General features: G+C 40.8%; 10 protein-coding genes across 19 annotated transcripts; 4 read left to right on the top strand and 6 right to left on the bottom strand.

Moving 5' to 3' along the window:
• Nucleotides 1–259: 259 nt before the first annotated feature.
• On the bottom strand, nucleotides 260–30,352 carry ccdc142 (coiled-coil domain containing 142). Of its 2 annotated transcripts, none has more exons than XM_042493228.2 (18): nucleotides 30,183–30,352; nucleotides 27,651–27,733; nucleotides 27,228–27,268; nucleotides 26,306–26,351; nucleotides 24,883–25,136; nucleotides 23,280–23,504; nucleotides 19,961–21,222; nucleotides 19,569–19,870; nucleotides 18,504–18,590; nucleotides 17,265–17,459; nucleotides 14,911–15,077; nucleotides 13,619–13,771; nucleotides 11,840–11,954; nucleotides 8,172–8,349; nucleotides 6,998–7,108; nucleotides 5,973–6,073; nucleotides 1,402–1,573; nucleotides 260–441 (listed from the first exon to the last, which is right to left on the bottom strand). In XM_042493228.2, the coding sequence occupies exons 2-18, from the start codon at nucleotides 27,712–27,714 to the stop codon at nucleotides 333–335; spliced, it is 3,582 nt and encodes a 1,193-aa protein (XP_042349162.2). In that variant the 5' UTR covers nucleotides 27,715–27,733; nucleotides 30,183–30,352; the 3' UTR covers nucleotides 260–332. The 2 variants fall into 2 exon arrangements, with proteins under 2 accessions (XP_042349162.2, XP_087937528.1); XM_088081402.1 differs by having other exon boundaries at nucleotides 27,654–27,733.
• Nucleotides 30,353–33,880: 3,528 nt separating this feature from the next.
• On the bottom strand, nucleotides 33,881–50,635 carry immt (inner membrane protein, mitochondrial (mitofilin)). 2 transcript variants are annotated; one of them, XM_042493515.2, is made up of 14 exons: nucleotides 50,468–50,635; nucleotides 47,378–47,445; nucleotides 46,962–47,148; nucleotides 46,142–46,286; nucleotides 42,890–42,979; nucleotides 41,812–41,973; nucleotides 41,381–41,514; nucleotides 39,798–39,901; nucleotides 39,562–39,697; nucleotides 38,711–38,840; nucleotides 37,695–37,918; nucleotides 36,347–36,478; nucleotides 36,105–36,234; nucleotides 33,881–34,950 (listed from the first exon to the last, which is right to left on the bottom strand). In XM_042493515.2, the coding sequence occupies exons 1-14, from the start codon at nucleotides 50,507–50,509 to the stop codon at nucleotides 34,343–34,345; spliced, it is 2,292 nt and encodes a 763-aa protein (XP_042349449.2). In that variant the 5' UTR covers nucleotides 50,510–50,635; the 3' UTR covers nucleotides 33,881–34,342. The 2 variants fall into 2 exon arrangements, with proteins under 2 accessions (XP_042349449.2, XP_042349448.2); XM_042493514.2 differs by having other exon boundaries at nucleotides 41,812–41,976; nucleotides 50,468–50,634.
• Nucleotides 50,636–51,991: 1,356 nt separating this feature from the next.
• Nucleotides 51,992–57,602, bottom strand: slbp (stem-loop histone mRNA binding protein). Of its 2 annotated transcripts, none has more exons than XM_042493389.2 (8): nucleotides 57,403–57,602; nucleotides 56,057–56,206; nucleotides 55,464–55,577; nucleotides 55,288–55,353; nucleotides 55,045–55,167; nucleotides 54,155–54,310; nucleotides 53,936–54,041; nucleotides 51,992–52,779 (listed from the first exon to the last, which is right to left on the bottom strand). In XM_042493389.2, the coding sequence occupies exons 1-8, from the start codon at nucleotides 57,459–57,461 to the stop codon at nucleotides 52,708–52,710; spliced, it is 846 nt and encodes a 281-aa protein (XP_042349323.1). In that variant the 5' UTR covers nucleotides 57,462–57,602; the 3' UTR covers nucleotides 51,992–52,707. The 2 variants fall into 2 exon arrangements, with proteins under 2 accessions (XP_042349323.1, XP_042349322.1); XM_042493388.2 differs by having other exon boundaries at nucleotides 55,288–55,359; nucleotides 57,403–57,600.
• Nucleotides 57,603–58,794: 1,192 nt separating this feature from the next.
• Nucleotides 58,795–85,124, bottom strand: naa15a (N-alpha-acetyltransferase 15, NatA auxiliary subunit a). The gene is made up of 20 exons (XM_042493242.2): nucleotides 84,853–85,124; nucleotides 82,429–82,513; nucleotides 76,287–76,391; nucleotides 75,824–75,981; nucleotides 73,602–73,736; nucleotides 71,699–71,852; nucleotides 71,219–71,338; nucleotides 70,873–70,968; nucleotides 69,517–69,623; nucleotides 69,342–69,414; nucleotides 69,055–69,224; nucleotides 68,782–68,934; nucleotides 66,005–66,133; nucleotides 64,202–64,415; nucleotides 63,039–63,232; nucleotides 62,764–62,872; nucleotides 62,250–62,348; nucleotides 61,838–61,981; nucleotides 60,697–60,794; nucleotides 58,795–59,511 (listed from the first exon to the last, which is right to left on the bottom strand). Exons 1-20 carry the CDS (start codon nucleotides 84,904–84,906, stop codon nucleotides 59,299–59,301), a joined length of 2,610 nt encoding a protein of 869 aa, XP_042349176.1. The 5' UTR covers nucleotides 84,907–85,124; the 3' UTR covers nucleotides 58,795–59,298.
• A 1,158-nt stretch (nucleotides 85,125–86,282) lies between these two features.
• On the top strand, nucleotides 86,283–88,960 carry ndufc1 (NADH:ubiquinone oxidoreductase subunit C1). 2 transcript variants are annotated; one of them, XM_088081401.1, is made up of 4 exons: nucleotides 86,283–86,440; nucleotides 87,181–87,284; nucleotides 88,573–88,648; nucleotides 88,845–88,960. In XM_088081401.1, exons 1-3 carry the CDS (start codon nucleotides 86,395–86,397, stop codon nucleotides 88,630–88,632), a joined length of 210 nt encoding a protein of 69 aa, XP_087937527.1. In that variant the 5' UTR covers nucleotides 86,283–86,394; the 3' UTR covers nucleotides 88,633–88,648; nucleotides 88,845–88,960. The 2 variants fall into 2 exon arrangements, with proteins under 2 accessions (XP_087937527.1, XP_087937526.1); XM_088081400.1 differs by having other exon boundaries at nucleotides 88,573–88,649; nucleotides 88,856–88,960.
• A 2,554-nt stretch (nucleotides 88,961–91,514) lies between these two features.
• Nucleotides 91,515–118,009, top strand: mgarpa (mitochondria localized glutamic acid rich protein a). Of its 2 annotated transcripts, XM_042492712.2 has the most exons (8): nucleotides 91,515–91,729; nucleotides 95,937–96,037; nucleotides 97,399–97,504; nucleotides 102,772–102,792; nucleotides 109,238–109,522; nucleotides 113,255–114,345; nucleotides 114,930–114,976; nucleotides 115,162–118,009. In XM_042492712.2, the coding sequence occupies exons 1-7, from the start codon at nucleotides 91,654–91,656 to the stop codon at nucleotides 114,963–114,965; spliced, it is 1,716 nt and encodes a 571-aa protein (XP_042348646.2). In that variant the 5' UTR covers nucleotides 91,515–91,653; the 3' UTR covers nucleotides 114,966–114,976; nucleotides 115,162–118,009. The 2 variants fall into 2 exon arrangements, with proteins under 2 accessions (XP_042348646.2, XP_042348648.2); XM_042492714.2 differs by lacking the exon at nucleotides 114,930–114,976.
• A 2,293-nt stretch (nucleotides 118,010–120,302) lies between these two features.
• On the top strand, nucleotides 120,303–133,494 carry elf2a (E74-like factor 2a (ets domain transcription factor)). 3 transcript variants are annotated; one of them, XM_088081397.1, is made up of 9 exons: nucleotides 120,303–120,534; nucleotides 122,184–122,267; nucleotides 124,536–124,827; nucleotides 126,747–126,854; nucleotides 127,929–128,045; nucleotides 129,717–129,800; nucleotides 130,359–130,551; nucleotides 130,646–130,900; nucleotides 132,284–133,494. In XM_088081397.1, exons 2-9 carry the CDS (start codon nucleotides 122,193–122,195, stop codon nucleotides 132,855–132,857), a joined length of 1,698 nt encoding a protein of 565 aa, XP_087937523.1. In that variant the 5' UTR covers nucleotides 120,303–120,534; nucleotides 122,184–122,192; the 3' UTR covers nucleotides 132,858–133,494. The 3 variants fall into 3 exon arrangements, with proteins under 3 accessions (XP_087937523.1, XP_042349461.2, XP_042349460.2); XM_042493527.2 differs by having other exon boundaries at nucleotides 120,303–120,631; nucleotides 127,932–128,045; XM_042493526.2 differs by having other exon boundaries at nucleotides 120,304–120,631.
• A 662-nt stretch (nucleotides 133,495–134,156) lies between these two features.
• On the bottom strand, nucleotides 134,157–149,431 carry nocta (nocturnin a). 3 transcript variants are annotated; one of them, XM_042492816.2, is made up of 3 exons: nucleotides 148,761–149,431; nucleotides 137,406–137,699; nucleotides 134,157–136,620 (listed from the first exon to the last, which is right to left on the bottom strand). In XM_042492816.2, exons 1-3 carry the CDS (start codon nucleotides 148,969–148,971, stop codon nucleotides 135,752–135,754), a joined length of 1,374 nt encoding a protein of 457 aa, XP_042348750.2. In that variant the 5' UTR covers nucleotides 148,972–149,431; the 3' UTR covers nucleotides 134,157–135,751. The 3 variants fall into 3 exon arrangements, with proteins under 3 accessions (XP_042348750.2, XP_087937524.1, XP_087937525.1); XM_088081398.1 differs by lacking the exon at nucleotides 148,761–149,431 and adding an exon at nucleotides 140,111–140,536; XM_088081399.1 differs by lacking the exon at nucleotides 148,761–149,431 and adding an exon at nucleotides 139,963–140,083.
• An 8,829-nt stretch (nucleotides 149,432–158,260) lies between these two features.
• Nucleotides 158,261–161,993, top strand: LOC121948235 (tubulin alpha-1B chain-like). Its single transcript, XM_042493576.2, has 4 exons — nucleotides 158,261–158,475; nucleotides 159,255–159,477; nucleotides 159,563–159,711; nucleotides 160,895–161,993. Exons 1-4 carry the CDS (start codon nucleotides 158,473–158,475, stop codon nucleotides 161,873–161,875), a joined length of 1,356 nt encoding a protein of 451 aa, XP_042349510.1. The 5' UTR covers nucleotides 158,261–158,472; the 3' UTR covers nucleotides 161,876–161,993.
• Nucleotides 161,994–237,729: 75,736 nt separating this feature from the next.
• Nucleotides 237,730–238,242, bottom strand: LOC148188989 (paraneoplastic antigen Ma1-like). Its single transcript, XM_088080663.1, has one exon. It carries the CDS (start codon nucleotides 238,240–238,242, stop codon nucleotides 237,730–237,732), a length of 513 nt encoding a protein of 170 aa, XP_087936789.1.
• Between the last annotated feature and the right edge of the window lie 5,551 nt (nucleotides 238,243–243,793).

The raw sequence follows: 243,793 nt of genomic DNA, 5'->3' as shown, positions 1-243,793 counted from the left end.
AATCTGGTATTTTAATCAGGATTATATAAAAATATGTGCTTCAATAAATATTTGTCTTAAATAATAGAAATAGTTTTGAGATCATTAAATCAGTTTTACATCATTCAAAAGTAACCTCCAGAGGTATCACATTCTTATTTGCAAAAATAAACAATGTCTAAACAACAGCAATAAAATGTTTGTGTTTTGACTGGTTGTTTCATTTCAACTATGTTTGCTGACACAAAAGCAAAGAGCCACAGGAGTCCTGTGACATGAGTGTGTGTGTGTGTGTGTGTGTGTGTGTGTGTGTGTGTGTGTGTGTGTCAGATCTCTGCAGGATGTGTGTGTGTTCAAGGTTCAGACTTGGAGAGACAGTGCAGTCCCGGCAGCCTCCAGCGTCGAGCGCTGCTGTGGATCCTCAGGTCCAACCATTCCCGCTGAGTGACACCCAGAGCCACACTGGAGCACAAAATGAAGACAGTACAACTCTGACTATGGAATCCCATCACATAAGCACTAATGGGGTTTAGTTTTTGGGCCACAAAACACAGATCCCCCTCTTTTCCCCTCTCTTCCCCTCCCTTTGCCCCTCTCTTCCCCTCCCTTTGCCCCTCTCTCTTTCTCGAGATGATGTGAGGGATGTCGTATGCTGTAAAGCCCTCTGAGGCAAATGGGCTTTATCAATAAAACTGAATTGAATTGAATAGATAACACAAAACCTTCTGAGGTACTTTGACCCTTTGAAACCAGAGGAAAATTGAAAACACTTTTAAAAAACACGGGAAGAAAGACATAAGCAACGAAAGACGAAATGACCCAAAAATTACCAAGAAATTAGTAAAAAGTATAAGAAATTTTCCTGAAAATTATTAATAAAAAACAAAAAAACTAAACAAAACAACAGAAAATAATGAAAAAGAAATTTAATAAGAAAATGAAAAAAAGTGCTTAGTTTTATAGATTGACCCTTTAAAACCTGAGCAAATTGGCTTGATTTCTTTCAAAAACCAGGTAAGAAGGTGATGATGATTATAAAAAATTATAATAATTCTGTAACATTTCAAATATGTAATTATGATTATTGTAAATACAGCTTTACTCTAGCTTTTTTCTTTTTTCTTCTACATATTTTTCTCTAGCATTTCTAAAAATCATTTTCTTAATCTACTCCTTTCTTGCAATTCGTGGAACATTTCTTGCCAAGTTGCTCATTGCCTTTTTCCCCATGTTTTTTTTAAGAAATCCCACCAATTTGCACAGAGATGAAAGGTTTTAATACTTATAAAAGGGATCTCAAAGGAGCATAAGAAAATTGATGTCGCTCCAGGTGTCAAAAGGTTAAGCAGGACAGGTAGTTGGGGCACTACCAATTTTAAACCATATCTCTGAGTAATCACTGAATCAGTTATACAAATGTACCTTGGAGCGAGGTAGGGCTCTCCGGGGGTGGATGGGTCCACTGGGGGGAGGTCAGAGGTCACCACTGTGGGGTCAGTGTGGGTCAGGTCCTCACCCTCCAGCCTCAGGTTGGTGATGCTGCTCGCCACCACGTCGATGCTGTCTCTGCTGTCTCTGCTGCTGTTGGTCGGACCTGAGGAGATCCACACAGAGGTTACTGCTGCTGGCCTCAATGTTCTCTTTATCACACCAAAGCATCACTGCCTGCATCACAGCTGCCTGTGACTTTCTGCTAAAATCACTTCATTCCTGCAGATCAGAGATACTCAACCTGCTTCATTTAAAGGCCACTTCTGTAAAATGACAGGAGGCCAGGAGCCCGTCGCAGCAGCCTCATACATGTTTCTAGGACATTAGGACGTTTCTAAAATTTTAGGACATTTCTAGAGTTTTAGCACACTTCTAGAAGTTTAGCACATCTATAGGATTTTAGCATGTTTCTCAGTTTCTAAGATGTTTCCAGGACTTTAGGACGAATCTAGGATGTTAGGACATGTCTAGGATTTTAGGATGTTTCCCGAATTTTTGAAAATTTTTAGGATTTTAGCACATTTGTAGAATTTTAGCATGTCTCTTAGATTTTAGGACATGTCTAGGATTTTGGTATATTTTTCAAATTTTACAATGTCTCTTAGATTTTAGGACATTTCTAGAATTTTAGGTCATGCCTTGGATTTTAGGATGTTTCTAGGATATAAGGACATTTCTAGGATTTCAGGTTGTGTCTAGGATGTTAGGAGGTGTCGAGAATTCTAGTACATTTCCCACATTTTAGGACATTTCTTTGATCTGAGTACTTTTTTGATACAGGAGTATCAGATCTAGGACTAATCAGCTGTTACAGTTTCTTTCCCACATCAAACTACAGGGAACCACACATAAGAGACTGTTCTTTTAGATTATTATTGATTTTTAAATCTTTGAATTAAAGCTATTTATTTTATTCTATTGTGGCATAATTTTAGCTTATTCATTAGTGCTCCTATACATCAGCTTATTATTTTACAGTTTTTACGGTCTTGCACTGAATTACGGGGTAGTGGATGTGTGAAACACCATCCATCCATCCATTTTCTTCCACTTATCCGGGGTCGGGTCGCGGGGGCAGCAGCCTAAGCAGGGAAGCCCAGACTTCCCTCTCCCCGGCCACTTCGTCCAGCTCTTCCCAGGGGATCCCGAGGCGTTCCCAGGCTAGCTGTGAGACGTAGTCTCTCCAGCATGTCCTGGGTCTTCCCCGGGGTCTCCTACCAGTGGGACGTGTCCTGAACACCTCACCAGGGAGGCGTCCTGGAGGCATCCTAATTAGATGCCCGAGCCACCTCATCTGGTTCTTCTCAACGCGGAGGAGCAGCGGCTCTACTCCGAGCTCCTCCCGGATGACCGAGCTTCTCACGCTATCTCTAAGGGAGAGCCCAGCCACCCTACGGAGGAAACTCATTTCGGCCGCTTGTACCCGCAATCTTGTTCTTTCAGTCACTACCCAAAGCTCATGATCATAGGTGAGGGTAGGAACGAAGATCGGCTGGTAAATCGAGAGCTTTGCCTTTCGGCTCAGCTCCCTCTTCACCAAGACAGATCGGTGCATTACTGCAGACGCTGCACCGATCCGCCTGTCGATCTCCCGCTCCATCCTTCCCTCACTCGTGAACAAGACCCCGAGGTGCTTAAACTCCTCCACTTGGGGCAGGATCTCGTCCCCAATCCGGAGGGGGCACTTCACCCTTTTCTGGTTGAGAACCATGGCCTTGGATTTGGAGGTGCTGATTCTCATCCCGGCCGCTTCACACTCGGCTGCGAACCGATCCAGTGAGAGCTGAAGGTCAAGGCCTGATGAAGCCAACAGGACCACATCATCTGCAAAGAGCAGAGACCCAATCCTGAGGTCACCAAACCAGACCCCCTCAACACCCTGGCTGCGCCTAGAAATTCTGTCCATAAAAGTTATGAACAGAATCGGTGACAAAGGGCAGCCCTGGCGGAGTCCAACCCTCACCGGAAACGAGTTCGACTTACTGCCGGCAATGAGGACCAAGGTCTGGCCCGTATCAGGGGGTCCGAAACCCCATATTCCCGGAGAACCCCCCACAGGACTCCCAGAGGGACACGGTCGAATGCCTTCTCCAAGTCCACAAAGCACATGTGGACTGGTTGGGCAAACTCCCATGCACCCTCAAGGACCGAGCTACACTTTTTCTGGTCCCTCCCCTAGGACCTGTTTGCCGTGGGTGACCCTGCCAGGGGCATAAAGCCCCCGAAAACTGAGCTCCTAGGATCACTGGGACACGCAAACCCCTCCACCACGATAAGGTGGTAGCTCAGGGAGGGGGTGTGAAACACAATTTTGTTTTTATGTAAAGCATAAAAATGACAAATACAGGAATCTTGAATCTTGTGAATTGGAAAATGTTTTGGGGGGCTACCAGACATCATGTCAGGGGCCAGATTTGGCCTGTGGGATGTAAGTTTAGTATCACAGCTGTAGATTCATGGGTGAGGTTGTCACAAGTTTTTGCCTGAGAAGAATAATGTTATGATTCATCTTGAAATGTACCACTCACACTGCAGGAACTGTCGGTTAGAGTTGTTTACAGTCAGCCCCAGATTCACTCTGCCTGGCATATGGCCTTGCTAAAATTTGCTTTTATTTATTTATTTATTTATTTATTTATTTATTTACGAAAAAGGTATCAGAACTTCTCCCAGCATTGAAGTTTGTCATTTGATGTGAGCGGGGTTGGAAAACATACAGATACTTGGGGCTTTACTTTACTGACCACTAAATATTGGCAGAGGGAAAACCTCTGTATTGCCTATCCTGTTTCACACACTAACCAAGAAAAAATGCAGATCTAACAAGAAAAACTATTTTGCTTAAGTCATAAAAACTCAATGAACATAATAAAAACCAATGAACTGTATAAAAGGTATTGCCATTCACAAGGGAATTCCAAGCTGCTATGGCAAACACATGGAGCCAGAAGAGGATGCAGCCACATGTGGTGGACAGCGCAGGCAGCTGGAAGTCTAATGAAGTATCACAGAGACGATGGACGGACAGCTGATCCAGTCTGACAGAGACCTCAGAGGAGACTCTTTCACAGCAAGACAACAAAGCAAAAATAAAAATACACTGGAATGGCTTCAAAACAAGCTGGAGGGGTAAAAAACAAAAAATCCAAACCTCTATTAACCCTCTGAAACCTGACGTGACATCACTTTTCATGTGCTGCTTTCAGCCTTTAAATACTTTTTAAAGTATTTAAACCTTTAAGGCAAATTGGTCCGATATCTTTCACCAAAAAAAGGCGAAAAATGCAATGAGAAAGTTGGTAAGAAATGTTTCACAAATTGAAAAGAAATAGTAGATTAAAACAATTATTTAAAAAAAATAGGGAAAAATGTCTAGGGAAAAAAGCTTGGGGCAAACTAGATTTATAAATACAATAATTACATATTTTAAATTATGTTATAAAATGATTATGATTTTGAAGCACTTTTAGCAGATTGTTCTTACTCATTTTTGGGTAATTTCTTGTTAAGTTGTTTAGTGTATTCTTTCCACGTTTTTGAAAGAAATCAGGTTTCAGCAGGTTAACAGAGTGGATAGTGTGGGAGAAGCTGGAAACTGCAGTTCATCCATTGATCTACCATAGCTTTAATAAATGGCATGTACAAGTCCTGGCCTGTGCAGCAGCTCTAAGAAATGACATTTGAAACGTTTGTAACAAAGTTTATGCTGCTCGCTCTTGAAAAAGAGATTTTAAATCTCAGTGAGTCTTTTACCTGGTTAGAGCCGGGAATTATTTATCCACTCTAATCAAAACCACCAGACTCCACTGAGAAAAACAGTCATTTTAGCTGGCTGAACACAGGAGCTGCTGCTCTCCTGCTGCCTCCATAAGTCAGCTTGTGTTGTTGGGTGACTTTAATGAATCTGAACTACCTCTTTTGAACACCAAAGTCACAAACTAATTTACTGAGTCAGCAGTAGACCAGCAGCTCCTGTGTTCAGAGAAGGTAAATCCCTGTTTTTCTCTATGGAGTCTGGCTTTGAACATGCTTCATTTTCTCGTTGGAAATTACAGTCTAAAGTTAAGGTAAAGCTGTGAAAATAATCTCCATATGGTGTATACTTCTACTGCTGCTGGGTTTTTTTTAGGTGGTTAAAATATGTTTTGTGGCTGACTCCTCCACAGCAGTACATTACTGAGCTTCTGTGTCAGCCCGCTTCTCCGAACTGGGAGTGTGCTGACTGACATCTCCTGTGTGTAATATACTGACTCTGGATGAGTATAACTCCACTTCAGAACGTCTTAACTATTCCTTTAAGAGCAACTGGCCTTTCCACAAGCCGTGTCATTATTATAAAGACAATCCACAGAACACACTGCCGGTGGTTTCACTGAACTTTGGTGCAAAATAAATAATAACCTCTCAAATGATCCTAATTCTTGGTTGTTGCTCTGTGCTGTAATCATGCTTTAATTGGCTGACTGTATGACAGACTGGTATTGTGATACTGTGATACTCACAGCAGCGAGTGAAAGGCTCCCAGGCTCTGGACTGCAGGTATGGTTTGGCCTGAGGCTGCTGGAGCAGACACACCACTGCTGAGTCCACCTGCTGAAACACCCTGCACACAGAGAGGAGGATTACACCACCTGCTTTTTTAACATGATCTGCCCAGGTGCTTCTCTTCAGCACAGTTACAGACTAGATTTACCAAAAATCTGGACTGAATAATGTGAGCATGTTTCAACTCATTCAACATTTCAGCAAATCACCAGTTCGATAAAACACATGTATGAACACCAAGTAGGCCAGCTTTACATTTTCCCATGCTGTCTTTAATATTCAGACCTGTGAAGTGACCTAAAAGAGCTACCGGTCAGGTGGAAATCAATGTATGCTTAAATATGAAGCCAATTACTAGAGAGGGTTATCTGCCAAACATTGGGCCTCATCCAAGAAACTATACACAACACTATACAACTATACAAAATGTTCTCTTATTTTTGCATGCTGAGTAGATTGAGTAGAAATAGCATGTATTTTCTCCTTATGCCAAATATGGTAAAAATGATGTCATCAGGTGGACAATAATTAAAATGTCAAATTTCAAGTCAAAAGCACAGAATGACACCCAGAAATAATACAATGCATGTTTTTATGCTTTGGTGGCTGTGGGATCAAAAAGACAGTTTGAATGGATTTCAATGGAGCATTTTTTACACGCAACAGTCTGAATGTAACAATTTAGTTTCCACAGTGTATTTTAGACTTATTGTAGGAGCTGAGCTGGAAATTCACTGATTAAACAAAAATACATTATCACACCAAATTTTATGCATGAACACAGCCAAAATGACCAAATATGAAGAATGAAAAGCATGCAAAATTCACCAAAGAGTCCCTAAGGGTTAAATATGGAGTCTTTGGACTGTATTCAGTTGAATTTAGGTAAAAACATATTTGCAAATGATTGCATAATGTTTTTTATTCACATAGTGTCATGAAGAGTAAGTTAAAGGCAGGATAGAAGGCAGGTTGTGATTACCGGAGGCTGAGCAGTCGTTGGTGGAGTTCAGCCGACAGACCGTATTTGTCTGACTGGATCATCTCTCTAATGGAGTCAAAGTCCTGCTTCAGCTGGAGAGCTCCCTGCACACTGAGGAGGAACAACACACAGGCAGCCTTTAATGCCGTCACACACTCCTGCTGATGGACACTGGTGACACCAGGAGAGGCGTGGCTTTAAAAAGCACTCTTTGAGTTCCAGCCACTGATTCTCAGAAAGGTTATACAGTTATATTGCATGCATGCACTTTGACAAGTAGTAAAGGTAGGGGGTTGGGGAATGGATAAAGCATAGTACCTCAGTATTTATGTAGCAATATTTTATTGATACACCAACTCCGCAAAACACGTTCTCATCCCAAGTCGAGACACTTTGTGTGTGGACTCTGGCGCCTACATATTATGCTTTTATATCCTCCTGCGTCTGTTTTTGATGGAGTGCCGCCACTAACATTGAGATGTTATCAAAAGTAAGAATATGTAAAAAAAAAAAAACATCGTTTGGCTCTACATTTGTATTGGAAAGACTGAGAGATTGTGAAAGATCGGAGTTTGCAGGACACATCCACCACCAGTCCAACAGCCTACAAGGACCTGCGTTCTACTTCTATTATGTCGTCACCAGCAGCGTTTCAACCCAATTCTGTCCAGCGGTGTATCATATCGCCCCAAATGGTGGCTTTTGGCATCAGTATCTTTTACCCTAAATTGCTGACTAAACAGCAGGATTTGACAACTTCTGAATTACAATCAGCAGGACTCCAAGGATAGATTTTATTTTATTATAAAACTAATTAATTTAGGATGTGCTGATTTTCAGGCTAAGCACCCTGATATATATAAATAAAACAAATATTAATACATTTTTGCTTTGGGAACATAAAAACGGGAATAAATTGCAATATACTGTAATACATATTATCACATAACTCAACATATCACAACATTTTTCAACAACATTGCAATAATATTGTTTGATGACTAAAGCATTGTGATAATATTGCATTGTGGGGCTTCTGGTGATGCCCCCTGCCTCGCCCCAGCGACTGGGCTGCAGTGTGACCCATGTCACTGTGTTCTTAATCTGGGATTGAAACAGTGCGACTGATTTGGTGGGAACACTGTGGCATCATATGTTAGCACCAAAAACATACCTGAATTTGATCTTCTGTTTCAGGATGTGTTCCATCCAGGCCTCCATGAAAGCCGTCATTGTTATACTCAGAGCCTGGACACGTGCATCATCAGACAGTGGGGCCACGCCCTCTAAAACCTGACCAATCACAGTCTGAGCTGCCAGGGACGCATACTCGCTGGGGCTGCTGGGAAAACCTGTAGACCAACAGCGACACAAACATTATTAACACAGTCAAATGGAGCAGAAGCTGGCTGAGCATTCCTTCATAAGGACAGTGTCTGTGTTTTCGAAAAGAACTGTTACTTTGTTTGCAAAAATGTGGCATACGTTAAGCTTATTATTATCATTATTATTATCATTATCATCATTCTCATCATCATTATCATTATTATTATCATTATTATTATTACTATTATTATCATTACCATTATTATTATTATCATCATTCTCATCATCGTCATTATTATTATTTTTATTATTTTTTTTATTATTAGGGCAAAATTTAAATTTCTAAAAGTAGTTTTAAAAAATGACAATCTATCTTGTGTTCTGTATTATTCTCACCCATTGTAACTATAGAGCAGGAATCTCTGTGTTTTCCTTTTTTATCTTTAAAACCTTTCATTCAATCAACTTCACATTTGGCAGGTGTACTTCTGGGAACCCTAGAATGTGCCTATTTTAATTTGGTGCAATTTAGACACACAACACGTTCAATATCATTAAACTTTGAAAAACAAGCGAACAGCCTCTGAGGCTCTGTGTGGCCGGGCTTCAGAAAAGTCGAAGTTTCCGAGTTGGGAAGTCGTTCTTCCGACTTGGTTGTGTTCATGAGCTTTGAGATTTCCAGTTTATTTACATTTGTATGTATTGTTTTATCTTATATTTAATTTAGGTCACTCTACATGGACAGCAGTTAATATAAATACCATTATTATTACACTTTACATGTGATCACAGATTTATATTAGTGTTAGTATACCAGCCTGTCATGCTTTAGAATTAAAAGTTTGTTTGCTTGCTACAGCTATTAGATGCAGATACTAACATGCAACTACTAAAAGTAAATGATAGCTACAGGAAAAAAATAACAAATGTGTAATTTGAATTTGAAGCTGGCAGCAACCACACACAGCTAGACAGAGACGGTGTAGCAGGTGAAAAAAAACACTGCACTCTGACTACTTGAAACGCTGCTCCATGTCTCATGTTTCTCTGCCGTAAGAGTGCAGGCAATTCTATAGTGTCATCAGCATGCTGCATTTGCCAAAAAAAACTAAACAAAAAACCCAGAAATACCGCCATGACGTTATATGCCTCTGTGCACAAGTCAAGTTGCAGTTTCCATCCATGTCAGTGAAAACATGGATGCTTTACACACAGAGGATCTCTACAACCAGCACAGTTTCACTCAGTTGACTTTTGAAAATGTCATCCTATTACAGACATTTGTGTCAAATTTGAAAAAAACTCTAAGGGCCATCTTTAGGTATTGCGTTCACGAAAATGAGACGAATGCAATGTCACAGTGACCTTTGACCATCAAATTCTAATCAACTTATCGTTAAGTCTACTTGAATGTTTGTGCTAAATTTGAAGAAATTCCCTCAAGATTTTCTTGAGATATCGCATTCACCAGCATGAGACAAATGCAAGGTCACCATGACCTTGACCTTTGACCTCACATAAAATCTAATCAGTTCATCCTTGAATCCACTCAAACATTTGTGCCAAATTTAAAGGAATTCACTCAATTTGTTCTTGAGATATCACATTCACAAGAATAAGACAGATGAGGTCAGAGTGACCTTGACCTTTGACCTATGACCACCAAAATATAACCGGGTCATTGATTCCAAGTAATGTGTCAACTTTAAAGAAAATTGCTTGAGGACTTTTTGAGATATCGCATTCACGAGAATGTGGCGGCATGCTGGACAGACAACCCTGAAATATTTTTTTGCTTCTGGCCTTGGCTATCCCCAGCGTGGAGCTGTAAGTTTTTTTTTGCCTTTAATGGACAGGACAGTTTAAGCTTGAAAGGGGGAAAGACAGAGGGGGCTACATGCAGCAAAGGCCGGAATCGAACCCACAGCCGCAAGGATACAATTTCTGTATATGGGGCACAGCTCTATCCACTCTCTCTCTCACCAGGTGCCCAGTGGAGGTGTAAATACACAACAAAAGCAACAACCACAAAAAAAACAACCCACACACACACACAAACACAAACACTAAGTCTTCTTAGCTGCCTCATGCCAGCCAGCAGCAACACACCACACACTCCTGTCTTCAGCATCAGCTGGTACCATCAGACGCTGAGTTCTGCGCTTCTCTTTTCTGCGGCCTCTCTGCTCTCCTCTGACCCACAGCTGCTGACTGGAGCTGGCTTCAGCGACTGCCATGTTTTCACTGCCTGCTTTAGGTCGCCCCCTCCTCTGCCCAGTTCAGTTAGCAGAGACAAAAGGGATCTGCGTACACACAAAACCTTCAGCCGATGTCCAGGGGAGGGACACTCCTGTGCCTCGGCTGCCAGCTCTGTATGTCTAAGCGGTTTCCTGTCAGAGGCTGTTTTTACTACATCCTCACACCAGCTCCACATGATACACAACATGCTGGCTTTCTGTCCACAACATCACACCGGAGGGGTATTCCATTAAGGTGGATAAAGGAAAAGCTTGCATTCAATTGATAAGTCTTGCTAGTTTAAGTAACCATGGTAACTTGTCCTGCTGAACTAGTCTGCTCCATGGCAGGATAACTGTGGGGCTTAGTTTAGCTGCATGTCAAATGATCCCGACCAAAGACTGTATATGAAGATTTATGATATGACAGCTACGATATTTGCATGTAACATCACCAACCATCCACATTTTGGGGAGTTTTTCCTTGGTCAATATGAGGGTCTAAGGACAGAAGGATGTCGTATGCTGTTCAGCCCTCTGAGGCAAATCCAATCTGGATCGCCCCCTGGTGTCTGACTGCAGTATAGGTAATAAAGCCTGCCCCTCCATATTAGTGAACAGACGTAGGTTAAACTAAAAACTCAAAGTACATGCCAAATAAAATTTCCCAAAGACGGTCTCTGTCATTGAAAGTAGTTCTCATCACCCTGATGTTTGTTCAAGTGTTTGTTTTTATGATCAGTTCAGTTTTAGTTGAATTCAATGGAGATGCTTGCGATTGGTCAGATGGGTGTTTTGGCAGGAACTCCCACACCACAGAAATCGCTACTGTGCAGATGTGGGCTCCCAATGACATCACCATCACAAGATGGCAACGCCCGTATCTCGGATATTTTAACCTCACTTCAGCATAGTGGAGGTAAGTGGGGGCGCGTCATCCATCTTTATATACAGTCTATGATCCCAACAGACGGCTCTGTACAGCAGCCTACCTTCAGTTTTGTCCCATGTTTCAGACATTTTTCTCACCATGTGACTGAGCATAAATGTACAAGTTTGATTTGGTTACAAAGAAGGTAATATTAATAAAGGTGGAAAAATGGTGCATCATTCCCGCCTTAACCAGGCAGAGTAAAGGGGTTAATGTGTGTCAAAGCACTGCAGAGAATGTCGCTGCATCTTTAGTTACAAGCCGAGCTGAGCTGACAGTTTCTCTGCAGGGGATCAGCTAATGTTTGCGCTATGACTTTCTTCACAGACTGAGCAACATTGTGAGTACCTGTCCTGAGGCTGGGTCTCCAGTGGACAGCAGAGGGCATGGTCTGTTCAAAGATCTCCCCTGACATCCTCTTGCAGTCACTGGAGAAGGTTCTTAGCACCATAGAGGAGAAGGTCTGATGGACAGAGACACAACAGTGGCATCACCATGACATGACATGCATATGCTTTGCTTTGCATCATGTCACATTCCTGCCGGCAGAATGGAAGAAAGGGAAAACATCTCATCTTGTTAGATACATTCACACATTACTCCACTACACACACAGAGAACGGGCCCTGTAGCTGTGAGGTGCAGTACATAGCCCAGATTAAAGGGTAACTAAGGTATTTTTCAACCTTAGACACTGTTTTCCCATGTTTTAGTGTCTCAGTGACTATGGAACAACAATTTTTGAAATTGGTCCAGTGATAACTGAGGGCCGCATTCACATGTGAGCGCTCGCAAAAGACCAACGAGAGCTTGCTGTATTTGCACGCCAGTGCTTACATGCTACCTGGAAGCTTACCCCCGACACATACACAACAGTATTAAATCCAACAAAGGGGCTTGTGTGTATGTATGTGTGTGTGTGTGTGTGTGTGTGTGTGTGTGTGTGTGTGTATGTGCGTGCGTGCGTGTGTGTGTGTGTGTGTGTGTGTGTGTGTGTGTGTGTGGGGAGGGGGCTTCTGGGCAGGTCTTGCACGAGTGTGCATCCATATACACGGTTACCACACTAGAAGCTACAGATGACAACAAGGCTAAAAACATGATGCCAGTGATGTTTTTCAAAACAACTTGGCACATCTGGGCTTCAGGATACTTGGATTACTTGGGACAAGCAGTATGAAGCCATTTTGTGGTTTAATTATGTTTTGGGGACGACCCCGGAGTCAGCTCCTGTGGGTGTAGGGTCGGCTCCTGTGGCTACTGTGTATGCTTTGTGTCTCCAGGTCCTGGGCTGCGTGGAGCCCACTGCATAGTAAGGAACACCTGGCCAGTGTCTCCTGATTATTTAAGCCGTGCTGCTGGGAGGCCCAGTGTTGCTTCTGCCTCACCAACATCCAGCCTCACCGCCCTGCACCATGTTTTCTTTTGCACCGACAACACGCACCACACATTATACCAGCATCCACTCACCTGCAGACACCACTGATTCACACCAGCACACCCCATTACCTTTTTCTTAATTGATATTAATAAACATTGCTTTGTATGCTTTACTTTTAAGTGCGTCTCCTTTATTTGTTGCCATCTGTGATCCGGCTATAACACATTTGCTTCAGTTTTTTGGGAGATGAGTGCCCCTGTGAACATCCAGCAGTGTTTTGTGGACTATATAACTTCACCTGACTTTCCATCAGTATGAGGGGGAGGAGATAATGACTGAATGTTCAGTACATTGGAGTGCCGTCAGTTAGGGTTGCAGAGGATATCTTGGTAACTATTTGACGACCGTTCAAAAAATCTTGTAGCTGGTGGAATAACACAGTTCTCCTCCTCAGTTACATTTATAAGAGGCTGACCTGAGCTGCTCCTCTCTCTCGCCTATTTTCAGTCTGTCAAATATACCGTGGATGCTGCCTAATATGCAAGTTTAGTCTTGACCTTGAGAACAGATTAAGATGTTTCTGTCAGTTGACTCTCAGCTGTGTGTCAACCATTAACCACAGCTGGTGTGCTGCTGTTCCGGTTGTCTAATCCTCACAGGCCAAAATTTTGGGATGCAATAAAATGTTACAGCATGTCAGGTTTCTAATGTGGCTGTGAGAGACTTGTAGAATGAAGCAGAGAGTTTACCTGCAGCTCGCATACAGCCCTATCCAGTGCTCTGAGCTGCTGCCTCAGCAGAAGCTGGTTATGGGTATGAAGAGTGGAATGCTGGGTACTGTCTGAGCTGACCATCAGGGTCTTCGTCTGAAGCAGCATTGTCTCTAATGACTGTCTCAGCACCTGCACACACACAAACAACATAGCACAAACACACACTATCACACTGATGCTGTACAATCCAGAGCTAAAAGGGCTGAAAACTTTTTCAACATTAAAAAATCAGCTTTTTCAGCTGTATTTTCGACATGTAATACTATGGCGTTTTTGTTTGTTTTGTCTATGAATGTTTTTGACATTCTAAAATATTGTCTAAATATCTATATATTTTTCTGACTTTAAAAACATAAACTTCTTCAGACTTTTTAGTGTGTGTGTTAAAATATGGCGTTATTCGGTATGCTTTACTACGACTATTTTCAATATTTTAATACATTTTTTCATCTTGCTATACATCACTTTTTTCAACTTTAAAAAAAACAACTTTTTTGACTGCTTTTCCGATGTGTACCATGTCATTTTTTGTCATGCTATGCTATTACTTTTCTCAACATTAAAAAACTTCGACGTTTTGGCCATTTTTTTGACATGCTATACTGTACCTTTTTTTGACATATAATGCAACTTTTTAGACCTTAAGACTTTTTTAACATGCTATACTATGACTTTTTTTGGACATATTTTAATGTGACATTTTTGGCAGTTTTTTCTACATGCTATGCTATGCCATTTTTCGTCATGCTATACTATGATGAAAAAATTTTTTTGACATGCTATAGTATTACTTTTTTCTACATTAAAAACATCCACTTTTTCTGACATTTTTTTGATCTGCTATACTATGCTGTTTTTTGTAATGCTATACTATGACTTAGTACGACTTTAAAAAACTCAACTTTTTCAGCCTTTTTTTTAATGTTATATTATGCCATTTTTTGTCGTGCTGACTTTTTCAGCTGTTTTTTTGATATACTATACTACTATATACTATAGGGTTTTTCAACATCAACTTCATTGGACTAGTGGCCATAAATACACTTCCAGTGATATAATCATTTTAATAAGTAGTGTATTGCCATACTCTGTTCTGGAGTCTGTTTGAATATCTTAAGTTGGTTTTTTTTAACGTTTGACAGGTTTTCTGACAACGGCCTCTTTGACACAGAGTAAGAAGATATATTTTGCTTTCAAAAACAAACAATACTTTGATCCCCCATCAATTAAAAAAAAAGTCTTGTGATTTATAAAAATGAGTCACCTACTTTGAGGTCTCCCTGTGTGATGAGCAGGAACTTGTTGAGGCTCCATGAGGAGAGAAACTGGTAAGCTTTTGATGTGACCCACACTGTAGACAGCTGCACTGTGGCTAATGCTAAGCTAACAGTGTGTCTCTGCAGACTGAGTCTGGATGGGAAGATGCTACAAGAACCTGGGTGGAAGAGAGAGACACAGAGAGAGACAGAGAGAGAGAGGCTGTTATCGGCACCCACAAACAGTGATATGCTGTACAATAAGTGGATCTGTTGACAGCAGTTCTGCCCTACACAGGCTGACCACAGTATCTACACTAATGCTGAAGCTGAGAAACATGGCTACACATTTTTTGACTTTCCAGCTAGGTAGAAAATTGGGAATACACTTATTAAACAAGTGATCCTAAAACATTTATCAGGCCATTAAATCAGGATGATGGATTGAACCGATGACCCCCCAGAATCCCTAACTTTAATAATAGTTGTATTTATATAGCATCTTTAAAAACTGAATTTACAAAATGCTTTGACAAACAAAGCAAAGCAGTAAAGGGATACAGCAACGAGAAACCAAACAGTCCTATTGAACACGAGCAAAGTAAAACTAGGGTAAAGTTAAGTTCAAATTAAAAGCAGAGGACAAATAATGCAAGATGCAGCACGCATAATGTCACTATAAAATAATATAAAGAAATAGACAAAAAACAGTAACAGAAGTAATAAAGGCAATGAAACCCCAAATAAAGGAAATTTTAAAAAAAAACATATATTAAAAAGGTAAAATAAATAAAAGGCATAAAAAACTGTTACTAGTGCACTCTGCCTCTGAATTATCTAACACAGATATAGAGGTAATGCAAAGCAGTGTGCAGTGACCACAATTTGAATATCACATCTTATTCAATGATGTATTATTCTGACGAAATATTCAGTTCATTTGGTTTGATCTAAATTAAAATTACTTGACATCATCATCACCATCTTCATCATTGATCTTGCCATGGTCAATGTCACATTATTAATTATTTTGTAGTTGAAATCGTCCTCAATCACACGCTCACCATTCGCTGTAACACACTTATTGCAGTTTTCCTCGGCCCAATAGCATTCCAAATCTCCAGGTAACCGAGGAAAAATAGAGTGACTATATTTACTGTGGTTTGCCTTTGATTATGGTTGGATTTTATTAACACATACTACCCAAACTGTTATGATGCAAAGTCGGTTGAAAATCAGCTTGCCTTCAAGCCCACGTTTGCCTTCAAGCCCACGTTGATGTTTGTGCCAAACATGAAGAAATTCCCTTCGGGTGTTCTTGAGATTTTGTGTTCACAAGACACACAAGGTCACATTGACCTTCACCCTTGATCACAAAAATCTAATCAGTCCATCCTTGAGACCAAATGGATGTTTGTGACAAATTTGAAGAAATTCCCTCAAAGAGTTCTTGAAAAATTGTGTTCACTGGAATTGGATGTTATGGACAGGTGAACATACAACCCACAATGATGCCGCTGGTCATAGCTGGCACTGAGGCATATAAACACATACGAAAAACACAGACTTGATGTGCAAAGGCCTGACGTGTCTGTAGGTGCTAAATATTTGTCACTAATGCAGTCACCAACAATCCTGTGTGCAGTGTAGAGCCTTGTTTTCAGCTACAGTGTGAACATGGCTGAAGTATCAACAGTAGCTTCATGCATCAATACTGGCTTATCACAGCAAATTAAGTGCTGTTTAAGTGACAGAGTGACTGCTGGTACACTCTGATAAAGCACATGACATTGTGCAAAGGTTTTTTGGTGGTGTGACTGATGGATGTATTATTGGAGTCTGGATACAGTCATGTCAGCAGGGCCTCGTTCATTCCTATGAGAGCTGCTCAATGGCCCACGAAGCAGAAAAAGCTCTTTTTCCACGTGTAGAATAATGTAAAATACCCCGATCTACTGGCCCATAGAGCGCGCGTAGTAGAGATTAACAGCAGCCCAGCTCAGCCAAATGTGCCCGAGCAGGTAACTTCCACCGGCGGAGCGACCAACTTCAGGATTATCACCTCACTAGCTTGAATGGCGGTCTAAAAAATGTAATCGTGCAGCTCTTTTAGACTTTACAAATGTTATCAAACCAGATGGTTCACATTTAGAAAGTCATAGAAGACGTTCCCGCTTGCAAAATGCTATTTACTGATTTACAGATGTCTCTTTCCCAATGTATGTCAGTGGGGAAAAGTCCTTCTGGGCCAGTGAGCCCATCACTTTGGCCACTATGTAGAATTTGCACCAATGCCAGGTGCTCTTCCCGGGGCCTTGTTGTGACTGTATCACTGTGTGGGGAACCTTGTGTGTGTGTCTTTGTACCTGCAGCCCTGCTGTTTGGCTGAGTGCAGCTCAGAGAGGACAGGAGAGGGGGGGGCAGCTGGAGAAGGTGCTCCATGGTCACTGACATCATCACACCTCCATCCTGCATAGATGACAGCTTCACAGAGTTGCTGGCCTGAGTCCCACCTGTGAGACACTTATCTCTCAGAGCTGAACCTAAACTTCTGCAAACCACTGAAGACAGACAGGATCAGAGACAGACAGACTGTGTGAGAGACAGCATGACACATTAATGCCACATTAAGATTCAGTTAATATAGTGCTTTAGTGAAATAGGCGTACGTTTATAGGGTTTACATGACACTTTAACGGAAAACCTGCAGTTCAACGTTCTGACGCCCATTTCAAGGTTTAATGTCTGTGATTTAAAGGGTAACTTTGCATTTTTCAACCTGGACCCCCATGTTTTTCTGTCTAACTGACTAATGGGAACAGCAATTTTCAGGATTGGTCAGTATTGAGTGACCTGCACCTACAAAACAGGCTGCAATGAAACCACCCAGGCATTTGGCACCAATGAACATCCCTAAAAGTGTTTGGTTTTGTCACTGACAGCATTTTTTTTAAAAAAGGTCTATCTTTCCATAACCAATCTGAGCCTGTCAGATCCAATTATACAAATAACACTTTTGATGACATTAAAAATAGCCTTATTCCTACATCACAAAAAACCCACTAAAACCTGTTAACTTCTGGCTTTTCAATGCAATGGGAATTGTACAATCGCTAATTACCCTCTGTCTCCTCCTCCTAAAACACTGATCCAAATACATCTGCACAGAGTTTGAAAGACAGACTCATTAAGTAAGAGACAAATAACGAGAAGAAACCACTGAAAAGTTTTCAAAGACCTCTGATCCTGTTGCTGTCTGTGACAATGCACGCACACACACACACACACACACACACACACACACACACACACACACACACACACACACACACACACACACACACACACGCCCGCTGACAGAAAGTCTGACTCGCCCTACAGTGGTAAATTCAGTGGCAGTGGGAATACAGATATTTAGCAGGTTTACTCGTGTTTAAAAAACCTGCGTGCAACCGCTTATTGCGGTGGGAATGAGCTATGTGTAATGCCTGTCCAAATGAGAGCTAGCTTATCTTGTTACTGTCAAACTCAGCCAATGAGATTATTTCTCTTTCTACAACAGCCCTGTCTCCAATAACGATTGGTCTCTGTGTGTGTGCACTAACCATAGTCCCACCGAGCATGTGCTGTAATGGCTGTCAGATACAGACTGAAGTCCTCCAGCGTGGCTCTGCACTCTTTGGGAACCAGATCTAAAACAACAACTCATTATGAGCCTGAAGATCTGATGCAATGCAGATACCACATGCAGTCCATAGAGATAGATAGATCCAGATAGAGCAGTAATACAAAAGCAAAATATCAGTACATAAGAAAAACAATATACAGTAAAAAGCTAAAAAATACGTAAAAGGTTAACAACAACGGTCACACAGCATAGGCAGGTCTGAAAAGGTGTGCGTTGAGGCAGGATTTGAAGATGGTGTCATGTGTCGATGGTTGTGGGAGAGAGTTCCAGAGAGAAGGGGCTGCGGGGCTAAAAGTTCTGGACCCCACAGTGGATAAACAGGCAGGAGGTGTGGTGAGGAGTGTGGAGGAGGAAGACCGAAGAGTATGGGAATGTGTAGGGATGAAGGAGGGATGAAGGAGGGCAGAGAGGTACAGAGGAGCGAGGTTATGGAGAGCCATGACAGTGAGGAGGAGAATCTTATCATCAATGCGGCGTTTGACAGGGAGCTAGTGAAGTGGTTGAAGGACGGGGGTGATGTGTTCGAGGTGAGGTGTTGGAGTTCTGGTGATGATGCGGGCAGCAGAGTTCTGAACAAACTCAAGTTCATGAAGGAGCTCGAGCAGAAGACAAGAGAGGAGAGAGTTATTACTGCAGGAGCTGACGAGAGCGTTGACGAGGATGGTGGTGCTGTAAGGTGAGAGACGGGCGGAGACGGTTGATATTGAGTAGGTGTAAATATGCCGAGTGACATTATTGATGTGTGCTTCGAATGATGATGTGCTGTCCAGGACAACACCCAGACTACAGTGTGTCCAATACTTTGACCAGCTTATAAAACCAACAATGTACATTATGTTAAGGAAGAAATTGAGCAAATGATTAATAAAAGACTGATGTATGAATAAATAATTAATAACTTGCATTGATACACAACTGTGTTGAAAGACGTGCTGTTCGTACACCCCCACACTGTTAATGTGAGCGGACATGATCTTCTTACCTGTCTTTGAGGCCTGGCTGATCCGGTGCAGGATTTGGAACCCCCTGTGTGTGTCCTGGAGGTTGATGCTTCCTGCACAGTTTCCTGTCTGCGGCACATGCAGCTGCAGCCACAGGGCTCTGCTGCACAGCGTCCACAGCAGGGTGCGGTACTGTCCCAACAGCTCAGCAAACACCAGCGACTGACCCAGGTCCAACCACTGCACCGAGTGAGGCCACCGAAGACAGTCTGGTTCCACCGCTGTCCCCTGGGCACCGCTGCTCACCCCTTCCTCTGGGTTTCCATCCCTTCCAAAACCTGAGCTGGAGACACACAAACACTTAGCAGTTATCACACACGGACTGAACAACAGTCAGCACAGTGTTCAGTGAGTGCTTGGTGTTGCCATTAACCTCATAGCAGCTTCCTCCCTGCTCGTTAACTCCAGTTCAGCCCAGTCCTGCTGAGCTCCGTCCACAGTCTGCTCCTTGTTCAGCTCTGCGCTCACACTGGTCCACTCCACTGAATCAGCTGCAGTCGTGACCGGAGCACCTAAAACCATCAGCTCTGTCTTCCCACTCAGTGACATCACATCTGTCCCTGTGCTGGGGAGCAGCTGGTCAGTCGCAGCCTCTGGTGTGGGTGTGTGTGAAACCAGTGGAGCCAGCAGGTCAGTGGAGGAAACCAGCACCTGGAACAGGGGCTCCACTGAGGACTGGTCCTGTTGGCAGAGCCCAGACAGGAGCTGGGCTGAGAGGTGCTGAGAGGAGGATGAAGGGGGTGAACTGATCTGCAGCACTTTCTCTAAACTGGTCTGTTGTTCCAGATTTGGTTGGACTGAGTCTAAAGCTCCCACACTGGTCTGGGCTAGACCAGAGTGGGATGTGTGTGTTTGGCACTGGCTGGTCTGGTCTCTGTCTGAGCCCCCTGGTCTGTGAAAGGTGAAGGTGGGCTTGGCTAATACAGAATGGTGGTTTTTAAAGATAGTACTGTCAAAAAGAAGGTCAGCGGCATCAGCAGGAGGAGTTTTATGGCAGATGTGATGAGATGATGACTGCAGGGAGGGCTGATGCTGCAGCTGCTCCCACGTCCACTCAGATCTGAGCCAGGCCTCCTGACTGACAGAGTCATCCGAACATGTGTGGTGACAGATGCACTCAGAGGCCCAGCAGTGCAGCTGATTGGCTGCCCTGTCTGCGTGATGAGCTGCTACAATCATCATCAGCTCTTTGACTGAGAGAGCAGCAGGGTGCTGGTCTTTGCCGTTTGGAAGAACAGAATCCTGAGTGGAGTAATGAGTCTGCTGTAACAGTACTGTCCTCAGCTGTGTGACGCTGTGCTGCGCTCTCTGCTCCCCCACCGCCTGGTTATACAGCTCCGTACCTGCTAAAATATCCTCCAGGACGTCTCTTGGTACAGAGTCTAACTCAGTGTGAGCTACAGCAGACAGGAGGACACACACGTAACGCTCCATCACTATCAGCGCCTGCAGACCCACAAGGTCCAGAGTCTGTTTGACTTCCAGCAGCAGCCTGGTGTGCCGAACCAGAGCAGGTCTCAGATAGGGATCAGACTGGACTTTGGAGAACAGACAGGACCAGTGGTTTAGATGGACCCGGAGCTCCTGACTCAGTGAGCTGAGACCAACAGAGACTGAGGAGCAGCTGGAGCGGGTCTGGAAAGGAGAGGAGAATGCATGTGTTTGTGAATGAGCACCAAATGTAACATCTGACATGTTTCTGAGTGCACTGTCAAAGCTGACAAGTTGGTCTTAAAATAATCTTGGAAACCGACTTAATAAGGGAAAGTTAATATAAGCTATAAATCTTAATTTATACTTACTTTATGTTAACGCTGTCAAAATAACGCATTCATTTCCATTAAATTAATCACAGAAAAAATAAAGCATTCAAAAATGAACGCTGCTTAATCGTGTTTCGTGGTGTCTTTAGACCCAGTGGGTCATTGAAGGCCACAGTGGCTTTCTAACATGAAATTTTGTACCATCGGAGTAATTTAAGCCTGAAATATCACCTCAACACAAAGTATTTAGCAGTGACCCCGGAGGTCTGAGCTAGCACAGCCTCTGATGACCAGGCGTTCAGACGCAAACTGAGAAACTCTACCTGTGACCGACTAACTAAAGGCTGGAAACGGACTTGAGGATTTTCAAATCTTAACCGACTGTTTCATTGTGGGAGACCACAGACATAATGACAGATTCAAACGATTTTAACGTTATGATCGTCAGAAGGCATACACTAGACAACTCAGCCAGATCGTGAGACCACACGTTTTCGGTTTATAGTAAAGATTTCACAGTGGCGATCCCACAGAATTGGTCTCACGGAATCTTGCGTGATCAAACGTGACTTCAGAGGAAAAACAAATACGGAGGAGGATCGCTGTCGTCAGCTGGCTGCACTTCCACACTTTTTGTTTTGCAGCAAAAAAACAAAACAGAAAAAAGTCATGGCTGAGAAGACGGAGTGAGCGTGGATTATACATTTTGCAGCGTGAGTTGGAGGTGAGGGGCTGACTCAGGAGACAGAAGTCCTGTTGTTGCCCGCCGTGTTTTTGAGCTGTAGATGTACGCAGAATCTGTTTGATGATGCTTCCCGGTCTCCTTGCTCTCATTGGCTATTGTGAGTTTCCGCTCAGTATTCCATCGAGTCAACATCAAGTTCGGAGAGGCTCCAACACAGCCGATAACATTAAGATTATTTAGATAATCCCTCACAATTAACAATTATTTGGGGAGATAAAGAAATTTTGTCCAGTTGTTTTTGAGATAAAGCACTTCCAAGAATGAGACAAACAAGGTCACATTGACCTTTGACCACAAATATCTCACCAGTTCCTTCTTCAGCTCAAGTGGACATTTGCTCAAAATTTAAAGAAATTATCCCAAAACACTCCTGATATGTCATGTTCACAAGAATGGGATGGATTCACTACCCAAAAATAAAATGCCTCTGGCCTCAGCTGTTGCTGGCAGAGGCATAAACATACCTTCTCCACTGAGGACAGGAGGCCAAAGTCTCAAATGTTATTTGCATGTAAACACAGAGAGCAAAACAAGAGTGCAGTCCAACATCAATCATATTCTAACAACCCCTTTACACATTACATTCAAATACTCCTCATAACCAGAACATATCTAGACATGATTTCACCTGATTCCATTACACCTGGTGTTAGCATGTCTCTCTATGTATCTCTCGTGTCCACACTGAGATCTGATGGCTCTTTCTGAGGGAGACTCCCCAGGAGTCTTAATCAAAAACGATCTGATCATAAAACATGTCCAAAGCTTCAGAGCTGTGTGTACAGCTGATGTCAGCTGGAGATGTTGACTTATCGTCTGTCTGTTGCTCCACCGCCACACTGAAATATCTCACCTACTGGACAGTTTGACATTTTGTACAGACATTCATGATGTGTATTCCAGAAAGAGTGTGACCTTTCCTCCAGGAGGTACTGGTTGTTTAAACACCACACAAGTAAGTTTCACCCGAAGAATTTGGTCTGACAGCACATTGAGGCCCATTTTGCAGCAAAACACCCAGCACTGAGTGAACCTCCCTCCTGTGCATGTGCTGAGCACCAAAACACCACAATGGAGCACAATAGAGTTACACAGAATAATCTGATCAATGTTCGACAAAAATTACAAAGCTTGCACACAAAAACGCTGTAAACAGTTTGAGAAATCATGCAGTTTCTCCCGACCTGGTGGAGCGTCAGCTGGGGTTTCTTGCGCTGCTCCTCCAGCAGGAGGCTCACTCTGGATATGAATGCTGCAGACAGGCGGGCCCTCCTGGTGTATTCATGTATGAAGAGCAGCAGGGAGCGCTGCTCCAGCAGCCTCCACAGAGCCGTGTAGTGGCCCTGCAGGAGGGAGGAGGAGGGCAGGAGGAGAACACCCCCCTCTGCAGGTAGGCCTTTCACACACACCTGATGGAGGGAGGAGGAGAGAGGAGGAGGATATGCAAATTATCAGTGGTGGATGAAGTACTCAAAATTCTAACTTGAGTAGAAGTACAGATTTCTTACCAGAAAAAGACTGTGACAGAAGTTAAAGTTGCCTATTAGAATATTACTGGAGTAAAAGTCTTAAATTATCAGATATTTATTGTACTAAAGTATGAAAAGTAATTCCATGGTATTATATGTAATTAGTAATGAAAATAAAAGTACAACTGAATGCTTGTAAAAGAAAAGCAACCCTCAGATTTCCTAGAGTTATGAAGTTTTTTATCTTCTTTACATGTAGAACACTTGATGGAGCAAAGTTGAAGAAAAAAGGTTTGTATCACAACTTAAAGGATTTAAAGAACAAAATCCAGTTTTTCCTTCAGTCACCTGTCACTTCTCACCTCCCTCCTTCTCTATTTTGTAGTGAGTAAAATGCTGAGGGGAAATATAGCAGAGTAAAAGTATATGCATAGTATTTAGGATATAATTTGGAGTAAAAGGGAAAGTTGAGAGAAATATAAAAACTCAAGTTAAGTACAGATGCTCCCAAAAAATAATAAAGTACTGTAACAAAGAATTATTAATTCACTACATAACACCACTGCATATATTATAGATAATTAGGTCTGATATCTGCAGAGCACTGTGTCAGTGCTGCAAGCATCATTTAGCTAAGGAGGACAAATTCTCTGAGTTGTTTGTACACTGAACAAAAATTTAAATGCCACACTTTTGTTTTTTTGCTCCAATTTAATAAGGAAAATAAATGTGAGAATATTACTTTGCTTAACATTCTGTGGGTTTCTATAGTGTATTCCTTAGTTTGAAATTTCAGGAAGGTATAAAATATTACATACCACCCAAGCAGTCCCACAGTGTTTATGTGGCATCTTTAAAGGCCTGTGTGCTCCTTTTTATCGTTCCAAGTCCTCTCTAAAGTGTTTGTCAGAGACCGCAGTGCAGGCGGAGCTCTCCATGAGTTCCTTCTGTTCCTCAGCAGCAGTTTGTCATTCGAGGGTATATAATTGATCTGTTAATCTGTTTTCAGCGGATCAGATCACATCGATGGATGAGAGGAGTAGCTGTTTGTAAGTGAATGAAAACTTTTCGGCCCAGCAGAATGAAAAAAAAATCTATTTTATGGCAGTAAATGTTTTGACTGTGGCAGGCCGCCATAAATAAATGTGCAGGAAAGTCTGCTAACTGTTTCTGATAGGTGCTCTACCACACCTTAAATATAATATAAGGCGTTTGTGCTACAATAATCACTATACAGTAAGTTCTTTAGGCTTATTCATGTATGTCATATATTTCTTGCACTGGTGTCATTTTTTTCCCTGTGATCCCTGCAGCTCACCTGAGGAGATCCCATCGGCGTCCTGCTGACTGGCTGCCACTGTGGAGCCACAGTCAGAAGAGCCTGCTGCAGACGCAGGAGACGTGCAGAGGAGCGGGACACCAAATTGTGAGCGACTACAAAATTTCCCTCCACCTCCTCCTCATCTTGACTGCGGCCCTGGAACAGCCACCTGAGACTGGGGTTAAAGGTGCTTCTGAGTAAAGTCTCAGCTCTCTGTAAGGAGCGGGAGATGGACCTCTGAGACCAGGAACCTGAAGAGGCAGAACAGGAGCAGAGATTTTTACAAACTCACAAACAAGGAATATTTACAAGTCAAAGGAAGACCGGCTCAGTTATTCGGTCCAGTTTTAAAATATGGCTCACAGGTTAAATGGATGGTTTTTATGGAAGCAAATAAGAGACATAAAAATTTAAACAGCCACAGAATACAGAATATCAAAATGTAAACACCACTAAATTCAAAGCATTAAAATACTTTACTTTGAAAACCATGTATCTGAATTTATCAGTTTTCACCACTTTGAAATTAAAACATTACATTTGATTTGCAATTTCAAAAGCTGAATTTGAATTTAAAAAACAAAAGAACAAAAACCAAGTAGTTCAATTTCGATTGGTCAAATTCAGATCCAAGTGTAGATTAAAAAATAAATAAATAAAAAACAAAATCAGTCAAGGCTTGATAGCCCGGATGTTGCTATTGAAAGTTTTTGACTTGAATTTTTGGATCTGAATTTGTGAACACTGAAAATAAAATATTTAATCTAGCCTTTGAAATTTCAAATCAAGAAATTTTGTATTTCAATTTCAAAGAGGTAGATGCAAAACAAATAAATTCACATACGGGGTTTTCAAAGTAAATTATTTCAATTCTATGAATTCAGTGGTTTTTGAATTTTTTAATAGCACTGACTGATGGCTGTTAAAATTCAGATACTTATGTCTCATAGTGAGGGGGCAGTCAGTGAGCGTTTTCAGCATTTTAAATGTGTGCGGCTATTAAACTGAATATTTTTGGTACCAAGTGAAATGCTGTTTCTCACAGGAGCAGGTTACAGAAGTGCATGTGTACACAGTGGGGGTGTCCGAACATAATGGAATGGTGGAAGAATTAGTTAATTTGAGAGACATCTGAGACATCTAATAGTGATGTTTAGTCTGCAGTGACATCCCAAAGTTACAGTATGCTGGATGACAGCATGTGCAGATTTTTTGGTAGTATAAAGGGTTAATATGTTGTGTTTTTGTGCACTAATTGCTGAAAGAGTATCCTATGACAACTGGCATGTGGTGCATCCTGCAGTCCATCCTGTGGTGTGTGGTGGATTTGGGGCAGAGCTTATGTGCTCAGTCCTGTTGGCTGTACAGAGTGTGTGTTTTTGGACGTGCTGCATGTTGGACAGGATGCTGCCACATTTACCGTTAGTGGTCTGCTCCTCCGTCAGCGTGCTGGAATTACATCTCCTCTGAAAGACACAAAGGGCACATTCCCCAAAATATTACTGAGCAATAGTTTATCTCATCAGATTAGATTGAAATGTTTTTGTCCCCGAGGGAGGATTGATCTCACAGCCAGGACAACACAGACATGTACAAACACACACAGTAACACACAGATACTGACAGAACATAAAGTTTTCATTCACTCCTCCTGTCAGCGCAGCAGGTGCTTCACAGCTGATGTGATTTAAGATTCTCAACTCCGGAAGTCTCTCTCTTTGGACTAAACCCTTTGAAACCATCAGCTTTCCTTTGCTGTGTTAAGAAACCTTCCACTATGCTTTCAAACCTTTGAAACCATCAGCAAATTGAGATGCCCCACAAATTGCAAGGAAGTGACGAGATAATGACCTGAAAATGAGTTTATATATGAGTATATATAATGATATATATAATGTATATATAATGAGTATATATATGTGTGCGTGTTTTTTGGTTTTTTTTGCTTCTTTACGCCTTTTTTACTTTTTTTGTGCTAAATTTCAGGTAATTTTCTGGTAACTCGTAACTTCTTCCTGTGTTTTTGACAGTTATTAAGCCTATTTGCTCAGGTGTCAGAGAGTTAATCTTGTCTTTGATGGCCTCCACTGGTTGACCTCGTCACCCTGCTGCAGCGATGTAGAAGTGTCCCCAAGGATTCTGAGACATCACAGTGCAAAAGAGCACTTCTGTCCACACCCACTGACGCACATCAGTGACTGCAGATGCTCCGCAGGACCACAGGGTTTTTACAATTCCTCTGTTTCTATAATCATCATTATCAGACAGACACGGCATCCAGCTGACAGGTGATGAAGATTAAATTAGAAATGTGTACTTTTTTTGGACAAAAAATTACTTACCTGCTCCTTTTCTGGACAGATCGACTCGGAATTCTCTCGGTCTGAAAGAGAGAGACAAAAAAAAAATCCAACAATCAACAGACAACATTTAGAGCTAAACAGAGCCTGCATCGTAGAGACAGCATCACCACTGCATGAACATGGGAAACGCAATATGTGGTCCTTTGTGCTGTTGCCTGTTGTTGCTGTAAATGACCATTTTCCACTGCACAGTGACAATGTGGGGATCAGGAACTTTCCAGAAGAAAGTGAGACTGGTTCTTGTGTTACTGTCAATGCTTCCTCGAGAGCCATGAGTGCAATGAAGTGCAATAAGTAAGAGTTTGTAGAAGTCAGAGTAACTGTTACAACCTTACACCCCCTGACCGAAATATACTGTATCTGTGTGTGTGTGTGTGTGTGTGTGTGTGTGTGTGTACATACCACCTGTTGTCAGAGCAGGCTGTCCACCAGGATCTCTCAGTATCTCTGGGTTGTTATGATCCATCCCAGGCAGCTCAGCTGATCTGTGAACAGACATTAGTAGTGTTCCACTGAGGTGTTGTCTGTGATATTAGAGGCTGTCTCAGGACAGCAGAGAGTCACACCTGGACATTCAGCAGCATGGCAACAACATACGCTGCCAACACACATACACTGCGTATGCACGCAGCGTGTCCTGTCCCGTGATGTGCACACAAAACACCCTCAATACAGCCTCACCAATATGAAGTCAACAGAAAGATTTGGGTTCGAATTTTTGACCGTTTCTAAGGTGACACCATCTGGATTTCTTAATACCTCAGAGTGCACTCTGCCACTGTGAGACTGCGGTGCTCTGGATAACAGAACAATACATTCCAGCAGCACTTTGAATTTACAAAAGTGCTCTCCAGTATTTCCAAACGCATCCATAGACTGTTTTAAGGTTGAACCACAGACACTCTAATGTATGTGTCTAAGCTGGTCCTTTCATAGTTCCTGTTGGAATGTTTAGTGTGTGTGAATGACATCGGGGGCAGAGCCTTATGTTCTGTCTCATACAGATTGGTGTGTGCCTGATGCACATTTTAATCAGCCTCTCTCACTTCAGCTTGCAAAGCCGTAATGTAAAAGTCTGTTTATTGACAAATGAATTTTTAAACTTAGAGGAGACCTCATGCCCAGCTGTAGTGCAGGAAGAGGTATAATATTTCCCTCTGAAATGTAATGGAGTAAAAGTATGAAGTCGGATGAAAAGAAAAGACTCAAGTAGAGAAAAACTGCCTGAATTTTGAAATGTCAGTACTTGAGTAAAGGTACTTAGTTACATTACAGCACTTGTAAATTCTGTGAACATTCCCCTAATTTCTAAAGCTGTCAGGAGTTTCCTTACACACTGATCTCATGTGTGACTGTCATGTGTCAAACAACAAACAACATGATTCAGGGATGTCACCCATGGCCCAACCTACCACTGAAGTATACAGCTGCCTTCTTAAAAGGGAGCTTTGGGGGGCTTTTGTAAGTTATTTGGGGGGACAATGAGTTAAACTAGTAAGAGTGTTCAGTATTTTTTATATCTAACCATCATGGTATATCAATAACTGTTTGGGCGCTTTAGCTGGGGGGCTGATGGGAAAGTTCACCCCTAATAATTATGATTATTCTTTAATTTTCTCATACAGGGTCAACCCAATTATTATGCTGTTCTCCACACCCTTAATCTAACTCATCTAGACCACTGCAGCTGGTGTAGAAATGTAGGAATTTTATTTTGAATACATCAGGATGATCGTTGACTTCAGCTCAGCCTTCAACACAATCTCTCCCATGAAGCTGTTTGGAAAACTTAACTCTGGGCTTCAGTACGTTCTGCAACTGGATACTGGACTTCCTTACATGCAGAGAGTTAGGATTGGCAGTCTAACCTCCTCTACATTAGTGCTCAGTAACGGAGCCCCCCAGGGCTGTGTGCTCAGCCCCCTTCTGTTCACACTTTACACCCAAATCAACAATCTTGCAGAGTGGTGCACAGAGAACAACCTACTGCTCAACGTCAGTAAAACCAAGGAGCTGATTGTTGATTTTAGAAAGAAGCAGGCAAAGACACACACCCCTGTCTACATCAGTGGAGCTGAGATGGAGCAGGTGAACAGCTATAGTCCTTTGAATTACTATAACTGAGAACCTATCTTAGACATCACACATCACCACCCAGATTAAAAAAGCACAGAAAAGGCTCTACTTCCTACGGAAACGTAGGAAGGCTAAATTCCAGAGTAAGATCTTGGTTCTACAGAGGAGCATTAGAAAGCATACTGACTGGAAACATCATGAGCTGGCATGGTTCATGCTCGGCCCAGGACAGGAAGGCTCTACAGCGGGTGATTAAAACTGCCCAGAACATCACTGGTTCCCATCTACAGAGCATCAGTGACCTCTGTGAAGTGAGGTGTCTGCACAGAGCCCAAAAGATACTGAAAGACAGCAGCCACCCCAGCCACAGTCTGTTCACCCTGCTGCTATCTGGAAAAAGATACAGAAGTATCTGCTGCAGAACCACCAGACTACAGAGCAGCTTCTTTCGCCAGACTATGAGACTCCTCAACTCCTCCTTCCACACCAAAACATGTAGCAGGATAAGGGATCATTTTTAATTTCATTTTTAACTAAAACTACATTTCACAAATAAATCTACCTTGTACCTTTCTGTGCTCCAAATGTCTCAAAATGTATATATTTAGATCAGGGAAATAAAAATTCAAGGGAACATGCCCCTGAACCCCCCTTAGCAAGCTTGGTTTTAAGAGCTCAGTGTTTCAAGCCTGCATACGGCCCTGACATCAGCAAACACTTCACTTCTCCTTTGCTTTCAGGGACGTTAGATGCTCCTCAAACGGACAGAATGGCTAGAATACAATAGGTGATATGAAGAGAGGGGGACTCTGCAGCTGATTTCTACAATCTCACAGCTCTATCAAGACTTTCACTTACTCAGAACAAGGAATGGCGTCCAGACGTCTGTCCCCGGTCCATCCTGACAGTCTGTCCACTGACTGAATGATCCGCTGGGAGCCTCACATGTAGTAAGCGGTCCTGTTCATGATGACAACATCAGAGCTGTCCTCAGCAGCAGCAGCAGTCTGAGCGCCTTTAGCATCAACCTGCTACCTGTCTCTCTTTGTATCGATCACATTCCGTCAGTGAATCAGCACAGGAAGACAGGTGTCTTCTTATTGACTTACTGCTGCTGTAAGATGTAGGTCTACCTGTTAATCCACCGCTCACGGAGGAGGGATGGTTTAAAATAGCAGCTGCTAGCGAGGCCTGAAAACACCGGATGTTCAGCAGCCAATCAGGACAGAGCGTCCAAAGCGTTGTTATGGAAAACAGAGGAAATGGCGCCACTGGCTTCTTCTTCTTCTTTTGATGGATTTCCTGCAGCTTCACAGTGCTGCCCCCTATATGACTGCCCTATAATACAGCCATGGCTGCCCCACACAGGCACATCCACATCCATGATCCACATCCCTTCCTTATAATACATCCATGGCACATCCGTGCTCACAGGCTGGCGTAACCCTTTTTTTTAAATTTCCTTAATTGAATACTACTACTAATACTACAAAAAATAATAATATTATTAATAATAATATTGTTCTTAATACTACTACTACTACTACTAATAATAATAATAATAATAATTATTATTATTATTATTATTATAAATTATAAATTGTATCTAACATCACAAGATTAAGGAAGTACAGAAAAAAGGAAAATGAAATCAAATTTCAATCAATCATTTACATCAAAATGAAGATTTCAAGGAATTGTAAATACCCTTTTTTAATTTCTTTTAATAATAATAATAATAATAATAATAATAATAATGAAAATAAGTATTATCTCACATCATGAGATAAAGGAAAAACAGAAAAAATGGGAAAATGAAAATATAGATATTTACATCAAAAAGAAGATGTCAAGGCATTTTTAATGCTTATTCGCCTTCCCAGATAGCAATTTTTGGTTCTAAAAACAAAATACAATGCATACAACATTTTCAGCGCCAAGTTTTATTTTATGTCCCAGAATGTTCTTCATAAAAACTGATTAAAAAAACTTCATAGTGCATTATGCAGGTCAAATAATCATAAAAGTGTCATAATATAGTCATTCTTTTTCTGTAATCGCTTGTCCTCGCAAGGGTCGCGGGGGGCTGGAGCCAATCCCAGCTGTTGTCATAATATAGTAAATTGTTTAAAAAAAAAAATAGTAGCCTATATTATTGAAAAACTCATCAGTGTCATAGTATAAATCTATAATTTTAAAAAATCATAAAATGTCATTGTATGTTTTGTCATTAATAAATTATAAAACATTATAGTATATCATGTTGTTCAAAAAATCACGAAAACACCAAAGTGTGGTATGTCTTTTGAAAAGATCATAAAAACATCATAGTATATTACAGGGAGTGCAGAATTATTAGGCAAGTTGTATTTTTGAGGATTAATTTTATTATTGAACAACAACCATGTTCTTAATGAACCCAAAAGACTCATTAATATCAAAGCTGAATATTTTTGGAAGTTGGAGTGGGGCTTTTTTAGTTTTAGCTATTTTAGGAGGATATCTGTGTGTGCAGGTGATTATTACTGTGCATAATTATTAGGCAACTTAACAAAAAACAAATATATACCCATTTCAATTATTTATTTTCACCAGGGAAACCAATATAACAGCTCAACATTCACAAATATACATTTCTGACATTCAAAAACAAATCAGTGACCAATATAGCCACCTTTCTTTGCAAGGACACTCAAAAGCCTGCCATCCATGGATTCTGTCAGTGTTTTGATCTGTTCACGATCAACATTGCGTGCAGCAGCAACCACAGCCTCCCAGACACTGTTCAGAGAGGTGTACTGTTTTCCCTCCTTGTAAATCTCACATTTGATGAGGGACCACAGGTTCTCTATGGGGTTCAGATCAGGTGAACAAGGAGGCCATGTCATTAGTTTTTCTTCTTTTAGACCCTTTCTTGCCAGCCACGCTGTGGAGTACTTGGATGTGTGTGATGGAGCATTGTCCTGCATGAAAATCATGGATGCGGACTTCTTCCTGTACCACTGCTTGAAGAAGGTGTCTTCCAGAAACTGGCAGTAGGACTGGGAGTTGAGCTTGACTCCATCCTCAACCCAAAAGGCCCCACAAGCTCATCTTTGATGATACCAGCCCATGCCAGTATCCCACCTCCACCTTGCTGGCGCCTGAGTCGGACTGGAGCTCTCTGCCCTTTACCGATCCAGCCACGGGCCCATCCATCTGGCCCATCAAGACTCACTCTCATTTCATCAGTCCATAAAACCTTAGAAAAATCAGTCTTGAGATATTTCTTGGCCCAGTCTTGACGTTTCAGCTTGTGTGTCTTGTTCAGTGGTGGTCATTTTTCAGCCTTTCTTACCTTGGCCATGTCTCTGAGTATTGCACACCTTGTGCTTTTGGGCACTCCAGTGATGTTGCAGCTCTGAAATATGGCAAAACTGGTGGCAAGTGGCATCTTGGCAGCTGCACGCTTGACTTTTCTCAGTTCATGGGCAGTTATTTTGCGCCTTGGTTTTTCCACACGCTACTTGCGATCCTGTTGACTATTTTGAATGAAACGCTTGATTGTTCGATGATCACGCTTCAGAAGCTTGGCAATTTTAAGAGTGCTGCATCCCTCTGCAAGATATCTCACTATTTTTGACTTTTCGGAGCCTGTCAAGTCCCTCTTCTGACCCATTTTGCCAAAGGAAAGGAAGTTGCCTAATAATTATGCACACCTGATATAGGGTGTTGATGTCATTAGACCACACCCCTTCTCATTACAGAGATGCACATCACCTGATATGCTTAATTGGTAGTGGGCTTTCCAGCCTATACAGCTTGGAGTAAGACAACATGCATAAAGAGGATGATGTGGTCAAAATACTCATTTGCCTAATAATTCTGCACTCACTGTATGTCGCTGAACAAATCATTAAAAAAATCATAGTATACTATGTCTTAACAAAAACTATAAAAATGTCATACTATAGTATGTCATTCAAAAAAATCATAAAAGGTCATAGTATAATGTAATTTAAAAGCTCATAAAAGTGTCATAGTATCATAGTATAGTATATAATTCAAAATATCATAAAAACGCTATAGTATAGTTTGTCAATAAAAAAACTCATAAAACTGTCATTGCATAATATGTTTGTTTTTTTAAAATCTTCAAAATATCATCGAATAGTATATGGTAAAAAAAAAACCATTAAAATTGTATAGTATATTATGTTCAAAAACTCACAAAACATTTTTATGATATTTTGGATGATACTGACATACTATACTATGATTTTTTTGTTGTTGATTTGAGAGGCACACAGTACTATGAAAGGGCAAGTGGTTACAAACAATGAATTAGTGAATATATGCCTGACATTTTTTTGAATGGCATACTATAATATGTGTCCAAATTTGGCTCGTAGGCTTAAAACTGAGTTTCACAAATCTAAGCTCTCATGTGATACTGTGGACGGAGTCAAAGTTTAAGCAAATATGACAAAAAGTTTTTTTATAGAGGTTACCAACTAACTGATGATGTCAGTCCTTAACAGCTGCGAGGGAGGAAATCAAACAGTTAACGGACAGCGTTGTTGTTTAGGATTTATTGGAACATGTGCAGTATTGACAAAAATAAAATGCAGCATGACACATTCTTTCCTCAGTGTTAGGATTCATGTTCCACGACACTTTGGGCAGGGGTGGGAGGGTTAGCCAGAAATAAATACCTGAACCAGACCTGTGGGCCTCAATTAACATGACTACATGAAGAGGGTGCATCATTATATTTTACAAATATTCCTCCATGGTGACTTAGTGCTTTAAAACAAATTAAATTCCGCTTTGTCTTAACATCAATCACTTGGATTACTTCAGTCAACTTAAAGGAACAGGCCACTGAAAATCTCCTCTGGCTGCTCTCCTCCACAGACATGCATCCATCACCTCCTCCACGCTCCCTGTCAGACCTTCAGTCCCCTGCGTGATGCTCAAAGAGAGATTTTCAGTGGACTGTTCCTTTAAGCGTTGCCGGGTTAAAGGGGAGTGTCAGTCTATGGCGCCTGGGTGGTTCCTAAGCCCACGGCGTTTGCGTAAGCCGCCAGCAGACTGACAACCTGCCTGGTCTCCAGAGTGAGTCTGGCCTCGGTGAGCCAGTCCTCCGCCACTCTCCTCGCCTCTCCTCTGAGCTGGTTCACCAGTTTCGCCGCTAACTCCAGGTCGCCGTGCTCTAAGCAGTAGCTGGCGTACGACAGGAGCTTGAATGCATCCAAATCCTCGCTGCTCAGCTGGGTGGGTGGGGCTTCCTGCTTGCTCTCAAACAGCAGCGCAGCCTGCAGGTAGGACAGGAAGTACTGGTATAGGGAGTTGTGGGTTTCGTCGATGAGGGCGACCCGGCGAGCCAGCGATCGCAGCGAGTTAAAGCGGGCGCGCAGAGAGGCCTCACTGTACACGCCACGCTGTAGGGATTCTTCCGGAAGAGCCGTCGCCAGAGCCAAGGCGAAGTCGTTGTCTTTGCAGCTGTCTCGCACGGCCTGAGCGGCGCCCTCCAGAGGCACGGTGGGGGAATCGGCGCCAGCCGTCTTTAAGGTGTAGTTGAGAGCCTCCACAGAGAGCCACAGCTGGTGAGCTTTACGAGCCTCCTCCTCTGCGATCACATGACCTGCGTTAGACAAACATGAAGAGGGTCACATGACGGGTTCAGCAGCATGAGATGACGCTTGTCAACAGGTGAAAAATTAACCCGTTGTTCTTTCCAACGACCCGTTCTTACACACTTCTAAGTATTTCACTGATATGAAGAGAGTCCTCATATAAAACCAGGCTGTCTCTGCAGTAAAAAGATGCAAATACTTTTGAAACTGGTGCTACATGAGCAGAGAAAATAGAGAAAAAGGGCCGTGCCATTCGCTTTTACTCAAGAGGTAGAAAACCTACAACTACCAGAATGCACTGCGCAGAAACTGACCAATAAACGCTCTTGCTGTTGGGTGCAGTAATACTATATTTGATCAGCACTGCTTAGCTTTACTGTTTGAAGTTTTTTTTGGGCCTCTGTTTTCACTGTGCAGGAAGCCGTATGATGCCCACTTCCTGTTCACAAACTCTCACTATAACAGCTAAAACATCATACATGTTTCCATATATATTTTAGGAGAGAAGTAGGCAGTGCAGGAACATCATCTTGATTTATATTCTATCAGCACTTCCTAGTTTTACGGATTTTGGTCAGATTTTGAGAGACAGAAATAGGGGCGATTAAGTCTCTTGGAAGTACAGCCTGTGGTTTAAGCAACAGCCGGAGAGCTGTGAAAGGAAGAGGGATATCTGGGCACAGGTTAAACTGGGGAGACACTACACGACTTTCACGACTCACATGTTTGCGTTCTGGTGTCGCTCACACCAATACAGAGACAACTCAACTCAGTCAATAAACCCGTTAGTAACTTTATTATTTAATTAATTAAGTTAATAATTATTTCATTATTTATTTATTTATCCCGTTAAATAATCATCCCTGACACTGTGTGTGACAAGCACAGCAGCAGGATCACAAACACTGAATCTGAGCATTCATCCTCTGCAAAACAAAGAATATCTGAATGCCTAAACTGAAAACCAAATACCTTCCCAATTAACAAATAGTCAAACAGCAGAATATTTGGGTTGAGCCCTATACCTAAATACATCTAAACTTCAGAAAATCCCAACAATCCTTCTACTACGCATGACTGATGACAGCTGTAGCACATTTTCACACAGTATGGGTGACAGTTCCTATGTCGTGGTTGCAGTGTGTGTGTGTGTGTATCTTACTGTCGATAGCCTCCTCCATGCCCTTCAGCCTCGCGTAAGCGCTGTTCATATCCAGAGTGAAGTTGTCCAGCTGCTCCTGGCTCAGCTGACGGTAGCGGGTCTCCTGCTCCAACATGGCACTGTTCAGGACCTGAACACACACCCACAGTGATGAATGAGTTAGCTGAATGTACTCTAATCTACTCTGTACTGTGTGTGCTGTGATATTTGAGTGTGATGTGTGTGTGAGTGAGTGTAGAGACCTGCTCAGATTCAGCTTTCAGCTCCTGTTCTTGGACTTTGAGGACATCTTGGACGTGGTCTGTGTGAGCAGCCGCCTGACGGCGCAGCTGAGTCCTCATCTCTGCTTCCATCACTTCCCTTAACTCAGACAGCTACACACACACACACACACACACACAGACACACACACAAAAATTACATTTACTAAATGTTAAGGGCCGTCCACACCAAGGATAACTATGATCATAAAAAGATAGTTTTAATAATCCTTTCAACTCAAGTGGATGGTGGAGTCCACACTACAAATATGACAACAAAAGTGGCGAACGATATGGATTGGATCACTGATAGAGCGACTTCATGAACGCTAGAAATACCAACAGCCAATCAGAATCTGTGTAATTTAACACCTAAATTACACATCTAATTTGGACCAAACTGTTTTTATGATGAAAAAGCTGAATGAAGCTTTGGACTATTATACTGTTTGATTTTTTTTTTTTATTCCAGTGAGTTTAGTCATCAAAAATTGATGAGTCTCTCTGACTGTAGCAGATTCTGACCAGTAGATGGTGCTGCTGACTGCTATCAGGAGAAGAAGATGAAAGAAAGTCCTGAGCGTTGATTAAAAAAACATCACCTTACTGTGATGATTTATAGGCCACATAACCAAGTTTGAATTTAGATCCAAATCCTCGAAATTTAAATTGTTCAAACAGGTTGTCGTCAGGTCATTTCAGGGACATTTTTCTATAAAATACGGTTTCAGGAGTGCTTACAATATCTGCTTCTTAACTCCATCATGGCTATTAACAGCTATATGACCTAATATCGGGCTGCAGATGACACAAAAAAGTCATTTTTCCTGAGACATGCAGCTAAATACTCTCTGGCATCGATGGGATCTCTGAAGTTGGTTTTGTCTTTACTGATGTCGTCATTTATCATCACCACAATGTCTGCAAACTGATGTTGACTCAAACAAATGGACGATTGAAAGTTGTCCTCAAAAGACGACAGCTCTCCTAACAGAGTGCTTGATACTTCCTGTTGTCTTTGAAGAATTTGGTGAAGCCATATCCTTCTAGTTTTCTGCTTGTTTCTCCTCAACCTCCTCACAGCGTACAGCAGAAGCTCATCAACATCCATTTTTGTGGAGTGTGTAGCGTATGCTTTGTGCTGCTGTTTACAGACTGTTATCCTTCATCAGTGTGGATGCTCACATCATTATGTTATAGTCATAGTGCTTGGTCTTGACTGTCTAGTTACATTGATAATAATACCAGCTGAGCAGCACTGTGACCTCTGGGTGTTCCTGGCTGAAGATGAAGGTCAGTAAACCTTGACCTCCATCTGTCCCCTGCATACCTTCCTCTCCTGCTCCAGCCGGGCCTCCTCCTTGATGTGCTGCACGGCCGTGCTGACAGCTTTCTCCTGGGCTTTCTGGTCCTCCAGCTTCTGCTGCTCCAGCGACGCGTCGATGTGGATCTGCTCTCTGACCCTCTGCTCAGCCAGCTCTCGGTTCAGCTGGTCGATGCGACGGTGTGCGTGAGCGATCAGGGCGTTGAGGTCATCCGGTGACAGTTTACCAGCTAACACACAAACATACACAGTTATTTTGCAAACCGGTTTTCGTTACATAAAGAGCTCTATTTCAGGTGTTTATTTTGATCGAGGTGAGTACAAGTGTGTCCCAATCCCAGGCCCTAAACTGACAGTACAGAGGACACACTCTGTGCTGATATTATGTTACACACTGACATTCTGGGTGGGAAGAAGGAATTTCGGAGTTGTACGAAATATTTAAAATGTGAAATGAGTGGAGAGAAATATGGACAATGATGCCATAGCACCCCAGCTGGATGTCCAGAGTCACGGCCTTCACCCAAGGCCACGTTTAGACAAGAACGGCCCTACTAAAAATAGAAAAGTCTTTTCTTTGCTTTAAAAAAATAAATACATCTGCATTCATATGATAACACTGTGAAAAAGATCCTTTTATTCAGTGATCTGCATGAACAACTGAAAACACTGTAGTTTGCATGCCAGGCCAGTAGTTTGTGATGTAACATTGTAATGACGCACCACAGAAGAAGTGACAGAGGGGCTGGTGTTTTCAGGCCCCCAAAACACTGTTGTCATGTGAACAAAAGGCCAAACTGCAACAAAAGTTTACAGTTTCATGCAAGAACCGTTGCCGTGTAAACGGCCCCTAAGTGTGCCATAGAACTGCAGCGTCCCAGTTCCATTTTGATCTGGAACATTTCCTCAATTACAGTGTCATCCCTGTCACTCTATTATCTTTTTAATAAAAGGTAAGACATGGTGTCATAATGAATCACTGTACTACCACTGCCAGAGTGTGTGTGCGTGTGTGGTCTTACTGAGTCCCTTCCAGTTGGCCTGGATCTCTGGAGTCAGGCTGCTTACTTCCCTCTGGAACTGTAGTTTGGCTTCATTAACCAGGTCACTGTACTGGGAGACAATCTTAGCTTCTGACTCTGCAGACTGCACCTACACACACACACACACACACACACACACACACACAGACACACAGAGACACAGACACAGACACAGACAGACAGACAATGTTTAACAGTATGTGCTGGCAGTAATATAACCAGTAGGTGTACAGTCTAACCCTTTGCTGTTAGCAATTTCTGAAATGAGTTTCCTTCATAGTGTGACTGGGTTCATCATGCAATCGAGAAGTCAAAAGAATCGCCTCACAGGGCTTTAGCAGGTGTGTACGTTGTGCATGCAAACATACCCACAAACTCAGTTCATTCTCATTAAACCAGTTCCAACATGGCATGGAAAGCAAACACAACAGATGTGTTTTTTTCGATCGTTTCCATGCGAGTGTAAAAAATGTTTTCCAAATTGAGGTGTTTCCATTCAGCGTGTTTCACATTCACAATTTCAATTTGAGAAGTTTAAGGGGTTAATGGAAACCTGCTTTTTGATGATGCCCTAACTTTTCCTTTAGTGATGTTGGACTGATGTGTTTATGTTTTTTTAGTGACATGTCAGTCATGACATTTGCTTCACACGCTGGTTTTACCCTTCAGGATGAATCTGTGGTTTTGGAAATCCTCTGACTTTGGATCATATTTATCATACAGATGTAAGAGTGGAGAAAGTCTGAACATCGACTTCTCAGTAAAATGCAGAATATCCCTTTAAAGCCTCTTCATTTGGTTGTACATAAAGCACAAATTAATGTCTTTACCTTTGTAACCACTTTGTCCAAGTCCACCACCATGTTATGGAGATTCTCCTCTGCTGCTAAAACCAGCGGGCGGACAGCAACGACCTTCAGCCCTTTAGACTTGTCAATCACTGACCTGAGACTGTCCAGCGCTTCACTACAGGAGAAACAGGTGGGAGAAGAGACCACTGTTAAGACCTGGAATCGTTTTACAACATGTGCACGTGTGTGTGTATGTGTTTGAATATGTGTCTCACTTAGCATTCAACAGAGCAGCTCCAGCATCATTCACAGCAGAGGTTCTATCCGCCAGAGTAGCTTCTAGATCCTTCCACTGGGCTGACTTCTCCTGAGGTGGGACCTGGAATAAATAACAACTGGAATCATTCTACTGCAAAACTATCGTGTTTCCCATTAAAAGTGTCACGGCACAGAAAAGTGCTGCCAACATGTTTTGTAGTTATGACACTAACTGCTGTGGCATAAAAATGAAGCATAAAAAAATCCACTCAATCTCATCATTCAAGCTAAAAGGTAGATTTATTAAATTAATTACATTTAAATTAGTCCTTTAATTCTGTTACATTTTTTGGCATCAGGAGGTGTTGAGGAGCCTCACAGCTTGGGGAGAGAAGTGGCTCTGTAGTTTAGTGGTCAGCAGCGACTACTTCTGTGAGTGCAGCAGGGTAATCCGATTATTCTTTTTTTATTCTTTTAAATATTATTATCCCATCTGTCCTTCCACTGCCAGTGTCCTCGTTTTGTGCCGCAACATAATCAATTTTGTACCAAGTTACATGCAGCGGTTTATGTAGAGCTGAGAATTCAGTGTGCAGCTCATATTTGACTATAAATTTGGCACGATAAGACATGCACACAGTATGTCCAGGTGCTATGCTGCGCTCTTGTGCTGCATTTACACTTTTTTTGTTTCATCGTTAACAGCATAAAAAATGTTTTTGGTCTATATGAATTGGTTTAGAGCAGCAGAAGACAAGAACCACACTTCGTTTTTGCAAAGGAAATACGGCATCCTATTAGATACCGAGAGCATTGTTCATCCTTGTGCTATTGGAGTTTAAAAAAACACAACAAACAGACTTATAAACTGTTTCTTTCTCTGGGTCATTAGAACTGTCAATGCAAATGCACGATGATTTAACCTCTCCCTTAACTTTCACTCTTACACACAGCATAATCTAATTCTCAGAAGCCACATTCAATATGTGCAAAAACTCAATTTTTATGTGTCTGTACTAACTGGTTTGATCATTTATTGGTTTTTATGTTGGGTGATTTGTCTGTTTTTAAAGATTTGCTGTCAGATGTAGCACTTTATTTTGTTGTATTTCTCGTGCAATGACAATAAAGGCATTCTATTGTATTCTGAAGGAAGCCATGACAATGGGAAAGGAGTGCATTTACCCCCACAAGGAGGATAAAATCACAAAAGGTATGCGCTGTAATGCTTTGACTTGACACTTGGTGACTGATAAGACCCTGTCATGAAGCCAACGTGAGCGTCCACAGTATTATTTTCAAAAGTTGGTGTTAACTCTGTCCAGATTAAAAAGGCAGCCTTGGAATTTTCAAACTAAAATGGGTCAGCAGTGTTTTTAAAGGCCTTTATTTTTGTGATTCCAAAACGGCAGGGGTAGTGTGGACACTAGACGTAAATACAGCAATAGTTGTAGAATTTTAAACCAAACACATTAGTGTGGATGTAGCCTGACACTAAAACACACCAATTCATAAAAATCGAATTCAGTTTTTCACACCTGTACCAGAACTTAATGTAAACACAGCACCTCCCTGTGGTCAGTGACACTGTGCTGCGTACCTCTGCCTCCATCGCCTCCTTAAGTTTGAGTGTGTGCCGTGTGATGGCCTGCAGGGCTGCCTCCTGAGCTCCAATGGCCTGCAGCGTAGCTTTAGCCGAACTGGCCAGTGAGTCCTCAAGACTTGCTGATACAGCTGCAAAATAATTGAGCACACAGACACAGACACACACACACACACACACACACACACACACACACACAGAGAGAGTCAGACAGGACACATGAGATGGAGATAAAAAAAAGATGAAGCATAGAGAAGCAGTTAAAGGTGAACAGAAGCTAATAGGGCTAGCTTGACTCTGTGTGTGTGTGTGTGTGTGTGTGTGTGTGTGTGTGTGTGTGTGTGTGTGTGTGTGTGTGTGTGTGTGTGTGTGTGTGTGTGTGTGTGTGTGTGTGTGTGTTTGTGTGTTTGTGTGTGTTGCCAGCCTACATGCTAAGGTGTCCAGCTCCTCCTGATCCTGTTGAGCCAGTCTAGCTGCCACTTCTTCTACTGGTCTCTCTTTCAGAGGTTCTGGTTCGGCGGATGACTCTGTGTCAGGGACGACTGCTGCTGTCACTGGGGTGTCCTCATGGGCATGACAGCCTTTGCACTCTTCTGGAGAAAATGCACACATGAACAAAATGAAAATTTAAATAGAAGACAAAATAGCAATGTGACAGAAGATGGGTTTCCAATTAACCCTCAAATAGTGCAAACTGAAACTGCGAATACTGAATAAGCCTAATGAAAATGTGCATTTTGAAAAAACGTTTTTACGCTTGCATGAGATTGTATTTCAGGCGATTCAAAGACAACTTTGCAAAACTGCAATGAAACACTTTTGTCTTTTCTAGGTCACATGAAGCTATGACTATGTGCTTGTCAGTAGGAACTGCTCCCTCATGATGCAGCAGGCTGTTATTGCATCCAGAAGTTTTGAATCCACAAATCCTCTGTGAAATCTTGGACGTATAAGGGGCTTGTCTTTTCATTGTCGCTCCATAACACGCCTATGTGGCCTTGGATTGGAAATGATGACAGCTAGTGTGGTGGCTGCAATAGAAATAAAGCTGCTAATGTTCTGAACATCTGTCACCATGGTTACTGGGATGTTATCACCAGAAAAGAAGTTGCAGAACATCACTCAGTGGAAACGCAGTCATCTCACAACTGTGTTTTATCGACATTTCAAAACTATTGCTTCAGTTTTGTGTAGATCTGTGATGGAAACCTGCCTAAGGACACACTACGTAACTGTTTCTATCACCACTGGTAATCTTTGCTCCGTTATTTATCCTTCCAGCAAAGTTACTTTCATCCTTTGAAATATCTGTGAATTTTCAATCTACTTATTGGTATTTTTGGATTTACAGCTACAAAGTCTACATTCACAGGTTAATCTGAAAGCCCACAGACTCTGAGCTCACAGAAACTGTCACTGAGTCAGTATCCAGCCATTCTAAATGTATCCATGTATACATTCATTGAAATGTCCCACAGTTGAATGTGTACAGGCTGGTGGTGTTACCTTTGACTGCTGCCTCTGTGTCACACGGAGCAGGGACTGTTGACACCTCACTCATAGCTGAGATGATGTGAGAAGCCTCTGCTGAAGCCTCTGGATGGGACACAAATACAGAAACACACATGACCCACATATGTGGACCCTAACTGGGCCCTGGAACAAATTCAAAGAAACAAACTGCTGGATGCACCAACTGTGCAAAGTGAATCACTTTAAACACTGGATGTCAAAAACTGCAGTAAAATTATTTGGCTTCTAAATTTTGATTTTGATGCACAAGCTCTTGAAAACATTTTCGTTATCTATTACACTTTTGGATTCCTGATTCCTGGCAAGGCAATCATAAAGCAAAACAGGCCGAATGAGTAATAGTACAAATGTTATAGCCACACATGATAGATTTATGTTAAAAAAAAAATCACTAAAGAAATACAAGACATTATTCAGCAACTGATATTTCAAGACCATCCATTAACTGGTTTTATCATGAAACTATAACAATAATCATATGAATAATTATATAAATAAAAAATCAAACTCGATACATTGTCTGCAGTAACAGTTCTTGTATTGGAGCATGAATCACATAAGAGCAGAAGTAGAAGTAGAAGTACTGGATCGCATTAAACAAGCAGTAAAGGACAAATTCTACCAACTACATTCTAACACGAGGGATGTCTAACAGAACTGCAACTAAAGAGGGTTTTGAGAAGCAAGCAATGTCAAGAAACTGTCAATTCTGGTGCTTTGCTTTAGAAATTAGTCAAAAATGTAAGCCAAAATCAAAACTGACTTATCAGTTAAAGGAATTATCAGTTAAAGGGCAACACACATCAGTAACCTGCAGCAGCCTGCTACCATGTCCTCACACAAAAATCAATGAAAACACAACGGGACACAAATGTGTGCTTAAACTGTGTGCAGTAGAATTTGGGGATTCATATTTCCTTACTTGAAATTTTTCGTACCCTGCAAACAAATTTAGGACTGCTTCAGACCATGCATATGCACAAATGATGAAGGCCTGGCTGTCACAGAAAATATAAAAACACACTTTTTAACTAAATTGGATTTATTTTAAAAAGGCTATAATAGATGAGATTTAAAACCGTTGATTTATTAATGCATTGGTCAAATGTAAATAGCTTTGAAATTGACACCCCTTCATCCTCATTAGTCATGTAAAAAAAATATTCAACTAGAAAAATTCAATATCCAGGGTTTTATTCTATAGAAAGTACACATACTGTATGCTAATTTTTCGGCCAACTGTTTAGTGAGTAGCCTATTAACAGACATGCAGGATAGAAGATTCTCGTTTAGGTCTAAGCAGCTGTTAAGATGTCATATTAAACCCTGCTAGAAGAGACTGCAGCCTGTGACTTCAGGAAAGAGCACAACAGAGCATTACATTTCGTAGCCTCCAGACGAGACACGTGTCACGTGAATCTAATAGTAGTTTTCAGTGGGAGCACTTATTTTATGAACAGAGTAAGAACGTTTCATGCACTTATTAGTAAATGAGGGCAAATGATTCCAAGTTTCAGAGGATTGTACATTAATCAGAATACCGTTTTGAATATTAGATTCTATTTCTGCCAATATATTCCCCTAAATCCTACATGCTGGACATTTAACTCTGGCTAAGTTTTGAAGATGACACACTGAAAGCCTGCAGTGTTTTAATGATATTTCTATAGTTAAATATGATAGGCCACAGTTTTTAACAGTCAATTATCATTATTGTTATAAGGGATTCATAGGAACAATATAAATGATCAATGAATACATAGTCTAAATACCGATTAAGTAACTGAATACATAAAGGAATTTCAATAAATCTATTTGAAGAAGCAGTCTCCACAGCACTGTTGTGGACACTGCCTGTGTGCTGCCCTTTATTTTTTGCACTCAACAGTCTATTGAAGGGTGGAGGAGTACAGGGTTCTACAGGAGAGCTACAGCACAACAGAAGACAGCTTACCCTCAGAGCTCTCTGTGAGCGCAGAACAACAACAGAGGGCACATCAAACACTCAGACTGGTCAAACTGTGCAAAGGGCTTTGAAATGTCACAACTGAAAGTGGTGACAATAAATGTGAAATGTGTAACTGTTTAACGGCATATCATGTTGTAAGTTGACAAAGGTGTGATCAACATCCATGAAAATGTTTGACTATATTTCATCAGATTTATTCCTGATGTCTCAGATATCCTTCACAGACATAATGACAGCACTCACAGCTGTTTGGGCAGTGTTTTTGTATGGGGATGTGTTTTTATAGATATTGTATAGCAGGTATAAGCTCTTTGTAAATTAGTAGATTTTGAATTTGTCTGTGAAGCTAGGGAAAATGTGAGAAAAAGAAAAAAAACTTTAAAAAAAAAATTCATAATAACATATTTGGAATTAGGTAGAGAGTTAATAATTCTTCTAAGAACATTTACCAAGTCATTTCATTTTTTTTAAAATGTTCTTTTTCTTTCTTTAAAAAAAAAAAACCCTATCTATGTATTATCCCAAGCAAATTGGCTTAATTTCTCTCAAAACTTGACCAGAAGGGAATGAGCAACTTAACAAACACTAACAAGGAATCAGTAAAACACTACAAGAAAATCATCTGAAAACAAGGAACAAAAAAAAGAACGAAGTTAAAAAATGGACAAACAAGGAAATTACCTTATAAAAATGCTTAAATAAATTTAAATAATTATGGCAATTGTAATTACAGCTACCTGAATTTATTTCCCTAGCTTTTTTTGTAAATTCTAAATCTGCTACTAATCTATTAATTTCTTGCAACTTGCAGATCATTTCTTGCTAAGTTGCTCATTGCCTTTTTTTCCAGTGTTTTTCAAAGAAATCAAACTGCTTTTCTCAGGTTTCAGAGGTTTAAATATTTCTAAAAGGCATTTGAAAGCAGCAAAAAAGTGATGTGTATTCAGGTTATTGCTGTCTGTGAATGTGTTTGGGTTTTATGTGTGACCGTGAGGCACAGTATTTCGCCTCCATGTGTGCTAGCTGTATATATGGAAGTGACAATAAACTGATTCTGAGGTTCCAAAGAGTTAAGTTAAGTTGCAAATGTAAGGTGATATCTGAGGCAATGTCACCACACTGGAAATCAAGCTGGTGGTACGATGCTTAAATACTGCTCTTCCCACACAAACGCATGACCACTGTAACAGCAGTTGCCAATCAGTCAAAAATGTCAGGTCTGTACTGTATGAGTCTGTTCCAAGTGAGAGACTCACCCTCTATGGTCTGTGCAGGCGGTGCTGGGACAGGACTCGTCTCTTTGGCTGGACTCTCTGCTGCCTCCGTCAGCTTTTTCTCAGACTTTGCTTTGGACGCCTTCAGAGGTTTCTCCATCATAGAGGGAGGCTGGGACATCTCCATCTAAGCAGCAGGAACAGCAGACGTTTTAAATGAGGCCTGATACTCTCTAAATGTTTTGGAATAGAGCGACATTTCACAACCTGTACAGTCATACTGATTAAATATGTATCAGATGTGTTGAAATAACAGCTGAAGCCCTCTAAATTAGGTTCACCATATTTCTGAAGAGCTTCAAAACGAGTTGAAAAACTGACATTTCTGATGTGATATTAAGATGTGTGAGGCTGTTAGGAGAACAGGTAAACAGCAGACAGCAGCAGGAACACTCTGAAAACGTTTCAGTGCTTTCTTCTCTCTCTTTCAAACTCAGTGCTGATGTATTTGGATCGGTGTTTTAGCGGAAAGTAATTAGCTCGTCATTGTATCTTGCCAGTTAAGGAGCTGAAATTGCCGTGTTTACCCCGGTGTTGTGTTTTCATCAATGCCAATCGGAGCTGGAGGTGATAAAAACCTGTGTCTACTGCAGAGTCATTTGACTCAAGCACGAATGCCGATCATATGCATTCCCATTGCATTGAAAAGCCAGATGTTAGCGAGTGTTAGCGTGTTTTTTTGTCAGAAATGTCAGAATCAGGCTTTCGTCATGTCAGTCTAGGGTTGTAACAACATCCTGTTGTATTCTCAAAGCAATCTGATCTAACAAACAAGAGACTCCAGCTGTGGATCCATCCTGACCTGTTTCCTGACGGGGATGACGTCTGGAGAAGCGGGTCCCAGAGCCAGACCCAGCAGCTTGTCTGAGTATGGAACATTTTTCTCCACAGCCGCTCTGAACTTGTGGTCCCATTTGGCGTAGAGTATCGTACCTCCAACGCCACCGCCTACTGTCAGTAAGCCAGCAGCAACCACTTTAGCAGCACCACTGTGATGGAGGAGGACAGCAGAGGACAGACATGAGGATGACGTCACTATGTGATGTCATAATGTTCCACTGTCGTCATTACATGCAATGTGCAAGCTCTCTAACTGCATCTCTGTACACTGTGTGTGTGTGTGTGTGTGTGTGTGTGTGTGTGTGTATGGGGTGTGTGTGTGTGTGTGTGTGTGTGTGTGTGTGTGTGTGTGTGTGTGTGTGTGTGTGGGTGCATTACCTGGGCTCTCCTGCTGTGTAGTGCCGGCAGTGTTGCAGATTGGGTAGAGGGGTTCTCCCGCAGTTCTTCTACAGAGAGGGTGACAGATCACTGAGTCACAGAGGGAAGAATGTATATCAGACTGACAGTTCATGCAGTCCTGTAGCTCGACCTTTTTTCAACTATAATTTCTTTTTTGAAGCCAATGGGCTACGAGGTATTTCTACTTTTCTTGAAAAATTCTGATAAAATCTGAACTATGAAAGAGAAGTTAATAAGAGGAGAGGCAAAGGCTGATACTTTCTCGGTTATAAAGTCCAGCACCAGCACTTTTCAATTATTTAGAGAACACATTGCATTTATGCAAAAACTACAAGATGACAACAGATGCTACGCAGCTGTTTAACCATTTGATACCTGAGCACATGGGCTTGATTTCTTTCAAAACATGGGAAGAGGGCGATGACCAACTTCCCAAAAAATGGCCCCCAAATTAGCAAAAAAAGTATAAAGTTACAAGAAACTTACCTGAAGCATCAGTGATTTTGATGAAATATGACTATTTTAGGCTAAGTTGTTTTTTTTCAGACAGAAGCATCAATTCCACGTGTTCAAGGAGGACCATCGGAAATTTGAATATCTGACAATAATTTCTGTTTTTACAGTTTCTTGCTATGATAAATGGAGTAATCTTGAGAAAATGTGCAAGGTTGCTTTGTGTTTTCTTTAAAAACCAGCAGTAAAATAAATAAAAAATACAGCCATTTTGACGCCAGCCAAAATGAATTCCCCTGTTAGGGATGCACGATATTGGATTTTTTGCCAATATATAACAACTTATTTGCCGATGGCTGATAATCGATACTGATATTAGTGATATATATTCACTATTTTTCCACCTGGTTTCAGTGAGCCTCTTCTAGTGGAATTAACATCATATTATGCATAATCTTATCTTGATGGCCCACCAGCAGATGGAGACATAAAATACAATGTTTTTTTTAGTGTTTGTAATATTCATTCATAGTGCAAAATAAGAAAAACACCTCAGCTTAGAGTTGATGTTTTTTACATGTTCACTCTGTCAATAATAATAATAATAATAATAATAATAATAATAATAATAATAATAATAACAAAATATTAGTTTGTGATATTTGCAGCAATCAGCATGTTGGATGATTCCCATATTTCATTTTAAAGTAATTTTCCACCAATACTGATGCATCCTTTCTAAAAATAGTAATTTTTGATATGTAATACTGTATACCATGACATCTTCTGAGATGATACCATTTCAATCTCATGCCATTGCAACCCTTTCTGTTACATGATCATGTGCTGTTTCTGTTTTTCTGTTTTTGTGGATAAAGGACAACCACACTTTGACATAAATTCCTATTTTGTCACTTTAACTAGATGTAGTTCAAGTTTTTGGCAAGGGCACACCCCCCACTCTCACAAATGTATCGATCAAACACTTGACATAATAAACATTTATTCATTTTATAATTCTTTAAAAATACATGTCAAGTTAGCATAAGTTTCACTGGAAACAAGAATCACAGTGTAATAACTTATTTACTAATTATGTTACAGGCAGGCTATGACACACATAGTGTTTCTTTACATATTACATAACTTTACAGATTACATATGATTATCAAACTATAGAGACTGCACGTAATGTGAAGCTACATTATCAGTTTTTACAAGGCAGAACAGACACCCGTATTTACTTCTATCCCTGCTGGAGCCAGCAGATATCAGCAGCTCCCTCCTGCCAAACTGCAGCAGTGACTTTTAAAAAATGTCACTCTGGATAGACGAAGCAGATATTTAAAAGCACATGTGTGCATGGGCTTTTTATCATGTAGGGGCTGTTTGGTGCATTTAACGTGCTTTTCATTCTTCATTTTTGTCATAATTTTGGCTGCGTTCATGCATATGGCATACATTTTGGCAAGATTGTGTATTTCTGTTTAATCTTTGAATTTCCAGCTCAGCTCCTACAATAAGTCTAAAATACACTGTGGAAACTAAATAGTTACATTCAGACTGTGAAGTGCAAAAAATGCTCCACTGAAACCCATTCAAACTGACATTTATGATCCCACAGCCACCAAAGCATAAAAACATGTATTGTATTATTTCTGGGTGTCATTCTGGGCTTTTGCCTTGGAATTTATCATTTTCCACTAGATGACGTCAATTTGGCCATATTTAACATATAATACATCCATGAAAACTACATGCTATTTCCACTAGGTGCACTGTCACAATCAATGTTGCTGCTAAGCATTGACATATCCCAGACTGTCATCATTAAAAAATAGTAATGGACTTTGCATGTCGTATATTGAAAATAATTATTTTTGTTTGTTTGTTTGTTTGAAACAACTTTAAAACCAATGTTGCTGCTAATCATTGACATATCCTAGACTGTGATAATCAAAATATAATAATAATCTATTTCGCATGTAGTGTATTGAAAATATCGTGTTCAGTTTTTTTTTATCTAAAACCAAATAAATGTGATTCTGTCACCTCTCCGGCTTTAACCCTCGTCTACATTGATCAGACAGTTTTTAAATAAATATTACAAGATTGCAGTGAGCAAAAGTGTTGCTAACGTTAGCATATTTAAATTGTTAGTTAGTTGTTTAAAAAACGAATACAAATCACGTTAGCCGTTTTCTTTTTGACTGAAACGAATTAATAATAATTTTTAAAAAGGACAGGTTTACAACAGCGTTTTCTCGCGAGTTCGTGGACGGCCTCTTCAGTCAAACTTAGCTAGCTCAGCCCGTTAGCTTCCAAATGGCTGAAATGCTATTAGCCATATGTCACTGGAAGCTAACCAGCTAGCACTGACATTACACAGTGTCCCACCGGCTCTTTCTGCTGTCAGCTTAAAGACAGCGCCGAGTTCATCCTAAACTCTATCGTTAAGAAGCAAGCTACTGCTCACAGTCTAAGTTGTTGACAGTAAAGCCGGTGTGGCACCTTGGGCCAGTGTGTGGGTCACTGAATGACAGCGGGCTAATGCCAACATGGGAACGTTAGCTCACGGAGCTACAGAGTGCTCCGATGTGCGTGCGCGAGTCTTACCCGGGCTGTGACATTAGCTCCTCTCAGACAGGCCCTCAGCATGGTCCACTATTGCTCCGAACCCAAATTCTTATCAGTTTAACCTGCACAGCGGCACTTTCTCCTGACGTCCTTCTTTTCGTTTTCTTCCCCCACGCCTTCTTCTTGATTTTTTCCGAGTAGTTTAAGCGCGCGTGTGCGCAATGCTGCCCCCTAGTCAAAAGTAGAAATAATGCAGGTTTTTTTCAAGCGCTGTGGAAGAGAGCAAGCAGGGCCAAAGAGTTCACAAGAAGGGGACCAGTAACTTTCCATGACTTTTCCACAACTTAGGGGCACATTTTCAAGACCGTATATTTTCTGAAACAACCATCAATACTCCTCATCGGTTATTTTTCATTACTATGTGATAGCATATTTTATATATATATATAATTATTTCATGACCGTATGAACCCTGTTGAAAGCAAATCCCCGAAGCATGGATCTGGTGACATAGTTTCAAATGAACAAAAAAAATGTCAAGAGAGACTTCCAATAACTTCCCCTCTGTCATCAAGACTTTTTTTGCTTCTGTGGCTTTAGTTAGAGTTGTTGTGTGCAGCATTTGTACATCTGTCAGTGACCACGGTGACACCTTCAGACACTTTTCACCAGTATTTAGGCCTTTGAACCTTGAGCAAATTGGTCCGGATTCTTCCAATAACAAAACAGAACAAACTAACAAACAAACAAACAAAAAGTCAATAAGCAATTTCCACAAATTTCCGGAAATTAGTATATTTTTTTCTTTTAATCTAGGGAAAAATGTCGAGGGAGAATGAAACAAGCTAAGTAAAGAAATGATGGTTATATTTTAAGAACATATCTAAAATTGTGTTACAGAATTGTTCTAATAAAAAAGGTCATTTTCTTTTTACTTATTTTCTGTTTTCCTTTTTTTCATCAATTTATAGGCAAATTTTTTAGTACTTTTTACTAATTTCTGTCTAATTTTGGAGTAATTTCCTCTTTATTGCTCATTGCCCTCTTCCCATGTTTTTGAAAACAAGGTCAATTATGCCCAGGTCTAAAAAGGTAAACACAACTGCTGTGGGTTTTGAGGCCATCTGATATTCAGGTTTATTTCCTTCTGTTACTGTTAATACTGACATCTTTTTGTGGATCAGACATAACCAAAAAGCTAATTGCTACGTGAATATTTATCGCATGGAAAACACAAGATTGCAGAGATTTGTTTGGTTAAAACAACATAGACATCAGAATCATGTATAAGGGAGCTCATATTGATCATGTTGAATAGTTTGCAGCCAGAGGCATACAAATCAGTGATAGTCACATAGAGCATCTCATTGTGACATTTTACATTTCCTCACTTCAAAAAGTTAATTTAACAGCAAATGAAGAATAATTGCAGCAAAGTTTGCAAGGCTAGGCCATTTTAAAGCCGTGGTTATTGACACCAAAACAAAGCTGACACACAGAATTTAAACTCATTGGTCACACCAGAACAACAGCATGAGGAACAAGTTCTGCTCACGTGAAACATTTGTTTTTGTTTTTTTTTATTTGAAAGTTGTCACCATGAAGGAAACAGCAATAAACACAGCAACATTTGCATTAATAAACAAACCAAATAAAAACACATCAGCCCCATATAAATGAAGAAATGCTCTGCAGTATTTAAAATGGTACATTCTTGGGAAAGAAGTCTTGTCAGTAAGAATCATTAAAAGGAAAATGCTTCACCTTTGGTTTGCTTATCGCCATTAAACTATTCAGAGTTCAGTGAGTTACTATGTAAGTTACTACTAACTGAACATGTTATTAAGCAGGATGTGATATGACACTGGGACATAATGGACATCAGCAAACCTGGATGTGAGCTCTATCCCACCTCAGATCAGTGCTACAAGTGTTTAGCAAACACCAATATTAAACAGTCAAATCTTGCCATAGAAGAAGATTCCCTGAGCAGACAGGATGTGTGTAAAAGGTCCTGCCCCATGGATTCAGAAGCACAAGTATGAATGGAAGGAGAATACAAAGAATGTTACAGTGCTGAACTAATAACACCCGGCTGGGACACCGACACAGCACCGAGAGGCCATGCGAGCGCAGCGCTGCTTTAACAGATCAAGTAGCTCGTACCAGGAACAGAGTCACTCTGGGTAACATGGCGGGCTGCCAGGAATCAAAGTGTCGGCGGGGAAACGGCTAAACTTTTTGAGAAGTGTATCGACGTGTTTTCTTTTCCATGAGAGCTATGCCATGTCAGGCTCCACTGTGGCTTCTGTCTTCTGTACTTTAACTGGAGTTCCCATACAGTCGTCATCCTGAACAAGAGAGAAAAAGCAAAAAAAAGTTCAGTTAAAAAGCTGCTTCGTGGGCTTTGTTTGTCCTCTGCTTTCGATGAGGATATTTATCTGAACTTCTGGAGTTATAACTGCATTTAATGTCCAGGTGGTGCCCAGTGAAGAGCAGCCAAGGTTAGCTCTCCAGTGCAGACCAGAGGGAGGGCAGCGGGGGCTACAGCCTCCTTCCCACCAAACAGTCCGCTCACTTCACTTCAACATGCATTTTGTATGTTTACATTGTGATAAAGTTGTGGATGGTATCTTTGGAACCGCCTCCATTTTTGGTCACCCCTCTGTTTGGGTACCTAGCACAGAGCTCTGACACTAAAAGGAGGAGCTAAAAACACTGCAGTCTGTTGATTGGTCAGTAGAGAATCAACTCTCTGTGTTCAGGGCTGAGCTGCGGCTGCTTTAACCACTGTTCATACAGTGACAGGTTTTTCAGACAAACTATAAAATGAAAGGATGTTTGCAGCCTCTGGCAGCTGCCAACTGAGAGAAAATTATTTTATTCAATGGGCTGACTGCCAGCAACTTTTAAGGTGGAGGGTTTACTTGTAAAATTGCTCAGTGCATAAGATAACGATATGAATCTTCAACACACCTTAAATGTCAACATCACTATATCTATATCTATATCTATATCTATATATCTATATATATATATATATATATATATATATATATATATATATAAAAATATATAAAGAAAGTGCATATATTCTACTCCTCACTTGTGGTGCTCAGCAGCACTAAACCCTGCTGTCGCCTGAGAAAGGGAGCACAAACCTGCTATTTAGAAATATCCCGTAGACAGAGACTCTCTCTGCAGCCTGCAGCCTCTTTCTGTGCACACTTCACTCTCTATCATCACTGAACAAGGAAATACAGCAAGTGCTGCTGGACGGAGCAGCTAGGGACACAGCCGCGTCCACATGTCAGAGTACTGTCTGCGCTAGAAATACTTCACTGATATAACAATAATAGGGTCAAGGTACACACTCGTAGGGGTTACTTTTGGTTCCAAAGGTATTAAACTTAAACGTCTTTGGTGGAAACGAGGCTAATGGTGATCTAATAGTGGATTCAGATTAGCTGGAATTCTTCTAAACAAAAGTGACTTTATCAAACTCACCTCCAGTGACAGGCTGTGTGTGTTGAGGGAGGCTGGGGGATTCTGGGAGTCTGGCAGGTTTGGGAAGTCCAGCTCAATGTCCATTACATTGAGACCCAGCTCGTCACTGGACAAATGGAGGACAAACAACATGTGAGCTGACTCAGACACTACAGACTGTGTGCAGGACGCATTCTGCTAGTAACTTGTACAAACTTTGAAGGCAAAATTTCTTCTCACATGTTATCATTGACTGCATCTTGGCCGTCCTCTGCTGGGGGGTCCCAGGCGTGCAATTTGACCTTCCACAGCTTGATCTGCTGGTCCCAAGAGCGACGACTGTACTTCCTGAACTTATTGGGAGTCTTTGGGTGGACACCCGGCTGACGCATGTGTCTGCAAACAAATAGGGAAAGAAAAAAAACAAGAGGAACGAAGAGGTTAAGGTGGGAAATCATCAGACAGAGAATCAGAAAGTGTTTTATTGCCAAGTGGGTTTGCACATACAAGGAAGCTGTCCTGTTGCTTTGGTGCATAACTACAAGTACAGTGTGAAACACAGCTGGAAGTGAGCAGAGTAGTTGCTTGTACTTTTAGTATTCATGAGGTGCCAGAGTACATCAAAACAGAGCTTATAGATCAGAAAGAGTCCCAGTGGAGGATCCCCCACACTCCCCAACAGAGGTCTCAGCTAATACCCTAATGTCCTAAAATCCCAGAGACGTCCCTTAATCCAGAAAATGTCCTAAAATCCTAGACAAGCCTAAAATCCAAGAAATGTCTCAAAATCATAGAAACATCCCAAAAACCTAGACACGCATAAAACCCGAGACACGTCTTCAATCTTGGGAACATACTAAACTCCTAGGAATGTCTACAAATATGAGAAAGATCCTAAAATCTAAGAAATGTCCTTAAAACCTAAAAATGTCCTTCCTAGAAACATGTATAGAGCCGCTGCAACTGGCCCCTGGCCTCTTGTCATTTTGCAAAAGTGGCTCCTAAACAAAGCCAGCTGGGTACCCTTGCTGCACTGGTTGATGGTTTGTTTGTATGTTTGTGCGTGCGTGTGTGTGCGTGCGTGTGTGTGTGTGCGCGTGTGTGTGTGTGTTATTTTTGCATAGACCTACTTTGGGACTTCTTTGATGTATCGGTCATAGGCCAGCGTGTTCTTGCCATAATTGATCTGTTTCTGTCGCCGTAGCAACACAGCCTCGTCAGTCTCCATGTTTTCTCCCTCTCTTGAGTCACAGCTGCAGACAGACAGACAGACAGACAGACAGACAGACAGACAGACAGACAGACAGGTATATTTAGACACGTGGACTCAAACAATAGGAGAATGGAGTCGATGTGAGAGAAGGTGACGGTACCTCCCAGAAGAGCCAGAGGAGGTCTTCCTCTCTCTCTGGGTGACCTCTGCAGCCAGTATCCTCCTCCTGTAACTGAACACAATGCGCACACACTCAGTTAAGACTGGCCCCCAATAGAGAGCGTGCTTTGAATAAATCACAGATAAAAACCATTTCAACAGAAGCCGTTTGGTTACCGCTGCATGTCTCTGTGTACGTCCCTCCTTATCTCATCGTCTTCCACCTGACTGCCCCAGTCGGCCCGTCTGCCACAACGAGATGTGGGGCCCGTGCTCTCTGGAGTGACGAAACTAGAAAGGAAGCACAAGAGGTCCATAACACACTGGACAGGAACATTTGTAAGTGACACCAAGTACAACCTGATCCCAAAAAAGATGCTGTTTTAAACATAGATAAAAACAAAACACAATGATCTGTGAATATTTTTTGGTCTATATTCAATTGAATACAGAAACCAGACATTTGATGTTAAAAACCGATACAGTTTGTTTTTTGTGAATGATCACTCATTCTTAAATTGATGTCTGCAACACGTTCCAAAAAAGTTGGGAAAGGAGCATGTTTCCTTCTGTGCGACCTCACTTTTCTTACCAACACTCCGTAAGTGTTTGGTAACTGACAGCACTAAGTTTTGAAAGTGAAATTATTTTCCATTCTTGCCTAATATATGACTTATATATGAGTTTACCTAATATATGAGTTTAACAATAAAATGAATATAATATATATTCAAACATACTTTACTAAAATTGTAGGTAGATATTCTTACTTAGCATGTCTGTTGTCAGAGGGTCTGTCATCGTCTCTGTCAGTGTGCCGACCCTTTTCCCTCCCATCATCCTCTGCCTCTCTGTTGGCCCGCAGGCTCCCATCCACCCCTCGTTTCCTGCAGCTGGACCACCGAGACGGCCCATAGCTCCTGCACAGGGAGGAAGAATTTGGTTTAAACATACAAGCACGCATTCAACTTCATTTTATTAACTCTTTATTACAAGCATGTCTCAGGTTAACATTTCTATCCTCGTAGAGCAGCACATAAGGCAGAAATGCACACTCAAAGCAGAACTAACTGGCAGACTGTATGCAGCAGTTTTTAAATGTGAAGATCAGAAGCTATAGCGACTAATGCTAATGTTAGCCAAATAACTGCTAATTCATCTTTTAGAGCACTCGATGGTTAATGCTGGCTTTATTATGCGCCAGAAGCACAAAGTCCCCCCCCCATAAATAATGAACAGTCCCCAACTCCAACCACCGCCAACATTCACAGGTGGAAAACACTTTTCAACACCGGCTGTCTCTCTTCTGAAGTTTCCCTCGCGACCTACTTCCGATTGTTAATACACCCGGTATCTTTGTCACCGTGTCTGGCGGGGGGGGTCTCTCGCGCGCTCTCTCTCTCTCTCTCTCTCTCTCTCACACACACACACACACACACACACACACACACACACACACACAGAGAGAGACACGCGCACAAAACTGATCATCACCACCATCAGGCACAGCATTTTAAGTGTGTATCATGAGCTACAGTCAGCACAATGCCCGATATTTCCCTATAACCGTACTCTTCGTGATACATATAGTCCTCACATTAACGTGGTGAAAACATCTTTCAGCTAATGTCAACTTATCTGCACAATAATGACAAACTAAAGTCCGACTGTGCAGCTCGTTTCCTCGAGGTTAGCTTTTACCGCCTCTTTCTCCTCCTCTCTTCTCAGTCCACTAACAACTCTACAGTCAACACCACAGTGTTAACGTCAGTTAAACGCTGCCAAAGTTACAAAAACAGTGCAAAAATGGAGAAACTTGCTACTTTAAGGCTACTGTACTTTTGGAGGTAAACCTAGTCACACAAGCTAGCACAGGAGGTTTAACGTTAAAGAGCAAATCTTTAGTGAAACATGAACAAATCCAGCGTTAAATAAAGTTATAGGAACAGTCAGTCAGACAGTTAAATTACGATCAAATACATCATTTATTTTGATAGCAACTTATCTACAAAAGCTCCAGCTAGCATAGCTTAGCGCCTTCCTCCCAATGCACAAAGACACAATGGAAGCTCCGGCTAACTGAGTTTAAAGGGGAAACCACCAAAACTAAACTCACCTGTTTTCATGTTCGCTGTCGTGAGCGTCACGTCGTCTGTTTCTGTAACACTCAGACATTTTCTTGATAATGTGAGTCTTTGTGGAGCGATGAAGTGTCTGTGTTGTCAGCCAGCAGACCCTACAGCAGACTGGCAATCCAGATACCCGCCAACACTGAAAGACGCGCGGCCCCAAACAATCCAACCAGTCACATGACCGGAAATGGCAGTTTAACCTGTACATTTTATGCAGATTTCATCGGAGTGTACTATGCTCGTTGTGAATAGCGCCGCCTGGTGGGCAGAGCAGGGATGAGTTAGATCATTAAAGGGATGAGAGCAGGCTGCAGGCAGCACGGCACAGCCGTTACTTTATAAGACCGGTGTTGCGTCGAAGACGGTTTCCCCGTCGATGTGTTCTTCCACCGAAACTCTACCCAAACCGATTTTTCCGTTCATTCAATTATTCAGTTCCATGTGGGAAACAAAAAAAAGTTTGAGTTTGTTTTCTCATGTTATGCTTAAAAGAAAAAAATCAAATAAACAAGGGAACAATAAAATAAGTTACATTTACGTTGTTCTTTATATTTATGTCTTTATTTTCTTATTTCTCATGGTTTCATTCTGCTGCGGCTCCACCAGAGAAAGTGACGCTCAGAGTTCAGGACATGACGGTGGAGAAAATTTCTAATAATTTCAGGTTGTATGGTCATCAGGGCTGAGGTCACCAACTGGACGTACATCTGACTGTAAAGTCTGACTCAGAGCTCAGACTCACGACTTAAAGTTATGACTGGTGCACCAGTTAGACTGAAGGCTTGTATGTGTGTGTCTGTGTGTAACTTTTACACACAGTATGGAGAGTGAAACAAGTATGGTAACAAAAGCAGCACACATCTAAAAAGTGAAAAGAGGATGGCAGCGTGTCTTACGTATTGCATTAAAGAAATAGATGTGGATTTTTCAAGTGGGGCTGTATGAGACACTTTTGTATAGTCAGAGTAATAAATACAATAGCTTGCAGTCAGCGCCAGGCTAAACAGGCTAAACAGACTGGTAACACCAGCATGTCGAACCATCAAAGACCAGCAAGAACTGGGCCAGACCATCTGGTTGAAGCTGGTCTCAGATGGTCCTGACCCAGTTCTTGCTGGTCTTTGATGGTTTGACATGCTGATGTAAGCAGCCTCTCAAACTGCACACATATACCTTCATGACTGTAGACTTACTGACTTATGTCCTTTCTTCCTCCTCCTCCTCCTCCCTCTCCTGTGAGGAGCAGGCAGCGCCCTCATGTGAGACAGCACAGAACTGTTACCTGTCTGGAACCTGAAGCCCATTTTTCTCTTATGTTTGTTTTAAGTCAAGCAGCAGCTCACATTCTGAACAACATCAGCATAACAGTGGGAGCGTTTGGTTTTGCAAATATTGTTTTATTAATCCTTTTGTCAGTTTGTAATATATAAATTACTTTTAAAAACGTGAGAAGCAGATGCACCTACAAGAAGGACATGGTGTGAAAACACAGGAGTTATAGAAAACCTAGACTGTGTTCACAGGAGCCGTCTCAGCCATCCAATGTCCACTTTCCCACAATCCTCTCCTGCCTCCCCATACCGGATGTATCTGGTTTTCCTCAGTGACAGAGCGACTGTGGACAGGGCCTTTTTTTACTGTTTCAAAAAGTTCTGTGGGCATCGCCTTCCTCCATGTGCCAGCTCCTTCCTGTCTCTCCTGTGGCGCTCAGTCCATCCAGATCAGTGCAATGTCGGGGCGTCTCACAGCAGCCATAGCCCGGGGACTGGAGGGGGCGGGGCTAGGGGAAATGGGTGTGTTGGTGGACTAAGGCGTCTGGCGGCGTGTTCGCACCTCCTCCTCTTCCTCCTCCTCGTCGTCTCCTCCTCCCTCGTCCAAGCTCACATTTCGTTTGCCATGTCATCGTGCTCTCCTGCCGACAGGTCGCCGTTGGCACTGATTGTGGTGGTGTTGTCGTCTTGGTAACCGGGAGGCATGAAGGCCAGACAGTAGGGGTAGATCTTATGGCATGCAGCTCGGTAAGCCTCAGCAGCCTTCTGCTGGCCCTCACCCAGCTGCCCATCACGCAGAGCCTCCAGCACCTCAGTGCAGATCTGCAGCGCGCACATACGCACACGCGCGCACACACACACACACACACACACACACACACACACACACACACAAACAAACAAAGTTAGAGAATCTGAGTGAGGGTGGACATGTTGTAAACCAGAGACAGCTGAGGGGTGGACCATGAAGCAAGCTGGACAGTCAGGCTTCCTTTGTCTTAGCTCACTGAACAAACCCCAAAACAATCCAAACAGACTTCATGAAGGTGATTATCAGCCTGCTGTTGACTCAGGCTTTCCTCTTTAACACTTTGAAACAAAGAGGGCAATGAGCAATGCAAGGAATTCTCCCAAAAATTAGCAAGAAAATAGTAAAAAGTACAAGAAAATTACCTTAAAGTGTGTTTAAAAAAAGAAAAAAAAAGTACAAGTAAAATACAAACAAGGCAAATAAAACTTGGAAAAGGGCCTACATTTTTGTCCAATTGCCCAATTTGCCTAATTTCTAGCAATTTCTGGAAAATTTCTCACAAAGTTGCTCACTGCCTTTATCCTCATGTTTTTTGAAAAAAAAAATATCACTCCAATTTGCTTCAGGCTCAAAGGATCAAGTACTTGTGAAAAGGGCCTGAAAGCAGTGCAAGAAAAGTAATGTCGCTACAGGTTTTAAAGGGTCAAAATTCTGAAAATTAATGAATATTTGATAATTATGATTAGGACTGATGTTGGTTAAAAGAAATAACTCAATGAACATAGAAAATCATCGTGACGTATAATATTTTTAAAGCGTGATTTTGAAAGACGCATGTTGTGCGCAGAGCGATAGTGAGTGTACTATTGAAGTGGGCCCTAAGGGTTAATAATATTGTGAGATTTTAATATACAGTGCTCATTGCGATTTTATAGACAGCTTCTTTTAGAGTCAGTGTGGACAAATGGACCAGAGAAAAAAGTATAATCATATATTAATAACTGAACAGTTTGATTGAGTAGCACTACCGGTGTAACATTACAGCTAATCACAGATGGATTATTGGTTTTTATCCAATTTCAGTGTGAAACTGGGAGCACAAAGCGGTCCAGAGCATGTTGGGTCAGCAGTATAAGTTACCACCTCTGACACTGAAAAATCTGTGGGTTCAACACACATCACTGAGCCAGTAACGCTGCTTCAAAGTTCACCCCTGTGATGTGTTATGTGTCATACTGTAGCTACTGATCACACACCTGAATGCTTCTCCCAGACAGAGACTCATCCAGGGCTGTCGCTATCTCACAGGCCATCTTATCAGAGGAGGGCTCCAGGTACACCATCATCTTAGCGGCTGGAACATTCAAACACAAACACACACTCATTACAGGATGACAATAAATCATAATTCCCTCTCTAATATCTATTTAATATTGCTGTGAAAATCTCAATCAAACAGCTGTATTTATTCAAGTATCTCACCAATAACTACTGTTTACACCATTATATTTAAAAAAATCATGATATTGCCATGTTTCCCACCCAATTAGAATCCATGTTTGGCAACAGCTGACAGAAAACTTGTGGTTTTGGTTTTGTTTTATTGTGTGTGTCCCTTTTTTTTCTGATTTTGTGGTCCCTGTCTGAATCTGGACATTTTTGTGGGTCCATGAACACAACATAGGTGGAACTCATCATGAGTCCTTTTTTTCACAGCAGCAGTTTGAGGAGTTTGAGTCGCGGGGTCAGTCGATCTGGTCAGAGATAATCAGATCAGATGGGTGGATGAGAGGAGCAGCTGCTACAAAGAGGCCAGTGAAAGAAAACTTTTAGAGCCAGCGCAGTGACAGGCTACTTTTACTTTCAGTGCGCCTGATGTTCTGCTGCTCCATCTGTGACAACAGTGCACTCTACACTCTGAGAGTGGGGTGCAACCAATATCTTAACAGAATCGATGTTCCAACAGCTCTCCTAATAACCAGTCCAGCTCCAAAAATTGAAAATCAAATCGTGGAATCAGATGCTTAGTGGCAGGCTGCCAAAAATAAACCAATGTGTGGGGAAATCCTGTATTGTTATTACCTATTTTCGCACAATCCTCATTTTCACTGAGCTCTTGAATGCATCATGATGTAACTCGATACACCAAATATGTTCAGTTGTACCTGGAATGACTTCATGTCATTAGTCTTGAGCTGTGATTTTTAGCCTGTGACATAACAGAAAAACATCAACTGCTGCCATCGGTGAATGTCATCTTCATTTGCTGATAGGCTGATGACAGTCAACAAGGCAAATAGTCACTGATGCTAATATGCAGCCGATGTATCGGTACACCCCCAGTCTGAATATTATGGACTTTATATTATGAGAGGAATGAGTGTGTGCGGTGCGTACCAGCCAGTCGGTGTGGGATGGAGTTTGAGTGTTGGCTCAGGTAGTTCTTGTTGAAACTCTGAGGGTTGCTCTCCCCGAACAGCCTAGAGATCTCCTGCTTCAGTACCGTCCTCACTGCCTCCGCCAAGTCTGCACTCTCACGCACTGCACGCACGCACACGCACACACACACACACACACACACACACACACACACACACACACACACACAATGAAAGACTTGTTAGATGGACAGTTTGTGTTTTGGTCTTGCTAACCTCTGCTGCCACCATCCTGACTCAAAGCAGGGTCACACTTCACACTGCAGGAGGTTTCTGATGTTTGTTCAAAGTAGCATGTACAGCTGCTGCCTTCCCCTGTACGATGCAGCAAACGTCACTCTTAACATGAGCACAGTGAGGGTTTTACTCACCTCCTCTGAAGAAGCGCACCAGACACTGGTGCAGCCAGGGGTTGGAAGGCTCTATGGTTACAGCCCTCTTTATCGACTGAAGCATCAAAAGGTACTTCTCTGGAGAAATCAAGAAAAACAGACACAATGTTACACTCCAGATAAAAAATGATCTCAAAATCAATCAGTAATGCTTTTTTTTATCTCTGTTTAACAGCCGCTCCACGATTTCGCTACTGGTATTGTGATTGTTGTGACCTTAAATGCCTGATTTCACGACTGCTTTACTCTGACATTGCTGAAGAGAACCTCTGCACACTTCTCTGTTTTATTCTGAACTAACCCAGTGTGATTTGGTGATGTAGTACTTATTGTATAGTGTATATCTGTTATTGGTTTGTGTGTGTATGATGCTGCTGAGCTCAGCATGTCCTGATCCTTGTGATCGCAGCATCCTGAGACTGGCTTACAGATGGAACTGTTGACCTGAGTGTGTGAAACGTGGTGAGCTGCAGGCTGGCTGTCTGACTCTGACCTTTCCTGAAATATATCTCAAAGGCCAGGAGGTGAGTCTCGATCTTGTTGCGCACCAGGTTCTTCAGAGGGATGAGGAACTTGACTGCTTCCTCCAGAGGATTCTCCACCTGTGCACATACAAGTCCAGATCAGGGAACACTGCCCAGCTTACACTCAGGACACACCTCCTGCTGGATTACACTGAACAGATTCTGACTTCACCCCAAACGACCACTGCACACACAATCACACCACCATGTCTCATACTGGTAGATGTGGGAAAAAAGAGCCCACCTTGGCCAGTTTGTCTGGTATTAGCTCCTCCTTCGGCCCTCCTATCTCCTCATCATCATCCTCCTTCTTCTTCTTCTGGTTCTTTAGCTGTTTCTCCTTCTCTGCATTCTTCTTCTCCTCCTCTAACTGCGCCTTCTTCTGGGCTCGTCGCTGTTTGTTGCGCAGTTTCTTCAGCTCCTTGTCTGTCAGATTTTCTACACACAGCAAAACAGGAAACGTTTTTGTAATAACAGTGACACAGTACTATCACCAGACTGGTATTGTTCCACAAACTACAGTTCATTTTTCAAGGGGCTGTTCACAGAGCTGTGGAACCACAGGGACTAAAGTGGAAACTAAAAACACTCTTGTGTGTTTTTCAGTTTGTGTTTCCACTGCATCTGAGGATTAGGTCCATTTGAAGCATCGAATAAAGGTTTCAATACTCTTATTTCGCTGTACGAATACACCAGTACCAGCTGCTTTTTCTCTCTCTCTTATTGTTATGTGTTTTCAGATTCATTCAGCTGTTCTCTGTCACTACCCAAGAAACAATAAATCAATGTCATATTATAGCCTGATATATTAATATGTCCATAAAAATATTAACTTGTACGCACTCAATGTCCATTTTCCCCATGCTATTTACAACAGTATTAAATATTGATCATTTTCAAGGTATTATATGGACGTTAGACATCCGGTATCTTGACAAAACTATTTTTAACCAGTAACCAGTAATAATAATAACAAGTTTGAACAAGAACAAGTGAAATAAAAGTGAAAATGATGACAATGAAACAACTACAGATATATTTGCACTTCCCAAACATTTGTCTTAAGTGTTACTCAGTCATTTTTCACAAATTCCGCACAAAAATGTAAACATGATTTTGACATTTCCCATTTGAGAGGTACTATTGGACAGACACACAGACAGAGACACAGACAGAGACACAGACAGAGACACAGACAGAGACACAGACAGAGACAAAGACAGAGACAGAGACAAAGACACACACAGACGAAGACACAGACAGAGAGAAAGACAGAGACAAAGACACAGACACACAGACACAGACACAGACACACAGACACAGACACAGACAAAGACAAAGACAAAGACAAAGACAAAGACACAGACACAGACAGAGACACAGACAGAGACACAGACAGAGTCTGACCGGTGTCTGCCTGGCTCTCCTTGCTGTCGTCGGTCAGAGGCTTGTCGTGCAGGATCAGGTAGATCTGGATGGCGGTTCGAGCAGCTTTGTAGTAGAAGGGATGCTGCCGCAGGACGTCCTCCAGCTTCAGCAGGTCCACGTAGGAGCGCAGCGTCATCTTCCTCATACAGTAGGTGTGGAAGTCAAACTGGTCATCTGTGATCTCCACAAAATGCTGACGGAGGAGAGGAGGGGAGAGAAGAGAGAGAGGAATGAGCCTGCTGGTGTTTGGAGAAACACAGAGACACATGCTGACTGATGACTGTCTGGATTCATTAAAGTGTGACCCTCTAAACATTGAGGTCAGGACTTCATGCAGACTGATTGGCTGAGGATTTGGTGAGCTGTTTGTGGTCATTGTGATTATTCTCAGTTTCTTTACATGCAGGGTTCAAACACATTTTTACCAATGAATTTACAGGACTTTCCCATGACTCCGAGGCAAATGTTAAAGACCATATACTAGCTTTAAAAAATTATTTAAGGATAAGAAATGAATATTTAAATGTAACTAAAGGGCTGTTCATTATTTATGAAGGGAGACAGGGTGGTGGGGGGCATGCAAAATAAGTCGTTCAACACTGGGGATGGACTTGTATATTAGACTTTGGCTCGGGGGCACAGTGGCGTTGTGGTTAGCACTGTTGCCTGGTTCGAAACCCGGTTGGACCGGGGTTCAGTCCGTGGGCGGGGGGTTGGTGAGGTGGTGGGGGGTTTGAAACCAGTAGACCGGGTTTCTGTCTGGAGTTTGTCCGTGTGAGACATGCAGGTCAGGTAGATTTGTGACTCTAAATGGTGTGACTGTGAGCATGTATGGTTGTCTGTGTATACGTGTTGGTTTGGCGACCTGTCCAGGGTGTACCCTGCCTTCGTCCGATGACAGCTGGGATTGGCTCCAGCCCCCCCCCAGCCCCTTACGAGGACAAGCGGTTGAAGAAAATGACTGACTGAGTGACTGACTTTGGCTCAGGGGAAGGCCCATACAACTTTAAATGGCTGTATTTCTAATGAATTTTATAGCATTTTTTAAAAGAGGACGTCTTCCAAACCCCTGGACTTTTTTGTAAACGAAATTCCTTTTTTAAAAAATGTTGGCAATTACTGAAGGAAAAAAAAATCCCATTTTTTTTATTTAAATGTTTTTGGCTATTTTTAAATAAACACTTTGGTATTTTTTTCCTTCAAAAAACTTTTGGGGATTTAAAAAAACATTTTGGATTTGGTGAAATAATTTCAACTTGTGGTGATTTTGTGGTGATTTTTAAGGAAAACCTTTGGGGCATTTTTATTGACATTTTTAAAAAAATATATTTTGGCCATTTCTTCATCATGTTATTATCCAGGTTTGTACAAAAAAGTTTATAAAAGCACGCACATCCAGACAACGGAAGGCTAGGTGACAAAAGATCATACAAGAGAAGAAAAAACTAAGTCCACAAAATAGATTAGGCTCCAATGAATACTTTTAAGTATTTCGACCGAGGTATGGTTTTGAGCCTAATGCTCTCAATCAGCTGTGGTTCAGGCGGTGGAGCGGCTGCCAGCTAACTGCAAGATCGGTCATTTAATTCCCAGCTTCTCCAGTCTGCATGTCAAAATGACCTTGGGCAAGATACTGAACCCCAAATTACTCCCGATCGCTGTTCCACTGGTGTGTGAGTACAGGATAGCAGGCGGCCCCCTGTACAGTAGCCCTGGCCACCAGTGTGTGAATGTGTGTGTGAATGTACATTTCCATAATTGTTGACAGTTGCAGAAACGTACCCTCTCGATCTCGTGGCACTTCTTCAGAGCCTCTCCAAACTTGTTCATGGCCTTGTAGGCCAAGGCACACTCTGTCTGGAACCACATGCACTGCATCTCGTTCAGGTTCTCTACCGCAGACGTCCCCTCCTGAAAAACACACACGCACATGCACATTGTTACACTGTAAGCCCTTTTCCACCAAATCAGCTCTGGCTCTTGAGCTGTTAGTTTCAGGATTCTTAGAACCTTGGTACCATTAAGCAAACCTGCCTGCTTTTGCACTTTTTAAAGATTTTTTTTTTTTTGGGCATCTTTGCCTTAATGAGAGAGAGAGAGAGAGAGAGAGAGACAGAGAGAGAGAGACAGAGAGAGAGAGAGAGAGAGAGAGAGAGAGAGCGAACGAGCGAGAGGTGATGACATGCAGCAAAAGGCTGCGTGCCAGAATCAAACCCGAGGCCGCTGTAGCAAGGACACTGCCTTCATTTATGGGGCGCCTGCTTTATCCACTTAGCCACCAGACGTCCCCCCTTTTGCACTTTTTAATGACTTTTTAAAATTTCTTGTTTGTTATTGTTTTTCACTTTGCTTTTTTAAAAAAAATTATTTACATGTAATTTACTTAACTTTTTTATTATTAATTTCTTGCAAATTTTGGGGGCATTTCCAGTTTAGTTGCTTGTATTCTTCTTTCTTCTTCTTAGGTTTCAGAAGGTATCTTTTGTAGCACTTTCTTGAGGTGATTTTTTTTCTTATGTTCTTTTTTACTTTTGGGGTTTTGTTTTGCTTATTTTCCATTACTTAATTATTTTTTTTCTTTTTTTGGGCCATTTCTTGTTAACTTACTGGCTGCCCTCCCATGTTTTTGATAGAAATCAAGCCAATTTGCTCAGGTTTCATAGGGTTAATATGTTGCACTGCATGTCTGAATGAGATGGATAATAATATGCATGTCTGATGTGATTTGTCGCATTAATTGTATACATTTTGGTTGGCTAAATGTTTTGTATTTTTGTATTTATGTGAAACTGTTGACACACTTAACCACGAGACAAATATCAGGAATTTTTCTGACAAATTATTTATGGAAATGATCTCTCTGGGTGTGTATTCATGCAATCAGACCCACTGGGCCTTATTCAGTTTAAACCTGTCTTTAGGAGCAAGCCTCTCACAGAAAGTAATGACGGTTAAAGTTGAATTCAGGAAACAATGTGAACTGAACAACACTTGCCCTGACTTGCTTGTTTTGTCCTGATGACACACACAGTGTCAGTCACAAGGTTACTCAACACCACCACAGTAAAACAGAACCAATGCAGCAGTGTCAGTGGTTGTATCGGGTACAGCCATTAGTGCTGTGTCATCACAGGGTCGTACTGTGAGAGAAATGAAGAGGGCGTGCTTTGATGTCCAGCTGATGTGACGGTCACAGAGATGGATGACATAACAGATTGTGGACAATGGACAGGTCAAAGAATTGTCTAAGGCTGGATTTACACTACAAGTCTTGATTCCCAATTTTGATTTGTTGCCTATATCCAATTTTTTCTTGACTGCCTGCCTCCATCTACTCTTAAAAGTGACTCAAATGAAACATCTGTATTTACACCTGTTTAAACTTTGCTTATGCTTGAATGTGCTTGAACTGAAATGTCCTCATAAATGTGTTTGTTTCAATATAAACTCTGTATTTTCGCATGTGTAGGCGCCAGACCAACGGCAGCTTGCAGTATCTGCATGCCAGTGTTTACATGCTACCTGGAAGCCTCCCCTACGCAGCAGTTTTAAATCCCACAAAGGCACTTGTTGCTTGCTTCTGACTCCACAAGTCTTTCTCTGTGTGTGTCGCGGAGGCTTCTGGGTAGTAGGTAAAAACTGGCGTGCAGATTCTGCCAGCTCTCGTCGGTCTTGCATAAAGGTGCACACGTCAACGTGGCTCCCACACTAGGAGCTACAAGCTACAACAAGGCTAAAAACATGACACCACTGTTTTTTTCAAAACAACTTGGCACGTTGTAGCTTCATTACACTTGGATGACTTGGGGCGAGCAGTATGGAGACATTTTGTGGTTTTATTATGTATTTTTTAAACGTTTGAATTCTGGTCATTGTTTGGTTCCATCGTTTGGGAGATGAGTGAAGCGTCTTTTCACTGTGGACGTCCGGCAGTGTTTCGAGGACTATAAAAATTCACCTGATTTTCCATCAGTATGAGGGTTAGTAGATAATGACTGAATTTTCATTTCTGGCTGACCATCGTCGCATTTTCAATTTTGAACGACTTGCAATGGCAGGAAGTATCAGACCTGTCGGCTTAGACTACAGACTCATTTGCAGATATCCGAATCATATCTGATTTATTTCGATAGATAAATTTGGCCTGAAACCAAACTGAGAATATCTGATTTCTTAAACGTATATGATTCCACGCACAAATGCCACATGAGAGGAAAACAACAGCACTGGTCACTTGAACCACATAGTGTAAATCCAGCCTAAGTTGTGCCAAAAAACTAAATACATCCAATTGCCAAAACTTTCGGTAAATTGGGCCATAATGTGACAGAGTGAAGTTTTATTTTATTTCACGTTTTCATAAATCATCATAATGTCTTCAGATTAAAGCATTCACTTTTAAAGAGGAGTTGTTCGGTTGTGTATGTGCTTCTTCAGAGAGACCTCCACACTCAGGTTGCGGAGACAAACTTTAGGAGTCAAATATAAATTCAGTTGTAAAGAAAATAACACTTATGGAATGCTGAAATGACTTCTCACTCTGACTCTATGTGTCTTACCCGTGTAAACTTGGAGCACATTTCCTCTGCCTCTTTGATGAGGCTGGCCTTCAGCATGTACTTGGCACACTTGGAGTTGATGAAGCGGTCAGCCGTGTCCAGAGCCTGAGCTTCGTCCATCCACCGAGCTGCTTCCTTTATGTTGCCTGCATGCTGCAGCAAGCAAGAAAAAGATGTGAAAGAGTGAAGAAATCTTCATGATACAAAACTTTAATCATCCAAATTCCATCAAAGCCTCTGACATGATGTAAATGTGTTCAGCGGATACTAAACCTTGTAGATCTTGGCCTTGATGAGGAAGAGCTCGATGAGCGTGGGCGTGCTGTCGATGGCGGTGTTGATGTACTCCAGAGCGAGGCTGGGCTGGTCAATGAAGTCAAAGTGCTGGGCCAGGAAGTACTGCACCCACAACAGGGTGGTGGGGGGCTCCTCCTTCCCATCATCTGCACACATTTTACACAGCTCACAACAGGCTTGTGCCTTCTTTATGTGATTGCAATGGGATGGAGTCACTGATAAATCTAAACACACTGAGGCCAATGACAAAAAGCAACACTCACCGTTTTCACTAAACATTCGACAGCTTTTTAAACAGGTTTCATAGCCAACTACTAATTCTTCAATGATTGTAACCTGCATGACGAGAAAAAAAAGGTCATTTGCTGGTTTATTTCACACAATGAACAACAAGATCTTTAACGTAGGAGCCCATGTTTTGAATGTCCCCATGCTCACCTTTTCTTTGTCACTGTAGAGCGATTTGAGGGTGGTGAAGACAGGTGGGCAGCCTTTGCTGAAGTTCATCCTCAGGTAGCTGTCCAGACATTCACGAAACTTCTCCCCTGGCCAGCACAACACACAGTAAAGGGACAGGAAAGTGAGATTTGAAGTGAGATGACAGTGATGTATCAGACTCAGTCCTACACACTGTAACCTACACAATAAAACAGAAATGGTCCCATCACTGCTCCAAGCGGTCCGTATCAAACCAAAGGCACAAACAGTGCCGTTAGTTTAGCTGTAGTCAATTTAATATGATTTTATGAGTTAGCCAAAAAACTAGACAGCAGAACAGAGGTCTCTGAAAACCTTTCAGTGGTCTCTTCTCTTTATATAACTCTGACTTATTCAGTGTCTCTTTCAAACTCAGTGCAGATGTATTTGGATCAGTGTTCCAATCAGAGCTGGAGGCAACAAACACCCGTGTCTACTGCAGAGTCATTTGACCCAGGGCCAAATGCTGATCGTAAACATTCCCATTGCATTATAAATCCAGATGTAACGGGTATTAGCATATTTTTTTGTGTAGTGGGAATGAAGATTTAGAGTCACTAATTAACCTGCAAATTTTTGTCCTGCATGAGAACCCGGAGAAAACCCACGCTGACACAAGGAGCACATGCAAACTCCACACAGATGCCTCCTAACTTTTTACAAAAAATAAAAATAAATAAATAAATTAAAAAAAAAAAATAAATAAATAAATATATATATATATATATATATATATAGTATATACTGTATATACCAATAATCACAGTGCTATAATTATCTGTCCTGCCAACCCAAATCATGTGTTTGACATAGACTGTCAAAACTGTTAAGCTCCCATTTGCTCTAGCAGTTAATTCTGGTCTCATGTGTGGTCTAATAAACACAACGATTGGGGCAAGGAGGGGGGGCTGAGTGAATGCACCCCAAGAAACTCTACAAAGAAATATGATTAAATAAATCAATCTATGGGAAACACTAGTGCTGTACACAGCTCGTGCATTTACCTGTGGCCATCTGATGGGAGGGGCTTAGGACAGAGAGGCAAGAGCTGCAGGTGGAGGGTGTATTTTCAAATTCTGCTGTTATTTGTTTTGCCTTTTCCTAATTTCTGCCTACCCAAGCTTTAAACAGTCACTGAGCTGAGTGCACATGTCTTTACCAGCCCTGTGCATTTTAGCTAGGTAGCACTCTACTTCATTTATTGTACATTTGGGGAGTAAATGGGGTAATGACATTTGCTCACTAAGCAAACCACATCTGCTAATAAACACCATACATACAGTATACTGGGGAAAAAGCTGGCTGCACTGTGTTTACCTGTGAGGAAGTTCAGAGGCAGTCTTCGGGGAACCAGGCCTTTAGGAAACTTCACCCACGAGTCCTCATAAATCTTCTGACGATCCTCTACACTCCCTGGACAAATACACACACATTGTAAAGGGCAAAAGTGATCAACAGTAAACTTAGCACCCCCCACTATTACTGCAGCAACAACAGACACCAAGTGACTGACATTTCCATTGGTTGCAAAAGAGTAGTTTACAGCTTTCCTTCAGTGATCAAAAGACAATTTGTAAACTATGACACTGATTCATCTCTGGCTGCATTCTTTCTGTGCAGGCTCCCTAGGACACACAGCTGTGGGCCTGAGGACAGTACTCACCTGGCTTTAAGGCGTTCTCCAGACCCTGGTAGTAGGCCCAGTTCTCAGGGTTCCTCTCCTGGAGTCTCCTGTAGACTTCAGAGGCCTCCTCAGGTCTCTCCAGCTTCAGCAGCAGCTCTCCTACTCACACAAACAAACAAACAAACAAACAAACAAACACACACACACACACACACACACACACACACACACACACACACACACACACACACACACACACACACACACACAAACACACACACACACACACACACAAAAGGCTTTTCTGTGGGTGAGGTACCTCAACAAAGCACATTTGTCAGTCTAAGTTATGAAGCGGCACAGAAACGTGAAGAGTGCACATCAGTCAGTTTAAACTCCGTCACGATTTCTGTCACACACTCTGTTCAGAGAAAGCTGCACAGCTGACTTCATCTCTTCAGGAGCTCTGATCACTAAGTGAGCAGTTTGGTTGGGTGTGTGATGACAGCATTAACACACCTCTTGTCTCCTCCACAGCCAGTTTGTCACAGATCTGTTTCTCATAGTTGTTGAGGTGATCCAGAGCCTCCTTGTGCAGGCCGGCCTCCCGCAGAACCTGGTTCTGATACAGCAGCAGCTCACTGTACTCGTAGTCCACCTTGTCTGGAGATGTCTGGACAAACATGCACGCACACAAGAATGAGAGAACAAATTAAAACACTGCACTGTACATTTAAAACCACTTTACAAATGAAAGAAGCATTTCACCGATATAAAGAGGGTCCTCACACAGAGGCCATCCCTGCAGCAGAATCACACTAATACTTTTGAAACTGGTGCTACAGAGAAAAAGGACTGTGGCAATCACTTTGGCTCAAAAGGTAGAAAACCTACAACTACCAGAATGCAACGCGCCTTATTAGACCAACAAACACTTCTGCTGGTGGGTGACATAATGTGGACTGGTCAGCTGTACCTGGGCAGGCAGTGAGCAGCACTCAATAACTGTGAGAAGATTTATACACACCACAATATCCTGGTTTCTTTGACAGTGCTACAGTTAGTATATTCCAGTTTCTAGTCAACAGGATAAGAGCTTCTCTGGGTTTCTGGAAATTGGATATGGTGTTTGCTTAAACGCTCTACTCCCAAAACCTGATCATAAACACTTTATTCACATCCATGTAAACACACTAATGGAGACTTTATGTGCCATTCTTGGAGTTTTTATGGACACTATACACATTCCATGCTCTTGGACAAGATGGCTCACGCTTTGTTTACACAAACGCAGATATTTAAAAAAAGGCATTCCCTCCTTCTTTAAAAAACAGTGCACTGAATCTTCATGTGCAGAGTGAGCTGATGAGGTCACCATGTAAGATGTCCACATGGTAAAACACACACTAGAGTACTGACAAATCTGAATCTTACATGGTTTTAGTCATCTAAAACTCTGTTTGCGAGCAGACAAGAGGCCAAAGTGTAGAGGAGAATGTTCTCTGTACAGCTTTGGACAGGACACCTCACCACAACTGGATTTATTTCTGAAAATGTTGATCAAAGGACATGGAAGATAAAGACCTCCTAAGAGAGTGTAAGTCACACTGAATGATGTCAATATGTGTGTGTGGTTAGATTTAACTGAAGGGGTTTGATTTCTGACACATTTATATCACACAGTATCTTTTCCTCACATCTCTCCCTCTCCACCTCCCGCTGTGGAGGCTTTTCTCTCTCTCTTTTGGAATTTGAGTTAAATTAGCAAGAAGCATGGTGAATACTGTATTCTCCACCTCCCCCTGTTAATCCAGTCTTTATGGCGCTTTAGTCTTTTTTATGTGGATCTCATGTTTGACTTTAGATATCTTTGATCTTTTAACACATGGATCAACATCAGTTTTCTTTAGAAATCACAAATAACACAAATAACCCATAAAATGAAAAAAACAAGTGAAAGGTGAAACGGAACTGACCAAACAATTAGGTGGAGGTAATAATTAGATATTATCAAAAACTAGGGAAAAATGTCTAGAAATACATATTTAAAATTCTTGTGCATATACTATATATATATATATATATATATATATATTTATTTATGTATGTATTTATTTATTTATTTTAATATAAAAAATATAAAAAACAAGAAATGTGCAAAAAGTACAAGAAAATTACCTGAAAATTAGTCATTAAAAACAATTCATTAATAAAATGAAAGCTATGAACAAACAAACAATCAAATGTGCTGGAAGAAGTGCTTTAAAATGTATAATAATTTTTTTATTTGCTAATTTACATGTAATTTCGTATGTCATTTTTGAGCCATTTCTTGTCAAGCTGTTAGAGTCCTTTCCATGTTTTTGATAGAAGTCAAGGCAATGTGTTCAAGTTTCAAAGGGTTAAAAAAGCTTCGGCCTACCTGTTGTGTTTTGCGGAACTCCTCGACAATCTTAGCAGCCATCTCAAAGTCCTCCAGCAGGTGATAGGCGACAGCGTACCCGATCCACGAGGCCCGCTGGGCCGGACGCAGCTGCAGCAGCTGGTACCGCGTCTCCTGCAGAGGGACAACACAAAATTGCCTGATTACCCTGTCCACCATTGATCTGTCCTGGGTGTATTCCAGAAAGCTGGTTTAGTGTAAACTCTGGGTAAATTAACCCTGCGATGACCCAAAGCTCTTGTTCAGTGTCTGTGTGAAGCTAAGCTGCTGGTTGGCAGGTTTTCTTCAACAAACCATGAGTTTGTCTCCGTCTCCTCCCTCTGACAGAGACACACATGCTGTTTCATTTCCTCATTCATTCAGTCTGGATCTGTCTTTTGTAAGACTTAAGACAGCTGTCAGTTTGTTGGAGCAATCCAACTAGAATGCACATAATGTGTCAGTTTAAATTTAAAAAATCAGTATGAAGCTTTAGATACGTAGGAAAAATAATACATTTCCCCCATAACTTGTGATATGATTGGTCGTACTAATTCCTAGAATATTTGAGATTATAGCCTACTCTGAGTGAGCAGGATGGTGGTACCGTTGAAAGATATGAACATGATCTTTTTAATATATAGCCTGCATACAGTCTGAACGTGTTTGACAGCATTTCAGTTTAAATTTACTACATTTGTTTAAGTAGCTGAAATAAAGCCACAGCATATAATATTGTACTCAGGTGCAAATCACCAACCACATTATTACTGCATCCGCTTACAATCATGTCTCTATGTACTTGATTCATGTTTTTTAAATCTTCACCTGTGTCATCTTCAGCTGATGGTCCTGTGTTTTCTTCCTGTCAGATTAAAACTGAACAAATACACCAATGAACCAAAACATTAAAACCACTGACAGGTGAAGTGAATAACATTGCTCATCTCTTGACAATGCAACCCTCTGCTGGGAGACCTTTGGTTGTAGTATTCATGTGGATGCCACCTGAAACGCTCCACTAACCCAAAAAAGGGGCAGAACAAGTGCCCTTTCTCACAGAAGCAGCCCTCCCCGACAGCAGTGACCACCTGGCAGGAGAACGCTCCACACACATATAAAAACTGCTCAGCAATGCCTCATGGAACGTGACAAAGAGCATAAGGTGTCGACCTCGCCTCTATATCACCCATTTTACACTCTGATGGCGCATATGTGGGACATGCTAGTGACCCACCTCGCAGCCCACAGGATCAAAAGGATCTGCCACCAACGCCCCGGTGCCAGACATCCCAGGACACACACCGTGGTCCTGTGCTCATGCTTTGACAGGAAAGCCAGTCCAGGGAGCCCCAACTGTGGATCAGGGGCACCTCTGCGGTATAAGAACATCCCACAGATACTCAATCAGATTGGGATTCTAGAAAATTTGAGGCCAGGTTGAAACATTGAGCATTTTTCTCATGTTCCTCAGTCCATTTTTGAGCAGTTTTTGCAGTGTGACATGGACCCACTGCATTCAAGAAGAGCTGTTGCCATGAGGGGGGGGGTTACTTGGCCTACATCAGTGGCTGGACTCTGTCAGATGGCATCCACATGAATGCCAGGACCAAAGGTTTCCCAGCAGAACATTGTAACAAGATGATCAATTTCATTCACTTCATCTCTCAGTGGTTTTAATGTTTTGGCTGATGATGGGTGCATGTTTCAAATGTAGGCTAATAGAGAGTATGACCTACACCATGAAGTAATGGACAACACTGAATAAAACTTTGTCTTAACTAATGGACACTTTTCCCAGCTCTGACTTGGGTTCTTTGGTTTTTAAAATAAATGCACACGCTCCGCCTACACGACAAATGAATTATAATCTGGCGGTAAGTGTGGGATCAATTATGATGATTGTCCATTAATGATGGCTTTTTTTCATCCACCGAGCATGAGCTTAACTCAGAGTGAACAAACTCAGAGTTGATGGAACAAACTCTGATCAGCTGCTCTAAAACCAAAAACTCAAAGAGTTTTCCATCTCAGGGGTTTATCAGCTCAGGGTTTGTTAACGCTGCTTTCTGGACTGGACCCCTGGTCTGTCAGCCTCAGCCCATCTTCACCATATCCACTAAGGTTCCACCTGCACAGGAGGACAGGTGACTGCGTCCCTCCATCTGGCCTTTTATCTTGATAGTGTATTTTTACACCCATCTGTCTCAGGCGACCCTCACCCTGTATCCCTCCAGGTCTCTCATCTGGATCTGCAGCAGGGAGAGGTCTCGCAGGATCTGCAGGTTGTCCTTGTCCCACTTCAGAGCGTTGCGGTAACACTTGATGGCCTCGTCATACTTTTTATCGGAGCGCTGCAGCAGGCCGTACACATGCCAGCCTGGAGGAGGAGCCGGTTAAGGAAGCAAAAACCCACACACACACACACACACACACACACACACACACACACACACACACACACACACACACACACACACACACACACACACACACACACAAACACACACACACGGCTGAACAGACTGGGAGAAGTTAAAGTCTGGTTCACACACTCAACAAAGAGCAGCTACGCGACACTAAATGCAGGTGACACTTGAAGGTGTCTGAGTGACTCCAGCAGCTGCACCGCTGAACTGACCGAAGGTCACACTGATGAAATGTGGGGCTCTGACGGGAGGATACAGACGTGACTCTTGAGGTCGTTGCGAAGGCCTCGTCTCACCAGCTCGTAGGCCTCCTCCTTCTTGCCCAGACAGTTGAGGGTTAACCCCTTCATGGCCAGCGTCTCTGGAGCACAAAGTGGAGGGGGACAGGAGTGAGACATTCAGGGATACGAGTTGTCAACAGTGACACTGACCGTTTTACACACAATTTATTCACATTAACACATGGAAAGTAGAGATGGAGGAAAAAAATCAGAAAAAAAATTGAAAAAAAACAAATTACCTAAACATTAGTTTTAAAAAACAGGGAAGGATGATTGAAAATTATCCAAATAGGGAAACATTTCCTAAAAAATATACTAATAATTACAATAATTTTATAATAAAATTATGTGACAGAAAAATTATTATAAAATATTTAAAAAATACTTTTTCCAGCACTGTTCAAAGGTCATTGTTTGTTATTTCTTTTTTTTCTTATTTTCAGGTGATTTTCTTGTAATTTTTACTCTTTAATCCTTTGAACCTTGAACAAACTGGTGTGATTTCTTTCAAAAACACGGGAGAAACACAATAAGCAAGCTGGTAAGAAATGTTCCACAAATTGCAAGAAATAAGTAGATGTAGATAATTATTTTTAAAGTTCTGAGACAAAGAGGGTCAGGTCATTTCTTCTTTACTTTTCCCATTTTTTTTTTTTTAAAAAAAAAAAGAATTTTCAGCTAATTTTCTTTTACTTTTTTCTCTAATTTCTTGCTAGTTTTGGAGCCATTTCTTCTTTTATAAATTTTACTGTGATGTCAATACCAAATCAACTATATCTGTAGCTGTTTTGTTGCTCACTACTGTCTTACCATGTTTTTGGAAAAAAAAAAGGGTTAAGGGATCCCCTTTCTATATAATGGTAAATGGACAGTACTTGTACTTATACAGGTGGTATAGTCCTTTTCTAGTCTTTTCAACCAATCAAGGCGCTTTTACAGGACATGTCACATTCACACAGTGGTGGCAGAGGCTACCGTACAAGGTGCCACTTACCGGGTACTAACCATTCATACGCATGCACACTCCGATGACGCAGCATCGGGAGCAATTTGAGGTTCAGTATCTTGCCCAAGGATACTTGGACATGTTGCCCGGAGGAGCCGAAGACTGAACCACTGACCTTCTGATTAGAGAACGACCCACTTTACCTCTGAGCCACAGCCATGTGAACTGACAGCCCCTGACCGACAAAGCTAATGGATATTACATTTACATTTATTACTTTTCCTGTTATACTGAGGAATTTCTATACAATTCTCTGTATTATGTTGTTTTTTTTATCATAAATACTAAATGGGCTTTTTATGCACAAGTTTCTAATGCAAAATGCACAAGGCTATCTATATGATAGTTAAGGGTCTGTGAATATATACTGTGTTCAGGTCTACCCTGTGCCATGATCCTATAAGATTTTGTAAGTTCATATCTTCAATAATAATCTAACTTTAAAATATAATTACATTTACATTACATTTATACATTTATTTTACAATTACATTTAGTTTTATTCATAACAATTAATGAAATGTCAAAATATAGGCCTACTGTTTATGTTTTTTTTTAAGTTTTCTTGACATGCATGTTTTGTGTGTGGCAGGCGCAGCAGCAGGATCACAACACACACACACTGAAATGGCATTCATCCTCTGCAAAAAAAAAATATCTGAATACCTAAATTGAAAACCGAGCACTTGCCAAAGTAACAAATACCTGAATAGCCAAATATTTGGGTGCAGCCCTAAATAAAACAGCACCTAAGTATGGTGATGGTAATCTCCAGGTAAGCATATCGTCCCAGCCCTCACGGACTGATTTACAGAACACTGCGCTTCACTTCTCAGGACTGAATCAGTTTGACAGGTCCACCTTTTCAAACTTGCCGCTGTTGCATCCTGAGGCTGTCTAAGCCTGAACCAATAAAAAGTGTGATGCAAAACAGAGGGCAAACATCACAAGAGGCACAGCGAGTCATTGGAGGATCACTGCTTATCATCAGTACACTGCATACAGCAGCTGATAACTACCGAGGCATTACAGTGGAAAAATGCAAACGATATGTCGAGGTCGTTTAGAAACAGTCGTGCCATGACATGGTTTAACCCCCAGAGAGGCAAGGCAAGGTTATGTTTATTTATATATTACCTTATCAAACACAAAGGGTATTCAAAGTGCTTGATCGACAGAGGATAAGAAAAATACAAAGATATTTTAAAAGAATAGAACAAATAACCTAAACAAAAGGACAGGCAGTTTTTTTTTTAAGTACAAACAACTTTAAAAACCACATTGATGAAATCAGCATAAAAACTGATGAATAAAAAGCTGTGGAAACGCTTTGCTTTAAAAATGATTACAGTCGGGGCGTATCTCGGTCCCCAGGGGAGCTGATTTGAACAGTGGGCAGCATGATGACTGAAAGCCGAGGACAAATGTTCCACTCAGAACATTTCTGGGTCACAGTTCTTTATAAAAACTCATTTGGAGATTCAGTTTGTCATGTTTTCAAAATATGTTTCAAATTTAAAATATCAGTGCTTGTATTTGGCTCAAAAATCCAGCTACAACCACAGCACTAACCTGTTGCACAGTTTCACACAGCGTGTCGAGCGTGTTGATTTTTGTTTCAGCAGGAATAGACTGCTGACAAACTGAATTATTATACTGACTCATTACCACTTTATAAAGCAGTTTAAAGTCTCTCTCTGTCACAGAGATGAGGAACCACACAGATGTTTGTTGTACCTCAACTTTCTTGCTTCCCTTTCAAAACAAAAGCCCTCTGACTGTGTCTCGGTGGACAGGATGCCGTCAGCTGCTGATACAATGTATTTTATTTTGAAACATTTACAGGATGGGGTTGTCAGCTGTGCAGGAGCTTGGACAACTTCATAAATGAGTGGAATATGTGATTATAAATATGAAAATACAGCACTCATATCAGCAGGCAGCGATATGCTTTAAGGCCCAGTTCAGGCTGGACTATTTTGATGCAGGAAGAATGAACTAGTTATAATTACTTCTGTTAGATAAAGTTATAGTGTTATTCAAACTGCACTAATTTTATTGTAAGATGTTTTGTTGGACTGCTAGATTTGAGGTTTGTTACTGTAACAAAGAGTAACTGTTTTGTTACTCCTCCTAAAAATGACTTGAATTTTACATTGTTTTATGTATTTTGCTGTTGGATTGCTAAATGTAGATTGCACTACATTCCTTTTACTTGAGTCGAACAAGATCTTGCATTCATTTTATTTTGGAGAGACTTTATATCAGACTGTAAAACACAGATTACCAGTTCAGACTGGGCTGTGTTTTGTTGGGGAATAAAGCCCTGCAGTGTATTTTAAAATGTTATTTTTGGTCAATTTGTTGTTATATTAATTGACTAACAAAAAAAATAATTGTTAGAACAATAAAAAAAAGAAATCGATAAATTAATAGATAAAAAAATAATCGTTAGGTGCAGCTCTATGCTATACAGTGTGATGCAGTGCAATACAGTGCGATACAGCACACCTTTTCGAGCATTGCTTTTATCGTTGCTTTTTTATTTCTGTCGATCATGTTGGCAGCAAATGAAGATATCTGCACCAAAGTTTGAAATGTATCTGAATTAACTTCAGTCTAAGGGCTTTCTGCCCAAAGGAGAACATAAGGCTTTTAAAGAAGGCGAGTTACTTCCTTTTATATCACTTGCAATGAGGAAGCAGCTTCTCATCCATCTTGAGCCTATACAGCTGCTCTGACGAAGTGTAACAGCCAACTCACTAGTGGTATAAACCATACACTAACAAACAAAGGACAATAACCATTATAAACCACCATGTTCTCAACAGACACATTATAAACACTGAAGGAACATGACGTGCATTTTGAAACATAAAAACAGTAAATATAACTATAAACTACTCAGCCCAGCACTAGGCATGATGGAAATATGGGAGCTGCTACAGCAAGCTGGCGTCTAGCTGGAGAAAGATCGCCATGGAGCTGAAATATCTGCATTATCAGTATCTGCAAATATTGTGTAGGATGCTAACAAGCAAGCTTGTATTGCAAAATAGATATGATGCTAAGATGTAGTGTGGAAACTACAACAATGATTTACTGTGTGTGTGTGTGTGTGTGTGTGTGTGTGTGTGTGTGTATATATATATGTTGTGAACATGCTCACAGTGGTTCTGTCTCTGAGCAGCTGACAGGTAAGTAGTTTGTTTACATGTCACAACAGAGCTCCTTTTTAAGGGATTCAGTGTGGACGGAGTGTATGCAATATAACGCCATGCTGTTCTGTAGTCTTTACACTTGCAGTTAGGACACGGTGTCAGACCCACTGGGACCCACCACAACCCAATCTGCAGCTCACTGGTAACTGCTGTTTGAATTATTCCATCTTTTTTGCCTTAGTGATCCAATTCATCTGCTGTTACAGCAACCAGTGGGTCTCATTCATGATGTTAGTAGATCTGTAAATAAGTTTGCATGTAAATCATCTTAGCACTAAAAAGCTACAGCGGATTCTTGAATGCCACAGGACACTCAGATTTAATGGCAGGCATGTGTGTATGTTCATGAATGCTAATCAAGTGTAAATGGACAGCATGCTTCCACTAGTCAGCAATTAGCATACGCTCCTGCCCATGGACAGCCAGTGGGCACCATCTAAGGCAGGCATGTCAAACTGGTCCACAGGGGGGCCGGTGTGGCTGCAGGTTTTGTTTCCAACCAAGTAGCAGCACACCAGACTTGACTCATTTAATCAACTGATCTCCGTCTTCAGACAGTTTACTGGTCAAACTGTGTGCTCTTGGTTGGTTGGCACAAAAACCTGCAGCCACACCGGCCCCCCTGTGGACCAGTTTGACATGCCTGATCTAAGGAAATGATCATTACTATGGATAGGTGCATCCTGCTGACCTGAGAACATGCCGCAAACACACAAAGAGAGAAGGAAAGAAAAAATCTTCTGACGCCGACATTGAAGTTATTTTGGGTAATGCGGAGTTAAGAAAAAAATGTTTATTTTCTTCTAGTAGTATTGGTGTGACGGATTCAGACCAGGCTGTGATTTCTCACTATTCCCTCAGGCTTGAATCGGATCAAGTTCTTGCTAACTTAACATTTATTTTATTTTATTTTTTCTATTTAATGAAACTGTTGTGAGCAGTCTTGTGCTTCAATGGCACTTAGGCAGGCGTTTTACTGGACTAAATCAAGAGGAAATAGAAAGAAAGAGGGAGAAGAGAGGCAGTTTTAGCCTCTGCCTCCCCAGCAGTGGGAAAGGTGTACGTAACATGCAGCGAAGAGCGGTAACCATCATCAGTGCACTGCATCAGCAGGGATCACTGTGTGTACCAGACGTACCAAGAGGCGCTGCCTCTTCTGCCAAACCTGTAATGCACGAGCTGACAGACTGACAGAGGGAAGAGAAGGCGAAGTGGTGCAAGGAAACATACCAGCCCTAACCTTGTAACACATGTTTTAATATTAAAATCGTTTTATTTATTATATATAACATGTAATATAATATAAGCCTATTTTTAACAGTACAAATTCAGATTTTTAAATCAGGTTTGGGCCCAACAGAATCAGACAAACAGAACAAACCAAAGCACAGTACAAATTCAAGTTTTAATTTCTAGTAATAACAAGAAATATTTATGCGCATTCCTTATTTACACAAGAACCATGAGCATCAGAGGCACCTGTAGATTTTGTTAGTACCTATGAAAAGATGGTGGCTACTAACACACTGATGAATGCCTGAATACACATAAATTTTCCTTTTTTGAATGGATTACTCATAAATTCATTCTCCTCACATTTCATGAATGAGACCCACTGTTAGTAATATTCTGATCTAATATTCCTTTTTTCTTTAAGTCGCTATTACCATCACTTCAGTTAAATGTGTGTATCTTTGAGGAGGCAGGCTGACGGTGTTTTTAAGCAAATCCAGAGACAAATTTACATACTGATCCATTTACTTCACACACTTTGTGTAAAAACCAGTAAATCCATCAGTCAATAACAGCAAGAACAGGGTGGCAGTGAAGAGTAGTATTTCCTAATAGGTTGCTGTGTGGGGGAAAGTCAAGTAGTAGCTGGGTGCTTACCTCCATGTTCAGCAAATTTTGGGTTTCCCAGGATCTGTTTGCAGAACTTCAGGCCATTTCTGTACTGCTTGTGTTCGTAGCATCTCTGCAACAAAAGACAGAACAGACTTTACATCAGGCATCTGAGGCCAGCAGCCTGCCATTCTCCTGCTGCACTAATCCTCAGTGAAGCTGGGTTAAAGTGCACGAATATGACATTATTGTAAGTGCTGAGTGCAAACGCTGTGTTCCAGTGATCACTGGTCCTTCCTGCTAACAGCGAGCAAAGCATCACATACACCAAAACATTGTCTTCTTGGCAGTCCAGTCAGTGTGACATTGTTGCACTGAAGAAAACTTGAGAAAACAGCCTTGATGATGGAGGGCTGTGGGTGAAATGTGATCAGACAAGTGGCCACATGGATGCAACAGGCTTGGGTATCAAGAGCTCAAAGCCCCAACTCCAACAACAATATATACACTCAGGTTCTGAATGACAACAGGAAAGAACTCACTTACAATACCCAGCAGTAGTATTATTAGTGGTATACATTATTAGTATTAAACTACATTTGATAGCCACCATCAATAACTTAAAGGTCAGAAATGACGCTCTTTTTCAAATTCATACTTTTGTTTTGGGTTTCTACTCGAACATGTTTACATGCTTTAATGGTCATAATACACATCTTTTTCACTCACAATGTTTGTCTAAATATACCTGTATTCACCCTCTGTCTGAAACGCTCTGTTTTAGCGCCCGTCTCTTTAAGAGCCCCCTCCTGCAAAAAGCCCAGTCTGCTCTGCTTGCTCTGTGTTTCTTCCATATCTGCACTCTCCAGCAAGTAAAATAACTAATGGCACAGCAGTGGCACTTCCTACCGAAATTATATCGACGTATCTTTTACTGGACTTGCATTGTTAGGTTGCAGCTTGAGTCCATCTTTACTTCCTGTTAGTTGTCAGTCAAATACACTGAAAAACATTTCCAACAAGAAATACAAAGGGACCCATTTAGATTGTTGATGTTTCAAGTTCTAAATAGTCTACAGACAGAATCACAATGATTATTTACAATATCTTTTGGGTAAAAAAAACCCACGTCACATATGTATAAAAAATAAGATAAAATAAAATAAAATAATGAGAAAAACAGTAATTTTATTCCACCAAAAGGCAGAGTTGCTGGTCTATTGCCGCCTAAATTAGCTATTGTGTAAGGTAAAGCAGAGCAAATATTCAAATATAGTGTACACTTAAACTGATACTGACTTTTTTAGGTGGTTAAAATACGTTTTGCTGCAGCCCCATCCACAGCAGTGCACTGCTTAGCTTACGTGCTGGTAGCTTTGGTGTGTCAAATGTGATAGCAAAGTAACAAACTACCTATCATAAGCACAGCAGCAATGTCACATAGGTCGCACCACCATGTTGAAGTCTTTACCTCATTATGTTACAGTTCCGGCTAGAAATGAGAACAGAAATGGACAAACTTGCCAATTTTACATATCTAAACAATTCAAAACAACTGCCAGTTCTCTACCTGCAAATGCCTGTTGTTGTCAGCACATCATGGAGATTCAGTCTATATAGTATGTTTGTGACATCACAAATTCACATAAGTCCTCGCGATTTGTTTAAAGGCACAGTTTCTTAATTAAGACCGACTCCATTTCTCTGTGGATTAAGCTTTTTGATATTTTCAGTTTTTCTATAGCACCTTCATCTGCTTTGTAAAGCATTTTTTAATATATAGATTTTTAACGACAATTGACTTTTCACAATATGGGACTTTTAATATTTTCAAATAACATTTGACTGACAGTCTTACGCTTGATTACTATATGTTTACTATATGCCGATTTTAAACATCATAATGACTTATTACACGAGTCGAGGTCTTCCGTTCGTCTCATATTGTGAAGAAGCCAAAATAACTAAACCGTTAAATTTTTGCAATGACAGAATTAAATGCGGCTCGCGGTAACATTATGTGCTCAGACTGAGTTGCTCAAACTAACGACAAATATTTTGGCTGAATGTATAAGTAAAATGTTGAGAAACTTTACTGACTGCAGAGGAAAACGTTTCTAAAGTGGAACTTGTAACAGAAAAGCTAAAACGAAGTATGCAGCTAAGTTGTGTGTGGCTGTCATGTGTCCAGCAGCTTTGTCATTGATATACTTTGGATATGTTGCAAGGCCAACGCATAGCTAGGATACCACACGACTGGCTGCTAGCTAACTGTGCCTTTTCCCTCAATTGCATGGTTACAATTACTTGTTATTGACTGAGACATGACAATTATAATGCGTTCGGTGTTGTGAATATTTTGGTTAATTCACAAGCGACTCCCTAGCTACTTGCTCTGACTGCTACAACTGACGGCTACTTGGCAACTAGCATTAGCCAGCAAGCTAACGCTATCTGAGGCATGAAGCCTACCAATATTCTCTTGAAGAGAGCATTCTCCTTCGGCGGTAGAGTGATTGTGGGCATTGTGTTGGCTTCCTATGCCTCTGTCGGTTCACACATGAATAGTATCCTCTTGGAGTCAGAGATCCTGGACTGTTTCAGTCTCTTCAGGCTCCTATCCCTCACGTGTTGAAGCCGAGGCCCCCTTCCGAGCAAAATGGCCGACGTGCTTCTCCTCCGGGTCAGGCTGCTCTCTGAGTCTGCGTGTCAAACACAGCCGAGCGGGGCCAAGCTGCTCCAGCGGCTGCATGCTGCTCAAACTAAACTGACATGACACGGTGTTGCATTAATTATACAAAAATAATGCATAAAAATTACTATATCCTATTTCATCAGTAGACTCCCGGGTCCAGTGCATCGGTTGTCTCGAAAGTTGCAAACTAAACTCCACTGAAATTTCTACAAATTTAACAGTCTTGCTTTTCCCAAATGATCACATTTGGTGTAATACTAATTATTTTAGGCTGTAAAACATAGACACGTTAGCGAGCAACATTTCATTTCACTAATAGAGGCTCTGCCCTTTGATTCATTTTGTAATTAATTTAATTTGATGCAGTACAAACAATCAAAACCCACCATGAGGTCAATTAACTAGCTAAACTAGGTTATGGAAATAAATTCGCTTCAAATGAATAAAATCTAGAATAAACAAATGTTATTTAATCACCAGTGGCGTCATTAGCATAAGGTGCGAGGGACTGTCCTTTATTTATCAGAGAGTGGCTGCAGGGACTTTGTGTTGTGTTTTTTTAAATTTATTTATTTTTTTAAACCCTCCCAAAGCTACAAATATTTTTTCTTAAACCTCCCTGAATGACTTGGGGAAAATGTATGCAGTGTTCATCCCACATTCCCACGTTATGTTTTCCAAGACCATCGGAAATTCCAACAATAACTTCTGTTTTTACAGTCTCTGGTTGTGATAAATAATTGATCACAGAAAACATGCATGCTTTCTTTAAAAAAAAAAAAACCACACCAAACAAAGAAACAAAAAAATGTAGAGAAATAAGAAAATTCGCAAAAAAGGAGAAAAAAAATCAACATTTTTGTAGGATCACTAAAATGTTATCAAGCAAAGAACCCCCCCAAAATCAAAACAAAACAAAAAACCACCAAAAAGTTTAAAGAAAAGAAAAAATGCAATTTTTTGCCAAAATTGTCAAAAATATTTTAAAGAAAAAAAGTCAGGAGAATAATCTCATAATTTCATAAGACGAAAAACATTTTGGCAACTTTTTTTAAGGAGTGCCAAATGTTTTAAACACCAACATTTTTTTTTTTCATATTACTGATTTATTATTTTTTTAAGCCCCTAGTGACCTCAAATCCTTGAAACGCCCCTGTTAATAACCATACAGTGTATCTTAATAACGGATGAGATTCTCAGGAATGGTCGAGCGATTTATCCGAGATCTTCGATCATCCAGTCAGTTCTTCCAGGAAGTTCAATCGACCGCGGAGTGGTAGGATCGCACATCGGATGAGGGGAGCCGCTCTTAAGCTAAAATGACTTTCCAGCGGTTATTATCCAGAGCTGTAGTCGTCAGCAAAGGTAAAGTGGTGACACAATAGTAAATAAATGAATAACCATGTTTTTGAAACACATGTATTTTATCTTGCTATTTACAGCGCGAACGCCGTATTTATTTTGAAGCCTGACCTTAGCTTAGCTTAGCACTCATGTAGCAGTTCAGTCACACAAACGGGTTGCCGAATGTTTACGTTATCTGTCTTATGATTTTGTTGCTTAAGTTGGTGCTCTTTAAACCGTTTGTCATTTTGTTGCTAATAGTGTCGTAAACTATCTATCTAGTACAGCGGTAAAGACTGTAAGCTTACTTTTAGCCACGTAATATTCTTCTCGTGCCAAAGCTCTTAAAGAACCTGTGCAAATATAACATTGCTCTTCTTATTAGAAACCCACATATGAAGAAAGATTTAATTTTTTAACCTGTTAGTTTAAGTAGGGGCTGTTCTTCAATTCGGCTTGCTTCCAGTGACAGGACAGTCATTAGTGTCATCCACAGTCAGCTTCCACCAAAACATACAGTGGCGCATAGATAACACTTCACCAGTTCCAGTAGATTATCAAACAAAATACACGAGCTTATAAATGATCCATAATTCTTGCACCAATATTGATTCTTCCGTTGAAAAGCTGAAAAGTATTGACTGTCAATGCCAAGGCAATGTTAATTGTTCATTTTAACATTGTGGTTTGAAACAGTGTTTGATTTTTACTATTAGTGTCATTTTTGATTGAATTATGTATTTACTCATGTATTTTTGCAGTGGGATCCAGGTCTGTATTCACAGCCTCCAAGCGTGACACTGTTAACCCCAACTGGTTGAGAGTGGGCCTTGCATTTGGATCATCTGCCTTCATTTGGGGCCTGGTAAATGACCACAGGACATTTTTAATGACTTCTATAAAAATGATCATTTGTTGTCAGAGGGATATTGTTAATTTACACATAACGTTTATTTTACCCCCATGAGTTTATCTCTTTCTCTTTGTATGTAGGCCAAACTGTGTGTACCAATTGGCTAACTTATCACGAAATGTGTACATTTCTTTCAGCAAGATAAAAACCTTTTTCTTTTTTTCATAATCATGGAGTCATGTAGCAATCTGGTAAAGTTTGATCACTGAGCACCTTGTCCACCAGTCAGCATTTACTGGATCTCAAAGTGTGTGCCTTTAGTTTACCCAGGAGAGGGCAGCAATGAGCAGCAAGCAGTTTTTAATTTTTCAACAGATATTTGACTTATCGTCTTAAATGAATTTATACAGTAGTCTTTGAGAGGCACAGCCATGTTAAAGGCCAGATATTTTTTTAAATGACATTTGGCGTGATGATCTCTCTTTATTAAAGGGGAAGTCCTTGGGATTCCCAGTTTTTCAATGAATTTTGTTTTAAGAAAAAAGTATTCTACTCAAATTTGGTTCTCTTATTTTGTTGTTAAAATGATTTTTGTTTATTCTACTTAACAATTTGAAACCTAAGAAAAGTGGTTTAATTTCCTTTAAAAACATGGGAAGAAGGCAATGAGCAATAACAGAAGAAATTATTAAGAAATTAGCAAGAAATTACTAAAGAGAACAAGAAAATTACCTGAAAATCAGTAATTAAAAAATAAGTAAAATGAAAGTTAAAAACAAACAAACAATCAAATATACTGGAAGAAGTGCTTTAAAAATTGTAATAATTTTGTAACATTATTTTAAATATGTGTCTTAAATGAATAAATTATTTTTAAATATATATATGCACATTTGTAACAATACAATTTAATATAGTTTTGTTTTGCTTTTTACTTTATTCCCCAAGAATAGCTTTTTAAAAATAATTTTTGAAATTACTTATTTCTTGCAATTTGTGAAACAGTTTTTTTCCAAGTTGTTAATTGCTTTTTTCTGTTTTTGGAAGAAATCACACCAATTTGCTCAGGGTTCAAAGGTTTTAATACTTGTGAAAAGTGCCTTAAAGCAGCATAAGAAAAGTGATGTCGCTCTAGGTTTTTAGAGGGTAGAAGGGACAATAAAAAGCTCTCCTTTCTTTTATTTATTTATTGCATATCTGCAAGACAATGAAGAATTTCTGAGTATGATTGGATGTAGTTGAATATGAATAATGTTCTGATATAATTAAATGACTTGTGGTGTCTGTCTTCCACCTGCAGCTCTTCAAGCAACACAGCACAGATGTCCATGAGTACAAAGTGAGGAATGGCCTGGAATGACCCACCACACTGGGATGTGAGTGGTTTTATGTAGTTGATGCTAAAATTAGATGAATTCTGTACAGTATATCACATATGGTGTATCTTTTGTGGTTTGATACCTATATTGCCATATAGAATTATTGGCATTCTGTCATCCAGAGTGAAGATCTATAAAGTCTATAATTGGAGGAACAAGTGAAACCTGACACTGTGTCTTTTCTGTCCTGTAGGAGGTCCTGTCAGGTCCTGTCTGAAGGATGCACCTGTTTGTCCATTTCTTTCTACTTCCACTGTTCCCTGTTCCTCACTGAATTGTGTGTAAAATAAAAATGTGTCATATAAAAGATGTACTTGAGTCATGATCCTTTTGTTCACTTAAATTCACAGTTGCGGTGGTGTTGGTATTGATCAGCACAGTAACAATTTTTCCTTTGACCGTTTGAAACCTGAGAAAATTAGAAATGTCTTTCGTAAACATTAGAAGAGGACAAAAAGTAAGTTAAGAAATGGCCCAAAATAGCAAGACATTTGCAAAAAGTTACAAGAAAAGTACTTGAAAAAAACAGCAAAAAAAAAAGGAATAAACACACAAAAATAAGTGTTCAAAGTGCTATAAATATATACAATGCACCCAGTGGAAATAAATAACATGTATTTTCTCCATATACCAAATATGGTACAAATTTCAAAATAAAAGTCATCAGATGGAAAATGGTAAAAAAAAAAAAGAGACTAATTCCAAGGCAAAAGCCCAGAATGTCACCCAGAAATAATACAATGCATGTTTTATGCTTCAATGGCTGTGAGATCAAAAATTGCAGTTTAAATGGGTTTCAATGGTGCTTTTTTGCATTTAACAGTATGGATGCTATAATTTTAATTTTACACATTGTATATTGGACTTTTTGAGGAGCTGAGCTGGAAATACCAAGTTTAAAAAGAAATAAATAATCTTGCCAATATGTATGCCATATGCATGAACACAGCCAGAATTATCAAAAAAACGAAGAATAAAAATCATGTAAAATGTGCCAAAGAGGCTCTAAGGGTTAAAACGATGTATTACATGAGTACAGTATCAGCCTACCTCAAACAGCTTTTCTAAAACATCAGAAGGCAATATAAACAGGGTTTAGCCTTATGCTATGATGTAAAACACAGCAGGAGGATCACTTATAGACAGTGAAAAGCCATCAACTAACTGACAGAATGGACATCTCTCTGAGAGAGAAAACGTGCCCCTAAACTGTCCTTAGATGATAGAATTGGAAAGAGTTTTAACACATCACCAGTACACAGCAGCTAACATCGAGGACCACAGTTATCTCAGTAAGTAAAACGCCACAGCTGCAGTATTATTTGGTGTCTGAACACATGAGATGTAAAAGCAGAGAGAAATACAGAAATGAAAAATAAATGACAAGTGTGCAGCACTGCCATATTGTCCACTCGTCATCAGCGACTTCCTGAGCTCTACTTTAGCGTGACAGTCCCGGTGTGCAGGGTGAGGCAGAGGAAAGTCACCTCGACAGACTATACGGAGGGTGATCAATGCCATAAACGAGGAAGGTGTATGAATACATTGTAATAGCATTTTAAAGTGTGAGGTGCAGTTGTAAAAATAGATGAAATGAGTGTAAAACTATACCTTGCCCATTCTGAGTATAGATAGAGATAGAGATAATTTTGCCGGTAAGATAGATACACATAATGTGTACTCACTCATCCCTACTGGCAAAAATACTTATTAAAAATACATGGTTTTGTTGCAAGAAGAATGTCTGCTAAATATCCCATCATCTCATTAAAAATACCTGGTGTGGCAAGGAAAATGTCTTCTAAATGTCCCAACTTCTCGTTAAAAATACCAGGTTTTGTCGTAAGAAAAACATCTGCAATATGTCCCAACATCTCATTGAATATATCCATGTTTGTTGCAAGAAAAATGTCTGTTTAATGTCCTGATGTATTGTTAAAAATACCCAGTTTTGTCGGCAAAAAACATATCTGTCCTTTCATATCTTTTAAATTACATGATTTTGTGAGCAGAAAAGTATCTGCAAAATTTCCCAACGTGTCATCAAAAATACCTGGTTTTGTTGACAGAATAGCAGCCACTAAATGTTCCAGTGTCTCATTAAAAATGCTTTTGTTGGTTGGTTTTGTTGCCAGAAAATGGCTGCTAATTGTTCCAACATGTTGTTAAAGATACCCAGTTTTCTGAAGAACTTTTACTTTTCATGCTTTAAGTACATTTTGCTGGTTAAACTATTATACATTTACTTAAGTCAGAGTTTGAATGTGGGACTATTGATGTAATGAGTATTCTTACACTGTGGTATTGGTACGTTAGCTTAAGTACAAGATCCGAGGACTTCCTCCAACTCTGCTAAAAACATCCTCCTCCGTTTCTGTGGCATTAGCCACCCAGCTAGCATTTTTTGGTTCTAGAAATGTTAAGAGAATGGCACAATGCAACCAATTCAATGTTTTTAGAATGTTTTTGGTGGCAAGTTTTCTTTTAGTCCCCAGAATGTTCTTAAAGTTAGGGTAACATTCTTAATAAACATAATACATTTTTATTTATTTATTTTGTTGTTAGATTTTCACATTACATTCCATTTTCATAAAAAAATGTTCTGTAATCTCAGGCCTTAATAACATATTCTGAATGTTGCTTTGAAAACATAATTCCTTTGTTCTCATGTAACATTGTGGGAACATTTTTATAATAGAACACTCTGATCTGTCACTTCTCAACACCACAAAACATCCTCAGAATATTGCAGTGAAAATATGTCTTAGTCAGCATTTAACCTTAAAGGCATGAACAACACCTCAGACATGCCTCCCCCGGTCTGTGGCATTAACCACCCTTCATACAAACAGTGGAGGCGCACAAGATATATTGCGCAACAGAGCAAAGTCTGGCCTCCGCCTCCTCCTCGCACGTTTTTGTGAGCAGAGCAGTTCAGCCAGCCATTCATCCAGCTCCTGCTGATAGAGCAGCATTCCTAGCGAAGCCCTCGGAGAGCAGCGATGTTTTCCTGCAGAGCGGCCTGGCAGAGGTGTGGGCCCGTGGCGCGGAGAGCAGCCTACAGGTTGCCCCGGGATGGTGAGTTCCATCACTGCCATCATCACCAAACACACACCTAAACTCGTTTCCCCCGTTTTTACTCTCCCTCTGTGGTCATCGATAAACGTGACGTGTTCTCTTCGCCATCTGTTGCCTCTTGACTCAAACCGGTGGAATAGTACATTTTGTCCTCGTGCGCGTTTCTCCGCATAGCTACATCACCATGCCGGAGAATCAATGGCTGCGCGTGCGATGTGAAGGTCATCTCGGCTTTTTAGCTCAAGTTTGACTGAAAGGCGACTGTGGGCCATGTTTGTGCCTCTTCTTGAAGCAGTGTGATATTTTAGGCCGGACGTTTAGCTCACTGAGATCACTGAGATGTGGCCACACTTTGAGCCCTGCTTGGAGTGTTTCATAATGACTCCAAACACACTCCACACAATGCAGTGTTAAAGAGGGCGGCAGACTGCCAGATCTAATCAGTCAACCGTACTTTGCCAGCTTGTTTCCACACTTGACACAATAGAAGTGCTTTGATAGGTTCTTTTTAGAACCAGTGTACCTGTGGTGGAACCATTAACACGTAGACGAACGTGGCACGCGCTGTCCTCACTGTGAAGTGAAGGCCGTTGGAAGTGTCCCATGATTTTGGCATGTATACATGTGTATGTGACCTTCACCAGGCTGAGAGTCGCGTGGAAACATGGTTGCCGCTGTTCGTCACGTGGTACGCTTGTATGACTGTGAAGTCATGTAATGAGTGCAGAGGCACGAGAAGCTATACGTTCAGAGGATGTCAGCGTGCGCCACGAACCGGCCGGTGGCTGCAGCTTCTCCTCTCATCTCCGATGAGCTTACATAACCGTCAGATACTCATGGAAACACGGGATGGTGTCGCCTTTAGCACCATTTCCTCTGTTTTCACTGTCTGGCATCACGAACATGCGGGTTCTAGTTCCGCCTAAAAGAACCTGCAGAGTCAGAGGAAGTCTTCTTGCCAGCTGTCCGCCACTGCTGGAATGTAACTGAGTGCATTTACTCAAGCACTGCACCAAAGTATGAATTTTAAGGTAGTACTTCACTTGAATATTTTCTTTTCATGCCTCGTTATACTTTTACTCCAATACATCTCATAGGGAAATATTGTGAATTTTACATTTTACTACATTAATATGACAGCATTATTTACTTTACACATTAAGATTTTTGCATTCAAAAATATAACAGTCATAAAACATACTGTTTTGTTATATCTAAAGTTACCGTTAATTTAAACAAGTACAACTGAGATGATTAGTTGATAAGTAAGCCAATTCACAGAAAATGAACTGCCAATTACTTTGATAAATATTTTAGTCTTTTTTATCATTTTGAAGTGGGGCATGCTACTCTACATTTAGATTTGATTTTGTTTTTCTTTTTTTTAATTTTGAGTATTTTTAATGATTTTTTTGTTGTTGGTTTTTTTTGCCTTTTTGGCTGTGCTTTCTTTAAAAGATTTTTCTGTGTTTACTTGTACTTTTTTTCTGATGGAAACATTTGCTCCACATAATATATTCAAGGACCATTGGGAATTTGAAAATCCAATGATAAATTGGGTTTTTACAGCCAAGTCATTTTGACAAGTTAAAAAGATTGGTGCTAAACTAAAACAAAATAAGCAATTTAGTTATATGCCCTAGGCCTAAATAAAAAAACAAAAGTTCCTCCCTAGTGTTCAAAACCTTTTTGACATACCTCCTCTGTTCGGCACCACCCCTTCCCCTCTCATAAATAACCAACAGTCCCTAACAGCTTAATAGAAAATACAAACAGACAGGACTGTAACAAACACCAGATCAACTAAAGGCCCACTTACAAGCTTTTTCTGGAACTTTCAGCTGTGAAAAAAAGAAGTGGAGCTTGAGGTTTGCATTCTTTAGCTCATGCTGGGCTACATTTAGCCTCTGACTGCTCAGGTGTAGTAGCTAATACATGTTAGTGGTACGTAAAAATCGTTTTTCTCCTTCCCTAATGTCCAGCCTGCCCCCCCCCGTGACTGTCCTGACCCGACTGCTTCCCCTTTTGACTTCTGCCCTAACAGAAAGTCTGTGCCTAAAAAAAGACAGTAGCATGGCTAACCTTCCTTCAAGGGCTTGCCTGCCAGGCATGACAGGGGGCCTCTAAGGAGGTTACATCAAAATAACATCCACTATAGATCCGCTATGTACCCATCAGTGATGAGACACACATTCAGTCCCTTCCCAGTGCTCCCACTAAACCAGAGGATGGTATCATGGTCTAATCCTGTGACTTCTTGACCTGCGTCCCCTCCACTGCTTGTGAGTTTTCACCACCTTATCCCACTCACTGGAGCCTGACTTGAGCCGATTAGCCAGTATAAATAACAGGGTGACGGGGAGTGTGTCAGAGCCTTGCGCTCTGGATTAGTTCCTGAGAATATGAAGAGTTTAATACCCTCAAAACTGGACAGGACAACGCTCCATCAAAACTAAAACCTCAGCTACTAGCTGATAATGAGACATTGTTGTCCTCATACAGGACACAGAGTCATTAAAACCAATGTGAAGGCAGCAATTTGTCCTGTTACTGACTTATTTATTTTCTCAAAGGAATTCATTTGAGAGTATTTTGGGGTGCAGAATCCAATGATCAAGCATAGTATGGTATAGAATGTACTGCATTTAAATTTAGAACATGTGCATTTGCCCCCCACTTCCAAATAAAAGCATGATGGTACCAGATTACTTATTTTTTGAAAAAAATTAAGACATTCACACCATAAATTGATGCAGAAAAGGCACAGAAGTTCTTCTGAGTGCAGGAAATTAGTGTATGTGTGGCAGTATTGGACAGTTGGGGTTGGGAGCAACAGTGAACTTCTATTTTCTTTCTTTTAAATGCATGTGTCCTTTTGTATCATTCTGTGATCTCTCTCTAAATTATATAAAGCAGCAGGGGTAGGTAATTGATCTGTTGAGCTGTTCGCAGATGATCAGATCAGACTGATGGATGAAAGGAGTGGCTGTTTGTGAATGAATGCAAACTTTTAGACCCAGCAGAATGAACAGTTAAGTTTCACTTTCATGCGCCTGTAGTTCTACTGCTCCATCTGTGCCCAGAGTATGCTCCGTGCTTCAAGAGTGGAGTGCAGTGAATATCTGACTAGTATATATATTTCAGCAGTGGTCCTAATGATTGGTCCAGCAATAAAAATAGAAAAAATATTTGTGGCGGCAAATGTTTTAATTATGGCAGGCTGCCACATATAAATGAACGTGTGGGGAAACCCTGAAAACTCTTTTGTATCCTTTTTTTCCCTACAAATATTTCTTCTATAGTATATTTTTGGGTTTACTTTGTTTTCTATACAGGCAATCTAATATTTTCTTTTCTTCTTATTGTAGGTTTAGACCTAGCCTACATTCATTTGCTCTGTACCAAACAGTTGTAAATTGTGCTCAGCTGCATGTTGTCTGTAAGTGTGATTCTGTGGTGTTTGTGAAGGGTTTAAGTGAAAGCTGATGTCAAAAGAATTAGTTGGAGGTGCTGGCCCTGGCCAAGGTTTTTCCACAGCTAACAAAATGTGCTTGTTTGCCTTTTTATTAGTATTTGGTCTGGGAAGAAAATGCTTTACTAAACTTAACAAGATGTTTGCTTAGTCAATCGCCTCGGGACTAGTTCACCTGGAGCTGCAGCAGGGACTCGGCCAAACCTCATTGCGGTATTTTTATAACCGGTTGAAACCAAACGAATGTCTTCTCTTTCCAAAGGTGAGGAGCAGAGTGCGTCATCTCGCAGGCGCCAAACAAGTGCTGACACGCATATTTTTGGCAATCTAAATCTATTGTGCTCAATCCAATCAGAGAGGGAGGCATCATGAGCCCACAGAGCGCTTTAGTGTAAGTGGGATTGGTGAGAAAGCACCCTGAGACAGACACAGCTGAAGATTATAGGTTTGTGCAGCACATTATTTCTACCCTGCTGGATCTTTTCAAAGCCACCAGGGTCCGGCCACAGGGTCAGCACATGCAGGTAGCGCAGCTGATGGGAACTGTGAATGCAGGGTCTTGGATCCTCTGTATTCTGTCACTTTCAGCAAATGTGTCCCTCTATTAACCTCCTCTGATACACGTAGAGCTCAAAGTTAAAACACACAAGGAAGGCTCAATTATAGAAAATATTGAGTTATCTAATAATTCACAGTTTTAGTAAAATCTAACATGTGACCTTTAACCCTTTCCAGCTGTGCCGCGGCGGCAGATGTCCTCAGTTCCTGGTGGGTCAGGGGAGAACATAGTCTACGCCCTGCTGTGTAGTGGAGCCTTTGTTGGTGCTGTGTCATACGTAAGTTGTGCCATTTAAACTTCAACATGATACAATGATATTAATCCCTAATTCAACAAGGTTGACAGTGCTAACCTTATTTCCTCAAAGGGTTAACCACCAAAGATGTTCATCATGTCACTCATCTGTTTTTTTTAACCAGCGTTTCCCTCAGAATTAGTTTGTGTGCATCACTGGCTGACAGATAGAAGGAACCACAGCAAAGTTTTGTGTTTTTTTAGTGTTGTTTTTTTTCTTTTTTAACCCTTTAAAACCAGGATGACATTTCTTGTGCTGCTTTCAGATGCCTTCACAAGTATTTAAATTTTATCTAAGAAATTTACTAAATTCATATAATTGAAAGATTTTACTTTTAAAACCTTGTATCTGACTTTAAATGTCAAATGGCAACATCCTGGCCTCCCTGGACTTGGGATAGGAGATATGGCTTAAACATAATATTGAAATATTTTTAGGCTATATCATGATGTGCCATATTTATTTCGATATTTTGTAATCTCTAAACTACTATAGACTACTAAAATGCAAGATTATTAAATGAGTTCAATTACAATAAGTTAAATAAAGTAGATTCTGTCAAACATTGTTAAAGTACTGTTATAATGAAGGTGAAAACAAAGTGCTGTCATAATTAAATCAAAGTAGATCCACTTGAGCTTTTATTTTGAAGTACCCAGTGTTTGCTTTAACTTAAAGCTTTTGGTTGACGGTAAGCTGTTAGCAGTCGGCAAAAAGTTAACCTGTTACTGCCGCACCTTTAGTGTGAGGATTTATTCACTGTGAACTGTGAACAGACAGCTCTTCAGTTCATATATTTACCATATCTGCAAGTCACACTGGTGCTCTGTGGTCAAAAAATGTGACTAAAAAGTGGATGCCTGGAGCTGTGAAGATACAAAAACATGCCATGTGTGCTTACATTATCGTTCAGTTAGAGCAGCTCAGGAGTGTGTGAGACAAATCATGTTTTAGTCTTTTTTTCTGTGTGTATCTATGTGAGGGAGAGAGCCGAAATGCCAGTGACTTAAAAAAAGTGTCAATTTATGCTTTCTTTTTTTCTCCTTTTTTTTTTTTTTCTTTAATCCCACGTGAAACAAGATGATGTGAAATTTTTGTATCTGGATTTGACCATCTGAAACTGGGCAGCCTGATTTTATTCTATTTAATTTTTTACTGAAATGTGGATTTCTGGATCTGAATTTGTGAACATTAAAAATATACATACATTTTTTTCATAGTTTAATTTCATAGAGGTGAATTTATATCTGAGTCCAGCATGAGTCAATCTTGTGAAAAGAAATCATTTAGTGTCAGGAATGAGAAAGAATGAAGAGGTTTTTGACTCTTTCCTCTCTCCACAGGCATACAACACTGTGACCTCAGACCATGCCAGGTTCAATCATCGTGTAGAACAAATCAAAAGCAGACCCAAGACAGAGTGGGTACCTAAACCATGGCCTCCTAAGAGTAAGTTTTTCTCACCTGCAGCTTGAATTTTCCACCCACTTTACCAGACTAAGAGCAGATCCCCTCCACTCCCTCACTGAGTGCTCTGTGACAAACCACAAAGGATTCTTGATAAATGCTGTTCTTGTGCTGCAGGAACAATGTATAAACAATGTGTATGCAGGAAAACCATGCATACACCTTTAACATCCCATAAAATGTTATTTATAAAGGATGAACGTGTGCAGCTCACACATCCTTCAGAGCAGTGTACACGCAGTTTCAGCTGAGATGGCTGCAGATAATACGATAGGAGATTAAAAATGACTTGAGATGAAAACTAGGTTTGTCAACTTCACTGATTGTTTCATTTATTTTGCAGCCATCACTGCGTTCTGTAAAATGTCAAAGGCATATTTATGAAATGTTGTTGTCGTGTAAACGGCCCCTTAGTCTGACCTTGTATTTGCTGGCTTTATTTTAGATCTGCCTCCAGGTTGGCATTTTTTTAAAATTTGAAACTCCAAACTTATCAAGTCTTAAAGTAAAAGGCTTTTAAACATTTCTTTCTTTAGTCAGTAGTGATTGCTGTTTTGTGGTGTTAAAATGACGTAAGTTGCCATGGAGGAAAAATTTGGGCTGTCTCATCATGATTCAGTAACTTGCCTAAAATGAAACTTTGTCGAGTTAGAGTGCTCTCTGCCAGCCAGTGACTGTACCGCTAAAGAACATTTAACGGACTGGACAGGAAAAGACACGTTTACTGTGTCTTCTTTATTTAACAGTTATTCATACAGGTAGTCTCAATGAGACACAGGTCTCATTCTCGAGTTTCAGACAACATGAAATATAATAATTAGTTACAGACAGATTTATCAGTATAGTAAATACATTTCAATACTAAAACCAGGAGCAAGTTTCCAGCAATGCTTTTTCCAGGTTTTCCAAGGTATTAACTGTACTGTTTTTTGTTGATCAAACTGTTTGTGTTTTTTTCTTTTTATTTTTATAGTCAAAGGTCTAGGTGACATCTCACAACAATTTTGGTAGTAAGAATTGCCAAGTAAATGGCAAAATTAAAACCTAGTATATGGCTGGACAGTGATTTTGGGGTGAACTGTCCCTTTAAGAAAGCAAATTACTCCTCACATAAGGTAAATACCACCAAAGTAAATGACAGTGACATGAGCTTACTATCTAATAATCAGTCCCCTGATGTAGAGAGCAGAAGAGCTCTGTGCTGTGATCAGCACCATGTGTGAGGAGAAAATCTGTGGACAGCTCCTGGTGCTGAAATCAGGTCAAACAAACAGCAGATGAAAAATGAAACCACTTCATTGGATTAAACAAAACGCTATGATCCTTCATTGAAACACAAATGTATTTATTTGCCTCTGTCTATCTGAAAATGTAAACAGTGACTAAATGATATTGTTTTACAGCAGAATTAAGCTCTGGTGCATATGCAGGAGATAAACTTTATCCTTTATCAAAAGGTGCAGACTTTGTGTGTGTACTTAAAGCAGACCGTTGTGTCATAATGTACATTTTTTTATTATATTGGCTAAAGGTCAAAGATAGGTTACTGCACACAATACTACTTGCTACTACTTGCACTGTGATCAGTCTTTGCTGCTCTGCCATGCTGTGAGCAAGCAGATTGTTCACCCCAAGCAAAGGATTGTGGGACAGTCTCCGATTATCCCCTGCTTATTTCAGCTGTGACATTCCCCACTGACACAACACACACATGCAGAGACTGAGTGTAGCTGCCCAGCTCAGTCTGCTGGGAGAGAACCCATCCTGTTAGAGACTGCACGCATGGACGCACACACACACACACACACGCACGCATGCACAGCCATGTTGCCTGCTCTCCTGTGTATGTATTTTTACCTCTGCTGCTACAGTGCTTCAGGACAGTCTACAGTTAAACAAATTTAGGTTTTTGAGGCAGACTAGAATGACTTCTGGACTTTTGTCAAAGTGGTTTAACAGTTAGGTCTTATTACATATTGTTTTATTTATTTATTTATTTATTTATTTATTTATTTATTTATTTATTTATTTATTTATGTATGTATTTATTTGACAGTGTCACCTTGGGTTCCTGAAAGTTGTGATGGATATTTTTCAGTTTTCCTGAAATGCTATAAAAACTAAACATTTATAAAATATTTAATGGATTAATTTGCAGAGAGAACAGTCATAAATTGCTGCCCTCATGCAAAAAAGAATTAAATCCAGAATTACATAGGAAAGAAAACCGTTCCCCCAAGTTTTTAACCTAATGATCTTTGTTAGCAGATTGAATTTACTTTATTTTCATAGAGAAGGTGCAGATGGTTCAACAGAAAGTCTTAGAGTGGAGGCTCCCCCCCTGCTAAAATGATCACTGGCAGAGTACAGACACCTGCTGCAGAGAGCACTTTAATCAGACTGAAAACAAGTTTTTTTTTTCTCTTGTCAAGTTACTCACAGAATGAATGTTTATTTGTGACACCAGAATGAATATTTATTTGTGACAGCTGATATCCCCTTACTGCCTGAGAGGTCATTTTAAACGTTGAAAGCGATGGTCAGCACAGGTTAAAAGAAATTCATCTATACTACCAACGTTAGTTTCTGAACTCAGAGATTCACTATCCCCAAATAATTTTTCAAATTCAGACACATTATTTTTACTTGCATGAACATCTAAAATGCCAAAGTTTAGATCTGTCTGTGTTAAAGGAAAGCAGTGCTGCAACACCAGCAGGCTGACATGGACAAAACAGAGTGTGGTAGAGAAATGACTGCAGTAGAAGAACATAGTGTTTCAGCATTATTATATTAAATATGCATAGATAGCGATCTTTAGAATTGATTAAGGACACCTCTCGTGACATCACTGATTTAGATGTTTTAACTTTTTAACAGTGCAGCAATACGTCTACCCAATGAGACTTAATGTTTCATTACATTTAATTGCTGTTTGTACTATTTGAGAAGTTTTTCCACCCTGGCTGAAATAAAATGAATCACCCATTCTGTCAAAAATGATGATTTGACAAAAGCTCGACATGAATAAATCTTCGATCCAAGCCATAAATGCATTGCGTCTGCCAAGAAGATGTCATTACTCAGTCTTTTCTGTCCCGTACCTCTTAATGTCCCTGTTCTAACCCCCCCCAATATAAACTCATTTCCTATAAACACAAACATCCTCTGCTCCAGCACACGGCATGTGTATTCTGTTTGAATATTATCAGTGTTTGTGATCACTGATAGTTAGCTGTTTATTTGTTCTGGCTAGTAGACTCTTAACAGCCCATGTTCTACTGCAGATGGATGAGATTAGTCTACACTACTGTTTACAGTAATAAAGCAGATGACTGCACAGATACCATTGATACATCACTGTGTACTGACAGTGATGCTGAGATAAACTCTCTATGTCAACTATGTGGTTTATGCAGAGTCAGGCTCACTGCTGCTATCAAGATCAATCATTTCTACTCATTTTCATTAAATGCAATAAAGCATCTTTTCCACAGCACAAAAAAACCCAAAAACCTGCTAACATCTGGCTTTTTAATGTGATGGGAAAGGTTACAGTGTTAACTCCCAGGTCAAATGATTGCAGTAGACAGAAGGTATTAACCCTTTGATTCCTGGAACAACATAACTTAAATAGTCCTACTTTCAGACGCCATTTTACAAGTATTTAAACCTTTGAACCCGAAGTACATTTGTTTCAATTTCAATACCATGGGGAAAGGGCAAATGTCAAGATGGCAAGAAATGTTCTACAAATAAGAAGATATTGTTAGATTAAAAAAAAATTTTTTTTAAAAAAGCTCTGGAAATGTTTTTTTTTCTGCAAAGCAAATTTTTAGCACCTTTTTTCCAGGGCATACCCTTTTTTATTTATTTTTTTTTTTTACCTTTTCTTGTTTTTATGCTAATTTTCAAGTAATCATTTTATCTTATCTGCTATGCTTTTTTAAAAAAAAAAACCCAAAAAAACAAAAACTAATTTCTTCTTCATTTTTGGATAATTTCTTCTTAACTTGCTCTTTGTCGTCTTCCCATGTTTTTGAAAGAAATTAAGCCAATTTTCAATTGGCAGTGATAAAAGTACAACACTTGGGTGAACAAGCTAATTTTAACCCCTTTACCAGCGAGATGCAATGATGTGCTGCTACAAAATGCTCAAACATCATCCCAAATTAGCCTGCAACGAGTTTAAGACTGAATAAGAGATATATTAAAAGTAACCTACGTAACATTTTTACTGGATTCCATGCTGCTTTCAACTGTTTGTTAACCTGTTTCCTGGCCTGTCTGTGACCGTGAACATAACACACCAGTAAAAAGATAACAGAAAGTTACACTCACCTTCTGCAGAGCCATGTGCACAGCTTTGCCCTACAGGCAACAAGAAAGGATTGACTCCTTTCCTTATGACCGATTTTTAGTGGTTTTTTTAGTGGGTTTTGACGACATGTTTAAAAAACCTGCTTACATGTGCTAATTTTGTTGCAAGAGAGGTATTAGAAACAATTGTATCTAGGGCTGAGTGTTGAAAAATGCAGCCAATTCCAAAGAATTAATCTAAATTGTTATTTATTATAAATTGATTTTAAGGAATCTTTGTCCATCATCAAACCACATTTCCCTTTTTATACAAGCATCTTTAAAATGTTATGGGCAGAAGTTAATTGCTTGTTAGAGGGTAAGTCCTGTGGTGTTATATTTATGTATATGTATATATATGTATATGTGTGTGTGTGTGTGTGTATATATATATATATATATATATATATATATATATATATATATATATATATATGTATATATATGTATATGTATGTATATATATATGTATATGTGTGTATGTATATATATGTATGTATGTATATATATATGTATGTATGTATATATATGTATATATATATATATATATATATATATATATATATATATATATATATATATACATATATAAAATGTAGAATATAATTTATAATATTTAAGAAAAATCATATCTACAAAGGTAAATAGTGGCCAGCATGTTAATTAGACATTGATTGAGATGTGTATCATTGTTTCTAAGATGAATGTAATCTTTTTCATGTTTTCAGATTCTGTCTGGAAGGAGAAACAGTTACGTTAACTTCTCAGACAGACAACCCTTAGTTCCCTCTTTTGCTAAACTGCATTTCTTTGCCACTCATCAACTGAGTTACTGTTGCTGCTGCTTGTTTCAGAATGAAACTTATACTGATGTTTCTGTTTGCTTGCAGGCAGTGATGATGAAGAAGAGGGTAAGTAGTGTCATCAGACATTTAGCATTCATTATCACTGCCTGACAACCTTCTGAATGCTCACTGAGATGCTGTCTCAAGTTCAGGGAAATTTTGGCATGAGCTTGATTGTGCTTCAAGTAATTTCACTAATTTAACATTAGCCGCGATGAAAGCTCATAATCACACTAATCACTCTGTTTTTACCACTCAAAGTTCCTAAATGACAGTCAACAGTGAAAAGGAAATTAAGATGGCTCCACCTAAAATGGAAATGATGTGATTGCAGCAGCAGTCAAATCCAACATATACAGCTGCAGTCTGAAAGATGTCAAGCTATTGTATAATAACAGCTTCAGGTCATGTCATCACAGTAAAACTCAGAGGGGAGCTGTAAATTCTTATTGTGGGATACTCTCACTGTACTTACAGGGGTTTCAAGGCAAGACAAAGCTGTCTCTCATTCCGCAATTGTGCCTTTTATACGAAACGGTGAGGCAGGATAAAGGCCTGATATTCCCACCTCAAGCAGGCTGTGTTAAAGAGGCTAATTAGTATTTTATTAAAAAGGGACCATCTACAGTTTAAAGTTATTGTGCTGCTCACTTGTAATGCCACGTATGCCTTACTGTGCTGAAATTTGGGGAAATCTAGACCCTCTTATTAAATTTTGGAAAAGAGCTCTTGGCGTGTGTTTACACCAAACATGAAAAAAATGTTGATTACTTGCTTGTATATGGTCTCTTGGAGCATTTTGAAACTCGTGAAAATTCGCCCTCAGCAGCTGTGGTTGTGCTAACATTAGCTAAGAGAGGCGGCTAACGGCTAACGTGGTTTATGATGAAAATCTCAACCGACAGACTTTTACAACACAGCCTCACACAAAATTTTAAAAAATTTCAATTTGCATGAATATGCATTTTTGTGTCCTTCGCGTCCGTTTGTCCCGCGTGCCGCCTGGCATAAATTCGCGTCTGTGTGTGTCTTTACATCGTCTTTGAATTTTAAACACGCAGTGCAAAGCACTCGCACCGCATCCGGTGTGAACGTATGGTTATGATAATACACAAAGCTGGCTATTTTGATTCCACAAATATCTTTTATAGGATCTTTAAATGTGTAGGCATTGTGTATTTTTAGAACATTGGAAATACTTTTTTGAGTTGTAAACAAAAGCCTTCCGGTCTGTATTTAAAAAAAAAAAAAAAAAAATTGAAAGAAGGAAATTATAATTGAAGAGGGTTGTTCACTTTTGAAACATGTGAAGTGAGAACGAATGTGAAATACAGATGTATTTTTTGGGCGTTTTGGGAGTCAAATTATGGAATAGACTCAGTGCTGAGTTGAAATTGTGCTGCTCTGAGTTTTAAGAATGCCTTAAAATGTAAAATGATTACAAAATATAATGTGAAATGATTATGTTAAAAAAATCAAGATTGATTATAGTGTGAAATAATAGAGGATTGCAGTTTAGAGTATGCTGTTTTTTTGTTGAACAAGAGGAATAGAAGGAAAAAGACGCACAAGACAAATGAAGCACACAATAGCACATGGTATAAAGTGATACTCGGAAGACAGACACAGACAATACAACACAAAAAGCACATCACACACAAAACAAAATAAAATGCTAGACACAATAGCGCATCACAAGTGAATGTTTGTCAAATTAAAAACAAGTTAAACAGTCCAGAGTTCAGGGTCACTGAGGACAGAGCTGAGCAGCTTTTAACTGTCTTTTCAGTGTGTTTTTTTTTAAACCTTTTTATTTTACTTAAGTTTTTCCAGAAGCAAGCGTACAAACCGTAACATTGTGTAACATTACATAACTGGTCCTTTAATGCAAAAAAGTGAAGACATTGCACAGTAAGAGGTGTAATATAATGAGGTTAATTGATGACTATTTTGTACATCAATCTGATTCATATCCAAGCTGTGTTCAAAACCGTTCCCTATAATGGAAAAAGTGCACTATATATTGTCTTCAACATTTTGCAGTAGTGTTCAAATTCTCAGCAGTTAATTTTATCCACTATGTAGTGCATTATAGAAAACCTGCAATGCACAACAAATATGAGTGTTTATATGATGTACCCTACATTTTTCATCTGTATACCATAATGCAATTATGTAGTGCACTGTTTAATAAACACTACATGGAGAATAGTTGAGTGAGTGAACGGTTTTAAATACAGCTCCAGTGTCCCTTATTTAGACATTTGTCAAGACTTTATATTTTAAGTCCTAATGATATTGAAGTTCCAGATATTCCAACCCTTCAATGTCTGTCCTGTTGTCATTGTCGATAATCAGTCGCCCCTCACAGCGCCAGGCAGAGTTTTCCACTGATTTGTAGCTTTTACAGAAAAAGCTGATTGCCCAGATGGCGAAATGTTGTGTTTCAGTCAATTCCATGAGGAAATAGTGCAGAGGATTGCCTCTGAGCATTAAGACAGATGTGAGGCATCCAAATAATTTCCAGCATCCTGTGAGGCTGAGCTTTGGCTTTAGACATATTTGCAATCCATCCTACTCTGTAGATGTAGATTTTATCTCCGACTTAACCTGGCTTCCAATCTGACCTCTCACCTCTCCTTCATTTTCTCCTCCTGACTTAAAGGCCTTTGGTCCTCTCCTCTGACCCTTTCACTCCTCATTGTGTCCTTCAGTCTGTTGTGTCAAAGGCTTTAGATAAATGCACTGTTGTGTTTTCTTCCAAATGTGAGTCATTTGCAGACATATCTGCTCCAAGTGAGACAAACTGGTGACTCTGTCATAAAAAGCTGATGACTTCTTCTCATAGAGCGATTGCCATCACCATCGCCATCGCCATCAGCAGCCCATATCCATGTTTCACTTGGAGAGCTTCTGTGGTTGTTATTTTAGATTGACACTGTCATTGATGTGTAAATTGGCTTTTTTTTTTTAAAAAAAAAAGCTAGACTTCTTTTTCTCCTCTCCTCTAACTCTCTGTGTCTTTACTCTTTCAGTGTAATGGTAAAGCTAAGGTCCTCTGTGGCCGCATGGATATTCGTCCTAGAACTGGACTCTTTGGATCTGAACAGGAAATCAAACCCCCTCCCTCCTCCTTCCTCCCCTCCTGTACCACTAAGAAAGAAAGAGAGTGCTCTGCTCAGCCTAAAACCTCGGGACAGTTCTGTGGAGGACATTGGTTCTCTGCTCCGCTCATCATTTTTTTTGTCTCTTGCTGCTAAATGTTAATGTGTAACTCTGTGAAGAGGAGAAATGGACTTGACAGAAGTCTCCAAAACCACTTTTGACAGACTTTTCTTTTTCAATGGACTATCTTGTAGTTAGACACCACTCTGGGCTAAATGTGAAAAAATGGCTTTGTTTTGTGGGACTGTGGCCAGTTTCAACTTGGCTTTTGAGCATATTGATGCTAACACATTAGCATGCACTATTGTGAGTGATGGTATTCCATTTAACACAAGGAGTGGGCAAAAAGCCAATACATAGTATACTATGTTTTTTTGTGGCAATATCAAATCCATACATTGATGCCAAGTATTGATTTTTTTAAAAAGAAATTATATAAATTATCACTGATGCATATACAAATTAAAATGTTTGGTAGCCAATCAATGGCTTTGTCAGTCCCCTATGAACACTTTTCTTTTTATCATAAAAAGTGAAGTGTCATTAACAGTCTAAACACATATTATTTGTGAAGAACAGATGTTTTTTTATGTCGCCAATTTTTTTTCCCTTTGTTTTCATCTACTAGGCACATTTGTTTAAGTTCTATGTCCAGAAAACTGTATTTATAATTATCTAAAATATATATTTAAAGTTATATTGCAGAAAAAAAATTAAAAAACATAACTTTTTCTAACTTTTTTTGCTTATTTTTTTGCTTATGTTTTGCTCAATTTCTGCTTATTTTTATAACTTTTTTTTGTACTTATTTTTGCTTATTTTTTTGCTTATTTTTATCACTTTTTTTGCTTATTTAATTTCTCATAACTTTTATAATTTTTTTTGTCTTTTTTTGGGCAATTGTTAAGTTGCTTGTTTTTGAATGAAACCGAACCAATTTGCCCCATTACCAAAGGGTTAACATAGACCTTATAGTCAGCGTTGTTTCATTATGCAGAAGACCTGTGGGAACGTTGTTGGTATTGCTAAAATACACTTTTAAATGGAAACTTACAGTGATGAAAAATCTTCTGAACTGGCAGAAACACCACTGTGCCAGCTGAATATCATCACTCCCAGTAGTCAGTGCTCCAGTGTTTGGCAGCAGTTGATTCATTTGCCAGTCTCACACAGCTTAGTGTGTTTGTGTTGATGGTTAATGTGGAACAAATGGTGGAGGAATCTCAGTCAAAGATTAAAGACGCACAACAACCCACCCGGCTGTCTCACTGTCACACTCACTCTCACAGTTCCAGATAACTCATAGCTTGTTAACTGGATGGTAAGAACCAAGATTCAATGTCACCCCCTCTCCCCTGCACCTTAACCTCCCCCTCTCCCCTCCTTCCTGTCCCCCTCTCCCCTCTCCTGTCTTTGAGTTTGCATGCAGTTTATGTAGTGAATGTGTCGCCTGTCTTTAGTTCAGATGAAGTATTTGCTGCGGCAGTGGTAATTTGTCATGTAGTACTTTCAGATCAGGCTGCTGGGAAAACATGATGATCTGTTAGTAGCTATGTTTCCATCCAACTGTATCGGTCCACACAGTGTGTGTTCAGGATGGCAGCACGGCTGCGGTTGTGTTTACACTGAATACAGTGGAAGTGTTGGCAACAGCTGGTGGCTGTCTGAAAGCACCTGACATTTGAAAAAATCAGAGCTATTACGCACATGAACAGTGTTTCTGTCATCTGCTTTGTAGAGCTGCCACTTTTTCCCCAAAACCCAAGTGTGAATGAATCAGACCCAACACTAATTTGTTAAAATGAATTCCAGTGAAACCCACCCACAGGAAGTACTTGTGCCCTTTTATTACTGTCAGCTGGTGTCTTTTAAAAGGGCAGCAAAAGGCTGAATCTTTTTATCAAAGGATTTTTGATTTATGATGTGGAATCCAAGTGCTTCCATGCATCACTTCTCAGGTTTCTCTGCTTAGCACAGCGCGCTAGTTTCCTACTTTTATGCATCAATGAAGAAAAAAAGTCTGTATTTTAAGTAAGAAGCGCATGCCTGAATGTACAAAACATGAGCTTTTGTACTAAGGCCCAAATCACTACACACTTGTTTCGCTCTGAGCACAAAATTAGCTTTTAAATAATATTATACATTATTATTATTTTCTTTCATTGAGCTTATTTTATTAATCAGCATCAGTCCTAATCATAAATATCAAATATTTTTTTTCTTCATGATGCCACTATGCTCTTAGATGGGAAAAAACAAACAAAAAAAAGAATTATATTCAAGATGCTACATGCAAAGGGGATTTTTGAGTATCACGGTCTGGGATATGTCAATGATTAGCAGCAACATTGATTGTGACAGTGCACCTAGTGGAAATGGCATGTATTTTCTCCATATGCCAAATATGGTAAAAATTATATTATCAGGTGGAAAATAGTAAAAATGACAAATTCCAAGGCAAAATAATAGAATGCATGTTTTTATGCTTTGATAGCTGTGGGATCAAAAACTGCATTGCATTGAATGGGTTTTAATAGTGCATTTTTTGCATTAAACAGTATAAATGTAACAACCTGATGATGAAAGAGCAAACCATATTTACCATCAGTCAGAGAACAATAACAATTATGAACAGTTTCTGCTAATGGCTCAGTAGCTAAAAAGTAATCTTACCAAATAACATGTTGGTTTTCAATTTCACAGTCTCTTGACTCCAAGACATTTGTTTGCTTTTCTCACATCCGTTTCTCATGAACTTCCAATCAGAGTGATTTCACTCACTGACAGGCTCCAACAACTCCAACTCCAACGTGCTGATTCAACTGAACACAGCCGAACAGTGCCAACAGTTTGGGACACACTGCAAAAACTAGGACTGTAGATGCTCTCAGACAGCCAACCATCTACTTGGTCTCAGGGCCCTAACACAGCTTGAATGGAAACTCAGCTACTAATCAGATATTCACAATATTATTATGTGAATATTATGCTGCTTTGAATCAAAATATCTCATTTGAAGAGGGATGTTTTGCTTGGTGTGTGTGTGTGTGTGTGTGTGTGTGTGTGTGTGTGTGTGTGTGTGTGTGTGTGTGTGTGTGTGTGTGTGTGTGTGTGTGTGTGTGTGTGTGTGTGTGTGTGTGTGTGTGTGTGTGTGTGTTTGTGTGTGTGTGTGTGTGTGTGTGTGTGTGTGTGTGTGTGTGTGTGTGTGTGTGTGTGTGTGTGTGAGAGAGATACACAATGATAAATATGATTAGGATGTGTAGCTGACTGCTGGCTGCTCACTGTCAGCCCTGTGAATCAACCCCATGCTCTGGCTAATCCACTCCTCCTGGCTCTTGTGTTCCAGCTGCAGAGGAGGAGGAAGCGGCAGCTGAGGAGGCTGCTGCAGAGGCTGAGGTTGGCGAAGAAGAGACCGGTGAAGCTGCTAATGGTGAGGCCGAGACTGTAGTGGAGGCAGTCGCTGAAGCAGTCGCAGAGGCCGCTGAGGTTGTCGCCGAGGTGGCAGAGGACGTTGCAGAGGTTGCCGGTGAAGTGGAGGCAGTTGCAGAAGAAGTGGCTCAAGAGGCGGAAGCTGTCGAGGAGGCCGCCAAGGCTGTTGCAGAACCTGCTGCCGAGGAGCCCGAGAGCAATGGTACGACTTCTTCACCTGATGAGGAGGCAGCTGCCTCTGAGGCCTGAGGTTCCGCACATTCACTACAGGGAGACACACACACTTTCTATCTCACCATCTTTAAAGTAGGGATGTCCTGATTCAATCTTAAACATCAGTATCAGAGCCAATCACGGCATTTGTTTACTGATCAGGAGCAGGGAATTTTTAGCTTATAGAGCCATCTGATCCTTTGTTTTAGGTCAGTTATCACACACGTTTTAATATATGCACAGCAACATGGACAGCTACCATTTTCAACACTCATTCACCCAGCTGTCTCTATCTTTCCTCTCTTAAGCTGTTGTGTGTGTAAGAGCAGGGGTAGACTGCAGACTGTAAATTTATGTTATTTACCAAAGTTATGAGCGCTTGTTTTCATTTCAGCTCAGTGTGATAACATTAGCGCATGGTGTTTCTCCGCCCAGCTCAGAGGAGAGGAGAGCAGTGAAGAGCTTACTGCAGCCATACTCACCCTTGCTGATACGCGAGCTTCACGAACAAATAGTCAACATGGCTTATGTATTAATGAAGTGTAATCCACCTAAAAGATGTGAGGACAACAAAAATAAACACTCAAGGGAATACAGTTCATTCACGTAACTCAGACTCAGGCTGCATCAAAGCATCTCTCTTAAAGGGACAGACCAAAAAGGCTGATGCATTACAGAGCTATTCATTTATTCATATTGTCAAGCATAGGTCATACATTGGCTTGGTTTTTAATAACTTTAAATAAGCTTTCTTAAAGTGTGCACCGTGTAGCTGTATTATCTAGAAAAACAGAAGTATCAGATTGGAACTCGGTATCGTAAGATACTCAATATTAAATGACTCGGATGGGTGGCAAAAAAAACATGATTGGGACATCCCTAGTTTAAATCACTTTAAAGAACCACTGATAGCAGGTCTTTTTCTTCCCTCACAACACTGGAACAATAAAACTGATAACTTTCCGTCACTGGTAACTTTCAGTCACTGTCTAGATCCACTAGGTTTTAGCTGCTTCTCCTCAGGTGCCGGGGTTCACCTGTTATTCACCAATCTTCTTTATCTTCCTTATAAATGTATATTTTGTCTTGTATTTATTGGAGTGGGAAGAAAGGGCGGATTGAGCGTTTCTTGACGTAAGGATGACTTCTCCTGGTGTGCAGTGTAGATCACTGTGATGTGTATATCTGTTGAGATTATTATGGGAGCTAGAGATGTCACAAACCAGCAAATACATCTCAGCAGGCTCCTGTTGATTTACAGCTGCACGCCACAGTAAGACGTTTCCAAAGTGTCAGTGAGGTCTCCGTGTGGCTCATTCGCAGTTATGGGTGAAATAAATGTGATCACTCTGAGTAACAATCATCCAGTTTGGCCTTATTTCACAAAGTTAACATGACTTAAAACCAGCCAATTTATATCAGGTTCCACCAACCACACACAGGGAAACAGACGTGGAGAACAAGCAGGAACAAACGCTGTGATATTGTTGCTATCTTTTTGTTTAGAAGCCCCTACTGCTATTTTACAGGATTTGACCAAACGCTGTATTTCACTGAAACATCTGTAATGTTGTACTTCTTGGCCCAGGCATCACAGAGTAGGCTGATAATTGTTAAGCTGTGCCGCAGATTTGTAAATCCAGCAAGATGAGATGGCTGTGTACAAAATGTAACTGCTTAAGTGTGTTCTTTTCCATAAGTGTAATGTGCAACTCGTATTACTCATCAGGTGACCAACCCAAATGTGATCATATTTTTATTTTGCTTATAACTGGATAATGAGCACTGTGAACATTAAACGTTAATACAAAGTCATACAATAAAACCTTTATGAAGCCGGAAAGGTTTACTGCCGTCTTTAATTTGTCTCAATTGGTCTTTTTACAGAAGTAAAGTAAGGACATTGACAGCTATTCATTCCAGTTTACCCATTTAAAGTTCCTTTATTTTCTCAGAAATCCAACAATTTTCTGTAAATGATGGAAATTGACATCTCATATTGAATGCAAGTCTTCAGTCAGCTTACACACAAGCCTGCTCTCTTTGTTTTCTAAGTCAGCATTTTAATCAGCCTGATTAAATGCGTACTTAATAAATGCATTTCATATGCATTGCATTTCCTTCTCACTGCCCTCTGCACCCATTTTCTCTTTTCTACACTGTCACAATGCACTGGGAGTTTGGTATACATCAAAGCGCATCCCTTTTCCCTTGTCTTTTACTTTTACAATGGAAAGTTACAAGGTCAGTATGGACAACAATTTCAGAAAAGCAGTCATTGGCAACAAAGTCTTTGGATCTCAAGACTCCTTCCAATAATTCTGATTAACAAACATATTGTTTATAGTCTCTTTACAGATACAGTTTATCAGCATTCCTGTATTACAGACGTTATAAGTAACAAGAAATTGCATAGTTTGTCCACCTAAGAGGACTAACGATTTCTATAAAATGTCCAAACCAGTACGTGCTATATCCCCGACAACACATCTTTAATACAAACACACATTTGCTGATATATTTAACTGTTTCAGCCTCTCAGATCAGTATATGTATTAATTAGTCTTGGCTAGTATGTGACATTTCACACCTTTATACCTTTCTGAAATTTCAGCTGGGTATAAGGTTGATGATGTTATAAGTGTGTTGCGCTAAATCCCCCGACGGCAAGTGCACTGCTTACTCTTAGCTTTTCAGACAAATAAATACACAGTAGAAACCCACAAAATTTTAAGAAAAGTAATACACAGTTGTTTTCCTTATTAAACAGAAAAATACAGCTGTACACCCACCTTCCGGGTTCAGCTTTCTCTCAGTCATTGAAGACTGACAAGACTGCCTCCTTAATTTATCATAAAACACACTTCATTCAAACTTGATAGAAACTAAATAAAACTCAACCAAACCATCTTGGTTACTCTTACCAGTAATCTTAATAGATTAAGATGAATTACTAAATAGTAAATCCACTGTTCGCACAATCACCAGCTCTGGTTTGGTCCAAATAAATCCTTCATTCACCAAGTTAGATGCAAAAAATCATGCAGTTATTCCCCACAGTCTCTCTCTGTCTGCTGGCTGCCAGCTGTTGACAGTCCTGCAACTTCTCCCTCTCTGTTGCGTTGTCTTTCAGTTCATCTGCCTGTTTTGCTAGTAGAGACCGCAGACTGAGCTCTGGTGGCACATGCTGAACAGTATATACAATTGGTTTAATAGAAAGAGGAGCGCTTGTATTGATGACGGTATTGAAAAACATCCCTTTTATAAACACTTCTAAATCCCCTGGTATACTGTAATATCATGGTTCTGCCCAAGACGTATATTAACCTAAAAAATCATGCATTTGTGCCAATAGTCTCTAGAAGTGCATCCAAATCCCACAAAAATTGCCAGCTATTAATAGGTGCGCTGTTTTTGCTTTTGTCTGTATAGAATTTCTGTGTATAATTCCTTTTCTTTTACGGAAGATCATTGGTTTACGGCACTACATCAATGCCCCCTATGACTTGCACTCCTTACCTGTAATGCCCCCGTTTCTTTTTAACTTCTTCCACTGCTGGGAGGCAACATGACACCTGCATGTAGTCACACTCCACCAGATTTGCTTAAAGCCTCTCACAAATGTTACGTTTGGCTAACCACCACAAGTTGTCTGAGCTAAATGTGGGAAAATATAACTTGAGCATCAGTGATGTTTGGATGGCTGGATTTTGTGTTTCAGTGCTGCTGGCAGCTGCCTCTGCTGTACCAAAGATCACTGAAGTAAATGAAGAATTGGCACCTGCTGTTGAAGACATCAAAGAGTCCCTGGCACCAGTAGAGGAACAGCCTGTTGAAACTGCGCCGGTTGAGGAGGTGATTAAGTCAGTAGAGGAGGTTACTGCACCAGTGGAGGTTGCACCAACAGAAGAGGCTACTGCACCAGTTGAGGTTGAACCAGCAGAAGACGCTACTGCACCAGTAGACTTGGCACCAGCAGAGGAGGCCCCTGCACCAGCAGAGGAGGCCCCTGCACCAGCAGAGGAGGCCCCTGCACCAGTAGAGGTTGCACCAGCAGAAGAGGCCCCTGCACCAGCAGAAGAGGCCCCTGCACCAGCAGAAGAGGCCCCTGCACCAGCAGAAGAGGCCCTTGCACCAGCAGAAGAGGCCCTTGCACCAGTCGAGATTGCACCAGTAGAAGAGGCCCCTGCACCAGTCGAGATTGCACCAGTAGAAGAGGCCCCTGCACCAGTGGAAGTTGCACTAGTAGAAGAGGCCCCTGCACCAGCAGAGGAGGTAGCTGCACCAGCAGAGGAGGTAGCTGCACCAGCGGAGGTTGCACCAGCAGAGGAGGAAACTGCACCTTCCGCAGAGGCAGTTGCACCAGCGGAGGTTGCACCAGCAGAGGAGGTAGCTGCACCAGTGGAGGTTGCACCAGCAGAGGAGGAAACTGCACCAGCAGAAGAGGCAGTTGCACCAGCAGAGGTTGCACCAGTTGTTGAGGAGGTCCTAGCAGCAGAAGAGGCTGCGTCAGTGGTAGAAGAGGCCCCTGTAGAGCCTGTTGTCACCACAGCTGTAGCTGAAGAGCCTGTCACCGCTGCAGTTGTGGAAGAAGTTGCAGCAGCCCCTGCTACAGAGGTAGCCAGCCCAGCGATAGAAGAAGCAGCTGAAAGCGCTACAGAGACCGCTGAAGAAGCTCCCAAAAGAGAGTACCTTGTTGTGGTTCTGGAAGGAACACCTAAAACTGAAAAACGGCCCAAGGTTCTGGGAGTGGGGTCCATGACCGGTAGAATCATCCCAGCTCCAGACGATGACGATGCTTCTGCTTCTGAGGTACCAGTTAACTTTGTTTTTAGACTGATTGATTAAAGACTCGATGTATGGATCATGATCAGTAAACAACAACAATTCATATTATTGAATACGGTACAATGAAAAGATTTTTTATGTTCAACCTAATAAACTTTATTGTTTTTTGTACTTATCATGATACCAATCATGATACTATCATCTGTTACCTGTTAACCTGTTGAATGTTCCAGACATGTGTTTTTGAGTATTCCACAACTGTACCAGTCTTTTGTTGCAGGCACCAAATTCAGAATCAGTGTATATTTATTTTTTAAAAGAACAAAGTTTATTAGTTTGAACATCAAATATCTTGTCATTGCATCATGTTTTTATTTATGCTTTATACAAAGTGCCAACATTTTAGCAATTGGGGCTGTAGATGTGATGAGCAGATGTCTCAGTCTTGACTGTAGAGTGTAACAGTGTTTTCAGAAAGGGTCAGAGAGACCCGTTCTGATTAACATGATATTTCGGTAAATTTTATGTAATGAAACGTATACCCCTGATCTCAATCAGTGGGCTCTTGAAAAGCACTCTAACATGGATTTTTAAACTCTGCTACTCAGGGTAGGCGACGTCTGCTTAGGATGCAAATGCAGTAGTTGCAAATAAGGTACTGAGTCTTTGATTATTTCTACTATGATAGAGTAGGCTGTAGACATGACACACTTCTCATTAAAATTAAACATTCCCACTCTCCACATCCACATTGCTTTACAACAGGTTCAAATACTCTAGGGATGGGTAGTTGGTTTATTTTACACTCCTCTTGACTTGTGTTTCTGTTCTCCATCACAGTAAACAGCTCCTGATTGATGACTTCTATCCTGCTGAAGAAGAGGATGTGCCTTTCTCCAACACTTACCCCTCCTCCCTTTACCTGTAAAACTGCAAGCAACTAATATGTAGTGCCAGAGTAAAGATGCACACTGTGTTTAGATCAATGTCTGCTTTATGGAACCATCATCCCAGCATATTAGCAGTGCCCATTATTGTGACACTTCACACCGATTTCCGTGTCTTGTCGGTAGCTGAACATGTCTGGTTTATCTTTTATTAGATAACATATCTTGTTACTTCAAAGAATTGCAACCTGTTTACTGTTGTGAACAAAACTGAGCCATACAGACCCACCTTTTTTTCTGTTTTTTTTTTTTTTTTTACTGTTACAGTGTTTACTGCCTCAAAATCACACCGGTGGAATTTTGTTATAATTATCACCACATCCTGTTAAAGGGGAACTTCGGCATATTTCAACACGGACCCTGTGTTCCCTTTTTTTGCATCCAAGTGACCCGGGGAACATTCTTCTGTACCTCTCACTTGTTCTGGGGTGTTTTCTGTCTGAATTTAGTTTGGAAAGGTGACTTATTGCTGGAAGAAAATGTTGGAAACGTTACTGAGAGTTGGAGAGAGGAGTGCTAGTAATAGTTTATGTTTGAGTCTCTAAAAGATTTCAATATCATGGCAGAATACTAAGCTAATTCCAACAATGTGAAAAAGTCTGCAAGATATCAGAACAGGACTTCTTGTAAGATACAGAAAAAAATTTTGTTTCCATGTAAGGTCCTTTTCTGTAACATCATCAGAAACTCTAAATAATCTAACCTGTCAATGGCAAAAACAAACAAATGTAAACTGACGGGTGCACCTGCCCAGAGTGATTACATCGCAGCCTGTTTTTCTGCTGCTGACTGCAGCACTCTCTCTCAATACTTGAACAAAAATGTGATTCCCATGACTCACAGAGAAACAAAAACAAGGGAAAATAGAGTCCAGGTTGTGAAATACCAGAGTTCCCATTTTACTCAGGTTCTCCACATACACTTGTACTGTGTGAACCATCTCTTAACCCTGTAAGACCAGAATCAACATCACTTCTGCGCTGCTTTCAGACGCCCTCATAAGTATTTAACCCTTTGAAACCTGAGCAAATTGATGCAAATTCTTTCAAAAACACAGGGTAAAAGCAGTGAAACTTGGTAAGAAATGTTCCGCAAATTGCAGGAAATTAGTAGATCTACAATTGTTGTTAAAGCTAGGAAAAAAAACCAAACTTTATTCATTCATATTGACATTTTGGCACAAATTATATCACAGAACAGTATAATTCTTAAGCCCTTTTTTCAGGTCATTTTCTTGCTTGTTTTTAACTTAATTTTTGTTTTTTGTGCTAATTTCCATGTCATTTTCTTGTTTTTTTTCTGTTTTGTTTTTTTCCCCACTAATTATTTGGTAATTTGGCGTTAATTATGTTGCTCTTTGCCTTCCCATGCTTTTTTTTTTTTTTTAAAGAAATTAAGTCAATTTGCTCAGATTTTAAAGGGTTGAAGAAGCAATGGGGTGTTTTAGTTCACCAGCATTCTTTACAGTACCCTCAGGTGTCTCCTTGGCTTCCCTTGGTGTGAAGATGAACAACTGGAAACGTGCTGCAGTTTGTCGTTTTTATGAAGAAGCACTCTGGCCCAGCAGCCCACATTCAGCAGCTACCTCACTGATCCTTGTGTTTTCAGTCTCTAAAAGGACACTACAGACCTCTTCTTGATGCAGTCACAGTGTTACACTTCCTAAGACTTCAATAAGCACATCCTTATAGCTGTCATTTGATCCTGTAAAACGGTATAAGGCAGACATTAGTTGTATGTTTTTTTTAAAAAAAGGTTGATTTTGCACTGAAATTGAAGAAGACTGCTGCTGCACTGTTCTCACTGAGTTATAACTCTAAAGCATGTTTCACCCTTGGCCACATCCCAGTGGCTGAGGTCACAGCTGGTCTGTTGCCTTTGACAGCTGTTGGAAAACACCAGTTGTGACATCTTTGATTTGGGTGTGGCCAGAGATGAAACCAGCTTGAAAGTTGTGATCCACTGAGAGCAGCGCAGTAGGTGTGTTTGTCTTCATATTCAGCGTAAAGTTAACTTTTAGGTGAGTTTGTTCCTCCTGAAGTTGGTAGACAATCTGATTATCCAGTGAATGTATTAACTGTTAGGAACATCTCCCTGATATGAAGTTGCAATCTCTTTTAAATGTTAACATAACTGAATATGAATTGTGCAAAAGCTCTTCGTGTGCGCTTTTTCTCCACATTTCCTCCTTAGCCGTTGATATAGTTAGAATGGTCAGTGTAGCTCAGTGTCATGGTTTAGTGAAGAACACTTGAATGAACTGTGATAGAGGAATGGAGAAGATACAGTTGCTCTTTGCTTTTTTTGTCTTTTGGAAGAGCTTTTCTTGTCATGCTGTAGCACTGTGATCTGTGTGGATGTGTGATTTAAAGGCATGCAGCAAGTCCGAAGTGATGTTACGGATGTCTGAAGACGAGTCTCCAGTGTGAAACGCTTTAAAAACTCTGTTGTAGTCATCTCTTCCTTTATTCTCTTTCAGATTTTTTCATCTCTGCTGTTTAACTTCTGGCTGTGCAATCTTGGTGTACAGGATTTTGAAATAGATTGTGGAGATAAATGAGGGAAGAACTGAATTTGACTGTTACTGTGTATTGAAAATGGATGTGTCCTTGATGGTCGTAGGCAGGTTTCTAATAACAAGACGTGAGTTGATGCCTTTGACTTAGTTAAGGACAGAAACTGTGACTGTTTAACACATGACTGTTTTAATTGTTTTCGCAAAATAAAGGGATTACACATGATATTTGTGTTGTGATTTTTTTAAAACCCATTTTTCCCAAGAACACAGCCACAATCTGTAACGTTCTCTTTTTTGACAGTTTATAGGAATAATTATCACTATTACATTTAATTTTTTGACAAATTTTTTGGCAGTCTATATCCTGACAGTAGCGTATGAGGCAGATAATTAATTTCAAAAATCCAGTTCCTCTGCCTCTTGGTAGTACTCCTAATGGTATCTACAAGAAAAAGCTGTAAGTATAAATAATATGATAGACTCTGGGTGCAGATGCCTCGTGGGCCTGTTTATTATATATTTATCAGCTCATTGTTGAGTCCAAGTGGATGTCTTTGTCAAATCTGAAGAAGTTACATCAAGGTGTTCTTGAGATATTGCTTTCATAAAAATAAGACAACACAAGGTCACCATGACCTTGACGTTTGACCACCAAAATCTAATCAGTCCATCCTTGGGTTCAAATGAACTTGGATCCAAATTTGTAGAAATTCCTCAAAGTGTTCAGGAAATAATTCATTTACAAGAATGAAATGGATGCAAGGTCACGGTGAGCATGACCTATGACCACCAAAATCTAATCAGTTCATTCTTGAGTCAGGTAGATTTTTTGCTTAATTTGAATAAATTCCCTCAAAGTTTTCAAGGTATGGAAGCTAAGCAATGTTGTGCTCTGGAGGGTTCAGCAACTAAATATCTTTTAGCCACCAAAAAAAAAAAAATCCCACAAAAAAATGGTCGAACCTAGAAAAATCAATATCCGTGTACGCAACATTGAGAGTATTGTCATCGCCGTCCCTTTCCTTCAGACAGCCTGTTTTGACAGAAAGCCACAAACAGCTTCAGTTCGCCATCTTTGCTCTCGTCAAAGCCATCAGACCGCATTGACAAAAACAGTTATTTTAGCTCACTGAACACAGGAGCTGCTGATCTACAGCTACTTTGATCTGTTATTAGTTCGTTTTATTGTGTGACTTTGTTGAATTCAAATGGACTCTGCTCCCAAAGAATGTCCTATCTGCCATGGGATATTGAAAAGATACTGCAATAAAATAAAAATAAAATAGAAAACATAAGAGAAAGAGGATCAACACAGCTGCCCTTTGTGTGACATCACAAGTCTAAAAGTCTTCAATGTGCAGCAAGAGGATATTTTTAACTGATTACTTGACTGAGACAGCAGACTTGTATTTTGGACTCACTCAATGTGAGGTACTGCATTTGACAGGTTAGTGAGTTCATAGAAATTGTTTGAATGTGTATGTATTAGTGTATGTATACTTTTTTGTTATTGTGTAATTTCTAATACTGCACTCCTATTGTTACAACTTCTCCTGGAAGTGTGGTATGTTGTGACAATGTAGTTAAATCTATGAAATTTTAGTTATGTGATAGAGTTGTAGAAGATTTTAAAAAATGCTATTTGTAGTTGAGAAAAAAAAGTGTACATTGGGCCAAAATTTGAGAGCTCCAATACAAAAATTTAGCGAATTATAAGCAAGACCAAAAGTGTTACAATCAGCCCGGGTCTCCCTTAATTATCACAGGAACCTAATCAAATAAATATGAGCTTACATGTGCTCAAACAATTATTTGATTAACCCTTTGAAACCTGATCAAATTCATTTGATTTCTTTCCAAAACATGAAGGCACATGGCAATAAGCAACTGAACATCACATGGCCCAAAAATTGGCAAAAAAAGTTAAAAAAAAAAAAAAAGTTTCACAAAATTTAACTGAAAATAAGCCAAAAAAAGTCAAAAACAAACAAAAAAATGAATTTTTAAAAAAGCGCTGAAAATGAAAAAGGGTATACAAATTTGTTTAATATATTTGATTTAAAAAAAAATAGAATAATTATAAATAACAGTTTCTGGACATTTTCCCTATTTTTGGTATAATTTTCAAATACTCCTCTCCTTTTTTAAAAAACCAATGTTTAGGTATTTTGTAACCTTTTACTAATTTCTTGCAATTTTTGGGACATTTCTTCCCAATTTGGTCATTGCTTTCCTCCCATGTTTTCAAAATTTCAATTTGCTCACGTTTCAAAGATTCAAATAGCTTGTAAAATGAGTCTAAGTGCACCAAAACTAAACTGATATCATCAAATTTCACTGTGTTTGTTTATTATTTTACATATTTATTTATTGATGGAAAGGCTGAAGTTATTGCAATCATGCAACAGATTTTCAGAGTCCGTTCGTGATTTTGATCCACGGACGGAGTTACGAGCTTACACATGTCAGTGTTTGCGCCATGGATGTATTATAGTTTGCGCCCACTGTCGGTGGGGTTTGTCCTCGTGACGTCACGGCGGTCTGCGCTGTGACCCGCTGGCTCCGCTGCAGCGAAGAGGCGACGCGCCGGGAAGCTATCGGATAGCTAGAGACAAGCCGGAATCAAAACACTACTTCAGGGCCTGTATCCACGTTCACCCTTTACATTTCGGCGCAGGGGGTGACTGGGTGTCTGCAAAGTGATTTCCAGGGACTGAGGACTTGCAAACGCTTGTTTATGCGAGCAAAGTGAGCGTTTTGGCCTTGACAACTTGGCTAGCGTTAGGCCCAGCTAGTGCTAACGTTAGCCGTGGAGCTCACTTTTCGCTAGCAAAAGCAAAACAAGGTAAGGGGAGGAAACTCACTGCAGTAACACATTAGAAGGCTCCGATAGAACACAGGTCCAGATACAGAACTCGCAATTTACCCTTGTGGTCAGCCAGTGACAGGGTACTCCTTCAACCTTACGTTAAGTACGATGTATGTGTTTGCTAGCTACGTGCTAACTGTTTTCGAGCTTGTTAACCTTAATGCTAACCATTTCTGTGTTATTGGACTATGGGTGATCCCCTTTTAAACGAGAATGCAGAGTGAATACATTGGTGTGGCACTGAATGTGTGATGTTACATGATAAAGTGCATAATGTAGGCGGCAGTAGTGGCTAACTTAAGTCTTGTTAAGTAAGTGGCAGAAGTATTAGCTAATGAGTTAGCCGGAGAGTTTGTAGCTGCAGCTCCAGACTCAGCGAGCGCAGAGACGTGCCAGTGCGCTCAGAAAGTAAACATTAGCCTGTGTGGGTTAGTGTCCGTCAGATCTGCAAACACACCAGCACTGTCTGACATGATAGACAATGCCTGTGTTTTCAGTAACTCTTCCTGTTGTGAATTAGTCATGCTTTGGCATTTAGCCAGCAGTAACGTTACGGTTTCTCTTTGCGTTACTTTGAAGTGCATGTTTTCAGGATACGTGCCTTATTTGCAGGGAAGGATGCACATTCAAAACATCACTTTAAACCCATTAGTTGTCGTTTATAGCACACTATACCAAGCCCCTTACACACTGCTCAGCCTAACATACCGGGTCATAGTTGTAGCCATACATATATGGCTACAACTATGACCTACTACATATATATATATATATATATATATATATATATATATATATATATATAATATAATATGATATGATATCAAACTTTATTAACTTTATCAGCTGTGCAAATTGATGTTGTGTTTTTTTCCGAAAACATTGAGAGAAGACAAGGACTTGAGACATGGCCAAAAATAAGCCCAAAAAAAGTATTAAAAAAAAAAGTCTAACAAAATGGCCTAAAAGTAAGCAAAAAATATTGAAAATCAAAACAAAGCAAACACAAAAAAGGAAATTACCTAAAAACGTGCTGGAATTACAGAAATTACCTGTATTTATTTGGTTTATTTTGTTATGTTTTTTTTCTGTAAGATAATTCTAAATAGTAAAAAATGTATAACTCAGGTTTATCCCTGTTTAAAAAACCTGCGCGTGCACACTAATTTTGGTGGGTAGGGGGTATTATTGTAAGTTTGACCAAAAGTCTATGACTACGAAGTTGCATTTTCATTCAATGTAATGACATAACTGTTGAAAAAAAGAGCTACTTATTGGGTCACTTATAAGCCAAATTAAGCACAATATTACACTTACCAGAAGATGTTAGACTGTGGTGTGATGTGGTGTTCTTTCCTCACAACAAAGACCACAACCATACTGGGATTCAGTCATGAGGAGAGCCGCGGGGGCTTTCACATGACCCCCCTGCACACACACACACACACACACACACAGACACAGACACAGACACATACACATAACCAAAGCGTCTCAATCCTGACCCCATGTTCTTCTGTTTTGGTAGGAATGAGTGATGACTTCTGTGGTAGTGTCAGACGGTGGAGGGAACATAGTGGAGTATGTCACTGTGGTGGAGGAGCCCCAGCAGGTAAGCCCGTGTATCCTCACAACTGTTGCCCAGAGAAGTAAACAAAGCCTGTTACATTGTAAAAGTTTCCAAAAAAAGATACTGGAGGTTGTGCCAATGGTTGCAAAGTCTGTGGAACAAGAACAGTAGAGTTAATTCAGCTTTTCTCTATGATGGATGCTAGCTGAACAGTTTTTTTTCCCTCAGTTGGAATATTTCCAGCTGAGAAATTTGTCTGATGCCATGAAGCCAGGGTTGCACGATAAATCGGTGTGCTAACTATTGAGCAGAGTTAATAGACTAAATACCTGTTATATAGGTTATAGTCAAGAAGTAAGAATAGCCTATTAATTAATTTTTGGTACATAAAATGTAATTGATAATTAATGATTGTATAGCAATAGTGTGAAAATGAGCATGTCTCTACTAAGCTATAAAGGACCCACTACTTGAAATAAAAAGTCCATGAACAGGTTTTTGTGGGTGTGTGAACACAACGCACGCAGAGCTCTTCATGAGTAGTACTTTTTACTCACTGGCAGTTTTTTGAGTTTGAATCACAGGGTAAAGAATTGAGCAACAAACTGTTTGTTCATCACAGTCAAGGCTTCCTTTTAGTTGGTCTGTGGTCAGATCGATCAGTGGATTAGAGGAACAGCTGCTGCAGAGGCGAGAGAAAGCCAACTTTCTTTTGCCAGTCTGACCCAGTACTGGGCAGTGGGGTTTGAGGTTTCCATTGAAACACAGCCAGTTTCCTCTAAGTTTGTTTGGAAAAATGATAGACTACACTGAGACACTCTGCAGAGAGAGAGAGAGAGAGAGAGAGAGAGAGAGAGAGAGAGAGAGAGAGAGAGAGAGAGAGAGAGAGAAGTGCCTTAAGAACGTCGTGCTGTAACGCTGCCTCACGGCTCTGTATGTAAGATACAGCTGTCTGGTGGGGGAACAGAGTTGTTTCACCCTTAATCTGCAATGGGAGGTCGTAACAGCGCCAGAGAGAGTGTGTGTGTGTGTCATCTAGCACCTAAATCAAAGAAGAAGAACAGCAGCGATAAATGTTTGAGAAAACTATGAGAGTCAGGAGCTCCTTACCCTCAGAGCAGAGGACAAGATGAGCCATCATACAACAGGACACAAAATTATTGTTATTGACATGTAATGCCTTTGTTATTGTTTAGAAAGTGCTGCTGACGCTTATGTTGTATGTCAGTCTGGAGGCTGATGCTGTTGTGTTATATGTCATGCCTCTTTTTTATTGTGGGATGCTGGGATGCAGAGTGTAATCACAAACTGGAGCAGAATGATGCTGCCATTTTTTGGTTCTGTGTAAAACTGCAAAGGAGGCATAAAGAAGGTCTTCATAGCATATCTATCGCGCCATTCTTGGAGAGAGGGGAAAGTGCAGCTTAAAAAAATGGAGTGGCAAGTGCTGATATTGTGACAGTGCACCACAAATATCTGAAAGTGTGGGAACCCCTGCAGTAATTGTTGGTCTGAGGTTAATTTCTAGTAGACACATCAGATTACACAAATGTTGGACACTACCTTTTAGGTTCATGACATGTCTGTGATGTGAAAAATGAGAGGTCAGCTTCATTTAGCCTTTCATCGATATGGGTGATTTCCAGGAGTATTTGGTGATGTGAAATGTCCAGATATGCAGTGTGAGGCAGTAGATGTTGAGATAAATTGGCCAAGCCAAGAGTTATCCAGCACAGGCTCCACAGAAAATACAAGCAGCATGCGAAGAAACCCAAAGAGGGAATACAGAAGTTATTTTGTCTGAGAAAATATAGTTCCAATGATAATGGCTGTGTGACAGCGTGATAGAACCGTTTAAGAATTTCAGTTTTCTTGGACTGGTATTGTATAGGACTTTCCAGCTAGTGTATGCAATACACTGACTGTACATAAATATCTCATAAAGCCCCTCTTTATAAAACCTGAACTATCCCTTTAAAGTGATCAAATCTATTAAGAAAATTGTTAGACCGGCTGCCAGTACAGATCAAGATCAGATCTCACTGGCCTTACTATAGTATTCAGGCGCCTGTATGCAGTGCACATGTTTTATTTCATAATTTAAGGAGATAGTGTTAAAAAGAAAAATAAGTTCATGGGCTAAAAACACCACAGCACAGGAAACAGGTAAGTCTGCTTTCACACAACATTCATTCATTTTCTTATTTGTTCATCAGTTGTATCAGTAACAATTACCTTCTGCTCACCAGAGAAATGGCTGCGATCTGTGAACACACTGACCTCACTGACAATCTCCCTTTTTCACATCAGTGCGAGCAGCAGCCCACTGAGGAGGAGGAGGAGGAGGAGGAGGAAGAAGAGGTGGTTCAGCAGGAAGTGGAGGCGGTGATCGTGGGTGGGGAAGAGGTGGAGGGAGATGTGGAGGAGGAGGAAGGTGTGGTGCTGCAGGAGGAGGGCTGTCCAGCTGTGATCGTGGAGGAGGTGCCCAGTGCCCAGGTGGAGGAGTGCTACTCAGCACAAGTCCTGGTGTACGACGATGAGACGTACCTGATGCAGGACGTGGCTGAGGAGCAGGAGGTGGTTACAGAGGTGGCTGAGACGGGTAAGGACCAGTTGTCTCGTTTATCACATCTAACTGATAGAACCGTAAATAGATATAGAGATAATTGTGCCTTTGATGAAAGAGAAACACAGACTATTCGCTCACAATGTTAGCAGAGAGCAGGAAAAAAACGCAGACACAAGCGAGTCTCTCATGTTAGCTCCTCCTACCCTCTGTAGCAGTCCAACCAATGATGGGTGATGGAAATAGAGCCACTACCTGTGCACCACTTGTGATTTTTTTCTCAGCAATGTCACCACAGACACACAATTCATAGTGCTGCCAACGCAGCAGCTTTCAACAGTTGACTCAGGCCACGTTTAGATGAGAACAGCCTTACTAAAGATGGAACAGTCTTTCCTTTGCATTTTTAAAAAAAAATATGTTCTTATGACAACATTGTGAAAACAATCCCCATGTACACTGATTGACAAAAACAACCAAAAACGCTGTAGGCCAGTGGCTGGCAGTGTAACTTTGTAATGACACACCATAGAAGAACGCCATGAGCATACGCGAAGGGCGGCCGTGACTTTATTGTTCTCCACAGGAGGTTCACAATGCCAGTTTACACAGCGACAGAAGGGATAGCATTTTCAAAAAATTACAGTCTGGAACCTGATTTCAAAAGTTTATATTTTAAGGCCCCCAAAATGCTTTTGTCTGTGAAAAAAAGGCCATACCACAATAAATGGTTAATGTTTCATGCAAGAACCGCTGCCATGTAAATGGCCTCTCAATCACCAATGTGTGAAGATATTCAGCAATAGATATTGACACAGCAGATATTAAATTCAGGTCCTAGACAGTATTACTTAAACCCTATGAAACCTCAGCAAATTGGCTTTATTTCTTTCAAACGCTTGGGAAGAAGGCTAAAAGCAATTTGACAAGAAATTGTGCAAAAATCTGCAAGAAAGAAGAAAATTAGACTTAAAAATATGAAAAATAAGTTTTTTTTCTGCAACACAATTTAAATAAACAATTATAAGAATTATTAATATAGTTTAGCTGGACATTTTCTCCTATTTGATAATATGTTTAGGGTTCTCACAGTCCTGGAAACCTGGAAAAGTCCTGGAATTTCACATTTTCCAGGGCTGTAAAAGTCATGGAATAAGGATAAAGCTCTGAAAGTTTTTGGAAGTCATTGAATGTTGTTATGTGTAATGAAATTGTTACATTAATCTTCCATGAATAACCCCACACGTGATGTGGCATAATAGCACATTCATTTTCTAAAGCTGTCAGTGTATCATGGCTCTTATATTTGCTGATATGTGACATTTTGTTCACTATCACGTACCTTTCGCCCGGCGTTCTGTCTTTGCCTTCATGTATGCCAGCTAGCTGAAATTAGGTTTGAATAGAATTTGATATGTCTGAAAAATGCTGGTCAAGTGGGTCAAGAAAAAAATGTTGTTATGGGTCCTTGAATAGTCATGGAAACGTTTTGAGATTTTGTCCATGAAAATGTGTGGGAACCCTGTATTTAATATCCACACCCCAGCCCAGTTCCATGAACAAATCTAGACAGATCTCTCATTTGACTTAAATGCGCACATGCTTTGTGTCAGTAATACTCAACTAGAGTTAATGCCACTTACTCATTAGACAGTTTCTTTTCACGAGAGCTGCTGTTGATGTGTATGACAGCAGCAGACTGCCCTCTGCTGGCCAGAAGCTGCTGTCCACCATCGAAACAGGAGCACTGTAAACAGGAAGGGAGGAGCGCACCGCCTCTACAAGCCTGAAACCAGGAAGTCAGCATTTCAAAATAGTAGAGGTTGCAGCGCCATGCTGTTTTCTCAGCAGAAACAGGATCTGTGTGTTATATGATGCCACAGAGTTTGCTCAGTTAGCATGTGTTGCACAGGTGTGTGTGCTGACAGCCTTTTTTTCTCTGCTCCTCTTCTCAGTGGAGATGTCGGGTCATGACATGGTGTGTTTTGACAAAACGTTTGAAGCAGCTGAGGCGCTTCTCCACATGGAGTCTCCGGGAGGATTGCACAATGAACGCAACACAGGTAAACACACCTGTCAGTCAGCCTGAGGATCGAATTTTTTTTCGAAATGAAAAGTTAAAATGCTTGTGTTTCCTGTAATACAACAACAGACATGTAGTTGTGGGGTACATAATATCACATAATCACAAATGTGTCTGCATGAATAGAATCTGTCAAAATGCAGTTGTTTGTCCTCCCAAAATTCAAAACAGTCAGTAAAAGAAAACTTTGTACATTAGACTCGATCTCCATCATAAACATTCAGCTATATGCTAATTCCATACAAACATGGTTTTTAAAGGTGATATTTATTGGTTAACAGCTACATAATTGGCCAGTTACTGTAATAATGACAGAGTGCTGCTCAGTCATAGTATGCAGTGATGCTGTGTCTCATGTCTCTGAATTCACATCACAAATTCACATCTGAAAGAAAGCAGTCAACTCACTATTGATGCATCCAGGGGACACACCCTCTTATTTTTCCTTGATAATGCTACTTTGTGAACCAAAAGTCCATTTTAAAATCATTAAATCAAATTTAGACATAAAAACTCACACTGTTCAAAAGTTTTTATTAGATTCTGAGAAAGTATTCAATTATATTAGTAAATGTTAATATGAATATAAATGAAGTTAAATAAATTGACATTCTGATTTGGGATTTTATTTGTTTAGTGTCCAGATATATTTTTAACATACATGAATTTAATCATAGCTATAACGTATAACATGAGCTCAATGTGTCAACAAACACACATTTTATTGGGGAGCACCTGTAGGTCCTGGGGACCAGTGATCATTACACTGCTGCTGACAGTAGTGCGGTGTAGCTGCTGAAGCTAATGGTAATGTTATGCAGTTAGTCAGCCACACTCTATTTGATGTGTCCCAAATACACACCCACCCATCGCTCTCTCCCTGTCACTCCACCACACACTAGCCTCACACACACTACACTACTCTTGACATACAACATATGCGTCACACTGTGTCAACAGCGTGTCTGCATGCTCATTGGTGGCACACACACAGCAGCATGCTAAATCTTGGAGGCATCTTAATGAGGAACATTGTGCTTGTGTGTGACCCCAGCAGAGGATGTGATGATGGAGACGGTGGTGGAGGTGTCTACAGAGTGTGGGCCCATCGAGGAGGAATCCTTCCCCATCCCTCCTGACTGTGAACCTGCTGCCAAGAAGAAGAAAGGAGGTCAGTGTTACTTCCATAAGTGACTCCCTGAGGCTTCATGTAAAACCAATTTTACATTCACAGTCGTTAGTGCTGGAGGATACGCAGCTTCTTACGAGTTCTTGAGCTGTTGCTTTATGCTACAGTCACAAGCTATTTGAGTGTGCAACAGACAGGGTCCTTTCCAACACGATACCCCAACTCCAAGCATCCTCCACCCGGCTCCTCTCCTCGCGTCTTAGTCCCTCCCACAGAGGATGCGAGCTGAGGAGTCGAGGAGGAGACGTGAGGAGATAGGAGGGGAAGCTGTGAATTGGGAAATGCTCGGTCCCACAGCGTCTGTCCGGAGCGACGTCAGTAACAGATGACATGCAGCACAGCTGATCAGCTGTCAGACTGACAGGGAGAGAAGAATCCTTTCAAATCTGATTCATATAGAGATCAGAGTTCTAATTATTTAGGCCATTTATTTCCTTGTGTTATTTATCTGCACAGTTATACACCACACAGCCTCTCTGTGTAAGAGTGTGTGTTAGTGATGACACACACCCCCCCTTCAGGTGAACTTATTGAAAAATATCGCAGAATTTGGGCAGGCGGGTCATAAAGTGACAGCAGGATTCAGAGTAATTTATTAATCCGCTCTCTCCTCTCTGTCACACAGCAGCAGCTTCATCATCAGCTGCTGCGCTGCGTTATTCTGCATCTGAGCAGGAACATCTGTTCAGTCCTACACATTTAGATTCATTTCTCTGGTCATAATGTGCAGTATAAATATTTCCCTCTGCACATACGAAGGTCTAACAGCGTGTTTTAATATCAGGGAATCGTCTCTGTGTCCACACTGAATAGGCAATATTAAATAAACACATAAACAAACCTCTGTAGGATATCAGCTGTGAGCACGAGATCATACTGGAGATGTAATCACATGGAGGAGGTGAGAGGTGTGTAGACACACACGGTTTCAGTGTGTGCGGTTCGGGTTCAGGTCATTGATTATTGCACGTTAACGGGTCGGCCGGTGGATTAGTTCTAATAAAGGGCAGCCTAACCCGTGCATCATTTACTGTAACGTCAATTTAAAACAACAAAAACATAAAAGGCCTCAGTGGAATAAGCTGCTGATTTGCGTGATGCCGGAACACTTAAAATTAAAATATCCAAAAACTTCCTTACTGTTTTATCACACACAATTAGACGGCGCATTAAATCAGGCCTACATTTCATCATGTGAAGGCGTTCTGTGATATTATAGATCTCTTGACTCCGCAGAATGAGCACTGAGAGATTAAACTGTGAATAAATAAAGACGCGTATGGAGGTACGGCAAATATATGACACAATGCAAATGAAAAATCTCCATGATCCTCGGGGAGCTCTGTAGTCTCACCACTCGATGAAAGACTCCTGTGGTAGGATACACTGTTGTATCCTCGCTCTGGGCTCCTCCAGAAGCCTCCTCTCTCCTCCATCCTCGCCTCCTCCAGGTGCATTTGTGCAGTTGGAAGATCCTTCAAGATGGCAGAGGGGAAACTAGTTCTGGGTCACCGGTGGAGGAAGGAAGAGAGGACGCATAAATTGCCATGTTGGAAAGGACCCGCAGTGTTGAGGAGCGACATGTAATTAATGTAATAAACATAAATGTAATCAGTTACCGAGTTACTGTGTATGTGTTTGTTTTGAGTGCAGGTGGACGCAAGCCCAAGACACACCAGCCTGCTTCAAACGGCTCCTTTGACCTCGGGATCAAGAAGAGAACGAGAGAGGGCAAAGGTTTGTCCCAGTTCTGAGCTCAAATCATTATTACATACATTATGCGTCTTTTTTTAATAAACATAATAGGGATTCACAGATAATAATGCTGAGCAGATACCAATGTCTAAATGAACAATTTGGCCAAAAGCCAATAGTAATGTTTTGTTGTTGTTTATTTGCTTTTGTTGTTGTTTCTACCCATGTTTGTGCCAGGGAGTCAAAGAAATCTTTAAAAAAAATTGTCAGTTCTCCATTATATTACCTTTTGAATGAGCAAAAATTCAATTGTATAGATCTGTGAAACAACCTTGAAAATAGCCTTTTACACAAAAAACATTACATTATTAAAACATTACACACACACACACACACACACACACACACACACACACACACACACACACACACACACTGCTATTAGTATGGGTCATCTTACCTGCCAATAGGCTGATTGCAGTCAGGAAGGTGAATATCTGGTGATGCTGATGTTATGCAGATGAATGGGAGCATCCCCACAATGTAATAAAATGTTGCCACACTTTTTTTTTTTCACTTGATGTGCTTTGTTTCGTCAAGGCAACACCACCTATCTGTGGGAGTTCCTGCTGGAGCTGCTGCAGGACAAAAACACCTGCCCTCGCTACATCAAGTGGATGCAGAGGGAGAAGGGCATCTTCAAACTGGTCGACTCCAAAGCCGTGTCCAAGCTGTGGGGGAAACACAAGAACAAGCCCGACATGAACTACGAGACCATGGGCCGAGCCCTGAGGTCAGCCGTCCTCTCCACTAACTCACCAACACAACTGTTTCTCTCAGACATGGAAAGCACAGCTGAAGTAATGCCTGCCTCTGTGTGTGTGTAGGTATTACTACCAGCGGGGCATCCTGGCTAAAGTGGAGGGGCAGCGACTGGCCTACCAGTTCAAAGACATGCCCAAGAATATCCGGGTGATAGATGACGAGGAGGACGGGGAGGAGCTGGAGGACAGCGAGGGTGTTGTATCTGGCCAGCACCCGGCTAACCAGCATGGCCCTGCCAGCCTGGGCACCAACTCCCCCGCTGCCAGCCAGCCTCAGCAGACCTACGTCACTGTCATCCCCAGCAACGCCGCCACCAGGTCTCTACTCACTGTTTCTCATGACGTGTCACCATGTGGGTTATATGTATAAACACGTCCTCAGTGGTTTTCCACACATGGCTCATCTCATCTGAGAGAACAGAAGCGTTAAATAATCCTGCTCTCATCCAGCTAGCTTGGTTCTTAAGAGCTGGTTAAATGATTGATTTGCAGTCTCGAATGAGGTTACCTTAACCCTTCGAAAAATGAGCATTTTGGCTTGATTTCTTTCAAAAAATATGGGAGGAAGGCAGTAAGCAATGAAGGAAGAAATGACCAAAAAATGTGTAAGAATTTAGTAAAAAATTACTAAAAAATGTTACCTGAAAATCAGTAGCAAAAAAAAAAATAAGGCAATGACTTGGAAAAAAGTGCTAAAAAATTATAACATTTTGTAACATAATTTAAACATGTAATTATGATCATTGGAAATGTAGCTTTTTCAAAATATTTTTTTTTAAATCTACAATTTTCTTGCAGTTTGTGGCACATTTCTTGCCAAGTTTCTCATTGCCTTTTTCATGTTTTAGAAAGAATTTGCACTAACGTGCTTATGGTCAAATGGTCTAAATACTTGTGAAAAGTGTCTGAAAGCAGCACAACACAAATGATGTAGCTCCAGGTACCTCGTGCTTCAAAATAAAGGGAATATGAGAAGAGAGTTAAAGTCATATTTTGTAATTGTCTGAGGCTGAGGAAAGAATTGCTGTTAGCAAAACTCATTTGTTTGCAACAATAATTTGAATTGGTCTGCTTTTAAGTTATTGTATTTTCTAGCCTGTTTCATCATGCTCAGTAAAAATGTAATTTATTGTCAAATTACATCATATAATCAGGATTTTGCCATAACTAAAAATTAAAAGAAAGCAGTTCTCTGTGCCTTATGTCCAGTTCAGACCAAAGAGATGAAATGGTTTAAGAACGTTGCAGACAGACGTTGCAGTGTGGCCGGCCTCAAAACAGCTGCTGATGGCGTGTTTGCATGATGCAGCATTCACTGACAATAACTTCCTGTCCTCGCCAAACCCATCTCCTTTACATCCCCCTGACCGTTGACAGGTTTGCTCGTCCCCGTCCTCATGCTGTTTAGTTGTTGAACGGTGGGTTGCTGCTGCTCGCTGTATGTGCGCAGTGATTGAAACGAAAACTTGGTGAAATTGTGTTTCTTAGTGCCCCTGACTCCTTGCAGCTAAAACTAGCATGTTTACATGTATTTAAAAGTCCAGTTTTAGTTGGACTAACACAATAACTGGTCTTTTTCTAACCTCGTGTAAACGCACAGGCTGTGTCTCGTGTGTAAAGGCGTGTTGTGTACCTCAGCTGTGTGTGACGCTGTGGGGAGCAGACGTGTCATCAGTGTTCTTGCTGCATTCTCTCCTGCAGGCCCATCCGAGCCATGCCAGTGGTCATGACCAACTCCCTCGGTCAGGTGACGTTAAACTCCTCCCCCATCCTCACCACCACAGGAGTCCCAGTAACGGTAGCCAACGCCTCTGCCGGCGCTCCCCCGAAACTGGTCATCCAGGCCCTGCCCACAATGCTGCCCGCGGGCTCCAAAGCCGGAGAGAAGATCACCATCATCACCATCCCCGCCAACCAGCTGGCCACGCTCATGCAGGCCAACCCGTCAGGCCAGGTCACGCAGCTCATCCAGGCTAAACCCGTCGCCACACAGTTAGCGCACGCCGCCACCAAACCGGCCACCACCGCCCCTACGGTCCAGCTAACGGCGGGCCGGCCCACGCCGCAGCTCATTCTGGCTAAACCGGCAGCGGTGGCCCAGCCGCTGCCTCAGCTCTCTGTCCAGGTCAGCCAGCCTCACCCTGCCCCGCCCAAAACCCCCACGCAGCCCCCGAAGCCCCCCAGCAGTCAGCCCCAAGCAGCACAATCAGAGGTGGCAGCAGAGGCTCCGCCTCCCTCCAGCCCGCCAGCAGCAGCAGAAAGCAGCTCGTCCTGAGTGCTCCGCCCTGAGCCGGGGCCCGGGGGGGGCAGGAAGTGACTGTGGACACTGCTGAGGAAGTGCAGGACACATCCCGCCCCCCGTCACAGAGCAGAGCTGCTCTCTGATTGGCTCAAACGGTCAGCCTGCTCTCAGGGTGCAGCTGCTGAAGCCCCACACAGGATGAAAGGGACTCATGTACAAACACACACACACACACACACACACACACACACACACACACACACACACACACACTCACTCAGAGAGAAGACATGGGCAGCCTTAGACTGTAAAAGAAAGAACTCCTTTTTGTAATCAAAGGTAATGTAAAGCCTGACGGGACTTTGTTGTAAACATGTGTACAAAGCATTTTTTGATACTCAGCAGCAGGTATGTATCAGTCCACACGTAGTTTGACTTCATGTGTTTGTTTGCTCTTTGTTTCAGTCTGCAGAGTTCTGTTACTCCACAGCACTTTTTTACTGTTGATAAAAAGGGAGTGAAAGGATGTCTGCGTCCACATTTCACAACTAAACGCTGTGCTCCACATCTGAAGTATAATATACTATTTTTTCTTGTACTATCAGTGTATTGAAGTAGATTTTACTGAAATATGTATTATAAAAAAAACAACAATGTGAATTAAACGGGACTGTTGTCTTATTCAGCCATCTGCAAAATGAAATGCCGTATAAATACTGAGTTGCTTTTTCAAAGGACTGCAGACGGTGTGTGCGGCCACAGGGAGGCGCTGTGCGGCTGCTGTGATACTAAACCAGCTCTCTCCTGGACTCACTGTGCTGCTACAGGCTGAGACATGATTCTGTCTGCTCGCCGCTTCATGCTTTTCAGGTCTGTAACTGCACAGACTGAACAGATAAACACACTGAGATGTATAGTGTCATGCAAAGAGTTCATGTTCAGCCCGCATGGGCTTACAAGACACCATAAAATCCAAACCAGCCAACACCCAAGTTCAAGATTTATGTTTTAAAACAACATTAACCCTTTAAAACCTGAGCAAATTCACTTTTTTTTTTCAAAAACATTAAAAGAATACATAAAGCAACCAAAAGAAGAAATGACAGAAAAACAAAAAAAAACAAAAAGAATTCAGTAAAAAGTAGGAAGATTACCTGAAAATTGGATTAAGACAAAAAAAAGTAAGCAGAAAAGACTGTTAAAAAAACATCAAGGCAATGACCTGGAAAAAGGTGTGTGTGTGTGTGTGTGTGTGCGTGTTGCACCAACGCAAAACACAATCCATCAGTAAACTGAACCAGCCAAGGAAACCATCTGACTCAAAGAGATGAGTAAGAGTAAAAATAATGACTTTATTGCATATATTAACATTTCTCAGGTTCAGAACAGTCACAGCAACAACACTGTGGTCCCTCACTCTGACATTAGTTATCATGACGGACTGTTTATAAAGACGGTCAACGTGACAGCTTCCTGTAAGAGACGCCAGTACAGGTCATAAGCCCCGCCCCCTCCATGGGCCCGACTGAAAAATAATTTAACGTGTAGTTTGAGTTGTGTTCATACTGTGGCTCCACCTCGTCATTGCTCCTGCACAGACTCTGGCTTCAAACCACATCACCATTACAAGATGACAGCTGGTCCTGGAGTTTTTGGCTTGATTTCTGTACAGTGGGAGACTTTGGAAACGTGTCGATCATCTTAATACACAGTCTGTGTGAGGGAGCACTGAGGATTACCTCAATGCAAAATAATGATTAATAATTTAAAAACACTATAAGAACAGTTGTTGAAAATAACCAACTGATAGAAATAATAAATTAATAAAATTAAGTGATGATAGTCTGAACAGTTGGTTTCCAGTGTGCAAACTTCAGCAGATGAATTTCTCAGGTGCCATTTCCGCTCAAGTTCAGATTAAGATACACAGCGTTCAGTCAAAAAGCTAAAAAAACGAAACTAAACAATAACCCGGTGACTGATCCATGTCCACACAAGTCAGTCGGTACGTTTACATGATGCTGAAAAAAAATGGAATTATTGTGTCAGTCCAACTAAAACTGGACTTTTAACTTTTATAAATCCCTCTGTCACACTTCCTGTCCTATCAAATAAAAGCTCAAAAAAAAGAATTCTTGAGGTCGCACTAACACACCTAGACACTGCAGTTCAGGGTCGACTTAGTCTCACGTATAAGCCTGAACTGAACCTGAACTGGTCCAGGTGTCCTGAACATGCTCCGTAGTTCTCACGGCGGGGTTTGACCCGGAAGTCAAAGAGCATATATTAGAAAAACGGGAGGAACATAACAGATAACTGTGGAAAAAAGAAGAGGAAAGGAGCGAAAACAAAGTTTGTATTAAATGTACAGCGCTGAAAAGTTAACCGTGTTTTCATGGTTCAACATGCAGCCTGTCTGTAGCTTGCTAACTTTTTTGGTCAGTGAAGTAATAGATCAACCTTAAGAAGGTCCGATAGCAACTAGCTGAAAGGGGACGTATCTCCACCTGCTGAGGAGGAGTCGGACATACTTCCATCAATAAATGGATTCTCCCCACTGCTTGCATACTGGGACAAGGACAGCAGTCCAATGAGATGATCCAGCCATAACTGTAGCTCCATTAAACTGTGCATGGAGACGTACTGAGTGGATCCAAATTTATTGCTAAAACTAGAAGTCCTAAGTGGTGTCTCATTTCACTTCCTCTAATGTTCCCCGTGATATCTGTCTCTAAAATACGAACATTACAGACAGTGATTTGTGTCTCATGACAGTGAATTCTTCAGTCTCCAGTCACATGAACCTTGTCATGACTCAGTCCAGCAGCTGACATCCAGCTCCCTGTCCTAACCTACAGTTCAGTGTGTCTCCAGTGGTCCTCTGTCTCAGTCCTCCTGTTGGTGCAGAGCTGCAGCTGTGGAGCCGCCTACATCAGTCTGTGAGGCTCCTCCCTGAAGCTGACGTCACAGAGCAGGGACAGATGGTCAGAGGGGTAGTGGTAGGAGGGGAGGCGGTCAGGCCCGATCTGCTCCTCTGTGGGAATGTCCAACAGGCAGTCCACACTCAAAGCATCATGGGTATACCAGATATAGTCCAGAGTGCTGCAGCTCTCTCCAGAGGGGCGGATCTTCCACGTGGTGTAGGCGGGCTCCGTCTTACCGTCACCACTCAGCAGCTTGTAGGCGGAGTCCAGCCCAAGAGCGGAGGAGCTGAAGCGGCGGTAAACGTCCTCTGAGGGCTCTGCGTTAAAGTCCCCGCACACCACCAGAGGGACGGTGCCTGCTGCCACCTTGTTCTGCTGGCTGCTGCCGCCTTGAGTGGTTATGCTGCGTAAACTCTGCAGTAAGTCAGCGCCCTGAGCGCTCCGCAGCCTCTCCCAGCCGCTGCGAGCTTTCAGGTGCGTGACGGCTACGCACAGCTGCCGGCCTGTCACCTGACAGCTCAGTGTCTGCACGATGGCGACCTGGTTGGTGGGCAGCATCATGGCCGACAGCCTCAGGTGAGCCGTGGCCTGGAGGGAGAAGCGTGAGCGGCGGTAAAAGAGAGCGCATCCGTCAGGGCCGTTATTCTGCTCCACGTCCAGACAGGGAGACCAGGGCTTGGCCAGGAAGCTGCCATGGTAACCCAGGCTGGCCAGGATTGGCTTGAAGGTGTCATAGTAGTGGTCCACTTCCTGCAGGCACAGGATGTCTGGGCTGTAGGTGAGGATCTCCTCCAGGATCAGGTACTTCCTCTCCTGCCAGTTGAGAGCGTCCAGAGGACAGCGGATGAAGCCGTCTTTCCCCTCACCGAGAGCTGCAAACACACAGACAGAGATCCATTTTTATGCCAGATTCATCCATGTTCATCCTCAGCTCACTGCAAAGCTCTGAGCTGAATGACAACACATCTTATTCAGAGGTCTGTAAAAACTTTATGGAGGTTCCTTCTCTTCATATGTCTCTGACTGATTCAGTCTGTCTGTCAAACTCGGTGCAGACTAACACAGATCGATGTTTGAGTGCTGCTTAGGAGGAGATGGATGGTAATTAGTGACGGGGCACACTGCATCTTGCCGCTTAAGAAGCTGAAATCGGCACAGTCACGTGGGTGTTGTGTTCCCATCAATGCTGATCAGAGCCGGAGATAAATACCTACGTCTACTGCAGCGTCATGTGACTGGGGGTGAATGCGCATTCTCATTGCATGAAAAAGCCAGACATTAGTGAGACTTTAGGTGTGACTCCAAAAAAGCTGGCTCGGAGCACAGAGAGAGTGAGACTGCATAAGCCCTGCCGCTTGTTCAAATATTACATTTTTTTTTTTACTGAGAACCTGAAGTACTGTACCCCATAAGTCACCAATACCAAATACTTTGTGCTAATACTGGAATCTGTTCATATGTGAACGGCACCCAACCCGAGTACAGTAGAGGTTTTTCAGTCTGGACCAACTGGTTGGCTGAATGGCACACAGAGACAGACACAGCCATCCACAGAGTCACGCTGCTATCACGGTTAAAAAGTAACAATTCCTGACTTTGAATACAATTTCTTATCTTCTCCAGTTCACTAGAATGTGGTTTATCTACAGTCATGTACCTTGTGCCAGTATGTTCCACTGCATGATCCGTATGGATGGGTTGTGCTTGTGGCTGCAGGGCGCCATGCCGCTGGGATAGACCAGATCCCGATGTGGCCGGGCCGGACGCCTCTGCAGTGCCTCCTCGCATTCTCTGAGCAGCTGGTCCGGGTCGATCTCAGCCAGGTCCTGGTCTGGGTTCTCCTCTGTGTACGGGTCTGGTTGGGCCAGGGGGGCGCTGTTCAGTGACTGGGCCAGTGTGCCAAACATCCTGCTGCTGCTGCCACCCATTGGACACACTGATGGAGAGGACACTGAGGAGAAATAAGCGGCGTCAGTACGGGAGCTCTGTGCTGCTGCTCATGCCAGACCAGGAGAGGCTGTAGCAGAACAATGTGAGTGGACTGCAAGTGTGCTTTCGTGCTGGACTGAACAAGTTGTGGTTATGAAGAAGCACCATGTGCTGTTTGCTCTGACGCTTCTGCTTCTGCTCTCCACGCTCCATGACAGGTAGAGGTATGAATCATGGGTATAAAATATTTTGGTCTGGTGGTGCCAAATGACTCCAGAGTTTCTGGAGACCATGCTTTGATAGTTTTTAGTGCCATTTTCACACTATGTCACAATACCCATAAGGCATTGAGAGAGGGAGTCACAACCCTCACACAGTGTTTGTGACTGTTTTGGATGTTCAGTGATGCCTGTGAAGCCAGTAAAAAACAAGCGTTGCCTCTATGACCCCAGCAGGCCGGAGGATGAGCCGCACTGAACTGAGAGACTTTACACACTCACCGCCAACATCAACACAGTCTGCACTGCAGACAGGACAAAGGTTTTGTTGCTATTTTGGTTGCTTTGGCAGTTCTAAGTTTGAGAACATTAAACATTTGTTCAGAGCACTCACTGAAGAGCTGAGCACCAGAAAACAGGTGACAGTCCAGTCCAGTACGTAACACTCGTCTCATTTTCAACAGACTGATATCAGCCTGATAGTTCTGTCCACTATATATATATATATATATATATATATATATACATATACAGAGACTTTAGGACTTTGGATATTTGTTTGTTGTTTTTTGCAAAGGACAAATGTAATTTCAATTTTTGTGAGAAAAAAATGAATGAATCAATAAATAGTTAGTATGCTCTGCTTCTGCTTCACAGGGCTTTGTCAGGCTATTATGAGCAGTACTAATTTGTCACTGATAATAAAAAATGATCACAAGCTGTAGTGTCACAAAAAGAGCATAGAAAGGTCACAGCTGACCCAGAGTTGAACCCTCTGCTGCAGCACAGAGCAGGCGAATGTCAATATCTTCCATAGTGAGGACACTTATCATTTCAGACACACCATCAAATAAACAGAGTAAGACTAAGATCTGTATTTTCCATATTACAATAATTTGCATATGCTTCTGCCCTATCTATCACTGCGTGAAGGAAAACAGTGCTGGAATTAATTTCATTGCTTTTTATGGACAGAGATATTCAGATATATTCTGAAAGTCACATTATCTGGAATGAATTAAAAACTGTTAGCTGAAAACACAACCACACAGAAATGTGTGTTTTAAATAGCCAAGTAAAATAATGTCATGTAATGCCTGGGTTATTATTTACTTAAACCACTGAATTTGGGACAGGCGTCTTTAAGGGACAGGTTTTTAATTACTTTCACACGAAATTCAGCAAAGATGTAAGTTCAGTCAAATTATACATTTAACCCTTTGAAACCTGAGCAAGTGGACTTTATTTTATTTATTTATTCAGAAATGTGAGAAGCTAATGAGCAACAAGAAAAGGAATGACCCAGAAGTTAGCAAGAAATCTCTTAAAAGTACAAGGAAATAACCTTAAACTCTGTCAAACAACCTCAACAAACAGAAAACCCAAAACAAACAAAAAAACAAAGTAAAACAAACAAGCAAGAAATGAAATGAAAGTTTAGCTCACTGGATATTTTTTAAGCTTTTTTTTTTTTTTTTTTTTTTTTTAAAGTTTTCTACATCTACTAATCTCTTTTTTTTGGCATCTCTCTTGTTTACTATGCTGATAATACCATCTTCTTTGGTGCCCAATGTGTCAGCAAAATGAAATGAATGATTCAATTGTTGAGAATCTAACCAAGATAACCATGTGTGCAGCATGTCCATACTGACAAAAGTTAACACATATACACATATTTGTGTGATCCAAGCAGCTAACTAACTGTAACTCCAATAACTTGTATAAAAATGAATTGTATGGTAACCAGACCAGTAATGGAGACCATTATTTGTCAAAATGTATAGTCACACCAGCTTGTAAAAGGGACAGGGTGTTTAATTAGCCTTATGTTTGAGGCTTTACAGTTAATAGTTGACAGTTCCAGGACCTTCATTACATCGATGCACATATCATACAACCCTATAATGCCATACATCTGTCTGCTGCACTGACTTGCAACATTGCCAATAAGACCTCATACTCCCAGAGATATGACAGCCAAACAGTCAGCCAGAAGCTGTGATGCTACACAAATATATCTCAGTGCACATCAGGTCCTGTCCTCCAACACTGCTGCTGGACACTCACCATCATCCTCTGCTTCCCTTCACAGCAGTAACCGTGACAACACTGTTAACAGACGGTCAGAGCCTCCCCTTCACCTCCTCTGCTGCCTGTCTGTCTCTCGTCTACTGCTCCTGTCATTCTCAGTATCTGTGTAGTATAAATGTCTCACCCATAGCTTCCATCTCTGCTCAAATGCTGTCCTCCCTCTTCTTCCTGTGTCTGAGGACCAGACAATCCACCTGTCATTCCCTCCTGCCCTGATATCCTGCTCCACTACATCCGTCTGTCTCCTCTCTCTTTCCGCGTTCTGACTCATCCTATATCTGTCTCGCCCTCCGAGACATCTGTCTCCCTCTCTCTGAATCATCAGTCTCTACCCCTCCCGCTCGCTGGCTGAGAGGGTGACCTCTAGAGAGCAGGGAGACACAGTGAGCCTGTCTCAGACATGGAGGGACAGAGAGAGACATGAGGACCAGTGAGGTTTCTTTATTATCAATATTGCAATGATGAGAGGTGCTGACTGTGGACAACAGGATGCTCTTTAGGGGGAAAAGAAAGATGAACATGAGAAAGAGGAGAGGTGTGTGTGTGTGTGTGTGTGTGTGTGTGTGTGTGTGTGTGTGTGTGAGAGTGTGTGTGTGTGTGTGTGTGTGTGTGTGATGAATGAGGATATTGCCTAACTATTTGAATAAGTAGGTGGGGTTTTGATAAGAATGGGCATGTTGTCTAACAGGTGTGGATGCCAGGGTACGCACGCACGCACGCACGCACGCACGCACGCACGCACGCACGCACGCACGCACGCACGCAAGTGTTCTGTGGATAGCTGAGGACAGAGGAGGACAGACAGGGAAGAGACAGAGTGAGGGTTGTCTCTCTGTTACTGCTGTACATTTTGTTAACCTGGTTAGTTCACTAATCAGATTTTGGGTCACTGTGCACTATTCCCTTCAGCTGTGGAACGCTAAAATACTACAGAAAAAAAGGATACTCGATTACTCGTGCATACACCTCAAAGGCCAAGGTAACATGTTAACCAAAATGCTCTTTTTCACTGCTTTTCATCACAAGTGTCCCCCTAAAAATGTTTTCATCATCATTTCATCTATAATTGTATGTTGTCAGCATACAATTTAGGAAATATGCTCATCACAGTTAGCCACAACCCAAAAATAACAGCTACAACTTTCTCCAAAAGCTAAAGCTATTTCATATGCAGTATTTCCCGTTGGCGTTGTCCTTCCTGGATCCCTTACAAGATGGCGGCAGAGATAACAAAGACGTTCCTCTTTCCATCTCGTGACGAGCCTAACTTAAGCGGATTGTAAAATATCGGGTATGGAATTCATCTGCAGATGCTCCGGTTCAAAATGAGACCAAACCTTTCTATGGCTGTCAGTTTTTGAGTCACGACAAAGGCCAAAAAGTGGCATGCAACAGACAACGAGGCTTCTTTTTCAGCTGCGAGGTTTCCAGAAATGCTTTTCGCTCTGTGCTTAGCAACATGAGTTTGTTGAGGACGTTGTGGCCCTGACCAGCTGGCTACGAGGAGTGAGAAGTCAGCAGTCAATAATGGCATCAAACAGCCATTAAATCCGGTTTTTCAACAATCCTGAATTACCGCGACCATGAGAGGTCCTTGAGCAGAACGTTGTAAATGTGAACACAAAATATTCGGCTGATGGGTCCAGTAGTATGAGCTGTGGACAAACAGATAAAGACTCTCACATGACCAAACGCATGATGATCCCCTCCACACTTATTACTGACAGACACCACAAACTGTGGTCCTGAAACCACCAGACAATTTCATCAGGTCCACTCAGACAGTGGAATGTCTTCCATCATATGTAGTTATGGCGATTCCAAAAGTCTGAAAGCTGATGCCTTTGACGATGATAATGTCTTCAGTCATACAATCTCAGGGGAGTGCCACTGACTGGACCAGATTTCATAACACTCTGGGCCACATGCTAAGAATACACCTACAGATACAAATATCAAACAAAGTGGACAAGGCAAAACACACAAACACACACACACACACACACATATGCATACATACATACACAGTTTTCAGTCTGTCCACTGGTTATCCACCTCACGCTCTTGGTCTCTTCCTGCCTGTGCTCCTCTCGGTCATCCTCTGCTCTCCCAGGACCTAGACTGAGTGGGAGCACGCAGTGTGCTGGACGTGACGATGGAGGGACAATGTGACTCTCATGAGACAGTCCCGCTGAATGCTGGATCAAGGAGCTGAATCACGCATTAACTAGCCCATTCAAGAAAGCTCTGTCTAACCCACCCACACCCACACACACACACACACACACACACACACTCTGCAGCGTAGACAATTCAGGAAGGAAACTCAGTAGAGAAGAATGTCAGTGATACTTGAGTCACTGGTAGCCACATTGTCTTTGTTTGCATTGTACATTCAGTGTACAGTATGTCCTCTGACAGCACTCATAAGACACCAGAAAAGAAGGCGAGTGTGCCCCGCTGCCAAAATGCCAACAGTTACTGTAGACAGTAGATAAATAGAAAAAGCAACAGAAACAGACACAGTGGCCTCAGTATAAAGTTGTTGCTAGCAAAGTGAGTTACGGACCAATCAAATCTTTATTTATGCATCAGGAAACCTACAAATCAGAGTAACACCACTTAATTTAAACACAAAGTGTAGTTTTCCTCTGTGTGCCAAAGAAAGGAGCACGTGGTGGCAGAAGTCCAGCTGGAGGACTGAGTGAAGCTGCTGCTGAATAATCAAGCAGACCGCACACATGCGGATCAAATTCCAGCTCATCATCGTCTCCTCTGCTGCGGCAAACACATGGCAAGTAAGTGAATTACCAGAGTGACATATTAGATTAGGTGGTACAGGCTGGAAAATGAATCAAGGATTGTCCTGTATTTCTGTGACATTCATCACAGACTGTGCTCTGTGCAGCTGCAGAATCCCACTGAAAGCTGTGTGATATGACAAAATGTATCATTTGATGATTAAAAAACAAAAAGTCCATCGTTCTATCATATTATGCTATATTGTCTATTTAATTTATGCCATCTGATAACGCTTTGCATCCATCCACGTGGCTGCAGGGGCGTCTACACAATGCACGGCACCAAGCAAACAAACATGGCGGAGCTGGAAAGCGATACTGGTGTTTTGATATAATACCGTCATTCATTCAAGGGGCAGCCCTAATATGGTCATCCATACTCTATCGTCCAAATATGGTCACTTCTGGCTCCAAAGATGTACGAAGGCGACAGCCAAAATGACGAAGCTTCAAAACTGGAGTCCACAAACCAATGAGTGACTTCACTGTGTTTCCATCCTTTCTTTGATACAGTCAGACTGCGGCTGAAATCTCTGATAATCTTCACTAAAATCTTGTCATGTTTGACCACTTACAAAGATCAGCTGTTTTCACCACATCTGATCAAGCGAGTGCGTAGTAAATGTTATTCTCTCTGATTCTTTCATGTCATAACTGTTCTAACAGTCCTAACCTCGTCACCGTCCTCAGATCAGGCTCAGGCTGAAGTTTTAGCCCTGTTGTGTTGATGCTGCCAAACTAACTCTGGGGATTTAACCTTTGAAGGAAGATGATATAGGCCTGACTGATTTATGTAAGCACAGCATGCACTCTCTTGATAGTTATGTAAGTGGAACTGACCAATCCCATTACAGATGTAGGCCAGTAAAGATCTGCTTGGAGTTAGATTAAGAGTTTCAGCCTCCAGAGAAACAGAAACTATTAAAGTTTCTAATTTAGGGCAGCAGTTTGCTGACAGAGGCCACGAGGGACTGTGCATGAGGGTGTGTGTGCGTGTTTACTGCAGGCGTGACCTGATCACAGGCATGAAATCAGAAACCTGACGTGATTCCTTGTGACAACACCTAGACTAGACAAACCTTTAACCTGGTCAGACCTGCTTAAAGATGTTCATCATCATCAGGCTTCATTTGGACAGTCATGTAACAGGCATGTGTCCGTTTTACAGTACAAACTTACACATCATCGTGTGGCGCTTGGTTTTTACCAAGAATATGCTATACTATGAATATTGCTCCTAAAATAATCAGGTGAACATAAACACAACAAGGAATGAAAGCGTCGCTCTGGAGCTTCTGGGTGGTTCTGTTCACAATATCAATTTAATTCAGATTCAAAAAATTCCATCAAATCTAAACCCAATGTACTGTCAAAGCAAACCTGGATCAACGGTACTGTTCTAGTCTAGTGCATTCAGACACGTTTTACAAGTGTTTGAGCCTTTAACCCCCAGCAAACTGCTGTGACTTCTTTCAAAAATATGGAAATCAAGGTAATGCAAACTGCAATTTTTTTTTTTTTTAGCAGATTTTGATTTTTTTTTTTTAAATGAGGGAAGAATCCATAGAACTGTATTCAAAATGATTTTTATAGAATTATCATATATTACTTTAAATTTAGATAATTTCCATGTTGTTGTTTTTTTCGTTTGTTTGTTTATCTTTTTTTACTTTCCCATTCTTTTGTTAATTTGTTTTATTGCCTTTTTCCTCTTATAATTTTCTTGTACTTTTCACTATTTTTTTGCTAATGTCAAAAGTTTCAAAGGGTTAACCTTGTCTTGTCACTGTCTGATCTTAACCTAAATCAGCAGTCCGTTCTTTAATAGTGTCGACTGCCACTTTATGTCAAATTCTCTCTTCCTTGAGGGAACATCTTTGTACTGCAGGATGGTGGTTTCCTGGTGCAGCAGTCTTTCCTCTATCTAAAGCCGGCAGGTGAATGGAGTGTATGAACCCGTCAGCAGCAGGCTGAGCTCTGGCTCTCCACACAGTCCTATCAGCCTGTTGGTCAAACAATGAAGTGAGGCACTGAATGCGGTGTGATAAGAAGAGCAGTGTCATGGTTTGCAGTGGCAGGAAGGAAGCAGAGGCTGCTGGAGCAGATTAGCAGAAAGAGGTACCTGCTTAAGAGCCACATCAAGAACATCCTGTATCCAGTTTTAGAGAGGGAATAAATAGAAGAGGTGACTGAGCAGGAGCAGTGCAGGGCCAAGGAGCACCGCCAATAGAAACTCAAAGAGGTCATGTTCCTCATTTCATTAGAGGTTCTGTTTGATTTAGGATGTGAGAATCTCCAAATACAGCCACACATTAAAAAATGTACTAACAGCTGAATGAGGATAACTGTCAAGTTGAGGATTGTTAATGATCGTCACATACTGGCAGGAAAAATCCATTTTCTTGTTCACACTAAAACAAGTCATCCAAATGATTTGACAGAAAACTAATGATAACAAATTAAATTCATAACAATTTTGATGACTAATTAATTGTGTGTCTTTTATCAGGAAAAAAATAATTTACAGATTCCATCTTAAAGGTATACTCTGCAGGATTTCCCTGATAAAAGTATTGATGAACACTGAAATGATCCCCCTCAGTCATCACTGATGACACTCTAAGTGTGTGGCTGTGTATTTCTCTGCAGACTGCCTGGATTCTCCTGGACGCAGGTGATGTTGGGACTTTATATAAAAGGTAGCGACCAATGTACTGTAAGCAGCATGCATCCAAGAGGAGGCGACTAAATTAAGACACGGCTCAGAAATACACAAATGGAGCGAGGTGAAACAGCAAGTGGACAAAGCTTGTTCCAAAAGTAAAGCTGTTTTTTTCCCTTTTATATGCTTGCAAACTGAGTTAGAGCTTAAATGTTCAGTCGAATAATTGATACTTTGATCAACAGAAAATTAATCAGCATCTATTCTTAATTTCATTTTTTCTTTTTTTTTCCAAGAAAAAATGCCTGAAATTTGTTGGCTGCAGCATCTCAAATGTGAAGATTTTCTAATTTTTTTTATCTTTCAGTAAACTAAATATCTTTGTTAACTCTTGGTTTGACATAAGACATTTGAGGATGTCACTTTTAGAAATAATGAAAGAAATGTTCTACATTTTTTTGACATTTCATGATCAACTAAATTACTGAATTCACCAGAGGAGACATTTTGAACATTTAATAATTCACTTTCAAACAACTGGAATGTTTTGAAGAGATGGAGCAGCATCTCTTTATGAAATATGCAGGAGACGCTGGTTAAACTTAGAAAGCAGGGACTAAAACAAAAACAGTCAATCTCTGTGTGTGTCATATACTTGGCCAATCACACTTACTTTGACTTTGATCATTAACAATGAGTCAGTCAGTCAGTAAGTATTGTGCCAGTGTTTTTTGTCCTGGAGATGCCAGGTGGCAGCTTTTTTGAAAGAAGTGTTACTTCATAAAAATGCGTGTATAATCACGACTTAGATATATAAAAACTTAGTCTGGAAGTATTAGGGTTAGTAAATGCAGCTTTTACTTTGTTCAGAAGGTGGCATGACTTACAATGTTCAGGAACACATCATGTGTCCTGTCTAACCAGCCATTTGGCAACATTTCCTGCTGCCTCAGCAGTATTTTGTTATAAATGAGTATTTTGGTTTGTTCCTACAGGTAGAGGTTAGCGAGGCCTCCATGGAGGGGAAGGAACCCTGAGGGGAGATGGCTGTTACATCATCAGCCAATGATCACAAACACGTGCTCACATTCATGTGTGCTGTCTGACTTTAAAGAAAAACGGTGCACCTCTAAAATATCTTCAAATATCTGGAATCATTAATGTCTTGATATGGAAAATCCTGATAAACTAAGATTAAGTTTTATCATCAAAATCTCAGCTTCACTTCCACATTACATTTATATTAGCATAAGGTCAAATGAAAAAAAGGACATTAGGGAAAATGGGACAAATAGGGTTTTGCATCTTTGCCTTTTAGAAAAATAGCAGCCAGTCACCAAAATGTTCACAAGGTGTTGCTATGTGATTTATATGAAACAATCATTTTTCTTGGATTGTTATAACTAGTATGGACAGAGCAAAGAGCTAAAAAAAGACCATTCAAGGACTTGCCGGGAAAGCCATGTGGCATGTTGGTTTTCTCATGTTGGTCATAAGAGTCCAGAAGCTAAAACAGTAAGGGCATAACAACAAAAATGGTTGTAGGATGATGCGTTTTATTAAATGTCTGACTCATAATCAAAATATTTCCGTACCACTCTTTACTATTCATGGGAATGGGTTTACAGTGAGTATTTAATGCATTCAGTTAGAATGGGACAAATATGCTAATATGCTAATAACGCTAAAACAGAACATTTTTCTTAAGTAAAACCAGTATTTATTATAGTATTTATTAATACTTATAATATAAATACGTATATTCAATATTAATACAAATATATAATATTTATTATTTACATATAAATATTAAATACTTAAAATATATTATAGTATAAATATCATAATAACAGTATTTATTCTTTGTTTTAAACTTGTTTTCTGACTATCAGATGCCATAAAATTGTAAATTATGCTATTTTGTGCCAAATGTCACATTTCATTTTAAGTATTTTTGTCATGTCAGCCACAATACTCAAGTATTACCCATAAGTGTTACACACATGTATGTCCATTGTAAACAATATGGCACCAATGAAATAGGCTACAAAAGAACAGGGCAGAAAAGTTGGACAATTTTCTTTCATGAATTGCTACAGTCTACATTCATAATTTAAAGAAATTATAACTAAACTTATATGTGGATTTAATCATTTAACAAACAAACATGACTCTCCCATTTTACCTGAACATGCATTGGAGTGAGGCTGGGGTTCTCGGTGTGTTTGAAAGACCAACGCTTTGTCATTATTTTATGTGCCTACATATTTTCCTTATAGAAACACAGCAGAGAACCATATGGAGCTAGTCTTCAGAGTCTCAACTTGTTTTCTTGATAATCTACCAAAAAATGTCCCACATAACCCAACTTAGCCCTACACCAGTGGATTGTTTCATCAGCCACACTTCGAGTCATGGAAAACACTAATGAGTCCGCGCACCTTTAACCCTTAGGGCCAACTTTATTATTACTCACACTCGTATCGCTCTGCACACAAAATGCTCTTTTCAAAATCAAGCTTTAAAAAATATCAAACATTAATAATATTTTCTGCTTTACCTGAGTTAATTTTTAACCAAATCAGTCCTCATCATAAATAAAATTATGATGTCACTATGTTTTTAAATGAAAAAAACAACAACCCCAAAACAAATTACAAGAATGATCAAAAGAATGATTTTCAATATATTAAGTGCAAAGTAATTATCATTTTGGATGATCAGGACAATGTCAATGATTGGCAGCAACATTGACTGTGACAGTGCACCTAGTGGAAATAACATGTATTTTATCCATATGCTAAATACGGTTAAAGATAAATAAAATACAGACCTCATCAGCTGGAAAATAGTGAAAATGACAAATTCCAAAGCAAAAACCCAGAATGACATCAAGGAATAACACAATGAATGTTTTTGTGCTCTGGTGGCTGTGGGATCAAAAATGTCAAGTTTGAATGGATTTCAATGGAGCATTTTTTGCAGGTAACTGTCGGAATGCAACAATTTAGTTTCCACAGTGTATTTTAGACTTATTGTAGGAGCTGAGCTCGAAATTCAGACATTAAAACAAAAATCTTGCCAAAAGTTATGCCATATGCATGAAAACGGCCTATATAAGAATATTTTTAAAAAATAGAAAAGAAAAGAGGAGAATGAAAAGTGCGTACAAGCGTGCCAAAGAGTACCTAAGGGTTAATGTTCAAATAGTCTAAATGTAAGTGAGAAAGATCAGTTCGGGTCAAAGTATCACTGCTGGTGAGTACAGGTTCAAACAGTGAGGTGTTCCGGGAGGTGGACGGTAGGCCTACCTTGTGCTACCCCGGCTGTGGATGCTCCACTCGGCTTCAGTTGAGGACAGGTGCCTTTGACTCCCCCTCCTCCTTCACCGGCGTGAAGGTACCGTGTTCCCGCCGGGGCTGACACCGGTCCCGGTGAGAACGGTCTCCTGGCTGTCGCCCCCCCGCGCGAGGACACACGCAGCTGGCTGAGTAACGCCGAACAGCGACGAGCTGGATTCATTCTTCACTGACCTGAGTCTGCCGGACAACGAGCTGAAAGTTACCGGCGATGTTACCGCTGTCTTTTCTCCCGAACTATAGAAACCGAGCCATTTATCCAGCGAAAAGCTTGAGAATGTTCCCCACACGCGGTTTAACACGGTAAACTTCCTTTTGTCTTTCCGCTTTGAAGGTAACTGAAAGCCGGCAAAAGTTACATCATTTTTTCTGGTGAGTCACGGAACTTCAGCTGTAGAGAGGGTAGCCAACAATGGACTAGTCCAAAATACTTTACCGAGGGCTCCAAAACACGTCAGAACTAACTGTTTACTATAACAAGTGAACACAGTTCTTTGTAGATGTACCTGACTGTTTAACTTTCCTTCGCAAACGGATTCACTTCTTATTTTTAAAAAAGCTTCATACCGTGCTCCCCTCATGCCGACAGTGGCTTCGGCCGCCCTGGCGTTTGTACCAAAGAGGCGGTGACCTGCGAAGGAGGGCGTTAACGTTTCCTTAACAAGCAAATCAGCTCTTAGTGCGCTTATTCGTAAGCAGAACAGCTCTGACGTCAATAGGACGCCTCTCACGTCTGTTCCCAGCACTGTCTGCATAGGTAATTTATAACAGATCCGTGGCGTAGGTGGTTCTCCTCAAAAGATATCACCTAGGTTCCCCTGAGAACTCGTCCTGTAGACCGATTCATAAGAACAGCGTGGCCTAAATGAGCCAACACACTGCCAGCATGTAGACAGTGAGCGCGGTGAAGGACAGCAGGAGACGTTCATTTTATTTTTTATTTTTCATAATAAAATGTTTGGGCGATAGGTGACAGCTGTTACTATAACTGAGGTCTTGATTTTATAGAAATGATAACGTAAATCCTATATAGTCCACAAAGTCATCTGAATCTGGTTTTCCTCTGCGTTTTTTAAAACCCAAAACGCGAGTTAGTAAGCTTTATGTAAATGGGAACTGCAAATTTCAGATGACAGTGGGGAAGTACTGTTTGACCCTTTTAAACCTGAGGAAATCGGCTTGATTTAATTTAAAAACATGGGAAGAAAACAATGAACAATGAAAAAAGAAATGTCCCCCAAATCAACAACAAATTAGTAAAAAGTACAAGAAAATGACATGAAAAAAAAAATCAACAAAAAAAGAAACCAGAATAAGAAACAAAATAAGACAACAAGACTGGAAAGGGTGCATGAAAATCGTAATAGTTTTGTAACATAGTTCTAAATATGTACTTACATGAATATTATTTTTTCCCTAGCTTTTTAAAAAATAATTTTCTTCGTCTAGTAATTTCTGCAATTTTAGGAACATTTCTTGCCTTTTTCCCCATGTTTTTTTAAAGAAATAATTTGTGTTTTAAGGTTTTAATACTGAGAGCTGCACAGGAAAAAAGAAAAGTGATGCTGCTCCAGGATTCAAAGCGTTAAATAACAAAGCCTCATTTCCCCCATTATACATTTAGTAAAGTTGCCATTTGCACTGTTGCTTCATTACAAGAAAATGGTCACAGCTTACACAAAACTGAAAAGTCTTTTTCTATAAATGATCCTCCTACAGCCCCTCTTCACTGTTCCTGTTTAAATCTGATCTGGAGTTCGTTGAGGCCAGTCTAATGTTCTAAAGTCATTATGTAACCAGGTGAAGGGTCAGTGGTGTCAGGAGCCACAGCTGTTTCTCGGTTAATTATTCATCAACTCCAGCGACAAAACAGTGATTTCAAGGTAGCACGGGTTGTTCCAGGTTTGTTTTCAAAGAACAGTGCAGCACATGTATGTAAAGCCTACATAATATATACGTCATAACACCAAAAAACACAAGCAAAGAAAACAAGCGAAAACCATAACAGTTCTTAAGACTTAAAACAGAAGCTCCACTGACTGCAAATACAGTTTTAGAGCTAAAGTACATATCCTTGTATTTACTTATTTAATCAGATTACCACTTTTTGGTCACTTATGGTCACAAAAAACTTGATGGGTCTTTCTTTCTTTTTCTTTTTCTTTTAGCTTGATCTTGTTTCAACTCACATTAGCAAATGTCAAGCAGCAGGCAGAAGATGTTGAAATTACTCTTTATTATGTGGTAGAAGAAAATATGGGAACCAATATCTGTTCACGCAAATTGATAAACTACGCTGAATAACTAATAGCCTGTGTGCATGGTTTGACGTGGGCTTCCAAAATACACATGACATTCTAAATAAAAGCAGGCCATCATTTTGCTGTTTAAAAATAGGAGAGATTTTACTGCAGTATGTACACTGAAAAAAAATATTTTTGCTTAATTTTTCACAGATTTAAGTTAAAGAACTGAAACTTTTTAATGCACTGAGAATAATCTCTCACATTTTGGTCACAAATGTGTTAAAATCTTTGTTAGTGGGAATTTAAAATCCTTCTCCTCACTTTCAAATCTCTGAATGGTCAGGCGCCATCATATCTTTCAGAGCTCATAGTTCCCTATTATCCTTCCAGAGCACTGTGCTCTGAGAATGCACTATTACACCATAGTGTTCAGCTTAATTAAGATGCACCTAAAAGTCAGTTCTGGAATTCTTAAAAGGACCCCACGCTTTCTGCAATTTCCCATTAAATACATTTTTTAAAATTTTTATTTTATTTATGTGTTTTTTACTTGGAAACATTGTCTCTGTTATGCCTTTGTGTTAAAGCTAACTGTCAGAAATGGTCACACACAATTTAATTATACTGTTTCTAAATTGCTCAATCAGCAGCCTCCAGTGTGGAACCATCAGGGACAGTGCCTCCTCAGTTACTGCTGTAGGCAGTATTTTCTTTCCTGTCTCTGTGCTTCCATCTGGTGGTCATATAATGCCAGCTTTCTAATCAATGAAATGCCATCTAGCTTCATATTCTACTTTTTTTTTTTTTTTTTTTTTTAAATCCCTTTGTACAATTTCCTCTAGCACATCTGTAAGGAACCTCAGAGTTTTATTTGATCAAGATTTATCTTTTGCCTCCCATATAAAACAAACTTCAAGGACGGCTTTCTTTCACTTGCGTAACATCGCAAAACTTAGTCATATCCTCTCCCAAACAGATGCTGAAAAATTAGTACATTAGTACATTAGTGCATTTGTCACCTCTAGGCTGGATTACTGTAATTCCCTATTATTCGGTTGCCCCAACAAATCTCTTAGGTCTCTCCAACTGGTGCAGAACGCGGCTGCACATGTTCCAATGGGAACCAAGAAAAGGGACCATATTTCTCTTGTTTTAGCTTCGTTGCACTGGCTCCCTGTAAAATCCAGGATTGAATTTAAAATCCTTCTCCTTACTTACAAAGCTCTAAATGCTCAGGCTCCATCCTATCTGTCACAGCTCATAGTTCCTTACCAACCCTCAAGATCACTGTGCTCTGAAAATGCAGGGTTACTTGTGGTTCCTAAAGTCTCCAAATGCAGGATAGGAACCAGAGCCTTCAGTTACCACGCTCCTCTCTTATGGAACCATCTTCCAGTTGTGGGAGGCAGACACCGTTTCTACTTTTAGGGGTAGACTTAAGACCTTTGGCTGTGCTCGTGCTGTGGCTACACTGATACTGTACCCCCTGCTTGCCCTGATCATGGTCTGGTGCTGGTTGCGCCGATGCTGTGATCTTGCCTTTGGACACCTCCCTATCAATATATGCATGAGACTCTCATCAACACCCTCAATATCATCATATAGTGCATTTGAAAATTGTATTGTTATTGTAATATGACATGCGTCTGTTTCCACTATTGCTGCACTATAGCTTGTTGGCTTCAGCCAAGATGCACAAGCAACGCTTGGTTACCACCCCCCGCCCCCCTCAGTACAGGACCCCCGGCAGTGCCGGGGGTTTCCATAACACCTAACAAGGAACGTTGCTGGGACGAGTGGCCTCCTAAGTCATGGTGTTCACAGATGCCTGCTGATGATGTGAAAAGGACTTGCTTGAGGAGAGTGATAGGAGGTGTGCACTATACTCTGAACCCAGTCTATACTCTGAACCCTGAGCAAATTGAGTAATTTTTCTTTTTCAAAAACATGGGAAAAAAGGCAATGAGCAACTTGATGAGAAATATTTCACAACTTGCAAAAACATTGTGTATTTAGAAAATTATTTTTAAACAGCTAAGGTAAAATTTCTAGTGGATGAGAGAAAAAAGGTAGAAAAAACCTATACTTATAATTATCATCTATACTTACAAAATTACATATTCAAAATCGTGTTATCATTGTTAAGCACTTTTCCAGGTCATTTCTGTGTTTGTTTGGTTTTTTTTACCTTTCTTTTAAAAAATTTATTCAGTTTAATTTCATTCATTTATTTACTTATTTTCTGGTAATTTTCTTATACTTTTTTCTTTTTCAAACTGTCTTGCTAATTTTTGGTTAATTTCTTCAAATCAAGTCAATTTGCTCAGGTTTCAAATGGTTAAATCAAAGTACTTTTTATGCATCTGTTTAGTTTGTACTCCTTTCCAGTCTCACAGCGAATGAAAAAGGATTACATGGTTTAACATTTTGTACTGAGGGAAACATGTTTCTCTGTAGCTGAGAAAACCCTCTGTCTCCAGAATAAACCGGGAGTTGTCCGCTGAGAAAAGGAAGAGAGCAGCATTCGGGGGCGTGAAATTAATCTTCATAGTCAGTCAATAAAGTGTAAATGCAGAGGTTTTACAGAGAGCTGCACCAAAGTGCCTCAGTGATGCAGAACAGAAATAGAAGTTGCTGCTCAGCGCTGATATCACACTATATGGAGATGTGAGAAGGAAAGGTTATGACTTCCATTGACATATAATGTATGAGGCATGATAAGACCTGAAACACAGCGCACCATTTCCTCAGCAGTTTTGTACCTCATTTGACAAAGTCTTGCTGAGAAAGCAAAAGCCAAGTGTGTTAAATATTTGTGCATGTGTGTGCCTCTCTGAATATGTGTGTGTGTGTGTGTGTGTGTGTGTGTGTGTGTGTGTGTGTGTGTGTGTATTTTTAGTCAGAGGCTGATTTGTCCAGTCTCAGTAATATTTCTGGGTTATTACCCAGAGCAGGGCTTTTATCCTCCTAAATGTAGTTTAAGTAGGGATCTAAGCTGAGTCTCTTCGTGCACACACTCTCAGAGCTTGGATTTGTGTGTGCTAATATTAGCTAAGATGGATTAGACAGGAGAATTTAGCACCTAATTTAAATAAGAGCAAAACAAAATCCCAAATTAATGAAAACTCAATTTTATTTTAAAAGGCAATTGCAATGGAAATCACTTTGATGAATTAATGATGTTCCACAGTGGCAGCTATTATGGAGATATTAAAGATGTGAGGGCAGGCCTTTAATATTCAGTGTGGGTGTCAGGTGTCCTACATGGAAGTGGACACTAGATGGCACTAAGGATCAATGCTGGAACTGAGTCCAAACCTGAATGGAGCTGTACTCCATCAGCCAGCCCATATTTTTTAAATAAATGTAGTATTTTCTCCATCATATCCTGACATTCATCCCCTTATTTCATCAGTTGTACACTAGTGACATTTGATGAGACATAAAGGTTGAGCTTTAGATTAAAAAAGAAAGAGGTTTGAAGAGTTTGAGGAGCAAATGCCAGTTTTGTGTAAATATGGACCAGGAGAAAAAAGTGCTTAAAGCTCTCCACATGGTTTTCATTTTGAATAGTAATCTCGTTTGACTATTCTAATTAGTAATTCCAGATATTCAGCCATGCATATGGCTTAATAATGTGGAGAGTTTGGTCATCTTGGGTCATGTCAGCCATAATGCAAAGCACTTGACAGCAGCAAAATGAGGACAAACGTAATGGGTCTCCTTAACCATGAGCTTCCTACGTTTTTCCCTAAATTTGTTCTTTAGTCTTATTCAAAATGTGTTCTTAAACCCCAGAATTGTTCACACCTGTGCTGTTATAATGATAAATCCCACTGTAAAGTTAAAGCAGTGTCAAAGCCATGACACCGCAATGCCGTGTGCACACACAGACACTGAGGATGAAGAGAATTAATGCACAAACTAAAGTCTGAAGAAGGCTGAGCACCGGATTCTCAACATAAAAAAAACCTTCTGTTTTGAAGAGGTTCCTCTGCAGACTGTCATGCAAACGCTGTCATGTTTTGTAGTGTCAGAGGTGGATATAAAATAACACAAGAAATACATCATACGTATGATACAGATACAGCAACATAATCAAACATGGCCCAAAAATTATTTAAAAAGTAACAAAAAAAAAAAACTTATAATAAGCAAAAACAAATGAGAAATGGCCTAAAGGGGGCTGAAAATGGAAAAATGTATCATATATATAGCATACAGGGACACCACAGCAAGGGCATAATCTTTGGTCAGACATTGTACATATATATGTATGTATATGTAGCATATGTTTTTAAAGCATGTCTCCAAATCTTCCTCCGTGTTCCTGTGATGATATGATATAGCTAACTAAGCAGAGATGATCTTAGTTTTGTCCTGATCACAGAGGCATCAGCCAAACTAATGTGTTGCACTTCACATTTTCACGATCCCTGGGGATTCTTTTGAAGCTCAGTAATTACAGCAACAATCCAGTGATTACCAACAGCATACAATTCTGGGGAATTGTCATATCCAGTATTTTCTTATTTAAATACTTTTAACCAGTGTGAGTTACTGCTGCTCTGTGAGGCCAGTGTCTCTGGTGTTCCCATGGATAAATTCAGCGTGGAGAAAAGTGTTTGTAACATTGCCTCGCTGCATCTCTGGAGGTCCAAAATTAGATAAATGTCCACCTGACATAAAAACAGCCCTCAAAACTTCCTCCCCTCCAGCTTACTGAACAGACAGAGAAAGGGCAGTCGGCGAGACCGAGCAATCGATGCCTCCTCCACCGCCCGAGCCTGAGTGCTATTGATTCCCTCTCTCCGTGAAGAGGAGGTGTTGATGGACTGAAGGTGCTGCCTAAGGGAGTGGAAGAAAAGTGAAAAGAAAGAAAAGACAGGAAAAGGAGAGGTCAAAAGGAGGGTGAAATATAGAGAGGAAAGAAGAAAGTAGCGTTGGAGGTGACTGGCTGCCTGCTCTCCAGACTCTGCAGGATTCAAACAGACCCTCTACCATCTGTTCCAGTGTCTGGGGTCTGCTCCCAACCTTTCACTGCTCACATGGAAATAGAGATGAGCTAAAAACGCGTCAGAAAGGAGTGGTAGTGATTGACAAAATCTTTCCTTCTGCAGGTTGTAACAGTGATGTGTAACCTGATCTTTTACTTCCAGTTTTGTTTCTAACCTGGCAATTATTGTAAACACTGTTGCACACAGTTTCACAGTGATGTTTAAAAAAGGGGTGAAAATGTAAGCTGACACATTCATGCAGCTGATTGATTATATTGAGTGGTTGCCTCAAGGGGGCTGACTGACTAGAGTTCAGGGTTCACCCACCTTTCAATACGGTTATATAATATCATGGCCAGAATCACAGTGTTCTTTGTTAAAGCAACATATTACTGTGAGGCTGATATCCACTAAATTAAATCAAATACACATTCTCACCCCAAGTTGTCACATATTACCGCTTTGCAGTGGAGTCCTGTGTCTACATATTATGCTTTAGGTATCATCTGCATCTGCTGTGGACATTCGGGGATCCAGCAACCGTGATGTCAACACAAGTACATGGTGGGATTATGTAACAAAAGCACATGACAACCAATGCTGGGATGTCAGCAAAAGTGCATGCTTAGGATTTGCCAACAGATTTTAGGTTGAGGCAAAAAGGACAAAGGGTAAGGTGTAGAAAAAATACATCACATTCAGTTGGAAAGCCAACACTGGACTCTTGCATAATGGTCCCGGTTTGCTGGGCCCATCCACTGCCCCTCCTACCCTCGTGCTCCTTTTATCATATTGTTACCACCAGCATTTCAACCTGTTCATGCATGCACGGCGAGCGGTTCCGTCCTGCTGTGTTCTCCATTGATGCCATCCAGCTGTATTTCATGTGCACATGCAAGGTGCCTTTTGGCAAACTTACACCAAAAACACTGTCAAAGCTTTGCTGTTTTATGGGTTTGGAATGAGAACAGGCTGGCTGATTCAACTACATTCCAATTCTATATGCATATAGTATAGTACCTATAATTATTGTAATATTTATAATTAACACACACACACACACACACACACACACACATATAGATGGAAACAGTAGCTATATAGTCGGAGTTAGTCTGATTGAAGATTATGCCCCTTGCTGTGGTGTCCTTGCACTATCAATATCCTACCATGGAGAGTCGTAGTTAGGAGTGGAGAATTTATCTGCTGCAGTGAAGCAAACTGGTGTAGCAGCTTCTAAATCTGATGTACCATCAGGCAGAAAAACAACAAGAATGAAAAATCAAAAGCAATCAATCTTTCACACTCTTATATGATTGATTATCTGCAGAGCTAAAAGGCCTTAAAACATAACTATATCTGAGTGATTATTGCTGATTTTTTACCCTTATCTGGGCAATGCACCCGCCTGGATAATGACAGTGAATGCCTAATCATCAAAGTTTTGATGATGAAAGTCATTGTTTTTCAACAAGAGCATATAAAATAATCCTTTAAAAAACATTGTTTAAAATAACTAAATATAATAAGTATAAAACACAACAACACTTGCCTCATGACCATCGACCTTCACTTAGGATTACATTTTGAATTTTGCTACCAATATTGAGAACATTTTATCAATATTGGCATGACATCACATGACCTGAATAGTTGAACCATCTCCCGACTTCACTGTAATACATCCATGATCTCCTCCATCAGTGTTTCTCATGATATAAAGTGCATCCACATAATACCGCTCCCCCCCATGGATCTGTCCCCCCTCACATGACCCAGTCTCCCAACCAAAAAAAAACAATCATTTAGTTTTTTCAGTTTTTAAAAAATTGCATGCAAAAAAAGGAAGAAAGTAGCTAATACATTGTTCAAAAAGGGCAATGCATCTCTGGAGATACCAACTGTACTTTGGAAACAAAAGGTGATATTTGTTATTTTATCGCAGAGACATAAGAAAATAGCAATAAACTAATTTTCAAAAATATCTATATGTGCCTAACCATTTAAGGATTAAAATGACAGTCTTAACACAAAAGTGACTCTGAATTAACTATATTTAGCAGACTATGTTAAGAGACTGGTGTGTTTAAAATATAGATGATACAAAACAAAACAGTTAAAAAGAGCCGTTTATAACGTTTATAAAGTGTCATTTATAGTTTGTCAGTTTTCCTACAAAACTCGTACGCATATGACCAATTCAGTTCATCTTGATTTCAACCAATAGGAAGCGAGCTCACGTGACTTTGGACCAATCGGATTGAGCAGAATTTTTCCGCCGTTGGAAGAATATAAATAAGACCATCTAGCGGTAATGTGCTTTCTTGTGATACTGGACGCCCAACGGTCTTCCCCCAGAGGAAATTCTGCCTCTACCCCGTCTTAATACAAACTTTAAAATACTTTCCAACTTCAGATAACATGGTGAGTATCAAAATATAGTTTTTATTTACTTATTTTTTGTCGATTTAACCCCATTGAATGGTCTGAAAATGTGTCGCATGCTGGCAGTGCAGTCTAACTAGGCGGTATCAATTTAGCTTAGTAGCTTAAACTGCCGAAATTTGAAAAATAAGCTAACGGTTTGTGACCGTTAACCAAATTTATTCGTTTAATGGGTCATTGTAGGGTAACTTGAAAGTCCAAATTAAGGTTAATAAATTCCATTTTTGATTAATTTTTCCCGCTTCCTTTTTCTGAACATTGAACCCGTTAGCACCGAAGGTTGGTGAGCTTTCAGCCCGACACTTTCCTGCGGTTACCGTCAGTTTGAAGAGGCCACCAGAGCGCCATAACGGTCTTTTTCACCGTTCTTACATTTAAATGAACTCTAACTGTGTTGGATTAAAAATGACAGTTATACCACCAAAGTTTTGTTTTATCACACAACTTTGATGGTGAAATGTTTTCAACGCACTATTCTCCTTTATAAGTACATTTTAGGGACTGTTTGTTATTTATGAGAGGGCAGGGGGTGGTAGAAAACGGCGATAGGAAGGACCGACCATAAAAGTGAATCAGACCTAACAATAAAATCACATACAATGAGAACTGAGATGAAGAATACATCACTAAAAAAAGAAAAAAAAAACTAAAGTAGACTTTTTAAAGAAAATAATGCATAATAATTAAAATCATTAGATATGGTTCAAATATAGATGTCTGGCAATATTTAATGGTAAATATTACAAATTGTCTTCCAGCGTGAGTGTGTCTCAGTGCACATCGGTCAGGCTGGTGTCCAGATAGGCAATGCCTGCTGGGAGCTTTACTGCCTGGAACATGGGATCCAGCCGGATGGACAGATGCTCAGTGACAAAACCATCGGTGGAGGTGACAATTCCTTCAACACCTTCTTCAGTGAAACAGGAGCTGGAAAGCATGTCCCCAGAACTGTTTTTGTTGACCTGGAGCCCACTGTCGTTGGTAAACTCTCTCTAAATCTGCTTATTAAGTAAAACTGCTGCATTTGTGTAGTTTTTCTCCTCTCATTTATTTTTATTCTCCACAGATGAGGTGCGCACTGGGACCTACCGCCAACTGTTCCACCCGGAGCAGCTGATCACCGGCAAGGAAGATGCTGCAAACAACTACGCCCGTGGACACTACACCATTGGCAAAGAGATCATTGACCTGGTGCTGGACAGGATCCGCAAACTGGTGGGTACATTCAGTCTAAGTTCCTGAGTTGCTATTTTCTGACATTACATTGTTAAATCTCAGAATAGTAGGTAACATTTTTTTTTTAATTTACTGAAACCCTCTTCTTAACCCTTTGTAACCTGAGAAGATGTGTTTGATTTCTTTCAAAAAACATGGGAAGAAGGCAATAAGCAAAAAATTCAGCAATGACAAAATTTGCAAGAAATTAGTTAAAAGAACAAGAAAATTACCTGTTTGTATAAAACAAAACAAAACAAAACAAAAAATAAATCAATAAAAGGAAACTACATGGAAAACTGCCTAAAATTATGAGAACTCTGACATAATTTTTAATATGTTTTCATGATAATTATAATTCTATTTTTTCCTTAGCTTTTTTCTTTTTTCCCTGAGCTTTTTAAACACAATTTTTCTATTTATTTCTTGCAATATGTGCAACATTTCTTGCCAAGTTGCTCGTTTCCTTTATTCCCCCATGATTCAAAGGTTCTAATATTTGTGACGGGCATCTAAAAGCAGCACAAGTAAAGTGATGTTGCTCTGGGTTTCAAAGGGTTAAACTCTTGATAACAGGAATAAATGCAGTGGAATAGTCCCACATACAGGGTGACAGACAAACTCAGTGGTGAAACTCACCAGTAAATGTAAGGCATTTCAGAGTTGTAACCAGATGTAACTTTTTCACTGGAGCAAAAATGTAATGTTCTATGTTACAAATGATCCTTAACTCTATTTTACAAAGGTTGGTTAATGTACCCCCAACACCACTTAGATTTCATCCTGAGTGGCATTAAAAAAGTATTAATTTATTTTCTTGAAGTTGTAGGAACCCTGTTCAGAGCAGAAGTTCAACTTTAGTTCTACAATATTAATATTCCAATAATTTTATTTGTTAATGTATTGTTTGTACCTGATGTACTGCACTGTATGTAGAAGGATTACAATGAAGTCTGATCTTAATTAATCAGGTTTATTGCTGAGAAGTTTTTCACATTAAAGAAATATGCCTTGGTATTTTGATGCAAAACAAAAATAGTTAGAGTACTGCAAAAATCAAGAATGAAAAGAGCTCCAGTGTTTGAAGTGAAGAGGATGAAATGTGCAAAGTTGACTGTAATAAATGTAACATGTGACATAACAGTATCTCACATGTGCTGTGTGTGTCCCTCTGTGTCCTCAGGCTGACCAGTGCACTGGCCTTCAGGGCTTCCTGGTTTTCCACAGCTTTGGGGGTGGCACCGGCTCCGGATTCACCTCCCTGCTGATGGAGCGTCTGTCCGTGGACTACGGCAAGAAGTCCAAGCTGGAGTTCTCCATCTACCCAGCTCCCCAGGTGTCCACGGCTGTGGTGGAGCCCTACAATGCCATCCTGACCACCCACACCACCCTCGAGCACTCTGACTGTGCCTTCATGGTGGATAACGAGGCCATCTACGACATCTGCCGCAGGAACCTGGACATCGAGCGTCCCTCTTACACCAATTTGAATCGGTTGATGAGTCAGATTGTGTCCTCCATCACTGCGTCTCTTCGTTTTGATGGCGCCCTCAATGTGGATCTGACAGAGTTCCAGACCAACTTGGTTCCATATCCCCGAATCCACTTTCCTCTGGCTACCTATGCCCCTGTCATCTCCGCTGAGAAGGCTTACCACGAGCAGCTGACGGTGGCCGAGATCACCAACGCCTGCTTTGAGCCGTCCAACCAGATGGTAAAATGCGACCCTCGCCACGGTAAATACATGGCATGCTGCCTTTTGTATCGTGGTGATGTGGTGCCCAAAGACGTCAACGCTGCCATTGCGGCCATCAAGACCAAGCGCACCATCCACTTTGTGGACTGGTGCCCCACTGGTTTCAAGGTGGGCATCAACTACCAGCCACCCACTGTGGTTCCTGGTGGAGACCTGGCCAAGGTCCAGAGGGCTCTGTGCATGCTGAGCAACACCACTGCTATTGCAGAGGCCTGGGCTCGGCTCGACCACAAGTTTGACCTGATGTACGCTAAGCGCGCCTTTGTTCACTGGTATGTGGGTGAGGGGATGGAGGAGGGAGAGTTCTCTGAGGCCAGAGAGGACATGGCGGCTCTGGAGAAAGATTATGAGGAGGTCGCAGTCGACTCCGTTGAGGGTGAGGGAGAGGAGGACGGAGAGGAATATTAAAGGAGCAAAAAGCCTGCTAGTTTAAAGGGAAAGGTTCTGTGTGTTCTTAAATAAGTTCCAAAATCAAATGTTTGTGTATTAATCCTTGGTTTGACTGTTAAGAAGAAACCTCCTATAAAATGTCAGTTGACTGTTTTTAATAAATTAACTGTATTTACTGTTATGGATTTGTTTCTGTCTTGTTTTTCTTTGTATTGGGGTTTAGAAAGAAAGATACATTTTAGTCAGGAGTTTAGTCCATTTAATGTAATCAGATAAGGAAATCCTAATAGTATAGTTGAGCTAATATTTTCATTTTAGGCTACTTTATACACTTTGACACTTTGACTTAGATTGTACACTGCAACGATTTGACAACTTTCTTGACTTTGCAGATTTTAATCATACACTGACACTTCATGTGCACGTCAGGCTGTTTTATTAAAAGGTAAGTTAGCAGCAGTATATAAAGTCATTAAAATGATGTCCATCTTTACTGTCGACATATAAGTGATGAACACACTAATGCATCAGTCCTTATGATCCAGTCCTCAATTTATATTTTTCTAAATTTGGCCATTCAGCATAACATGTAGTTTGGGGTACTCATTAAAATACACACATAAATCTAGATTTTTCGAGTGTTCACCTTCCTTAATGACATGTCTCATAAACTTGCTCTTTCATTTTATGGAAACCAAATGTGCAGTTTAAGTGAATAATTTTACCTTATGTTATTTTTAAAATGACTTTAAAGTAAACATTCTACTTATATTGCAGATATATGTACCCTTTAGGCCTCAGTGTGAGGTGTCATAAATATAAGATAAAAATATACTTAAAAGTACCAAAAGTAAAGTACTCACTTTGTAGAATATAACATCTCTGAATGCCATACTATGAGGTCAAAATGATTGAATTCTAATTATTTCTCCATTATTGTGTACATCACTTGACTGTTGTGGCTACACGTGGGGTTAATTCTAATTACTTTATATACCACTTGGTAGATTAAAATGTTCCCTCACAGGATCAACAAAGCTGTATTGTATCTTCACTGATAAAACAACATAATTTTAAGGTTGATTATATATTTTATTGGAATGTGACTGCAAAGAATGCATGCTTTAAATATATGAAATGATGTAAAAAGTAAAATATTTTCCCCTGAATTACTGTATAGAAGTGTAAATCAGTAGAAAATGGAAATACCTAAGTAAAATACTCAAAACTGTACTAAAGTCGGCTAATGTTCCAGTACTTGAGTAAGAGTACTTACTTATGGTGCAATGTTGTTGCTTAGCCCTTAGATGGTGTGTGTATCCTGGGAGATTGGGTCATGTGACAGGCTGTGGTGGGTGGGGCATTAAGTGGATGCACCAATAAATCGGTTTATTGCTATTTTCATATGTATCTGTGCTAAATGAACAAAATTCATGATTTTTTCTTAATAAATTATGACCTTTTATTTCCAAATGACAGTTTGTATATACATTGCCCATTTCGGGTATAAATTTAACACATTGCCCTTTATTGAGTAGTTCAGGTTCCAACTTTATTTATTTATTTTTTAACATTTTATTCACAGTTAATTAGCTAAGTAGCTAATTAACTGTGAAGGGACAGATTAAGTGATTCGGGGGCCTGGTGCACCAGCCTTGCTCTGATTTCACTCATTCTCTAAGGGCGCACTCACACGAGGCAATCTGTACCGTGCCCATGCACATTTGACCCCCAAAGAGCAGTTGGTTTGACTAGTGAATGCTCTGATCCTTGGCCCTGGCACAGTTGGAGGAGGTGGGCTTCGGCACGGTACGCTTGCTCATGCAAGAACACAAGCACGGGTATGCAACACGCGTGTATGACGTATAATCGATGCGACCGTTCCTCTCGACAAACATTTGAAAGATACTTTTTGGCTTTTCATGCCTTTATTACAGCACAGTTACATAGGAGGAGAGAGAATGGGGATGACATGCAGCAAAGGGCCGCAAGCTGTAATGTAACTTGGGCCACTGCAAAGGACTAAGCCTACATGAGGCAGATGCTCCACTCACTGAGCTAGAGGCCGCCCCTTGACACACATTTTAAATAATGGCGGCAAAGAGTTCACGACTGTATGTACAAGAGGTAACTGTGCTCAGGCCCAGCTGGATCTGCAATATGAGTGCAGGTGGGGGGACAGGGGAGGGGGGCCAAACGTGTTTGGGTTAGGGGTATGAGGCACCTATCTATATGTATATGTGTGTGGATATATATGTATACATATATATATATGGGGTTGGTCCCCTGAGGATTAGGCTTTTACCGAAACCTAACCATGTGCTTTTGTTAACATCCCAGCATTGGTCCCAGGATGTTGACACCAGATGCATCGGGTGCCTCGAGTGTAACATGCAGACGCGTAAGTCCACTGATGAAGCGACGATAGGTGAGAAGGTGGTGGTTGACGCCAGGTGTAAATGAGGTCCCAAAGTGAGGAAGGAACTTGTGCTTATCTTCAGACTTTCAATGACCTGTGTTTACCTAAAAATCTGATGTTAAGTATTTTATCTGCTGTTTCATATATTCCTTTTAGTTGAATTTGAGGCATTGTTCAGTGTCCTAAATGAGTTTGTGTGAAACCTGCCCCATGCTGTGAAGGAGCAGGATGCGTGTGTTTGGATGAAGGTTGTGTACTGCAGTGCTTCAGTGACTGACCTTGTTTGTGTTTTTCTGAAGAACTTGTGTGACTACATGTCTCCCCATAAGAAGCCAGTGGTAGAGCTATTCTCTGAGCCCTTGACAGGGTTTTATAATCTTGGGATATTTTCAGCTTGACACCTCTGAGTGAAGGTTGAGCTCTGTAAAAGCGTCAGATGGAAGCCACAAGAGAGATGAATCTTGGTGTCGCTGCTCTCCGTGTCGCTGCTCTCCGTGTCACTGCTCTCTGGCTCCCTGTCTTTTTGTTCCTTAATGCCTTCTTTTTTTCTTTCTCTGATGAGATTCACGTGTTTTCCTCCGTACTCAATCAGCACTGGTGTGGCGCTGGCAGGACTCAACCCACCACCTTCCTCCCTTCACATCTCTTGATTTATCTTTTGATGTCCCTCGCCTTCTGTTGCTATCTCATTCTGTTTCCTCCCTCTCATTCCACCCGGCCTCCGCTGCAGAGGACTGCTGGCGAGAACAAAACTGGCTCGAATCAATGTGAGGAGTGGATTAGCTTTGAAGATGCATTTTAAGGTGCTGTGTAGATTCCTTTGTGCTGGAGACGAAGTGGGGGCGACGCACTGTCAGGAGGTGTCAGGGGAGGGGAGTAATAGCCTGCGTGTGTGTGAGCGAGGTTATGCTGAGGAAGGTGAATGCAATCATCCAGGGTTGTGTTGCTATTTAACACTTAGATTCCCCCTGAGAGCAACATTCCATGCTGTTTGGCCTTCACAAGTAGCACCTGATTATTCTAAGTGTAGGCCAAGACATCCTTACTACACACACACACACACACACACACACACACACAGTACTTTTAGGGTCGAAAACACTCCAGTAAAGCACTTATGCAACAAACCACAGTGATCCCAGAGTTGTACAGGTCAATGAAAATCCAGGCAAAGAAAAATTAAGCATGTATGTGCCCTCTCTTTTTCATGCTGGAGGAAAAGAGTCTCTTTCCTCCTCTCCTCCTCTTCCTCATCCATCTCTCCCGTCTTATCAACTTGTCATAATAGTCTTGTTGCTCTGGATGTGGCACCTTTTTGGGCTATTCAAGAGGCCTGGCTTCATTTTTACAGTTTTAATAAGCAGCTGAAATGACCCAGAAACTAACAAGAAACAGTCAAAAGTAAAAGAAAATTTGAAAATTAGGAAGTGAAAAAAAAGGAAATGATCTGAAAAAACACCCAATAATTACAATAAATCTGTTTAAGAAAATAATTTATAGTTTTGGGCTGTCCAAATTAGTAGTTGTCGCATGAAAAAATAGATGGAAAAAGTGTTATTAAACCTTTGAAGTCTGGATCTACATTAATTGGAGAATTAACTGTGGACTTTCAACATTAGATCCCAATCAACCAAATCTTTTTTTTTATTGATTTAATATTGGATGACCACATTTATTTATTTTACCTCACAGAGACTTGGCTGTGTCCTGATGAGTATGTTAGCCTGAGTGAACCCACTCCTCCTGGTCATATAAATAGTCATGTTGCTTAAGACACTGGCCAAGGAGGGGGAGTCGCTGCTGTTTTTGATTCAAGCTTAGCAATTCATCCTGAAGCTAAGATAAACTATAGTTCATTTGAGAGCCTTTTTCTTAGTCTTTCTCACCCATCCTGGAAAACTCTGCAGCCCATTCTAGTTGTTATAGTGCACTGCGCCCCCGGCCCATACTCTGAATTTCTATCTGAATTCTCTGAGCTTTTATTAAGTTTAGTGCTTAAATCAGACAAAGTAATTATCATAGGGGATTTTAACATTAACATGGATATTAATGACAGCCTTAGTGCTGCTTTCGCCATGCTTTTGGATGTATTTGGCTTCAGTCAGTGTATAAACCCACCCACCGCTACAATCACACCCTTGATCTAGTCCTTGCATATGGCGTCAGTATCAAAGATTTTTCAGTCTTTCCTGAGATTCCTGCTCTGTCAGACCATTTGTTAATAACTTTAGAATTTTTAATTCCTCAACTACACGCCTCTCAGCAAGAATTACTATACTAGATGTCTGTCTGATGGTGCAGTAGCTAAATTTAAGGAACTGATTCCTTCTGCATTAGACCTCATTACCATGTCTCACAGTGACTGGCAATGCTCTTGCTAATTTAGGTCATTCTCAAATTGATTGTCTCGTTGATAGTGCTACTGGCTCACTACGATCAGCTCTCGACTGTGTTGCACCTCTCAAAAAGAAGATATTGAAACAAAGAAAATTAGCTTTTCTAATTGGCGTTCGACCAAACTGGAAGAGTCCCGTTTAGTCTGGCTGGACAGTCTTAAAGTCTATAAGAAGGCCCTCCGCCATGCCAGGGCAAACTATTATTCATCACTAATTGAGGAAAACAAAAACAATCCCAGGTTTCTTTTCAACACTGTAGCCAGGTTGACTCAGAGTCACAGCTCTATAGAGCCCTGTATTCCTTCAGCCCTAAGCAGTGACGACTTTATGAATTTCTTTAATAATAAAATCATAATTATTCAAGATAAAATCCATCACCTCTTACCCTCAACTGACCTGACCCCGGACTCAGATAGCCTGATTATGGCAGCAAGACCCGAAATTTATCTAGACCATTTCTCCCCCATTGACCTTCATCAACTCTATACTTTGGTTTCTGCATCTAAGCCATCAACATGCCTGCTAGACCCCATCCCAACTAAGCTCCTTAAGGAAGTTTTACCTTTATTAGACAACTTTTTATTAGATATAATCAACGCGTCTTTATTGACAGGTTATGTACCCCAGTCTTTTAAAGTAGCTGTCATTAAACCTCTTCTAAAGAAGCCCACTCTCGATCCTGAGATTTTAGCTAACTATAGACCGATATCTAATCTCCCCTTTATTTCTAAAATCCTTGAGAGAGTGGTTGCTCATCAGCTCTGTGACTTTCTCCGAGACAACAGTTTATTCGAGGACTTTCAGTCAGGCTTTAGAGTTCATCATAGCACAGAGCGGCACTAGTAAAATTAATAACGACTTATTTATCGCTTCTGACACAGAGTCTGGTCTCTGTTTTAATCCTATTAGATCTCAGTGCTGCATTTTGACACCATTGACCATCAAATCTTACTGCACAGACTTGAATCCTCAATTGGCCCTTAAAGGAACGTCACTAGCCTGGTTTAGGTCATACTTATCAGATCGTTCCCAATTTGTTCACATCAATGATCAACCCTCCACATACAAAGGTCTGCTTTGGAGTGCCACAAGGTTCGGTGCTCGGACCAATCCTTTTCACTTTATATATGCTTCCTCTAGGCAACATAATTAGAAAACATTCCTTAAATTTCCATTGTTATGCTGATGATACGAATTATAATCTATCTATGAAACCAGATGAAACTGATCAGCTATCTAGACTTCAAACATGTCTTAAGGATGTAAAAAGCCTGGATGAGCCGTAATTTCCTGATGTTGAATTCAGACAAAACTGAAGTTATTGTTCTTGGCCCAAAACACCTCAGAAGCTCCTTTTTCCAACAATTTAATTTCTCTAGATGGCATTACCTTGGCCTCTAGCACAACTATAAGGAACCTCGGAATTTTATTTGACCAAGTTTATCCTTTGCCTCCCATATAAAACAAACTTAAAGGCGGCTTTCTTTCACTTAGTAACATCGCAAAAATTAGACATATCCTGTCCCAAACAGATGCTGAAAAAATTAGTACATGCATTTGTCACCTCTAGGCTGGATTACTGTAATTCCCTATTATTTGGTTGCCCAAACAAATCTCTTAGGTCTCTCAACTGGTGCAGAAGCAGCTGCTGCTGGGTGTTTTAACGGGAAGCAAGAAAAGGGATCATATTTCTCCTGTTTTAGCTTCTTTGCACTGGCTCCCTGTGAAATCCAGGATTGAATTTAAAATCCTCCTCCTTACTTATAAAGCTCTAAATGGTCAGGCTCCATCCTGTCACAGCTCATAGTTCCTTACCAACCCTCTAGATCACTGCGCTCTGAAAACGCAGGGTTACTTGTGGTTCCCAAAATTTCCAAAAGTAGGTTGGAACCAGAGCCTTCAGCCACCATGCTCCTCTCCTATGGAACCATCTTCCATTTTTGGTCAGGGAGGCAGACACCGTTTCAACTTTTAAAGGGTAGACTTAAGACATTCCTCTTTGATAAAGCTTATAATTAGGGCTGGCTCAGGTTGCCTGGTCCAGCCCATAGTTAAACTGACATAGGTTTTAACCTGCGGGGACTTCCTCTGATATGCTGAGCTCCTTTCCTTCTCTCAATGCTGCCATCAGAAATCATGCATGTCTGTTTACTGCATTGCCATGTGCAAGCTTAACTTAGCTCTGTGATAGCCATGTGGTACTCTCACCACCTGGGGCTCATGATTACAGAGGCTGGGTCTGTTGAACTGCACTACGCTAATCCGTTGCCTCTCGGGAGGCGCTCCTGCTCCCTTGTTTCCCTAGTTTTCCTGGATCCTGGCCGTAACCTTGACTGTGCCTGACCAGTGGTGATTGCTGTGCTGATGCATGACCCTGCCTTTGGTTGTGCTTTCGTGCTGTGGCTGTACTGATTCTGTGCCCCCGCTTCGCCCTGATCGTGGTCTGGTCCTGGTTACGCCGATGCCCGTGATCTTGCCTTTGGACAACTCCTTTCACATATGCATGAGACTGTTATCATCTCTATCAACATCATCATAGAGAGCAATTACTAATTTCACACCTACCATTATTGTAATATGACATGCATCTGTTTCTATTGTTCTGTGCCCCCCCCTCCTCTCTCCCCTCCCCCCTCTCTTTCTCTTTCCTTTTTTGCCATGATTGTATTTCACTTGCTATTTACGACATCTATTGCTCGTCTGTCCGTCCTGGAAGAGGGATCCCTCACTATCCTCTACCGCTCTTCCTGAGGTTTCTTCCTCTTTTTTTTCCCCGTTACAGGGGTTCTTTTGGGGAGTTTTTCCTTGGGTGATGTGAGGGGTCTAAGGGCAGAGGGATGTCGTTACACTGTAAAGCCCTCTGAGGCAAACCTTGTTTTGTGATAATGGGCTCTATAAATAAAACTGACTTGACTTGACTAGCTCCATGGTTTAACCCCTTGATCTGCAAATTGAAACAAATAGCGAAAATTTGAAAGAAATTTGCCTTCAGCCAACCTGGAAGAGTCCTGCTTAGTCTGGCTGGATAGTCTTAAAATGTATAAGAAGGCCCTTTGCCATACCAGAGCAAACTATTACTCATCATTAATTGAATAATTAAATCTTACTTATCAGATCGTTCCCAGTTTGTTCATATTAATAATCAATCCTCTGTGCATACTAAGGTCTGCTTCAGAGTGCCACAAGGTTCAGTGCTTGGACCAGTCCTTTTTACTTTATATATGCTTCCCCTAGGCAACATAATTAGAAATCACTCTGTAAATTTCCATTGTTATGCTGACGATACGCAACAATTTCTATCTATGAAACCAGATGAAAATGATCAGTTGTCTAGACTGCAGACATGTCTGAAGGACATAAAAGCCTGGATGAGCTGTAATTTCTTGATGTTGAATTCAGACAAAACTGAAGTTATTGTTCTTGGCCCCAAACACCTGAGAAACTAATTTTATAAGGATGTAATTTCTCTAGATGGCGTTACCTTGGCCTCTAGCACAACTGTAAGGAACCTCAGAATTTTATTTGATCAAGATTTATCTTTTGCCTTCCATATAAAACAAACCTCTAGGACTGCTTTCTTTCACTTGCATAAAATCACAAAAATTAGACATAGCCTGACCCAAACATGGTGCTGAAAAATTAGTACACGCATTTGTCACTTCTAGGCTGAATTACTGTAACTTTCTATTATTTGGTTGCCCCAACAAATCACTTAGGTCTCTCCAACTGGTGCAGAACGCTGCTGCACATGTTCCAATGGGAACCAAGAAAATGCACCATATTTCTCTTGTTTTAGCTTCTTTGCACTGGCTCCCTGTAAAACCCAGGATTGAATTTAAAATCCTCCTACTTGCATACAAAGCTCTACATGATCAGGCTCCATCCTATCTGTCACAGCTCATGGTTCAACATCACTGTGCTCTGAAAATGCAGGATTATTTGTGGTTCCCAAAGTCTCCTAAAATAGGATGGGAACCAGAGCCTTCAGCTACCATGCTCCTCTTATGGAACCATCTCCCAGTTTCAGTACACTTTTAAGGGTAGACTGGAGACCTTCCTCTTTTATAAAGCTTAAAATCAGGGCTGGCTCAGGTTGCCCGGACCAGCCCCTAGTTGGGCTGACATAGGTTTTATCTGACGGGGGACTTGTTAGTCTTCACTGCTCTCCTTTATATTTAAGCCATAATATCTGATTAGTGACCATAGTTTCTTTAGTGAGTGCTTATTATATTCTGGAGCACAAGTTTCTTGTGTTCAGTTGAAATCCCTGTCTATGTGGAGGAGGAGGTGGCAGAGCTTTCAGCCCAATACGACAGGGGTGGTTTTTAGTCCGTTCAGACCTGCCACCCTCTTTCTTTCTTTTTTCCTCTTTCTTTCTGGCTTTGCCTCCTCTTTCTTTTATATTATTGTTCTCTGGCCTTTATACTTACGTCATAATTGCTGATTAGTGACCCTAGGTTGTTCATTGAGCGCTTATCCTTTTCTGGAGCACAAGTTTCTTGTGTTTTAGTTGAACTGATGAACTGAGCTCCTTTTCCTTCTCTTTCTCCCTCCATCTGAAAACGCTTATGTCTGTTTACTGCATTATGCTTGTTATTATGCATGATGTTTTAATTTGCTAGGTATTATAGTGTGTTTGTGTGAAGTGTTATAATAGCATACAGTATTGTGATACGTAAAAAAAATATATAATTATGAATCTTTCATAGTTAGTTCGAGACTCTATGTCTACCTCAAGTAAAAAGCTACTCATATATAGTGAAGCCTTAGTGCCTGTAAGTTGATCATAGATACCTGAGATGGACCAGTGGACACAAACACATTCCTCACCTCGCAGAAGAACCTTAGTTCCTGACATGTTAAAATTTGATCCCAACCATCTACCTCATGACAACTGCATAAATACCCCTGTCTTTTCTCTGTTCGTTGTCGAACGGCCACTTGCATGTTTCCCTCGTTCCTGTGTCGACCTGAGTGCTCATAACAAATGTTTCCTGATTGAAGCTTCAACCGGTGTCTCTGCTCCTCAATTCCACCACAGAATATCATCCTATCAATGCTCTCTGCATTATGCTAACTCCATTGCCTCTCCGGAGCATTTTCCCGGATCCTGGCAGCAATCTTGGCTCAGCTTGATCGTGGTGATATCTGTGCTGGTGCGGTGACCCTGCCTTTGGTTGTGCTTGTACCGTGGCTGCACTGATACTGTACCCCCGGCTTGCCCTGACTGTGGTCTTGGTTTTGCCACAGTCCTGCCTGAAGCTATGCCTGTTTTGTGGGTCCTGGTTAGACCGATGCCATAATCTACTGCCTTTATTATGAGCCACCCTTCACTATCAATATATGCATGGGACTCTTATCAACACCCACAATATTATCATAGAGTGCATTTAGTAATTTTACATCTATCATTAATGTAATATGATATGCATCTGTTTCCATTATTGCTGTGCATCTCTCCCCCTCTCTCCCCCTCTCTCCCTCTCTCTTCCCCTCTCTCTTTCTCTTTCCTTTTTGTCATGATTGTCATGATTCAACTGTTATTAACAACATCTATTGCACGTCTGTCCGTCCTGGAAGAGGGATCCCTCATCATCCTCTGCCGCTCTTCCTGAGGTTTCTTCCTTTTTTTCCCCTGTTACAGGGGTTCTTTTTCGGGAGTTTTTCCTTGGGTGATGTGAGGGTCTAAGGGCAGAGGGATGTCCATACTGTAAAGCCCTCTGAGGCAAACCATGTTTTGTTAAAATGGGCTTTATAAATAAAATTGACTTGACTTAACTAGTTTTTTGTGCTACGTTCAGACGCTTTTCACAAGCCATTTAATCCTCTGAAACTGTGGCAAATTACTTTGATTACTTTCGAGAACATGGGTAAACTAAACGTTGAGTAATGGCTAGAAAAATGTTTTTGCAGAACATATTGACATCACATTTGAGCTTTGACCTCTTAGATATCAAATGTCAGAACTTTATCATTATATTCACAGTTGTGTGAAATCTGAATGCTGAGTTATGGCCAAAAATATGTTTTATAACGTCACCATAACATTTTACCTTTGATTACCAGATTCGAATTGGTTCTTTCTTGAGTCCAAGAGGAAGTTTGTGCCAAATTTGAAGAGACTCCCTCAAGGTGCTATCTAGAGAACCAGCCCGCGTTTCCACTAGTTTTGAGAGGAACCGTTGTATTTAAGGAAGGCGTTGCACAATGCACAACGGATGTAGCAAAATCATAAATCTTTCAAGATCTTTGTTCTGTTACTACAGGTATTTGTTTTAACCAAGAAAAAAACCTGTACAATATCACGCGTAGAAACAACTTTTCTGCTTCTAAATCAAGATATTTTTGGTGTAAATGCTCTGATCTGTTCAAAATGTGGTGCAGGAACTAGAACAGGACCGTTTCCATGCTGCTAGAAAAGGGGTATCACTATGCGGGTCTCTATTAACCCTTGAATTGCGCAAATTGAAATAGCTCTCGCGGGCATGATGCAGCAGGAGCTACAAGAGGTGTTATTGCATTTCATAACTCTTCAAAAGTTGAGCAGATCATCCAGAGGTTTTGAATCCATAATTCCTCTGCGAAATCGTGGACTATCACCTCCCAGAAATCCCTCATAACTGGCTGCTCCCATGCATAAGGGGCTCGCCTTTCCATCATGGCTCCATAACAAGCCTACGTGGCCTTGGATTGTAAATAATGACGGCTAGTGTGGTGGCTGCAAAAGAAATAAAGCTGCTAATGTTTTGAACATCCATCACCGTGCTTCTTGGAATGTTATCACTGGAGGAGAAGTCACAGAACATCACTCAGTGGAAACACAGTCATCTCACAATTGTGTTTTATTGACATTTTGAAAATATTGCTTCCATTTTTTTGCAAATCTGTTATGGAAACCCGCCTAGTGATACTTCCCAGCAGAGTGTTTGGGGATATTAAGCCAAATGTAAAGTACTGTAAACACAGCAGCACCTTATGAATTAAATATGTAAAAGAAACAAATATTCTGTTATTAGGTTTGCTTGTCATTTTCTTCATGCAGACTGTGCTGTGGGGCAAAGCATTGTTGCCATGGTTCAGGCCCATTAAATTTGATTGTTGGGGTGTTTACATGACATTTATTAAAATTTTGCTGGTTGGCTCAGCAGCTGTGCATGTTAACTCGGTTATTTTAGGTGCTGGTAATGGTTTACAGATTATAGCAGGTTGCAGGGCCGACATCAGGGCCCCATAATTAGGACTTAATGAAATATGAGCCTTTCAAACTTATTCTTGTTTAAAAGATGAGAACTCTCTCATCCCGATCTCTCTCCCCCACTTCTCGGCTTGTGCATAGGAGGCAGTTTATCAAACCAACTGGCTGGAAAAAACATGAAGAAGTAAAACAAAGAAAGAAAGATGGATTACACTGTACAAGCACAAAAAGTTTCTCTCCCATGAGTTCATTACTCTTGCGAATCTCTCTAATGGAACAAGCTGAATCCTCTAAACAGCTGTAGTAATAATGCAGATGGATGGTTTGCATGCTGGGGCACATACACACACACACACACACACACACACACACACACACACACACACACATCTCATTAGTTGACTTTGTATTTGGTTATATGTATGCACTAAATGGTGAATAAATTGTTTCAAAAAAGGTCATGCAACTTAGACTTATTATCAAGAGCGGCGCCTCCAGCTGCATATCTGGATAATATTAGAAGCTTCACTGCTTTTATACCACACTGTGCTAAAACCACACAGATGAACCATCAGTCTACAACGCTTGACAGTGTTGACCTGTGGTTTTGACAAGTCGACAGCAAAAATACATTCTATATGAGGGTGACTTGCAAATAACATAACTGATTTAAAAAAACACAAACCCTGGCATCTGTGTGTTTGTGCATGAGGGCTCATCCCTCTGCTCTCTCTTCCCAGTCCTCAGCTGGCCCTCTCTCCCTTCTTAAATGAACACTGAGCTCATGGACGTAATTTGATCTCCCCTGTTAACAAGGCCTCATTAGGACCCTGTGCTTCATTTTCTTAATGAACTGATCAATTTAAATGGAATGGAAAGTCAGGAGCAGGAGTTTAAACACAATGGCACGAGTCCCAGCTGGTGTGAAGTGTATGCAGAGGGGCCCACTCAGCATCCTCTTTTTTTCTGTCCTTTTATCAACATTTGGAGGCATTAAAAAGTTTGTAAAAGGTTGAAGGAAAGCTGAATGTAGACTTCTTTGCTGTTGTTTGGCTGTGGATTGGTTGTGGAATGGTTGACTTACTAATGTTTGTTCATTAAATATATAAACATAGATATGTTAATTTATAACAAAAAATGTCTGTTAAACTACCTAATGGTGCATTATGTTCCATTTGTAGGAAAAATGCAGTATAAATATATTTGATACACAATATGCATCAATTATAACCAATAACCAATATACAAGGACAGCACACACACACACACACACACACACACACACACACACACACACACACACACACACACACACACACACACACACACACAGCATGCTTAAGATAATTTCCTAATCTGCTGTGTTTTAAGAACTTATTCATTACAAAAAATGTGTTTATCAATGCTGGCACACTATTTTTATTTCCAGCTTATTCAGTCTTATATATTGTATCAGTATTGTTTAAATCTTATTGTTATTATTATTATTATTATTATATTTTTTACTATTTCATGCCTGTATAGTTTGAATGATATGATTTTATTTGCGTCATTTCAGTCCTCTTTTAATTCAAATTCAACCATGCACTTTCTTTTGAAGAGTTTTGTGTAAATGAAGTTTATTTATCATTACCTATATAACATAGAAAATGGCTTTGCAGTTTAGGTATTATGCCATTCAAAGTAACAAATTCTCTCTAAGATATAATTGTTTAGAAACATACAGGAGAGCAGCAGCGGAGCCTGACAAACAGGTGAAAATTTGTTGAAAAATCACAATAAGGTTGAAACACCACCTACAAGCAAGTAGCAGGAAGTGTGGAGCTGAAAGGCCTCAGGTGGATGTCACACAGGATGCTGCGGTTTGTGTGAAGAGAGGTGTTGAGACAGGTGCAACTCCTCATAATGAACTAAAGATCAGCTTTTCTTTCATCAGAAGAAGTTTAGACTTGAGGTTATTGTCTTTCACAGAGCACTCTGTGGCTTCATACAAGGTTAGACAGGTGTAACACAATGTAACACAGTACCAGAAACACAAACTGTAGTGCTGAAAATGGATTGTGAAATAAACTGCTGAGGTGATGAACAATTAGCACTGAAACGGTATAGATGTTGCTGCTACTTTTTTTGCAGGGGCATAAACCAGAGTATTTGAGAAATGGGAAATTGATGAAAAAAACGGTAAATATTTTGGTTTTGAGAAAAAATAGGTAACACCTGCTTTACTTTATGCCCTACAAGTTTATTTCAGACAAGTTTTCGACCCTGCTTGGAGCTTTGTCAGGTCAAAATGTCTGACAAGGTCAATATTTAAAATAGTGCATAATTTATACATAATTGGTGTGCATTATGGGGAAGATATGTGAAGCCTTCATGTATTAACAGACATGAATGCAAACTGTAAGAGAACCTTGGCAGGTGCATATAGGGATGCAACCATTTGGCAGTAATTCTAGTTTTCTCCATTGTTGTTACTCAACCCTTTAAAACCTGGATTAACGTCAGCTTTGTAGTGCTGCGTTCAGATGCCCTTCACAAACATTTAGACCCATGAAAGATGAGAAGGTTGGTTTGATTTCTATGGGAAAAAGGCAATGAACAACTTGACAGGAAATGCCCAGAAAATTGCAAAAAGCAATTAGTAAAAAGTGACAAGAAAATGATTTGAAAATTAGACATAGGGAGATTATTAGATATTGTCCAAAAAAGGAAACAATGTCCAGAAAACTATACCTTTTTATTGTTATAAATATATTTTTAGAATTATGTCAAAAAAATAAATTTTAGCTTATTTACTGGCATTTTCTCAAGGTTATTTTCTTGTCTCATTGTTTTTTTTGTTGTTTTTTTTGTAAACTTTTCTCTTTGGTTATAGTTTGGCTAGGGTGCTTATTTTTAGTTAATGTTCCTGTGTCCTTTTTCTAAATCCTTATAATGCCTTCTCCCTATGTTTTTGAAAGAAATCGAGGCAATTCGCTCAGGTTTCAAAGGGTTAAGAAAATTGTTCTTGTACACACAAATATGCATCAAGGCGAGTTTGAAAAGATGAAATCACAGCTATATTTATACATAATGCATAATTTTATACACAATTGGTGTGCATTATGTATAGATAAAGGTGTTGTTTCATCTTTTTACACATTTAACCTGACAAAGATCCAAGCAGGATCAAAAAGTTGTCTGAAATAAACTTGTGTGGCATGAAGTAAATGTGCAGGCATTACCTTTTTTTATATGTACACTGTTTTTTGATAACCTGGTACGTGATGTGTGTGTAACTACTCTCTTTCATTTTTTTTTGGTTTTGTCAGATTAAAGGCTAACTGGCTGGTTCTAGAAATGTACTTCTGGCTAACTGCTCTGTCAAAGAACAGTACAGAGTTGCTTCCTACTGCCTCCCATACAGCTGACGGAACAGGCCCAGACTGTAGCACTGTCGCTGATGCTGATTTTAATGTGAGTGAGCGGAGATGTGTTAGAATCAAACCCAGGAGCAGTGCTGTACATGCACACCAACAGACAGTCATCATGGGGCTGTTTGCACAGCTGCGCTTTTATAACCAGCCACACAGTTTTCATCTGCTGAATCTGTGTGTGTGTGTGTGTGTGTGTGTGTGTGAGATCATGGCTAAATGTGGTCCTGGAGACACCACAGTACCACAGTAGCTGTTTTGAGTATTTTGGCATATATTGTACATTAGTGGTGTCAAATGATTACATTTTTTAATACTGATGCCGATTATTAGTTCTTAATGAGACTGATAACTGATATTTGAACCGATATGCATTAACAATAACAATGAAAATATTTCAAATTTGAAATATAACAATATATAAACATTCAACATCCACCAATAAACTTTATTTAAATGCCTTGAGCAAATGTTTAATCAAAATTGAAACTTTTTAAAATCATATACAGCAAATTCCAAGCACTTTTATGTAGAACAATAAAAGTACAATAAAGTACAATAAACATTTTGATTAAAAATGAATAAATAAAAATACCTTCCTGAGGTTTTACAAAGTAAAATTTCCTCCCATGCTGACACTTTCTTTGCATGTATTGCAGACTGCCTACTGTAAAGTTTTTTATTTATTCATTTCATTCGCAATCATTAAAATAAAATGCAGATATAGATAATTGGCAAAATGCCAAATATCAGTTCTGATAATCAGCCAGGCAGACAAAATGTTGAACCCTATTCTGTATCACTTACATTCTAAATGCTAGCTGTGTGTCAGGGACGTGCTGTGTGTGGCTGCTGTGGATGAAATGCAGTGCAGCCTCTGCAGCAGGATTCTGTGCTATCTTGTGCTTGAGTTGATCCAATGCTTCAATCAGCACAATGGAACTCAAACAAACTGCAACAATCAAAACAGGATGTGATCCTTGAGCACATCTTTCTGTCTTTGTTCTTTCAGATCACAAATGATGGTGGTTATTGAGTGAAAACCAGTGTCATGGCTGGCGCTGCTCTGAGGGATCTGGCCCTGAGCGGAGCAGCAGTCTGTGGCCCTCTGAAGACTAAATCCCACACAGCCTGCCTCTGTTAACTGCATCCATCAGGATCTTCTACACACAGATGATGGAATTTCACATCCACAGCTCCCTCGCCCACTTGATTCTTGCATGTTTTGGAGGACGCTCCAGACCCTGAGGGGAACTGCTGCTATGCTTTTTGGAGGAGTATTGTTATTTTCTCAGATGCACAAGCGACTCGCTCCACCACTCAGGACACCACTCCCCACAAAATCGAAGCGTCTTTCTTCTTTAACACAAGAGGCTTTGAGGATTGCCAAGCAATACCCGCCTCTCTGACTTGTTCTTCCTCCTCCTCCTCCTACTCATCGTCGTCTTCATCTCCCGGGGATGAGAGGGTCCTGGCACTATTTTAGAGGTTTTCCACCATGTGGCCGGCCTGTTCAATCCGGCTTTCAACAGGGGAGGGAGTTTGATGCATCTGCCCACTCGCCTCCGTCTCTCTGTTTTCTCTCTCTCCCGATGGGCAGAGATTTAGGTTGTGATCAAGCCTACAGATTATTTTGTAGGCAATTTTGTGTTCAAGTAAGTTCACACACCCTACTTCAGTGTGTTGCACAAAGTGCTGGTCCCTGTGTACATGCAGTCTCAGTGGGTTCCCTCCCCAAAAACTGAACATGTGCTCTCTGTGATGTCAAGGGGAGCTTTAGATTCAGGTTCTCAGTAGGTTTATCATCATGAGTAGGAATTGGGATCAAAACACGGTTCTATGAAGGACCCAGTTCCGCTTTCTCAGAACTCATAAAATCAACAACCTTTGAGTTTATGGATACTGCTGTTGAGTCCTGTGGGTCCTATAACCTAACATTACATATTGAGTCAAGTTATTTAAATCCATTTACTGGACTGTCCAATAAATTATCCAATAAAATGTCTAAAATAATTAGATTACCAGCCAACACGTATTAAACCAAACAAGCACTAATTATCTTAAAATACATAATTAAAACTACTGATGCAAGGATTTTTCAAAGTAAATATAGAATAAAAATATTAAAACATTTAAAAAAAATGTTGCCTTGTCTTTCCACCAAATGATAAAGAAATATCAACAGTTATCACCAAAGACTATCATCGTTAAGTTGTCTTTATCATGGTATCGATAAAAATTTGCGATCTCCATCCCTAATCATGAGAAGCACATTGCTTCCACGATGTTATACAATACAGTCATAAAAACATTAAAGTTTACGGAGCCCCGTGGACAGAGCAGTGCAGACAGAAGAGATGACTGCGACCCAGCAAACATAAAATGAAACAATACAGGTTTCAAATCACCTTCATCTGCTTTAAAAATATTTCTGTGCCAATGAAGGACTAGTAATTTTTGGTGGTAATAGGTCAAGGTCACTGTGACTTTGCGTTTGTCTCGATACTCACAGTATCTCATCCATGAGGGAGGTTTCCTCAGATTTGGCTCAAGAATGGACTGATTGGAATTAGGTGATGGAAAGTCTAAAGTCAAGATAGAGAGAGGCAGCCACTAAGATGCTGATCTTGAAAGTGCTGTGAGAGACTGTTTAACTGGCGAAGGTCGCAGGTGCCACCTGTTTGAAATGAGGTTCGGGCATAACTCAAGAATTCATACTCTAAATTCTGACAAAATTTTACACATATGTCAAAGATCAATGTCATTGTGGCATCATAATGTTCTGCAAAAACCCTTGGCCATTACTCAATGACATATCCAGCCCATTCTCACTCTGAACTCATCAGATAGCATCGCTCTGTCAGTGCTTTCGGTGTACGAGCGTGAAAGCCTCCTTCTGCGTTGAACTGGAACACAGCTGGACGGTGTCAGATGAGAATGCGGTTGGACAGAACCGGTAGTGTTGTTATCGTATGCTGGTGGACATCCGGAAGGCAGTGGACGTGTCCACCTGCAACATGCATGGGCGGTGTCACGCGACAACTTAGCCAGAGGGAACCAGGTGGGTGTGCATGAATCACTGAAGGACAGTGTCAGGGAGTAACACTGCTGGTAGCGACGTAATATGAGAAGTGCAAGGAGCTCTTAAAAGGCAAGCAGGAGAGGAGGTGGATGGCTCCCACAAACAACTGACTTTCATGTGGGAGTTTGGAGGTCACTCCCTGTGTGGATATTAGCCGGATGAAACTTGTCATTTGCGCCTGAAACACTGAAGGACAGTGTATGTTATTAACACTGCCAGTTACCATAATAACCAGGTGGGGAGGTGGATGGGTCCCACAAACAACTGACTTTCATGTGGGAGTCCACAGTTTGCCTCCAGTGTGGATGTATATGTGTGTGTTTTTTCTACTCTTTACTCCCTACGCCTATGTGCCTCTTTTACCTAAACCTAACCATCTCTGACTTTGTTGCCTTCTCCAAACCATCATGATGGTCCGTGTTGGTTGCCATTTGCTCATGTGGTGTAAACATAAGGACGGTGCTGTGTCATCTCATCATGTGCATTTGATGACATCACAAAACAGCATCCTGCGGCATAAACAGCTGATGCAGAAGGATACCAGAAACGTCATAAGTGGACGTGGAAAGTCACTGACAGAGTGGCGCCATGTGACCAGCTGGGATGAGAATGTGATGTCATATCTCAGCAAAGGGGAGACATTTGGTCAGATACTGAATCTGTAAACTGTGCTGATTTTAGAGATCTTGCTGGGGGGAAGATGTGTGAAGTGTAAACTGTAAGTGCAACTTTACTGGTTTGTGAAGGCAAATAACTACGAAGCGATAATTCTGGATTGAGGAAGGACATTTTTATATTTATCTGGATTAATGACACTCATCTGATTAGTACTGTACTTCAATGATTCCCCCCTTTTTACTCTTTTGGGTGAGCTCAGGCTGGATTAAGAACTGTTGATTTAGTTTTTCAAGAATCTGAATAACCCACTAAAGACATGCTTAGTGAAAAATAATCTCCACCTCTGTGTTTTCTTTTACTTTCCCACGAATCAAAAAATTGGAGGCGTTTGAATAAACAGTTTCACACAGCACTAAATACAATGGTTATCGTCTGTCCTTGGCCATCATCACCTTCTCCACCATGTTTTCCCTCTTTATTCCACTCTCTCTCTGTCTCTCATTTATTGGTTCCCTGCTCTCCTCTTCTCTGCGTGACTTTCATGTTCTTGTATCTCTTTGTATGCTGCCTTGCTTTTAACTCTGAGCACCTTCATCTGCCTCTGTCTGTGCCGCCTCTTTACTGATGCTGGGCCAGTGGCCGTCCTTGAGCACAGAGAGCTGCTTGGTGGTGGATAAAGGCTTTAGAGTAGTTAGCTACTTGGACACACACACACACACACACACCTAGAAAGACTGGCCGAAACAAATACAGCCAACCTCCAGTGTTGTTGGGAAGGTTACTTTCATCAGCAGTGTTTGGATGTTTTTCTCTGGGAAAGTTACTGGTGAAATTAAATGTTTAAAGGAAAAGTTCAACATTTGGGGAGAAGTACTTTTTTGCTTTCTTTCCAAGAGTGAAGTTAAAGCGGAACATAAAGAAAGTCCTCACAAAAAACTAAGCAGTCTTTGCAGGAGAGACATACAAATCCTTTTGAGATTGGTGCTACATGACCAGAGAAAACAAAGACAAAAAAAGGACACTTTTGCTGAAGAGGTGGAGAACATACAACTACTAGAATGCAACTTCCTGTTCTTAAACTCTCGCCATGACAGTGAAATGGAGCATTAAAGTGCATTTCTGAAAAGGCGGTGCAGTGACATTATTTTGATTTATATTTACCAGCACTGCCTAGTTTTTTTTTTTTTTTTTTTTACTTTTTTTTTAGTTTTGATTGGATTTTGGTCTGAGTTCGAGAGACAGAAGGCAGATTTCTATTAACCCTCAAATTGTGCAAATTGGAATTGCAAGTATAAAATGGACCTAATGGAAACACATCAATTTCGATAAAACTGCCATTTATGACAAAAAAAAATTTATGCTTACAAATGAAGCCATATTAGGCCATATTTTGCAAAACTGCAATGGAAACACTTTTCTAGGTCACATGATGCTATGGCTATGTGTTTGCTGGTAGGAACTAGCTCCCTCATAATGCAGCAGGAGCTACAAGAGGTGTCATTGCATCACATAACTCTTCAAAAGTTTTGAATCCACAATTCCTCTGTGAAATCATAGACTATTACCCCACAGAAATCCCTCATATGTTGCCACTCCCACATTTAAGGGGCTCGCCTTTCCATCATGGCTCCATAACAAGCCTACGTAGCCTTGGATTGTAAATAATGACAGCTAGTGTGGTGGCTGCAAAAGAAATAAAGCTGCTAATGTTTTGAACATCCATCACCGTGCTTCTTGGAATGTTATCACCAGAGGAGAAGTCACAGAACATCACTCAGTGGAAACACAGTCATCTCACAATTGTGTTTTATCGACATTTTGGAAATATTGCTTCCATTTTTTTGCAAATCTGTTATGGAAACCCGCCTAGTGATACTTCCCAGCAGAGTGTTTGGGGATATTAAGCCAAATGTAAAGTACTGTAAACACAGCAGCACCTTATGAATTATATATGTAAAAGAAACAAATATTCTGTTATTAGGTTTGCTTGTCATTTTCTTCATGCAGACTGTGCTGTGGGGCAAAGCATTGTTGCCATGGTTCAGGCCCATTAAATTTGATTGTTGGGGTGTTTACATGACATTAAAATTTTGCTGGTTGGCTCAGCAGCTGTGCATGTTAACTCGGTTATTTTAGGTGCTGGTAATGGTTTACAGATTATAGCAGGTTGCAGGGCCGACATCAGGGCCCCATAATTAACAAGTTTTATGCAAATCTGTGATGGAAACCCTCCTAGTGAGTCTGCTGGCAGTGCTCCAGGAAGGTCCTGGAAAAACGGAGGTGGTTGGCAAATGCTTAAAACTGTAACAGGACCACTGGAGTTCAACCTCCTGTAGATCCACAGTGCTAGTGACTCCCCCTCCTCTTGTCTCCAGCGGCTGTGGGCAGCACAGTGTTATTTTCGGTGTCGTGGTGTTTGTGTTAGGGCTGCTCATGTCAGCTGGCTCTGGCCTGTGGTCTGCGTTGACCAGTGTCCACTTTTTACTTAGCACTCAGCCAGCCTCCTGGAGTCACACCAAAAACTGCTGTTAGTGGTTCTTCATGCTCCTCTCCCTCCACATGCACTTGAATATCATCTCTATGATTATTACAGCATCTGAGAGCATGCAGCAGCTGAGACATGGATCTGTGGAGGTACTCTGGTCCCCAGTCCGTGCCAAATGGCAAGATGTTGATGCAGCAGTGCCTGCAGGAGCTGAGCGTACTGAGTCCTGCTTTTTTTTCCTCTGCTGGAAGTACCTGCCAGGATCCAGAGTGGGCATCAGCATTTGTAAACCATTTAGCTGCTTCAGCTGTGCCAACAACTGCTCCTCTGATTCCAACAAACAGTATCTCTTTACCTGTAGAGCCTTATTAGCTTGCAGAGGTCAGACACAATCCAAACTCTCCTGCACAGAGATTTGGGGCCATTTTCAGACCTAAACACTAGTTAGTGAGCACATCTCTATGACAGTGGACTTTTCTTTACTCTTTATTTTTCAGGTGTTCCCAACAGTTGAGCATTTTCTTTCCTCTACCTGACCAGTGAGTCACCACATCCTGAACCAAACACCGCCAAATTACGTCAATTGTGTATTTGGCGGCTGGCTTTTGGGGATGTTGTATGGCTGTACTTTTGCATTTTTGTATTGCTCACCAAGCATGTACACAAAAAGTATAGAGCATGATCAAAAAACTTATCCATTCATCTCTATAGGTGGGTTACCATAACAGATTTGCACAAAACTTCAGCGATATTTTAAAAATGTTGATAAAAAACAATTACGAGATGACATTGTCTCCATTGAGTGATGTTCTGCGACTTCTTCTCTGGCAACAATGTTCCAAGAAGCATTGTGATGGATGTTCAAAACATCGTCACTCTGTCCTGTGCTCCCATCTGATGCCATTCAGGTTGGACGCGGAAGGTGGCTTTTGTTGTCACTCTTGTACAGCGTCACAAAGGCACTGACAGAGCAGTGCTCTTAGACGAGTTCAGAGTAACGGGCTGGTTGTCATGGTCTGCGGTCTGTTAAGTGTTTTATTTTCTCCCTCATGTCTTGTCTTCCTGTTTTATTTTGGTATCATTCACCTCTGTCTCTGTTTCAGGTTCCTGTCTGCTGTGCCCCCTCCTTGTCGGTGTGCACCTGAACCCTGATTGTGTTTCCCGCACCTGTTTCTCATCACGCCCCATAAGTCCCGCATATATTCCCCCTTTGTGTCTTGTCTCGTCGCCAGTTTGTTGATTCTCCTCGTCCATGTTACAGCTCCGGTCCGCAGCCTTGTCAGTAGCTCTTTTTGTGTTTGAACCTCGCTTGTTTTTTGACCTTGCTTTTTGCCTCTTGCTCTGGACTGCTCAGCTGGTAATAAACCTTGTTTCACTGCTCTAGCTGGTCTGAGTTTTGCATTTGGGTCCTACCTTCCTGCGCCACAGTTCATGACACTGGTAAAAGATGACACGTGTTCCGACTCTTCATGGTTCTCCATGTTGACTAAACATAAACTTTGGTATCCTGTAACCTGCAGATATTTTATAAAGCTCCAATGTTTTACAGATTCTTTCTCCAGCTTTGCAGTAAACTGAGTCCAAGGCAACACAGAGGCTGGGGACTGTCAAGAGCTAGTTTGCTGGGTTTCCTCCATGAAACTGCTTAATGGGAATATACCATAAAATCTGAAATACCGACCTTGGTACAGGCTTCCTCCATGCTTACCTTTTGTCTTGATAAATCCAGTATGATTTATATTTACACAACACTAACTGCATCATCACTTTTATCATGACTTGACATTAGCCTCCAACGCTGGATAGAGGTTGAAATGTGGCTGGGAATTCAAAATTGGACATCTGTCAGATCCCAGTGTTAGTCAACCTGATTCCATTTTCAACCACAGTTTAATGTCTGTCCAGTGTTGTAAGGTTGACCCAATGTTGGCATGTGACTGATATCAGACTCTGAACTCCTACCACATTACAATATTTATCCTATGTTGTAGGTTGATGTCAAGCCAATGTTGGGTTTTGACATTGACCCGATTTTTATTTCCAACCTAAATGGAACGTTCACATGTTCCCACAGAGCTGAAGGGGGGCGTGGACGGAGACATGTAAAGCATGAGCAGCAGCATGCATTAAAATTTGTGCTCCTTCTTGAAGTCATAACTCAGTGAAATCTGAAGACATCATAAGCATATTTACACTGTTATAGATTCAGCGTGACATACACTTCCAGGATGATGTTATTTCTCATGAATAAAAAAATCTGTTTAGAAATCAAAGGAAAAAAGTTTCCATTACAAAATGTTAAATGCTGCACTGATGTGTTATAATTGCATAATTTTGATGATATAATTCATTTTATTTATATGATTAATTTCATCCAAAAGTTAGTCTTACAGTTACATTGGAATGATTACAGCCTCAACAAACATAAAAGATATTTTGCAAAAATAGATTTAATATGAATCTATCCTTTATGTTTGATTCGGTTTGCTTATGTTTTTGGTCGAACAGTGAGCTAACACAGCAGGTGCACCTCAGTTTCTTTTCTTCTTTTACTTTTCAGTGACAACAAAAGAAGTTTCTGTTCTCAGCCAGACAGAAAAACAAATCATGATTTATAAAGCAGACACAGACAGATGAGATGCACGTGTAAAGAGAAAACAGGGAAGATTGGAAACATCTGATTAGACACATGTTAGTGGTGTCTTTAACTGGCTGTCATTCACCACACACTTTGATTTTCAGACTGAAACACTAAAAGCTCAGTCTGTCTCGTAGTAAAAAGGTAGGCTACTGTTCATGCAGCATATTCCAACACTGGGCTTCATATATTAACGAGTGCATAGAAACGTTCATACTCCGTGCATAAAATAAGTGAACCTGCAAAACTACCGTTGGATTTATGACAAATGCGCGGCTAATTTTGTATCACCACTGTTGGTGAATCAGAATCACTCTAAAGTGGCAGTTGGTGCCTGCTGTCTGCAGTTTCTCTGTATGAGGAAATCTGTTTGCCCAGTGGTGTATCAAGGAGAAAGTAATGATGTTGTTTAAACTCTCTGAAAAGTTGCATGTAAAGCACTTTAAAACTGTTGCCTTGGACCCAAATATATAAATAAAACCATTTTATTTCTTTCTTTTGGTCTTTGAAAGTAGCAGTTCTAGAGGTTATAACCTGAATAAAACAGCATTTATACACACCTTGCACGTGTGTTTGTTTAAAGGTTGTAATAAATATAATAGCTTTATTTGTCTAGCACTTATCAAAACAAAGTAACAAAGTGCTTCACAAAGTGGTTGTCATTAATGTTATACAATATTAAAAATCTTTTGGAAACAAAATTCTGGGTCTCCCATCAATTAATCAAATAGTGCGATGTGTAATTTTAAAAAACTTGAGTGTTGTCTGGGATAACTTCTGTCATGGTTTAGGGTTATGTGTTACACTGTGGACTTTGTTTTGGGGATTTCTAGTTTTTCCTTAGTTACTTATGTTATGTGTCCTGTTCTGTAGTCTGTTTTGTCTCCCTGTCTTTGTGTCTCGCTGTCTCTGTGTCTCCCTGTCTCTGTGTCTCCCTGTCTCTGTGTCTCTCTCCCTGTCTTTGTGTCTCTGTCCCTCTGTCTCTGTCTCTCTGTCTCTCTGTCTCTCTGTCTCCGTGTCTCCCTGTCTCTGTGTCTCTCTCTCTGTCTCTGTGTGTCTTTCCCTGTCTCTGTGTCTCTCTCTCTGTCTCTGTGTGTCTTTCCCTGTCTCTGTGTCTCTGTGTCTCTCTCCCTGTCTCTGTCTCTCTGTCTCTGTGTCACTGTGTCCCTCTGTCTTTGTTTTTGTTTGAGTCTTGTTAGCTCCAGCCCAGTGTTCCCAGTCACACCTTCTTTAGTTAACCAGTCTGTGTTTCCCTCCTGCTCCTGTGTCCACCTCCCCAACTGTGTGTCATTGTCTTGATTAGTTCCTCTCTCTATACACGTACCTGTGCTTCCTTTCATCCTTTGTCATTTTGTCTGTTTCTCCCCGCTGCATCCTTGTTGTCCCTGCTGTATCCTGCCTGGTTGTCCTCCCTGTTGTTTTCACCGTTGTTGCTCCTCACTTATCCTGGTTTGTTTTGGTTTATTTTTTTTGTTTGTGTTTCTTTTGCACTTGGTATTTTTGCTCATTTTGGGACATTGTGTTTTTTGGGCACTTGTTTGGTTTGGTCCCTCTTCAGCATTAAAGCTCACTTTTTGTGTGAACTCCTGGCTCCCTTTTGTGTTTCTGCATTTTGGTTCCTCATCCTGCCTCACACCTGACAACTTCCTGATATATGAGAGTAAAGTTGCAATATCAAGAAAAAGTCATCATGATAAAGGAAAAAACTAAAATTAAGGGGATAAGGATAAAACTATAAATTTAAGAGAATAAAGTCATAATATTACGAGATTAAACCTGTAATTTAACCTCCCCAAAAAGTCACAATACTGTGACATTATACCTGGAAATTAACGACAAAAGGAGTTGTAATATTATGAGATAAAACTTGTACTTTAAGGAGTAATAACGTCACAATTAAGACTGGAGAGTTGGATAATATGGTATAAAAAGTGACATAGTCTGAAAAAAAGTACATTTATTATATAAGAGGAAACAGAAATATAAAGTCACAAATATACACTATTAAAAAAGATGAAAAATTAAAACTTTAATTTCTGAGATGAAGAGGAAAAAATATGATAAATCCAAATGAAAAGTCAAAATCTTGTCATTAAATGTGAAAAATAATAGATTAAAAATGGAGATTATGAACTGGGGACCTTACCATATCACCTGACTCTGGTCTTAATCTGTGACTTTATCGCTCATTAAAATTATTTAATCTATTATATTATGTATTTTTTTCTCCTAAATGTATGAGGTTAATATCAATATATTATGACTTTCCCTCCTCATAAATGTACGAGTTTAATTTCATAATATTATTTCTTTATTTTCAAAATCTGATTTAACATGGCCCTAACCATCTGTCATACAGACAGTGTTAGTTTCACTAGAAAATGTCAATGAGTGTGAATTCTCGTGTTTTTGCATTTTCATTTCGTTGGAGTCGTATGGCAGAAGAGGCCTGTGAAGCAGAGGGAGGAGTGTGTCAGTGAGATATTGAAGCTCAACATGGACAGCAGCTGCTTCAGTGAAAGTGACTGAGGAAACTCCACTGCTGATGACAGCTGCCATGATGAGAACGTCAATAGTAATGATGAATAATCATTTCCACACACAGCTGAAGGATGGCACTCGTACTCCTGCCTGCAGAAAGGGAGGAGATGGATAGATAGATAGGTGAAAGAGTGGAGCATCTTCCAGTGTGTGTCAACGGAGAGAGAAGGACGCCAGCAATGAGTCATGATGATGAAGAAGACAGGAATGATTTGTAACACTTGAGTGGAGAGAGAGAGAGAGAGAGAGAGAGAGAGAGAGAGAAAGAGAGAGAGAGAGAGCGTGCAACACAATGACACACTGAGAAGATTCATGATGTTCATAAAACATCAGAGAGACTGAGACAGAATGTGCATATTAACACACACACACACACACACACACACACACACACACACACACACACACACACACACACACATATGTTCAGACAAAGTCTTCCTGATTATTATTCAGGAGCAGTCTGGGTATGACCAATCATTTTACACCATCAAATTAACAAAACAACACACACACACAAAGTGTCTTGGGGTTTCGGGTTGAGTTCAGGAAATCAAACAGTTCATCAGTGTTCACTTCTCTGTCTGTCAATCATACAAGGTTGAAACTTGATCGCCAGATGAAAGTTGTGCTTGGACTGTCAGAAATATATCGTCTGACCAAAAAAAAAATATTTTCTTTCACATCATGCTTTAGTGTTTATTTTGCTCAGGTCATCTGATAACATTCTGTCCACATAGCTGAAGGGATGTCCACACACTGCACGGCACCAAATAAACAAACATGGAGGAGCTGGAAAGCAATATTGAACTTTATTATAAAAGTACTTTCCTTAACTTTATACTTTAGATTATTTAACACTTTATCATAACAGTTATGTTCATAAGAGTTTATGTAACTTTATTTTATGGCAACAGCTACCTAATTTGTAACTATAGCTCATTTAAAAATTTGCTATAATATATTTTAACATGAGTTTAGAGGAGATTTCAAATGATCAAAATACATATTGGCTATTGCGATATAGCCCAAACATATTGTGATATTGTTCTTAAGCCATATTGCCCAGCCCTAAATTGTGCATTTCTGCAAACCATGGATATGTTACATTCTTATGTTAGCGGATACGTTGAAACGTCATCAACATTGCAATTATTATTGTTTTGGCACAAAAACCACTTAGTTATGGTTAGGAAAAGATCACAATTTTAAGGGCACAATCCCTGCTGGAAACACAGCGATGTCCTGGGAAAAGACTTTTCACTTTTCATGGCTCTATCTACAGTAGATAATGCAGAGCAAACACTGCTGCACCCAGCAGTCAAGTGTCCACGCTTGAATTGAATTTTTATTTATTTTATTTTAAAATGGCTGTGATTGTTTTCAGAATATCTCTGTCACACAAGGAATGTTTAAATATTAGAAACTATTAGAATAAATTGTATATTTTTGAAGGTCATCAAGAAAAGTCTTTGCACACATGCCCCCTTTCAGTCTGTCCTCACTACAGTTCCACAGCAGGCAATGGATAACAAAACATTAAAGCACATTTCTGCACTGATGAAAAAAAAACATGAATTTAAAAACAAAATTGCATTTTTTGTTTGTTCTTTTTATAAATACTTGAAGTAGTTGTCCAGTGTAGAATAACAAAGTCAAGGCTTTGTGTGTGTGTGTGTGTGCGTGTGTGTGTGTTTGACTGGTCGACAGTAAAGCTGCAGATAAATATCAGTCTCTCATCACATAGACTGCTAAATGTCCCAATATGTCCTGCAGACACCTTTAGGCATTTTGACTGTGTTTGTGTTTAGAGTTCTGTGTGTCATGTCGACCCCCTCCAGCTGCACCTTCACACACACTCGCCCTCTGAACCTCCACCTTCACAGCTCTTGGCCTTTCAACCTTAAAAAAACTTAATGTTTTACACACGGTCCAACTTTCATGTATGTGAGCGTCTCTTTGCTCAGGCATCGGTGAAATGGCAGATGTTTTCAGTTCAAATGCCATCCTTTGCTCTCTACAGTCCATCCATGCCCTTTTACCGTCAGCCACGGCCTCTGTGTTTCTAGAGCCACCAAAAAGGAAATATGGCATTTGTGTGTTTTGAGCTTTTGGGCCTGGGGAGGACCAGAGAGCAGCTGCTGTGTAGATTATCTCCGACACTGCTGATGGGTCTACAGTGATGCACGGACCAGGACCAACTCCAGGACCAGGGCCAGGGCCAACTTATTTTTTAAGCATGTAAATACAAAAATCATGTAAGAAAAAAAAAGGCCTGTAAGGCATTTGATTCAATAAAATAAACTATTTAATTTAAGACTAGTTTAAATGTCTTAAACTAGTCTTTCAAACATCTTAAAAATGCAGATGTGAAACATGTGAAGAATGATTTTATGATTTTTTCCCCGACGTTGCATTGTAGAACTTGAAAAAAGTATAGGCATGTTAATGTGACAAAAGGGCTTATCATAATACTGTGCACTGGGGCCAATCATAACTACCATACGCCACTGAGATAGTACATGAATGGTGCATGTCAGCCAGTGTTAATTTAGCCAACAGTGATGAAATGACGAGCGAAAAGATGGATGAATGGACAAACAAATGGACTGTTTTACTAAAAACATCCTGATTAGTAAAACAGTGCCCTCTGCCTCAAAACCCCAAATTTTGTTGGACCAAAATGTAAAATATTAAATCTGAGTGATAAATGATGAGTGTCAGCGGCGTGAGTGATGAGAGGATGTGGGGATTGGCTCAGACAGAACTGTGCGTTAGTCTAAACTCCATCACTAAGTGTTTGATCATCTGACTAAGTCTAAAGCTGTTGGATTTGTAACTCTGCTACAACTTATCTTACTCAGTATCATCCTTCACCTCACTGCAGCTACTGTAGTGACACTAATAGATGCAAATATATGACTACCACGTACTTTATGAGTTTTGATCTTGACATTAGCCTTTTAAATGGTAAATGGACTATAATTGTATAGTATAGTCTAAGACTTTTCTAGTCTAATTGACCACTCAAAGCGCTTTCACATTACACTGTCACATTCACCCATTCACACACATTCATACACTGGTGGCGGAGGCTACCGTACAAGGTGCCACCTGCTACTCAGTTATCATTCACACACACACTCACACTCCGATGATGCAGCATCAGGAGCAATTTGGGGTTCAGTATCTTGCCCAAGGATACTTCAACATGTTTCCTGGAGGAGCTAGGGATTGAACCACTGACCTTCTGATTAGAGGACAAGCGGGTCTACCCCTGAGCCACAGCTGCCCCAGAAGGCTGAGGCCAAAGTCTTGCTCCATGCCCGTGTTGCACTTGTTCAGGTGAAAGTTGATCTCTACCCCGCTGGATCCACATGCATGTTACACAGCTGAGCTCTGTTACAAGAACTCTGTTTTTCCAGGCAAGTGGAGAAACCAAAGCCTCTGGTGGTAGACAGTATATCTCATGGAGCTAATGTAAAATGTGAACAATGAGAATTTTTCCATTTAATAAAAATGTTTTTTGTGAATAATTAATGCAAAACCATCTCTAGGGTTTTCAAAGAACAGTCCCAAAAAGAGAGAATATACAGTAATTGGCAGTTCTCTGGGTGAAAATGCCTTGTTGATGCCAGAAGTCAGAGGAGAATGGCCAAACTGGTTGGAGCTGATAGAAAGGCAACAGTAACTCTCTTAACCAGTTATTACAACCGAGGTGTGCAGAGCAGCCTCTATGAACACACAACACGTGGAACCTTGAAGCAGACAGGCTGCAGCAGCAAAAGACCACAGCAAGGCCACTGCTTTCAGTTAAGAACAGGGAACTGATGGTACAGTTTGCTCCAGCTCACCAAAATTGGTGAAGGATTGGAAGAACGTTGACTGGTCTGATGAGTCTTGATTTCTGCTGTGACATTCAGATCGTAGGGTCAGAATTTGTTGTAACCGGACTGCTGCTGGTGATGTAATGGTGAGGGGGAGAATTTCTTGGTACACATTGGGCCGCTTAGAACCAACTGAGTATTGTTGCTGACCATGTCCATCTCTTTATGACCACAGTGTACCCATCTGATGATGGCTACTTCCAGCAGGAAAAGGCGCCATGTCACAAAGCTCAAATAATCTCAAACAGGTTTCTTGAACATGAAAGTGAGTTCACTGGACTCGAACAGCCTCCACAGTCTCCAGATCTCAATCCAAGAGAGCACCGTTGGAATGTCATGAAACAGGAGATCATGGATCTGCAGCAACTGTGTGATGCTATCATGTCAATATGGACCAAAATCTCTGGAAATGGTTTCCAGTGCCTTGTTGAATCTATGCCACAAAGAATTAAGGCACAACCTCTATTTATTGATTGCTCTTGTTTTTTTAAACCTGTTTAAAGATCTGTGGTGATGTCCTCAGTAATCTGCAGGCTCAGACTCCACGTGGCCTTGCTTATCAGAGAACTAAGGGACTTGATATTGAATGTTTAACTGCGGGCCTAATCTGCTTCCACAAGAAAAAGAACTGTATAGAATTTGGGGGAAAAAATCCAATAAAAGTGCAGTGAGAAGCAGAATGACAGTGACCCTTAACTGATCTCTAAAGGCTTCTGCTACGACTGGGTGAGCTATGGCGCTTCATTAAAAATGCACCACAGTCTCAGACTGAGCTGCACAGAGATGTTGGACCTAACGGTGAGCAGAATAAACTCAAACTGCTGTGTGTTTGTATCCAGAGGGGGGCTGCAGCATTTATGGGTTGATGATGTCTTTACTCCTCCTTGTTTTCAGGCAGCCTCCTCTGCTGTCAGCCAGAGAACATCCACAGCTACAAACCATACAGCCGCTGCACCTCCATCTCTTCTCGAGGCTTCAAAGCTCGCAGGTTCTTTTCAAGTGCGTAAAGTAACGCTTTATCTTTGATGACTCTCTCTGGCTTCCAAATGCGATAAGGCAGCAGCAGTACAGCGTGAGGTGAAACTGAATACAGGGGCTCAACACACATGCACACACACTGATCCAAACACGCCGCTCTGTTGACAGAATCATGCCATAAGTTTGTTCTGCAGGGGGCACTGTTGTCTCACCTAATAACTGAGCTATAATCAGACACACAGCGGTTCACACACACACACAAACACACACACACCAAAGCACAAAGCCAGCAGTATAATGTGGCGTGGGCAGCAACCATAGTCCTTTCATTATGTCAAAATTTTCACAGTGGGAACTGTAGATCAAAGTCAGAGGATTCAAACTTTCATAAGAAAAGTGTTTATGTCTTTGTATAAATGAGAAAGAAGAAAAATAAGTAACCCTTTTTTCTTCCCAAACAATTTCCAAACAGCCTAAATGCAACAATCTAGAGGGGAAATGGCTCGCTGACGGCAATAAAAAAGGATATTTGTGCATCTCTTAATTGGCCACAATAGCCATCATATTCTCGGAAAAATAAAGAGCTGTTTGGTCGTGAGAGAAAGGAGTGATGACAATATAAGCCTGTTAAGGTAGAAAAAAAAAGCAAAACAATAGCAAAGAACAGTGGGATGCTGGAAGAAGGAGGCTGACAATTGAGCCCAGCAGAAAAGCAGAAGCTAAATGTAAAAATGAAACTTAATTGTATTTCTCCATCAGATGGACTGACAGCATCCTGCTGCAGGAAATTGCTGGCACTGGGATGAATCCACCCACCCACTCACACACACACACACACACACACACACACACACACACACACACACACACACACACACACACACACAGAGCAGAAGTGAAGTGTCAGATGAAGCCTGATGGGAAAGAGCTGGGTGGCGTAATGTCACGTTGCCCAGACTCTGGGTGGCATTAGATTGCTACTGTGCCCTCTCCTGTTACCACCCAAGGGTGCTGCTGCAGGACCAACAGTTCAGCTCATGGCTGTACTCTGTGTAGAACCTTAAACTGAGCTGATTATAATGAGACATTCCCAGTGGATTTGAAGGAAGTACACTGCTGTTCAGAAAGTTTGGAATCACCTGTTATACGGATGTTTTTATTCATTCCTTCCAATTATAGCTCAAAAGTAACTTGGAGTAAATATATTAACCAGATGCTTTTTTACTTTTACTTGAATATAGATTTCCAGTACTCTACCCACCACTGGCCAAAAGTAACACTCCCAACATTGGTTGCTGGTCACCATGGACAGAGCAGAAGACAGCTAAAATCTGGGATAGAAATGAGAGCATTGTCTGAAATACAGCTTTTAAAAACCAGGTAGGAATGCAGGCGGTTGGTTTTGAAAGTGCAACAGTGTGTTCCAGGGTTCACAGAGAGATTTCACTGAAGTCAACATCAAGCTCCACTGTTTTGATATAAAAGTGATGAAGCAATTCTTCATATCTCTCTGTGGAAGACTCAACTGGAGGCCAATCACAGAGTCAAGATTCTAGAATTATGACCCTCTTTAGATATTTCATACGTATGTTTTCAACCCAACTTTACCATATAATAATCCATAAAATATTGGTTATTTATGAGTTATATTATGAGTATATATTCCAACGGGTTCTCATCCCACCTCGTCACATGGTGCTGCTCATTTATTTGACAAGTTCTGAATGAGAATTGGCTGAATATTCATTGTGAAGTATAAGGAACAAGATGAAAGTAATTCTCTCCGTAACCTTTTCAAAATGCACAGAGTCCCTTGCAAAAACCTGCAGGTCTCAGAATGGGGGCAGCCATGTTTGTTTCTTGTATGGAAAGGTCCTCTTCTTTCTGCAGTGTACTGGAAAAGTATCAAAACATGTCATTCACTTGCCTATGTGCTAACAGCCAGGCTAATGTATTTTAGCACTGCAGTATACTCTGATGTTCTGTGGCCTCCATGGATGCTGCCATTGTTGTGTGATGTCAGACCACTTTGATTGGCGTTCCATTGTACTTTTTGTAGTAGGAGGTCTGAATATCTTGACCTCATCATGAATTACATTTTTTTTATTTTTTGGGGCATTTTGCCTTGATTTGATAGTGAGTGCTGCAGAGAGACAGGAAAAGTGGGAGAGAGAGAGAGAGAAAGAGGGGGGATGTCATGCAGCAAATGGCCTGGACAGGAACTGAACTCAGGCCACTGCGATAAGGGCTGAAACTTAATGGCACTTGCTGTACCAGGGAAGCCACCGGGATGCCTGATCTGGTCCTGAATTCTGACCTCAGAGTTAGAAATAGCTGCTTTCAAATCTCTTCATTATTCTCTTTTTTTGAAAATAACAATCGCACCACACAAAGCACCTTCCATAACTGCCTCTCATTGGGCTAACACTGCTCATGAGATATTTGTGAGCAGCTCAACAGGCCTGAGGCGTCCTCTGTTTTCCGTAGAAGCAGGCTGCTAATAGAGCTGCTATAGAAACCGTGCAGCAACAGGACGGTGTCCCTCAGGCGGGAAAGCTGCTGCAGAGAGAGTTGCGGAAAAGGTCACTTTTTAATTTAACACTTTTCCTGCAGAAGTAATTTCGACACAGTCTCTACCTATAATATTAAACACAAAGACAACGCAAGGAAGCTGTCAGCACTGTATACCCACAGGCACAGTGGATGTATGAGAAGCCTGACAAGCAGCACTCCTTAACTGAACCCAGAACAACACTCACTTCTCTCATCATTGGTCATTTCTCTGATTTCTCTTAAAAGAATTTGAAAATGGAAGAGAGAAAAAGACCTTCAACAACAAAAAAATATTGATGTCAGTCTCAAGTCTGTAACTGAAGTATAGCTGGAATGTGATTAACATAGCATAGAGATGGGACCAAGCCCCCCAGGAAGTTTGCCAGGCAATGAAGCAAATTTTGCAAAGTGGCCAAAAGAGGAATTACACTGCTTGGATCTGTCATATAATGCCCACCATAAGTCTCAAGAGCGCACGCCTCATGGGCCCAGTAATGTGGGAGATATGTGTACATTCATGCCCTGGAAATAAACCCTTTTTTTTTTGCTTCATGTGCTGTTGAACAACTCTTATAGGAATGAACAGGGGCCCTGCCTCCAATGTTGTATCCAGGTCTTCTTAATACATTTATTGACTGCTTCACAGCTAGCATGGTTATATCCAAAGTTCAGTTGTACACAAACACCTATCTATATTTTTGGGGGAGTTACATGCTGAAACTTTTCTCGACACAGTGACCTTGGAACATGATGGGCCATACCAACAAGTTCTCTCCCAAGTTATCACATGTTGCAGCTTTGCAGTGGACCTCAGCATCTACATGTCACTCTCCAGGTATCCCTCTGCGTCTGCTGGTGATGTTCCAGGATGATGCTCCAGTGATGTCACCACAAGCACATGGTGGGATGACCTGCATGTGGTTACATTGAGGAAACAAAAGCACATGGCAACAGATGCTGGATGTCAACAAACGCACATGCTGGCACAGAGGGTTAGGATTAGGCAAGAGGCACATGGGGAGGTGTAGAAAAACCCCCATCATATTCAGATGGCAAACAAACACCAGACTCCCACATGAAACTCTAGGGTTTGTTGGACCCATTCAGGGCTCCTAATGCCCGCCTTATAGAGACCTGTGTGATCCTTATATTATGCAATTACTGGCAGCGTTTTAACCTGATGCTGTCCAGTGGCATATCATGTGGCCTTTAGGGTAACATTTTCTATGAAGACCACATCTATAACACATTACAAAGGCGTTCATAGTGAATTAAAATGCATTCCTAATGCTTTATGACTACACTCATGAATACATGTCACGTTTGGTGATGCACTATATCAACAGTCATAAACCATTATAGATTTGACTTATAATTAATTATATTATTATATAATGAATCAAATCTCATCCACTTCATTCTCCTGCATCAGACATTAGGTCGAAGAAGGCTTGGTAGAGGAACAGCTCCTGGTCCAAGTCAGGCCAGCCTCACTGAGATCTTCTCCCTCTTTTCCTCCGGCATTTCGGTTTCATTTTTCCCCTCTGGTCTGACCAGCTTGTTGGTGTTGTGGTCTGCTGCATTGAGTCCAAGCCCCACACAACTTTTACCAATGCTGATAAATCGTAGAAAAGTCGTGCTTCAGCAGAAGGGGCCATGGTGTTGAAAAACCGTTGCTGAATGAGCCTTAGTCGCATGTCATCCAATTTTCTCTACTGCCAGTGGACATTAGACAGAAGAAGGCTTGGTAGAGGAACAGCTCTCTGTCCAGGTTGGGTTAGTCTCGCCCCGAAACTGGCTCTCTTGCCCTCTTCATCTAGTGCTTTTGGTTTTGTTTCTCCCGTCTGGTCTGACTCTCTGTTTGGCACAGGCCACCTGTGGAGATCCTCTCGCTGTCTGCTGCACGCAGTCCAAGCCCCAAACAACTTTTCTGACAAGTGCCACTCTATTGTAGAAAAGTTGTGCCTCAGCAGAGGGGGCCATGGTATCGAGAAAATAGAAAAATATAGTGAAAAAGTAGCAAGACAGTTTTTTTTAGCCTTAGCCTTAAGCACTGGGTAATATAGAAACATAACGCTGAGAAGACAGCATTTTGGGCTATGTGTGTTTTGTATAAATACAGACAAAAATATGAATATGACATATGAAATAAGACAGAATATTTAATGCAATATATTGTCATGTATAATGTTTAGAAATAGTAAATAATGGCAGCGGCATAAGTGGAGGGGATGATAACATATCTGTCAGTATAATTTTGAGCTTCTGCCTCCTTTAAAATTACCTCAAGTAAAGCTGCTGTGGAGCTTGAAAGTGGTGTGTTTGAACAGCATGTGTGTGCGTGTGTGTGTGTTACAGCAGAAAATGACAGAAAAATAGAGGAGACAGCTGGAAAACAAGGAAGATGTAAAGAAGTGACAGGGCCTGATTGAAAGGCGTCACTGACAGCAGATGAATGGATGACTGCTGTCATGTATCTCTGGGTAGAGCAGATACAGTATCTCTTCTCTGGCTGTCGCTGTGTGTTTGCTGTTCTTTCTTTGCTGTCTGAGGAGGAACAGCAGGGGCTGAGGAGAAGGAGACAAAAGTGCAAGGACAGACAGTATGCAATACATAAACTCTGCAGGAGTACATTGCAACATGTACTTCGTTAAAGTGAATTAATAATTGAGTAATTGGGCTGCTGAATGAATAAAAGGTGATATAAGAAACAGAGGATGAGAGTGGCAGACAGACTTTAGATAAACATGATTAATGAAGAGTACATATTGGGGAATGATTTTTTAATGAGGCAGTGGTGGTCAGGGAGGTCACTTGCAGATAAAGAGGAAGAAAAATCTTCATTAGAAAAAATGTCACAGGGGAAGTTTATTAACATGTAATCATAAGCATATGTAAATGGACCATTTTAAGAAGGATGTCATGATGACATGAAGCTAGTTAGAGGCAGAATGAAAAGAAAACTCGAGGGAAACATCGGTCTTCTATACATCCACAGGAAACACAAATTGCCTCCACAGCGTTGTAGGCTACACAGGAGTCTTAAAATGTCATTTTGTGGTGTTGTCAGTTCTCAGAATAGAAGGAATAATGGCTCAAAACAGAAAGTTTATCATATCAGCCGCCACTGCCTGTTCACAAAAATAAAGACGACTATGATCAAATGCGACTAAACAAAAGAACTGATGGAGGTGATCACTGAAACCATCATCCACAGCCAACACTATGATAAAATTGATGTTGATATCCGTTAGCAACAATGATCTTTGATATAGTGGCATTCAAATCCAAGTACGCACATTTCTAGTATGGAATCTCAGTTTGTACATATTATCTTTGTCAGTGATTTCAGCATAAGATACCAATGCCAAAAGCCACCTTTTGAGTCGGTATGATATGCGAATAGGCTGTGTCAGTTGGTAATGAAGCCGGACGGAATTGGTCGCTCACATATGATACATTGCTGCATGTCGTCAGGTTGACACACTGCCAGTAACCAGATAATGAAGCTGGAAGGTCCTCGTAGGTCAGGGGGGCGGAAGATGGGTCCAACTAAGCCCAGACTTTCACCTGGAAGCCTGCTGTTTGCTTCCCATATGAATGTAGAGCCAAACATGATTTTCTTTTCTAACTCTAACCTCGTGCTTTTGTTGCCCAAACAAAACCATGTGCTTTTGTTGACGTCTCTGCATTGGTTGCAGCATCCTGGAACATCAACAGCAGACGTTATTGATACAAAAGTCCACTGACAAAGCACCGATATGTGAAGACTTGGGATAAGAATGTGTTGGTATCATACGTAACAAAGAGCATTCCTGGCATATTTATGTAAAAAAGCACAGAGGAGTTCTTCTTTTTGATGTTAATGTTGTAAAATACAGAATGGAAATGCACATGTGCAACATGCTTTAGTTACATGGATTTACAGTGAATGGGGATTAAATGCATGGCTTTTCTCCTGATAATTTTCATGCTTGATGCTCAAACTACTAAATATCTTATCGTTACATCTAAACTATTAAGTAAATACACAAATGAAAGACAGCGATCACATTAATTAACAATATCACAAATACCAGTTTACTACATGAAATATTATTGGTTTAGAAAATGTAATTTATATGGAAGACAAATTAGACACTGCCTACCTTCCTTGCCTTTGTCGTAAGTGTGAGGGATGTCTTTTTGTCTATGCAACAGTGCTTGTAAATGCATTATTTTGCTGTTATAAAAATTGCATATTTTTTAACTTACTATTTTATATCTGGGAAAAAACACATAGGGCTTTATTTTGGTGAACCCAGCAGCACGGCACAAATTGCAGTCAACAGCCTGAGGCGTTGGGGACGTGCCAAACGCACTTTTTGGAAATTAGTGGTGCACTTGGATAGTTTGTATAAAGGCATCAGCAGAAGTTATATTAACAGTGTTAACGGTCTTTGGGGGCATGATCACATAACACGACATCAGTGAGCATTCTTTCACATCAGTGTGAGCTTTCTGTCCGTACGATGCAGCCCACTTCCCCGCTTTCACTCTGTCTGTCAAATGAGCCAACAGTCATTTAACCGTGAAGGAAAACTAATAACCCAGATAATCCTGTGGAAAAAAAGAACAGATTTTGTTTATCTCTTCCTGGCGGGGTGTTTGGTAGTGATGTCCTGCTTTCCCTTGTGCATTCTTTGTTCTATTGTTTGCCTGCGTGTTTATCAGATTGCATTGTGGGACGGGTGACAGGAAGACAAAGATAAATGGGATGTTTTGATCGCTGTTTGTGGTGCTAATGTGTTTTAGTCACTCAAATAGTCTCAGTGGAAATGGAGTTAATGAGCACTCTTGTGTATAGGAGGTGGATTAAAGTTATTATGTTGTGTTGGGATGAATAATGTGTGTTTGTTCGGGGCTGCAGCGCTCTTAAAACATATCCCCCCTCGCTCCCAGGACAGCAGCGAGTCTCACTCTCATTCTCGTGGCTTCGCCTTTGTTGTGAGGGTGAACAATGTGTATACTCACACACACACACACACACACACACACACACACACACACACACACAGAGTGAAATAACCACTGCAAAAAGCCTGCATTAAGATTGGAGCACCAATTATCCCCACCATCTGGATGAGTGGGACATGAAACGGCTCACAGTCACTGAGAATAGCAGTGAAAAATAACAGGTGATTTGTGGTGCTCATGTCTCATTTCTTGGTATTGGACCCCTGTTAGAAGTTCTGAACCGGTACTATCCATTATCCCCCCGGCCAAAGCATCATTATACTCTTTAGATCTGAGAGCTCAGCGATTTCACAAATTTCTTTCGCTCTGATGAGAAGAAATGTTCCCTCTGATCAGAGCAGAGAATCACCTCTGTGCACAGTTTTGATGTGGGGCTATTCCATTAATCTGCTGTAGCTTCATATTGTATTTCACCTACACTGCCTCTTTGGTTTGCTTAATGAGCTGCTTTTATTATTCACATCTCCTTGTCCCAACAGCCTAATGATGCCAAAGTTGATCAATTAACGCACTTAAGACGATTCTGAAGATATGCAGAGGCGTTAAGTGCTGAGAAGAAATGATTGATTCAGAGAGCTGTCAGCTGTGACAGGAACACAGCAGCACTGAATAAGCTGTCACAGCAGCACTGAAGGAACTGAAGGCTGTGAGGTTCAGCTTTCAGGCCCAAACACAGCCTTGTAGTTATCAAGCTTCAACAACAAACACCAAAGTCCAACTGCTAACTGACTCAAAGTGCAGAATCTCAGGAAATGATGTTGAAATATTCATATAAATATCTACACAACAAATCTGATTTGATTTCATTTTTGTGTATCATGTTGCTTTAAAGCAGGGATACTCAACGTGCTTTGCCTGGGGTCCACTTGTGACAAAGTGGATCCCAAAGTGTGACAAAGTGACGGGAGTCGCAGCAGTCCGATACATGTTTCCAGGATTTTTGGACTTTCAAGGATTTTAGGACGTTTTTCGGATTTTTTAACATGTCTAGGATTTTCAGACATTTATAGGATTTCAGAACATTTCTTCGATGTTTCTAGGTTTCTTGTCATTTAGGTTCTGTAGATTAGTATTACAGATTAGATTAGATTAGATTCCATCTGTTGTTGAAGTATTAAATATGTAACTTAATTACAATTAATAATAGAATTAATTACAATTCCAACAGAAAGAAAAGAAATGTGGAGAGGGAGCACAGGGGGATTTTCTCTCATTATTTGCTCATGACTTGATGTATGATAAAAACACAATACAACCTGCAACAATAAACAGAAATGCACAAAAACTATTAACCTAAATTACAGCCGTGTGGAATTTCAAGCATAATTGCATATTGCTTTTGGCTTCCATTTGTCTAGAAGCTGCAACAGTGACTTATCATTTATACATCTGTATTATTCACAAACACATTCCCCTGCTGAAATAAATCTTTGGCACAGTAAATGTGCGGTGGTGAAAGACAGAAAAGATGTATTTGTTGTTTAAGGTGAGTTATCACTGTAAATCTGGGGACTGGACTGTATTTACAATTTAAAAGACAGATTTAGGTCGATAAACGCTGCTTTATTTTGTCCGCTGGTAATCACTTACGTCAATCTCTTTGGAGACAGTCACTTTGGAAAGGGACGAAAATATCAATACACTGCAGAGGAAGAACACAGCGCTGAAGAGTCTGCAGAGCTGCTCCTGCTTCATCCTGACAGTCAAACAGAGGAGGATGTGAATACAGGAAGAGAGACAGGAGGACAGGTGTGACTGAGCAGAAGGGAAGCAGTTGAGGTGAGACAAAAAAAAACAAACAATCAAACCCCTAAATGCTGAAAATTATTGGGTCAGGGTAGAGATAACACACAGCCCCTTCTTCAATGAAGACTACACGAAGAGAAGCAGTGGGGTTGTTTGGAAGCAGAGATGCCAGTTCATCTGTAATTGAGTTTTGCCACCTTAACCCTTTGAAACCTGGATTGACATCAGTTTTCCTGTGCTCTGTTCAGACACCTATCACAAGTGTTTGTAACCTGACCATTCTGGTTTGATTTCTTGGAAAAAACATGGGGTAAAAAAGGCAATGACTAACTTGGCAAGAAATGTCCTGCAAGTTTCAAGAAATTAGTAGATGACACAAGAATGACCTCAAAATTAATTGAAAAAACTTAAAAATAAAATATCATAAATTAGAGAAAAATGCCCAGAGAATAACATGTATAATTTCTAGAATTTTATATTTAAAAAACATGTTGCAGAAAAACATTATTCATAATACATATTTTTAAATCATGTGCAGCACTTCATTTGGGGTTATTTTCTAGTTTGTTTTAGTTTTTTACTTTTCATTTTTTTGCTTATTTTGAGGTTATTTTCTTGTAACTCTTTTCCATAATTTCTTGCTAATTTTTCAAGTTGCTCTTTGCCTTTTCCCCAAGTTTTTGAAATACATCAAACCATCTGGTGCGGGTTTCAAAGTGTTAACCACAGAGAATTCATATGCAAAACAATGAACAGACGACAACGCTCTGCAGAGTGCAAATTCTGCAATGCAGCTTACTGAGACGGCTGGGACAACATTGATTTCAGCCTCTCATTGTTTGCTTGTATGTTTTCATAGAAATCAGACTATATTTTTTTATATATAGACTTGGTCTTGACTCGGTCTTGGCACACTCTGGTCTCCGTCAAGTCTTAATCTTGGTTAGTATGGTTTTGACTACAACACTACAGCAGGTGTGGAGGTCGATGGGTCCCACAAACAGCTGATAACTGACTCTTTTTTTCACTGTCTGTGACCTTTTTGCCTAATCCTAACCCTTGTGACGGTCCATGCTGTTGTGTAAACATAAGGAACATACTGCTTCATCCCACCATGTACATTTGTTGAAATCACCATAGCGTAAACAGCTGATGCAGAAGGATACCTACAACATCATAAAAAGACGCAGAAGGTCACTGACAGAGCGGCATCATGTGACAAGTTGGAATGAGGATGTGTTTCGACATCACGTTGTCCTTGGGGCTGGTGGACTAATGTTAGAACAAACCACATTAGAGTTGCAGTAAGCATTGTGATGGAGCGTATTCATCCATCCATCCCTCCAGTGGCAGGTGGCAGCAAGATTAGAAAGGTGGACAGCCCCATTCTGCAGCCTCTCCAGGGGAATCCCAAAGTGTTCCAGGCCAAATAGAAAATAATCCCTCCATTATATTCTGGGCTGTCATGGGACCTGCTTTTGGGTGAATGTACCCAAAATATCAGTGCTCCTTTCTGATGTACAGGCTTCTCACACTGCTCCCAAGAATGAGATCAGATGAGTTATGTTTGTGTTTAACTTTTACACACTGACTTCCTGTCGTTGACCTTTAAGCAGTAATCCTACAGGTTTCAGTCCTGCCCGATTTGGTGACACCTGTGGTTACCATGTTAACAGCAGGTGTGGTTTAATACAGCAAACTTCGTCAGAACTCCAACAGAGGAGCAGCTGGTGTGTGTGTGTTTACAGCGTTTCATAAAATGTCAGTCAATAATTATTACGACCTCCATCTGATTTCATGCTGCATACTGTGCCAGTAGTTTCCACACAACAGCATGAGACATTGAGAGGAGCTGATCAGCTTGGTGAGCACTGCAAAAACTGCCGATCTAACCAAGTGTAATAATCTTATATTTAGATTAAAAAATCTAGTTAGTCTTGTTTTAAGTATAAATGGATTATCTAGTGCACACAGTTTTACTGGTTTTAAGACATCTTAACAAGCAAAATTTGCTTACTGCACTGGCAGCCAAATTTGCTTCTTTTAAGTGCAAGTATGCTTAAATCTAGGGTGTTTGGCCTTAAATTTGACAGGCCATTTTTGCAGTGAGGAGTTGAAAAGCATGCTGCCTGTTTCCTGCAGGTCTTCATCTCACACTGAATATGAATGAATAAATCAGTAATAATAATTATTGTAATTATGCAGAACTTTTCAAGCCATAAACACAAAATGCCTCCAAAGTAAAAACACAAAACAACAATCTTAGGGATATTGCAAGAGATATGAAATATGTCCATATACTGCACACATATGCACGCACGTATCTGTCTATCTATCTATCTATCTATCTATCTATCTATCTATCTCTCTCTCTCTCTCTCTCTCTCTCTCTCTCTCTATATATATATATATATATATATATATATATATATATATACAAACCCCAATACCAATGAAGTTGGGACACTGTGTAAAATGTAAATAAAAACAGAATACAATGATTTGCGAATCCTTTGCAACCTATATTCACCTGTGGAATGTTCCAAACAGGTGTTTTTTGAGCATTCCTCAGCTCTCCCAGTCTTTTGTTAGCCCAGACCCAGCTCTTTTGGAATGTGTTGCAGGCATCAAATTTAAAATGAGTGTAATATTTTAAAAAAACAATAAAGTGTATCAGTTTGAACATTAAATATCTTGTCTTTGTAGTGTATTCAGTTGAATGTAGGTTTTTATTTACGTTTTATACAATATCCCAACTTCATTGGAATTGGGGTTTGTATATATATATATTTATATTGCCCTGCATTTTTTTTAATGGCTAACAACCTTACTGTTCTGGTTAAGTATCACAGCTCTCATCAGGCTGTTAAGTTACAGTTGTGGCAGCAGCTGTTTTCAGTGTAAAAGCTCTGAAAAGCCAGTGTACACTACCTGCTCAACACTAGCTGAGCACTGGCTGGTGAAGATAGTGGACCAATTAGCAACTAAAGAGCATTTTTAATTTTTTTTGCAAGAGTAGTTTAAGAACAAACCAGTCTGATGAACAAATTCATCACCCTATAAAAACACGACTCTGCCAGTGTTTCTCTGTGTCTCCTGGATTTGCAAACAAGCACTGTTTGCTAACACTTTCACCATTTCCATTTTATAAGGTGATAATAGAACAATGTTTTTTTCACAACTTGTATCTAACCAAGCCAAAAACTGAGAGAATGCAAATTCAAATAAAGGAACAATATGAGAGCAATTAAGAGCAACCAATGGTATTTCCAAGAGCCAATAGTTTTTGGGTGTGATTATGTGATTAACCCCCAAAAAGCCCAGGGAGGCTTTGGCTCAGAAGGTAGGGTGGGCTGTCCTCTAACTGGGGGGTTGGCGATTCAATCACTGGCTCCTCCAGTCAACATGTTGAAGTATCCTTGGGTAAAATACTGAAACCCAATTTCTTCCAATGGCTGTTCCATCAGTGTGTGAATGACTTAAAAACTGTGTGGCACCCTGTACAGTAGCCTTGGTGTGAATGTGTGTGTGAATGGGTGAATGTGACCCTTAGTGCGCACTGAGCAGCCAAACTAGACTAGAAAAGTGCGATACAAGTGCAAGTCCATTTAAAAATAATAAATATAAGCTGGATACCCAAATCATTCCAATATCAGCACAGGTCTGGAGTCGTTGGTGTTATATGGAGGTATACAGCTCTGTTCCAGCTCTCTAATGACACAGTTTAGGCACAACGACTGTATGTTTGACAAAAAGAGAAGACTGAAACAGACCAATAACAGCACAGTGTTTGTATGTTTGTGTGTGTGCATTATGTGAAACAAGTGTGAGAGCAGCTGAGAAATTTGGTGAAATGAAATAAGGCCATCTTTGGGTGCTGGTCCCAGAAAGTGAACAAGAAAAACGGCCCCTCGGGCTTTTGATTTGATTTGGATGACTTTATGGCCAGATATAACCTTATCAATTTGCTCCATCACTCTGCCTTCTCTTCGCTTCATGAAACTTAGATCTGCCCTGTTACTTCGCCTCATTCATCCTCCTGTTGTTCTCACTCGCTTTCTATCTGTGGAGCTCTCACTTTATTTCAGGGGAAAGTCTATCATTACTAGGGGAGAGAGTGAGAGGGTGTGTGTCTGTGCTGTGTGTGCCCGTGTGTTTTGTGTGTGTTTCAGGGACTTTAAATCACTAAAATGGACTGCCTGATTTAAATAGCATTTTAAAAACAATCACCATTAGGGCTGGACCCAAATATTTGGCTATTTGAGTATCTGTTAATTGGGTAGGTATTTGATGTTCAATAAAGGGATTCAGATATGCTTTTCTTTCTTTCTTTTTTTTTCTTTTTGCTGAGGACAAATGACATTTCAGTGTTTGTGATCCTGCTGCTGCACCTATCACACACACAGAAGTTGGGTTTCCATTACAGATTTGCACAAAAAATTGAGCGATATTTTCGAAATGCAGATAAAACACAGTTGCGAGATGACTGCATTTCCATTGAGTGATGTTATGCACTTCTCTCGCAAAAACATTCTAAGAAGCATGGTGATGGATGTTCAAAAGATCATCTGGTTTACTTCTATTGCAGCCACTGCACTAGCTGTCATTATTTCCAGTCGAAGGCGATGTTGATGTGATATGTGAGCGACAATGGAAAGCCAAGACCCTTATATGTCAGAGTGGCCACGTATGAGGGATTTCTGGGGGGTCATAGTCCACAATTTCACAGAGAAATTGTGGATTCAAAACTTCCAGATGATCCGCTCAACTTTTGAAGAGTTATGTGATGCAATAACAGCTCTTGCAGCTTCTGCTGCATCACAAGGGAGCCAGTTCCTACTGACAAGCACATAGCCATAGCATCATGTGACCTAGAAAAGCCAAAAAATTGTTTCCAGTGCAGTTTTGCGAAAAATGGCTTTTTTGAAACACCTGAAATACCACTTAATGCAAGTGTAAAAACGTTTCGCATAAACAGGAGTTTTTTTGAAAACTGATGTGTTTCCATTAGGCATATTTTATATTCATAATTTCAATTTGCCCAATTCTAGGGTTAATGGAAACCCGCCTAGTGACAGGAATGACGATGACTGAGTCTAGCCATTTCAGTATTGGTGTGAGCAGAAACTGAATGCAAACATGTGAGCCCCCCCACAGCTCAGAGCAGGAGATATCTTCCATATTGAGGACACTTTCACCATTTCCATTTCAGATGCACAATGAAATTTAACAGACCAATTTAGAGCACTAACACAGATCTTTGTGAAACTATCAGAGGTTTTTCAACTTTCAACAAACTTTAAAAAGTGTTTAAAGTGTTGGCTGCTCTCTTACATAACACTGAAGCTACATGGCACACGGTGTCTCTCTCTCACCTGATGGTCTGAAACTGTTGGAGGTCAGGATCCCATCTCTCCCTCATCCTCCGTTATCTGTGAAGATTATGGTGTCTCCCCACACAAGAGGGATAAAATCACACATGGCATGTAGACCTAGCTATAATGTTTGGACGGAAAACACTGACTGATCATTCCCTATTGGGTAGCTAATTTGGGTGTTTACATCATCATTTTCATCATTTACACACATTCAGACTAAAATAAGAATAACCAAGGGGATCAGCAATCGGGCAAAAACGTACACATAAATTATATTTGCAATGTTACTGATTTGTTAAAATTTGTCATCTTTGCAAACGATACAAATTCATTTTGCTCTGGGAAAAACGTTTGCAGTCTATTGGAATGGAGCTAGAAATTCTCAAAATCTGGTTTGATGTCAATAAACCAGTATTAAAGAATCTGAAATGATGGTTTTTGTTTTTAGAAACAACACATTGACTATATTAAAGGACATTTTTCAAAGCCAGTGTATAAATCTACGGGTTATATTAAAACTCCAAAGCTCTGTAAATTGTTGATTTATACTTCCTCATATGTCTTATTGTGTGGAATTGTAGGGGTTGACCTTTAAAATACAAATTCAATAATCTTTCCACAAAAAGAGCCATATGTATCATTAATAAGGCCGGTTACTATATGGCCTCACTAATGAACTATCCCCAAACCATTAAATGTAACGGTCTGATATATTATAAAATACTGCAAATATGTTTAAAGCAAAAACAAAGTCACTCCCAGACTGTGTACAAAGTTGTTGTTTTTACTTTAAGTAAAGGAGAGAAAATATGATTGAGAGGTATTCGTAAGTTTACCACATTGAAAGCTAATAAAGGGATTAAAAGGACAAAATAAAGATTTACCAAGGGTACAAGTCAGCCTGAGCCTTTTTAGTCACTACTACTAAAACACAGACTATTGAAGTTGTTTGTACCATTTGTTGAATTTGTTTATACTTACTCTATTATATGTGATGACTAAATAAAACACAAACAAACAAAACAATGTGACAACATAGGTTTTTAACTGCTCTGAAAGAATGAAAAAATAGTGTATTTCTTCTGTCATTCAAACTGCAACTCCACCTTCAACCACAGTGTGGGCTGCAAGTACAGAGTGGCGCTGTCTGTATTTCACTCATTTACTCTATATGTAGAAGAAGAAGCAAGACAGCATTATTTCTAAAAAAATATTTAATAGAAAATGGGCATCCGCAGTGGGTGAATGAGAAAAAGGCTTCATCAGTATCTGCCTATGGCAACTGTCGAATTTTAGATTAATTGGGCCACCCACTGAAAAGAAAAATAGATGCAGATAGACAGATGGGCCGAGTTTTTCTCATTTTATTGTAGGACAAAGCTAAACTGCATGAATACCTGCAACCACCTGCAACCACACACTACCTACCCTTACCTACCCTTTATCCCTGTGTCCTTATGTACCATCTATACATTTATGGTTGATAGTTAAATGTACATGTCTCTAATGTGTGTCCCCTCTGATGGTTTGCTCATTCCATTCTGAGACTGACCCAGACAGATGGACTGACCGAAGAGAAAGTATACTGGAAATATACATCTGACCGTGAAAAGGAGAGGGAGCAGACAGTAGTAAAAACAGACGGACTGGTGGGTTTTTTGCAGGAGGCTGGGAGAGGAGGAGATAAACTGACATATACAGCAGCCAGAGAGGGTGATTTGAAGGCAGACAGATTTGTAGACAACTACAAGCGGCTGGCAGGTGGGTGGGAGGGCATGCTAAAAGATCAGCCAGCAGACAAGTTGCTGAGGATCAGGCAGAAGGGAACGAGAGATGCCAGACAACAACAGTCAGATAATGAAATTGATTGCAGGGCACTGATGGGTGAAGGTGGTTTTGGCTGCACCCGTCCGACAGGACTAATGGCCGTGATCTGAGTTTGATAAGTACTGCTATTATCGTTGTTTATTTTAGAATGGACGCATTTTTCTTCCACTTTTATTACTCCTAATTTAAATGGCCAGCTCTTCAAGTAAAAGTAAGCGCAAGTGTATCCTCACCAGAGACAAAATACTCCATCTGAAGAATAATTTACCATTTTCCAATTATCGAAATGTCTGGATAGATTTCAGTTGGCTCAAAGTGTTCTTCTGTTTTTCCATCATTACCATTATAACTATTCTAGTTACAGCATTCATAAGGACTGTGCTATGAACTAATTATCTCTTAACGCAGTAATTCTCAATATAACCACAGGATTATTACAATCCCATATCTGAATGATTTAGCACAAAAGATGGAAAAAATATCTCACAGCAACAAGACACATATACAAGCAAAGATGGAGAGAATAAACAAATCGTTTCTAAGTTTCATTGACATGTTCAGGATGGAGCTTGTTAAGCTGTCATGGAATTACAGATGTTCAGAATTTCTAAATGTTTTATAGTTTAAAAGAGGAGGGAAAATGTGTACTGTTTGTAACCAAATACCTGTTCTTAAGCTGAAGTCTTAATATACCGCTGCTTTTGCAGTACTTTCAGCGTAAGATCCTGCTGCTACAGGCCGACTTTTGTGTCCCCATGATTCACAGCTAAGTCAATAAAAGTACCACAACACATACCACCACATATGAACACCGACTCCAACACTCACATCCAGCTGTAAACCTATAAATTCAAAGTTTAATCAGCTACGACTTTAAAATAATACGCAAAGTATTAGCAATGGGTTGGTATCTCTAATATCCCATCTAGTCCACCCAGATCAAACTGTTTTATAAAAGGCAGACACTCATCCACAAACGTGCTGCTTTCTCAAAAACACAATCCAAACACTGTCATTTTATCACTGGATGCCGCAAAAGCTTTTAAAAGTAAACTTGACGTCATCAGCTGAGAAAACGGCCAGAAAGAACTGTTCACAGTGTTATTATATGCCGGCAGACAGCATCACTTAAGAATGCCCCTGGACCAAACCTGATCAGGTTAAAACAGGGTGGGTGGGAAGGATGGTTGTTAGATTCAATAAATCTTGGACTTTCATGTGGGAGTCCGGTGTTTGCTTCCAGTTTAAATGCCATGGGGCTTTTTCTACAACTTACCATTTGCCCCCTTCCCCTAAACCTAACCATCTAGGATTAGTTGAAGTCCTGGTGTTAGCTGCCATATGCTTTCTCTGCCTAGCCATAACCATGTGCAGTGCAATCCCTCCATGTGTTTGTGTTAAAATCACAATAGACGCATCCCAAAATCTCAATAGTTGACACAAAATGATACCTAGAGCATAATATCCACTGCAAAGCAGAAACATGTGATGACTTGGGATAAGAACATGTTGCAATACCTGCAAAACTAATGACTAAACTAAAACTAATGATTAGCAAGGACGGGGACATGATATACATTATATCAACGTATCAACATTTTCATTGTGATAAAGTTAGCATTTAGTTTAAATCACCACTGAGACCTGGTTTTGTGATGTTGAAAAGACAGGTCAAAAAGGGAAGAGTAGTATCTGTCATTAAGAGGTGTGCTAACTTTCTGACTCAAGCAGACAGGGTACACTGTTTTTGTCTTATCTTGACCTCTGTTGAGTAGTTTGATTAAGAGGGAACTGCATAAGCTTCAACTTGTGCTACACAAGGCTGCGCATCCAGCTCATCACAGTTAATTCAGGGCGAGTTTCAAGGCCATGCATGATGCTTTCTCCTGGCTAAATGTTGGTGAATGTTTTTTAAGCCATCTCCTAGTCCTCTTTTGTTACATTTGTGCTTTGGCCATGCCTAAAAGCTTATGCTCAAAGATTTTATATTTTTAATGACACACATGGACATACTAATGGACATGTACTTTCTGCAAGTATTTTTCTAGAACTAATGCAATGTGGGGAATGTTTTTTTTTTCTATTCCAGAGCTACCACTCAATGGAATATGCTACCATACTCCCTAAAGAAAAATATTAGCAAAGCAAAGTTGCTTCTTTTCAGATAATTAAAAAAGGGGCTTTGTGTTTTAAAGAATGACCTGTCAGCTATCATCTGATATATAGCTGTATGTCTTTTGGTATTCAGATTCAGAATCAGGTTTTTAGAGCAAACATTAAATATACAATAACCATGTTGAGGGAATTATACATAAACTGTAACACTCAAGAACATAAAATGAAATAAAAAGTTACAATAAAAATATGACAAAGACACTTTAGAAAAGTACTATGACATAACTAATGTGTACAATACAGATATTTCAGGATAAGCTGTTCAGTTGTATGCAAGACATGCAGAAATGTTAATTAAAAGATGTGCAGAAGTTCATGGTTGAGCAAATATGTGCAATGTGCCGGGATAATAGTCCAAGATGTGCGTTAATGTACTGCATATCAATATTGTCTCTAGGGTGGGGTTAAAAATTCCATGTCAGTGGGGCTCCCGGGTGATCAGGCCCTCTGTAGTAGAGAGGAAAGTGTTTACGTCGCATGAGGTGTTTGTCTCCAGGGTGAAAGTGGCTGGCCATGATTTTCCTGCCTGCCTCAGGGTCCTGGAGGCATAAAGTCTCTCGAGGCATGACAGGCTGAAGCCTATCACCTTCTCAGCTGAGTAGATGATACGCTGCACTCTGCTCTTGTCCTATCAATGATTTCATGACATGTAAGGTTCAGAAGGTATTTTTATATTGCAGAAAATAAGTGAATTCATATGTTTGAGTTTATTTGCTAAAAATGTATTTAAAATGTGTACACAAATAACTATTTGCATATTTCTGTTTACAAAATTATTCTTTACATATTTACACATTTAAATATTTACATTTGCATATTTACATGCAGCTAAAATACTCTTTTGAATCTGCTGTGCTGACTCTCTTATGTTTACCTGTTCAGGACCCGCTAAGGGGAGACGATGGTGTCACTCTTGACTGCTTTTGGTAAATAACTTTCCAGGGGGAAGGGTTGGTTCTCTGTTTCTCTCTAAAATCATCTTCAGTTAGATGAGAAATGCCAGACGGACCAAGAAGAGTCTTAGGAACAGCATCAGAAAGGCATTCAAGCTAATCAGTGAGTACATTTTAACCATCATTTACATAAGTCACAATAGTGTTACAGAGTTAGTGTTTATCACCTGAATAAGTTGAAGCCTGAACATTGGACTCAAACAAGTGATATGAAGTAAACTGACAAATTCTTTCCTTCTCCTTTTGGGAAGGATGATAATCAGGGAAGTCATGATAAGGCATAGGCATCAACATGTTGTGTACTTGCTTGATACTGCACCTTGAAAGTGTAGGTAGAAAGAGCAGATAGCCATGGGTAGCTGGTGGCATCCAGTTTAACTGTTGTTAGGAAGCAGGTGAAATCAATGATTTCAAAGCAGTTAATCCAACAATAGCCGTATCACCATAATTATCACAATCCAATTCTAGTAATCGGTTTAAATAACACTTTAAGTAATTTACTTGTGTTACACTTTGCAGTGGCAGCAGCATAGCAGGAGGTGGTGGAGGAGGTGAGGATGGACTCAAGTGTAACCAGGTGGGGTATTAATGCTGCCTGTCCTTATTGGCCTCTCTGGCTCATTTCCTGATTATGGTCAGCTATAAATACACCTTTGTACCTGCCCTCTTCCTCTTCCGCCGCCGTAGCGTTCCTCTGCGGGCACAAAGTGCAGAGCTGGCGAGTCTCGGCATGAGGTAATGGTTAGTGTGTGGTTGCAGGTATGTAGCATGTTCTTTTTTTTTCGGGAAGAGCAGTTAATGTCTAGTCTCACCCTATGTTAATCATAATGTGAATGCACTTTAGGCATGTGTGTATGGGCTGTGAGCTGCTGCCACCAGGCGACATGGCCATCTGATGCAGACAGCCAAGGTAACCCCTCTTTTTGCAATGTGGCACATTGTTTGAAGTTTAAATGAATTATGGAGAATGACAGTTGGTATGTAACTCTGTAATAATGACTCTCTTGTTTTCTCCCCTAGCTTGCCTAGCTTTCCCTAATGTTAGCTTGCTCCTGCTCTGCAAGGAGCAAACTAACATTAATGTTTAAATGTTTAAATTCTGCATCATTAGCTCGAGTTGGTTATTATTTGAGTTTTATTGTCTTTAGTTATGCTTAGCTCTGATTTTGATTCACCTTAGTAGCTTAGTTTGTTTAGTTTAGTATTGAGTTATATTGCCCTTAGTTTTGATTAGTTGACTTTTGTTTTATTTTGATATTTTCTAAGTTGAATAGCTTTTCTGTTGCTAACTTTGACTTAATTTCTAGTGCGTGTGCGAAGAGTGGTTGCAGCCGTGTTCAGGATGTGGTGCATTGCAAGTTTTCTGTAGACTTAGTTTCATCCCCTTCATGTGTCTTGGGTGAAGTTTATTATTAATTTGTTTGCATTTTCCTTTATTTTGTGTGATTTAAAATAACTTTTGTCATGTTGACCGAGTCTACAGGCCACATGCTCTGCTGTACCCCCACTGCACTAGCTATAACCCCTCCACTCCTACTTAAGGTTACGAATTTTTAGAGGTAAATCTATTTAAGTATATTTCTGTATCTTTTCTTTTTAAGAACAAAAGAATAAAGAATTGCAATTTTATATATAGTGTAAATAAAAATTGTTATATTTTCCTACGTCGCTCTCTGTATTCATTCGTGGTACCAACCTGTGTGTGATGTCCCCTGCAGTTTCTCAACCCTAGTAACTTCTCTCACGAGTAGTTAATTAGTGCTTTCTGGGAGCACCTGGTCCCAGTACTCCAGTTTATAAGCTAAATGAGCGATTGTCTCTTTCTCTTCTCCGGCAGGCACCCCTCCCTGGTGATGTGGCCTTGCTGTTGCTTTTTGATTCTAGTCATATAATTTGTGCACCATACAACATCCTACACATCGCATAACCACTCACACAATACATCTTACATTCTTGATCTACTGATAATGACATCCCATTCAATTTGTTTTTGATTATGTTATATTTCAACTTAATTTGTTACATAAATACAAAAAGCTTTGATTACTTGCATTGTTGGCAACCTAAAGTAAACCTTGAGGGAAGTTCTCTCCAGACCTGCCACCCTGGTGACAGAAGGTTGAACTTCAGCTGCTGTGAGAAGTATATCCTCAGCTGAGCTTTTTCAATGAGGGAGCTGAAGTTCAGCTTCCACTTGAGATCCTGGGTGATGAGGGAATCCAGGAAGGGGTAAGTCTCCACAGTGCTGATTGGGAAGTCACATGGGGTAATTGGGTCAGGTGGGGCTGTATTCTTTTTGTTAAGTCAATAATCATCCCCAGTCTCCTAAGAGCACTGAGCTCCAAGTTGTTTTCGCTGCACCAGGTCACCAGATGATCAGTCTCACACCCATACAAATACTCTTCCCCACCAGAGATGAGTCCAAAGACGGTCGTATTGGGAGTCGGGCATACTCAGCTGTGAGAGCTTGTCTTGTAGAAGAGTCAGGATGATAGTATTGAAGGCAGCTTTTTTGCAGCTGATATCCACAAAAAGGATCCTGGTGTAGGTCCCAGGGGAGTCAGCCCGGTCTCATTCCTAAGTCGTCAAATACTGCCGCTTTGTCAGTGACCTTGGCGCAAGATACTGATGTCAAAAGCCATCTGTCATGGTGGTATGATACATTGTTGGACGTCATCAGTTTGCAACACAGCTGGATGGAACCTTTCGCAGTGTTACGATACAAAACCAGTCAGAGTGTTTGCAGGAGTATGATGTGCAGACAGATGGCATCAGTTGATAATTAGTCAGATAGAACCTGACACGGCCATATGATATGCATCTGGACAGCGTCAGGTTGAAATGCTGCTGGTTACAACTTAGTATAAGGAGCGCAAGGGCACAGACTTTCACCTGGGAACCTAGTAAACCTATCCACATGCCTCTGTTGCCTAAACATAACCATGTGCTTTTGTTGACATTCCAGCATTGGTTATGGCATCCCATAACAGAGGTGGATGGAGGATGAAATGGAGAGCCATGGTAACTGTATCGTCTACAGACCTGTTGGATATGTTTGTTGGAGTGGGTCTAGGTCTGGGTCATGGTGTGAACCTTTGCAGGGATTTTGTTTCATTTTGTTTCATCTGTACTGTTTGGTTTATTCTGAGTTTTGTTTCATTCTATTTTATTTTGTTCAGTTTTCTCTGTTAAATGTAAGAGTCATCGTTGGTGTGATTTACCTTTAAGGATTAGAGGGTTCTGGGTATGAGGGGATCTAGGGGGTGCTGGGTGAGGGGAATGTGGGATTTGGTTTTTGGGTGAGACATACAGGGGTTGTTGAGTGTTGCTATATATTGTACATTGGTGTTATGTTTTTGTGTGGATCCCAGGATTAGTAGTTGCTATCCTGGTAGCAACTAATGGGGATCCAAGTTAACAAGTAAACAGACAGCCGTGTATACCAATCAGTTCTTGCTCTGGCTTGATATCTAATTTTTTTTGCAATTTAAACTGTGTTTAGAATGAGATAGTGAGACACTTCTCCCCTTCCTTTTTGTTTATAAAGTTTGGCGAGGCTCATTTGGGCAGATCGATAGTTTGCTACCTTTAGCAGTCACCTTGCTAAATGGGGCCGTCTTTTAGCTGACTATTGATTTACTCATGACGAGGTAAGTAAAAGACTGTTCCACTCATTAAACAAGAGAACAAAGAGAGAGACTGAGAGCAGTGCCACTGATTATTGTAAACTTTGCTATAGTTTTAGCTTTACTAGGGGCACTGCAATAATATCTATAAGATTTCTTTCTCACTTAGCTCCCATAATCATCAGTCAGGGAATGGAGATTGCATTTCAGCTGACTGCAGTGACTGAATACACACCTTCATCCTCACAATACTCTTCACTATTTGCACTGTGAAGCAATTTGTCTGTGAAAATTGGATTATTTGCTTAATTTGTTTGGTAATGTGCAGCACCAAAACACAATGTATATGTTAATCTTAAGGGCCTTAAGAGGATTCTGCATTTGAGCCTTTGTCTTCTAAAGGAGCCCTGTGTCAATTTCTCTAAATATTAATATTTTGTAATAATAATTGCTTAGATGATGATATGCAATATAGAAGGTGTCTCTAAACCTAAGGTGTGTCTAAACCCACAGACTCTGTAGTCCCTATCTCAGCCTGCCACCAACGTCTCTAGATGTTGAGTTTAACTTATAAAAACTTTGCAGTTGACCTCCACATCTACATATTACTCTCTAGGTATCCCTCTATGTCTGTTATTGACATTCTGGGATGCTGCTGCCATAGTGTCATCAAAAGCATATGGTGGGATTGGACTGCAAATGATTATGTTTAGGCAACAACAGCACCTGGCAAACCTCCACCAGGAGTTTGACAAACACATGTGCTGACACTGGTGGTTAGCATTAGGGCAGAAGAGGCACATAGTAAGGTGAAGAAAAAAAAAAACATTTAGACGCTGGACTCACGCATGAAAGTCTGAGGTTTGTTGGATCCATTCCCCCCACCCCTGCCCACCTTATAGGGACCTTCATGCTCTTTATATAACATTGTTACTGTCATTGACCTGATGATGTTCAACCGATGCCATGGTCTGACGCCACCCGTCTATGTACCATGCTGACATGGTCGGTGCCGTATAGCCATCCACCAGGGTATCATAACACCGGGACCAGTTTTATCTGGCTGTGTTCTCATCTGTCCAGAAGCGTATCATGTGGATGTGAAAGGAAGCTTTTGGTGTTGGGATTTTACACCGAAAACACTGCAAAAGTGAGAGCTGGCTGAAATACAGGATACTTATGTTTTCAATTCAATTCATATTCAATACAGTTCAATTCAGTTCAATTCAATTCAATTCAATTCAATTCAATTCAATTCAATTCAAAACTTATTAAGGATTCAGCTAATAAGGAAGTCCACAGACAATAAAACACATTATATAAACAAAATAATAATAATAATAATAGCAATAAAAACAAATGGGGTAGCCTCTAGCTCAGTGAGTAGAGTGTGCGCCCCATGTAGGCTGATTCACTTGCTGCATGTCATCCCCATTCTCTCTCCCCCTTTCCTGTCACTCTGTAACTGCACTATAATAAAGGCAAAAAGCCCCAAAAAGTAATCTTTAAAAAAAAAAAAATTAAAACATAGAAAAAAATTAAATAAAAAAAGAAACAAAAACATTCTTTCTTCAGTGAATCAGGCATTTACATACAGACATAAATGGCAGTGGCAGTGAATTTGGCTCCAAATTCCAGACTTAAGCCTCAACCTTTTTTTGAGGCTTTCCATTAAATACAATAATAAGGGTAATGCTAAGACAATGCACAGGAAAATTGGAGGAACCAGACGGGATCACAAGGGGGCCAATTTTTTTTGGTATTTTGTCCTTGGACACCTTAATAGCTTCATGCAGACCGGGATGTATCAATTTACATGCTTAATACTTCAACAACAGGTGGAATCTAATCTAAACCAATCTAATCTACATAATCTAACTAGTAAGCAACAATCCTTTCATACAGAAATCCTTGCTATACATGAATTCATCAGTGTCTTACATGACTGTACACGACAAGACAAATGTGGTTTCTGACTGCAGGGGGCACTGTTGTATCACAGGTAACATTCCAGTTACCAGTGCCAATAGAGGGTCAGAGAACGTCATCATAAATGAAACACACACACACGCACACACACACACACACACACACACATATGTTCAGACAAAGTCTTCCTGATTATTATTCAGGAGCAGTCTGGGTATGACCAATCATTTAACACCATCAAATAAACAAAACAAAGATTCAGATCAGAAGACAGCCAAACAAGGAAACCAGGTTGCAACACCCACTTCCATAAGCATGTACACAACAAAACCCCCATCCCTTCTAACACGCATAAGCATTTAAAGCAACGAATCTTTCTGCTCGCTTGAGTAAAGGCAACAGCAAAATTAAAGCATTTTATACTGTTAAGTGTTGCACAAGCATGTGCGCACACACACACACACACACACACACACACACACACACACACACACACACACACACACACACCCCACACACACACACACACACAAAGGCTCAGTTGAATTAGAAGGCAGCCGCATCTCTCTGGGCGAATAGCATCTCTGATGACTGACATCATGGGTGCTCAGGGATGACACATGCTTGAAGTACAGTCGCTACGGTAACCCCTGAGGCATCTGTGAGTCACCATGGCTATTGTGATTCATTAACCCCTCAAAGCAGAGCCCCGGCGTCTGATTGGTAGCTTGAAGGCGAGGAGCGTTAACAGGGGTACAGGTGGATCTGGTCAGCACAGACCAGCCCTCTTGGAGCTGGAGAGGTCGCAGCCGTTATTATGGATTGACCTGAACAGTAAGAGGAACAAGTAAATGCTTATTGTTCTGTTTACCCCTGAACTCAGGCAATTACTCTCAATGAAACAGGCACGGTCACAGGCACACAGCGCTGACATCTATTTGTGAAATGTTGAAAATTCCTCCCTGACTACAAGTAATCAATATGTTTTGATGATTTTTCAGTCACATGGAGGTATGATTCCAGTGCAGTGGGTTTTTTTTAATCACAGTCTAACCATTTTCGTAATTTTCTGAAAGCAGCAGTCCGACAAACATGCCGACTTTTTCTACCTTTGATTTTGAGAAGAGGCCAGTCAGAGGTTTTAACTTTAGCAAATGAAAAATATTTCATGATTGTACTTTGGGAAGAACGACTGGACCATTGTTGATTGGTTCATCTAAAAAAGACCCAGAATCCAAACATATTATTAAGTTTCTACAAAGTTTCACATCCATTCAAGCCTTGGAGCTGCTCCAACTTTCGGTGACCTAGCACAGATCAGGACTTTTACTTCAAGGGCTCTGGGTGCTCAAAAATAATTCCTCTCACTTTGAAACTGTTAATGATGTAATACACTTACTCATTATGACAAAGCTTTGTTGTGCAAGGCAGTTTAATTCTGAGCAGGCTATGTGTTGTTAATGACTGAACAGAGAGGAAAAACAAAAAAAAAACATCTTCTTGAGGCTGCTTTGGGCCTCCATTACATGATAGTAGATTTGTCCATCCCTTAAAAAAATACAGAATCCCTTTTCAATAATAATAATTTTAAAATTAAAGTCAGAGAGAGGTACTTCATTAGCTGTGTAGCTCAACCCACCTCTATTTAGCTTCCTTTGCATGAGAGTAAAAAAAGTCAACACAATACAGACATAGCATGCAGACAATAATAAGAGACAAGTATTGATGGTAAAAATATGGTTGTTAATCCAGCCCTTACTCATTCTGAGATTTTCAAATACTGCTGCTCTGATAGTTCTTTTTGGGGTGAGATCCTAAAAGTCACCTTACGCCTTCACATGATATGCCTTTCGACACCATCAGGTGTAAACACAGCTGGACAGAACCTGTCGGGATGTTATGATACGCCAGCGGACTTCCAGACAGCATCTGCTGTGGCCGCATGATACACAGATGGGCGGGGTTGAGGCTGGACGGAACATGTTGCGTCAGGACAGCTTCAGGTTGTAACACGTTGTGTCAGGACAGCTTCAGGTTGTAACACTTGTGGTATCGCAGAGCCTATAGGGCAGACAGGAGGGGCGGTGGATGGATCCAACAAATCCTCATCTTTCATACAGGAGTCTGATGTTTGCTTTCGGTCTGAATGTGATGTTTTTTTTCTACACATTACCATGTGCCTCCTTCCCCTAATCATAACCATCCATGCCAGCAAGCTTTTATTCACATCCTGACATTGGTTGAAGTGTTCTTGTGTTTTCTGAGCATAACCAGGTGCACCGTAATCCCACCAAGTGCTTGTGTTGACATCACAGCAGCTGCATCCCAAAACATCAGACACAGAAGGATACCTATATGATACCTATATATATACCATATGTAGATGCAGAAGTCCACTGCAAAGTGGCAACATGTTACGACTTGGGATGAGAAGGTGTTGGTTATTCATTGTTCAATTATCACAGTTTGACTTGCTGATGAGCTGCCTAGCTTGGGAAGCTGTTGTGTTCGAGGCTGGTAGTTGTTATATCAGTAGTTATTAATCAACTAACCCTATTAGTTGTCAACACATCAACACATCACTAAGCTTACTGAATCCTTGATCTTAAATGCTTCTGCTATGACAAAGCGTTATGATGATAGGAGGTTACTAATTGCCTTGAATAGAAGGTAGCATTATGACCTTATACTGAAGCCACCAACATTAAACTAGTAACAACAACTGGCTCATACTAAAACACTATATATATAGACATTCACAGAGAGCCAGAGGCTCCATCTACACGTGCCATTTCAACTGTCTCATATCCATATTAAATCCAGGTGACATCTTTCATTTACATGCTGACTGCCACATACTGTAAATGCACCTGTGTTGGCTGGATCACAAATCTGTTATATGTCCTTGCTTTCTTGTTCTTATCACAAATCGTCATATACTTCTGCTTTTAGTGGACTTCTATGTCTCTATTTTATCTGCTAGATATACTTTTGTGTCTGATGTTGATGTTCGGGGATGCAGCCACCAACGTTTGCTTCCCGTATGAATGATTTGGCTCTACATTCATACGAGAAGCGAACACCAGGCTACCTAAAAGTCCGGGGTTTATTAAACCCATCTCCCCTCGTGCATGTATTGGAACATATGGAATCTTTTTCTGAAATACTACTTAGTATGGCAGTATGGGTAATGGAATGCACAGCTTGTTGTACTTTAAAAGTCAAGTCAAGTCAAGTCAAGTCAATTTTATTTATAGAGCCCATTATCACAAAACATGGTTTGCCTCAGAGGGCTTTACAGTGTACGACATCCCTCTGCCCTTAGACCCTCACATCACCAATGGAAAAACTCCCGAAAAAGAACCCCTGTAATGGAGGAAAAAAAAGGCAGAAACTTCAGGAAGAGCGGCAGAGGATGATGAGGGATCCCTCTTCCAGGACGGACAGACGTGCAATAGATCTGTGTCTTCTGTGTCTACTAATGATGTTTTGGGTATCCCTCTGCATCAGCTGTTAACTCTCCAGGATGCCATTACCATGATGTCAGCAAATGAACATGGTGGGACTACGTCATGGTGGGATGACGCAGCATGGTCCTTATGTTTACAGAACAGCACATGGCAACCACCACGACTGTCATGAAAGACTGGGATTAGGCAACAAAGTCGTTGACTGTTAGGTTTAGGCAAAGAGGCATGTGGTAAGGTGTAGATAAAAAACCTAAAATCCAGATGGTAAGTGAACTCCAGACTCCTGCATGAAAGTCAGTTGTTTGTTGGACTCATCCACGTCCCCACTTGCCTGTTCTGCACACCTTATGTTACATTGTTACTGGCACCGTTTTTACCTGATGCTGTCCTTCAGCATTTCATGCACACGTGACCAGTTCCATCTGGCTGTGTTCTCAAATTAGGCCACCTGTGCATGTTGCATTTGCACGCGCCTGGTGCTGTCCGCCAGCATATAATAACAACACCAGAGTTTCTGTTGAAGTGCATTCTCATCTGACGCTGTCCAGTGATGTTCTGGTTGGACGCAGAAGGTGGGTTTTGGTGTTGCGCTTATACGCCAAAAGAACTGACATATTTGATGAGTTTGGAGCTGACCTACCTTACCTACCCAGACTGTCAGGCATCAAGCATTTCTCTTTGCTTTTTTAAATGTATTTTCCTGTAAAACTGTTCCAATCACTGTATTGCTGGTTTGTCTCTGGTGTGCTGCTCTGTGCATTACATGTACCTCGTCACCTTCACTATTCTCTTACCATTCTCAGATGGGGGCTGAGAATGCTAATGCAGAACTATCCACAAAAGGTTGGACTAACTACTGAGCCTTTTTCTATTTGCTTTCTCAGCCTACAGTATAGAGCCAGAGTGTCTCTGTGAATAAACCCATCTCCCCCTCCCATACCAGCTGATATCAACCTTCAAACAGACATATTGGTAGAAGCTGCCATGCAGACAGCCTTATCACCTTACCGTCTGTGTATTACAGTGTACAGTATGTGCTTCCAGGACTACAGAGTGTGTGTGAGTGTGTAAACTGGTGCCTCTGGTGAACAGATTAGCGTTATTGCGTCTTCAAAACAGGGCATGGCTCAGCTCTGCGCACACGTTTAAACTAAACGCTAACACAGCATACTGTCACTGCTCGACTTTGTAAAGAAATCCTTCATAGATGACAAGGAAAGGTGGAGGAAGGCAGGGATCAGAGGGAATGAGACAGGAGAGGAGGGAGAGGAGAGGAGGGGAGGAAGGGTGGTGTAAAATAAAAGATGATATTTATTCTTACAGAGAACAGAGAACCCTGCCTATGAATTATGTATCTGCAAGAATGGGCATCTCTTTGTAAATGACAAAGTGTTTATTAAAGGTGAGAGCTCTTTCTTTTCACTTGCTATTCCTCTACCAGCACCTACAGTATCTGTAACCACGATGGGAATGGAAAGAGAAGGTGGAGGGAAATAAGTGAGCAGGAGGGGAGAGATTAGGAGAGGCAATGAGGGAGATAAGGGAAATAGGAAAGAGGGAAAAAGTGGGAAGAGTCTTAGGGAAGGGGAGAGGAACAGGAAATTAGATGATGAAAAAGGTCAGATCATGTTAAAAGAACGTGCAAAATGACATTTTATTTGGAGACTGGGTTTAAATACATTTCTTTGTTGCTTGATCAATTTAGGTACATGGTTCAAACATTACAATAGTTGGAGCACTTATACCAGTCTGTCCTCATTCTGAACTTGTAAGATAGTGTGCTTGGTGTTGTGCTCTTACGGCACATTTTGCGTGCCTTTTCCAGCATTGGTTTCCATGTGCTCATGTTATCTAAACACGAGGAAGTGCCACCATTCCATCATATGCATTGTTGACATCACACAAGCGACATCCCATCATAAAGAGCAGACACAGAAGGATACCTAAAACATAATATTTAGACACACAAGTCCACTGCAAAGCAGCAAAATGTGATCAGTTGGAATGTGCTCGTGTTGTACGTGACTGTTAACTGTGGTAAACTTTTCTCTATCTAACCAGTGCCCAGATATCATCCTCACAGTGAAACACGTGTCAGGCTCTGTCCAGATGTGTTATCAACTGAAGCTGCCCATCCCTTTATCAGACCCTGCGTGTATTAACACCGTGAACAGGTCTGCCTGGCTGTGGTCGCAGGTGATGCCACATGGCGGGGTGTCATACCAGTGTTACCATATTGGAGATCTTAAACAATCATACCAGAGACTCAAAAATATCATATTTTGAGAAAAATGACCAACGCCAGTCACAATCACGAGATCGAATAGGTTAAATGTATAACTTAAAGTAAACAAGTATTTAAACGGCTTTTTGACACATCTACAAATCTACCTCATACCCTCTGCCTCAGAGAGAAGCTATTTCTCAATCTGCACGGCTCAGCCCACAGCTGACGTCAGGTCGGCGGTGGAGTATTTACGAAAACAAATGACAGCCTTGCATGCTCGTTCTTGTCGTCATGGCCTACACCAAAGGAGATCAAGTTAGAGGTGATGCGTGGACAAAGATATAGGATCCAGGAAATTAGTTTAAATGACACGTGTAAATTGTTCATTGTAAATGTCACAATGGTCAAAATATCGTATATTACTGCAATTTTGAAATTATTTATTGGACATCATACAAAGGGCAAACTACGTACAAATATAATAATAATAATTTATCTGTGAAAGGTGGCTTTTGGCAATGGGACCTTAGACTGAAAGCACTGCAAAAGCAGTGATAAAATGGCCTGAGCAATCAAAGTTTACTACTCATTAAGACAGATATACAGCAGAGACATGGAGTACTGAGGTGGCTCCATATTCTTTCAGTTTTTTCAAATCTCCATTTGTCTCTCTGCAGTACTTTCTATCTACGGATGGCAAATCATTTCTCTTTAATTTAGGGGACACCAGGGGTCACAATGTGCAATTGTAGGAGACTGTGTTCAATATGGATGTGTTATTAAATATTTTAACCATAAATATGAACCTGTGCTAAAATTTAACATTGTTTAAACTATTTTACAACTTCTCATACAAACCTGCTTATTTTTTATTTATTATCCTGCCCTGTTTACCATTAAGCATGTTTAGGCTTTATTTTGGAATTGCACCTTACCGTTCACAAGTTTATATTTATGATGTGATGTTATATCATTTATATTTTTGGCAATACATTTGTTTTTTTTTTACACCTCATTGATATTCTTATTATTTGCACTCTATATATCGACACTCTTTCTTGTCTTGTACTGCAGCTGCTGCAAATTCCTCTTTGGATAAATAAACTTCTAGCTTACCTCTTCTTATCTGGTTGAGACTGATGGAGGATAGCACAAATATTGACCTGTTGAGCTGTCAACAGTAGAGTTAGCGATGACAAGAACTGCAGTGCAGAGGAAACTGGAAACTCTAAACTATGAGGAAATGGGAGCTAAAATATCTGAAAAATACAGCACTAGAAAAGTGTGACTTCACTAAATGTGGGGACAAATGTAAATTTCTCCACTGTTGAACACCTGAATTTAAACACACACACACACACACACACACACACACACACACACACACACACACACACACACACACAATATGCCGAATGATGCCTGTCCAGACGTCTTCACCCGTTTTGCTTTAAGGTGGCGCAGCGTCAGACTGACTGCAGCTCGGAGGTGTGGCGAGCTTCACTCCACATGTCGGCAGCATTATACGGGCCTGTTAATCAAACACCAACACCATTAGATCAAAGCTGACAGGTCACTGATAAGAGAATTGCTGCTTCAACGGTTTGAAATATAATTGACTTGTCGGCCTCCCCAGCTGTTGAAGAGACTAACATTAAAACCATCCGTGGGGAAATATTTCTCTCAGCGTGACAGTGGGAAGAAATGCAGGGCCATTAGGAGTGTCACTGCTGCAGGATTACTACAGCACGGGGAAACTTTGAGTGAGTCAACGCTTTGCTGTGGTTTATCACAAGTCTGGAGTCCTCACTCTGCTTAGTTTGGCTTGTTTGGCCAAGTCAGACAGATTCAACTGAATTCTGCTCACACCAAAAGCAGTTTTATGGTTGAAATTACCATGAAGCATAACAAAAAATTGGACATGACCACTGTATTAAATGATTATATCTTCATGCACAACAAAATGCTGTTTCCTGACTATTTAATGTGGCTTTAATTGTAGACTTTTTTACCTGTTTCCACCAAAAAAACACCACAGACCATGCACACACAACTGATTCATACTGTACCAGCCTGTTCTCAGTCTGAACTCATCAAATACATAATCTCAGTCAGTGCTTCCAGCACAAAAGCTTCCCATCACATACAACTGGAATACGTCTGGATGACATCCGATGAGAATGTGCTTGGACAGAACCAGTGGCACAGTTGCCTGGAGGGCTCCAGGTGTGTCCACATGCAATGGGCAGTTTCACTTGGGAATGTAGCTGAATGGAAATGGTCACATGCGCATGAAACGCTGAAGGACAGCGTCAGGTCAGTAACAATGTAACAGAAGAAGCGTGGGTGTGGATATAGGGCGGGTTTGAGAGGAGGTCCCAAAAACAACTGACTTTCCTGCAGGAGTCTGGAATTCCCGTCCCATGTGGATGTGTTTACTTTTTTCTACACCCTATCATGTGCCTCTTTTGCCCAAACCTAACAACCTGTGAATTTATTGCCTAGCTAGAACACTTTCTTTCTGTTGGTGCCATTATGTTTGTCTCAAGACTGACTTCAGACTCATGTGGTAAAATTTGGTACACCGGTCTGGTCTGGTGTTTGGCTTAATATCAAACCAGTGTGGCCTATTTCCAGTCTGCACAGATTGACTGAGCCTTTGTCTCCAAGGATGAAACTAACTTAAAAGTCCATGGTCATAATGTACATGCTTTCATGATGTTGTAAAAGTGACCATACAACAATGAGGCCTTTTTTCCCACAAAAAGGAAACTGTGGTGTTCATTGTAATAGTTCACAATATCTTCATAGTGTTTGATGTCTCTATGAGCTCACTGTAGAATAGAATGGAAGCTAATGGTCCCTGGAGGGCAGAGGGTAGGTTATAGATGGCCAGTAGTAATGTATATGTGAGTGGTAGTAAATCAGCTAAAAAATGGTGTGGTCCTTTACCCAGCCAGCTGGATCAGTGTGTGAGTGAATGTCAAGCAGCATGTTCCATCAAGCCAGACAGAAGGCATCTTCAGCGTAAGCAGCGTACACAGTGCCGAGCTGTGGTTTTACATACTGCAGGGATCTACATGATGGAGAGGCAGACAGGCAGTGTGTTTAAAGTGAACGGTACATTTGTAGAGATGTGGGCTGTACTCTGCTCTGCCATGTGGAACGCTGCAGTGTCACAAGACTGACAGGGACGGAGGTGCAGCAGCTTGGGAATGAAAGAAATTTTGCCAGTGTGTGTGTATGTATGTGTGTGTGTGTATGCGATCAGGTATTAGTCTAAATCTTTGTGTGCTATGAGGCTTTGAACATATTTGTCTCTTAATCCAGCACTTCTTTTACAAGGGCAGGATTGACACAGAAACACACACATGCTGAAATATATGGCCAAAATTATGACTTCTTGATGTTAAACAATAATGTTTAACTCTTTGAAACCTGGATTGACATCTTTTATGTTGCGCTGCATGTAAACACCTTTCACAAGAATTTCAACTAGGGCTAACACATGAATCATGATGCAATTAAGCTCCATAATTAACAGATTATTTATTTATTGTTTATCATGTTTATAGCCAACCAACATTTCTGTCTTTAACACTAACCGCCAAGGGAGGTCAGTTTATCTCCCTGTTATAACATTTAGTATGTCCTTTCTTGTAAAAAGGGTAAGTTGTTCAGTTTTATCTATTGTTTTTAATTATAAGTAAAATTTGACAAAGTAACTTTTTAAAATTCAGTTTTTGGAGGTTCAAGAATTGTACAATTGCTTTATATCATCACAGCTTAAAAATACCCAGTTTGAAATAGACATTTAAAATTCATCAATAAACTACAACAAACAAACAGCAAATTTAAAAAAATAAATTTGTGTATAAGAACATTTATTACAAGTTACAAATGAATTTGGTTAATAAAAGCAGATGTTACTGGCAGTATGTGGGATAGAGAACTGCAGCGCTCTCTCTCAATAGTTTCCATGGTGCTGACTGAGCTGTCCATGGTGCTGACGGAGCTGTCCATGGTGCTGACGGAGCTGTCCATGGTGCTGACAGGGCTAAAAGGCCAGGATTATTCCTCTGTAACAGAGCAACATTTTACAACAATTATGGAATGTTTTTACACAAAACAGACAGCAAACATCAACAAGCAATCAAGAACACTGAGGTCAAAATATTTTGTGACTGCGCTCCCCGTGTGCACGGCCCTCTTTGTGGCCCGGGGCTTTACCAGACCTTCCCTGTCTTCTGCTCTGCTGTACTGTACTTTACAAAGTACTTTGATACGGTAACAAAAAGGCAGCAGACATAGAACACTGATAATAATAACAATAACAATAATAATAAGCAGGATCAGTGCAGAAAATAAAAAGATAAATTAGAGGCAAAAATTAAAAGACAAAATAAAAATTTAAACATATAAATAAAATTAAAAGAAGAGTTAAAAGACACATTAAAAAACAATTTAAAAGCAACATCACACAAAGGCTAGTCTATTAAAAGTCACTGATTCTGTTGCCTTATCTGCTCAGGCAGGTTGGTCCAAAGACGAGGTGGCCCTGATGGCAAAAGCACGGTGACCTTTAGTTTTAAGCCTAAACTTAGAAACGACCAGAAGGGCCCCACCTGAGGATCTAAGGCTGTGGCCTGGCTCATATGGGGTTAACATTTCTATATATTTCTATATATATTTCTGAAGTTATTGTTCTTGGCCCCAAACACCTCAGAAGCTCCTTTTCCAACAATGTAATTTCTCTAGATGGCATTACCTTGGCCTCTAGCACTATTGTACGGAACCTCAGAGTTTTATTTGATCAAGATTATCTTTTGCCTCCCATATAAAACAATCTTCAAGGACGGCTTTCTTTCACTTGCATAACATTGCAAAAATTAGTCATATCCTGTCCCAAACAGATGTTGAAAAATTAGTACATGCATTTGTCACCTCTAGGCTGGATTACTGTAACTCTCTATTATTTGGTTGCCCAAACAAATCTCTTAGGTCTCTCCAACTGGTGCAGAACGCTGCTGCTTGTGTTTTAACGGGAACCAAGAAAAGGGATCATATTTTTGCTGTTTTAGCTTCTTTGCACTGGCTCCCTGTGAAATCCAGGATTGAATTTAAAATCCTCCTCCTTACTTACAAAGCTCTAAATGGTCAGGCTCCATCCTATCTGTCACAGCTCATAGTTCCTCACCAACCCTCAAGATCACTGTGCTCTGAAAATGCAGGGTTACTTGTGGTTCCCAAAGTTTCCAAAAGTAGGATAGGAACCAGAGCCTTCAGCTACCACGCTCCTCTCCTATGGAAACATCTTCCAGTTTCGGTCAGAGAGGCAGACACTGTTTCAACTTTTAAGAGTAGACTTAAGACCTTCCTCTTTGATAAAGCTTATAATTAGGGCTGGCTCAGGTTGCCTGGACATAGCCTCAGTAGTTTAGCTTAGCCTTACATCTGTGATAGTCATGTGGTATTCTCACTACCTGGGGCTCGTGATTACGGAGCCTGGGTCTGTTGAACTGCACTATGCTAATCCCGTTGCTTCTCGGGAGCACTCCTGCTCCCTTGTTTCCTAGTTTTCCTGGATCCTGGCCGTAACCATGACTAAGCCTGACCGTGGTGATAGCTATGCTGATACTGTGACCCTGCCTTTGGTTGTGCTCGTGCTGTGGCTGTACTGATACTGTACCACCCTCTCGCCCTGATTTTGGTCTTGGTCCTGGTTGCACCGATGTTGTGATCTTGCCTTTGGACATCTCCCTATCAATATATGCATGAGACTCTTATCATCACCCTCAACATCATCATAGAGTGCAATTGATAATTTCACACCTACCATTATTGTAATATGACATGCATCTGTTTCTATTATTGCTGTTTTTTCAGGTCAGTGAGTGTGATATGTAACCTGCCTCAGCTCTAACTGCTAATGGTAAAAGACTGGGAGATACAGATATTTATTTCATCAGTGCATTAATCACCTTGTGGACCAGTAGTCAGAAGTTTAGGTCGCTACAGGAGAAAGGGTGTATTAGCAAAATGCAATGAGTGACCGAGTAAGGAACCTCACACACATCAAAGGCACGTTTTTAAGTGTGTTGTATTGTATTAAATAAGAAATGCAGTTGTAGAAAAAAATAAATGACATAAAAACAATTTTAGCTTTCAGCTCTTCAGACATGAAGTATCAACCACAGTCCTCAATAAATCAGTCTTTTTTTCCTTAAATAAATCACAGTCCCTGTGTAAATTCCAGTTCTCTGTTTTTTTTTTTTGGGATGGCTCGCCACAACTACTGAGGTCCCGTTCTACCTTTACAGACACAGGAAGAATCCCCAGTAGAAGAAGATGTCTTGCAGATCAACACAGGGATCCATACAAAGAGCGGAAAGAAAAGACCCGGCCTATAAAGGCCAAAAACAGGGTTACTGTGTTGTTCCCATAAACAAAATATACTTTTAAATTTAAATAAATACATATAAACACACAATTTTTATGCATATTCTTTGTAACACAGCTTCTTAATAATTACTTTAACCACTTTTTACTGTAAACTCAATGAACTGAATACATTTCTCAGTATTAACATGAAGCAAAACAGCTGAACATCTCTTTCCCTCTTTTATCTTTTTTTTTTTCCTACTGCCACTCACTTAAAAAAAACACAGAATGAGGGCAAATGTAAACAAAACACTGTAATATAAAACATTTTTTAACCACCACATTCATGGAAATAATGCCTCATTGATCCATATTAACATTAGCAGAAGCAACACATTTCACTCGATTTATCAGACTAACTTCAGTAAAAGTTACTCACCAGAGGCTCACAGTTCATGTACACACACACACTCCAGGCACAGGGCACAATACACGGCTCTCATCAGTCCAGGATCCCGCTTTTTAAGAGACAGGGACATGGGAGTTCAGTAACGTGTAACCTCTACAATTTTAGCAATGGACGTGGCTAACGACTGGAGTTAGCGCCGAATGCTAATCAACACAACTCACGTTCTCCTCCGCTTCTGTTGTAGAAACACACGGTCCGGCTCATCTACCCACGGCAACAAGGGAAGGCTCCACTCTCTGCTCTGACAATAAAAGTAGCAAACTTAAAATATCTGGCCCTCTCAGACAAAAATCGGCATAGTCCGCAACAGGAAGTTAGCACACACCGCTACCTCGGAGACGATCCGACAGAGAGAAAAACCGGAGCAGCCAGGCACGTCGCCCTGGTGGCGTCTGATTGGAGTTACACTATCACGCTTGAACTCCTCATGTCACCCGAATCTTTTACACTTCCAGAAAGGCACATTCACCACACTTAAAATGAAATAAAATACTCTTTTAAAAACAGATACATGAACTTGTGTGTATTGATCTTTTTAATCTATTTATTAACATATTTATGATTTTTAACCATAAATCCTATTTATTCATTTTATGCAAGACTGTAACTTATCTGTCACAGGAAAAAAAATATGAATTTATTAATTTATTGGTTTAATTAATCAACTGGTGAACTGGACTGTTAATAAGGCCTGGTAACCTGGGTTACACCCTCCCCTCCTAAAGGTGTGTATGTCCCATTACACCCATATGACTTCTGAAGTGGCCTTGGGGATCTTTGAGGAGTATCTGCATAGCCATGGTTCTGGAGGGCATCGGCAAAGGCAAGGTTGAGGCCTTGGAAGAGTGACTGGACTATAGACAGCAAGGGATTTCCCAATTGACCATACTGCAGTCGTTCAGGCTGTTCTCTGTGCCTCTAGGGCGTCTGCAGAACACTGTCACTCTCACTCTCTCCCATAATGACTGGAGAGGTTCTTCTCCCAGGCATCCCAACTGCTGTTCCTTCATTGGTTCTGTCCACTGACACGTCCTCACAAGGTTTGTGGACAAAGCATCCTTCATCCTTGCTGCTGTCACTGAATGACAGGTCTGAGAAAACAGGAAGACTTTCATCCATGATGTTTGGTTCTGGGGCAGACTCCGACATGCTCATCTGGACAGGTAAGGTTTCATCCTCTTCCTTGAAACATCAGGGGGGGTGTCCTGGGATTTCCCAAACAGAGCTCTCCTCACTTTGGGGTCATCAATTTCTCTGCGCTCTGAGATGACCTCAGCTTTCGGATCCACAACTGCTGAGCTTCCTTTCCATCCAGAACCGTTTGATCTGTTAGAGCTTGGCTCATTTGCATCCCAGGAGCCGAGGAGGTTCCTCTGATTTAGATGAAATGATCTCCACGGGTATCCACTGTACGGTTCCTCCTTCAGGTGCACATCCCTTCCCTCTGTCCTGTTTCTCCATGCTCAGTGTCTCTCTTTTTCCTACCAGGTCGACAGGAGCAGGAAGTCTACCAACTGAAGTCTGGATTGGTTGTTTTGTCTCTCCAAGGTGTCTCTCCCTTGCAGGTGTCGTCTCTGGCCGGGTCAAAGTCGTGTCTCGATGAAGTCAGTGTCAGTGTCTCTCCAGGTAAGTAGTAATGGTAGTCAATGTCTTCTGACTCTGAATTGTCATCTCCACCTCAGACTCCGCTGTGACTTCCATTCTTGACTGTCTCCTTGTTCTAGGTCTGCTGATGGCCTGCTTGGGAGGTTGCTCAGGCTCAGCAACAGGTAAGAATCCACCACGGCAGCAGAAGGTCCGCGATGTAAGGTCTGCGGCGGTCCTTCCTTTCCCTCTGGCTTGACAGGTATACACAGGTAGGTCGCCAGCGGCTTGACCACTGCGTGCACGTCTGGTTCCCATTTGTCGACCAACTTGTGTTTCCCTCTTATCCGAGCGCTCCTGACAAGGACACGATCTCCCTGTCTCCAGAGTGGACTCAGCGACTCTCCTGTCAAACCGTTGCTTGTTGCGCTCAGCTGTCTTTGGCGTTCTCCATGGCAACTCGGTAGCTTTCCCTAAGCGTTTAAATCATGCACATACTGGGAATGTGACTTGGGTTCACAGCTGGAGGAGTAGACCGAATGCCAAATCAACTGGAAGCCGTGGTTGTCTGCCAAACATTAGTTCGTAGGGGCTGAATCCGGTCACGTCATTCCGCGTGCAGTTATACGCGTGCACCAGAGGCTTGACAAATTCTTTCCAATGGGATTTGTCCTTGTTTTGAGAGTGCCCAACATCTGGAGGAGGGTCCTATTGAATCGCTCCACTGGATTCCCTCTGGGGTGATAAGGGTAGTCCTGACCTTCTGGATGCCAGCGATGGAGCACAGTTCTTTTATAGTGCAGATTGAAATCTGGACCCTGGTCACTCAAGCTTTTTCTGGAAACCCATAATGCACCAGGAAGTTTCCCACAAGCACTTAGCCACTGTCGGGGCTTTTTGGTTCCGATGTTGGTATCGCTACTGCATATTTAGTGAAATGGTCGTCAGCACCAATATATCCTTTGTGTTGCTCGGTCAGGCTCCACCCGACAGGGAAGTCCATGCAGACCAGCTCCAAGGGCCTGCTGGCCTTGATATTACACAGAGGGCTGCCCTTTCGGCTGGAGTCTTCCGCATAGCGTTCACACACCTTGATCTTCTGCTCTACACAGGCGGACATTCTAGGCCAATAGAAGCGTGACCTCACGAGGTCGAGGGTCCGCTCTATGCCTAGATGACCTAGATCATCATGTAGGCCTTTCAGTGCTGTGGCTCTGAGTTCAGTTGGTAGAACCAGCTGGTGCGTGACTCGTCCATGTTCTTGCCGTGCTCTGTATAACACTCCACCTTTCAGCTCTAGGCGCTTCCATTCTCTGAGCCACAAAACAAGATCTGGAAATTAGTGTCTCCAGGGCAGGTGAGGCATGTCTCAGACTCCTTGTGCTCAATGACCACTCTGAGATCAGGATCGGTAGCTGCTTTGCTCCCATCTCCTCTTCAGTCCAATGACCAATGACAGGAGTCCATGGTTATCCTCCTGCTGGAAACCACTGGGCAGAGCATCGGAATGGACGGCGAGGGACTCAACAAGTGTGACTGGTGGACATGTGGAGTTTTGTGAGACCACTCAACATCATGCTTCTCACATATGGCTTTCACCGCATCTGGAAGAACAACATTGAGTCTCCTGCTCCTCCAGGTAATGTAGAGTGAACTGTTTAATCCTCTCACGCTCTTTCCTCGACACAGCATCATCCTGGAGCTCTCCATGTAATTACGTGAGAGAAAGTCCGTCCTGCATCCTGATTCTGATTCCCTGCTCTATACTGGAGCTTGAAGTTGTATGTCGATAGAGCTGACAACCACCTGTAGCTCGTGGCGTCCAACTTCGCGGAAGTCAGGATGTAAGTTAAGGGGTTACTGTCAGTAACAACAGTGAAGTCGGTACCATACAAGTAATCACTAAACTTAGCTGTGACCGCCCACTTTAGTGCAAGGAACTCCAATTTATGAGCAGGGTATTTCGCCTCACTTTTCGTCAGCCCTCTGCTTTCATGGAAAGCTATAGCCCTCATCTGTCCGTCTTGCTCTTGGTATAGCGCCGCACCAAGCCCTGTCGTGCTTGCGTCAGTGTGAAGGAGAATGCAGAGGCTGGGGTTCGCCAAATCCCAAGACAGGTGCGGTGGTGAGCTTGTCAATGATCTCTTGAGCGCTCTCTGACATTCTGGAGTCCACCTCTTCCCAAGGACTCTTTTGGATGGAAGTACAGGTGAGTTTTCCCTTTTCCTTGACTGTGTTTCCTGAGAGGTGGGTACCGGCTGTGTGAGGGTCATTTAGGGGTTTGATGATCTTTGAGTAGTTCCTCACAAACCCGTCGGTAGTACCCCGAGAAACCCAGGAAGGAGCGCAGCTGTTTGAGGTTCTCTGGTACTGGCCAGGTCTTTAACGCCTCAATCTTCTGTGGGTCTGTCTCGACTCCATGCTCGGACACAATATGGCCAAGGTACTTAACCGACGTTTGGACAACCTTACATTTTCAGATGACAACTTCAACCCATTACTCTTTAAATTCGGTTGAGGGACCTGCAGTAATCTTGACTCATGTTGCTCCAGGGTATCAGAGAAGACTATGACATCGTCGATGAAAACCAAGCGCTTCCCTTGGTTGAGATCGCCACACATCTCTCCATCCAATGGCTGAAAAGTACTTGGCGTTGGTAACCCCCTGGGGCATTCTATTGAATTCCCAAAGCCCAGTGGGCACCTGAGCATGATCTTCTGTTTATCAGCCTCTTCCATTTCGACTTGGTAATAGCCGATTTTAAATCAAGAACTGAGAACCATTTGAGCCAGTCAAAAGAGAACACTTCCTCCAAGTTTGGCAGGCGTATGCATCTCTTATGGTCTGGGAGTTGAGTTTCCGAAGTCGATGCACAACCTCACAGAACCATCTTTCTTCCGCGACAACAATGGGAGATGCAAGGGGACTCAGACTCGCGTATGACACCACCAGAATCTAGCAGCTCTTGAAGATGTTTCTTGACTGCATCAACATCATGTGGATGGATAGGTCTGGGTCGGTGTTTGAAAGGGGTGTTGTCACTCAAGTTGATGTGATGCTTTACCTTGCTGGTATGACCAAAGTCCATGTCGTGCTGAGAGAAGACTTCAGGCATGCTATTGAGCAGCCTGGTGATTGCTCTTTCCACTCTGGTGGTAAGGGGACTCCCAAAATCGAACTCCATCCTCTTGGTTTCAGGTGGTTGAATCGGCTGGGGCCCTTCCCCATCACCTGTCGAACAGCATGAATCTCAGCCAACCACGGTCCTTGGAGGGATGGTGATGTCGTGTTGGGTCTCATTCCTCAGCAGGATTGACATTGAGCAAGAGGCGCTTGACAGGTAAGGTGCACAGGGAGCTAGCCACCAGCAGTCCGCCATGGAAGGGCGACACAGGCGCTGCCTCCACAACAACCCACTTATCCTTGTGGAGGCACCACTCATGTGAACCTGCCCTTCCACAGTGGCGGTGCTGCCCGCTGGCACCACTTGGCGGGTGTTGTTTCCTGCTTTGATCAGCCCCAGAGCTCCAGTACTTGCCTGCTTTTTCCGTACTTCAAGGATTTTCAAAACCACTCTGTAGCCAGGAAAAGATGACTGAGGGCAACAATCGTGCTCTTCAACATAGCTGGAGTAAAGGACATCTAATGAGTTGGGTGCCAATGAGGTTTGAGGCACACTGCTCACATCAGGAACAACCAACACCAATGTAGGGACTTCAGTCTCCTTGCCCAAAACTCCCTCTGGAAACATCAGGTTGAGTTCTACGTACCCAAGGTGGCACAGCCCCTCCATTGGCTCCCTCTACTTGCAGCTCTACATCCAAAAGATCATCCAAGGATTTCAAGGAATGATGGGAAGGTGGGTCTGGAAAAATGACAGCGGGGATGGTGGTCACCTGAGACCCCGTATCTAGCAGGCAGTTAGCTTCATGGCCTTCAATGATGACTTGAGCAGTGCACTTTGTTCCAACCAGCCTGGGCGGTAGTATGGTGGAGGAGGTGTTAGCATTACCACACTTGCTAGCCACTTTCGCTTTGTCTTTCTAGGGCGCTTGGTTGATCTTTCAGTCCCTGTTTGCCCTGCAACAGGGGCTTCTAAAATGTGGTTTAACTGCTGGATCCCAGCACTGCCATTTTGCTGATCCCATTGTCTTCGTCTCTCTTTCAGCAGCTGTCTCTTTTCCTCGACCAGAAGAGGATTGGGCTCACTCTCGCAGTTGACCGCCAGGTGGCGTCTTCACCGCAGCGGAAACAATACCATGGGCCAGGGGCCTACTGTTTGCTGTCGACCCTGAACTGGACTGTGCTCAATCTCTTGTTAGGTGACTGGTGTCGAGCTGTGATGGAGGAGTCTCTTGAGAATGCAGGCGATAGTATCTGTTGGCTCTGGACTTGGGCTGGAGTTACCTGTGCTTGGAGAAGAGCAAGCTGATGTTTCAATGCTTTAATCTCTGTAAGCTTCTTGGTGCTCACTTTTAGTTCCATGAGCGACTTTCTTCCTATCAGCTACTTGTGCTTGAACGTCAGCAACCTGTCTTTTCAATGTGCTGATTTCAGTCGTGTCAGGACAGTTAACTTTGGCTTTACGTGGAGTTGTAGTCTGCATGGCAGCGACCTGTGCTTGTATCTCGTTAAGCTGTTTCTTTAAGACTTCAGCATCAGTTGCGTCTCTCTCAGGTGTGGCACAACTGCATGCTGCTAACTGCTGTGCTGCAGCTCTGAACTTTGGACAGCAGGACTTGGTTTGTGTAGCCCAAGGTGTCTTTTCATGCGATCATATTTACCTGCCTGTTTGTCTTCTTCTGTCCTGGCCCGAGGAGCACTAGTTGGCGAAGGAGGCGGTGCAATTGTTTTCCGCTCCAGCTGGAGATCAGCGATCAATCCATCATTCCAGCAGCCTCGACAGAACTGCTTCAGGAGGTAGCGGTTTTGTTCGCTCTCTCTGCGATGCCACCACGCGTCTGACTGCAGCACTCAGAGCAACTTGCAAGCGGTTCAGATAGTCAGATGGCTTCTCATCATTGTTCTGCAGTGTCCCCATAAACTTGGCCAACAGCTCATCTCCGTCCTCCACAGAGCCATAGACTGAATCAAGCAGCTGAAGGTACATTGATGGCAAGGCTTGAGGGCTGACATGCTTGATGACGTCAGTAGCTGGAGGCAATAGGCTGTCTAAGATCTTGCGGGTTCTGTGCAGGTCAGACATGGAAGGATCTGTTAAGAACAAGTCAACATTGGCTCTCCAGGTATCGTAATCAAGTTCACTGTTTGGACGGGGAGACTTGCCAGAGAAGGGTCTGAGGCGGAATGAAGAGTGCATGGGAGACATAGCTTCATTAGCTCGCATGACATGTTCAACCACGACCCGTTGTACAGCAGGAGGATTAACATCATTCATGGTAAGTAGTGAGCGTGTGACTGTAGCACTGTCATCATTACTACTGGCTTTGATAGACAGAGACGCTGGACGTTGACGTTCATGTTAGCAGTCATGCTTTGGTGATGGGAGACTGTCAACACAACAGGCCTGCGACTGACCATTCACACTGGTAGGTAAGGGGCGTTGCCACCTGTGGGCTCTGAGCATGACCTCGAGCCTTTACCAAAGCTGGTGTTGATGCTGCTTGGACATCACCTCTCAAACCACACTGACCACGCCTGGGTGAAGGAGACGGTGGGAACACAGTTGGCAGGCTCCTGACTACCTCAGGTGAGACAGAGCCAAGAAGGAGAGAGGGCTGCTGCATGACCTGTGATGACACTGTAATATTCACAATCTCATGCCCAGTTGCATCAGAGGTGTTTATTTGAGAGTCTTCGACTGGTGCAGTGTCAGCAGGGAGATTCACGCCCTTTCCTGCACTTATCTTCTTCAGTTGTGCTTGGAGTACACTTTCAAATGACTTTCCACACTTATTTGCAATTGCTTGCAGTTCCTCAAGATACCCTTGGTGGCGCTGCTGCTAGCAGTGCTAGTGTAAACACTATCTAAGGGCGCACTTTAAAAGGTGACATTTGCATCTGCTGAGCTGAGATAGTTTTTGGCAGTAGGGGTCTAAATGTTTGCATTGCAGAGCTATTTGCAAATTCCACAATGGAGCAGAGATGATATTCTGATTCTGGATCATCAATAACTAGCACTCTGTTAATAGGGCCGTGGCGTTTTAAGTGGCTCTCAAGCTCCTCATCAACTACAGTTTGAGTTAACCCATAAACAATAACTGAGTTCTGAACATTTATCTTTTCATCTTCCACTATATCCATTTTACTGTATTTCTTTACTTTTTAATCGTGTCACTCAATAATACTCCACTTTCTCTGGCTGGCTGAAGTTTCTGTAACCTGCCTCAGCTCTAACTGCTAATGGTAAAAGACTGGGAGATACAGATATTTATTTCATCAGTGCATTAATCACCTTGTGGACCAGTAGTCAGAAGTTTAGGTCGCTACAGGAGAAAGGGTGTATTAGCAAAATGCAATGAGTGACCGAGTAAGGAACCTCACACACATCAAAGGCACGTTTTTAAGTGTGTTGTATTGTATTAAAGGAGAAATACAGTTGTAGAAAAAATAAATGACATAAAAACAATTGTAGCTTTCAGCTCTTCAGACATGAAGTATCAACCCACAGTCCTCAATAAATCAGTCTTTTTCCTTAAATAAATCACAGTCCCTGTGTAAATTCCAGTTCTCTGTTTTTTTTTTTTTTGGGATGGCTACGCCACAACTACTGAGGTCCCGTTCTACCTTTACAGACACGGGAAGAATCCCCAGTAGAAGAAGATGTCTTGCAGATCAACACAGGAATCCATACAAGGGAGCGGAAAGAAAAGACCCGGCCTATAAAGGCCAAAAACAGGGTTACTGTATGTTGTTCCCATAAACAAAATATACTTTTAAATTTAAATAAATACATATAAACACACAATTTTATGCATATTCTTTGTAACACAGCTTCTTAATAATTACTTTAACCACTTTTTTACTGTAAACTCAATGAACTGAATACATTTCTCAGTATTAACATGAAGCAAAACAGCTGAACATCTCTTTCCCTCTTTTATCTTTTTTTTCCTACTGCCACTCACTTAAAAAAACACAGAATGAGGGCAAATGTAAACAAAACACTGTAATATAAAACATTTTTTAACCACCACATTCATGGAAATAATGCCTCATTGATCCATATTAACATTAGCAGAAGCAACACATTACACTTTCGATTTATCAGACTAACTTCAGTAAAAGTTACTCACCAGAGGCTCACAGTTCATGTACACACACACTCCAGGCACAGGGCACAATACACGGCTCTCATCAGTCCAGGATCCCGCTTTTTAAGAGACAGGGACATGGGAGTTCAGTAACGTGTAACCTCTACAATTTTAGCAATGGACGTGGCTAACGACTGGAGTTAGCGCCGAATGCTAATCAACACAACTCACGTTCTCCTCCGCTTCTGTTGTGAAACACACGGTCCGCTCATCTACCCACGGCAACAAGGGAAGGCTCCACTCTCTGCTCTGACAATAAAAGTAACTTAAACTTAAAATATCTGGCCCTCTCAGACAAAAATCGGCATAGTCCGCAACAGGAAGTTAGCACACACCGCTACCTCGGAGACGATCCGACAGAGAGAGAGAAAAAACCGGAAACGCATGAGCACGTTACGCCCTGGTGGCGTCTGATTGAATTACACTATCACGCTGAACTCCTCATGTCACCCGAATCTTTTACACTTCCAGAAAGGCACATTCACCACACTTAAAATGAAATAAAATACTCTTTTAAAAACAGATACATGAACTTGTGTGTATTGATCTTTTTAATCTATTTATTAACATATTTATGATTTTTAACCATAAATCCTATTTATTCATTTTATGCAAGACTGTAACTTATCTGTCACAGGAAAAAAAAATATGAATTTATTAATTTATTGGTTTAATTAATCAACTGGTGAACTGGACTGTTAATAAGGCCTGGTAACCTGGGTTACAGATAGTATATGTCTAATTCTTTAGATTGTTCTTATTTGAAGGAAGCAGGATTGGACAGTGTTATTGATGTGTGTGAAAGGTTAAATCTGAATCAAATATAGTCCCCCACAGTGCCCAAAATTCAGTAGATGATCAATAACACAATTCTGGGAAAAGTCAGGAAAAGAGAAATGTGAGAGTTTTTATTTTAGCAGTGAGTTACATGCATTTGAAAAGGTGAAGGGGTAAAAGTGACCCACCTCGGCAGTTCTAGTGTTAGGAGGCTGTACCAGGCTGATTTTTAAAGCTACAGTGATAATTCTGGTGTTATATGAAAAAGGAAGACCTGAGGAATCCAGTGCCCAGCCTCTCAGTAAGGGGGCACGATCACACTCCAGAGTTCGGGATACATTTTGGTGATGGATAAATGACATATGAATTTCACAGGGATGCATTGACCTCTGACCTCAAGAGATCGGAAAGAAAATGGGTTCAGTGGGTACCCATGAGTCTCCCCTTCATTGACAAGCCCACTTAAAACTAGTCCCATGATGGTTCATGCTGTCATTAGATTTCCAATCAAGACATTATTTTACATTGAAAAGTTTTTTTTCCTGGAGATTGGGTTGTCTAACTGGAGGGAGTGTGGAATATTCAGAGAAATGGGACTACAGAGCAATAGATGTTTGTTTTTGAGATAATGTGCTGTCAGTCCAATGGGACATTTTTCAGTCTAACAGGGCTTTGGAATTGTATTTTAAAGGCCAGTTTGGAATAAGATATCTTTAGTTCATCTTAGGGCAATTCATATATACAGTATATAAAGACAGATAGACAGATTTTATATTTCTCTGTGGCATTTCTGCCAAAAAATGTTTGCTATATTCCTGGAAGTGTAACAACATCAGGATTTTGCTTGCAGACCTGCTCAGTTCAATGCAAGCAGAGAGAATAAGGTGCCCTCAGAATGATCTGCTTTAAGTGTAACAGATTAGGTGTTTTGTGACAGGGTAGGATCTTTGGTTTGGATGCTTGTGTTTCAGGGTAAAGTCCAGTCCTTCAGTAAAGGAATATTCCTTTAAGGCAGTCACAATAAGCTAAACTCAGGTGTCAGTCAACCCTTCAGTTTGGGTCTGTGTGTGCTTCCCTTCAAGGCCCATTGGTTCTAAATTGGCCGCACTACTTCTAAATCAGTATAACTTCTTCTCACATCAAGAGAAATGAAAATAATGTGCCCCCCCCCCCGCAGAGTGAGTGCTTCACAGCTCTACTGTGTACATTTAGTTCCTGACTGGAGGTGGGACACATTGAGGTTATTGTTTTTCTATTATCTGCTTGGCTAGCAGTGACTCTGTGAGCTCTAGTATGGCACTGCTCTCTAATAAATAAACCTTGTATCTCCAAACTAAACTAAACCAAAAGCCCAGCACCCCACTGGACTATATTACCACACTGAAAACTAGAGGAGCCCATTATTAAACTATAGAGCCCATTATTGCAAAACATGGTTTCCCTCAGGGATGTCCTACACTGAGGCAAACCATGTTTTGTAATAATGGGCTCTATAAATAAAATTGACTTGACTTGACTTGACACTCTTCTTCAAAATACAAGATGAACACATTTAAAGGATAGAACCCCCTGTGGATATAAACTCAAGTATTACTATAGTATACTATGAGAATTCTATAGTGTCCTGTAATATGTTTGTAGTTTTCAATAGTTTTTTTTCACCAAGTATGCAACTTGTATTACTACGACAGTTTTTTTGATATGTGATATTTTATGAGCCATAGTAACGTATAGTAGAGTTATACTATGTATCTAGATCTTTGTTGTATTCCTATATCATTTTCAATAGTATTATTTTAGTATTATACAGTGTTTCTGTACTTGTTTGAATGCAGAACATAATGTTCCTTTAATTATGCAACAATGATGTCATAGGAAATTTATAATATGACTAAAGTGTCATTACTATTACTATATTGATTGTAATAATATGACTATAGTGGGTTTGTCAGCAGTTCACTCCCAGCCGATTGGCTGCTGGAACAGATGACGTGCTTTACGTTATAAAACTAGCTGCCAGCCATTTAACCAGCTTAGTTGCAGGGGAAAGCTTCAGCTGGCGTGAGTCAAACTCAGATTAATCAATTCAGACTCTATAACTTTTCAACAGTTTGGTCTCATTGCAAATCCTCGGTCTGAACCTGGTTTTATGTTTCTGTAGAGCTCCTTGTTACAGTGACATTTCATATCACCTGCTAATGCTCTCTGTTCTGTCCATTCTTGGACTGTCAACAGATGAAAAAAAATGGTCCAGTTAGCTGCAGATCAATATATAATAGATCTATACTGCATAGAAACTACAGCATAGATATCGATGACGGTAGAGGAGGAGGAGGAGCTGGAGATAGAGGCATCGTTAAATGTGACTGCTGCTGCAGAAATGCAATAACTCATTACCAAAACATGAAGAGAATTGACTACTGAAGTGCTGCCTCTCCCCATTTTAGTTTGTGTGTGTGTGTGTGTGTGTGCGTGTGCGTGTGTGTGTGTGTGATGAAACACACGTGGAGCTGCTCAGGCAGGAGGTGTGGTGGCAGTGGGGTATGAAGCACATGTGACTGTTACACAGGACATTCTCGCATCACACCTCCAAGCAATAACACCTATCAGGCGATCTGTCCTGTTTTGCTGAGACTGCTCCAGTACATGGACTGATGTGTGTGTTTACCATTATTAAGCAAAATTGTGCACAACAAATACAGCGTCTTGTTACTGTCTGCAGGTGAAATTTGCTTACAGCCATTTCATCAGCAGCTGAAGATGGACTGCGAGGAGCGATTTTACATTAAAAGAGGAGTTCAATTTATTTGACAGTATGCTCATTTGCCTTTTGAGTCAGAGTAAGATAAAAAGAAGAAAGGCCTCATTCACCACCCATTCTTAAGAGGAATTCCTTCT

The sequence above is a fragment of the Plectropomus leopardus genome, chromosome 8, assembly GCF_026936395.1.
Source record: "Plectropomus leopardus strain MGB_pleo_1.0 chromosome 8, ASM2693639v1, whole genome shotgun sequence".
NCBI lineage: Eukaryota > Metazoa > Chordata > Actinopteri > Perciformes > Serranidae > Plectropomus > Plectropomus leopardus.
Note: the sequence above shows the minus strand (reverse complement) of the source record. Positions and strands in the feature narration are given on the sequence as shown.

Coding starts and splice junctions, on each gene's coding strand:
- ccdc142 (XM_042493228.2), bottom strand. CDS start 27,714: ATGGATCATAACAACCCAGAGATACTGAGAGATCCTGGTGGACAGCCT. Junction 17,460..18,503: donor ACATGCTCGGTGGGACTATG/GTTAGTGCACAC, acceptor GTCTGTCTTCAG/TGGTTTGCAGAAGTTTAGGT. Junction 1,574..5,972: donor GGAGCCTTTCACTCGCTGCT/GTGAGTATCACA, acceptor GGATCTCCTCAG/GTCCGACCAACAGCAGCAGA.
- LOC121948235 (XM_042493576.2), top strand. Junction 159,478..159,562: donor CCTGGAGCCCACTGTCGTTG/GTAAACTCTCTC, acceptor TATTCTCCACAG/ATGAGGTGCGCACTGGGACC. Junction 159,712..160,894: donor TGGACAGGATCCGCAAACTG/GTGGGTACATTC, acceptor CTGTGTCCTCAG/GCTGACCAGTGCACTGGCCT.
- mgarpa (XM_042492712.2), top strand. CDS start 91,654: ATGTTTTCCTGCAGAGCGGCCTGGCAGAGGTGTGGGCCCGTGGCGCGG. Junction 91,730..95,936: donor CTACAGGTTGCCCCGGGATG/GTGAGTTCCATC, acceptor AACCCTTTCCAG/CTGTGCCGCGGCGGCAGATG. Junction 96,038..97,398: donor TTGTTGGTGCTGTGTCATAC/GTAAGTTGTGCC, acceptor CTCTCTCCACAG/GCATACAACACTGTGACCTC.
- LOC148188989 (XM_088080663.1), bottom strand. CDS start 238,242: ATGAATGATGTTAATCCTCCTGCTGTACAACGGGTCGTGGTTGAACAT.
- elf2a (XM_088081397.1), top strand. CDS start 122,193: ATGACTTCTGTGGTAGTGTCAGACGGTGGAGGGAACATAGTGGAGTAT. Junction 122,268..124,535: donor TGGTGGAGGAGCCCCAGCAG/GTAAGCCCGTGT, acceptor TTTTCACATCAG/TGCGAGCAGCAGCCCACTGA. Junction 126,855..127,928: donor GCACAATGAACGCAACACAG/GTAAACACACCT, acceptor GTGTGACCCCAG/CAGAGGATGTGATGATGGAG.
- ndufc1 (XM_088081401.1), top strand. CDS start 86,395: ATGACTTTCCAGCGGTTATTATCCAGAGCTGTAGTCGTCAGCAAAG. Junction 86,441..87,180: donor AGCTGTAGTCGTCAGCAAAG/GTAAAGTGGTGA, acceptor GTATTTTTGCAG/TGGGATCCAGGTCTGTATTC. Junction 87,285..88,572: donor CTGCCTTCATTTGGGGCCTG/GTAAATGACCAC, acceptor TTCCACCTGCAG/CTCTTCAAGCAACACAGCAC.
- slbp (XM_042493388.2), bottom strand. CDS start 57,461: ATGTCTGAGTGTTACAGAAACAGACGACGTGACGCTCACGACAGCGAA. Junction 56,207..57,402: donor GACAGCGAACATGAAAACAG/GTGAGTTTAGTT, acceptor CTCCCTGTGCAG/GAGCTATGGGCCGTCTCGGT. Junction 55,168..55,287: donor TCCTCTGGCTCTTCTGGGAG/GTACCGTCACCT, acceptor GTCTGTCTGCAG/CTGTGACTCAAGAGAGGGAG.
- nocta (XM_042492816.2), bottom strand. CDS start 148,971: ATGAATCCAGCTCGTCGCTGTTCGGCGTTACTCAGCCAGCTGCGTGTG. Junction 137,700..148,760: donor CACAGCCGGGGTAGCACAAG/GTAGGCCTACCG, acceptor ATTTCTCCTCAG/TGTCCTCTCCATCAGTGTGT. Junction 136,621..137,405: donor GTGGAACATACTGGCACAAG/GTACATGACTGT, acceptor GTGTGTTTGCAG/CTCTCGGTGAGGGGAAAGAC.
- immt (XM_042493514.2), bottom strand. CDS start 50,509: ATGCTGAGGGCCTGTCTGAGAGGAGCTAATGTCACAGCCCGG. Junction 47,149..47,377: donor TACACAGCAGGAGAGCCCAG/GTAATGCACCCA, acceptor CCTCCATCACAG/TGGTGCTGCTAAAGTGGTTG. Junction 34,951..36,104: donor CATGGAGGAGGCTATCGACA/GTAAGATACACA, acceptor TGTCTAACGCAG/GTCATGTGATCGCAGAGGAG.
- naa15a (XM_042493242.2), bottom strand. CDS start 84,906: ATGCCCACAATCACTCTACCGCCGAAGGAGAATGCTCTCTTCAAGAGA. Junction 71,853..73,601: donor AGTTCCGCAAAACACAACAG/GTAGGCCGAAGC, acceptor ATGTTTGTCCAG/ACATCTCCAGACAAGGTGGA. Junction 68,935..69,054: donor TCAAGGCCAAGATCTACAAG/GTTTAGTATCCG, acceptor TGCTTGCTGCAG/CATGCAGGCAACATAAAGGA.